Here is a 288,358-nt window from a genome sequence, read left to right as displayed (position 1 = left end):
GAGAAGAAAAAATTAGATATTTCCCTGGAGTTAGAAACCCAAACACACAAGCATTTAGCTACTATGTGAAAAAAAGACAGTGAAATACTTTTTTCACTTCTCTTTCATGTTATTTTAAGCCAACAGCATACGTAGTGAAAATTAGTTAGATTTTAATATTTCTTTGGGTTTAATTAAGTTTAGGGGGCTTATTAGGAAAGGAATTGTGTTTAAATGTCTGGGCTTAATTTTTTTAAAAGGCCTTAGTGCTAGCAGTTCTCGGGAATGACAGGCCCCCAAACCTGTAGTTATAAATAACTTGCCAGAATTTGTCTAATTCTTCTCCCACCGCCTTGCCTTTTTTAGGGCAAAGTTAAATAAAGAAACTTGGTCTTTTCACTCATCAGATGTGCACAAGTCAGCTGGGCGGCTTCTTCTCTGGTGCAGGCAGGAAGCCCGGTAAATTACCTGCTGACTGAAGTCTCCATGCAAAAATAATTCAGAGATGAATTTGTCCATGTTGGTCTGCATGTTAAGGGTTTAAATAGAAGTTCTTTCTGAAGACTTACCAACCAGGCACCTGTCATTTCTCCAGCTGGTTGGTGTGTTAAGGATTATTGTCACTCCCACTCCCCCCTCCTCCCTGTTGCACCTGCTATCACTTGAATTATGGGCATTTCATACATAGTAACTTAATAAGGTTAAGTCAGACTGTAATAGAACAAGCTGACACTCCAATAGGGGATTAAAGCAGCTTTATGAGTGCCCAAGGAAAAGGAGCTACATTTAAGGGAGTGACATGCCAATAGCGAAGCAGCTTTCGGATTGAATTACTTTAATTGTCAGTGCAGAGTGTGTAGCCATATACTAGAAATGATATGAAGTTAATCTGACTGATACATGACCAGTAACAGTCCTTGATATGTTTTTGATTGCTTGTTCTGTTCACCTATTGATCCCCGACTTCCCTTCCTCTCTAAATGGTATTTCTGGGCCTGCTTGTTGACCTCTCCTCTGTTTGTGAAATTACTGTTCCATTATCCTCCTGTCTCTTCTTGGATCTTGTTGGACATGCCTAGGAGTGAGACTTGGGTGTATGGCAGGAGAGGGAGGATGGAAAGGCTGTCACAACAGCCAGCACCTGTCTATTGTAGACTGGTGATCTGCTCAGAGATTCACCACTCAAGGCATTCTGACAATAACCATGACTCCTCTTCTCTAGAGAGTGACTTGGTGCTAACACGGGGGAGTGTCTCTCCAATTGCTCCGTCTCCCAACCCCAAGAGGAAACCACTTTGATCCAGATGAAGCAAACCAACCCCCAAAGAGAACTATTTTTTCATAACACTTTATTTTATGAAATACAATATACAGAGAAAATAAATTAAGACTTGAGTAGTGTTGTGAATGGGATTTGAACAGCTTGGTAGAAAGGAAAGACTTTATAGCCACAGACTGACCACAGGATTTATTGTCACATTTTTCAAGGGGATACATTACTTCATGGTAAACAAGGAAAGAGAACTATACGGGCTTGATACCTGTACAATTTATTCCATCTAGCTTGCCTCAAATGTTCAATTTGTGAAGCATGAGTATGATTGAGAGGGAGACACCTACTGGTTAAAAAAAGAATTGGTGTGGTAGGAGGCATATAGTACAGTCCTGTGTGGTTTCCATATTGATGGTGCTGGATGGAAGAAGAATTTTACTGAGCCAAATCTCAAGTGCATTCTTGTCTTCAGAGTCTAGACTTTTTCTGGTAGGGAGAGAAGGAAGAGTTAGATTCCATGACATCTCTTCTCTTCTAGAAGCAAGACTTACAAACTGACATGCCATGCATTTTATTTCTTAGTTTTGGATCTCAAAGTGCCTTGTTATTTGTGGTAATGTTGAAGAATCATGTACTAACTGGAAATGTTTCTCTTCAATGATATTATAACCACTGGAAAAGTTGTTTTTAAATAACCATTTCATTTACTTTCAGGAACTATTATCTGTAATTCATATGGGTATTTAAAGTTCACTGCCCGCCCTTCCATGTTAATCTACAAGTTTGTTGAAGGAAGAGGTAGGATACAGTAAGCCTCAAGTAGCTGTTTTTATATGTTGAGCTCTTGTATGTCACAGTGAAGATGCAGGTCACTACTTAAGCCTCAGCAGTTTCATGTTAAGTGATAAGTTTGATATTTAATCATTTCACAGATTGGGAAACTGAGGCTGAGGTTAGGGGACTTGCCCATGGTCATACCACAAGTCAGTTGTAGAGCTGAGACTGGAACCAGAGACTTCTCACTCCCAGTCCCTTTCTTCTGCCACTGGACAACACTCCCTCCCCTTATTTGTAAAGCAGGAGACTGGTAGTTATCATCACTTGGGAACCACCACCCATTACCGCTGGCTGCATGCAGATAGAAAGCCACTAAACAAAGCACCTAAGGAAGAGAAGGTAAAACATGCAAATCAGAGGGACATACCGTATTATATTTTGTGAAATCCATTTAAAGAGACATGATGTGTTTTACAAATGCTGTGGAATAATGCAGATTTGATAGAGTCAGTGGGGTGAGGGAGTTTTATTTTAAAGGTATTTCACAGATTAAACAGTTTTGAGGAGCGCAAGGTACTAATGCTCTCTTTGTTTTAAGATAAAATGTAGTACTAATCAGATTGAGCTGCTGATAGATTGTAATAAAATTATCTTAGTCTTCAATGCTGTGCAAGTTAAACTCCCCTCCCACTACACTGTGACACAGCTGAATAAGTGCCAAATCAAGAGTTGCCTCAAAGCCTTGGCTTTGGTTAACTGTACTTGCAGTCAGAACTCTTCCAACGTAAGTTTAGTCTTGGCCAAAACAGAAGTAATTTATGTCATTGTTGAAATTTAACCCTTTATTTTCATATCCTGATTTCTGGCTGAGCATGTTGAGTGCAACTGCTTAGCAATCAGTGCTAACAAGCTGTCTTTTGGAATAACCTTTTCATTGTACCTTGTCTAACTGATGTATCTAGAAGGCTCATTGACTCATTCACTGATTATTGGCATAAAGGATTTCACCATTAAAAACAATCAGTTATGAAACTTTCTGAAAGAAGTACCAAATGTGTAGCAGAAGAGAGTGCTGAGGTTATTGACTATTAATACCTACCCTCATAGTTGATGCAGCCATTAGAGTCTTCCTGTCCTTTCAGCAGTTCTTCTACTTCTTCCTCCGTCATCTTCTCCCCTGAAGCACAGACAGAATTGGGTTTGTTTCCACATTCCATAGACTCTCAGAAATCGTGTTAAACTTGCCTCCATGCATCCTCTTGCTCTCTTGCTCAGTTATCATGAGTTCCTTCTATCCTCAAAAATGTTTGTTTTCAACTGTGGTTCACCTTTCCTTGTAAGGTCTCCATCCACACGTTCAAAAAGATTGTACTCACTATTCAATAAGACGTGGAAGCCTCTGCCATTGGTCAAATAACTTTGTCCCTGAAATCTACAACATTGTCTCGTGTCTTTTTTTTTAATCTCTTAGACTGAGCCTAGAAATAGTAAAAATACTTTTGCCTTAGACTCTAGGCTGGGTTGTTAGTCCATTTACTGTAGAATACTCACTAGTCTAACTTTGTAGTCCTATGCCTGTCTCAGCACTGATTGTAACACCCCTTTCCTCTCTGTCTTGTGCCCTGCAACCAATGCTAGCTTTTCTGAGTTCCTCGCTGAAATGAAAATCCCTTACCCAGAGTAGCCAGTACATGACGGAGTTCAGCACCCATGACTGTGCCATTGCCCTCCTTGTCAAAGACACGCAGACCTTCAACAAAGTCTTCAAAGGTACCCTGTTCCTTGTTGTTGGCAGCTGCCTGCATCATGGGCAGGAATTCTTCAAATGTAATTTTCTTGGCATTCATCTCTGGAAAGAAAGTGTTAGTTATAACACTACTGGAGACACAGCCGTTCTATAGAATTCTCCTGAATACCCATGCTGGAATAAGAAAGGCCCTCCCATCTCAAGCATCCCTTCTTTCTGCATTCCCTCTGTTGGCTTTAATCCTGTTTCTTTCCCCACGCCTTTAGCAATCCCACTGCCATATGGATTCAGTTGTCACTATCATGGAAGTTCCAGTTAAGGTTACAGTCTGGTGTTTGTTAAGACCACTGTTCCACCCTTCTTTTCACTTTTTTAAAGGTGGTATTCTTTTGGAATGGAAGGTTTCCAGCCAGGGATGGGTTTTGGCGTGGGCAGGAAGAGTGTTCTGGGAGCAGGGCTGCAGGACAGAGTACTATGAAGATTCAGGCCAGTGCCACAATTGATAGGGCAGTTGTAACTTACACAGGCCCCCAGAGTTGTCTAAATTATGCCAGAGGCCTCTCCATCCCCAGATCAGCCCAAGACTGGGAGGACGCAAAGCCACTTTATACCCCAACCCTGCCTTGGCCTGTGAGTTTTACGGTGCCCTTCTTAGGTGGCACGCGAGCTGATTTATTTTTTTTTTAATGGCAGGCTGCAGGTCCCAGCCACCGCTGAAGTGCTGCCGGCCTGGGGCTCCGTTCACTCAGCTGCCAGCTGGGGTCCCAGCTGGCGGCTCTGCTCAGCCTCCTGCCGTTCACCCAGGCCGGAAGGAGGCTGAGCGGGGCTGGTGGCCGAAACCCTGGCTGGCAAGGGGCCGGCAGCCAGAACCCCAGATCGTCAGCGGGCTGAGCAGGGCCAGAGGCCGGGATCCCGGCTGATAGGAGCTGGCCCACTGCTGGCCTTGCTCAGCCCGCTGCCTGCTGAGTGAACAGAACCCCAGGTCGGCAGCCGGGACCCGCAGCCTGCCATTAAAAAAATACGGCTTGTGTGCCACCTTTGGTACACGTGCCATAGGTTGAGGATCCCTGTTCTAGTGTATATTGTAGTTTATGGTAATTTTCACTATACGCGATTTTCCTCTTACGCGCTGACCTTAGAACCTAACCCCTGTGTAAGATGTGACTCCACTGTAGTGTAAAAAAAAAAGTTTTGGGGCACTGCTTTTTGGCACCCCCAAATCTTGGCACCTTAGGCGGTCGCTTAGTTCGCCAGTGGTTACACTGGCCCTGACAGTATCCCCAGCCCAGGTGACGTGACAGCCAGTGGTGGGTTTAGAGTTAGTGGGGGCCCCCCCAACCCTGTGCTCAGCTTCATTTTTGGGGTTTGTTCTTGGGACCCAGCCAAGAAAAAGAACATTCTCTCTTATCTCCCCCTGCCCCCATTTTTCATTCTTTTTTTTCTTCATCCTCCTCCTATAAGTAATAGCAAGTAAATTAAAATAAAGTGAGGTACCTTGATTGTTCATGTAGTCTAACTTATTTTTCCACAGACCACTTGAAAATCACGGAGGGTCTGGACGGACCACTTAATGATCATTCCAAATATTGTAAAAAAATGTTCGGGTGCAGGGTCTGGCCAGGAGCTAGGGCGAGGGAGGGGGCTCAGGCTTGGGGCAGGAGATTGGGGTGTGGAGCGCTTATGTGGGGCAGTTCCTGTTTGGTTCTCAGGATGGGGATAGGGATGTGGGGGGTGTGTGCAGGTTTATGGCAGGGGCTGGGTGTGTGTGGGGGTTATGCAGGAGTGAGGGCTGGGGAGGTGTGGGGTGCAGGTGTCAGGACAGGGGGCTGGATGTGGGTGGGGTGCAGGAGTCAGGGCAGGGGCTTGGGGTATGTGAGGGGTGCAGGGGCTGGGGTGTGAGGGGTGCAGGGGCTGGGGTGTGTGAGGGGGTGCAGCAGTCAGGGTGGGCAGGGGCTGGGGAGGTGTAGGGGTTCAGGGGTCAGGACGGGGCTGGATGTGTGTGAAGGAGTGCAGGGGGCTGTGTATGTGGGGGTGCAGGAGTCAGGGCAGGGGGCTGGAGGTGTGTGAGGGGGTGCAGCGGTCAGGGTGGGCAGGGGGCTGGGGAGGTGTAGGGGTTCAGGGGTCAGGACGGGGCTGGATGTGTGTGAGGAAGTGCAGGGGGCTGTGTATGGGGGGGTGCAGGAGTCAGGGCAGGGGGCTCGAGGTATGTGAGGGGGTGCAGCGGTCAGGGTGGGCTGGGGGTGTGGGCTGGGCTTGTGGGGATGCTCATGCAGGGGGCTGGAGGGGGTATGCCCCAATTCCAACCCCTTCCCCAAGGCCTCCCCCCCACCTCTTCTCCTCCTCCTCCCCGGAGCGGGGTGCTGAGGCTCCCTCCTCCTCCCTCCTCCTGCCAGCAAACAGCTGATTGGCGGCGGCGGTGGCGGCGGGGGGCGGGAGGGAAGATAGCGTGCTGGAAAAGAGGTTGGGGAGTAGCCAGGCTGCTGCCGGCAGAGGCTGCCATGGAACCCCAGCAGCCTGCAGCATCAAGCTTCTCTGACCCCACAGGAGAGCGCGGGGGCCAGAGAAGAGTGGGCCAGGGCCCCTTTCAACCATGGGCCCGGCGCCAGTGGTGCCATTGTAAATCAGGTATTGACAAGCGTGTGTCTAAGTTTACGTTAAGGAGTAGTGCCGTTAATTTCAAGTTACTCACACACTTAAGTCTCTTTGGGATCAGCGCTAAGATTTGTTTTCCTTTTGTCAATCTGGAAGAGTTCAGTTTGCCTATATTACAGACTGCTGGCTTTGCTACCAGAGCTTGGTAATTTAAAAGTCTTATGAACATGCACCCCCAGCCACTGTGGCCATTAGGCGCCTACAGACTGTAGGATAGTTACCTTCCTTGCTGGGGTTGCCCAGGATCTTCTTGATCTCACCATTTGTAGGGTTCTGTCCCAGAGCACGGATGATGTCACCAACCTGGTTTAAGACGATCTTGCCTTCACCTGTCCTGTCAAAGAGGAGGAAGGCATCCTTGTAGTCTGTAAGGAGAAGATGAGAGGGTGAGATGAGACGGGTAGCTCAGTGTTAACTAGACAGTATTGACCAAGACATGGGGCCAGATTCTCTGCTAGTGTAACACCACTGAAGTCAATGGAGTTAGACTGCAGAGACTTTGGCTCATGGTCTCAAGCAAAACTTTACATCCTATGACATTTTAGTATCACTATTTTTAACCTTCTTCTGTCCACCCTTCATCTCTTTCCTGGTTCTAATAGCCAACAGTAGTTTTGTAATTGCCCCATGTGGTTACCTTAAGTGCCGCCAAGGAAGATTGGCTATGTTAAGAACAGGGCCGGCTCTGGCTTTTTTGCCGCCCCAAGCAAAAAAAAAGGGGGGGGAGGTCCCGCCGGAGCGGCAAAGTAGGGGGAAAAAACCCATAGCGCGGCCAGAGCGGCAAAGCGGGGTGGGGGAACAAAAACACTGCGCGGCTGGAATGGCAAAGCTGGGAGGGGGAAACCTGCAGCACAGCCGGAGCGGTAAATGGGGGGGGGGGGACAAAAAACAAAAAAAAGGCACGACTGGAGCGGCAAAGCAGGTGAAAAAAAAATCTGTGGGGCGGCTGGAGCGGCAAAGCGGGGGGTGGGACATAGCATGACTGAAGCAGTGAAGCAGGGAAGGGGCAGGAACAGTGCAGGGGAAAAAACAAAACATAAAATCCCTACAGGGCAGCCGGAGCCAGGGTGCAGGGGGACTCCCTGTGCTGCAGAGTGTGCGCCTGGTCTAGTGGGGGGGGGGAGAGAGAAGGGGGGCGGCCAGGGCTTCAGCGGGGTGCTCACCTGGCAGCCCCGACTACCGCGCCGGCTGCTGGGAGGGCTCTGCACTGCTCCGGTCAGCGGGGAGGGAAGGACGCGGGCTGCGCTGCCGAGTTTGCTGCCAGAGCAGGGGGGGAAAAAGGGGGGCCATGCCACCCTAGGATTGGGCGGAAGCTGCCCCCTAGAATCTGCCGCCCCAAGCATGAGCTTACTCAGCTGGTGCCTGGAGCCGGCCCTGATTAAGAAACTTGTTCATGAATGGAGACACTTATAGCCAGCCTATCAGTGGAAAGTAAAAAGTTCTTGAATAATCTATTTTATTTTATTTCACCAAGGGGATGAAAACTTTTTTGCAAAAGCTCCTTGCAGTACAAGAGCTCTGTCTGCTTTGAAGAACACAGGCTGTGATTCAGCAGTATGGCTGTTAACATGAAATCTGAGGCATCTGAAATTTACCCCTTGCCTTCTCTCACAATGTTGTATTGCTATGAAATGTCTCTCCACATCTGTCATTTCATATTCTATCACACCCATCCTGGGTGGGTCATTCCCATATAACAGATACCCAAGGAGTCTGTCTTTCTTTCTTTGGCAGCCCTTGTATAGTTTTTCATGCCAGTACATTCTGACTGAATCAAATCTGCCCCGAGATGACAGATGTCCATTTATTTTCCAATTGCCAGTTGCGACCTTGGCACACCGACACTTTTTCCATTAAAAATTAATGTGAAAAATCCTGTTCACAGCATTCTCAGTCTTCATCTTCAACTGCAATGCTCCCCTTTAATAATCTTTATTTTGTACTTTAATAGCATTGTGATAAAGAACTTAGCTAAAGATCTATGGCAGTTTACTTTGTTTTGTTAGGGTCTATGCTATAGATCTACTGTAATTTAACAGCCAAAAGTTTGACCTTCCTGTGTGGTAAGTGCAATGTGGACTAATTATGTATTTCACTACGGCAGCTTGTTCCTGTTGAAAACGCATTTTGGAGGAAGGCTTTGATTGTACTGTATATAGGTGGCTGTTCTTCCTGCCTTGGGACAGACTTGGGTCAAGAAGCCAAGTGCCAAATTATGTCTTCATTCATCTTTCTCGGGGGCACGTGAAACTGATGTATTTTGGTGCTAGCTCCATCTACAGTCTGCCTGGAGGACTCTTGCCACCCAGTAAAACTGCTGATGCAGTATGTGGTTCTGCTAGACTGTAATATAACACGTCTGGAATTAATCCCCTTACTGTCTGATGTGCTGAGACCTACAACACATTGCTGCTAGCCCTCTCCCCTTACTCCCCTTTTACAGCAGGCTATACAATTTGGGCCTTTTAGAGTTGTACAAAACAGCCTCTTGCAATCTACAGACTTTGTATTGGCTGTTTCCGAGAGGTGGAAGTCAATGGAACTTGACCGATTTATGCCATCTGGCCCTTCATCTTGTGTGTTAAAGATATTTATCCAGACCTAAGTTTAAAACGTGACACTTTTTTTTGCCTTTAGCAAGAACATACGGAGTGTTCCAAGACCAAATTTTTTCCTCTCTTGATTTTTTTTAAATCTAAAAAGGATTTAATATTCATTGATGCAGATTCCCAGTTCAGTGAAAAGGGCTCAGTTAAAATCTCTCACTGACACTTTTTTCTTCCCAGTGTTCCTCCATTGAATTCTATGGAGCCAGTCCTGATTTATACTGGTGTAAGCAAGTCCAAAATCTGGCCCTGAATAGTGTTATGCTCAGCTGCTGATTCTGTAGCAGGGCTGAATAGTTGTAATGGGTAGGGTTAATGTATTTCAAATGAGTTCTTCTGTTTCCCAAGTGGCCTTTAATTGCTCCATTACTTGGATCAGTCATCACAACTTTGCAACAGCTGGCTACTTTGAAATAGCAGGATGGAGGCTGGAAAAGCTGCTGCTTTGTTATACACACGCATTCTAGTTGACGCAATTTTTCCATAACCATTCCCAACCCCTTTGTGAAAGTGCCCCAGTTATAATTAGAGACGAGTCCAAATCAACCCACTTAATGATCAGGGGTGTTTGGAACCAGGGGGCCTAGTTCTGATCTCACGCTGGTGTAACTCAGTTGACTTTGATGGTAAAACCAGAGTTAAATGAAAGTAACCGAGAGCGGAATCAGACCCTGGAAGTTCAGATTGAGACTTCGTGATTTAGGTCAGTCTCTTTAGCTGGAAGCTCTGATGAATTTTCCCTTTCTGTGACTTTTGATTTCTAGTTGGTCCTTTGTACCTCTCCTCAAAACAGAAGCTAGTCACAGCAGGGATCAAATTCATTTCGTACTGGGTTTTTGCTGCTGTTAGCCTACATTATATTATGTAACATAACCAAAATGTATCCATTGGGATAGTTAAAAAACGCCCCTGGAGCAGATTTTAGGCTCTTCACAGGGGAATTTCTAAAACTTCAGGATTTGAGCCAGACCTCTTTAGGAAGACTACAGGTTTAACGGAATAATCCTGTATGTTGCTAGCTACTGATATAGAAGCAGGAAATACAGCAGCAAGCAAAGGATAGCAATACATCCAGATTATTATACACACCAGTATACATGAGTAATTTGCTAACTATTTCCATGCTTCATAAGTGTATTTACAGCAATATAGCTCTCTTTTTTTTCCCCGAATCATCACCCAGCCAAGAGTGACAAGCAGGTTTTTCATAGAGCTTTTTAATCTTCCATTAATGTAAATAACAATCCAGTGTAACTGCAGCTAAGTTAATTTTTCAGCTTCGCTTTCCCCCTCTCCTGGTGTCAGCCTAGTTCCTTATGGTTAAAAACTGCTTCTCCACATCCATTTGACACATCAATGACACACTTTGAAGAAGATGTACCAGCTACAGCTGGCAATATTAGAGGTCCTCTTGGGTCTGTGTACCTGGCAGATTAGGCAGAATGTAAGCATTCAAATAAGGGACCTGGAAATCTAGGGTCAGATCCTTAGCTGGTAGAAGTCAGCATGACTCCCATGTCATCAGTGGTGCTACTGATTTATATCAGCTGAAGATCTGGCCTCCTGTCTTCCTTAAGGTTAAACTTTATTAGAATGCATGTGCAGATATATTATTGGCTGTCTTGTGACTTACCATCCTGCTGCTCCTTGGAGAACTCGATCTGTTGGAAAGAAATCAATCACAAAAATAGCTTTTAAAAAAAGGGGGCGGGGGACCTGTTGGATTTTAAAGCATCCAAGTACCTCCATGAATCATCTTTCAAAGGGGCAAAAAAAATTAGCTTGTTTGTCCAATTCTCAGGAGTAGCTCGAATACCAACAGGGCTAGCAATGGAGAAAGTTCTGGTTAGACTAGGGTATGTCTAGTATTTGGTAGTGTGTTACCTCAGTACTATGGCAGTTAAATTCCTGTTCCACTTACCGGCAACCTGGTCGGCACTGAAGGACTGCAGTTGGGAGGGAAAAGAGAGAGAGAAAAAGAGAACTAGTACTGTTGAAAATGCATTGACAGAAGAAAGAAAATAGCACAAGGTATCTGAGAGTTCTAGCATCCCTGTCCTGCCGAATGCAACTGGGCCATGGCAAGTCATATTAGCAAGTGTCTGCTTGGTTTTTCTTTTGTTTGTTTTTTTAAAGCATCATAAGACTATTTAAAGATTCTATTGAAATGTATATCTAGGGCAAAACCAGGGCTGCAGCTTAAGCAATGAATCAAGTGTCTCTTAACAAACAGAGAAGTTGTTAATGTACTTCCAGGCCATTTATCATTTTACTACAGACATACAACATTAAGATCATTTGAAGTATCATTGCTTAACCAGCAGCTCAACATTAGGATAACAAATACACCTATACATTAAAGCCTCTTTGTTTTTAAATTAGTTGTTTATCAGCACTTTGTTCCTAAGGTGGTAATTTATTATATGGTTCCTTTGCAACCACATCAGAGTGCATCATACACACAAAAAATTTTAGCATATAATACTGCAATAGTATCTATTCAGTGTAAAGTTATAGGAACTACACTGCTACCACTAACCAGTGTAAGAGACCAGACCAACTGGACAGCCTAGAGAATCCATTAAGCTTCATTTTTCCCCCAAGGCCAAAATAAAACTTTAAAGATTCCTGCTTGCTTGGCTTCCTACCTCAAACTAAACACTTTTTCTGGCCATCTTTCCTCCTACGACTAATCCAAACTAGAAGCTAGATACACGCATTAAAATGATTGGCTCACTATTAAGAATTATATTTCCTGTGGACCCACCATGATTGAGATGGTTGGAAAAGAAGAAGAGCAGATGGGCTGGAAGAATTGGCCGAGGGCTTCTTGAATCCCTGAGAGAGTGGTCCTTCCCCCCTCCCTTTTCTTCTTCTTCTTATATATGTGAAGGGTGTGACATCACAACCAGCTCGAGTGTCAGAATGAAGCGGCCACTCCCCTTGTAGAGTTCTTTAGCTTTCTTAGGGCAAAGGGATAGATCTATTTCTTGACAGACGTTTTACTGAGGTTATTTTTAGGTGGCCAGAAAGGGGCAGGGAGTGACAAGATTCAGTGAGGTTTGACTCTTGTCAGCACTTTCTTGAGCTGTAACGTAAGGAAGGAATATTCCTTCTCAACCTGCTTGGGGCTCCTCTTTCTGAAGAGCTCCTATTTGTTCCACAGGCTATAAAGTCAGCCACAGAGAGGGAGGAGCTCTGTGTTTGTCCATCTGGCTGGTTTTACATTTTCACATACGGATCCTTGACCCCCGTAGGAAGCTGTTGGTACTTGAACTGGCTGAGGTTTTCCAGCCAGCAGACTTGGTGCCTGTCCCGAAGCCCATTGAAATCAACAGAAAGACTCCTATTGACTTGAGCTGGCTTTGGATCAGGCCTTTCTTATGCCAGTGTGGTGCTGCAGCTGGCCATTATCATGTGAAAAGAGGACTGGTCTGTAGGACTATTATTGGTTTAGTTCTGACTTTAACAATGTAAATGTTGATTCTGAATGTCTAGCTGATCCACCCTGTCTTCCCTTTAAAGGTTGACTTGACCTACTGAGCCCAGCATCTCGATAAACATTTTTAATGGAAAAACTATCAGAATGTTTGGACCCTCCCTATTTCTGAGGCTGTAATTGAAGTTAATAGTTTGCATGCCCATGGGTAATTCATTTTTAAGGCACTACAGATTTCCCAGTCTCTGCTTCTATTCCCTGTTCTACAGGACTTCTTCTTTATGCACAGCAGAGTGAAGCCAGGTTGGGGCTTGCATGGCTGTACTAAGCCCTTCCTAATGATATTATGGGATCTGATGGACATATATAGTATGTTGCCTGACCCACTAATGTGGAGGGAATGGGCAGATTAGATGGTTCATTTTTCTCTGGCTCGTTGGTATCTGTTGGGCATGAAGAAAACATTAAGGGGCTATGTGACCCTAAACCCCTAAAATTATATTTCCCGACTGATAGTTTTATTTCAGAGCTAGATAAAGGTGCCATCAGGCTGAAGGTTCCCCCAATGTCTTTGGTTGTGTGTGGAAAATGATGCTTGAGAGTACGAGGAAAGAAAAGACAAGGGGGGAAAATCAACCTGATGAGATTCCACCCACACACAGGAGCAATGATGGGTTGAAGCCTCCACCACTGAGTGGGGGCAGGAATCCCTCCATCTATCCAGGAGGAACACCAGAAAGCAAATTGTATAGATCCCTTGTGGGGAAAGGGGAGAAGGTCTGCTGCTGATGGGAGTGTGGGAAGGTTTTGTTGTACTGCAGGGGGAATTAACACACTTTTCCCAGAGATGGGGATGAGGGTCTGAGTAAGATTTTTGGAAACTAATGGAGTGCCTGTTAATGGTGGGATGGGGAATGGACAGGAGAGGAGAGGACCTCATGGCACGCTAGCCAGTGGAGCTGTCCCAGGTGTGTACTGGGAAGGGGTGGTAAGTCTTGTCACCCTGGGGACTGTCTCCAGGAATCATAGGAAAGACTAGCCTACACCTCCGAACTGAAGGTATGAGGTGTCCTAAAAAGACAGAGAAATTTAGCCCTGAAGCTCTCCCTTCACCTCATGGGAGGTCCTGTGGGTAAAGTTGTGGGACAAATGAGACCCAATGATCTGAATTGAAATCCTGGCTTTCACTCTAACCTGCTGTATGGCACTCAGCAAGTTCATTGAGTTTTCTCTGCCGCTGCTTCTCCACCTATAAAATGTGGTAAAGGTGTTTGCCTTTTTTCACCGGGGAGTTGTTTAGTTACATTAATGATGAATGTGACTTTGTGTCTGAAAAGTTTCCTGAACATGAGAAGTGTTGCACACATACTCAGTTATTATGAATTATTATGGTATATTATTTATTTTATATCAGTGGGGTTGGGGTGGGGCAGGGACATACCCAGGATAGATAGTAGTAGTGTTTGGATTGTGGGGAACTCATTTGAAAGATCTTCCCATGGCCAATCAGCTCTGTGAATCCCAAGTGTGGAGGTTGGATTGCCCTCGTACACTGGGTGGATGCTCTTGTTTCGCTTAGCCCAGTTTTCTGATGCACTGAAATGCTATCAGATCCCCAGCAGATGTAAACTGGCATATCTCTGAGGTGGAGCTACACTGATTCACACCGGCTGAGGATGTGGCAGAAGAAGCGAGAAAGCTGTGAACAGAGCTTAGCTGTAGATTGTAATTGGTTAATGTGATGGGGCGGGGTGGGGGAGAATGGGAACTTTTAAAAGATTATTACAACCTCTAAATATTACTCAGCGGGTTACCTCAGCTAGTCTCAATGCAGTGTGTTGCCACTTATGACATGTAAATTTCAGTTCCAATCTTAGCCCTTCCCTGCCTAGCAAAGTTGGCTGGAAAATGTTCCATTGAAAAGATTTTTGCCCTGGGAAAACATGGAGTGTTTTTTCAGTGAAAATATTCATGAAAATGTTATTGCATTTTCTGACCTGACCTGTGGCTGGCTTAAAAAACTCCATCCTAAAATATTTTTGATGAAAACTAAAATATTTTTGGACATAAATTTTCGTATTACATTTTATTTTCAATCCATTCTACTTCCAGAGGCTGGGAGTTATGTGGCGAGGGGATGGATGTACATGTAACCATTGATCCTGCAATCAGGTCAATGGAGACATAAGGGTGGCATCCTATGGAACTGACTACCGGATTGGCTTTGATGGGCTCTGAAGGATGCTGCTGAATGGCATGGGTTGATATATGTGTGGCATATTCCAAAGCCCCTTCAAGTCAATGAACAGACTCTCACTGACTTCAATAGGCTTTGGCTCAGAAGGGGAAATATTGGTATGCCAGAGACATTCCCCATATTGTTACAGATTCTAGATTAAAATGAACTAAGGAATATTTTTGATTTAGAGACAGATTCTGATATCTTCACTTATATGCTAGGGTCAGTTCACCTGGCTTTAATTGAACTGCTCCAGGAGTAAGATGCTACTCTGCATTGGAAGGGCATTGGAATATGGCCTTTAGCGTGAAAATATTGCAAGAACATATTGAAACAAATTAAACACTGATTTTTAGTTTATTTCTCTTCACTTAACATGCTCTGTGGTCCTGTTTCTAGTGATGTTTGGTAAGGTTTGCAAAATGTTCTCTGGCTTTTGATAGGTCAGAACTTTCATGAATAACTCTTTCTGTATTGTCAGACTATGCGATGACCACAGGACCCATGGGAAGATACTCAAGTTGCAGGGAAATTCAGAAAACAACAACAAAAATAATGAATGGCTGGAGGAATTGCAATGTATGGAGAGATCAAAGGAACTGAATTGTGGTCACTTTACTCAACAATATTCATAGGTGAATAGATAACTGTCTAGATATAGATGAAGGATTTTAACACCAAAAACGGGAAGGACACTGTTTAGGTCAGGGGTTCTCAACCTGAGGTTTGTGATCACCCAGTCCGATGTGGGAGATCCCGACTAGATCCCAAATTGAGAGAGTGGGAGCGCAAAGGGGGATGCAGCGTAGAAAAGGTCAAGAACTACTGGTGCAGTGTTACAAAGAGGAGGTGGGGGTAGGGGTTTTAGAGTGCATGAAAAAGAGCAACGGAAAGTCCTAACACTGAGGTCTGTTTGATTGGGAAATACCCTCCCCAAGGCACAAGGGGAGCCCAGCCACTTAAATAATTTTAAATCCAGATTGGACAAAGTGCTGTCGGAACAAACCTGAACTGGCCAAGGGGGGTGGACAGATGAGCTACACCAATGCAATAGGCCATTTTCATTCCTAATGCCTGTGATATTCTCTACAGGCACAATGACTGCTAAGTAGCATATTTGCAGGGTTTGCTTTTTTCTGACTTCCTAGGAATAAAAAATGACTATTGCTATGAAAGCAGGGAACCCAATGCCCTGTGACCTGCTACTGTGCAAACCCATTTACACTAGTGCAAAGTGAGGGAGAAACACTACCATTTTTGATCTGGTAGCACTTGCTTTACATTCACTTTGCACAGGGATAAATGCCTGCACAAGGTGAAAAGCCCTAGAGGATGAGGCCAAGATTTTTGTATGTGGAGAGTTCATCTACTCCTTCTGTGTTCCCCCCACTTTTGGGGGCAGGATCCATCCCTTTGTTATATTGATGTACAGTGCCTAGCACAAAGGAGCCCTGATTGTGGCCACTAGAAATTAAGGGCTGGTCTACACTGGAGACACTGCAGCTGCACTGCTGTAGCGTTTTAGTGTAGATGCTATCTGCCCTGACAAGAGGGGTTTTCCCAATGGCATAGGTAATCCCTCTCCCTAAGAGACGGTACCTAGGTCAATGGAAGAATTCTTCTGTCAACTTAGTGCTGTCTACATGGGGACTTTGGTCAGCTTAACTATGTTGCTCAAGGGTGTGGATTTCACACCTCTGAAATCTAATTTTCTATTGTAGGCCAGGCCTAATACAAGACAAATAACAATGAAGTGCAAGGGTCACCAGTGACATTGATTTTCCACCAGCATGATTTCATTGATTCCAGGAGTGTTAAGGTGTGGAGAAACCAACTCATAAAACTCTGAGACATTGAAATGGCTAGAAGAGGATTTGATAGGTAGTCCATCATTGTAGTTCAAGATGCCATGTGTCTGGCAATGGCCTACCATATGCTGAATGTCTCAGAGGAAGTTCTAAAGCCCTCAGAATATATTAATTGTTCAACATCATATATGGGGGGGGGGATTTCACTGGACATCAGCTGGCAATCTGCTAATGTCCTATAGCATGATAACTGATCACCAATAAAGTTTGACACTAACTGGTGTATCTGCAAATACTATCCTCTGCACTGCACTTAATTGTCAGATACACAGAAAAGATTACATGCCTTTCTGAAGTCACAGTAGCCTCACTAAAGAGCAGGGATCTGATTCTCCTTGCAGTTACACTGGTATCAAACTGGCATAACTCTGTTGACTTCAGTGGAGTTACTTCTCATTTACTTATCACCCGTTCAAGGGAGAGGAGAATTAGGCCCAATGGATTTAGCTCTCTGTCTTTTATTTGGGGAATAAACATAAGGAGCAGATTAATGCCCAAGGAACAAAGGTTCTGGTTTTATAACAAGTCCCTGGTAATACAATAAAAGAAGGAAATAAAAATGAATGCATCTGATTATATCATCAGGATTGCCTCTATAAATATAAAAGGTCAGATGCATCCTTAAATCTAATGGACTTAAGTACAGATGAATTTATTTTTTAAAGTCTTTGCATGCAAAGTCAGAAATACATTACAATACTGACACGGCTACAACACTGCACATTATAATTCTTGGCAGTTACGGAGCAACTTTTGGATGAAGCTAACCGATTAATTCATTTGCAGTCTTAAAATGCCTGCAAGCAAAATGTGGTACAGCTGCAGTGTTGATGGTATCATTTTGCATAGATTCCATTAGCTTTCCAGAGGGAAGTAGCATTCATTTGGGCTAATTTGTAAAAGTGTCCCTTTTCTAATTGCATTTGGCACTGCATGAAAATCTAGAGGATGTGAGTAGGAAATTCAATGCTGTTGACATCTAGTGATAGTCTCAAATGGATTAGTTGTTTTAATATACCTCCCAGTGGTCATGTTAGTATATTAACGTTACTTGAGCTATTGCTGCTTGACATTAAAGTACTGTGTAATAGAGCTGGTCGGGAATTTGTTGACCAAAAAAAAAAAATTGTGTCAGAAAATACTGATTTGTTGAAACCGAAACTTATCATGGGGAAGGTTCACATTTGATATATTTCTTGACTTGTAAAAATTTTGAAAAAATAGCTGAAATGTTTTGTTTTGACATTTTCAAAATGAAAAATTCCAACTTTTCCATTCAAAATGGCTTTGTAATTCAAAATGTAAGCTAATGCTAATATAATTTTTTTTAAAGTCAAATTTGAAACAAAACTCTTTTTTTATTTTTTTCACGAATTTTCAGTTTGTGAAAACTTTTGAGATTTTTGTTTTTTGTCCCCGTTTGGGATGTGAAAATCTTTAAAATCTTGACTTCCCCCAGCAGCTGTCCTGTATAACAAGCCAGACAGATGAAAGTTGCTATTTGGTAACTAGTGTAAGATCCAAATATAACATCAGGAAAGTTGAGGGAGAATTTGTAGCTGTGGCTATTTCATATCTCCTTACAGATTACTTGTTTCTTTACTACTCATTGGCTAAATAAGTAACGTTCCTTCAGCTAGCTGATGTGAGCTCAGCTCATTCTTTTAGCTTCTCTCCCAAAGGGTGTTACAATAATATTCCAGTGAGTGGAGCTGTTTCAAACTACTGATTTGCTTTAATTGGTATTATCAGCAAAAGAGGCTATTCTGAATTTTGGACAATTTAGCCCGTTGTGTAATTTGCCTTAATTTCCATTATTCCTGGCCAAAAAAAAAAGTGATAAATGTCTTCAGAAGTTCACAACTGGTACTGGTCTCTTGTTTTAAACACCACTGAAGTATGCAATTTGTGCGTCGTGGCACAAACTATTTTTCAAACAGTTTTTCAGGTTAGCAAACATGGGAATGAGAGATTTGCTACAAGTAAAGCCAGGTTTCACCTACGAGAGGCTCCTTGCACAGATGAAATTATGAAAAATCTGAGTTGAACTCGTCCCCCCCGGCCCCCCTCCAAATAGTATTGTCAGATAAACTTTTGTTTTGGCAAAACTAGGTAGTCCAACATGTCACCAGCAGTGAACTTTGTTTTTCACATGATGGGATTTCAGAATCGATTTGATTCTGATGTCCAGGTTATCCTCTGCATTAAGGCCGCTTTGTGCAGTGCTACTAGACTTACAGCTGGCATAGAGAATCCTCTGTGGGTATAAAGCAGTTATAACCTGGTGTGTGGGTGTGGGAAAGGGCATGGCTGAGTCTTCCCTGCCCCACAGTGGTCCCTATATGCTGCAGCATCTCGTTGGTCAGATTTATATCAGGGGACTGGCTTGGTGTGGAGCCAGCACAGGAATGGGGAGTTCAAAAGTGGCTTAGTAACCTTTGAACATCCCCTCCCTACATCTCAGCAAGTAGCACTGGGCACTAGTGGCCTCATCCGATATACAACTGAGTCAGTGGCAGTTTTTTTCATAGACTTGAGTGGGCATTGGATCAGGTCTTTCCTGATGACCTGGACAAAGAGTGCAGAATCTACTAGTTGCAAAGGAAATCCTGAGCTGCTATTAACATTCCAGTTCCTTAATCTGCAGCACCAAAGGCCGTGAGTCTGCACTGTAGACTCTCACTCAACTGGCATTTGCAATCACGTTAACCACGCAGTGGTTGGTGTACTGAAGTTCTCCATCCTAGATGCTTTCTGTCAATGCATTTAGCAGTTACCTCTCTTGTTATACCCCTGGCAATGTCCATTCAGAGACGACTTGCTTGAGTAGTAAATGCAACAAGAGATAAAGAAAATTTGAGAAGCAGTTTATACCATCTTAAAAGTCATCTGTAAAAATAAATTCACAGTTCACATCCATGCAACAGGTTTTCTCATGCGTCATGCAGTAACCAGTTCCCTAGGATGACTTTTTTTTTTTAATTTGAAGTTGTGTAGTATAATAATGCTCACCAGGCTGGGGTTTCAGACCTGATAATGTCATGTTTGGGAAGCCATGTTTCCAAAACAGATGTCATTTATAATGCTATAGCAGCAGAGAGCCTGATTTTCCATTCAGAGATTGGAGATCCTGGGACTGGTTCTCCGTTGCCTTGAACCTTATGTAGGGAGTGCTTGTATAGTACTACCAGAGAATGGTAGCATTTTACGCTCATGTTGCACAAATGTAAATGATGACATAGGGTGCAAGAAAATGGAGACTCAAGCCCAAGGTCTCCAGCACCTGGATACAAAAATATTGAAGTTGGGAGCTATGCTGGTTTGCACCAGCTCACTGATTGCTGAGACACTCTTGGAGGGGTATTTACAATTATAATTAAGTCAGAACACTAAGGCAGGTGAAGGTGAGGCTGCACAAACAGAACTCCCCCTACCTGCCAAGAGGGCCAAAATCTGTCCTGGGTAGGAGAGGGTTGCCGAGTTGGGCACAGTGGGTATATCAAACAGCATGTTGGCAGTTCTGCACTTTCCTGAGGACTAGGTACAATATGTACAGTTTTTCCATTTTTTTTGCAGTGTAATCATATACAAGACAAGAATTTGATTTTATCCAGCACCTGTTATACTTCAGATAGTTCAAAATGCCTTTCAAGTAACTTAAGTACCACTACTGCAAAGACTGTAATACCATGCCAGTGAGTGTACACATGAGCAAAGCATGATGTTATGCTGCACGTCTTAAACCACGATTCAAGCCTTGTTTTCATTGGAATGGCTAGGACAGAAAGTATTTGATGTAGCAGAAGCCTACTCTTTGTATTTAAGCAGTCTGGTTGGTTGTGTTTGTTTTAAGGCATATATTCTCCTCTTAAGAGAGAGAGCATGAATCAGCTAAAATACCTCTACTCACCCAGGCCCAGATCCACAAAAGTATTTAAGCTCCTACTTCCACTGCAATAATTGAATATTGAATATCTGTCCTCACATCCATGACTGCAAGGTTGCTGATATTCTTATGGAATTGACAAAACGTGACATTCTTTTCCTTAATCACTACTGGTTGCTTTTGTGCACACTCTTGTAATTCTTATATGCATGCATCATCACTCAGTATCTCTGCCTTAGCGTATACATTCATATTATGTTTGCGGTATCAACCTGTACACCTGAAAATAAAATCATAAGTGCGGTAGTAATAAAAACTATAATAAAACTCCATCATTGGAAGGTTTTGGGAAACTGGGCTCCTGAATATTTGTTGCTCTCTGCATGGGGACAACTAGAACCTCCGACATCTGAGCTGGAACAAAGTATATCCTCATCTTCCTAACCCTACTTCCCCCATTTTTTCCCCAACCTTTCTCCCTTCGGTCATCATATGCTAACCTGCTATCAGTCAAGAATGGGGCAGAGCTTAAGGAATATTCCCATTTTAGACCAACATCAGTGCTAATCAATTTTGTAGTCAATAGGTGGTGCTACAAAGCAGTAAATTTGGCACCAGCCCCAGACAGCTCAAACGAGCTGCTACATATTTGCCTTTAACTGAGTTAATGCAAGATGAAAGGACTGCTGAGGTTAAGGATTGGGGTGAAATGTGTGGCAAGATTTTCAAAAGGGATTTTTGGGTGCTTTAATTTTCAGGTGTCCAGTTTAGGACATCTTAAAGGGGGCTAGTTTTTAGAGGGTGGGTGCTCAACACTTTCTGAAAGCCAAGCCACTTTGGGGTCTCAGGTAAGGTGCCCCAAAGTCACTAGTCATTTTAAAATAATACTTACTGTATCTGATGCATTTTTAAAGCAATAAACATCTGTCAGCTTCTGCTTCTTGGCTGTATCTCCTATTTGGGGCTTAGTTTTACAATAAAGTAGGAAGCTCAGGTTTTTCATAAGCTCTTGTTAAGAGTCTAGGTGGGAACTCTTAATTATAGAAGTATTCTTTTAGCTAAGCAGCTTGAAGGACAAGGGTGCCACGCTCTTCCTGACATCTCCCCTGTTGAACTAGGAGGAGGCAGTATGTTCTTGCGATCAAGGCACTAGGCCAGGGGTCGGCAACCTTTCAGAAGTGCTGTGCCGAGTCTTCATTTATTCACTCTCATTTAAGGTTTCGCGTGCCAGTAATACATTTAAACGTTTTTAGAAGGTCTCTTTCTATAAGTCTATAATATAGAACTAAACTATGGTTGTATGTAAAGTAAATAAGGGTTTTAAAATGTTGAAGAAGCTTCGTTTAAAACTAAATTAAAATGCAGAGCCCCCCGGACCGGTGGCCAGGACCTGGGCAGTGTGAGTGCCACTGAAAATCAGCTCATGTGCCGCCTTCGGCACCCATGCCATAGGTTGCCTACCCCTGGACTAGACTGACTCAAAGGACCTGTTTTTAATTCCTGTCTCTGCTACAAACTCCTTGTCACCCTGGGCAAGCCAAGCTCTCTATGCCTCAGTTAGAGGGAAATATTGCCCTGCCTCTGTGAGTTTATTGAGAAGTTAAATACACTAATGACTGAGAAGTACTTTGGTGATAGGAGTCATAAGTACTTAGCTAGAGGGGAAGACAAAGAGGGAGACACTTGTAGGAGTGGAGTCTATTGGTCAGAGCACAGAACTGGGGCATAGAAATGCATTAGATCCATTCCTATTTCTATCACATATTCATTCTGTGGCTTTATGAAAGTCACCTAACATCTTTGACTCAGTTTTCACATTTGTAAAATGGGAACAATAATAATACATACCTACCTCATACATGCTGCCTTATAAACATTTTTATTTTAAAAAGGAGGAGAGTCTTTTTATAAGCAGTCAGGATTTTTTTTATTAAGGAGGAAAGATAGAATTCTTTTATCTAAAACATAACAAGGCCGAGTATGAATGAGCCATACTGTGTTACCAATACCAATCAGACAAAATGCAGAGCCGTTGCTCTGTTACCAAAAACTATTTATCTCCAGTGTTAGTACAGAACTGTATGAGCAAAGAACGGGATCATGCTGAACTGCTGTGGTGCCTAAGAGTGCAGCTTCCATTTTTTATATGGCAATACACTATTGTCTATTTATGCAAAGATAGTTTAGCTAAGATCACTGGGGTTGAAAATTCTATTTTCTCCTAATGAACTGGACACATGCAGCCATCAAAATAACTTAAATAATTTAGTAGAAAATCCATCCCATGTTCCTCCTCATAACTGGATGTTTGTAAAGTGAAAGGTTTAATCTAGTTTTAGAAAATATTGCCAAAGATGGTGGGGCTGTATTCTCATCCTCTATTATGACCATTCTGAGTATTTTAAAATGGCTTTCAATTTTTGTTTCATTGATCAACTCAGATTCAATATTTGGAGGAATGTAGTAAGTGTGTATTATTTTATCCTGTATGGAACTTTTTTATTACTTAATATTGACTTAACATTTAAGGTCAGGCTGTGAAAATTAAAACTTAAAAGATTTCAATAAACAAATAGATCATCACATTGAAAGTGTCTGAATAGTCAAGTGTCAGGGAAATACCAAGCTGTATGTGTTGAATTAACCTAAACAGAATTCATTATGGGGTTCTGTGGCTAAAATGAGAAGGGTTCTCAGAATTGTTTCTGTATCTTCTACACTTCAGTTCTCCATATTAGGCAGGATTTTTTATGTAGAGCTTCCCAAATTGGTAATCTGACAAGAAGCTTCCCAGGTAGGTGGGGAATGACTATTTATAATGTTGCTCAGAGATACAGGTTGATCTATCTCCTTCCTCTTCTCCATCTCCCCTTTCCCAAATACAGAATTCCTCTTTGCAGACAGTTCTCTTCAGAGTGTCACGTAAAAAATCAACAACATTCAATGTATCTTAATATTAGCATGCAAAAGCCAAAGAAAATATGAATTCAGATTAATCTGCAATCTAAGAAAAAGTTCTGAAAGGCTTTTCCTGTTTGTTAGTTTCACTTTGCAGCAACTAGCAAATTCTGAACAAAAACATGTAGATGAGAAATACAGTCACTGAAACATTTCCCTTAAAGGTTTTCCACCTCATGATCTCATTTACTATAGTATCAATGTTTGTAGTAGCAAAGCTAAAAGGAAATTGATGGAATTGCCAAAGTTGTCTTTTATGGAGGATAAGCAAAGCAGCTGTCAAATAAATGCACCCAGGACTAAAGAGACAACAGCTGCTTCCAAAAATTTGGAAAGGAGTTCAGAATGAAAGTTGCAAAGTAATGAGTCACTTTGAAATGGCGGGAATGAAGGAGTGGAGTTTCTAGTCTTACTAATTCAGTTTTCATGCATCTAATTGTGTGTGTGTCTCTTTTTCCATTAAAAATTCCTTACATGCAGCTCCATTGAATAGACAATGACGCAGGGCCAGGCTGATGTTGATAAGATAAAAGTTATACTGGCCACTAGGTTAATTTTTTTTTGAGCTTGCCAGGCTTTGCTTTTGCATTAAAATGGGTGCCATGCCTTCAATAGCTCCAGCAATGTAAATAAATAAAAAGCTCAGATAAATCAGAAAACCCCTTCAGGTTACTCATTCATTTCACTTCTGCCTCACACCCACAAACAAATGCAAATGTTTACTGCAGGGATCTGCTAAATTTTCCAGCTTGTGTTCTGGGAGCTCTTTCAGTGACCACACAAATTCAACCATTTACCTTGATACTCTTCAGATCAATTACTGGTTCTTTGGGCTTAGCTGGTTCTGGGGCAGGCGCTGGGGCAGGAGCTGGTGCTGGTGCCGGTGCTGATGCTGGTGCAGCTTTCTTAACGTCCTTCTTTGGTGCCATTTTGTTTGTTTAAAAAGTAAAGGACCCCAAAAAACCCTTCAAAGTGATTCCTGGGTAAGGAGCAGTGGTCAAAATGATCTACAGCCCAGAGCCTTAGAGGAGGACCCAATGTGTAAAACACTAAAAGGTCATATATATATTTCACTTAGTGCCTAATACAATCTTGACACATGCAGCTGGATTGGACAGTTTGCTAGTAAGGGGGATGTCATTCTCACTCAGACTATAAATGGAATATAAAGGGTCAGGGCTACGTCAGATCAGGGGACTTCAGTGGCCTTTTTTTTAAAGCCTCCCCTGCATTTTTTTTAATACATGAAAAGAAGAGAGAAATATGACAAAGACAGTTCCAGATCTCTTGTTGACATTCAAATACAGATTGACTTGTACTCTTTCTTGGTAGAATTTCAGTTCTGCTGAAGTAATAAATACCCCCCCCCTGCTTCCCCCTCCATGCCTATGTGTCACTATGAGAGGATTGTGTTTCAAGCTGGAATTTTTAATTTAAGGGTTGGGAAGATCACCAATTTCCATCCTCCTTGACCTCCTTCCTGCAGCCCCCTTTACTCCTCCTCCGCTTCCTTCTTCTGCCAGAAAGTGCTGATCAAGGGAAGACTTGGCAAGTGTTTAAAAATAAAGCAGACGTATATGGAAACCCCTCACACTTTCAGCCACAGTCTCTCCCCAGAGAGAACAGCCCCTAAGAGTTCTCCTGCTGCTCTGCTTCTTCCTCCTTATCCTAAAAAGCTATGATAAAGTTGTGTCTAAAATTTAAAATTGCTTCCTTTAATCCAATGTTGTGTTTTAGCTGATGGACTGAGCCTCAGATAAAATGAAGATTCTCTGCATGATATGTTTTCCCATGCTGGTGCTTTCTCCCCTATTTATAATTACAAACTATTAATCAAAGGAAGCATTTATATTTTCTCTTCTAATTTAACTGCCTATCTTAAGTCTCTTATTTATCTTTCCACACTTCAGTCTCCATAGAGACCTTTCCTCTTCCCATGCACTCGGTTTCTTTTACTGTGGAGAAGACAACTGAGTTTTTGTTGGATTCCATTTATGCTTAATTCAATTACTTCACCTCCAAGTCCATAGGATTTAGAATTCCTGCAGCTATCTCAAGGGTAGAATATTTTTCTTCTTGTCTAGAAAACTCCAGCTGATATAGGCTTCAGACTCCTGCAGTTTTATACTAATAAGTGCAAGGCTATTAACAGAGCCATTATTTATGTCCTTGAGGATTTCAGGTTGGAGAGTGTTATAATTAGAAATCATCCAAAGCTCTTACAGAACCCTCCTAGCTCCTTGTCTCATCTTGTCAGCCCTGCAAGCACTTACGTTATTTTAAAATTGGACTTTCAGAAAGATAAATGCACAGACGCACCAATAGGAAGAAAACCAACAAAGAGCTGGAGAAGGTTGGACCTAGATCGGGACTCAGGAAATCTGGAGTCAGTTCCTGGCTCTGCCATAGACCTCTGGTGTGATCGAGGGCAAGCGACTTTTTTGGATCAGTTCCTTTTTGTCAATAGAACTAGGTTGATGTACGCTAGTTGAAGATGTGACCCTTAATCTCTGTGCGTCAGGCCCCCGTCTGTAAAATGGAGATCAAACGTCCTCTCTCCTGTCTTTATCATTTTAGTCTGTAAACTCTTAGGAGCAGAACATGTTGTATTTAGATGAAATATATGGGCCAGAGATGTTAATATAACCCAGTCACCACAGCAAACACACCATTAAACAACCTTTTAACCTTTTATTAAAAATATGGAAAAGAAGGAAACCTAGTTAAAGCCTTTGAAATGTAAATTGTTAAATAAGGCTTTCATTGTATCAACATTGCTTGTTCCCTTTCCATTTAGCTGTAGAGTTTTAGAAGGAACCCTCCCCCCCCCCCCCAAACCTCCCCGTTTGACAGTCTCTTAGATGGTACCAAAGATGGTGGTAACTGTCCTTTTCGGGGAAAAGAGAAGTTAGTTGAGATGGGCTGGAGCTGCTGCTGTTGTTGGTCTGATCCCATTTCATCCCGTGCAATGGTTGGGATCCAGCTGGAGCCAGCAGAGGTGGTGATGTTATCTGGATCCCTCTCTGTGGCCTGGTCAAATCAGGACATTTCTCAGCATCAGGATGATGAAGGCCTGGGGTCCCAGGAAACAGTGGGGATGGCAGACAACAATGGACCTTACTCCAGTAGCCTCTGTCTGTTCTCCTGTATTTCCCTCTGCTCTCCCCTCTGAAGTCTTTCTTTAAGGACCCACAAAGGGAGTGATGGGTGCAATAGCCCATCTCCTCATTATTTTGTCCACCAATTAGGTCTAATATTCAACACAGAAAATTTGGTTCTGCTGTTTTTGATCTTTTTTTTTTTAAACCAAGTGTGATTTCAGCATAGTTCTTGAATCATCTCAATGTGGCATTTTTTGTTTTGTTTTGTTTGTTTGTTTGGGCTAATTTAGTGTGTCTCTCTGATTCTGTTGCACCTGTTTATAGCATTCATTGTTGAAAGCAACTTGAGTATTTCCCATCAGCATTTGTTGTTATAGGTTATTGTGTTATCTTGTAAACCTTTTACATGCTTTTTTCAACTGTGCTCACAATTTGGGTATATTGTTTGGCCCAGTTATCACAACAGGATGGGGGATGGATCACTCGATGATTGCCTAGTCTGGTCATTCCCTCTGAAGCTCCTGGCATTGGTCACTGCCCGAAGACAGGATACTGGGCTGGATGGACCATTTGTCTGACCTAGTGTGGCCGTTCTTATGTTCTCTCTCACTGTGTGTAAATGCAACTGCTGGCACAGTGGAGCCCTGGTCTTGGTTTAAACTGATAGACACTGCTGTAATACTTCTGTTATAATTACTCACAGCCAAGGCCAGATTAACTTTTTGTGGGCCTGGTGCCAAACATATTTGTGGGCCCCCTTGAAGAATGAAGGGGCCAGGGGCAAGAGCACAGCAGGCAGAGTCAATTTGATTTTAATCATGATTTAAATCGCTAATCAGGAAAACTCGATTTAATCATGGTTTTCTACATAAAAGTCCATTCTTGTTGGTTGTTATAACCTTAATAACATATTCTTTTAGTGGCAGCTGTCACTTTACATGTTCAGCTCCTAGACAGTGTTCGGTTCCCGTCCTGCTTGCTGCGAGCCACTTTAGGTGAGTTTGGGGAAGATTTTTACCCCAGGTTCTGAATATTTACTCAAATTCATCCACCTGAGGTTTAGTTTGCCCTCTTAGAGGACTGATTTCATCACATATTAAGACTTGCAGGATATTAAGCTACAGCCTCCTAATTGAAGGTTGCCTTTCTCAGCTCTCTAATGTGCTTCCTTCCCCTCCCAGAGGATGCATCCTCTCTTTCCACAGCTGAGCTCTGAAGAGTCTAATATTTTCTTCCATTAACCTCACCCACACTCCTACCCCAAAACTTGATCCATCCAACTAGCAAGGACTTCAGAGCCCAGCTCCAGCCAGAGGGGCCACTGTAGAACAATACAAGACACTCTTATCCCTGAACAACTGACCTTCTGGGGAAGAGAGACCAGGAACCCACCTAGCTCCCACTGTAATTAATGGGGAATTTGCCATTGACTTCAGCGTGAGCAGGCTCAGGCTCCAGGATTTACAATCAAGGCTCCTGAAAAGTGTAGAGCATAAACATTAGGCGTATAAGGCTGAGTGTGTGTATAATACAATATTATTCTCCTTCTCAGTTAAAAATAATAATGGCTGGAATGCATTTGCTGGATCTTCACGCCTTCCCCTCTTTCTGTTGCTTTTTATCAAGCACTTTTCACCTTGATATCCAAGTGCCTATATGGACTAAAAGCACTTTAGTCCCAAGTTGGTGGGTGGAAAATTAGGTCTCTGTCCTATTCTGGATGCAGTCCTGTAATTTGACCATGTCCGTTCTGGTGTCATTTTGAATGTGCACTGAGACCATGATCCGCCTGGCTCTAGGTGTGGTTGCTGCTGAGTGAGCCAATCCAATTTTCTTTGTCTCTGATGCTTTGGGGAATGCTGTGACAAAGAGGTATGTCTGAGAGTGTCCTCTCAAGACTTGAGATTGAGGGAAGAACTCTTCCTGATCTCTTTGGAAGGATGTTCTAGAGCCTTGAGCTCCAACTTCCTTGAGTCTATATCTCTAGCTCTTTTGATAAGCAGTTCTCCGCATTTGCACGGGTTGGCATTGCTTAATTGAAGTTACTTGACCTTTCTTTAAAACATATACATTTGTTTAATCCAAAGTGCTTCCCCAGCAGCGTGGGAAGAGATGGGTGGATGTATTTAGAACTGGAACTAATCCCCCTTTTGCTTTCATCTCTTGAACTGGGATTTGAAAAACTTCATGAGTCTTTCTTGTTAATGTCCTATCTTTGTAGCTTGAGCCAATCTCTAGAAGACAGATCAGAACTTGGATGCTGGATCCCAAACCCCTCAAAGGCTGGTGACGTTCAGATAGTTATAGGGGTTGGAAGGATTTAGATGTTTGATTTTATAGAAGACTTTGACTGCTGAAGACACAGATTGCATGCATCCCTATGGAGCCTCCTGGCCTGCAAGCACGTGGTGGAAACACCCTTACTCATTAGCATGATAGCTTGCAATTTTAACACAGTTTTCAATACACCACACTGAGGATAACCCACATGCTATGGCAACTCTGCCACCTGAGTTCCTATGACACGCCATCTCCCAGTCTACAAGGTAGAGTTTGTGTGACTGGGAGAAAGGGGGCATAACTGGGGAGTCCCTATGCCCTTGCAATCCCTGGCTGCCCAGAACAGCCTCTTAGGACTGTGGGCAGCTAGGCCCCTGTGTCAGTATTAGGCCTGCAGCCACACTACCTCAAGCTGCGGTCTTGTCAGCTGTCAGAAGCTTTAGTGAGCTGGACCAGGCTGGCACTTAGCTGAGAGACCTCAGAGAAGTATGGCTCAGGTACTGCAGGAAGTGATGCTGGTAATTCAGAAGGAACCGTTTGCCTCCTTTGAACTAGTTCACCAGTAGCACTGCTAGAAATCATACTCAGCATTAGACTTTCAGATGAGATTGTATAATGCTGAGATCCTGAATATATGAGGCTATTAAAATCTCCATGGTACTTTTTTACAAGAACAGTTTCCCTGGTCAAAACCTAACTTGAATAATTATTTCCCACTTCAAGTGGATAGCATATTCTTCATTCCCTCTCCTAAACTGTTACTCAGAGTGATGTGCTGTTAAACACTTGCTGTGTTCTACTCCAGAGGGTTAGGTGGTTTGTATTTCAACAACAAAAAACATTCTATCTAAACCTATAATATTTGTGAAGCTAATACCATTTTAAAGAGCATTAGGATCCATTTGGAACTGTACACATGCAAAATCATCAATATTATTATTAATATATTTAATGAATATATGGGGATATGATAAAGGTTTATAAAATAACAGACTGTATTAGAGGAGGTAGGTCAGGAGCTTCTGTTCTCTGTCTCTTAACACTAGAACGTGTGTGGGGGGGTGTCAATGACATTAAAAGGTGCGAAATTTGAAACTGATGAAAGTAGATGCTTTCTCACACAACATGTAATTAAACTGTGGAATTCATTGCCACAGGAAGTTGTTGAGGCCAAGAACTTAACAAGACTCAAAAAGGGATTGGATAATTATATGGATATCAAGAATGTGCTGCATTATCATGATTAATTATTTATAAGCCAGATTTTTATAAGGCTTATAGCTTGACTATGAGGAAGACTTCCCCATAATACTTCGGGAGTCATGCTGAGAAAAACAGCTTGCTACGAATTATCAGTAAAAGATTTGACAACTTTTATAATAGTGGTTAGGTAAGGGATATCATTTTTAGAGATGTCCTAACAAATAAATAGCAGACCCTTAAGCTAGCAAAAATCTGATGTACCCGACAGATAAACAAATGTTCAAATATATATATATACTGAAGGGGGCAATGCGTACGTGTTCTTCAGGGAATATTTGCCCAATAGCTCTATCCACTCTTATATGTTCCCTGCCAGCTGGTCTCTAGACATGGCAGTAGAGTAGCAATGGCTACACCCAAGGCTTGAAGGTAGGTGCCAGAAAGAGAAGAGGAGGAGGAATTATTCTTTAAACAAGGAAAGAGAAATAAAATCAACCTTGAGAGTTTATGAAAAGCAAAAGTGAGAGAGGACTGGCCTTACTTCCAAACGAGAGATTTAAGGAGTGTTAGAAAAAGTGCGTATGGTGTGTCCATCAGTGGGGGAGAAGGGCACCAACTGTCACGCCACATATAGCCTACGGCTAACTTTGCACTTGTGGCTTATTGCCCTCCTGCTGAAGGCTTTCTAATTCTGTCGCAGAGCGATATCAGTGTCTCCAGGCAACCGCTACTGAGGCATGTGAGACATTCCTCTGAGACCTCTCCTGCACCTTAGCTTCTCTCCCCTTGTGGGAGGGACCTGCCAGGGGAAAAATAGTCTCCCAAAGTTGCATTTGCCTCTTGACACTCACAGAACAATCAAGAGGCCACTTCCCCGGATCTTCAGGCCTCTCTGAAAAAGAAATCCAATTGCTCACATGCTTTTCAGTTCATTTCCCATCCTCCTATGCGGCTTTAGATATCCCTCTGATGGAGATTGAAAGAAGATCTTTTATGCTCGTGCAAAATTGAGCTTATAGGAAACAACTGCACCAAGAGTACAAAATGCAGGTGGCTAGTAAAATGTGGCTGAAAAATTAGTGATAGCAACTTCCCCCAGCACCTATTCATAGCTCCTTTGGCGAGCTCTGTAGTTAAGGCAAGACACATGTATCGATTCTCATCAGGCAGGATTCTTTACAGAGGAAAATGTGAGCTGACAGGGCCGGTGGGGATAGTTCTCACTACGTGGTTTTAAATATAAAGATTAAGCACCGCACAAGATGCTATTCCCAGTCACTCGTAGTGTACATATTAAAATCCCCTTGGTGCTACTTTGGGTAATTAGAATTCTTGTAGCGTCAGTGCCCCACAACCTGTGCACCAGCTGTAGAGATTCACTGCCTCTCCTTTCTTGTCTCGTTGCTGGAATGGGTAATGAAAGAATGATATTACTGTTCATTTAAATGAGCTGTGTCTTTCTCGAGTCCCATTTCAATAATCTGCTAGAAAACAGAATGACTTCAGAATTGGAAAGGGCATTAAAGGATGGCTAAGTAAATAGCACCGAGTCCCCAAATACCTGAATAGTCCAGTTTCAATGTGACTTATGGCACAGCAACCTTTTCTGGACAAACACAACCCTAAAAGGTTTTGAACCAATTCAAAATGTATGGGCCAGACCCTCAGCTGGCATAAATCAACAGTCATCTGAAGCCAGTGGAGCTCTGCTAATTTACACCAGCTGAGGATCTGGCCCGAAGACTCTAAAAATTCAGGAAATGTGTCCTTTTTGACTGTGCGGTAGTCTATGGAGCTTTGGGGAAATCTAGGATCATTACCATCTAAACCTGTTTCCTCTCCAGCACTTCACAAGCCTTCTTTCCAGTGGCTTGTGGCACCGACAACATTTTGAACCCAAAGCTAGGAGATACGTTTCTCAGACTTTGCCAATGTACTTTTCCCCCTCTTTTCCAATAAAAACTCCTAGTTCTGCCAAATATAGGACATACATTGTTTAAGTATAGCGGCACACATGGGACTCTCAAAATACATTGGAATAACCAAGTACAACATGGTGAGTTATGGCCTGACCCCCATATTTTCCAGCAGTATGCCTGATTCCTGGTGTTATATTAGATCATTTATTTAAGTATGCCTATAGCTACAGTGGTTTGCATAAATTAGAACCTGCTTGTAGGAACAAGGTGATGGAGATTGGAATTCTTCAGCTGTTTCTATGCATTGCAATATGCATATTAAGTATCAGAGGGGTAGCCGTGTTAGTCTGGTTCTGTAGAAGCAGCAAAGAATCCTGTGGCACCTTATAGACTAACAGACGTTTTGCAGCATGAGCTTTCGTGGGTGAATACCCACTTCTTCGGATACAAGTAGTGGAAATTTCCAGGGGCAGGTTTATATATGCAAGCAAGAAGCAAGCTAGAGATAACGAGGTTAGTTCAATCAGGGAGAATGAGGCCCTGTTCTAGCAGTTGAGTGAAAACCAAGGGAGGAGAAACTGGTTCTGTAGTTGGCAAGCCATTCACAGTCTTTGTTTAATCCTGAGCTGATGGTGTCAAATTTGCAGATGAACTGGAGCTCAGCAGTTTCTCTTTGAAGTCTGGTCCTGAAGTTTTTTTGCTGCAGGATGGCCACCTTAAGATCTGCTATTGTGTGGCCAGGGAGGTTGAAGTGTTCTCCTACAGGTTTTTGTATATTGCCATTCCTAATGTCTGATTTGTGTCCATTTATCCTTTTCCTTAGAGACTGTCCAGTTTGGCCGATGTACATAGCAGAGGGGCATTGCTGGCATATGATGGCATATATTACATTGGTGAACGTGCAGGTGAATGAACCGGTGATGGTGTGGCTGATCTGGTTAGGTCCTGTGATGGTGTCACTGGTGTAGATATGTGGGCAGAGTTGGCATCGAGGTTTGTTGCATGGGTTGGTTCCTGAGTTAGAGTTACTATGGTGTGGTGTGCAGTTACTGGTGAGAATATGCTTCAGGTTGGCAGGTTGTCTGTGGGCGAGGACTGGCCTGCCACCCAAGGCCTGTGAAAGTGTGGGATCATTGTCCAGGATGGGTTGTAGTTCCCTGATGATGCGCTGGAGGGGTTTTAGCTGGGGACTGTATGTGATGGCCAGTGGAGTCCTGTTGGTTTCTTTCTTGGGTTTGTCTTGCAGTAGGAGGCTTCTGGGTACACGTCTGGCTCTGTTGATCTGTTTCCTTATTTCCTCATGTGGGTACTGTAGATTTGAGAATGCTTGGTGGAGATTTTGTAGGTGTTGGTCTCTGTCTGTGGGGTTAGAGCAGATGCGGTTGTACCTCAGTGCTTGGCTGTAGACAATGGATCTTGTGGTGTGCCCGGGATGGAAGCTGGAGGCATGAAGGTAGGCATAGCGGTCGGTAGGTTTTCGGTATAGGGTGGTGTTAATGTGACCATCGATTATTTGCACCGTAGTGTCTAGGAAGTGGACCTCCCGTGTAGATTGGTCCAGGCTGAGGTTGATGGTGGGGTGGAAGCTGTTGAAATCATGGTGGAATTTTTCCAGAGTCTCCTTCCCATGGGTCCAGATGATGAAGATGTCATCAATGTAGCGTAGGTAGAGAAGGGGCGTGAGTGGACGGGAGCTGAGGAAGCGTTGTTCCAGGTCAGCCATAAAAATATTGGCATATTGTAGGGCCATGCGGGTGCCCATAGCGTTGCCACTGATCTGGAGATATATATTGTCATTAAATTTGAAATAGTTGTGTGTGAGGATAAAGGCACAGAGCTCAGCAACCAGTTGTGCTGTGGCATTATCAGGGATACTGTTCCTGACAGCTTGTATTCCATCTGTGTGTGGGATGTTTGTGTAGAGAGCCTCTACATCCCTGGTGGCCAGGATGGTGTTTTCTGGAAGTTCACCAATGCATTGTAGTTTCCTCAGGAAATCAGTGGTGTCACGGAGATAGCTGGGAGTGCTGGTGGCATAGGGTCTGAGTAGAGAGTCCACATAACCAGACAGTCCTTCAGTGAGAGTTCCAATGCCCGAGATGATGGGGCGTCCAGCATTTCCAGGTTTGTGGATTTTGGGCAGTAGATAGAATAGCCCTGGTCGGGGCTCTAAGGGTATGTTGATTTGTTCCGGTGTTGGTGTAGGGAGTGTCCTGAGTAGATGGTGCAGTTTCTTAGTGTATTCCTCAGTGGGATCTGAGGGAAGTGGCCTGTAGAATTTGGTGTTGGAAAGTTGTCTGGCGGCCTCCTTTTGGTAGTCAGACCTGTTCATGATGACAACAGCACCTCCTTTATCAGCCTCTTTGATTATAATGTCAGGATGGTTTCTGAGGCTGTGGATGGCATTGCGTTCTGCACGACTTAGGTTATGAGGCAAGCGATGTTGTTTTTCCACAATTTCTGCCTGTGCACGTCGGCGGAAGCATTCAATGTATAGGTCCAGACTGTCATTTCGACCCTCAGGAGGAGTCCATGTGGAGTTCTTCTTTTTGTGCTGTTGGTGGGAGGGTAACTGTATCAGTGCGCTGTTCAATATTGTCCTGAAAGTATTCTTTGAGTCGGAGACGGCGAAAGTAGGCTTCCAGATCGCCGCAGAACTGTATCATGTTGGTGGGGGTGGCAGGGCAGAAAGAGAGTCCCCGAGATAGGACAGACGTTTCTTCTGGGCTGAGTGTGTGGTTGGATAGATTGACGATATTGCTGGGTGGATTAGGGGTACCACGGTTGTGGCCCCATGTAGCAGGTAGGAGTTTAGACAGCTTACAGTCCTTTTTCCTTTGTAGAGAGGTTAAGTGAGTAATGTAGATCTCCTGTCTTATTTTAGTGAAGTCCGTTTGTATGGAAGCTTCTATTGACATTATGCGTATTGACAATATGCGTATTGACATTCTGGTTATAGAAAACATCTGCTTATAAGGCTTCAATTGACTTCACTGTATTTTGGAGAAGGTCCATAGGGAAGATATTCTAAAAATGCCTACGTGAGGCTTCTTTGTAACACCTTCCTATTCAGAATTCTCTACCCTTGTAAATTATCTCTGTGTTCTGCACGGCTCAGAAGCTCCCTCTAATAGTCTAGGTACCGTACACGGTGTTTGAAATTAGCACCCCCAACAAAAACAAATAAAGGTTTATTTGGGTATTTTGAACACATCCACTATCATGGCATCTGAGTGCACACAGATGTATGTAAAGCACAGATTTGGTCTGTTAACCTTATTGTCCGCCTCTTCCTCGTGTAACATGGTGACAGCATTCTTGAGAACATTTTTTGCATCTTCTGAATTTATGACAGGTTTCAGAGTAGCAGCCGTGTTAGTCTGTATCTGCAAAAAGAACAGGAGTATTTGTGGCACCTTAGAGACTAACAAATTTATTTGAGCATAAAGCATAAAGCTCATGCTCAATTTATTTGACCACGAAAGCTTATGCTCAAATAAATTTGTTAGTCTCTAAGGTGGCACAAGTACTCCTGTTCTTTTTTCTGAATTTATGTATTTGGTACCTGTAGACAGAGTATTTATTGGAGGGGTGTAAATGGAAGAGGTGGGTCTGAGTGGCTTTTGCAAGTTGCACCATGTGAAGCTTCTTCATGGAATGTGCTTTCAGCCCCAGGTACACTCTCCTGAAGGGGCAGTGCTTGGTTGTCCACTTCCAACAGGAAGCTTCCTGGTTAAAGGCATTTCTGGCTACTGATACCACTTGGGCATTCACGAACCATGATGAGTTTGTAAAGGCCTTGAGACTACCTAGCTTGGCATGGAGAATCCTGGTCCCTGAGATCTATATTCATGTTCACTGTGTTGATCAAGCCACTGGGCCTGAGCTGCTCTGCCAGCTTGGCTGTGCCCCTGGCCTGCCCCCTGGACCAATCTCCTGGTCTCTGGTTCAGGCTGTGCTCCCGCTAACAGCGGCAGTGTGGGCTCACTGACCAACCCACCTGGTCTTCTTCCAGCATGGCCCCTATGCCAGCTGACTGGCCCAGAGCCAACCAGATGGCCTGCAACCAATCTCCTGTTCCCACGTGAGCAGAACTGGGCGCCCCCTCTGGAGCATCATTCCTCTTCTCCAATGAGAGGTGGGCTGGCAGCAAGAAGTCAAGGGTGGGATTTCCCCCCAGTCCTCTAGCCAACCAGGTCTCTGGTGGCAGAAGGGCCTGCCCCTAATCAGTGAGGTCTCAGGGAAAAAGAACTGTCTCTTTCACACTACTGACATAGGGAGTGAAGGCTCTGCCGCCTTGATCAAGACTGGGGCCCCATTGTCCTGGGGGACTAAAGGTTCCAGTCCTAAGAGTGTTACCTGGCACTTAGGGCAGGAAACGGGAAGGAAGAACTACTGGGTTCAGGTCCCAGCTGTGCCATTGACTATGCCAATTTGTTGTGACATTGTTTACTCATTTGTAAATGTTTTTAGCAACACTCGTGCTTCACATTTACATTAGGAGAATTAACATTGTCAAGCACTTCGAAATCCTCAGATGGACGGCTTTATGCAAGTGCAAAGTTCTGCTATTGGAGGAGTTTCAATACATTATATTTTAATATTTTTCCTCCTCCCTCTTTTTTAACTTCCTCCCATCTCCTTCAAGAAGACCTGTTAACTTTCTTTAAATGGCCAGAAGTCCCTGAGACCCTTATTTAGAATTAGGGAGTCAAGTGACATGATGTAGCTTAAGAATGTCATTCTGCATCTCATATGACCTATGAGATCAGAGGTTGTTATAGAGAGATATAATTGCTCTGATAGAAAGTTCTATTGAAGCAGAGATCCATAAATCTTGGTGAACCGGGCAGTATTTAAAAACATGGGTGGGGAGAGACTCCAGAGTCAGGGATCATATTAAGTGTTTCATATATTTCTCCACTATAGAAATAACTTGTACCCTTTGCATTGGGGTAATTGAAGCTGCAGCTTTTGTCATGTGGAACATTTTTAATAATTAAAATGAAAGTTACTGTTTCCCACACTATATCCAGGATTAGGGGCTTTGGGGGGATGCCGAAGGAAGTGACATAGGCCAAGCCAATTATACAATCAGAGAACTTCATTTTGTGCTTAAATATTCAATACTGAAATTTTTCTTATGCTTGTCAAACCAAAGTTCAAAATGCTTTCCAATGTCTTATGGCTCCAAAGTTGCCAATTTCAGAGGCTGGTGAAGATGGCTACCACCGAAGGGGAGCTCAGAAGTGTCTATTTATATAATTATTAATTATTAAATAATTTGGGCCAAATTTATCCTGGGGACAACTCCACTGAAGTCAACAGAGCTACAACAGGGGTGAATTTTGCCCTCTATTTTTTAATTGTATTTCAGTTATTAGTGCCAAGTGCTTTCTACCTGGCCAAGTTTTAGACTATGGAACTGGGTAAAACGAATACAGTTGCCCTGCATGTGTGGGGAGATAATTTGGGTGAATGTATATGGAAAGGGGAGTTTGAGATCAGAGTGGTATTTTCCATCACTAGAATCATTAAGAAAGGGTTACAGGAGAGTACACAACAGATCTGCATTTCTTCCAAGTCGACACCAACCTGAACCCCAAATTCCTAACCCTCAGTTATAGAACTGGGTGAATAATTAATTCAGAAGTAATAACTTATTTAATGAAGTGTGCCTCTTTTTCTATGCAAGAATTATCCTAGTCAAAGTTTATTTACCCAGTAATGATTTTTAGCCTGTAGATATGTCATGAGTGGTTCATTGCGATTATTCAGTATGTGCAACTCAGGTTGTTTTGATTAGACACATGAGCCATTGAATTCATTGCCCAGAGAAAGGTCTTGTGATTACAAATTCATAATTTGCTTTCAGCAAATATTCTACAATATTCACTAAAAGTGAGCTCTTTTGGCAAACATACCTGCCAATAAACTCATTTGCTCTCCTGTTCATGAACAGCAAAGACAGAGGGATTTCAACAAAGTTGAAGTGAACTTGTTTAAAAATTAATATGAATATTTGCAGTAATATTTGCATTATTCACTCAGCTCTGTTACCCAAGGGAGGGATTCCAGTGCTATTTGCATAATTTTGAATTATTTTACTTATTACTGTTATTCACCTACTGTTTCAGCTTTCAGCAGTGATTCCTCTATCAGCCCAAGGTATCGGAATTAGGCTAACATTTTCCAAGTAACCATGCAATAAGATCAAATGAAGGTCATCCTTCTACAGGGGAAACATACCAGAGAAGCTTACTCTGTCTGCATAATCTCCATGGCATTATCTTAGCTTATAGTATCATATCAGCTACATGGCGGGGGGGAAGATATGGTAGTTCCTCTGCCAGGGCTGGCTCCAGACCCCAGCGCGCCAAGCACGCGTTGGGGTGGTGTCCCGCGGGAGGGCGGCAGGAGGCTCCAGTGGACCTCCCGCAGACGTGCCTGCGGAGGGTCCACTGGTCCCGCGGCTTTGGTGGAGCATCCGCAGGCATGCCTGCGGGAGGTCCACCGGAGCCGCAGGCAAAGCGCCCCCCGACTGGCAAAGCGCCCCCCGCAGTGTGCCGCCCTGCTTGGGGCGGCGCAAATCCTAGAGCCGCCCCTGTCCTCTGCACATATCAAGGATATCAGAGCTGAAATCAATAGTCCTACTTAGTGCTCATGATTTATCATAGAATCATAGAAATTTAGGACTGGAAGAAATCTTGAAGTCATCAAGTCCAGCCTCCTGTGTTGAGGCAGGACCAAGTAATCCTACACCATCCCTGACAGGTGTTTGTCCAACCTGTTCTTAAAAACCTCCAATGATGGGGATTTCACTATCTCCCACAGAAGCCTATTCCAGAATTTAACTACCCTTATAATTAGAAAGTTTTTCCTAATACCTAACCTAAATCTCCCTTGCTGCAGATTGAGCCCATTATTTCATCTCCTACCTTCAGTGGACACAGAGAATAATTGATACCCATCCTCTTTATAACAACTCTTCACATATTTGAAGACTTGTTATTAGGTTCCCCGTCAGTCTACTTTTTCTCAAGACTAAACAAGCCGATTTTTTAAAACCTTTCTTTAATAGTCAGGATTTCTAAACCTTTTATCACTTCTGTTGCTGTCCTCTGGATGCTCTCCAGTTTGTGCACATCTTTCCTAAAATGTGCTGTCCCAAATAGGACACCTTACTGCAGTTGAGGCCTCACCAGTACTGAGTAGAGCAGGACAATTATCTCCCATGTCTTACATCTGATGCTCCTGTTTATGCACCCTAGAATGATATTAGCCTTTTTTTTTTTTTTTGCAAATGTGATCCACCATATCCCCCGGATGCTTTTCAGCAGTACTACCACCTACCCAGATACTTCCCATTTTGTCGTTGTGTACTTGAGTTTTCCTTCCTAAATGAAGTACTTTGAACTTGTCTTTATTGAATTTCATCTTGTTGATTTCAGATCAATTCTTCAATATGTCAGGTCATTTTGAATTCTAATCCTGTCCTCCAAAGTGCTTGCAACCCCTCCCAATTTGGTGTAATCTGCACATTTTATACACATACTCTCCACTCCGTTATCTGAGTCATTCGTGAAAATATTGACTAGTATTGAATCCAGGACTGACATCTGCGGGATCTCACTAGATATGTCCTCCTAATTTGACAGTGAACCATTGATAATTATTCTTTGATTAAGGTCTTTTAACCGGTTGTGCATCCACCTTAGAGGAATTTCATCTAGTTTGCTTATGAGACTATCATGTGGGAATGTGTCAAAACCCTTACTAGAATCAAAATATATCACGTCTACTGCTCCTACCCCCATACACATGATGAATCTGTTGTTTGTGAAAATTTGCTGAATAGTTTGGACAAATAATTTTTAGCCTATGGGTTATTGAACAGAGCATTTTGGCTTTTCATTTTTCCTGGTGTATTGTTGATCACCTGTGTCACATAGTATTGTTTCAGATTCCTCATTGGGCAACTTTCAGAATTGGCAAACAATTTCACAAACATTCATCAGTTGCTTGAATACTTGTAAATAATGACTAACAGGAAACCCCACGTAGCATAGTGAACCCAACTTAGTGTTTTCCTTTATGAAAATACAGTAGAACCTCAGAGTTATGAACACCAGAGTTACAAAGTGACTGGTCAGCTGCACATGTCAATTAGGAACCAGAAGTATGCAATCAGGCAGCAGCAGAAAGAGAGAGAAAAAAAGAAAATACAGAACAGTACTGTGTTAAACATAAACTACTAAAAAAGTAAAGGGAAAGTTTAAAAAAAAGTTTTGACAGTGTAAGGAAATTGTTTATGTTTGTTTCATTTAAATGAAGATGGTTAAAAGTAGCATTTTTCTTCTGCATAGCAAAGTTTCAAAGCTGTATTAAGTCAATGTTCAGTTGTAAGCTTTTGAAAGAACAACCATAACATTTTCTTCAGAGTTACGGACAACCTCCATTCCCGAGGTGTTTGTAACTCTGAGGTTCTACTGTATTTTCCAATCATATTTTGTTTTGTGTTTTGATTCACTCTCTTGAAGATTATAGATGACGCTAGTCATGACAGTCTGCTAATTTACCCCACAATACGTCTAACCCAAGAGGCAGGAAAGAAAAATATTACTTAGAATTACTTACATAGTAAGCTGTTTGATGAAGGGACCATCTTTTTTCTCTGTATTTGTACACCACCTAGCACAATTGGGTTCTGGGCCATGACTGAGGCTCCTAGGTGGTATCATATTGTAATTAATAATAATATATAGGAAACGAATTTTATATAACTGATATAATGCTCTAAGGTGCTAACAATAAAATCCCAGTGCGATGGGGTGTGCTCCCCATACTGGCCCTGAGAGAGTTGAATTAGGCCAGGTGGGGCCAATTAAGCTACAAATGGGGGAGATTTAGGCTGTGGAAAGAGCACTAATTAGAAGGAACCCATCTGTGAGGGAGCAGGCAGGGCTTCTATAAAGCCAGGAGGTTGACAACAGGTGGGAGGAGGCAGGGCCGCCCAGAGGATTCAGGGGGCCTGGGGTAAAGCGGGGGAGTTGCAGCGCTTGTACTCACCCAGTGGCGGTCCAGGTCTTTGGCAGCATTTCAGTGGCGGGGGGCCCTTCAGTCGCTCCGCATCTTTGGTAGCACTGAAGGGCCCCCTGTCACTGAAATGCTGTCGAAGACCCGGACCGCTGCTGGGCCAGGGCTCGCGGGGCCCCTGCGGAGCCCGGGACCTGTGGCAAATTGCCCCACTTGCCCCCCCCCCCCGGGTGGCTGTGGGAGGAGGAGAGGCAGGCTGCAGGGAAATAATCTGAAGTTACTCCCAGGGGAAAGGGAGGTGGGTTTGGGCCTATGGGGTTTTAACCTGTAGTTACTCCCTGGGGGAGGGCGGGAGAGAGAGAGAGGTGGAGAGCCTTCAGCAAGTAGCAGAAGGGGGCATAGGACCCAGAAAGAGGTGATCCCCAGAGCAGCCAGGAGGAGGCACCCCTGGTGGTGAGTGGACCCTGTGATAACCAGTAAAAGAATTTAGAGTTTTGGGGTCCAGTCCAACTCCCAGTGAATCCAATGAGGAGTCTTTCTACTGACTTTGATAAGAAAGAGAGGGGCCTTAATACTGTAGGATGCATTTCACAAGGGATAGGAAGTGACCCAACTGAAACAACTTCATGCTGATGCATCTCTTCGCCTCCCCACCAAATATCATAGTATTGCCTCATGGCAGTGCTATATTTTAACAGCCTCACAAATACAGCTCCTAGAGGGTGATACTTCTGCAAGTGACAGTTCAGTGGTAACCAGTCAGTGTGGTTTGAGCCTGTGATCTCATCTCTCTAACCACAGCTTTCAATGGTAATTGATTTCAGGAACATTGACAGAGTCCAAGATGGTGGAGTCACTGTCCCACTGGCACAGAGGTGGGTTGAGAGAGTAAAAACTCTGACTTGATTGGAACCCTCCATACTCTGGGCTGGAAGGAGGTGCCTAACTTTTGCCTGAATGGCTGTGCCTAGGGAATTACTCAAGAGAAATAGAGTTCTTAATTCTGTCTGGAAATTGTTTTATTTTGGCCTAGAATGTTCCCTGTCTGTTGAAGGAGGTAAGGAATAAGAATGGCCATACTAGGTCAGACCAGTTGTCCATCTGCCTTCTGACAGTGGCCAGTGCAAGGTGCTGCAGAGGGAATGAACAGACCAGGGCCATTTATCAAGTGATCCATCCCCTGTCATCCAGGCCCAGCTTCTTCCATTTACAGGCTCAGGGATGCCCAGAGCATGGGGTTGCACCCCTGACCATCTTTGCTAGTAGCCACTGATGGACCTATTCTCCATTAACTTTCCTAATTCTTTTTTCAACCCAGTTATACTTTCAGCCTTCACGACATTCCATGGCAATGAATTCCACAGGTTGACTGTGCATTGGGTGAAAAAGTACTTCCTTATGTATGTTTTAAGCCTGCTGCCTATTCATTTCATTGATTGTTCTCTGGTTCTTGTGTTATGTGACGAGGTAAATAACTCTACCCTGATTCACTTTCTCCTCACCATTCATGATTTTATAGACCTTAGTCATATGCCCACTTAATTGTCCCTCTTTTCTAAGCTGAACAGTCCCAGTGTTTTTACTCTCCTCATATGGAAGTTTTCTTTGTTCCCTTCTCTATACTCTCCATTTCTGATATATATATTTTTTTGAGATGGGGCAACTGGAACAGCATGCACTATTCAAGTTTAATATAATGACATTATGATATTTTCTGTTTTCTTATCTATCCCTTTCCCAGTCGTTCCTAACATTCTATTAGTTTCTTTGACTGCTGCAGCACATCGAGCAGATGTTTTCAGAGAACTATCCACAATGACTCCAAGATATATTTCTTGAGTGGTAACAGATAATATAGATCCCATCATTCTGTATATATACTTGGGATCATGTTTTCCAATGTACATGACTTTGGAATTATGAACACTGAATCTCATCTTCCATTTTCTTGCCCATTCACCCAGTTTTAGTGAGATCCCTTATTAACTCTTTGCAGTCACCTTTGGTCTTAACTATCTTGCGTAATTTTGTATTGTCTGCAGACTTTGCCACTTCACTGTTTACCCCTTTTTCCAAATGATTTATGCATGGGCAGCGGGTGAATGTGCTGTTGGGGGAGGCTAGAACTCTCCCACACCCCCTCTGCCTGAGGCCACACCCCTCTCCTTCTGCCCCTCCTTGCCTGCTAGAGCCCGGAGCGCAACCTCCTCCCCCCATGCTGCCGTGTGCTTCTAGTGCCCGGCAAGCAGCATGGTTGGAGCACCCCTGACCCCAGCACGCTGGGTGGGCAGCACAGGCAGAGTGCCCCCAGCCCCAGTGCTGGGCAGGTGGGCGGAGCAGCTGCAGCACAGCCGGAGCGCTGGGTGGGCAGTGCGGTCCCAGAGCCCCCAGCACTAGGCAGATGAATGGATGGACGGCACAGCATGGCCCCAGCCCCAGTGGCCCCAGCCCCAGTGGCCCCAGCCCTGGACCTTGCGTGCACCAGCTCCAGCCTCTTGGCTACAGAAGAGCAGGAAGGGAACTGGAAGCAGGCAGAAGGAGGCTTCAGTGCGGAGCATGGGCAGGGCCATGCAAGGCTTTTTGGGGAGGCTTTTTGGGCAGCCTTCCCCTGCCTATGCTACCTGCCGCTCATGCATTCATGAATATGTTCAACAGCACAGATGCCAGTACAGATCCTTGGGGGACACTAGTATTTACCACTTTCCATTCTGAAAACTGACCATTTATTGCTGCCCTTTGTTTCCTATCTTTTAACCATTAACTGATGCATGAGAGGACCGTCCCTCTTATCCCATAACTCTTTTCTTTGCTTAAGATCCTTTTTCAAAGTCTTTCTGAAATCCAGGTACCACTATATCCACTGGATCACCCTTGTCCATGCGTTCATTGACTCCCTCAAAGAATTCTAATAGATTGGAGAGGCATGATTTCCTTTACAAAAGCTATGTTGACTCTTTCTCAACAGACTGTGTTCACCTATGTGTCGAATAATTTTGTTCTTTACTATCGTTTCAACCATTTTGCCTGGTACTGAAGTTAGGCTTACTGGCCTGTAATTGCCAGGATCGTCTTTCACAAGGAGTGCCACTCCCTCACCAGTGCGACCTACGCTGTCATTCCTATATATTTTATACTCTGGTGTTACCCATTGATTGTCATCATTCCATCAAGTTTATGTGATGCCTAATATATCATTAGCCTGATTTAATACCAGGCACTCGTGTTCACCTATCTTAGTATTTAGACTTCTAGCCCAGTGGAGAATTGGCCACTGTTTTAGAAAGAGGGCAAAGGGAACATAATGGGAACCAAAAAGAAGATGTAGTGAAAAGGGAGATGTTTGCTCTGGCCCCAATTCACCAAAGCACTTAGGCAAGAGAGTTTAAATCCCATAGAAGTCTATGGGCCTTAAGCACATGGCTAAAGCTGAGCTTTTGAAAGCTTTGTAAGGGAATTGGAAGCTGAATTCCCATCTAAATGAATATACTGCCTTGAAAATCTCAGCCAAAGGGTAAAATTTTCAGAAGCACCTCAGTGATTTGGGGTAGATTTTCAGAGGCACAAAAGGGATTAGGTGCCCCACGCCTAAAAAAGTCAGTGGGAGTTAGGCTTCAAAGATTGTCAAAGACACAAACAGGAATTAGGTAGCTAAGGTCCCATTTTTCATGTGCCTAAGTCACTTGAGAGTTTTTGGGTATGGCTACACCGGAGTTGGATGTGTCATTTCTGGCCAGAGAAGTCCCCATGCTAACTCTGTTTGAGCTAGAATGCTGAAAAAAGAAGCCATGGTGGTGTGAGTGATGGGAGGGGCTAGCTGCCCTAGTCCGATCCTGTCAGAGACACTTGACATTTACTCAGGGCAGCTAGCCCAATACCACTGCTCACTCCCAGCAGCCACACCACTATTTTTAGCGCACTAGCTCGATCAGAGCTAGCACAGGTGTGTCTGCTCAAGCTGTAAATTGCACCTGGCAGGTGGAACTTAAGTTCCTAAGTCACTTTTTAAAAGGGTGTTTTGTTGAATCTGGATCTTATTTGATAACAAATAAAGTAGTATCTCACTGCTACATATTTTTCCAGGTTAAAAAAACCCAACTTTTATTTACTCTTAAAAATCTGTCTGGTTTTGTCAATTATTTTTTAGACAGAATTTGCATCTCCACTTTCTGAAAGGTTTTAAACAAAATTTTCCCAAAATCTTTTTTATATTATTTTTATTATTTTATTTTAATGATATTTAACAGATGAAATGTGAAGTCTGACAGGCCAGCTGTGGGTATTGAGATTAAATACACAGTATGAAGCTTCTCCTGTCATGTGCATTTCCTCCTCTCCTTGAAGGCAATGAATGCTGAAGAGAACCTTTAAAAAAACCCCAAAACATCAATTTAACAGAAGATTTGTTTTATTTCACAAGAGTTTTAAAGTGACATTTCTGTAATTAACTGTAAAAGTGTCCTACTGTACGGTGTCTTCAAAGGAAAGGACAAAAGCTGCTTGTCTGGGTATTAAAGCATAAAACAGCAGAATAGTTCTGAACCACTGTTTTCTCAATCTGTTTGTTCTTTGGGATCACATGAGCTGTGCTCTTTCTGCAGCAGCAACTTCGAATTAGACAGATGAAGGGAACAGACAAACATAAGAGTGGTCAGAGTTCTCAGGATAAGAAGACATCTCTCAGGAGGAATGTGTTGCTGGAAAGTTTGTTGGTTTAGGATTGCTTTTCCCCTTTGAACACTTCAGTTTGGAGTAGAGTTCAGTGGTTTGAGCATTGGCTTGCTTAAACCCAGGGTTATGAGTTCAATCCTTGCTGGGGCCATTTGGGGATTGGTCCTGCTTTGAGCAGGGGGTTGGACTAGATGATCTCTTGAGGTCAGGGCTGGCTTTAGGCCTATTCCACCAATTACCCCGAATCGGGCCCCATGCCTAAGAGGGCCCTGCAACCGGTGAGAATCCCTTCTCTGGCTAGAGGTGCCTTCTTAATTTTTTCTCCCCTGGCAGCGCTTTGGGTCTTCAGTGGCACTTCAGCGGCAGGTCCGTCAATTTCTCCGGGTCTTCGGCAACACTTCGGCAGCGGGTCCTTCAGTGCCGCTGAAGACCTGGAGCGAGTGAAGGACCCACAGCAGAAGTGCCACCAAAGACTCAGAGCACCACCCGGTGAATACAAGCCCTATGTGATTTTTTACATAGGTTTTTTTTTAAATCATCCCTGCCAGGGCCCCTTCGAAACTGTTTGAATTGGGCCCTGCACTTACTAAAGCCAGCCCTCCGCTTAGGAACCCTAACTCTAGGGCGGGAAGCCCTACCCATAGGAACCCTAACCCCAGCTCCAAATGCCCTACCCACAGGAACCCTAACCCTAGCTCCAAGTGGCCTACCCATAGGAACCCAAACCCTAGGTTGGGAAGCCCTACCCATAGGAACCCTAACCCTAGGTCGGGGTGCTCTACACATAGGAACCCTAACCCTAGCTTTGGAAGCCCTACCCATACGACCCCTAAACCTAGCTCCAATTGGCCTACCCATAGGTACCCTAACCCTAGCTACAAGTGGCCTACCCATAGGAACCCTAACCCTAGGTCGGGAAGCCCTACCAATAGGAACGCTAATCCTAGCACGGTGTAGCCTACCCATAGAAACCCTAATTCTAGGTCGGGGTGCCCTACCAATAGGAAGCCTAACCCTAGCTCCATGTTGCCTAACCATAGGAACCCTAAAGCTATCTTGAAGTGGCCTACCCATAGCAACCCTAACCCTAGCAACAACTCGCCTACCCATAGGAACCCTTACCCTAGGTTGGGGTGCCCTACCCATCTAAACCCTATTTCTAGGTCGGGAAGCCCTACCCAAAGGAACCCTAATTCTAGGTCGGGGTGGCCTACCCATAGGAACCCGAACCCTAGGTTGGGAAGACCTACCCATAGAAACCCAAACCCTAGGTCGGGGTGCCCTACTGATAGGAACCCTAACCCTAGCTCCTAGTGGCCTACCCATAGGAACCCTCACCGTAGGTTGTGGTGCCCTACACATAGGAACCCTAACCCTAGCTCCAAGTGGTCTACACATAGGAACCCTAAACCCTGGTCGGGAAGCCCTACCGATAGGAACCCTAACCCTAGCTCGGGAAACCCTACCTATAGGAACACAAACCCTAGGTCTGAAAGTCCTACGCATAGGAACCCTAACCCTAGCTCGGGAAGCCCTACCCATAGGACCCCTAACCCTAGCTACAAGTGGCCCTACCCATAGGAACCCTAAACCTAGGTTGGGGTGCCCTACCCAAAGGAACCCTAACCCTATCACAGGGAACCCTACCCATAGGACCCCGAACCCTAGGACCAAGTGGCCTACCTATAGGAACCTTAATCCAAGGTCGGGGTGCCCTACCCATAGGACCCGTAACCCGAGCACCAAGTGGCGTACCCATAGGAACCCTAACCCTAGGTCGGGGTGCCGTACCCATAGGATCCTAAACCCTAGCCAGGAAACCCTACGCATAGGACTGCTAACCCTAGGTCCAAGTTTCCTACGCATGGAACCCTACTCCAATGGCCCTACCCATAGGACCAGTAACCCTAGGTCGGGAAGCCGTACCCATAGGAACCCTAACCCTAGGTAGGGGTGCCCTACCCATAGGAACCCTAATCCCAGCTCGAGAAGCCCTACCCATAGGACCCCTAACCCCAGCTCCAAGTGGCCTACCCATAGGACCCCTAACCCTAGCTCCAAGTGGCCTATCCATAGGAACCCTAATGCTAGCTCGCGAAGCCCTACCCATAGGAGCCCTAACCCTAGGTCGGGAAGCCCTACCCATAGGACTCCTAACCCTAGCTCCAAGTGGCCTACCCATAGGAACCCTAATCCTAGCTCGATGTGGCCTACCCATAGGAACCCTAACCCAACGTAGGGAAGCCGTACCCATAGGAACCCTAACCCTAGGTCGGGGTGCTCTACACATAGGAACCCTAACCCTAGCTCTGGAAGCCCTACCCATAGGAACCCTAACCCTAGCTCCAAGGGGCCTACACATAAGAATCCTAACCCTAGGTCGGTGTGCCCTACCAATAGGAACCCTAATCCTAGGTCGGGGTGCCCTACCAATAGGAACCCTAATGCTATCTCCAAGTGGCCTACCCATAGCAACCCTAACCCTACCTCCAACTCGCCTACCCATAGGAACCCTAACCCTAGGTCGGGGTGCCCTACGCATAGGGACCCTAACCCTAGCTCCAAGTGGCCTACCCATAGGAACCCTAACCCTAGGTCAGGGTGCCCTACGCATAGGAACCCTAACCCTAGCTCTGGAAGCCCTACCCATAGGACCCCTAACCCTAGCTCTGGAAGCCCTACCCATAGGAACCCTAACCCTAGCTCCAAGGGGCCTGTCCATAGGAACCCTAACCCTAGGTCGCGGTGCCCTACCCATAGGAACCCTAACCCTAGCTCCAAATGGCCTAACCATAGGAACCCTAAACCTAGTTTGGGAAGCCGTACCCATAGGAACCCTAAACCTAGGTCGGGGTGCCCTACCCATAGGAACCCTAACCCTAGGTCGGGGTGCTCTACCCATAGGAACCCTAATCCGAGGTCGGGGTACGCTACCGAAAGGAACCCTAACCCTAGCTCCAAGTGGCCTACCAATATGAACCCAAACCCTAGGTCAGGGTGCCCTACCCATAGGAACCCTAACCCTTGGTCTGGGTGCCCTACCCATAGGAACCCTTACCTTAGGTCGGTAAGCCGTACCCATAGGAACCCTAACCCTAGGTAGGGGTGCCCTACCCATAGGAACCCCCATCATAGCTTGGGAAGCCCTACCCATAGGACCCGAAACCCTAGCTCCAAGTGGCCTAACCATAGGACCACTAACCCTAGCTCCAAGTCGCCTGCCCATAGGAACCCTAAACCTAGCTCCAAGTGGCCTACCCATAGGAACCCTATCCCTAGGTCAGGGTGCCCTACCCATCAGAACCCTAATCCTAGGTCGGGAAGCCCTCCCCATATGAACCCTAACCCTAGCTCCAAGTGGCCTACCCATAGGAATCCTAAACCTAGTTCGGGAAGCCCTACCCATAGGAACCCTAAACCTATCTTCAAGTGGCGTACCCATAGGACCCCTAACCCTAGCTCGAAGTGGGCTACCCATAGGAACCCTTACCCTAGCTCTAAGTGCCCTACCCATATGAACCCTAACCCTAGGTCAGGAAGCCCTACCCATAGGAACCCTAAACCTAGGTATGGGTGCCCTACACATAGGAAACCAAACCTCGCTCCACGTGGGCTACCCATAGGAACCTAATCCCTAGCTGGAAGTGGCCTACACATAGGAACCTTAACCTAGCTCTAAGTGGCCTACCCATATGAACCCTAACCCTAGGTCGGGAATCCCTACCCATAGGAACTCTAACCCTAGGTCAGGAAACCCTATCCATAGAAACCCTAACCCTAGCTCGGGAATCCCTACCCATAGGATCCCTTACCCTACGTCGGGTAGCCCAAACCATGGGATCGCTAACCCCTAACCCTAGCTCCAAGTGGCCTACCCATAGGAACCCTAACCCTAGCTCGGGGTGCCCTTCCCATAGGAACCCTAAACCTAGTTATGGGTGCCCTACCCATAGGAACCCTAACCCTAGCACCAAGTGGCCTACCGATAGGAACCCTACAAATAGGTCGGAAAACCTATGCATAGGAACCCTAACCCTAGCTCGGGAAGGCCTACCCATAGGAAATGTAACCCTATCTCGGTGAACCCTACCCATAGGAGACCTAACCCTAGGTCGGGAAGCCCTAACCATAGGATCGCTAGCCCTAGCTCCAAGTGGCCGACCCAAAGGAACCCTAACCCTAGGTCGCGGTGCTATACCTATAGGAACCCTAACCCTTGGTCGGGAAGCCCGACCCATAGGAACCCTAACCCTAGGTCGGGAAGCCCTACCCATAGGACCCCTAACCCTAGCTCCAAGTGGCCTAACCATAGGAACCCTAACCTTAGCTCCAAGAGGCCTACCCAGAGGAACCCTAACCCTAGGTCGGGGTGCCCTTCCCATAGGAACCCGAAACCTAGTTATGGGTGCCCTACCCATAGGAACCCTAACCCTAGCACCAAGTGGCCTACCCATATGAACCCTAACCCTACATCGGGAAGCCCTGCCCAGAGGAACCCTATCCCTAGGTCTGGGTGCCCTACCCATAGGAACCCTAACCCGAGGACGGGGCGCCCAACATAAAGGAACCCTAACCCTAGTTACAAGTGGCCTACCCATAGGAACCCTAACCTTAAGTTGGGGTGGCCTACCCATAGGAACCCTAACCGTAGGTCAGGATGCCCTACCCATAGGAACCCTAACCCTAGCACCTAGTGGACTACCCATAGGAACCCTAACCGTAGCTCCAAGAGGCCTACCCTTTACATACCCTAACCCTACGTCGGATAGCCATACCCGTAGGAACCCTAAACCTAGGTAGGGAAGCCCTACCAATATCAACCCTAACCCTAGCTCCACGGGCCTATCCATAGGAAACCTAACCCTAGGTCGTGGTGCCATACCCATAGGAACCCTAACCCTAGGTCGTGGTGCCATACCCATAGGAACCATAAACCTAGTTCAGGAAGCCCTACTCATAGGAACCCTAACCCTAGGTCGGGGTGTCCTACCCATTGTAACTCTGACCCTGGCTCCAAATGGCCTACCCATTGGAACCCTAACCCTAGGGCGGGAAGCCCTACCCATAGGAACCCTAACCCTAGGTTGGGGTGCCCTACGCATAGGAACACTAACCCTAGCTTCAAGAGGCCTACCCATAAGAACCCTAACTCTAGGTCGGAGTTCCCAACACATAGGACCCATAACCCTAGCTCCAAGTGGCCTACCCATAGGAACCCTAACCCTCAGTCTGGTAGCCGAACCCATAGGATACCTAACACTAGGTCGGGAAGCCCTACCCATAGGAATCGTAAACCTAGGTAGGGGTGCCCTACCATAGGAACCCTAACCCTAGGTCGGGAAGCCTTACCCAAAGGAACCCTAACTCTAGTTAGGGATGCCCTACCCATAGGAACCCTACTCTAGGTTGGGAAGCCTTACCTAAATGAAACCTAACCCTAGCTCGCGAAGCCCTACCCATAGGAACCCTAACCCTAGTTCAAGAAACACTACCCATAGGAGCCCTAACCCTAGGTCGGCAAGCCCTACCCATAGGATCCCTAACACTAGCTCCAAGTGGCCTCCCCAAAGGAGCCCTAACCCTAGGTCACGTTGCCATACCCATCGGAACCCTAACCCTAGGTCGGGAAGCCCTACCCATAAAACCCTAACCGTAGGTCGGAAAGCCCTACCCATAGGAACCCTAACCACAGATTGGATGCTCTACCCATAGGAACCCTAACTCTAGCTCCAAGTGGCCTACCCATAGGATCTGTAACCGTAGCTCTAAGTCGCCTACCCATAGGAACCGTAACCCTAGCTCGGGAAGCCCTACGCATAGCGTCCCTAACCCTAGCTCCAAGTGGCCTACCCATAGGAACCATAACCCTAGCTCCAAGTGGCCTACGCATAGAAACCTAACCCTAGGTCGGGAAGCCATACCCATAGGAACCCTAACCCTAGGTCTGGAAACCCTACCCATAGGAACCCTAACCCTAGCTGCAAGTGGCCTATCCATAGGAACCCTAACCCTAGGTCGGGGTGTCCTACCCATTGGAAATCTGACCCTAGCTCCAAATGGCCTACCCATTGGAACCCTAACCCTAGGTCGGGGTGCCCTACCCATAGGAACCCTAACCCTAGGTTGGGGTGCCCTACCCATAGGAACCCTAACCCTAGCTCCAAGAGGCCTACCCATAGGACCCCCTAACCCTAGCTCCAAGTGGCCTACCCATAGGAACCCTAACCCTCGGTCTGGTAGCCCGACCTATAGGAATCCTAAACCTAGGTAGGGGTGCCCTACCATAGGAACCCTAACCCTAGGTCGGGAAACCCTACCCATAGGAATCCTGAACCTAGGTAGGGGTGTCCTACCATAGGAACCCAAACCTTAGGTCGGGAAGCCCTACCCATAGGAACCCTTGCCCTAGCTCCAAGTGGCCTACCCATAGGAACCCTAACCCTAGGTCGGGAAACACAACCCATAGGAGCCCTAACTCTAGGTCGGGAAGCCCTACCCGTAGGATCCCTAACCCTAGCTTCAAGTGGCTTACCCATAGGAACCCTAACCCTAGGTCGGGGTGTCCTACCCGTAGGAACCCTAACCCTAGGTAGTGAAGCCGTACCCATAGGAACCCTAATCCTAGGTAGGGGTGCCATACCCTTAGGAACCCTAAGCCTAGCTCTGGGAGCTCTACCCATAGGAACCATAACCCTAGCTCGGGAAGCCCTACCCATAGGAACCCTAACCCTAGTTCGGGAAGCCCTACCCATAAGACCCCTAACTCTAGCTCCAAGTGGCCTACCGAAAGGAACCCTAACCCTCGGTCGCGGTGCCAGACCCATAGGAACCCTAACCTTAGGTCGTTAAGCCATAGCCTTAGGAACCTTAACCATTGGTCGGGAAGCCCTACGCATAGCGTCCCTAACCCTAGCTCCAAGTGGCTTACCCATAGGAACCCTAACCCTAGCTCAAAGTGGCCTACCCGTAGGAACCCTAACCCTAGGTCAGGAAGCCCTATCAATAGGAACCCTAACCCTAGGTTGGGTGCCCTACCCATAGGAACCCTAACCCTAGCTCCAAGTGGCCTACCCAGAGCAACCGTAACCCTAGCCCTAAGTGGCCTACCCATAGGACCCCTTACCCTAGCTGCAAGTGCCCTACCCATAGGAACCATAACCCTAGGTGGGGGTGCCCTACCCATAGGAACCCTAACCCTAGGTTGGGAAGCCCTACCCATAGGAACACTAACCTTAGGTAGGGAAGCGCTACCCAGAGGAACCCTAACCGTAGCTGCAAGTGGCCTAACTATAGGAACGCTGACCATATATCGGGAAGCCCTACCCATAGGATCCCGAACCCTAGCCCCTAGTGGCCTGCCCACAGATACCCTAACCCTAGCACCTCGTGGCCTACCCATAGATACCCTAACCCTACGTCGGGAAGCCCTACCCATAGGAACCCTAACCATAGGTTGGCTGACCTACCCATAGCAACCCTAAACCTAGCTCCAAGTGGCCTGCCCACAGATACCCTAACCCTAGCACCTCGTGGCCTACCCATAGATACCCTAACCCTACGTCGGGAAGCCCTACCCATAGGAACCCTAACCATAGGTTGGCTGACCTACCCATAGCAACCCTAAACCTAGCTCCAAGTGGCCTGCCCACAGATACCCTAACCCTAGCTGCAGAAGCCTTTCCCATAGGACCTCTTACCCTAGCTCTAAGTGGCCTGCCCATAGGAACGCTAATCTTAGGTTGGGGTGCCCTACCCATAGGATCCCTAACCCTAGGTCAGGAAGCTCTACCCATAGGAACCCTAACCCTAGGTCGGGGTGCCCTACCAATAGGAACCCTAACCCTAGCTCCAAGTGCCCTGCCCATAGGAACCCTAACCGTAGGTCGGTGTGCACTACCCATAGGAACCCTAACCCTAGGTCGTGGTTACCTAACCATAGGAACCCTAACCCCTAGGTCAGGAAGTCGTACCGATAGGAACCCTAACCCCAGGTCCAAGTGGCCTATCCATAGGAACCCTAACATTAGCTCGGAAAGAACTTTCCTATTGGAACCCTAACCCTAGCTCCAAGAGGTCTACCAATAGGAACCCTAACCCTAGCTCCAAGTTGCCAACCCGTAGGAACCCTAACCCTACGTCAGGAAGCCCTACTCTTAGGAACCCTAACCATAGGTTGGCTGACCTACTCATAGGAACCCTAAACAGAGCTCCAAGTGCCGTACCCATAGGAACCCTAACCCTAGCTACAAGTGGCCTACCCATAGGAACCCTAATCATAGGTTGGGGTGCCCTACCCATAGGAACCCTAACCCTAGATCAGGAAGCCCCTTACCCTAGCTCTAAGTGCCCTGACCATAGGAACCCTAACCGTAGGTCAGCGTGCCCTACCCATAGGAACCCTAACCATAGGTCGTGGTGATCTACCAATAGGAGCCCTAACCCTAGCTCCAAGTGGCCTACACATAGGAACCCTAACCCTAGGTCAGGGTGCCATACCCATAGTAACGCTTATCCTATCTCGGGAGGCTCTTCCAATAGGAACCCTAACCCCAGCTCACGAAGCCCTACCCATAGGATCCCTAACCCTAACTCCAAGTGGCCTACCCATAGGAACGCTAACCCTAGGTCGTGTTGTCATTCCCATAGGAACCCAAACCCTAGGTCGGGAAGACCTACCCATAGGAACCCTAACCCTAGGTCATGGTTACCTACCCATAGGAACCCTAACCCTAGCTCCAAGTGGCCTACACATAGGAACCCTAACCCTAGGTCAGGAAGACGTACCCATAGAAACCCTAATCCTAGGTCCAAGTGGCCTATCCAAAGCAACCCTAACCTTAGCTTGGAAAGCCCTTCCCATTGGAACCCTAACCCTAGCTCCAAGTGGTCTACCCATAGGAACCCTAACCCTAGGTCGCGGTTCCATACCCATAGGAACCCTAACCCTAGATCGGGGAGCCCTACCCATAGGAATCCTAACCCTAGCTCCAAGTGGCCTACCCGTAGGAACCCTAACCCTACTTCGGGGTGCCCTACCCATAGGATCCCTAACCTTAGGTTAGGGTGTCCTACCCATTGGAACCCTAACCCTAGTTCGGGAATCCCGACCCATAGGAACCCTAACCCTAGCACCAAATGGCCTACCCATAGGAACCCTAACCCTAGGTCGGGGTGCCCTAACCATAGGAACCCTAACCCTAGCTCGTGAAGCCCTACCCATAGGACCCATAACCCTAGGTACAAGTGGCCTACCCATAGGAACCCTAACTTTTGGTCAGGGTTCCCTACCCATAGGAACCCTAACACTAGATCGGGAAGCCATACCCATAGGAACCCTAACCCTAGCTCGGGAAGCCCTACCCATGGGACCCCTAACCCTAGTTTCAAGTGTTCCTACCCATAGGACCCGTAACCTTAGCTCCAAGTGGCCTACCCATAGGAATGCTAACCCTAGGTCGTCGTGCCCTACCCATAGGAACCCTAAACCTAGGTCGGGAAACCCTACACATAGAAGCCCTAACCCTTGGTTTGGAAGCCCTACGCATAGGATCCCTAAGCCTAACTCCAAGTGTCCTAAGCAAAGGAAACATAACCCTAGGTCGGGAAGCCCTTCCCATAGGAACCCTAATTCTAGCCCTAAGTCATCTATCCATAGGAACCCTAACCCTAGCTCGGAAAGCCCTACCCATCGGAACCCAACCCTAGGTCGGGGTGCCCTACCCATAGGAACCCTAACCCTAGCTCCAAGTGGACTACCTATAGGAACCCTAACCCTATCTCCAAGTGGCCTACCCATAGGAACCCTAACCCTAGATCGGGAAGCCCTACCCATTGTAACGCTAACCCTATCTCGGGAAGACCTACCCATAGGACACCTAACCCTAGGTCTGGGTGCCCTAACCATAGGACACCTAAACCTAGCACAAATGGCCTAGCCATAGGAACCCTAACCCGAGGTCGGGGTGACCTACCCATAGGAACTCTAACCCTAAGTTTGGAAGCCCAATCCATAGGATCCCTATCCCTAGGTCGTGGTACCCTACCCATTGGAACCTTAATCCTAGCTAAAAGTGTCCTAACCATAGGAATCCCAACCCTAGGTCGGGAAGCCCTACCCATAGGAACCCTAACCCTAGCACCAAGCGGCCTACCCATAGGAACCCTAACCCTAGCTCGTGAAGCCCTACCCATAGGACCCATAACCCTAGGTACAAATGGCCTACCTATAGGAACCCTAACACTTGGACAGGGTACCCTACACATAGGAACCCTAACCCTAGGTCGGGAAGCCGTACCCATAGGAACCTAACTCTAGGTAGGGGTATCCTAGCCATAGGAACCCTAACACTAGCTCGGGGATCCCTACCCATAGGACCCTAATACTAGCACCAAGTGGCCTACCCATAGGAACCCTAACCCTAGCTCGTGAAGCCCTACCCATAGTACCCATAACCCTAGGTACAAGTGCCCTACCCATAGGAACCTTTACCCTAGGTCAGGAAGCACTACCCATAGGAACCCTAACCCTAGATCAGGAAGCCTTAACCATAGGACCCCTTACCCTAGCTCAAAGTGGCCTACCCATAGGAACCCTAACCCTAGATCAGGAAGCCCTACCCATTGGGAAACAAACCGTAGATGGTGATGCACTACCAATATGAACCCTAACCCGAGCTCCAAGTGCCCTGCCCATAGGAACCCTAACCCTAGGTCAGGGTGCCCTACCCATAGGAACCCTAACCCTAGCTCCAAGTGGCCTATCCATAGGAACCCTTACCCTAGCTCGGAAAGCCCTACCCATTTGAACCCTAAACCTAGCTCCAAGTGCTCTACACATAGGAACCCTAACCCTACGGCAGGGTGACCTACCCATAGGAACCCTAACCCTATCTCCAAGTGCCCTACCCGTAGGAACCCTAAATCTAGCTCTAGTTGCCCTACCTATAGTAACCCTAACCCTAGCTCCAAGTGTCCTACGCTTAGGAACCCTAACCCTAACTCCAAGTGCCCTACCCATAAGAACCCTAAATCTAGATCCAAGTTCCATACCCTTAAGAACCCTAACCCTTAGGACGAGAAACCATACCCATAGTAACCTAAACCCTAGCTGCAAGTGCTTACCTTACCCATAGGAACCCTAAACCTAGCTCAAGTTCCCTACCGTTAGGAACTCTAACCGTAGGGTGGGAATCCCTACCCATAGGCACCCTAACCCTAGCTCTAATTGCCCTACCCGTAGGCACCCTAACCCTAGGGTGGGAAGCCCTACACCTAGGATCACTAACCCTAGCTCCAAGTGCACTACCCATAGGAACCCTAACCCTAGGGTGGGAAGCCCTACCCATAGGAACCCTAACCCTATCTCAACTTACCCTACCTATAGGAACCCTAACCCTAGCTCCAAGTCCCCTACCCATAGGAACCCTAACCCTAGGCCGGGGTGCCCTACCCATTGGAACCCTAACCCTAGCTCCAAGTGCCATCCCATTGGAAACCTAACACTAGCTCCAAGTTCCCTACCCTTAGGAACCCTAACCCTAGCTCCAAGTTTCTTACCCATGGGAACCCTAACCCTAGCTCCACGTGTCCTATCCATAGGAACCCTAACCCTAGGGCGGGAAGCCCTACCCATAGAAATCCTAACCCTACCTCCAATCACCCTACCCATGGGAACCCTAACCCTAGGGAGTGGTGCCCTACCCATAGGAACCCTAACCCTAGCTCCAAGTGCCATGCCATAGGAACCCTAACTCGATCTCCATGTGCACTACCGTTAGGAACCCAAGCCTAGGGAGGGGTGCCCTACCCATAGGATCCCTAACCCTAGCTCCAAGTGCCATCCAATAGGAACCCGAACTCCAGCTCCATGTGCCCCACCCTTAGGGACCTTAACCCTAAGGCAGGAAGCACTACCCATAGGAACCCAAACCTAGCTCCAAGTGCCCTACCCCTAGAAACTCTAAACTTAGGGCGGAAATCCGTACCCATAGAAACCCTAACCTTAACTCGAATTGCCCTATTCATAGAAACCCTAACCCTAGCTCCAAGTGTCCTATACATAGGAACCCTAACCCTAGCTCAAAGTGCCCTAACCTTATGAACCAACAGCCTAGCTCCAAGTGCCCTACCCTTAGAAAACCTTACCTTAGGATGCGAAGCCCTAAGCATAGGAACTCTAACCCTAGCTCCAAGTGCCCTAGCTTTAGGAACCCTAGCCGTAGCTCCAAGTGCCCTACCCATAGGAACTCAAACCATATCTCCAAGTTCCCTTCCCATAGAAACACTAACCCTAGGGTGGGAAGCCCTACCCATAGGAACCCTAAGCCTAGCTCTTAGTGCCCTATCTTTAGCAACCAACACCCTAGCTCCAAGTGCCCTACCCTGAGGAACCCTAACCTTAGGGTGGGATGCCGTACCCATAGAAACCCTAACCCTAGCTCCAAGTTTCTTACCCATAGAAACCCTAACCCTAGCTCCAAGTGCCCTATACATAGGAACCGTAACCCTATCTTCAGGTGTCCTACCCATTGTAACTCTAATCCTGGGGGGGGGGTGCCCTACCCATAGGAACTCCAAGTGCCCTTCCCTTAGGAACCCTAAATCTAGGGTGGGAAGCCCTACCCATAGGAACCTAACCGTAGCTCCAAGCACCCTACCCATAGGAGCTCTAACCCTACCTCCAAGTACCCTACCCATAGGAACCCTAACCCTAGGGCGAAAAGGCCTACCCATAGGAACCCTATCCCTAGCTCTAAGTGTCATCCCATAGGAACCCTAACTCTAGCTCTTCGTACCCTACCATTAGGAACTCTAACGCTAGGGCAGGAAGTGCTACCCATAGGAATCCTAACCCCAGCTCCAAGTGCCCTACCCTTAGGAACCCTAACCCTAGCTCCAAGTGCCCTACCCTTAGGAACCCTAACCCTAGCTCCAAGTGCCCTACCCATAGGAACCCTAACCCTAGCTCCAAGTGCCCTACCCATAGGAACCCAAACCCTAGCTCCAAGTGACCTACCCTTAGGAACCCTAACCCTAGCTCCAATTTCCTACCCACATGAACCCTAACCCTAGGGCGGGAAACTCTATCTATGGGAACCTTAACCGTAATCCAAGTGCCATACCAATAGAAACCTTAACCCTAGCTCCAAGTGCCTTACCCTTAGGCAGGGCCGGCTTTTGGCCTATTCCATCAATTCCCCCAAATTGGGCCCCGCACCTAAGAGTGCCCCACGCCCACTGAGAATCCCTTTCCTGGCTTGAGGCGCTTTTTTAATTTTTACTCACCTGGCTGCGATTTGGGTCTTCAGTGGCACTTCAGCGGCGGGTCCTTCACTCTCTCTGGTTCTTCGACGGCACTTCAGCGGTGGGTCCTTCCCTTACTCTGGGTCTTCGGCGACACTTCGGCAGCGGGTCCTTCAGTGTTGCTGAAGATCTGGAGCGAGTGAAGGACCCACCGCCGAAGTGCTGCCAAAGACTCAGAGCACCGCCTGGTGAATACAACTCTACGTGTTTTTTTAAGTTTTTTTTTTAAGTCATTCTTGCCAGGGCCCCGTCGAAACTGTTTGAATTGGGCCCCGACTTCCTAAAGCCAGCCCTGCTTGAGATCCCTTCCAACCCTAATAATCTATGATTCTATTAACTGCCTGCGTTCTCTGTCTTCCTTCGCATCAGTAGTGAAGATCGTAATTGTTATTTATTGGCCAAGGATTTCACAAATGATTTTGGGCACCCAACTTGAGCCCACTTCTCAGAAAGTGTCCAATAACCATGCACTGAAAATCAGGCCTCTTTAATGTATGTGAAGCTGAACACCAAAAAGTAAAGGGGACACAAATTATGTCACTTTTGAAAATCTCTGCTCTTATGGATGGGATTTTCAAAAGCAGCCACTGTTGGACCGACTCTGCTCCCATTTGAAGTCCATGGAACTGCTTACCTGTGTGAAGTTACTTGTGTGTGTGATGTGGTTGTATGATCAGGGCTTAAGAGAAGAAGCAATGGAAGGCAAGAATGTGGAGATGATAGAGGCAAAGACAAGGGGGCAGGCATGGCAAGACAGGAAAAGGGAGGGAGTTCAAGACGAAAAGGATAATGTGAAAAAACATGCAGAGGCAGTTGTGGTTCTTAGCACTTAGGGGTGTCATCATTGTCCGTGATCAGACACTGAACTAACATGAACTAGTTAATGAGACCTCGCAGATGCTAATCCCTGAGAGGCAGGGATTGTCTGTATTTTACCTCTGTTCAGCACCCAGCACAATGGGGCCCTGATCCCAATTTGGGGCTTTGAATGCTCCCATAAATATTTGTTATTGCTAATAGTCCTGCAAGAGAGGTGGGGAAATATTGCAATTCCCACATTAACAGATAGGGAGACTTGCTCAAGGCCACATAGGGAGTCAGTGGCAGATCCAGGGGCACAATTTAGGAGGTTGACATTCATTCCGTTAGATGGCACTGGCTCACAATTCAGAGTGTACTTGCTAACTCTCTGTTTCAGGATCTGAAGGGATTGCAGGCACGTGGCTTATTTCTCCCTTTTCACATTCTGTTTGCTGTAGCTTTTTGCCTAGCCAGAGGCCCTGCAGCTACCAATCTGATTTTCCTATCTCCTGCCTGGGATGCTTGAGGACCCACATGCATTGGGCACTCAGCTTTGTATTCATACTTAATGGTTACTTCCTTCTGAAGAAAGTGTGCACATCTCCTGCGGCATCTGGCCTGGGGTTGGGTTGGATGGCCAACAAGATCCTGCTGCTTTTAATACCCCCATTGCAGTCTGGCCAATAAACAGAATGTATTTATTACAATTCATTTTCCATGCAGGCAAATGACCTTTTCACTGTGTACTTGCTGCAGAGTTTGAGTCATTTCTCCTTTTAAAAGGCTGACTGCCCACCCCAAATCAGTAGATTGTAGGCTCTTCTTGGCACCGGCTGTGTTTGGGAAGCACTTAGCACAAGATGGGCATTGTTACCATCTAAATAATAGCTCATCATACTTAGCACATGTGTGGTTTTCTGGGGTTCACCTGGTTTACCTTAGCATGCTGCCAAGTGGCTTTTACTGCTCTCTCACAACTAGGAGAGAATTCAGACATAGGGGCTTTGCAAATTAAAGGCTCATTTGTGAGCCCTGCCACACAGAGCTCTCTTACTTCCCTCTATGGGCTACCTGGATCGCCAGAGCTTGCACGAGGGAGCGAGAGCAAGCACTGCCAGGCTGTTGCTTCCCCTCCTGTGCAGGGGGCAATGAGTGGATGGGAAGGGATGGCTAGAGGGAGGAGCATTGGATCTGCTCCACTCAACACCAATCCACCCAAGATGATGTAGAGGGTGATCGGCAGGAGCAAAAAGGACAGAACAGATTACTTCCCCGCTGAAGCAGGGAGGAAGCAGATTGCGGTTCTTGGAGTTTGCAAATATTCAGTTCTTGGCTGGCTGGGCAGATAAGCAGTGAGCCAAAGTTGACCTAGTCATAGCAGTGGGCCTATCTTTTTAACATTTTATAGAGCAGGGAGAACTGAGTGGGTAGCTGGCCACGTTTCCCCCTTATCATTAGGAATTCCCTTTGTTCCCTAACTGATGTCTCATGGCGCAACTCAAGGATATTGCAAGTAAGGCTAATATTATTGCCCCTCTGTTTTACAAGGAAATAACTTGAGTGCATAGGCATGGCAGTGGAAGGCTAAGTAATTTATCAGAATGAATGAATCAGTTAATTGCCGATGAAGGCCAAGGGAAGATATTATTGCTGTTGTAATACAAGCTAGAAATTGAATGCCTTGTTTTTAAACAGGGCCCAGACCCAAATTCTCTGATCCATTCACCTCGGAAATTTGGGTATGTTTGTCTCCAGATCTGTACCTGGCCTTTATGGCTGGCTTCTTGTAAAAGGCTGAGCCAAACCCACTGGAATAAGACATTTCCAAACTTTCCTGATTGCATAATAACTTAGATCGGTTAATAATTAAATCACTCAGTGGTTTGAATATGTGCTGATTCTTCTTTCACTTGAGCTGCTTTTACCCAGCTGTAATGCGACTGACTTCAGTAGAGTTACTCCTGTTTCCCACTGAAGTAACTGGGATCAGAGTCAGGTGTTTAGCTTTTAATTCCTAATAAGACACTTGGGGACACTTGTTATTGCAGAAATTGATTTTTGGTGTGATCTTATCACAGAATTTAGGCTCAGATCCTCAAAGGTATTTAGGTGCCTAACTCTCATTGATTTCAACAGAGGTTAGGTGCCTAAATACCTTTGAGCAGTGATACTCAGACCTCAGTGGTTCAGGAGCCAAATCAACAATCAGCAATCAACGTTACCGAAAAGAGAGACAGTAGTGTGAATTCATTGCTTCATTTACTATTTTATATATAATATATTAATCTCACAGCAAAATGACTTACCAAGTACAATTATTTTATCAACTACATTTGGTTAATAATACAGTAAAAGCCTCCTGATTGGTTAGTAACTTAGATTGGTTTTAATATGTGCTGCAAAGAGCGGCAGGAGACACATTAAAGAGTCATTTGTGGCTTGTGAGCCTCAGTCCGAGTATCACTGCCTTTGAGGATCTGGGCCCAAACAACTATTCTTTGATTTGAGGCTTCAATCTCTCATTTTGTATAAGAGTCTTATTTTTGTGTCACCCATAACAGCTGACAAACCGCCACCACATTTTTCTTCCGAGTACCACTAATCTCAGGGAGCAGGAAAACATATCGTCTGTGCGATTATAGCAGATTGTTGTAAAACGTCACTGCTAGGTTACTGTAAATGGTGAATCAATCCATCACAACTGAACCCTCCTCACCAGTGGAAAAGCTTGCTTCACGAAAAGGGGCTATAATACAACTAAGCCAAATGCTGGAAACATGATCAACTCCTCAATTAATCTGATTTGATCAACAGCCGCTATGTGGAACATTTGTTCCTGTTCTGCATGCTGTTGCATACTGCAGTGGAGCTATTTACGGGCCCGGCTCCAACTGGATTTATGGACGATTATGAACCAACGGTGGATTCAATTACAGTCTGGGATCACTGCAAAAACTGCGGCAAACTGCAATCACTGCTAAACAGCCTTAGCACGAGAGCCATGCAATCTGAATTCACCCCGCCAGCCGGAAATTCTTAAGCCATGAGGAAACATATTGCAGGGGTTAAAGGCATCCTTACCCAGCTTCTTATTTTTCCCTCTTAAGACTTTCATAGTTGCCGTTGATCTATAGCGCCAGGGCTCCTGCGCCATCGCAGGCTCCTTCTCCACCACTTCATTAGCTTCAGTGCAATAAGAGAAGCAAAATCACACCATTGCCACCCACAAGCTCCACTGATGGCTCTTTATATCAGGATCCAGTTCACATTTGCCCTCCTCTGGCCAGATTGCCCCCTCCCATAAAAAAAAATCCATTGGGCAAATCGTCTTGAGGTTCATCTTGCAGGGCATTCGTGGATTCCAAATTCAGAAGGAACCGCAGTGATCACCTAGCTTAACCTCCTATATAACCCAGATCATTCAAACAGTAAGGGTTTTCTGAGAGACATTCCTTCTAGTGAATAGGGTGCCAGTGGACTTGACAAAGGGGGGATAACTTCTGACCCTGTGGAGCCAGGAGATATATAGAGAAAGGGCCTTCTTCCTCCAGCTCTGATTGGAAACTTGCTTTATAGCTAAGGGATTGTGATTGGGTGAAGGGTTTGTTCCGGGTTGTCTGCATAACTGTATTTTTTAAATGTGCTAGGGATGGGTGCTTCTGTATTTGGAATGTGCACAGACGCTCACTCTGGGGGAACGTTCGTGGGAGCAAAGAGGTCCTTGCACCAGTGTTTGTGAATGAGAAGGGCTGTGACTGAGGTCAATGCAAGCTCTATTCTGAGCTGGAAGGAATGTTGGCAGCGTGTTGGTCCTGCCTTTTCCCCAGGTGTATCTGGGACACAGAGCTGTGTTTTTGTTTTGTGTTTTACCCACGAAGGAAGCTGTTGAAAGTGAAGCTGTACTATAATGCAGTGGTGCTCTTTGGCCACAGGAGTGGCGGTGTTTGCCACAGACCTGAGCTATATTATCACAGTGGGAGGGAAAGACAGTCCTGGACTTGCATGCCCAGTCTCAAGGACCCATGATGCGAATTAACTGAGCCATACTGGGGAGGGCTCATCCTTGATGCAATTTCCCTGCCCAGCCTTTCCCCCTGACAACCATCAACATGTGCTCTGTGTTCGTGACACGGCCACACTCTAGGGTGACCAGATGTCCCGATTTTATAGGGACAGTCCTGACATTTGGGGCTTTGCTTTATATAGGCACCTATCATCCCCCACCCCCTGTCCCGATTTTTCACACTTCCTGTCTGGTCACTCTACCACACTCTGTTCCTCAGTTAGCGGGAGAGGATGCTGTAGGCAAACACATTCCTTCCCCCACCAAAACGGTCACACAGGTTTCCTACTACTCTCTCAGCCACTCTGCCTTTGCTAAGCCAGTGAATCTAATCCAGATTTCCTACTTGGACTTGCACAGCATCAGCCCAGGCTGACTGAAACAATGCAAGTTCTACGGTCATACAGTTCCCCTTTTTAGTGGAAGGCAGTGCTGTGTTATGGTCTATTATCCCCTAGGCAATTACACTAGCTACTGTAGGGTCTTTCATAAAATCACTTGTTTTAAATCAGTTCTAAAGTCAGACTGTGGCCAGGCCTGAATTCCCTTATCTTGGTAGCTTGAGAAGGAAAAGAAGCCTCAAACTAATTATAAATCCATATATTTGAGAAGGATGCACTTCTACCAACCTTCCAAATTGTTAGAGAACCCAGATGTGGTCCTCTAAGAGGAGGGGCTAAGTGGGGATATGTCTTATGGTTTCAGTGGTAAAAAATGTGCCCATTCTTTCCAAAGAAAAATACTGTCATGTCCTAGTTAGTGGAAGCCTTTAATTAATATACCAAGACACTTGTTAAGGTCAAACACAACCAGATTTAATAGATAGTGTGGGACTTTGATCGTCCACTCAGAGTTAATTAAACTCCCACTGACTCCTACTTTCAGCTGTTGCAAAGGGTGCAACACTGCTGTGAAATGGCATAATCCATTGATTTTACACCAACTGAGAATCTGGGCTCTGTAAGTGATCTTTCTAGAACATCTCCCCTTCAAAAACAGCTAATGCAAGGTACAGGCTAGATTCAGAAACAAGGGGGGGAAAAACAAACAAATTCCTGTTTAAGAGGTTTAAATGAGAAACCTTTGGGATTAGCCGATAAAGTCAACCCCCAGATTTTGTTTTCACTTTCTAAAATTTAAATGAGCTGCAGTTGGAGAGCTAAATAGACATAGTCATAAACCAGCAACACTAAACACAACTACCCTCCGCTTCAGTGAGGAATATAACCCTACCAAATTCACAGGCATGAAGAACGCATCACGGACTGTGAAATCTGGTCTCCCCCCATGAAATCTGATCTTTTGTGCGCTTTTACCCTATACTATACAGATTTCACGGGGGAGACCAGGGTTTCTCAAATTGCAGTGGGGGAGGTCCTGACCCAAAAGGGAGTTGAAGGGGGGGGTCACAAAGTTATTTCGAGGTGGGGGTTTATGATATTGCCACCCTTACTTCTGCGCTGCCTTCAGAGCTGGGCAGCCGGAGAGCGGTGGCTGTTGCCCGGGCACCCAGCTCTGAAGGCAGCGCCCCACCAGCAGCAGCGCAGAAGTAAGGGTGGCAATACCATACCATGCCACCTTTACTTCTGCGCTGCTGCCTTCAGAGCTGGGCAGATGGAGAGTGGCGGCTGCTGACTGGGAAATGAGCTCTGCAGGCAGCAGTGCAGATGTAAGGGTGGCAGGACCATACCATAGAATCATAGAATATCAGGGTTGGAAGGGACCTCAGGAGGTCATCTAGTCCAACCCCCTGCTCAAAGCAGGACCAATCTTCAACTAAATCATCCCAGCCAGGGCTTCGTCAAGCCTGACCTTACAAACCTCTAAGGAAGGAGATTCCACCACCTCCCTAGGTGACCCATTCCAGTGCTTCACCACCCTCCTAGTGAAAAAGTTTTTCCTAATATCCAACCTAGACCTCCCACACTGCAACTTGAGCCCATTACTCCTTGTTCTGTTATCTGCCATCACTGAGAACAGTCTAGATCCATCCTCTTTGGATCATCCTTTCAGGTAGTTGAAAGCAGCTATCAAATCCCCCCTCATTCTTCTCTTCTGCAGACTAAACAATCCCAGTTCCCTCAGCCTCTCCTTGTGGCCCAGCCCCCTAATCATTTTTGTTGCGTTCCGCTGGACTCTTTCCAATTTTTCCACATCCTTCTTGTAGTGTGGGGCCCAAAACTGGACACAGTACTCCAGATGAGGCCTCACCAATGTCGAATAGAGGGGAATGATCACATCCCTCGATCTGCTGGCAATGCCCCTACTTATACAGCTCCAAATGCTGTTAGCCTTCTTGGCAACAAGGGCACACTGTTGACTCATATCCAGCTTCTCGTCCATGGTAACCCCTAGGTCTTTTTCTGCAGAACTGCTGCCTAGCCATTCAGTCCCTAGTCTGTAACAGTGCATGGGATTCTTCCATCCTAAATGCAGGACTCCTGGCCAGCAGCTGCCACTCTCCAGCTGCCCAGCTCTGAAGGCAGCGCCATCGACAACAGCAGCGCAGAAGTAAGGGTAGCAGTACCACAATCCCCCCTACAATAACCTTGCCACCCCCCACAACTCCTTTTTGGGTCAGGACCCCTACAGTTACAACACCGTGACATTTCAGATTTAAATAGTTAAAATCATGACATTTATGATTTTTAAAAATCCGATGGCTGTGAAATTGACCAAAATGGACTGTGAATTTGGTAGGGCCTTAGTGATGAAGCTCAACTATAATAGTTTATTGTCCTGAACCTACATTGCCTTCTGCAGTTATTTGTCCCAGAGCAAAGTGAGTCAGAATTTTGCACAGGTATAGATGATTGCTCAAGGCGCAATGGAGAAGCAGGCCTTACGATTCCCCTCTGTTCTGGGGTCTAAGGTGCTCTTTGACACCAAGTCAGGTAACATTTAAAAACCTTTCTAATAAACAGAGTAGGTTGCATTTTAATACATGTTAATTGGTCAGGGTGGACCCTAGAGTCCTGTAAGCAATTACCTCAGCCAGCCAGCACAGGTTAAATACAACATGCCCTGTTCACACAAGGGCTTTAAAACGTCAGCAATAAATAAATAAATAAAATACCCCAACACCTTTTATTCTAGTTTAGGTACAATGTATTGCTAGGAGATCTTCCGCTATCCCTTGCTGTCAGCTCTGGTGCACTGGGCTTTTAATTAGATACACACTGGTGTTAATTGTACTCCTGCCCTCCCTGGCAGGCCAGATTCCCCTCTGCCTTCTGCAGTCCTTCACACCTGTGTCCCGTGGGTGTCAAGGGCTCCCAGAATGATCTCACAAGGGGCAGCGGAATGGAGAATCAGCTTCTGATGTCACTCAGCCTTCAGGCTTTGTCCTGTCCCTCTAGGGGCTGCTGGGCTCTTCCAAAGGCAGCTGCAGCCCTGGATTGTGCCTTTGTCTTATTCTTAATTATAAACCTAATTAGGGAGACTCTTTGCCACCCTCCCACATGGGTTTATGTGGGTCTTCTAGAAGCTCTTGCTCTTTGGAGCCCAAGCCTTTGGCTCCAGGGACATCCGGGGCTTTCTTCTTTCTGAGTGGAGTCTGCTCGGCAATGAAATTCCTTACAAACAACTGGTCAGCCTGCAGTTTCTCTAGTAGCTGCTGCCTGGGAAGGGAGGGTGGCTTGCAAATATGTTTGCTTTTTTGTTTAAACTATCTCAGATATTTTTGCTAGAGAAAGCAGTTACGTTTTATGCCAGGCAGAGTATGGAGAATTTTCTTGAAAATCTGTTTTCATGCATGCAGGTAACTATGAATATTCTGCCCTTTTTGTAGGTTTTCTCGGCATTAAGGGGTGCAGATTGGCGTTGGTGGACTACGGCAGAACTGAATAGACTGGGAAAGATGGTCTAAGCCTCCCCACAGCTGAGGCTTCCAGATCTTGTGACTGCACTCCCATGGATATACATGAGTCATTTTGGAGGTCATGCACTTCTAAAGGGCCTCCATATTTTCACAACTCCAACCTCCCAGGAAATATACAAGCAAGACTCAGTCCCTGATTTAATCTGGGCCATGTCTGATGTTAACCCATTCCTGAAAATTAGGGGCTGGGTTTTTCTATTGACCTGACTATGTGTAGTCATGTACTCTGATGCAAAGAGAGTACAGAACAGCAGTAACCTGGCAGCCTATGGCACCTGCTGCACTGTAGTGTGAGTTGCTACGCAAACTTCAGGGCCATGGAGAATCAGGCCCTTGGAGTTAATATTGAGAAAATACCAAGGTTTAGAGTTTTATGTGGGGGAAGGCAGCTCATCTTTTTGCTACAACTCTTATCTCCTAAATCATATAGACAAGTAGAGAGATTATATGGGGGACTATAAAGGCCAGAGAAGGTTTCATGCCAGAGCTTCTAAAACTAAGGACTCTAGCAAAATAGATGGTGTCTAGTACCAGTTAAATTCCTAAAGTGAGACTCCTCCTCTCCCTAGGAATGGTCCCCTGTCACTGTAAAGTGGGCTCCAGGCAGGATTCCATTTGTGGTCATCACAGCTTCTGCACCTTTCTGAATGCTCCTTACTTTGAATAACGGACATTGGTCATCAGCTTTAAAGCAGTTCTATTTCTTTCTGCCCTGCTTCTGCCTCCTTGTCCGGTAAAATCTCATTACTAAGGTTAAAGAGCAGCAGTTAGCAAGACACTGTCTCGCAGCCTTCCTTCCAACGAGCCCCAGTTATTGCTTTAATCTCATTCATTTGGAACCCTAACCCAGTCCATGTAAGAGAGGTCATGTGGCCATTCTCCAGGCTCCGATGGAGAAGGGCAATGGTGGAGACACTGACTATCTGATAAAATGGTACTGTGTATCTGGAACATTATTCTTTGGAGGCTTGGCAGAATTCAATTTTATTTTTTAAATAATTTCAAAATGCATCAATGTTTGTTTTTAAGCATTTGTTTTATTTTTATCAATTTTAAATGTTCAGAGTTGTGGGATATCATAGGGGGTCAGACAGTGGTGCCAGTCGGACAATAATTATTTAATGACAGTAGATGTCGAGATTCAAAACATTGAAGCTTTACAACCATTAAAACACAAATTGTCAACATCATATGTCAAAATGTACAAAGTAAATAGGCTTAAATCAAACTCTAATAAGTTCTCAAGCCCCATTTTCCTTACTTCACCTCTGTGTAAATTTTGCTTGTTGATGGAAATATTTTAGTTAGCTTGTGTCTGTACAGTGAAATCAACATTGATCAATATTTGCCATTAAAAATCTAATCCTTCCAAGCCTAATTATTTGTAATACAGCCGGGCCTAGGGACTCTAACTGAGATCAGAGAGTCACTATGCTAGGAGCAGTACAAACACATACTATGAGGCAGTCCCTGCCGCGAAGAGCGAACAGTTTTTACAAATAGAGGAGTAACGCACATGGAGATGAAGTGGCTTGCTCAAAGTCACTCAGGAAGCCTGTAGCAGAGCGGGGTATTATAGCACCCAGATTGCCTGATGCTCATTCTAGTGCTGAAACCACAAGCTCATCCTTTCTCAGTTTCTGGAAATGCTGCTGTTATCTAGGCAACACACTGAATCAGCCTGTGTCACCCGGTTAATTTATCTGAGGTTTCTGTTGTACCAAGGGAGTATGTTGTATCTACCAACTAATTGCTAGACACCAGCTGTGTTTGGAGGTTACACAGAGCTGTATGACCATGCTGGGTGTATGCATCTGACTCGTTGTTTGTCTGTATAAGACATTTGCCTTAGCCAAGGCTCTGGTGGGGACCCTATGTGTTTTAAAGGCACAAGCCCCCTCACCTAACCCAAAAGGGAACCTCCCTTTAGCTAAGGTAGCTGCAGCAGGGCTGAGCTTCTCTCAACTGGAAATGGCTTTCAGCATAGCTCCCGTTTGCCTCCCCTTTGGCAGTAGCAAGTGGGAGCTAATCCCGTCCTCGCTAGCTATGGTGCCTGTCACCTCATGGTCAGACACTTCAGCAGATTTAGCCAATTAGTGGAGGCGCCTGTCTGGTGACGGGACTCGGTCCATGTGCGTTCTGTATATTACTGCAGCTAAGACTCAAAGACGGACTGTGGTGTGCAGTAGGCAATAGCTAGCAGGTAAGCCGAGCCAAGCTTCCCCCCAGTCAGGCCAGTAGGAACAGTGAGAAGCTCATCTCAGCTGGAAGTGGCTCTCTGCATATCTTAGACACCACTGCCGTGTGAGACACGGGAACACTGTTTAGTGAATCTTACAATCAACCTGGGCAGCGGGATTGCAAAGAGTTCCCAGGTCCCTTTTCAGAGTTCTCAGGCTGTTTGTAACTCCTACAATGCTTGCTGCACTTACAGAGTGCACAGCCAGCCGCTCAGCAGTTTTCACGTGTGAATGGCACACTTATGAAAGGCATTGGCTCGACAGACTGAATCTCTGCTTATTGATCAGCAGCAGCACAGGGAACAGCCGTTCAAGCTTCCCCCAGATCATCCCACTCAAGGGGCCTGTATCTCCTCTGGAGAGACAACCCCTGGCCCAAAGAAGCCATTCAGGCTCTATTTCCTTGTTTGAATCTTTGGCCTCTTTGCTGAGGTTACTAACATGGATGCTAATTGTGATAGTAGTTTCTGTGATGTCCATTAGGAAGTGGACTAAGCCTGCAACTCCTTGCACCTGGGCTACCCCACAGCCATTGGATAATATACCTATTTTTCCTGGCAATTCTAGGAACATCAACCTGCTCAGAGCCAATGGCAGGGCTAGATTTGGGTCCTTTTGGGGTGACTGATTAACTCAACCCCTTAACCCATAATAATCTAATGCAGGAAAATCATGTCACAGACCCATTTATAACTATTATATCAATGCCTACCAGGGCCCTGCTCATGAATTCCTTGAAGTGAATTCTCCCGTCTTGTTATCTCTGAGAGTATAGGAGAGTATAATAACCAGGCAAAGTGGGGGCAACAACACTACCACTCTGTTTTACACCCACTTTCAATGCTGCTCACTCTCCTGGATTTATTGTGCATCTTGTGATAGTTGGTATTTTTCTCAAAGCCCCAGCTCCTGGAGTCATGTGATTTTGCTTTCTTTCCTTGTAGTTAAAAAAAAAAAAGTTTCCATCCCTATTGGTTGAGGAGAAAATCTTGAAAACATGAACCTGTAAGTCTCAGAAACTAGAAGTCAAATGAAAAAGAACCCCAAAAAGCATTTATTTTTAAGAACTCATGATTTTTAAGCCATTCCCATGATAGCCGAACTCTTGGGGTTGGCAATGCTGCACTTTGCACTCGCTGGGCCAAATCCTCAGCCTGTGTAAATCAGAGTAGCTCCAGTAACTTTGCGTCAGCTGATGAGCTGGCTCAGCCTAAGTAGAGGTGCAAATAATTACACCAGGTGTCAGGCAATGGAGAATCAGGCCCCTTGTGCCCTCCAGTTGTCCAGTGATGTTTTTTGGAGTTCTGCATGAGCTCAGCTTGCAGATGTCACTATAGATCAACCAGGCTCACTCATCCAGGGTTAAATGTGTAGACTGATTCGACAGAAAATAATGGTGTCTGAAATCAGGACGGATTAAAGTAAAGGTGTATAGGCATGTGAATAGGGCCCCAACTCTGGGAGTCACATGATGAGAATAGAATATTTTGTGTGTGTGTGACAGTGCGATTTTGATGAAAGCTAAGTACTCTGCTGAATCAGGACCTAAATCAGGATTAACTCCATTGAAATCAAAGGATTTACACTGGCGTAAATGAGAGCGGAGTCAGGCCTAGGTAGTGCTGCTCCTCCAATCCTTGTGTTCCCTGGTAACGTGTTTCTTCTCACTAATAATGCCAGTCATAATTGTACTTCTCAACTCTCCTATACGCTCAGAGATAACTGTGATGACAAAGACCCCAGTTCTCCATTGGGATCTTGTGGTGCTGACTGTTTCAGAGCCTCAATGAAATGAATGCAACTGCATGAAGCGGGGGTCTATACCAGTGGATCCTGAAGCAGAATTGGGGCCTCACTTATATGACATCAGTGGGACAACAACAGTAGACTTCAATAACATCGAATTAGTAACACAGGAAAGAACATTTACTTTAGTCATCTAGGCTTTTTCAACTAGATAGCTATGAGTGCGCTCCTACCTATTTCCTCAATTGGTGCTATTGGTTTTTTGGTCTCTGTCCTTAATGTTTTGAGGGTTATAATCATTTTCGAGAAATTAGGACTCAGAGTTTCTGAAATCAGTGTTGAAGGAGCAGAAGAAGGAATTTTAAAAAATAAAGTATGGTAACCAGAGGCTAAACTGTGCCATCAGAATTCCTCATTAAATGTAGCAATTGGCATATTATGGTCCCAGGATAACAAAGTAATTACATTCTTCACTATTCCCTCTCTTAGGGGTATGTTTTCCCAACAGAAATCCCATTCCCATCATGTGTGTGCAAAGACAGGGAAGGAGGAAGAGCGAGATTAAGATGGGAACAGTCTTTCTCTAGGAAGTACAGACATTTTCAAAGGAGTATCATCAAGGTTGCCTGTTGTCATCCTTTGTTAGAACAATCGGAAGAATTCAGGGATTTGGGATGGACGATGTTACTGTCAGCACAGGAAAAATCTTGCATGCATAGAACAATTGTTCTTGCCAGTTTAAGACAGCAGGCACTAATCCTGTTTCAAGATTTAAAGAGAACCTAACTCTTCTTATTTTTGCACAATTCAGTATTGGGTCATAGCCTGGCCTTTGCCTTTGTATATCTAATCTGTTAAATTAGTTTATTTTAATTTTCTTTTCAACGTGACAGCTGCTAGGGGGCAGAGTTAGAGCAAATTTGATTAGTGTTATCAAAATAGAAGAGAGTGGTATACAGTGGTTAAAAGAAACTAGGATTTAAAACTCATAGGTTATATTGCTAGCTCTATCATGCCATGGTTTGATGCTTAATTAAATATCTGTAAATGGTTTGGACATTCCTGGATGGAACAGACTAGAGAGATGAAAATTCTAAGCCATGTAATAGACACTCTTTCCCCCCAGCAAAATTTTTAGTTCCATGTGTCACCAATCTGTGTTGGCAAGTTTCCTGCTTAGGACTGACCCAAACTATGTATAAATGGGTTTATGGCGATCCATTGTTTCAGTTAGTGTGATAAATTCAACCTCACTGGAGGGAGGTAAAACTCCCACTGAAGTCAATGGCATTGGACCTGCTTATACCACAGCTGATTTCCCCCGGTGGTTATTAGTGATAGCAGCACTTTCTACAGAATTCACAAATGCATAAACATTATTTCCAGTGCCACAGGGTATTTTTTGCAGCAAAAAGCCAAATGAACTTGGCAAGTTCTTGAATTTTAATTGTGAAATTTGCAAACCAGAATAGCAAACATTCTTTGTGCTCAGTCATAGCACTAAAACTATTGAACTCTATTGCCATCTACTGGAGGGAACACTTCCCTCTTCTATAATCACCCCTGCCAATATTTTAACATGCCTTCCATGAAAATATGCCTTTTTGCCTGTGATATACCCCCACGTACCAGGGTGTACATGTTTGCAGAGCAAAAGAAACAGTTCTCCATACTCTTCTGCATTTTAAGAACAATATACAGGCTTGAGGCCTTAGCATCAATGCTGTGTAGAAAGCCTCATAACTGCATGCTCAGTGTGCCGACTTAAATAAAGTAAAGGTTAAAATGTCTTTCGAAGTTTGGCTCTTTTGCAGAATATTGATGTGCATCAATTTCCAGTCTCACCTTATATGCTAAGACTGTGGTAAGAGAGAGCTTCTATCTTTTAAAAAATAACACGTCTAGATTTTTATGCAGCACAATAGAAATATGAAAACACACACACACACAAAGCAAATGATATACATACCACTATTTTTAATAAGGCTTCTCTAAGAGGGTAAGCTGCACAATTCTAGCACCTCAACAGGGTGCGTTCAATACTGGGGATGAAATCATGATTCCCCTGAAGTCAATGACAAAACTCTCATTGACTTCAGTTCAGGCTTTAACTCCTCATATATATTATGGCCAGAGCTGGTATTATTGTCTAGTTTTAAGATTTCGTGGCATTCCCAGTATAAGACCTTGTTTTCAGTTGCCTTTGTCAAACTTTAACTATTTGGGCTGATATTTTTCATGCTGGGTGACTGCCTCAGGGTTACCTTTGTTAGGAAAGCTTCAGCTAAAATAGTTCCGCCACATCAAGAATTAATGTCGGGGGGGGGGGGGAGGATGTTGCTTTGTTCATGCTAAAAACAAAACTCTTGCAACCTTTCCTTGTGAAGGTCTAGTACCTCCATGTTTTGGAGTAGGGATTTAATTTGGCAGGGTAGTTGCTGTGGTGTCAGGGATATTCCATGTGTTGTTCCTGTGAAAAACCACTCACATTTGACCAAGCTATAGCAGGACTTACCCTGTAATTGAGACTCTGGGGTGTGGCACTGGGCACAGAACTGAGATCAGGGAGTCTCTCCTGGGCACTCAGGGCTTTCCTGGCTGGGAGGAGAACTTTGAGTAATTCATTTAAGCTACAATACAGAAATGTATTTCCCGCACCCCTCAGAAGCAGTGCAAAGGCTTGGAGGAGTCAGGGGTAATGGAGGAGCTGAGGGAGAGGGACGGAGCCTGGGTGTGAACCTGGAGGGTTGTTGGATGTGGGTGGGAGAAGTATGGAAGAGGTTTTTTTGCAGGGGAGGGATTGTTAGGTAGCTGGAGAGTCTCTCCCCTATGCAGACCCTGACTAACGCCAGTCTGTCCCTTTGTCAGGCACATCTGACCCTATCCCCGTGTGTCCCTGCACCCCCACTCCCCATTCAGCCAGGCTTATCTGTACATGTCCCTGGGTGGTCCTGCACCCCCACTCCCCATTCAGCCAGGCATAGCTGTCCCTGTCCCCATTGGCCTTGCAACCCCATTCAGCCACCTCCTATCCCCATATGGCCCTGCACCCCCACTCCTATCCAGTCCCTGGCTCATTGTCACCCTACTAGCTCCGGTGCCTCTGCCCCAGTCTGTCCCTCCCATTAGCCCTTCTGGACCTCAGTCTGTGTGACTCCCCCCAGCAGCCCCATGTTCCACTCCCTGTGTGCCCTCCCATATCCTGTGCCTCCTCACCTGACCCCATGAGCAGGGAGCTATGAGGAAGGCAGCCTCAGCTCCCTACCTCTCTGCAGTTGGCTGCTCTGGCCAGTCAGCCAGCTGCCCTCTCTTCTGGCACCACATCTGCCCCTGGTGGGTGAAAGGTGTAATTGGAGCTTTCCTTCACCTCCCCGTCAGAATGAGTTATTGAGCGGGAGACGATAATTCTGTGCTTGCACAGTGGCACAGAATTCCCCCAGGAGTAGAACATATAAAGTGCCAAATAATTCTCAGTGTTCTGAGACATCAGGACTTGAGCATCTCAGCTGGGCACCCAAAATTAGTGAACACTTTTGAATGCTTTGAGTCTCTGTCTCAGTTACCCATCTGTGCAACAGGGATAATACCACCCACTCATCTCATGGGGATGTTCTGAAGTTAAATACATTAACGTTTGTGAAGCTCTAATATACTGTAGTGATTGTGCACCAGAGAAATGCCCATCAGGAAATTAATAATTCTGTCTTCAGAGCCAGGGTTTGAATAGTGAGCAGTAAATAAGACCCCAAGTCATACATTAAACAATGAGAAAACAAAATATCAAATCGCTGCTTATTCTGGGAGCACCGTCCATCCTGTGCACTGATTGAGGCAGGGGTCCTATGGAAAAAATAGTATGTGACCATGTAATTGAAGACTGTGTCATAATGCATACACAAAGGGGTCTGAATTAAGGGTGCACAGGCATTTCCTAACTTTTGAGTGTTTGACTCTGTAAACTTTATGTCCTTTAAACAAAGCTTTGTGTGTGTAATATGTAATTCCTATTGGTAAAAATATCAATATGACTGTACAAAATTTAAGGCACAAAGTTTGCTGTGGACCATATTAGTCTTAAGTGTTTTCAAAGAGAGTCAAGCTCCATCACCTAAAATATATTACACGATTGTGGTGCTGGTTTATAAACTAGTTTATCAAAGGAGCTATACCTTTGCCTGCATAATGGTATGATGCCTCACAAACGTTTCTCTAACCCTTATTCATGTGGTGCTAGAACATTGCCCACTGACTTATTGTCAGTACAGATTGTAATTTATGTGCCTATGAAAAGTTAATATAATGCAGAAATGGTAAATTAAACTAGTTGCCCATGAGCAGCAATCGGAGGTCTGTCCCTCCCCAAGACGCTCCCTCTATCGTGATTTCACCTCTTTCATAATTGTGCTTGCTGCTTTCTAACAGCAGTGATAGTCTAAGAGCTAGTGATGGTTGCCTCTTGATGGGGGATTGGACAACCAAGGATGGTTCGTGGCTAACAATACTACATGGGTTTTTCATGTTGACAGTCCTGGTCATACATATAAGCTGAACACAAGTTAAGTTAGGATGGAGGCCAAGTGAGAACCAGTTGAGTTTTCTGAATGGGACATTCCACTTGATTTGTTGGTAAACTAACTTGTTGAAGTTTGTGCATCTGACCAGCCGGCTCCTCAAGTTGCTTGTAGAGAAAACCGAAAAAAATATTTTAAACAGCCCCCATTGCCCAGAGCGCGCGCGCACACACACACACACACACACTTTTTTCTGTCCTCCTGCTAATCTCTAGAAGAGTCTTGGCAGCTCCACTGAAGTTGCTCAGGCCTGCTCTCTCTGCCCATGCCTCTCTGCTGCCTCTTCAGAAGCAGCTTTGCTGCTGAAGCTACTGCTACACCCTTTTCCCTAAGCCCTGCAAGAGGGCACGAGCAATGCCATGGTGCGGCATGAGACAGGAAGTGCAACTGACAAGCACCCAAATTAACTAATATTGTCTGTTTTCTCCTTTCTTTCAGTTACGGGTATAGCAAGCGTTACTTTAAACGAGGGCTGTCAATTAATTGCAGTTAACTCACATGATTAACTCAAAATTAATTGTGATTAAAAAAATTAATCGCGATTAATCACAATTTTAATTGCGCTGTTAAACAATAGAATACCAATTGAAATTTATTAAATATTTTGGATGTTTTTCTACATTTTCATGTATATTGTATTCTGTGTTGTAATTGAAATCAAAGTGTATATTATTTTTATTACAAATATTTGCACTGTAAAAATGATAAACAAAATAGTATTTTTCAATTCACCTCATACAAGTACTGTAGTGCAATCTCTTTATCATGAAAGAAATGTAGATTTTTTTTTGTTACCTAACTGCACTCAAAACCAAAACAATGTAAAACTTCAGAGCCTCCAAGTCCAGTCAGTCCTACTTCTTCTTCAGCCAATAACTAAGACAAACAAGTTTGTTTACATTTACAGGAGATAATGCTGCCCCCTTCTTATTTACAATGTCACCAGAAAGTGAGAACATGCATGTGCAAGGCACTTTTGTAGCCAGCATTGCAAGGTACTTATGTGCCAGATATGCTAAACATTCGTATGCCCCTTCCTGCTTCAACCACCATTCCAGGGGACATTCTTCCATGCTGATGATGCTTGTTTAAAAAAATAATGCGTTAATTAAATTTGTGACTGAACTCCTTGGGGCAGAATTGTATGTCTCCTGCTCTGTTTTACCTGCATTCTGCCATATATTTCATATTATAGCAGTCTCGGATGATGACCCAGCACATGTTCATTTTAAGAACACTTTCACTGCATAGTTCACAAAATGCAAAGAAGGTACCAATGTGAGATTTCTAAAGATAGCTACAGCACTCAACCCTAAGTTTAAGAATCTGAAGTGCCTTCCAAAATCTGAGAGGGATGAGGTGTGGAGCATGCTTTCAGAAGTCTTAAAAGAGCAACACTCCAATGCGGAAACTACAGAACCCGAACCACCAAAAAAGAAAATCAACCTTGTGCTGGTGGCATCTGACTCAGATAATAAAAATGAACATGTGTTGGTCCATACCGTTTTGGATTCTTATTGAGTAGAACCCATCATCAGCATGGACGCATGTCCCCTGGAATGGTGGTTGAAGCATGAAAGGACATATGAATCTGGCATGTAAATATCTTGTAATGCCGGCTACCACAGTGCCATGAGAACACCTATTCTCACTGTCAGATGACATTGTAAACAAGAAACGGGCAGAATTATCTCCTGCAAATGTAAACAAACTTGTTTATTTGAGTGAATGGCTTAACAAGAATTAGGACTGAGTGGACTTGCAGGCTCTAAAATTTGATATTGAATGCAGTGTTTTTGTGCATAATTCTACATTTGTAAGTTCAACTTTCACAATAGATTGCACTACAGAACTTGTATTAGGTGAATTAAAAATACCATTTCTGTTTTTTTACAGTGCAAATACTTGTAATCAAAAATAAATATAAAGTGAGCACTGTACACTTTGCATTCCGTGCTGTAATTGAAATCAGTATATTTGAAAATGTAGAAAACATCCAAACCTATTTCAATAAATGGTATTCTATTATTAACAGTGCGATTAATCACTGTTAATTTTTTTAATCGCTTGACAGCGAAAGCACTACTTTAAACTAGAATGGGAACAGGCGATTCAAATGGATGGAGTCCCTTTAATAGAGCGCACACAGTCTGTAAAAAGCAATGCTGCTTACAAGGGAGTTTTGCCAGAATAAAGACTAGTTCAGGCCCGGGTTTATGTGAAAGCCACAGAGGGTACAGAATACACAGAGCTGAAATGAGAGAGTCGTCTTAAGGATAAAATAAAACCCATGTTTTATTTGGCGGGGGCGGGGCGGGAGATGCTCAATAGACAGAGTGAGAGCAGTTCCATTCCCCCTTCACAAACAGGACAGAGAAGGCCAGGCTGCGTAAGAGGCAAGCAAAACAAACCCCAGAACATTATTTATCACCAAGGAAAAAGGACCAACTACTCATTTTTTGTTTTCTCCAGTTTAGATTGCAAAAAGCAACAACCAGCAATCCTGCTTTGAGCAGGGGGTGGGACTAGATGACCGCCTGAGGTCCCTTCCAACCCTGATATTCTATGATTCTATGGGCCTTATGGTTACTGGAGCAAGCCAAACTAAACTGGGGAAAGAGGAGTTGGAGCTCAGCCATGCAAATCTCTTGTCAGCTGTAGTTGGGCCCCCAGTGGCAGTGATAGGGGACTGGTATGCAGGTCCATGTGGGTACTGTATCTACAAACCAGCGCTGTTACGGTCACAGTGTTGACAACCCCAAATGTTCAAAAATGAGTCAGACACCTTCTCCTCCCCCTAGCAAATCAGGACAGTAGCGTTGAAACCGTGAGATTCACAACATAAGTTTTGGGTTCCTTTTTTATTTGCTTTCTGAGCCCTTAGGTCAAACTCAAGTCATGTTTTCAGGCTTTTTGACAAACCACGAGGGCTAGAAACTTTTCAAAATGAAACCTGAGATCTCTCAGCTACAGGAGCTGGGGCTTTAAGGAAAGCGAGACGTGAGATAATTGTGCGTGTTGGAAATGCTGTATTCAGAGGCTCGCCATAAAGCCAGTGTTTGATGGCTGTGACCAGGGCGCCATGGCGATGGGAGTTAGCCGGAAAAAGTGACAAATTCACACACTTCTGTGAAGCCACAGGTGGACTTCTCTTTGCAGGCATTCATGGCATGTCTGCAGCATGCTACAAACAGGTTCCATTTGGGTCTTTCTGATTGCGCCCACCACAGTAGAGTCTCAGCAGCTGCTGGCATATGCTGCTCTCTCAAGATACAATTATTAGGCATTATCAGTGAACAGGATTAAGAAAAAAGGACCTACACCTTGTGTGTTTCAGCATTTTATTAAACAGCTTTCAACCTAAGAGTTGTACACCATGTCCCCAGCTCTTTTCAAGTAGTACATCCAAGCACAGTAGCATACATGCTGCTGGAATACTCTGCAACAGGCTGCATGAACTCTTTCTTTAATAGGAATTCTGTTTAACAGAAATCCAAAAAACCAAGACGGGGTCTCAAATCAGTTGTCACTACAGGCAAGATGCAAGTTAACTTACAGTAGGCTTCATCTATAGCACTTCCCCAGAACTATTCAATTACTCAAATCCTCCTTCCTGGAGGTCACTTTTTTTTTTTTTTGGTTATTCACCGCAGTGTTAAAAACTCAGAAACACTGCAGTGAGAGTCTTAGCTAGTCCAAATGAGCTTGATGCTTTTAACTGGGACACCCAGCGAACAGTAAATTAGCTCCACTGTGTTTCCAATTTTTCTAATTAGCTGTCCACACAATCAATGCTGAAACCTTTAGTGAGAAAGTCAACGAAAGCACTGCCTGCAGTGGCAAAGGAGTCTGTGCAGAATACAGTTTACGCTGCTTGCTCAGGCAGTTCACGTAAGTGGGCAGGAGATGATTTTCTAAGAGAGATGCAGTCTTTAGGCTCTATTAGTGTTTCTAGCTACTCACTATCAGCAGCCTGGAAATATCAAAACCATTTCCACCTTTCTTCAGGCCTGGGGCAAGGTGAGGAATAGGAGGTCGCATCCAGCAGCCAATGGAAGAGCCAAGAAGCAGGTTCAGGAATCCAGCAGCTAATGGAGAGTGCTCCTTTACCAGAGCACATTCGTTAGCAGGACAAGTGTTTACTAGGACAGATCCTCAGCAGGTGTAAGTGAGTGAAGCTCCATCAATGGATTAATTCCAATTTACAGCCAACGAGGATCTAGCCCATTGACTGGACAAGGTATTGGATAAATACCAATTTGGGCAGATTTCCCAGCTACTTTTCGGATGGATTCTTGTTCATGTATCAGGCTACAATAGAGTAGTAACAAGCGAGCTGAGTTACTAAGGTTCATGGAAGCTGATTAAAGAAGTAGGAGGGATTAAGAAGCAAGTAAAGCTACAAATATAACAGATTAAACACTGACAAAATTTACTGAAATAGGTTTCTTTTCCCACAACTTCTGTTTCCAGGCCTGGTTCACCAGTCTAACAACGGTAATGTTACATATAATTTTAAGTCAAGACCGCAGAAAGCTTTCAAAACTGAACATGAAAGATCACACTTGGCAGTAACTTAACTCTTTTGAACTGACACTTTCAGTGACTGAAGGCTTTCTCCTGTAGCGTTTAGCAGAATATGGTGAATCTGCACAATAGGTTATGGATTATGTATTCTCGTCACTGACAAAATGGACAAAGAGTGAAACACAGTCTGCTTATAAAGCAGAAAGGTGTGAGGTTTAAGAGAAGACTCTGGCATGTCAGTGATAGCTGTGACAGTTGCAGTCTGCCAAGAGGATGGCATAAGAAATAACTTCCGACTCCACAGTCCATCACAGTCAACTGCCCAAGGAGCAGCTCAGTTAGAACTGCCTACCTCCATGATTAGGACAGAGAATACTTAGGTGCCAACAGGAGGTAATAGTCGTAAGATTTCATCTTTTGTTTTCCAAAGACAATACTCTAAGCTTCTATCCCTGTTACTCATGACAAAGTTAAATGGACAAAGTTACATTCTCCCTGGAATTCAGATACATAAAATAGCAAAGCTCTGAGTTTGCATATCCAACAAAATACTGTACATTTCCCATCTTTAGGAACCAATAACAAAAACCACGGGTTGTTTTTTTAAAAAAGCTAAACAAAGCAAAAAGAGCACTAGAAAAATTTTAAATATGGAAAAGAACTGAAGCCATCAAGAACAGAACTTTACAAGAGATGAGTTTGAAAAGAGACTCAAGGAAGCTCCATCTCCTTGTCCAACGGATGTGGAGTGCAGTGGGATTCGTGCAGGAAACTGCTGGGAAGGGTTTTACAGCTCAAATGCTGGGAACTTGGCCTTTGTTGGTACCAGGAGATCAGCAAGAAAATATATTGTCCCAGCCATTCCTGAAGAAAAAAAAAGAAAATTGTTATTTCTCAAAGCATATAACAGGGAGATTCTCATTGCATGTCAGTATTATTATGGAGTAAATCATAATGACTGTGAGTGTGCATCATGGAAGACAGGGAACCAGGGGCCATTTTCAAAAGCACCTACGTTGCCCAATCATGGACTAGATCTGTGGCTTCTTTTTGTTCATTTCTTCATTGTTCTTTAGAGGGACACTGAAAAGGACCTGCACAAAATGGGAAGTACACAGAGTGCAGAGGTTGGCTGGGCAGCCAGCCTGAAATTACAGTAGGTTTAAACTGTCCCTAATAAAGACTTACTCCAGTGAGAGTTATGAACCATACCAGAGCTGAGCGCAGGAGGACTCAGTGCTATGCCAGCCTCCAGCCCTCCCAGCTGGGGTTGCAACAGAACAAGGAATTCCAGTTGCAGCCATTATCTACTGCTGTTAAAATCTCTTTCAGAGAGGGTCAAAACAGTGGGTGTGATTCTCCTGACGCTGATTTTAGGGGTCTTAATGCAGTTACTCTCAATTTACACCGGTGTGCGATCAGACTCATGATTCAGAACATATTACGTAGAAAAGGCTGGACAGAGATTACCTTCAAAGAGAGAGAAGGGCGTGTCTGGAGTCCGGCATCCATGCTCCCCATAACTCAAACACCACTCTGCAAACTAAGGGAGGAAGAACAAAGTGTCCAAACTTTGTAGGAGACGTGACATGGACGTTAAAAATACAGACACTCCCCCCAGCGTCCTCCAGATCTCCATCTCGTCACGACAATGGAACAGAAAACAGGCTGTTGCGAGGCACTGCTGTTGACTAGAGCCCAGCAGGGACAGTGATGAGAGTGACTGTTTAAGGACCATCCTGGTCTACGTGAAATGAACTGGTTAGTGCTAGCTGCATCTCTGCCGGGCTCGAAGTTAGATTACAAAGGAAAGAACCATCACGCAGAGTGCAGAATCAAACCATCCTTCAAGGTAACTGGCTCCAGAATGTTAATTACATTCCACCCTAGCCTGACCGGTTCCTCCCCTTAACAAAAGATGGTCCCATGATTTTCTAGCGGATAACCTTTTTAAAAGGTGACCTATCCCAGCCAGCATCCACTCTTTCCATGACCCGGTGGCAGGAGTCTCTCCTCTGTGTCTGTTGCTCATACGGATGCTCACCTTGCAGGCTCTGTACAAGTATTTCATGTTTTGAGTGAGGTTGTACAGCATTAGGAAGGCATAAGCGTTGCCAGCTGTCCCATGACACAGCCCATAACCTTTCTTCAGCAATCCCCACTGCCAGATCACTTCCGCGCACTGCAGCGCGTCACTCAGATACTGCTGGTCAGCAAACACCTGTGGAGATGAGAGAGAGATTCCACTCACTGCAATTATCCCCTTAGCATCCACGTTGGGCTGGAGCAGGCCCCCACCTACTTGGTTAATGAGCTCCTATCGAGAGTGACCTCTCCTACTTAAGCAATGGCACCGTGACTTTGCCTTCTACTGTCAAAGATTTTTAAAGTGATAAATGAAGCAGCGTCACCGTTATTTAACTCACAATGAGCTGTCACCATTAGTCACCTACCACAGAATGAATACAACACATGGCTGACTCCACAAGCAACGAGAGCATCCTGCACTTGGGACAAGACACTGGGACATGTTCAGCAATCATTCATTAAAAGTCTAATTTGCATTTTGATTGGTGTGTAAGTGTGGGCATGCATGGTGGCGCTGGCGAGTTATTTCATTAGAATAGTACGTGTCCTGACGGAAACTCCCCGCTAGAGGATTCTCTGAGATCAAATTCCATGTTTAAAGCTCTCCTGTCACCGTTTTCCAGGACCTCCTGTACCTTATAGGCCTGTGCGAGCATGTAGATCACGCCAGGTGCCCCGTGACACCAATGGACAAGCAGGTCTCTGGCATCATCAATACAGGGGGGGTAGTTGCCTGATGGGAACTTCAGCTGGCAGACATAATCCACACTGGGTTTGACTGTGTTATGCAACTTCACTTGGCTAACACCAAGGCCGGGCTGAAACAGACAGACAAGACAGGCTGTGAAACCATGAAAGAAGTACTGTACAATTCCCTCCCCCAGCCGGCAATGCTAGTTTTAGAGGCATACGCAATTTATGCTTCAAAGATGACAAGAGAATTTGGCGTTACCGATTCCTTCCAGCTTCTTCAGCTGTGCTACGTCAGCTCATATCTTTCCTCCTATACAGACGGGCTAGGAGAACGCTGGGGACAGGCTGCTCAGTGCCTCGGGTGCGAGCGTGCACCTGGTCATCCTTTAACGCCTCCTCCTCTGCAGCAACAGTGACTGGCTCCAGAGGGTGCCCCAGCAAGGGGCGTGTGATGGGGTGTTCACGCTATACTAGCCCTGAAGGGGTGAGAGTAGCTCAGAAGGGACAAAGGAACCTTTAGGCTGCACCCCAGGGAGAGTCAGACTTGACTGATCAATTACTAATTGCTGAAGCCCAGCTTGGGGAGAAGCTGGGTAAGGTATAAAGCCAGGAAGTTTGCAGCAGAAAGGGGCTGCAGGGAGGGAGTCTGCAGTTGCTCTCTGGGCACAGAAAGGTGGGTAGGGGGAAACCCAGGGGCTCGGGGGCTGGGGAGAGCAAAAGACCTGGGCTCCTGTCCCTGACAGAAGGGTTCACCCAGAGGAGGGGTGGAGAAGAAAGCCTGTAGAAGGCAGAGTAGGAAGAAGCCCAAAGACGGAGCAGTGAGGGTTGAGACTGTGTAGACCTTGTCTGCTGGGTGGGCCCAGGTTTCCCACCTGCCAATGGGAAGTGGGGCAGGATTGGTGAAGTTGCATCTGGACAGCTGGTCTGGTGAGACTTTGATACACCAGAAGGGGAAAACTATATCGTCACCTGGCTGGAGGGCTGGGTCACAAAGAGAGAGCACCTCCCAGTCCCGGAGAGTGAGAGGGGCTGCGGGGCAGGTGAGCAACAGAACGGGGGGGGCTCGACTCGACAAGGGCTGACCCCCAGACCCAGCCACAAGGGGGTGCCCCCACTAGTGAGTGAACACTGTTACAGGGAGATAAATAAGGGGATCCCTTTGGATTTTAAGAGGCAAGGAAAAGCCTATCCTACAAATCTGAAGTGGTTAGGAATAGCTTAGAGGATATGATCAGGATTAATGAAATGAAGCAAAGAGAAAAACTCAGGATGACTATCAGGAATGATTCCCAGACACCAAGACCTAGCAGATCACGTCACCCGTAGAGAGCACCACCGCCCCACTGTGAGCTGCAAGGCCAGCCCAACTTGAAGATCTCAATTTTTATTTGTACACAGATCATGTAAACAGGTTCAAGGGTAACAACCAGTTTAAAACTAAGGGAGCAACTTCACCACTGACCTCATTGAAAGCAGGAGTGGATCCTCCATGTCCTCCTCTAATTGCTCCACATTGGCCAAAAACTATATAGACAGAGTTCTCTTTTAAGCTGGCAGCTCTGAGCCCCTTGGAACGAGGATTTTAAGCTAAGAATCATCTCATTCCCAAATTGCTAATGTGCAAATTGAAAATCAACACCTGTGCTGTACAGCCACCAGTGATAAAGAATTGCACAGAGTCTGACGACCTCCTCTGTACCTTCACTGGTACTTTCCCTCTAAGCGTATGGTGCATTATGCTTGGATGCTCTTTTCTATAGCCCACATATTCCAGATTCAGCTTGTAACTTCATTGTATAGGGAGCCAAGATGCCAAACTCAGGCTACCTGAATCCCCATGATTTTCTAGGTACCTAAAAGTTAGGCATAATGACAATTAAGTTTCTTTATGAATCTAGCTCTAAGTGACTAGCCACCTCAGAAGTGTAGTAGCCACCTAGAAACACAGAGTCTGGAGCATTTTAGAGCTGTTTTGAAAATAGGATTTAAACCAAACAAAAGAGAGCATCCGATGGACAACTGACCATGATTGACACCAGTGTGACATCACTAATAGCCAATCAGAAAGCTCCCCAGGTGTCCCAACTTCTAACTGGAGGGCATTAGAAGTGAAACTGCTGGGAAGGCCTTTTCTCTCCAGGTGTCTCTCACCTGCATGAGGTAGTAATAAATTCCTGCCAGGCCATGGGCGGCCCCTATGTAATACTCCTGGTACCACTCATACATCAACGGGCTCTTGGCTGTGAAGTTCCTCCTTTTGGCCAGACTCTCCCCGGATGCCATGACTTCATCGCAGACCTGCAGGCGGAAACCAGACGTGAGTGACGACAGCTTTGAGGTATATAATCTCTTCCCTCCAGCCTGGCAGACAGTAGCCAGCACAGCAGGTACCACAGTGCAAAATACAGTCATGCACCTTTGTTATTCTGCACGTAGAAATCCTAGCTTGTGAATGGGGGAGAGGAACAGGGGCTTCTTCGACTCTAGGCACAGAATCCTAGTGGATTAGGAAGGGCATTTGGCACAATATCCCTTTGGAAGAATGGGGCCTGCAGCAACAGCTGGAGGTTCCATGCTGTGGCCTTCACATGTGTCCTGTCATGTTTTCACACATGCCAGAGTTACCTAGACCAGCATCTATTTTCACCCTTCCAAGGATGTGCTGGGTGGGAAGTGACAAAATACAGAGGACAAACGAGTAAAATGCGGGAGGCTAATTCAGCCTACATTGGAGAGCAACTGGAGAGATGACAGGGTACCTGTTGAATATAGTTTTGAGGGATTTTTTCCTCTCCAAAATGCTTGTTCACGAACAGCAGTGCGTAAAGGTATCCCATGCGCCCATAGAGCATTTCATCAGGTGCTCGCGGGTCAAGTTTGTGCAGCTGAAGCAAGCTGGAAAGAAAGATTCAGGTGAGGAAATAGATTGGCAGAGATGAGCTATACAAAAACACCCCCAAATTGTAACTCTAGTTGAAGGCTACTAGACTGGAACACAGGAGATCTGAGTGCAGATCCTAGTTCCACCACAGGCTCACTCTATGTGACCTTGGGCAATCTCAGTGCCTCAGTTCTGATCTGTAAAACGGACATAATCCTGCCTTTGCCTTGTCTATTTAGACGGTCAGCTCTTCAGGGCGGGGGCCGTCAGTTATTATGTATTCGTACAGCGCCTAGTGCAAGGGGTCAATTGGGGACTCTAGGCGTTACTGGAATCCAGGTAATAACGTTGATAGTCAAACCCAAGTTGTTAACTGCGTGGGTAAGGCAGGATGACCCTTTAAAGCAAGGAAAATGTCTCCTCCATTCCCTGCTCCTCCATCACAAAGCCATAGCAGTGCTTTTAGAAATTCAGCTTCTGTGCCACGAGGCACTTCCAGAAGTGATCAGCATCAGTTTAACTCTGCTTCCGTAGACGTCAAAGGGGATGTTACCAAAATGGGAGCAGAGCTGAGCCATGGCTGACCATTTCTGAAGATGCCAGCCCTTATGTTTAAAAGTCTTGACTGTGAAAACCCCAAAGCTCTCATGCTGTTCCAAAACAGCTGGGGTCATCTCCCGAATGAGGCGGGAAGGGGAGGGGGCTGGGGGAGGGAATGTGAATCACTTAGGCAACAGTGCACAGTGGAGTGGGAAAGGGGTGATTATGAAATACCGAGCCTCTGTGGGGTGCAGAAGAAACAGCCAGTTGCTCTTCATCCATCTAGGCTGGGTTATAATCACAGGGTCAGTCCAAGTGCAAGCACCACAGGCTTCTTTCAGTGCAGTCACCAACCACAGGAGTGAGAGTATGGATTGCCTGACTGCACCAGACTTTAAACACACCAGCAACACAGAGCAAGGAGTCCAACATAGTTTGAAAAGTCCTCGCGTCATTCTTCAGATAATTAGCATGCTGAAGTTGGTGACGCTCCTGCAAGTGTTAACAACGACTGACAACTCTTCACTTGGGTGCTTTGTGACCCAATCGCTCAAGATGCAAATTACCCTCCATTTTTGCCTCTTGCCACTCTTCCAACAAGGTCACAAGTTCTTCCCTGTCAGAGCATTAAGTCGAGGGAAAGAGGAAAGTAGTTTTTTTCTCCATCCCTGGGGTCAGCGGCCTGGAAAATGCTGTCACTTTCAAACTGACAGCATGGGTGCTGCATTTCCTCAAGGCTGCTCCTTTCAGTGCCTCTTGCTGCCACTCTGACAGGCGCAAGGCACTGGAACTGCACCCCCGAGGAACCACTGGTGCAGGGCTCCCCGTCACAGCCGCGTGAGGGAACAGCAAAGGTACAGTGTCAGCGCTTGCTCTTGGGCAGCACATTCTTTTTTTAAAAGGAAGCAACGGCCAGTTGTCCAGAATCCCCTGGGATCAGATGGAGGGCGCTGTGTTTCGGCTCCCGGCAGCAACAAATCTTTGCTTGGTGTTGGATTCAATGTGACTAGAGATATTTAGAGAGCGAGGGTCTCGAGGCAGATTTAGTCCAAGTCCTCAGAACAGGCGGCTACCAAGTGCTGTGCTGCTCCCTCCTGGATGTTTCCCAGACGTGAGAGCAAGTCACTGACTTCTCACCCTGCCTCGTAAGCATGTGCAGACAAATGTGGGTGGGAGTGGGAGGCAGGGGCCTGTCTCCCATACACACTCCCCAAAATCAGGCAGCAACAGATCTCCCTGCCTCATGCCACTGCCCAGAATCCTTTGGTGACCCTATTTCCAGGGAGGATGGGGGAGAAACAGCTGGAGTGTGGTCTCCTGATTGCTGTGGGGAGTCGGGGGGGAAAGGAGTGCCTGGAAGGGCTGGGCTACCTATGGCAGGTGGAGTGGGAGTGCCTGGGGAGATGGCAGAGCCTGCAGGACTATAACTGGATGAAGGTGCTTGGGGAAACTGGGCGAGGGGGTGGGTACATGGTATGCCATGAGCAGGGGTCTTGGGGGAGCATGTGAAGAGCTCCCTGGGGCAGTCTGGTGGGTGAGGGATGATCTGGAGCCAGTGTTTGTACTGTTGCTGAAAGCTGCTCCCCCCAGCTGGCGTAGTAAGGGGAGGAGGAGAGGAAGCCTGCAGAGCAGTTCCTGTCAGCATCTGGGGGACCAAACCACAGAGTAAAGAAGGGAATCAAAGGTAATATGGTCAAGAGGAGTGGGGCTGCCAATTGTGGGTGTTCCAGACCCCTGGCAGCCCTGACAGTACCCAGAATGCCATTTTCCAGCAGGGGACGGAAGTAAAGGTACCTGACAGTTAGACACCACAGATACTAAACCAATCTATTAATTGCTGAAAACTAACAGTTTCTGGAACAAGCGAAAATGTGGCAGCAGGACAGGATTCTGTGCGCCAATTACTCTAGAAGCAAACACCTGATCTCCTGATGGCAGCAAAACCACAGAACACAGTCTGTAAGAATATAGTCCAGGTTTTCATTGGCTGTTGGAAAACTGACCACCTTGAAGTGTTAGAGCCTTTCAGGGGGATAAAGCACATTTTGGGGTCAGGAACTCATTTAGGCAAGTGCTAGCAGCCCCCCCAAAAAGAAGCTTGTGTGTCTTCCACTGCAGAGAAAGCTCTGCTGAGAGGCTCACTTCAGCCTTTGTACAGCTAGAATGCACTCTAAAGCACCGGGACCCAAAGGGACCCAAATAGCATCACGATTGCTATTCTTCTCCACTGGAGAAACTAAGAGCTTTCCACTCTAGAACTCAGCAAACTCTTCAGGAGCGCAGTAATAAACTGAAAACCCATTCCGCCTTTTGATTAATGGAAATATTTCTTGTAGAAAGCAGCTTTTCCTGTTTTAAGGGTACTATGGCCTGCTCTGAACAGTCAGGTCAAACTTTCCTACTGCCTGCCCCCTAACTATTACTGCTTGAATACCCCATTTTCTTTTCTCTGCTTGCCTTTCAGAAGTAACCCATTTCCAGTGCTTGGTCCTCCAGATGCCATTAGATGGCAGTGCAGAATTAATCTGAATTTCTGCTCTGCCACAAAACTGATGCAGCAAGGGACAATTACAATAAAGAAACATGGTTTGGGATCTGTTACAATTTGGGGTTTAATTCCCCCTACAATTGTACATCACAGTTTGAAAGAATGGTGTCCAGATGTCCCTTTGTAGGCAAATATATCTACATCACATTAGCAAGCTTCACCAATATGATGCAATGTTGACCAATGCAATATTGTTAAGATCCTATGTATATATTTCCAGAATAAAAAAAAAGGGACTTTTGTCTCTAGACTGGTCCAAGCTGCATATATCATGAGCACTAAATTCACACCAAAAAGAAGAACATCTCGTTCTCAATTAAAATTAATGGGAACTGGGTTTCCAAATTCTTTAGGCAATTCTGAACCTTCCTCCCCCTGTTCATTTAAAAACAATTGTGCTGTCTGACCCCCATAGCCAGATAACGGAGGCTATTCAGCATATGTTTCTGCCATTGTTAGGATCTGGTAGATTTGTTTATTGGTCAACTTTAAATGGAAAGTTTGCCCCCAGGTATTTCTCATCATTTTAAGACTCCTTCTATCATATACCCTTGAAAGCTTACAATTGAAATCTGCTCCTCTGCTAAGCGTTTTTTCTCTGTCACATGCTAGCCCTATTCAGGTAGCGTACAGCGGCTTGTGTGTAAAAAATAACAACAAAAATACAGATGAAAACGCAATTTAAAAACAGACCTAAGACAAAATGAAAAAGATAAGCTTCACCTTGACAAAATGTCCCTTTAACTGTAAGGGTGGAGCTGGTAAAAAAAATTCCAAATCTCCCCCTTCTCTCCACCCCCCTCCGAAGAAAAAGAGAGTGGGGAGAAGTCCATTTTCAACCAACTATAGAACTAGTGTAAAGTTTTCAAAAAATCAAATTTTGTTTAAGACTCTGAAAAATGGAAACATTAATAACAAAACCAACCAACCACGTGCAGTTCCCCCAGCTTGTCTGGCCAGCTCTAGTGCTGTTGCAATCCCTGCTCAGTGATAGTACAGCCATTCTACCCCGCCATCCAGAAAAGCAGGCTCTAACAAGGGCCAGCCAGTCAACCAGGCTTGGTTTACGTCCTTAATGACAACCATTTCCCTAGGATGTGAAGATTCTGTCGCCTGCTTCTTGTCCAGCTAGTGAATGCTCTCCTTTTAAACAGAGCCGTACAGCAGAACTTAACAAGGTCGAGAGGGATGTTCCGCATGGGGAAAGCTAAGTAGTTTTGGACACCAGCTCGTGCGTCCAAAAGCAACAACTTGAGGAAAAGGCGGCAAAAACAAACCCCGAAATGTTACCGAGTGATGCAGGCTTCCGACTGCCTCTCATCCCGTAATTTATGGTACACAACGGCAGCCACTGCCAAAGGTCCAGCATCCCCACACAAGAAGGTGATGGAGCGCTTTGTCAGACAATTCAAGCTCTTCTTTGCGTACGCCTCTGCTATCTGGAGGTAGGAAGGGTCTCCATACACATCATACAGGTGCAAGTAAAGCACAGCAATGCCTGCGAAGAAATAAATGGGTTAAGCCCAGGGCATGGATCGGCTGTTTTATTGCTCTCCCCTGACACTATATACTTTTGTGACTCTAACTTTAAAACATAAAATCCCAGCTGTTTATGGTGGAGCCAAAACATATGAAACAGATTTCTTGATCAGCTTATCTGTACTGGGACATTAATATCTCCCTGCTTGGCCATTGGGTGACTTTGGACATGTCGCTGTACCTCTCTGCCTCAGTCTCCCCATCTGTAAAATGGCAATAATTGTGAAGTGTACAAAGTGTAACTTTGTAAAGTTCTTTTAGATCTACTGCTGAAAAGCACCATACAAGGTGATATTATTATTATTTATTTATATTTATTTAGCCTCCTGCCAAATAGCAATGACAAATACATAAGCATTAGTGATAGACAAGAAACTATTTGCAATACAGCAGCTGTTCTCAACCTCAACCAGCCTGGAACCCCCTTTTCCATTGCAGGAAGTACCAGCCTCTTATCTGTCTGGGACCTCCCTCCCATCGAGCGATATGGGAATGGCAGGGTGCTTGCAATCCCCTGACACCTGTTGGTGACCCCTAAATTAGAGAAGCCATACACTAAACTGGACCTTCATAGAAAAGGAGAGAGACTGAGAATGGCCTTTATTTCTCTCTGCACAGAGAGTCAGCTGTTTTCAAGAAAAGTATTGTAAACAAAGAGATAACTCCTGCATACACACACCACACACTAATTCTGAGTGCAGCCCTTGTCTGAAACATAAAAAGCTATTCAAGAGTCAGGAAAATGCATTCGTCTGCCCCTGACTCTTTCATACCAGGCATCCAGCTACACAAACAACGCTGCTGTTAAAAGGCTAGGTCACTGGTTTTGCCTGGAGCCTTGCTCTGCCCCTCTCTCATCCCGCTCTTGAAGCCTGTTATACATAATTTGAAGAGTCATCACTGTGTCGTTATTCAAAAGTTCTGTCACAGTAGATAGAACCTCCCTTCTAAACACCCGCTAGTCAGAAGGCATCCTCAAAAGGATCTGGGGGCTCGGGGTATCTTCAAAGAATATGCATCAGAGAAGCTAGTGGCCTACATCACTTCCAGAAAAATCTCATTTCGCCCCTTACAGTATGCTTTCCATCTCATTAACTGTTTCTAAGAAGACACAGGTCCTGTGTTTAAGCCTAAATTAATAGAGCCAATCTCTGCAGATTTCGATCCAGTTAAAAAAAAAGAAAAAGCAGCCTGAAAAATTACTTTCCACTGCACTGGGGACAATTTTAAATTTAGATCATTTTCTCATTTTGCATGGGTAATCTCCAAAGCTTCGTGCTACAGACAATTCAATTTCACATGTATATTAAGGGCAAATTTCCATTTCCTGCCAAAGTTAATAACCTTGTCCGCTCTCTACGCAGTTCAGTGTTAGTATTTCCACAGAGAGAAGCTCAGATGTACAGTACCATCATTCAAGTTTGTAAGGACGAGGGCATGAAGCTCTTTTTAAAGGGGAATACTCACCTACTAGGTATTTCCATGACCTATCACCACCTTTAGGTTCTTAATAGGCCTGATATCTATTTAAACAGCTCAGACTATGGAGTTACCTGTTTTAATGTTTAGCTTTTCATAAGCAGCTGCTATTGGAACAAGCTTACTTGTTTACGTAACTACCATGGTAAGAATAATGCCAGGATTGAAGCCTGGAAAAATAAAATTACCTTGTGAGTTTTTCTTCCAGTCTCTTCTTCCCCTTTTCCCACAAAAATCTCTTTTAGCAACTCCCTCCCTCCTTCCCCATCCTGAACAATGAACAATTGTTTGCCAGAAGCTGGGAATGGGCGACAGGGGATGGATCACTTGATGATTACCTGGTCATTCCCTCTGGGGCACCTGGTCATTCCCTCTGGGGCACCTGGCCTTGGCCACGGCCAGAAGACAGGATACTGGGCTAGATGGACCTTTGGTCTGACCCAGCGTGGCCACTCTTAAAGGCTCCAAAAGCATCAAAACGCAGTCAGGTTTGAGAGGCTTTGCAGAACTGTAACGTCGGCATCACTTCCCAAATGGGGCAAGATTCTCTCTACACCCAAAAGCTTTTAAAATCTGGTCTACAGCTGTGAAAAGCAACACCCAACATGGAGCGGTGACTTGCAGCAAGCATGTTTAGGTAGGTAGATACACCAATGACAGACTAAAAAAGAGCATCAAATGTAGGGTGACCATGATTAATATCTAGACAATGTATATTAGAGGCAGCATGGTTGGAGGACAGAGTATGGGGTTGGGAATCAGGCGGTCCTAAATGATAATCCCAGCATTGCCACACACTCAGTCTGACTTTGGGCAAGTCACTGCACCTCCCTGCCTCAGTTTCCCCATCTGTAAAATAAGGGTATATACCTAACCTCTCAAATATGCATGGTAGGTTGAAGATGAGCTAGATAATATTTGCAATATGCTTCTAATGTGTAAAGTACCATATAAAAACAATTATTACATAATGAGGGACAGGGAGCTAGGTAGCAGAGGGGATCAGTTCCCCTAGCTTTGCACCCCTGGAAACCTGGATCCAGTTGAATTGCTTCAAACATACGTGGCTGTCTCACTCTGATTCCCATTTGTGCCCCTCAGAACTACCACACAGCTGGCTGTCTATGGCCTGCCAGGGCAGATGATCTGAAGGGTCTATTCTAGACAGACATTATGGTGATAAGGGTGGTGTCCGAACCTGAGCATTTTCCTGTTGTGCATTAAGCAACATGGCTAACATCTGTCATGTGTCGTTGGTTCTCGCTCTCATCCTTTCCCTAGGGGAAGAACGGTGTGTGCAGTGGAGTGCTCTGTTTTGATAGGGTTTTGTGTTGGGGGTTGTGTTGGAACAGTGGTGCATTTGTACAGCTACATGGGAGATCCAGTGCTTATGACCTTTACTTTAGCACCTGCTAAATCCATTAATCCCAGTAGCACCAGAGCTGTAAGATGTTTTAGTTTGTTTAAAATCTTGTCGCAGTATAGGGCACGTATAGTTAGATCTTCCCAACCAGCTAAAAGACAATTTCATCCACACACACACTAGTTAATGGAGAGGCTGAGATGCTGCTTTAGGTATATACTGAGTTCAGGGCTTGTGAATGATGCTGGATTGTCAGCAACCTGTAAACTGCAGGCCATTGTGATACACTGCTAAGGGACAGCATAAGCAGTAGCAAGGCAAACTTCCATAACCTGAACCTTGCCAACCCAGAAGAGAAGGGATCTAAGACAAGGGGATAGCATGCTTTCAGTATCGATTAAATCTTAGTTTCTTTATCCAGACTGCTGCTAAGGACACCAATTAGACGGTGGTTTTCGGTGTGCAGTCCACTAGGAACTGAACTGCAGTGAACTCGTGTAATAAAGGTCATGAAACTGCCACAAGATAGGAGATTTTTGGTTATTGCTAACTTGGACCAGATTCAGACCTGCGATCTGGAGGGAGAAAAGGCTTCACACTCCCTCCATCAACCCTGAAAAGCAAACCATCGGTGTCCTCGAAGCAGGAAGCTATTCATGGGGGAAACCCCACCTATAGGGGCATTTAGTAGAATATATGAAGTTGCTGTACTTAAACTGAGGATGGGGGATCATGCACTGGGCTCACAAGATCATGTGCATTTGTAATGTTCTGTAACACCTCTCAGCACACCAAATTCACACGCACCAACTGTGAGCAAAGTTGGGGGGAAAGAGGAGAACTAGCTGATTTCTCTTAAAGGGACACTAGCAACTTGAATTTTAAATAGTGTGATCCAGCGGTTAGGGACCTGGGTTCTATTCCTGGCTCTGCCACTGGTTTGCTGGGTGACCTTTGGCAAGTCACTTAATTTCTCCATGCCTCAGTTTTCCCATCCGTAAACTGGGGATAGATGATACTACCTTCTCTGTAGAGGAACTTCAGCGCTAAGGATGAAGAGTGTTAGCGCTTATCTAAGTATTATTAAAGTAACTGAGTTTTTCAAAGAACCTTTCTCAAGGAGCACACCTGGAAATTTCCACTACATGCATCCGACTAAGTGGGTATTTACCCACGAAAGCTCATGCTCCAAAACGTCTATTAGTCTATAAGGTGCCACAGGACTCTTTGCTGCTTTTACCTTCACTGGTGTGTACAGAATAAAAAAAAAATCTTTAATTTTTAACGAGAGGTTTTCAGCTCTGTTCTTATAAGACTTTCAAAAGTAACACCTCCAAAGATTATCAGACCCATCCCTCTTCCCATTCTTTGATGCACATGCCTGCCTGCCTGCTACCTCTTCTGTCTGAGCTTTGCTGCAGCTCGTATAGGCAGGTGCCCTGCTGCATCTCAGGGGTGAAAAAATTCACAAAATTCTATCAGAAACAAGACTGTCTCCATAAACAGGTATCTGGGAGGGGCCGAATGGGGGCTAATTAATGTTTGGTGCTTGGAGCACGTCAAGTAAAAATGTCATTTAATTTCACCATGAAGACAGAAGAAAGCTAGGCACCCTTTGAGCAGTGTATGTCCAAGATACAGCCAGTAAAGGCAAAAACTGCAGTTGACTAGCCTCAGGGAAAATATTTTCTGTATTTAGTATTTTCAGTATTACTTATTTATGGTGTCATCCAAAGCTCACTGGAGGCAATGGAAAAACTTCTATTGACTACCATGGGCTTTGAATCATGCCCTGCGAGCATAGACCTTTTCTGAAAAGTGACTCTGTAAAACAGCAGGGGGGAAAATCCATGTTTTTGCTTCTTACGGCTCTCTGTATGTGCTCAGTTTTCAAAAAGATTTTTGATCACACTTTATAATGAGGTCCTATTTATAAATAGTATGTAAAAGGTTTAATAAATGATTAGCTGTTTTCTAAGTATTACTCAATTGTCATAGATTGACAAAGTCCAACAGCTCACTTGGTTGCTTATACAAAAATGCATCATCATCTGTAACCAGTGATGTGTTTATAGCCCTCTATAATATATTACTCATGTCTAATGTGCTTATAACGTCTATTAATCATTTATTAACCCTTTTCAAAACCATTTATAAATGGAACTTTGTATTAAAGTGTGACAGTTAATTTCTTATTGTTGACCCTGCAACACAACACGTACTCGAAACGTCAAACTCTATTCTTTCCATCTCACTCCAAGTCACCAGTCAGAAGAGTTCTGCAGGCCAAACTGAGGCCTCGCGAACACCTGTGCAATCCGACTGCTGTCAATGGGATTACGGGGATGTCAATGATTGGAATTTACTACACATCTGTTGCCACATGAGAAGGAACAGAATCAAGCTTGCGCTCTTGGCTGGGTTTACTCATCCAAGAGAACAGGAACAGAAATAAAAAAAAAAGATCATTGCTAATATAGGTTGCTAAAGGCAGTGGATAGGAATGAATACAAAGGATATAATCGGTGGTGTACAAAGGTGCCATGTTCACATCATTAAGACCACCCCTTTGTTCTGTTTGCAACCCAAACACTAATGCATCATCCTCCCTTTCCATAAGCCCATTAAATCCACAAGTCCAATGGATCTGGAGAAGCGATCAATATGGGACAAACCTGCGCTTATACAAGTACATGTACCCGTATCTCTCCTCTATAGCTTTACTTTATGGATAAAATGATGAATAGAGTAATTCAGCCATAGGAAAGACGCTCGCCCAGAGGTGAAAGTGGTTAGGGATTTGGAAGACCCTGGACACCTCCCCGTGTCACCTTGGGCAAGTCACTTAGCCTAAATATCTTTGTGGATCTGGGGCTAACTCCCAGCAACATCAATAGACGTTGGAGCCAAAATACCTTTGCAGATTTGGGTCATTGTCTGTCTGGGTGCCTCAGGTCCCCATGTGCAAGTGAAGACAGTAGTATTGTCATATCTCACAGGGATGATGTGAGGGATCAGATACTACACGATAGGGGCAATGGATGGCTAGAGAGATATCTGACTGTGCCATTTCTACAGTCCTTGCTGCTACCAGCCCTTTGCTCAGAACCCACAGGGTGGGATTCCCAAAAGTGATGAGTGCTAGCTCTGGAGGTTCCTGGTTTGATAACCAGTGTTGGCCAAGATGGCACTCATCCTGCTAGCACTTCTGGATTTCAGATCCCTGGGATCTGGGGCATGGGAGCACGTACCAGATTTCCCACTCCAGAGAATTCTAGCGATGGCAGAGAAGCTACTATAGCTCCTGGGATTTTATCTAAGTCACTTACGTTTGCAGAGTCAGTGTAAGATGCCACTCAGTCAGCATTTGCATCCACTTTGCAAAAGGTGCTGGCCACCAATGAATTAGGCTCTAGGAGTCTGGATAATGGACTGTGTCTGAAACACTACCCCTGTCCATCTATCCCTAGCGAAAGGTGGTCTCTTCACGAATGCTTGGCCCTCCCTTGTTGCACAGTAACAGTTTAGTAATAGTTTACCATACAAATCAGAAAGAGTGATTATCTTTCACCTTATTAGGGCCTAGCTCATGACCTTGCGTTCCTTCAATGCCTACTGGGAACAGGCTGATGGTTAGCATTCCTCTGGGTCATATACACCCTCTGCTGTCCTGTGCAGCTCTCATCTTTAAGTTCTCTGTCTCAGACACTGGTAACTATGGATATGGCTTTGGGGAAGGTCTGGCAAAATCCTGACTCTGGGGAGGGAGAGCCATTTCTTGGTAGCGCACAATGCACCTTCCTTCCATATGTCCTCCCCACCAGCAAAACATAGGAGATACACATGAGCTTTGTGGGGTTATTTCTTTCAGAAGAGCTCAGGGTCCCAGAGGCAGCTGAGAACCACATGATAAACTAGCAGCTCGAAGGAGTGCATATATTTTCAGAGCAGCAGAGTAAACAACTGCTTGAAACCATAATAATGGCTTGGAAAGGTCAATATGTAAATTACTAGCATCCTGGGGCTACAGTTACTTGCCCTCATTTTTTTAACATGTTGCCTAACAATCTTGAAACAAACACACATTTCAGGCGCATGAATCTTCGCCCTGTCTCCTTGTAGTTCAGGCAGACCCTGCTGCCTCTTTAATGTAGCACCGTGTGTATAAATAGATGGGATGCCCAAGAACCTGGAGAACAGGTGGCTAGAGGATCTGCAAATGCATAGGAGGGCCAGCTTTTCCTCGCTCCATTTCAGCTTATAGATCAGGCTCATAGACTTAGAGATACAGCATGGTCCAGTGGCCAGGGGGCTGGATGGGGACTTGGGTGTCCTGGGTGCTAGTCCCAGCTCTACCACTGGCCAGCTGGGTGACCTCAGCCAAGTCACTTCTCCATTTCTCTTCCCATCCTTTGTCTCGCCTGTTTAGATTGTACAATCTTCAGAACCGTGTCAATACACAAATTGCAGTGGTTTAAAAACAATTCAGCTAAGGGCCAGCCTATCAGTTCAAAAGGGGCTTAGCGCAGCTTAACTTAGATCAGTAACTTACATGCAGGCGATACAGATATCAGCCAGGTTTTAAATGTAAGTGTCCACACAGAGTTTTGCATCAATTTAGCTAAATTGGTTAAAAAAAAAAACAATCCCAAATCTTAACTGCTGCAACTTTGGGTATAGAGCTGGCTCGTGTGTCTGTACAGTGCCCCGATCTCTCTTGGAGACTGTAGGTGCTATTGCAACACACATTAAAGCTTGTGCCCCAAGGCTGTTTGTTCATTACTTTGGATTGGCTCAGTACAGCAGCTTAAGCAAACTGTATGTTTCTGTTATTTAGAGGCAGTGAAAATAGTGAAGTCCCTCCCCTTTACACTAGTGCTTCTTGGCACTAAAAGACAGGGTTTCCCCGACACAAATGCAGGCCAGTGGGATGGGGTTCTTGCACGTGTACAGTGGAAGGAATAGACAGAACACATCTAATTCCAGCATGTGCCGTGTATGCCTAGGCATAATGGAGTACACTCAGGTGTGCTACATCATACAGAGGAAGAATGTTCACTGAAAGCCACAGCTATTCATTTCCACTATCTCTGATTAGCAGCCACAGAGTGCCGACTGATTTCAGACGCCTGGGTGATGATTTACATGAGAAGATACTCAACAAGCCTTTTCTACATAAGCAATTATGAGGAAAAGCTGCTGTCATGGCCCAATTAATTTTCTATCCAGAAACAACGTTGAATAAATTAATCTAGTGACGATTAGCAGGGGGAAAATGGATACAGAATAATATCAGCGTGTTCCATTTCTCTAGCTGCGACTCCCAGGAAATCCTTCATAGTCTTCTTCTAAATGACAAGCCCGGAAGGAATGGAAAGGGGAGAAGGGAGAATCCCTTTTGTGTAACTCCCTTCCAAATAAACATGGGCGGAAGTCCTAGCCATAGCATTACTCATCATTTCATCCCTTGAATCATTTTCCTTCCTAACCAAGGCTTGTAGGATGCTCCTTAAGGCTACCTTATGGAGGTATACGCCTTCCCTCTCCCCGCCCCGGGAGTTGAGCTCTTCCTCCCAATACACTATAGGAGTCTTGCTAATGAGAGCTATTTATCCTCCAATCCTACATACTGAATTGTAATAGGCAGAATCCAATGTAACTTCAAATAACATGCCTATGCCCACTCCATAGGCCGCCACTCACTTATGGGACTGTCACATTAACAATAGATTTCTTGCACATAGCGCCTTTCATCCCAGGGGATCTCCAAGCACGTGCAAGCAGATGGAAATACAGGCTGTCCGTGGGGATCAGATCAGCCACCACCAGGTAGAAATGCCGAAGGTGTTGAACAGCGACATCACAGATCTGTGCTGGACAGGAAGTTAGGGATACAGGGTGCACTACACTCCAGCAGGAACTTGGATGAGGCCTCCTGAGTTGGAATTTGACCATTTTATAAAAGTGCCTTGGAATCAGTAATAGTCACAAGTGGTCTGGGCCCCAGTTTGCCAATTCATTCAAAAGCGTGGCACCTCCAGCATTACTATGCCTTCTAACACCATGCTTGGGCACTCAACCAGTAGTGATTTAGCAAGAAGCGTTCTCTTTACTACCACTTTCTGTAGCACCTAGGCACAGACCTATCCATATCAAGACTAGCGTGAAGATCTCAGGATAAGGCAATATGGGTACAAGTATGGGCATGGCAGAGAAACTGGCATCCTCTGAATTGTCACCAAAAACCATGTCACTGGTGTCAGGTGTGTGTGATGTCAGGTTCTCCACCACAGGGGTGCTCTGCAGGGCTTCTCCATGAAGAAGAGAAAGAGTTGGGGAGGGGAGAGCATGTGGTGGCAATGGAGGGCACACCTGGCAGGGAACAGAGAGTTGGGGTTAGATCCAGGGAAGGGGAGAATACAGGGAAAGCAAAAACACTCACACAAAGGAGAAAATGGGCAGAAAAGGCATGATGGTGGCAGTCTTCTTCCTTGGCTCATTCTCTCTCTAATGCTATCTACCAAGGGAGCAAGCAGGGCTTCATCCTGAACACTACAGGCTGCTGCAATACCAGGAGGAAATGGTCTTAGGCTGCGACTATACTAAAGCACCATCCAGCTAGCACATTACAAACTGCAGTGTGCCCGCAGAAGCACAGGCAGTGGCAAGCAGCAGGATGGGCTAGCTGCCCTGAATGTGTGCCAGTGGGGTCTGTCCTTGGGGCAGCTGGCCCATACTGCCCATGCTTCCGCGGGCACACGACAGCGTATAGCGAACTAACTCTATGAGAGCTAGCACGAGTAGGTCTAGAGGTGGGACTCCCACCCTCCAAGCGTAGACGTAACCTTAGACTCTGACTTCTTATTGTTAACCCAGACAAGCTTACGGACCAGTGGGATCAAAGACAAAGCTAGTCCTGGTCCTGGTGTAGGGAAGCTTGGGATGGACAAGGGACTGAGGACCCAGTTACCTGATGCAGCCCCTGGTGCTTGTCATGGCAAGTCTGGCTACATTCCAGATCTGACTTAGAGGCAGAGCTATTTCTGGTAGCTTTGAAGAGAAAAATCAGTTCAAGGACAGGGTTTCCCCTGACTTATGTGCTGTGTTGCATTTCTTCTCCCTTCTCCTCTCAAAGATACTGGGCCAGAACCAGTTTTGGATCAGTCGATTGGCATTAACAGGTAACCCAGAACAAGAGCAGGAACAGCCTGGTGATCATGCTACCTCACATCATAATGGTAAAAAATAAACGACCCTGAAATATTTACTGGGACATATTTATATTTAAATATTCCCTGATTTCAGTGGTTAGGCACCTTCTGTAACCAAGCCAGTTACCCATTCTCTACAGTAGGCAGAGGTGGCTGTCGACGGTGGCAATGGAAGCTCCTACATGCTGGCTAACCCAGATGGTTTCACCCAAACTGGCGGGGTCACCGTTAAGGCTGAGAGGAGTTTGGTCTCCGTAGGCATGGAGCCTCTCTGCTGAGCCTGCCTACACAGTGCCGAGTGCAGATTCTGTTACGTGCATCCATGCCCACCAGGAGCTGGACTGACACCCACCCGCTTGCTTCACGTTCACCTAGCAGCGGGTAGGGAGCCAACAACAATGTCACAACTGACTGGGATGGATCTGAGCCAGCCCCTTAAAGATAAAACTCTGACGTTCATCAGCTCCGCAAGGCATCTAACCCGTCAAGCTTTATTTGTAAGAGCACCTTAGCAGAACGGATCAAGAGCATGCCCTATATTGCAGTGGAAAGCCAAGGATACCTTGTTCCCACCCTCCAACCCCAGCAGCCAGAAATGGGGAGGACAGGTGGACCCCAGCTTCAAATGTAGGATGTCCTTGTTAATCACAAGAAGTGCCAGGGCTGCTTTGTAGCATGAGTCTACGCTGATCGTTTCTGACTGAGACCATGCATCATAGTCAATAAAGCTGCACTGTTTTTCTTTACTGGAGGAGGCAGAGGCTGGATGAGCCTAACCTGAAAAGGCAGCTAACAAGCAGACTTGCTCTGCCCCACAGAGCCGGCTAGTTCAAATGTCCTTGTTACGGCACTGCCCTACCTGCCCAGCCAGTGTAGCCAGTGCAGTCCCTGGGGTCGGCAGATTTCAAGCCTCTCTCCATCTGCTGAAGCAGCTCCCTGATCTTATTGTTCAGGCGCTGAGTGAACTCGGGAGTCAGCTGTGGATAGAAAAGAAATACCATACATAAGTAAATATCAGCAAACAGATTGGGTGAGGGCTCATCAAATTGCTGCGAGCGTGCATGGCAGAGAGCAGGGATTACCCTGGGGAACTGGGATTCTCAGTCAGCGAGTGTAGCCAGAAATGCTCAGTTTTGTATTTGGCTGGCAGTAGTAAAATGGACTGGAACCTCGGCCTGTTACCTCAGGGGCAGCCTTTTCCCACAGCTCTCACACACCACCTGGGCCTGGCTCACAGGTGAGGCTTGAGGAAGTTGAGAGCAGGGTAGCCACTGCTCCAAAAAGAAATCCCACTCAGGTCCAGCCTGCTCCCATCCAGAATGTGGTGCAAGGTGCTGGCTTTTCACTAACTGCCCTCGGTTAGCTAGCTAGATTCCCTGTCCTTAATAGGGAGACCAGACAGCAAATGTGAAAAATCAGGATGTGGCAGGGGAAGGGGGTTAATAGGAGCCTATATAAGAAAAAGACCCCAAAATCGGGACATCTGGTCACCCTAGTCCTTAAAGCTGTGGTACTGCAGGAGTGACTGGGGTGCTGTGATTTAATCCCTGTATTTGTGAGGTGATAGATTGAGATCTCAGTGCTGGGCACTTTAATAACAACAAATTGCATGGGCTTGATTCTCCTCATTCACACCAGCATAAAAATTCTACTGATGTCAACGGAGTTACTCCTGCTGTCCACCAGGGCAAGATAAGATCTTAAGAATTCAGGCCCTAATTTGCGTAGGCTAGGCTAGGCTTGATTTAGCTGTTACTAATAAGATGGGTTGTAGGAAGCAATCCACAAAATGGAAATCCTTCCCTTTTCAACCTTCCACACCCAGTCTCCCACACGGCTAAACATGCTACATATTGACTTTTTTATATTTTAAAAACCTAGCATTCATCAAAGGATATTTGCTGTGGTTTTCCAAGCTGCTGGATTTTGGTACATGAACTGTAACATTTTGTTCATTCCCCTACAGGCATATTTTAATTGCTTTGTCCTGGGAAAAAAAAAAGAGAATGAAATTAAGCAATAGGCTGGAAAAATGAAATTAATTTGTAGAGCTTGGTTCCATACTTACTACTATAACTGCAGCCCATTCATAGCACCGTTGGGATCACCACCACTGGATCTCCACAACAGACTGAACAGGTCTCTAGCGTGAGCCAGTCTAAGGACTGTGGTATGGTACTGTAGGTCACAAGATGGCATCACCTTATGCTAAAGTATCTACCATACTGTGTGGGTACATGCTTTTGTGATAATTCCAGCAGCACTCGCCAATGTAGAAAGAGCCTTAAGCAACAACAAAGGGTTTTGTTTTAACAAGGTTGGAACGTAGTTGAGAGCTCAGATGCATCAGAGTGGTTTATGCCAAGGCTTGGCTGTGTATGCAAACACACATACACTCTGCTTCCTACACACCTTTGTGGGACAGGGTTGGGGAGGAACCAATGTTTTGAAGGAAAGAATATTTTGCTGTTTGGAACATATGTAGTAAAAGTGATGGTATGATGTGAATGAGTATTATTAAACAGTGTGCCACAAGCATTCACACTGTACTAAGTTGTGTAGGCTAGAAAAGGCAGCTGCAGTTTAGGCAGATCCCAGCTCATCGGTTTAAAAATCTAACCATGTCACGATCCCTTCATTTCCTTTGGTAGCCTGCCACTTAAGTAACCCAGAGACTCTAATTCATGCTGTAGTCTTTGGGTTAATACATTAAAGAAGGCACATCTCTTTGGTCCAATCCCCTGAGCTTGAAGATTTTGAACTAGTTCTGCTTGTTTGAGTCTGTTTTCCAGAACCTGTCACAAAAAGCGTCTTGTGCAATAAATTGTGATTATTGTTTTTAGTCTAGGGAATCTGGGTTAGATACAAGAGATCTGCTCTGTTAAATGTGTGACTAAAGACTTTTCATATATATATATATAAATAATATGCTTCTAAAATTGCTGAGAGGATAAAAGTGCAGTGACTCAGAACTGATTCGTTGGAGTCAGACTCTGGAAGCAAATCTCAGTGAAACATTGTGGAATAAAAACTTCAGGTAGCAACACCACCAAATCAAGTTAAACACCAGACGCCAAAAGATCTTTAAGAACTTCCAAATCCAGAGATATACGGTTAAAGTTTTTAAGGTGCTTCCTAGCAGTGATGAGACAGCAGATATGTTGCACCTTCAACTGGGAAGACTTCTGTGGTTGTGCATACGCTGCAGCCTCAGAAATGGGAGGCTGCAGGTCTCCTCTGCCAAAGCGAAGCAGAAAGCATCAAGGGCCCCTCTGTAATAACTACATGTCAGGGCATCTTTTCCTGGCTCTGAGATGCATTGCTCACTAAATACAGAGCCAGTCTGAACAGGGTTGATGTGAGGCTGCCAAAGCAAACACCCCTGTGGTATTCGAACGCTTCATCATCTTCACATACTTAGCACTTACACAGCACATTTCATCTTCAAGGAGTATTACAGACATTAATTACTTAAGCTTCACAGCACCTCTGTGCAGTTTTTATTTACTGATTGAGAAACTGAAGCAGAGAGATTAAGTGACTTGCCCAAGGCCACTGAGAGTCGGTGACTAGAATACAGAAGATCCTGGCTCCCAGACATGTTCTCAGACCACACCTGCCCCCAAATGGCTGCAAGATCCTTTCATCTTACCTTTCCAGCTATTAAAATAAAATGCAACACTGCTCCTAACCAAAGATCCGTATCAACAGATATATGGGAATCGACTGGGAGACAGACACACAGACTATACAATCTCTCTCTCTTTTTTACCCAGAATTACTGGGGCCTTATAAAGTCCCCAGGCGAAAGGGTCAGTGTTTCTGATCTGTGTCTGTATGGAGTAGCTTCTTGTCTTGTCAGTATCCAATACACCTACAGCAAGTGGGCGTGGGAAAGCAAAAGCTTTGTTTATTTGCTTATAGTCTCAGGGTGTTTATTACACAAGTGAAGTCAGAATCCTGTTTGCAATGTCACAGATAGCTGCTTCGGAATTGGTTCTCTCCCCATATACATTCTCTTGTCTAAACTGTTACCCAGGGCTGGCTCCAGGGGTTTCGCCGCCGCAAGCAGCCGAAAAAAAAAGCCGCGACCGCAATCTGCGGCAATTCAGCGGGAGGTCCTTCGCTCTGAGCGGGAGTGAGGGACCCTCCGCTCAATTGCCGCCAAATACCTGAAAGTGCCGCCCCGCTCCGGAGTTACTGCCCCAAGCACCTGCTTGATAAGCTGGTGCCTGGAGCCGGCCCTGCTGTTACCACACCCCTTTAAACCCTCTCACAAGAGCCAGTGATTTTGATCAAGCAGCACCACTGCCCAGGTGCATGGACTGACCTTTTTCTCCTGCAACCAAACCTCTAACCTACATTAGGATTTTCCCATTAGTCTTTGCCTCCCCCCTTACAAAAGTTTAACTCGTCTCATGATTTCATCGGATTAAACTAGACGCTACAGTTGTTTTCAGTAACTGGATGAGGTGGCTATAAATGGGGAAACTGTCCCAGAGGACAATGGCAGATACCTGAATGCTGACCTGGCTCAGGTAAGCCCACGAGAAAGCTCAAGGAAGCTCACAGAAACATTTCAAAAAGAAATGTCCAAGACGCTATTAACATCAAACGCACAAGCCCTGTCTTGAGGCATGTTAGGAGTGCAATCCCTGCCTTTCTCCGGATCCACCGGGCACTGCTCCCATGCCACAGAAACAGGGGAAAGAAAAATTAAGCTCACGCAAGTCTGTGACACACGTTAAGAAAGAAACAGTCCAGCGCTGTAAAATTAAGTCACTTTAAAGCCCCAACTCACCCGCCCTGAAGAGTCAAAGTATCCTGTGGCAAGGGATTTGTCATAGTCTGCGTAGGGATTCGGGAAGGCCCTTTGGGCCATAATGGCAACAGCAAACCTGCAAGAGAGTGAAGAGAAAAAGCTGGGATCCAATTATTTGAGCAGCTGAGGCTAGTGCTTGCTGCTATGACAGCTACCTGCCCCAGGCCCCAGCTTCCTATGAGCTGCACAGCAAGCAGGCCAGATTCTGCAGCTGCACCCAAATCTAACACACAAGAGAAGATCTCAGGGATCTAAAGCAGCAGCACAAAAGCCTACAAACATCCCCCCCACCCCCTTGCTGTACAACACAACCCCACCCGGAAAACGGAGGGAATCATTGACGTGAAGCCACGTTTTCCCCCACCTCACGCTGCAGCTCAGACAACAAGAAGCAGAGATCTGACTTTTCCACCTCCCACTTCCTGCTGCCACAAGCCAATGAGAGCTCTCGAGAGGCTGGAGACCCAGCCACACACACACACACACACCCTCCGGCTTCTTAAAGAGACAGGGAGTGAAGTCTACTTTTGCAGGGCTTTTTTCTATGCCAATCCAAACTTTTGGGCAGTGTTCCCAGTGCTGAGCTCATGAAGGAAGCTGAGCCCAGCTACCGGCCCTGCTCTGCTCTCCCCAGCACATTGTGTTCTGCCAGTTTCCAAAGGTCTTTTTTTAAGGGGTAAGATGGGTTATGAATAATTCATATCAAATAATAGAGAGAGCTAAATAATATGTTGATTACTTTTAGACCATTAAGTAAACAGCCAGCCTGGTCTTACACTCATCCACAGCAGAATTTTTAACATTGCTTATAAGACTATTGCACTTGTCCCTTTCCTAGCAGAATCCTGCTCTGGGGTGTTTTAATGGTATTTGCTATAAATTATTGTCATGATTTGTATTACAGTAGTCCCAACTGAGATCAGGCACCCTGTACATACATATACTAGGAGACAGATCTGCCCTTAAGAGCTGACAGTCTAAACAGACATGAGTGCGGGGGGAAACTGAGGCACAGATGGGTGACGTGTTATGCCCAAGGTCACCCAGCAGGTCAGTGGCAGAGCCAGCAGCAGTTTAAGGAAATAGATCACTATTTTGAAGGTGAAGATGTCTCATATTTGCAGTAAGTGGCTGGCCTTTCCAGCCTGTTATAAACCTCACATCTGCCCTCCTTCCTGGACCTCAATTCTCTGATCTGCTGCTGCAGCACTCCCAGCTGCCCCTCCCCCCCCCCGACTCTCTCTCATCATTCACCCTCTGCCAGGAGAACCAGGTTTGGAGCAGAGAATTAGGCCAACTTTCCAATGTTGTCACAGGAAGGGAGGCTGCTGACGGTTGTGGTAGCTGTGGAGATGACTTTTTATGGGATTCACAGGCCGCCGCATCTGGTGTTCTGAAGTGGGTTGCTGAGGGTGTTTGACCCTAGTCCTTGTTTGAAAGCCAGGAGATGGCAGATGAAAGAGGAGGAGATTGAAGGAGCATCTCACAAAGGGTCGTACTTTCTTAAGCCCTTTGCCCCTTGTGACAGTAGCCACTGTAATCGATGGATACTCGAGCTTTGTCAAGACTGACCCAGATTATGTGACTGGTGGAGCCAGGGAAACAACATGCAGTTTCTCACTGCACTCCTGTGTGTCAAACCCCTATTATACACCTCACCTGAACACTCACTGAACATCTGGCCTGTTCCGAGCTCAGGGGGTTACTTTTTTAGCTCAAGCAGTAGAGCAGAGATCGGCAACGTTTGGCACGCGGCCTGCCAGGGTAGGCCCCCTGGCGGGCCAGGCCGGTTTCTTTACTTGCAGCGTCCACAGGTTCGGTCAATTGCGGCTCCCACTGGTCGCGGTTTGCCGCTCCAGGCCAATGGGGGCTGCGGGAATCCACGGCCAGCACATCCCTCATCCCGCACCGCTTCCCGCAGTCCCCTTTGGCCCGGGACGGCAAACTGCAGCCAGTGGGAGCTGCGATCGGCCGAACCTGCAGACACGGCAGGTAAACAAACCGGCCTCACCCACCAGGGTGCTTACCCTGGAGGGATGCTTGCCAAACGTTGCCGATCCCTGCAGTAGAGGCTCATACTTTTAATCTTAGATTCAAGCCCTGCTGAGGGCCACATTCCCTAGTGCATCTCTTGTTACAAGAGTTCTACATAAAATCTATCTATCAGTCTATAGCTGTCTGTGTATCTGTGGCAGTGGTTCTCAAACTTATGTACTGGTGACCCCTTTCACATAGCAATCCTCTGAGTGCAACCCTCCTTTATAAATGAAAAACACTTTTTTAATATATTTAATATCATTAGAAATAGTGGCGGCAAAGCGGTGTTTGGGGTGGAGGCTGACAGCTTGCGACCCCCCATGTAATAACCTCGTGACCCCTTGAAGGTTCCTGACCCCCAGTTTGAGAACCCCTGATCTATGGAGACAGTTCATATCAAGATTGCCCTCTGCTGGCAATAAGAATAGGGGATATAGTTCAAAAGATGCAAATTCAATAGAATTGTTACACGCTACAAATAGCTTCCTGAGTCCAGCTCTTGCCACCTGTCTGCCTGGGAAGTTATAATCTGCTCTCCTTGACGGTATCTGAGCAACTAGGGCCAGAAGTGTGTCAGCAGCAACTTGTTTCAGGCTCACTGAATTGCAATCTGGGACATGCCAACCCTGAGTGTGGTGCACTCCAGATCTGTAGCATTCCAGACTCCCCTGTGTCTCACAGTTCAGTCAGGAGGCGCGGGATGAGGCCAGCATTAAATGCAGCTGGGCTCTAAATGCATGGAGTGGCAGAACACCAGGTAGGAGCTGGATCCATGTGGGTGAATCTATGGGCCCATGAAGACTAAAGACAGTGGGGCTCTGTGGCATTGCAACCCACAAATATCCAAGTGCAGGATCCAGGCATAAGGGTCTACTGGAACTGTTTTCATTTGCCATTGATGGGGACATACAAAAGAATATATTAGGCTTTTGCATTCACCTTTTAGTGGATTATAGTGTATTGTACTTTCCAGTTTTATGTCCATATGTCCTTTTTGTCCTTTTCTCTATTACAATTTATAAAATTAAAGATCAAAGAGTGTAATTTATTCAAAGAGGCAGTGGGGAAAAAATACAGTAACCTTCAATTTCAACTCCCCTTCCACACAGTGATTCCTACAGTACATAGTTCTGGTTGTTTAATCTGCAAATCTTGCCATCACTGCATTAAATTCAAGGCAAACCAGACAAGTTGTGAAATGTTAGCATTCAGGTCAGTGAGCAGAGTATCGGCAGAAATAGTGTTGGGACTTTTGCTCATATCAAAATTCAGAGAGTTATAGAGAGCCCTGTAATATTGTCTGATATTCCCATGTTAGAATTATATCCTCTTTACAGTTCAACAGCAAAGATCTAACATAAAGCACAAAGTTTTATCTTGAGAACTTCTTTTATCCCGGATTCATTTCAAGTTCTTTAAAAATAATAGCCACTTAATGTCAAAGATCCTTTCCCCAAGCTATCATCTTTTTTCTCTCCTTCAACCAACCCCCCAATACAAGAGTTTCTACTTTGATGCAGTGTTGTTTAAGGGGTCAGTGTCAGTTTAGTTTAGGCTGCTCTGGAGCTGTCAGTGGCCAAGATGACTCAGGAGTGACCTGCTGCTGACATCACTTGGCTCGGCAATGTACTACGGTTCCCCAGTAATCGCCCCAAATCCACAGGCCGTGTGGAGATGGTGAAAAGAATGGAGGAACAAACATACAGAAATCAGCATGAGAGAGAGAAGCTGCTGCCATGTTAGCTTTAGAATACCAGTCATTCTGGGTTTATTAGTGAAAAGTGTAAACAGTGCAAATCTGCTTATTTAGAAAGTAGTCAGTGCAGTTGCCGCTGTCCCCACAAAGTGACACAGGACCTCCAGTAGTGTGCCTGTCAGTGATTTATGAGACATCAGAACAACTTGCCACTAGTTGGAAAAGGTGCTAAGCCGCAAGCAGCTGGGTTTTAATCTCTTTTGGTTTGCCAAGATCATATTTCTGAAGGTCAAACCGCTCTCCAGCAGCTGAAGATCCTATCACAAATGTTCCTGTTTTCATTAATTAATAAGAAAAGCAACCTAGAAACAGAAGGTTTGATTTGTTCACTGTACCTCAGTATCTGAGACATCTCCCTTTTTGTCCTTAATCTTTTGGTTTTGAGCAGAGAATACATACAATATTGTAACAAAACTGTGATCACCTAGGACATAATTTTTCAGTACATAATGGCTGCTCAAAGCTTCATGGCAATATTGGGGTTAGAACACAGAATTTCCTGCTCCAAAAGCACAGGACACCACCACATGCACTAAAGGAGAATCCCCGTTAGCTTTTAGCAGCATGGGACCTATGTGACACAACTGAGCAGTTCTGATTTTATCCAGTAGATGGGAAGTGCTAACCACTCCATCCTCCCAGACACAACCCTAGCTAGTTAATTATAGCCTCAAGATGCCCTGCTGAGGATTTTCCATTTTGATCTGAAACAAGCTGTTTCTATACCTCTGCCTTGAAATGAAATATCCTGCCCCAAACACTTCATTAAGTGCCGTCTGAAGATAGATCTTTAAAAAATTGGCATCATGTTTAATATACTCGGACTCTCTCTCCCCATGACTCTAATGCTGCTGGTTTCTTCTTCCTCATTGGTTCTTCCCTAGTCAAAATTCTGACAGGATAGAACAAGAGAGCAGAGTGTCCCAGTGATAATCATTTGCCTCTCTTACTCATGATTTATTCAGCAACAGCATAGCTGGAGATATTAAATGCATAAGCTTGCAGTCCAGAGTGGGCTTCATAGATCAAAGCCTAAAACACATTTTATTCCCCTTTAAAAAAAAGAAAGAAAAAGAAAACAAAATCAGATGTTATTTCCATCATAAAACAGCGATGATCCTAGCACCTTTGTTGTTCTTAAAGGTTAGAGCCATGGCTCACTGTATCTGATCTTCGTCAAAACTTTGACATAGTAAGACACTCAAAATTATAGTGCAGTTCTGAAGCAAAACAGAAGGTTTTCAGGTAAGGCGAGGGTCATAATTGGCCTTGTGGTGATAAAAACCTTTCATTTGAAAGGAAAACTGCCAAGATGAGAAAATCAGGTCCTTCATTATCTGCTTCACTCCGATTTCCAATGGGAAGGAGGCCACAGCACAAAAACCTCTAGCTGCACTAATAGTGAGCAGTGTCAGCACAGAGGCCAAGGATTATAAAGGGTATTATGTGACTGAATTGTCTGCGATAGCAGGGAACTGGGCTGAAGAATTTAGGAGGTGCCTTCCAGTCCTATGTTCGTATGACTGAACCATTGGGGGTGGAAAATGAATGCCTCTGGCAGTTGTAGCAATATTTACCTGCAGATTTCCAGTTGAGCCTCTAGATGTCACTGTGCTATAGGGAGCACTCCAGATAACCTGTGCTTTGCCGTCCCATGCAGCAATAGAAGTCAGTTTGCTTAGTTTGTCATTTGTGGCTGTGGTCCCTACTCCCTAATAAATCCATCTTTGGACTGGGCCTGACCATCTTCATCATGCACATCTTCAAACATGCCCAGCCAGCCCTGCTGTACCTGGTCCCTACCTGCATTGGGTTCCCTCTCCTCGCAGCTTTGGTGAAGGGAGAAGTAACCGAAATGTTCAGCTATGAGGAGAATTCCACGCCAAAGGAGGAACCTTGGAACTCCAAAGATGGAAATGGATAAAAAAGAGAAGTGACCTTGCACACCTGGTCCAGGATGGGCATGTCGGGACCAGGCCGGGCTGGGATCCAGACCCCATCGCAAGGATTAAAGATAAAAAGATCAATTGTGTATCAGCATCATGTTCTGTGTGTATATCCAGAGAAACTGTCGGGATGGGAGAAGTCTCTGTAAGCCACTTCTCTCTGTCTGAAGTCCTTCTGCCATCTCGATGTTCCATGGGGTCTGTCCACTGCCATGCAGCGCTTTGGGCAGCCAAGCTCCCTGATTTTATTTCATTTTTTTGTCATCTCCTAAATGGGTAGAAAAAAGGGGAGGAGGAAAACCAAGGGGCTGGTTTTTAAATTTTGTATTGTGGATTCACTTTCTCTCATATTAAACCATCTTGAAGGATGAAAAATAAATATGTGTTGTGGTCTGTGGTTTCAGATACTGGGACAGAGGTGGTCCCTCCAGGTTATGTATCTTGGTGAGACTGTTTGGAGAAGCTTGTATTGCTGCTCTCCATGCTATGCTTTCTCTAGGTAGTAGTGCATAGATTCATAGATTCCAAGGCCAGAAGGGACCATTGTGATCATCTGCTCTGATCTCCTGCATAACACAGGCCATAGGACTTCCCTGTGCTAAACTAGAGCATGTCTTTCAGACTGACATCCAACTGTGATTTAAACATTGGCAGTGGTGGAGAATCCACACAATTTACATTGTTCAAATGGTTAATTTAACCACCTCGCTGTTAAACATTTGTGCTTTATTGCTAATGATCAAACTGGTTTCTTACTGGGCACAGTATTAGCGCCTAGTGCAGGGGTCGGCAATCTTTCAGAAGCGGCGTGCCGAGTCTTCATTTATTCACTCTGATTTAAGGTTTCACGTGCCAGTAATACATTTTAACATTTTTAGAAGGTCTCTTTCTATAAGTCTATAATATATAACTAAACTAGTGTTGTATGTAAGGTAAATAAGGTTTTAAAAATGTTTAAGAAGCTTCATTTAAAATGCAGAGCACCCTGGACTGGTGGCCAGGACCTGGGCAGTAAAAGCGCAACTGAAAACCAACTTGTATGCTGCCTTTGGTACCTGTGCCATAGGTTGCCTACCCTTATGTAATAAGTGGAGATATGCCAATCTCCTAGAACTGGAAGGGACCTTGAAAGGTCATCAAGACCAGCCCCCTGCCTTCACTAGCAGGACCAATTTTTGCCCCAGATCCCTAAGTGCCCCCCTCAAGGATTGAACTCTCTATCCTGTGTTTAGCAGGCCAATGCTCAAACCACTGAGCTATCCCTCCCCCTAGTGCAATATCCAGCAAGTGGAGGACTCTGTGTTCCCTCCAGCACAGATAAGGGAAGTAATGCCAGAGTGGAACCTGGGAGCTGGGGTCCTGTGAGCAGGAGCAACAAGCCAAAGGCAGCAGCCTGGGAAGCCCAGATAGCAGGTGGCCTGAGAGCTGGGCCAAGATACACACTAATGCTGCTAGGAGCCACCCGTAGGCACAGTGCAAAGGTGCAAAACTGCAACCCAGAGGACTCTGCAGAGGAGTTACACCAGGACTGCCCCTAAGGCCAGGTTTCTCTTGCTTTCTTGTAATTATTAAAGCATTTGTGCTTAGGGCATTTACACCTTTTATTTCTGCTGGCCCTAGTAAAGGAATTCTCTGTTACTCAGAGTGTGTTACTCACAGGAACCCACCAGTGAATAGGTTGCGAAGGACTTAGTGCTCAGAGCGCCTATAATCCTGGCCTCGTGGTACAGCGAGCACGCTACCAAATATCAAGTGGCTTGGTGTACTGCAGCACTCACAGCAACACCTTGGGGTCTGTTACTGCACCATGGTATTTATGATACATCCAGAGCCATGGGACATGAGTACCCTACATTGTAGCTCTCAGTGAGTAAAGAGAGGGCTTCAGGTTCCAGGGCTGTCAGTCTGGTAGGTTTCATGCATCCGCTGACTCCCTTGATCTCTTCTGAGAGCAGAGGGCACTGCCTGGGGTTCATGTCTCAATGCCCCCACCTGGTATCCTTGTTTTGAACCTTTGCTCCTCACTCCCATCCGTGTTTTTTTTTTCCATTTGCTGTTCTCTGTATTAGGTAGGTCCTGGGCAATGTTCCCTCTAATTTGTTTCTTGTTTATTGGGCAGGCTACAAACACCTCTGAACACTAATTTTTGTCCTTGGGCAAGCTTATGCTTTTTTGTAGGTGAGGGCTGCATATGGGGGACGGTAGCGTTGTGTGTGTGAGGGGTGTAAGGGGAGTAAAGGGTGCGTACCAAGGGTTGTGTGTAGGGGGAGCTGTGTAGGGGTGATGAGTGTGCAGGAGGGGCTGTGAGGGGGATGAGGGGCGTACTGGGGTGGGGGAGGTGAGAGGAATGAGGGTGTACCTGGATGGGGAGGTGAGGCATATACAGGGAGAATTGTGAGGGGGATGAGGGGTGTACTGGGTTAGGGAGATGAGGGGTTTGCAGGTGGAGTTGTGAGGGGGATGAGGGGTGTACTGGGGTATGGGAAAGTGAGGGTGTGCAGAGGGGTTGTGAGGAGGATGAGGGGTAAACTGTGGTGGGGAGGTGAGGTTGGACGGGAGGTTGTGAGGGGAAACAGAGGAATACTGGGTGGGGAGGTGAGGGGATGAAGGGGGTTGTGTGGGAATGAGGGTAAACTGGGGTGGGGGATGTGAGGGGTGTACAGTGGGGTTGTGAGGGGGATGAGGGGTGTACTGGGGTGGGGAATGTGAGGGTTATGCAGTGGGGTTGTGAGGGGGATGAGGGGTGTAATGGGTTAACGGTATGGGACTGTGAGGGGTATGCAGGGGGCTGTGATGGGGATGAGGGGTGTACAGGGGTGGGAGATGTGAGGGTGTACAGTGGGGTTGTGAGGGGATGAGGGTGTTCGATGTGCGGGGTGTCGTGCGGGGTTGTGAGGGGGATGAGGGGTGTACTGGGGTGGGAGATGTGAGGGGGATGAGAGATGTGGGCAGGTGAGGGGTATGCAGTGGGGGTTGTGAGGGGATGAGGGGTGCAAAGGATTGGTAGAGGTGAGGGGTTTGCAGGGGAAGTTGTGTATGGGGAAGAGAGGGGTGTAGTATCACATACTAGTCTCTGTCCCTGCCATTTTTGGGGAGCCAGAGGGAGGTGATTTGCTCTGAAGCAGCAGTCTTAGGAGCCAGGCCAGGGGTTTCAGACCCACCTCCAGGCATTTCCAGGAAGAGGCCTGGACCATAGCTTCCTCCCCCACTGCCTCTCAGAAGCGGAAGCTGCTGTGCCCCTGAACACTAATTGCCAGGCTGGGGCTGGTGCTTTGGCTTTCAGGATGCAGCTCCAGAGCCGCTGCTGCCCCGGGCCAGGACCACAGACCCTGTCCAGCTCCTCACCCAAGCTCCTGTGCAAGGGGTGTCCCAGAACTGCTGCTGCTAGTCCTGGCCAGGCCGGACATGTTCCTCCCCAGGATGGGAACTCCTTCCACAGCCCTGCAGGGAGGAGCCGGGCTGCATGTGCCCCATCCAGGAGCAGGGTGTGAGCAGAGCAGGTTCATAAAGGGACACCCCATGTCCCTGCTGGGGCTGCACAGAGGAGATGTCTGACAGTTTCTCTAACTGCACCATATGCACAAGATTGCTGCATGGCCACGCAGCTTATCGGGAACATTGGTGTGGGTCCTATGGCTCCTCCCTCATCTAAGGGAGTGGGTGTGACATACCAGGGTACAAGCCAGACTAATGAGATGCTGTATCAGCTCTGCCCTGCAATCTTGGGTGCCTTACAATGCCTTGCTGAAGGAGTTCCCACCTGGGCACTTGTGAAAGGGGGGAGGGATAGCTCAGTGGTTTGAGCATTGGCCCGCTAAACCCAGGATTGTGCATTCAATCCTTGAGGGGGCCGCTTAGGGATCTGGGGAAAAATCAGTACTTAGTCCTGCCTAGTAAAGGCAGGGGGTTGGACTTGATGACCTTTTGGGATCCCTTCCAGTTCTATGAGATAGGTATAAACAGCCTTCCAGCATGCAAACCATACCCAGAGTATCCATGTGTAACTGAAACCTGCCAGCCATGCTTGGGTAGTAGTCTGGCTCTCATCAGCCTTAGTTATACTGCAGGGTGACCCCAACACTCCCACCAGTCTCAGACTTTTCCCCAGAAATGTATGTTCTGTACAGCCCAGCCCTCTCCTGGACAATGCAAGTTATATAAAGTCTGTTATTTCTTTAATAGAAATAATATGCATACCACTTGCCACCCCAAATGGAGTTTCTCAGACACTTCCATTTAAATACATTGGATTAGATAAAACAATAAAACAAGTTTATTAACTACAAAGAGAGAGATTTCAAGTGAGTACAAGTAATGAGGCATAAAGGTCAGGAATGGTTACAAGAAAAATAATGGCTAGAGATAATGAGGTTAGTTCAATTAATATCTGATTTGTGTCCATTTATCCGTGCAGTTACTGGTGAGAATATGCTTCAGGTTGGCAGGTTCTGCCTCTGATAAGAAAAATAATGATAAAACACTACTGGCCTAGGGTTGCCAATCCTCCAGAATTGTCATGGAGTCTCCAGGAATTAAAGATTCATCTTTAATTAAAGATTATGTCATGTGATGAAACCTTCAGGAATATGTCCAACCAAAAATGGCAACCCTACTGGTGCCTAACAACAAACTGTTAAATTCAAAGCAAAGTTTTCTCACCACATGCTTTCTGCAATCTTACTGACCAAACTCTTTAAGTCAGGACCCCTCCCCCAGTTCAACAGCTGCTTCTTTTATCCCTTCAGTTGCAGTGAATCCATGGGCAGAGAGCAGAGGTGGTTGTCCCTCCTTTTTATAATTTCAGTTCCCCACACGAAAAACATTTCCAGCTGGGTACCACCACACAAAAAGTGTATGTGGAAGGATGTTCCCTGCTGCTTTTTTCTCACCTTTTTGAGGTTCCTTTGTTTCCCTTCCTGCTTGATGACACTATTTACTGTCTAAATGCAAATTTAGAAGAGCACCCATTCCTTTGTTTAAGACAGACATGTTTGCCAACCTTAGTTTGGGACATGTGTTAGTAATATCATGCAGTGGAATCTTATAACCAGGGCTTTGGAGTGGAACCCGGAGATGGAGCACGGAGCAGCTCCAGAGCAGTGGAGCTGCAGGTTTTTGTCTGGAGCTGGAGCGGAGCTGGAGCACAGCTCCAAAGCCCTACTTATAACTTTACATACAATGTTGCCACACCTGTTTTACCAGGATAATAATGACCAGCAAATTATAAGTTTTCATATGATACTTCATAAGGCATACTATGTACAAAAATTATTACAATAGTGTATAGGGTGTGCACACGGGTATATTCTGTCACAGTGGGCCTTGGTTGTTTGGTGGGCTCCATGTTTCCAAGTTCAGCATTTAAGTAGGCTGGTGCATTTCATTTATATTCTGTCCCCCCTTGATTTCTTGCTGTGGGCATTATCTGGGGTTTTTTGCTCAGTGACTCCCTTTGGATCCTTTGTTTTGATTCTGTAACCTTACTTCTGTCCCTGCCACTTGTTTGGTTGTCCCTGGGCTTAGTTGACCTCTTCCAAGGACATCACATGGAAACTGGTATATTTCATGAATACCAAGGCCAACATTTTCAAACTTAGGAGCCTGAAATTAGGCACCTTTGATTTCTCACCCTGCTCCTAACAAAGCCTGGCCCACTGTGGAGGGTCAAACTCCCCCACTGGCTGTAGTTTGGCTTAATAATAAAGACATGTATGGCATCAATTCCATCCCAGGCTGTCTCCATAGTCTTGGTATTCTTAGAAATCCTCCTGTAGGACAGTTCTGTCCTAGATGACTCTGCCTATAGAGCCATTTCCACCTTGGGTGGAGATAACAAGCCACACCTGCTACTGGGAGTCAGCCGGAATCAATTCACTCTCCCAGCAGGTTCCAACACTATGTACACCCATGACTAACAGGGTGGGCGAAGAGACAAACAGGAAGCTTGTTGACAGCATCTAAATAAGTGGGGTTTTTTCTTCTAGAGATGCAAAGCTCTTGCAGCATCTTTTATAGTCAAAGAGAGAAAGCACCTGCAAAAATCAGCCCAGTACCTTGCACTTAACTTGGCAAACACAAGCAGTGCCAGCAATTGATTTGTCCCATCGATATCAATGGGGCTACTTTGTGTGTGTGAAGTTTTAAATGTGTGTGTAACTCATGTGTAAAGTTAAATGCATGTGTAACTGTTTACAGGATCAGGGCCATATTTAGGTTTTTCCACAGTGCCTACACAGCACTGCCAAATGGCAATGCCTAGTCAGGCTTTGACCCTTGCTTTTTTGTATGATAAGGATTCACTTTAATGACAAATGGAATCAACCCAAAAATAAAGAAGTTAAACTAGGCCCTGATCCTGCAGAGACTTAAGCAAATGCTAAACTTGAAACATGTGAATAGTCCTATTGACTTCAGTGGGCTACTCTTGTGCATAAAGTTAAGCACAGGTGTAAGCAGGATCAGGGTTTTAATCAGCATTGACATGAACGTGCTACAAGTGTGCTACAGGCATGTGTGGTTGGGCATGGAGCTGTAACCTACCCTTGCTAACAGGGAAGACTGTCTCTTACTTATATAAATAACACTCAGTATTACCCCACTTCCCTTTATTAAAACTGAAGTTGTACTACTGATATTTTCAAAGAGATTCCTCATCCCTTCCTGGCCCAGATGCAGCACATCTGCCTGTCATTCAGATGCATGCCATGCTGCCAGTGCCAGGATACCCTGCCATGCTTTCTTCTCCAGGGAGTGACACCTGTCGATGGGTCACTGCCCGGAACAAAGCTCTCTGTGTGAAAGGGTTTCTTGCTGTCTCTTTTCATGGTTTTTTTTATTTTTTGGGGTGGGGGACAGTGGATGTTTCTTAGCGTTTTTTAAATCTTTTTTTGAATTGTGTAGAGCTTCTTTCTGAAAGCTGAGCCATTGAAAAGTGAGGAAATCCTGTTAACTAGCTGTGCTATTCAAATTCATTGGAGCGATTTCCTTGCTACATTCTCTGCCTTACATCTCTCCACTTGGCAATTACTGTGTTTCATCCAAGTTCACTTTCACTTTCTTTAGTGAATGGTCCTTTGACCCTTGTTGCTCGGCGTGTTTGAGAAGGCCAAAGTGGAGGGCTTGTGTTATGTGGATGTGTCCTCTATCTGCTATATACAGGATGGACAATATGCACAATCCCCTTCCTTCTGAATGGAGAAAGAGAGAAATAAGATGAGGAAATGCTTGCTCACAGTATAAAATTCTTCACAAAGGGAGGAATAATTCTTGTTTCTCTCTTGTTAGATAGTCTGCTGTTTCATGATGGTGAGATTTGTGACTGTGCTTTATACCTGTTATGGTGCAAGCCTGTAGTTTCCAGTGCTGCTTTGAAAATTCATGCCTAAGGACCTGATGAAATTCCTGGACTCTGTAGTCATAAAGATGCCTATTAGAAATGGGCAAAGGAGGCAGTGTGTGAGCCATATCTGGGCTAAAAGTGAGGCCAGCGTTTGGTTTGAAAGTGAAGTCGGTCTAAGGTTGGTATTCGAAGTTACTTTGAGATATGGGTGCCAAATGATGGCTATCTTGATTGCTCAGCTGATCGTGGGAATCTGTGGGTATCAGTTGTTCCAGTAAGATTCTGGTCTTCTCTGAGCCAGAAGTAGAAAACAGGCCCTTGAAGGCTTTCTTATCTGGCCTAGAATCAGAACAATCAAAGCAGGTTCAGATCCAGAAAGTCACATCTATTCCCTGCCCCTTGAAAAATGAAGATGTTCAGCTTCCAACTTTGGCTTATGCCTAATTCCTACACCCCCTTTCTAGGAGCCACAAAATGACAGATTAGGCCTCCAAGGAGCAACTCCCCACCCCCTGCTCAGGAGTGGAGTCTGCCTAGACAAGGCCATTGGACTCTTGGAGGAGCAGTGCATGAGGGTCCAGCACTTAAAATGGCTCCCACCACAGGAGTGTCAAGAACCTGTCCTGGATGGACTTCTTGGTGCTGACTCCTCTTTAATAACTGAGTGATGCATAGGATACTGCAGTGCTGCACTCCACTCAGTTCTGGAATAACATTATGGACCTGTGTCTTCTGGTAGTTCTTTTGGGAGGTGTAGGTGCCGGGAAAGGTTTATATACTAATAGTTGATTACAATATTAAAAATACACATGCTTGATTCAGGGAGCTCTGGGGATTAATTCAGCTTTGGTATGGTTATTTATTTATCTCTGTTTTTCAAGCTAGAGTGCAAAGGTATTGCTGGTGGGGGTGGGGGGAACCAACTGAGCAAACAAGTCTTTCATCAGTATTTACCTAGGACTGGTTCAGGAGAGGAGAGTGAGCTAATGAAATCTGGTATGGGTGGTGGTAATTAAGGATATTCTCGGCGTTTGAAGGTACAGTACTCTTAATAATTCATCTGCTAAAAAGTTTTCAGTTGTGATATGCCCACCAAAAAACCCCACGTATGTGGGAGGGTTGACTGTATCTCTTAATATTGAACAGTGATACAGACTGACACTTCCAATAAAAACCTCCAGCAGTTAAAAACCAAGCATAAAGAATTCTTCACAGGTTCTTTTTGCTCCAGCGGGGGCTAAAAATGAATTGTTGTGTGACAAAGTTTAGTGGCAGTGAAGAAGGGGTTAACTTCAGCTCAGGTCCTTCCCTTCACTTGCCCAGGAGCTCAGCGCAAGGATTATAAATTGATGGTTTTGGAGACTGAGGTTCAGATCCTTAAAGGTATTTAGTCTCTTAACTCTCATGGATTTCTCCAAAGCAGCTGACGTGGAAACACTACTTGTTAGAGGTTCTGTACTGAGTGCCATCAGACTGGATTGAACCCTAGGCAGAAGAATATAGGAATTCCCATACTGGATCAAACCAGCAGTATATCTAGTCCAATATCCTATATCCAGCTGAGGCCAGTACCACCTGTCTCATGTGAAGGAGCAAGAAACCTGCCAGTAGATGAACCTGTCTACAGGGAAATATTTTTTGTAAAGCACGTTACCAAAATGGGTATTTTATCCATACGCATGAGGATTTGTGTCTCCCAGAATTCTCAGACATTTTTTAATCCTTGTTATTGTAACAGTGGCGATTTTCCTTATTCAAATAAATATTTTCTGACTCCTGCTATACTCTAGGCTTCTCACCCTATCCCAACTGTGGGGAGCCCTCAGTAGGATAATGGTGGAAATTGGCTTGGAAGAAGGAGGAATCAAATCTTGTTAGTGGTGCAGTTCCAGCCACTGGGTTCACAGGTAGAAATGACAGACTTTCAACTGAGTGGGATCAGATCCTGCAAAGCCTTATGAAGTTTCAGGGTTCATAAGCTCATTATTCTTGGAGGGGTGGGAAATGGAATTGCAGCTGCCATAGGCTAAAATGGTATATGAAAAAGTAGCAGTGAAACACAGTGTAGTTGTGGATAGCGAGGGAGGGGAGGGAACAAACTAAAGTAGAACAAAGAGATTGGGGGGATGAAGGTTTTCAGTTTCTTGAGAATAAGGCCCAAACGAAAAGTGTGTGAATCTTGGAGTCCACGGAGCTGAACTTGAAAGTTCATAGCAGGCCTGGTTGAAGACAAAATTTTCCTGCTATTAGTTCTGGAAGGGAAGAGTGTCATTTCAGAGCCCAGCAAAAGCTTTGTGTTTAAGTCACATGAATCTTTCTTATTCCATGACACTACCTGCCTACACAGCCAGTTTATTCATCAGATTACGGATGAAAACCTGCAAGAAGGGTTGAAATGAACTAAGTCACCGCTGCATCCAATTACCTGTGCCACCAGTCGGTTAGTGTAGACACTTAGACTCATAGACTTTCAGGCTAGAAGGAACCAACATGCTCATCATCGTCCCACTTCCATAGTCAGGTCAATGTAAGCTGCCTTGCGTGGATCTGTCTCTGTAGTGTAGACCAGGCCTAACAGAGTTTGCTAGTGGTGAGAGATCTTATCAAGTGTTGTGAAAAAATAAGCCATTCCAAAGATCTGCCGCTAAGTTCCTGAGGAATGGAAATTCCAAAAATTAATTAAGGAAAAAGTTAAAATGGCATTTTACTTTGACCTTCTCAAAATGTTTTCAAGGCTCCCAGACTGCCTGGGACACAGTCAGCTTGGGAAGCCTGGCAGATAGGGCTCCCAAGCTTTCTGGGGTTCCGAGGAGCTGGGTCTATGACATTCTGCCTGGTGGACTGGCCTTGAGCTGGAGACCCTAAAAGCCCTGGTAACCCTGCCTCCAGGGTAGCCTGCCTGGCAGGCTGACCCTGGTAGCCCCACTCCAACATAGCCCACCTGGCAGGCAGACTCAGAGCCTTGTGTGCTTCTTCTGCGCAGAGATTGCCAGCAGTTCGTGGAACGATCTGCAGTGTTTTTTCTGGGGTGGAAAAAAACCCGCTGGGCTGCTGGGGTGAGATCACTCAAGTCCTTTTCAATCATGACCCCAGCTAGATTTAAACCGGAGTCTCCACAGATGAAAGGCATTATGGCTAAAAATGCCACTGCTTTTAGGTTCCTCAGTGCCCGGGAGCTTAACCTGGGTCTTGTCTTCATAGGTGCTAAACACCCCCAATTCCCTATGCTCAGCGCTTCAGAAACTCAGACCCATCTTTTCTCAAGAAAGGTACCCCAAATCGGAAGCCACTTCTGAACATTATGGCCTATGTCACCTAAATTCCCACCTTTGCCACTAACTCTCAGACCACATGCAATTGTACAGAACCCTTGTCCAAGCTATAGGGTACCTGAGCTGTGGAACGGCTTGAAAACCTTTCTGGTGTATTTGGCTGGTGTTGGTTTTATCAGTTTAGGACAGTCTTATAATGATGGGCTTGCTGGTTGAGAACAGGCTGTGTTATACGTACTGTGGGACATTAGAATCCAGAGCAAGATAATTACATGAATCAAGTTGATTTTACTATATTTATTATATAAATTAAAGAAGTGTGGCATATTTGCATGACTTAACTCAATACTCTAAAATGAATAAACCTACTACTATGGTGTTATTTTTACCTCTATCCTATACATTTGGATTACTATTTTTTAAACTAATCCTGGATTCTAAAGTCTAAATTCAGACTCTTAAAAACTTACATTTGGTCTGTGTTAAATTATGTCTGTGTAACAGGAACATTCGAACAACTGGTAATAAAGAAACTACAATGATTTGAATTATGGTGTTAGAGAAGAATTATGAAAATATTATGGGTAGATTGCATAACCAATGAAAAAGTATTGGAGATTATTGGAATTTAGCAAATGCTAGTCAGAGATGTTATGAAAAGAAAGATTTGAACTGCAGGACATGTTTTAAGAGGTTCAGTGGGCAATGCATGTTTATGGGCACTGGAAGGGAAAGTTGATGGCAGAAGAACACCAGTCAGAAATAGAAGATCTTAGATGGTATCGTGGGTGGATCAGAAGGACTGTTCATACACAAAGAGATTATCAGCGAGTCATATGAAATGGGCTACCAAGGTTGAAAACCTCCAGTAATGCAATGCCACATAAGAAGAATCCTGATAATATTCTACAACATCTGTCCAAGTAATTAACTCTGTTAATGCTATGGACCTATATTTTAGAGCTCCCCATTGCAGTTTATACAGATTACTAAGAGGGTTGCCAACCCTCCTGGTTTTGCCAGGAGTCTCCCTGAATTGGGCCTCCCTGAATTGGGCTCTTGAGCTGGAGACCCTAAAAACCCTGGTAACCCTGCCTCCAGGGTAGCCTGCCTGGCAGGCTGACCCTGGTAGCCCCACTCCAACATAGCCCACCTGGCAGGCAGGAGGCTACTGAAGCCAAACCGGGAGATTTTAGACCGCTAAAAGTCTGGCGGCACAGCAGGGCTAAGTTGGGCTTGCTGCTTGCCCCGGCACGTCCCTGCAGCCCCTGGTGGGGGTGGGGGGGCAGGGGTCATGCACTGCCCCCGCCCTGAGTGCTGACTCCGCAGCTCCCATTGGCCAGGAACTGCGGCCAATGGGAGCTGTGGGGGAAGTGCCTGCAGGCAGGGGCAGTGCATGGAGCTCCCTACCCCCCCGCCCCCAGGGGCTGCAGGGACATGCTGGTCACTTCTGGGAGCGGCATGCAGAGGGGGCAGTGCATGGAGCTTATGTCCGCTGGCTCCCGGTTGGTGGCGGAGTGGGGCTAAGGCAGGCTCCTCTCCCACAGCTCCCGTTGGCCACAGTTCCCAGCCAATGGGAATTGCGGAGTTGGCACTCCGGGTGTGGGCAGCGCACGGAGACCCCTGACTCACCCAGGGGCTGCAGGGACTTGCCAGCCGCTTCCAGGAATGGCATGGAGCCAGGGTAGGCAGGGAGCCTGCCTTAGCCCCGCTGTGCTGCCAACCAAGACCAGCCAAAGGTAAGCACCACCCGGCCGGAGCCTGCACCCCTCACCCCCTCCCATATCCCAACCCCCTGCCCCAGCCCTGTGCCCCCTCCTGAAACCAGCACCCCTCACCCGCCTCACACCCTAACTCCCAGCCCCAAGCCCCCTCCAGCACCCCAACCCCCTACCCCAGCTCAGTGAAAGTGAGTGAGGGTGGGGGAGAGTGAGCGATGGAGGATAGGGTGGGCAGGGCAGGGTCTTGGGGAAGGGGCGGGGTGAAGCCTCAGCAAAGGGCAGAGGTATTTGGATTTGTGTGATTAGACAGTTGGCAACCTTAATTACTAATTGCAAAATATATGTTATTCATATTCAAGGTTCAATTCTGTCTCCCCTGGGATGGAGATGAGGAAGCCCATAGCAAGAGATGCAGCATTCCTTCCGAAAGAACCTGACTGTACTGATGCTGGGTGTCACAGCCAGCTCATGGGCAGCCAGAGCCAGAGTTCACAGTCACAAGACAGGAGTCCAGATACCAGGAGGTCAGAGGCAGGAGACAAACTGTAAATCAGAACCACAAATCAGATGCAAGGAGTCACTCCAGGTCAGGATACCAGGAAATCAAGCCAGAGGAGCAATAAACACACAGTCCAGAACAGAGTGGAGCCCAGTAGTTCAGGCAGCTTCCTGTTCCTGCTGCTGGCCTAAGTAGGGCCAGCAGGCCAATCAGCTGTTCCAGCACTCCACAAAATAGGACTGCAGGGGTGGTGCCTCAAACTGGTTCTAGGCTTCATGGATCCCAGGTATGCAAGCATCAGCAGGCTGCTAGATGGAGGGTTGGAATGTGGTTCCTCCTGTAGACTCAGGTTTGAGACCTGTGGGTCATGACACTGAGGCAGTATGGGGAGATGGCCCCATTACACCTAGTGAACAGGTATAGCAAGCAATCCTATAACAGAGCCAAATTAGCTAGTGGGGAAGGGCATTGCCCTACCTTCACAGTGACCAGAAATGCCCATTTTGGGCTGCTAACTCTGCAATCAGCACTAACAGTCCTTGCACCCTAATTATGGCATACATATCCCTCTGCCCGGAGGAGGAAAGGGCTTCTTGTACCCCTTCCTTTCTAGCACCCCAGAGATGGAGCAGTTTGAATTTGGCCCTTATGTGCCTTTTCTGCTCTATCTCCTGTGAAGACTGCAAGGCTTCCAAAATAGCATGACTCACTGGCTTAGTGCGTGTGTGTGTGATCATGTCTCCCTCGAGGGGCTAGCCCCAGTGAGTGTAACGGTGTAGTGGTAACTGCTGTAACCTCCAAGGAGCTTGGCTCCTGGATCTCTGTGTGCTTGTAACTCGGGGAGAGGCACAGCTGTCCTGGGGAGGAAGTGGGTGGGGGACAATGCTTGACTGAGAGTCTGCTAGGCAATAGGGAGAGAGGAGAGTAATGTGGCCCCTATTTGGTGCAATGGGGCCTCAGTGAGGGTGGAGGGGGATAGCAGGGTGCCTGGATGGCCACTAGCCGCCCGTCTGCTCAGAGGAGGAGCAGTGTCTCAGGGAAAGGAGGCTGTTAGAGTCAAATGACTGACAAGTAAAAGTCCAGGAAGAAGAGTTAGCCTGACCCACAGGGATGTCCTCAGTGAGATGCCTTCCCCTGGGAGCATGCTGAGAAGGAAGAAGCCAATTTGGTGGAGTCTGAAGCCCGCCACTGAAAGGGGAAGGACTTGCCTTGGGGTGAGCTCATGAGTCGCAGACTGGTTCCCTCCTGAGAACTGGCCCCTGAGTACCTGAAAGCAATATCCCTAAGCTTAGTCCTTTCCCTGTTCAAGGTGACTCCCAGTTGATAGCATCTTGGTGGGAAAACTCCATACCCACTTGGACTGAATTAGTCTTTCAGCTCCAAAAGCAGCCGCCATGTGGCAAGTACTGCTTTGGCTGCTAGTTCAGGGCTGCCTGCCTGCTGTGATTGTGGCTGAGCGCTAAGGTAGGAGGTTAGAGCTAGGATTTTTAGTAGAGTTATTATAATTTGCACCTTGATCCCTGCATCATTTTATGGTGAGGGGAAAACTCCGGAAGAGAAGCAGCCTGATTCCTGCATGAAGATGATGCCTACCAATTGAGACTGTCAGCCCCTCTGCCGTGTCTGAGCAGTCCAGATGGATCTCTGAACTTGGGGATCATTCGCAGAGTGGTGAGTGCACCATCTTTTAGTTAGTCAGGGAAATGGTTCTGGAGACATTCCCCCCTACTCCCTGACTGCATCCTCAAGCCAGGGCCTGAGGGGTTGGGGTTTTTATTACCTGCTGCCTGTTAAACCTGTGGAGGGGCTTACATCTTATCCCACATGAGAGTCTTTTGGGCTGTACTGAACCACATCAGCCAAGTTGCTTATTGTTGCTACAGAAAATATTGTTATCACAGGTCACCAAGGGCCCCTACAAAGTACGTGTACCAACTTGGTCTATCAGGTCATGTGAGTGGGGAAATACAAGGGTATTATCAGCCGGGACCCTAAGAGTAGTGTTCTACCCTGTTATGTTATATTTACTTCCTGTTTAATATAATTATTATGACTATATTGCATGTTTGTGTTGTTTCTTGGGAATCTCTAACTATCTGGCAAGTAACTGGGGGTTTCCCTGTATTTAGAATTTTCCTTCCCAGCTGCCCTGGTGACCCTGCCAGGAAGGCGAAAGGGGGGATTGGCGGCACCGCCAAATATATTCACATGGGAAGAAAATAAGGAAGTTCTACCCTGCTGAGCTGGAGGTAGGGTCCAGGTGGCCCTGGGCCTGGCCATCAAAACCTGTAAGGAGATTAGTGTTAAAAGAGATAACTGGGTGGCTAGGGACGCTACATTTCATTATCTTGAGCAGTAGGGGGTTGTGGTAATGATGCTATAGGTCCCATGCTCCGTGCCAGCTGCGGCGTCTTCACATTGGTAGCTACAAATTGTTATGCTCGCAGGGAAGAGCATTAGTGTACTAGAGGCATTCTTGTTGGCAGTGCCCATGCATATGCTGAACAGTTTGTCACTCTTCTTGTTTCACTGGGGATGTTTGGCTCTGTTTAACACAATGACAATGATTGCAGGCTCAGCAGATTGAAAGTCCTCAGTGGCAAAGCTCCGTAAATCATTGGGGAAAGTAACAAACTTTGCAGCCTAGGAAGTGCACTCTGTCCCAATCGGGGGCCTGGAGCAGACTCATACCCATCTTTATAACATAAGGGTAAGCTGATAAGAGCTTTTATCTCTGAAGCACCGACGCTACTCCAAGCCAAATGCTTTTTGTATGGAAATAGGCTCATTAAGGAAAATGCTAACGTAAAGGGGTGTGTTTATCAGGACACAATTACACCACTGTGTATCCCAAGGCCTGAAGCTCAGCCAAGTGTCTCGAATCCCCGGGAGGGAGTATCATGGCCTAATGAATAACTTAGCCCCCCTCACCCTTAAAGTTGCTTCACCTGCTATTAAAAATCTCAGCTGAGTGGGCAAGGTTGGAGTTATCGGATTACAATGTTGTACAACTATTTCAGCGGAGTGATTAGATTTTACACTCTCCCTTCGAGCATGTTTTCTGGCCCATCACCATTCTGCCACTTCTCCCCTTCTCCTAGCTAAACAGCGTTATAATGAAATGCATCTCGCACAAATGTGCTGTCCTATATAGAGAGCTGTCTCCAGCCCGGGACACATCTTTGCCCAGTGTGTATCTATCTATATGTTACCAGCTGCTTGGAATCTACGCAATGTGCAGCAACTGCAGCTTGTTATCTGCTTTGTCCAGTGTAATGAAAATAAAGCAAACAAATTTTGTAAGTTCACCCACCCCACCTCTCCTAGCATGAGGCATGAATATATGGGTGAAATGCTGATTGATCAATCATGCTGCACGTAGATTGAAGAGGTTCAAGGCCATTTTAAGTGTAGTGACGTGTAACCTTCCCCCCTCCAAAAAAAAAAAAAAAAGGTCGAGGGGAGGGGGAAGAACTAGCTGGTACTATCCTCTGAATTGGTACTTTGGGTAATGCACTGGGCATGGAGTGAATTTTTTTGTATCCTTGTTTAAAATGTGAAAAAAACAGGGCGGTAAAGAATTTGTTTTGTTTCTATGTAGTGTCTGGAATGTGCAAATCTGGTATTATCAGGGAATTCCTCTCTCATGGAAGCCCTAGTTCAGCAAAGCACTTAAGCAGGTGCTTAACCTTAAGCACATGAGTAGTCCCATTGTCTTCAATCTGTTAGTCCCAGCTGATTTGAATGAGACCGCTCATGTGCTCAAATATCAACAGGTCCCCAAATGCTTGGCAGGCCTTAAATATACTCATCTCAGAGCATGGGGTCCTCTATTTTATCTACAGAACAGGTACAGCATGGGCAGCAGCAGTGTAAGCTTCCCCCACTACCCCACCAATTACTAATCTTATTTATTACATGTACTAGGGTGGTGCCTAGAGGCCAGGGCCCTCATGGTGCTAGGCACTGCGCAAGCATATACAAAAGACATAGCCTTGATTCAGGCTAAAATTGGAGAAGCTTCCTTTCAGGAATAGTTTCTGCATTGTTCAGTTCTTGGCTTCTCTGCTGGGTCTTCCTAACAATGAACAAGTCACGGGGGTGGTTTTATGATGCGGACACACAAGATCACAGGTGCATTTTGTATTGATCACTAGACAGTCATCAGTTGGAGATGACTTTTAGTCACTACCCACGTAAGCTGAATGGAAAGCGGAGACCAACCAGTTAAAAACTCTGTATCCCATGAGCCATCTAGTGGCAGTCCCCGTTGGTTCAGAAGTGCATTACAATGAATGAGGAGAGTTGGCTATTTACTAGTTTGAAGTTGAAAATCAAGTCATTTTTAGAAAGTGGTAGCTTCCTTCTTAGTATTGGAGGAGAATCGGGACTTTCCCAGAACTGAGCGTAGTGGGAGGAGGAGAGAAATTATTTTGGCCTATTTTTACTTGAAACCAGTGGAGAGCGGAAGCATGAGAGTTTATTCATCTTTGGGTTTCATACTTCTGCCCCCTCTATAGTATCAGAGTTCCTACATACATATATGTGTATTAATCCTATCAAATGTAACCTTGCATGTTCTCATTATCTATATAAATATATGTTCCATTAAATGAAAAGCACTAAGATCTTGGCCTCAGTGATATCTAGTGGCAGAGAATTCCACAGGTTATTTGGAGTGTTTTAAAGTATTTCTTTTTGTCAAGTTTAAACTCATTGACATTCAATTTCACTGGATGTCCTCTGGTTCTTCTAGCATGAGAGAGGATAAATAGGATCACCTAGTTTACCTTCTTTATACCATGCTTTATTTTACATACTTCTATCATGTACCCTCTTATTCATTACCTCCCCCAAGTGGCTGAATCCTGATGTTTTCAATCTCTAGCATATGGAACCCTTTCCCTGCCTCTCAGCATTTTAAGCACCTGTTTGGGGACACCTATCAATTACCTTTACCTGACACCCGCTGGCTCAGTTTGGGCTCTCTGCACCACATAAGCCAGTGCAGGCAGAGTGGCCATGAAGTGGGGCATGCACACAGCTGGCACGCTGGAGATGGGGCTGCATGCCAGCTCTGAGAAAGCTGGCATACACAGAGACTTGAAGGCGGACGTGGAGAGAAACCATACCCACACACTTCACCATGGAGGGGGGTGGGGAGAGGCAGCAATTGCCTATTGTTTGTAGGGGAAATCCATCCCCTGCATTTGATAAATTCGCCCCACAACCTGCCAAATAGCCCCTTTGCGAATATCTGTTTGGTGAGGCTGGCTGTGAATGAGAAACCTCAATAACTGCAAACCTCTCATAATAAATGGAGTTAAACACTGGATGTTGACTTCAAAGCTCTGTTCAGGCTCTACACACCCCATCTATCTAGTTCTAAGGCTCTCATGGGTGTTCTCAGTACAGGCAACACATTACACTACTGCAAAAATAAGAGTAATCTTCAAACAGTGGGACTCGTGGGGTGGAAGCAAAATGTACTGAAGAGAGAGTAACTACTGTTATTAGGATAAGTACTGCAATCCCAGGTTGCGCATACAAAACTCTCTTTGGCTGCAGTTAGAGTTTCACCTGAGTAAGGATTTCTAGATAGCCTTTTGGAACAACGTGTGCCTCCATTCGATACTACAAAGGCTTTTGGTATTCCTTCTAAACTGGGCGGCTAATCCTAATGGCAATGGAATTTGACCCGTTTCCAAACCTTTGATTCCTTTTCTTGTGCTGGAGATAAGGAAAGAGCCTTATCTCTCTAAAGCTTGGAAGAGACATAGGATCAGTATCCCAGGTAGCAGATGTGCATAGACTAGGCTGCTCAAGCCTAAAAGAGAAAAGCTTAATCTCCTTGAAAATGGTTATGGCTAACCTGGGAATGGATATGGCCATTTTGTTTCCAGCTAAACAGTGTATAAGCCGTAATGGTCAATAGTCTTGATTATCACACAGCTAAGCTTTTTCTAATTGCTCATTTTCAAGGTTTGGAAAAGACAAGAGGTTGTGAGATGGGTAATTTGGAGTTAATATGAAATTTTATTATTTCTGATATCTAGTATAGGAAAACCTCCGAATTACAAACACCTCAGGAACTGAAGTTGTTTATAACTCTGAAATGTTTGTAATGCTGAATAAAAAATTATGGTTGTTATTTTAGAAGTTTACAACTGAACATTGACTTAATACTGCTTTGAAACTTTACTATGAAGAAGAAAAATGCTGCTTTTAACCATCTTAATTTAAATGATACCATACCTTTAAAAAAAAACTTTCCCCTTTTTTAGTAGTTTACATTTAACACAATACTGTACTGTATTTGCATTTTTTTTTGTCTCTCCGGCTGCCTGATTGTGTACTTCCAGCTCCAAAGGAGGTGTGTGATTGGTCAGTTCATAACTCTGAGATTCTATTGTAGCTTAAAACTTTAGTTTCATTTTGATATGAAGGCTGACTTTTTCAAATATTTTGCTTTAATTTCTCTTTTTACAAAACAGGAACTATGTTTAGTGCCTTTTAAAATTATTATATTGGATAGTAAACTGACCTTTCATGAGACTTTTGGATTGATCATGAAGATGCCTAATTCTGTATGCTTATAATATTCACTGCTCTGCCTGCATGCCTCTACAGTTGTTCTAAAGCAATGTCCATTTTATGAAGGACTATCTAAGACTTGGGCCATAGAAATGTGTGTGAACCATAGGGGTCCATTTATAGAGTTAGTGACTGCTATTTGCAGCAGTCAGTCCATATTAGAGCTGGCTGAATTTTTTTCATTGAAAAATGCAGCTGTATAGAAATGTTTGATTTTTCCCAATTTTTTGATTTTTCAATTGAAAAAAAATTAAGAGATTTTTCTGTTTAGTGTTTTAATTGAAATTTTCATTTGGTATTTTCAAAACTGAAATGAAACAAATTTCAGCTGGAAAGAAAACAAATTTTCAAATCATTTTGAATTTTTTTAATAAAAAAGATCAAAATTGGCCACAAAAAATTAATTATTTTTTTTGCAGTTTCCCCACAGAAATAAAACTGGATTTTTTGACTAGCTCTAGTCAAGAAAAATCTCTTTAGAGGGTTCCTTTCAAGTTTCCAGTTCTAATGAACCCCAAAACTCAATGATACTCAGCCAAAGCCAGCAAGATTTTTTCCTGGTTGCAGTCCATCTTGTGAGAGATCACTAAATATTACATAATTTCCATCTGAAACCACAAATCAACCCTTAAAACTGGGCCTAAATTAGTGAAGAATTCACAACACTTAGGCTGAATTTTGAGCTTGTAATGAAAACCTGAAACAAGGTGAGTTTTTTGTCTGGTTTGGGTTTTACCTAGAGACTTTTGCACAATTGTACAGGGTTCCCTCTGAATCTAAACTCCATCAGACACAGATCTAGAATCCCTGAGTCCTTGGAACAGGCCATTAACGTCAGCGGAATCTTTGTCTGAGTAAGGACTCCAGCCTGGAACCCATGAATGAGATTTCTAATGTGCTTCTTGGGGACAGACTTTGGTACCCTTCCATTGGGTAGCACCTTACTCTGTGACTAGTTTCACTCATTGCAATGGGATTATTCATGGAATAAGATATTGCACAACATGATGAGGGCCCAAAGCAAGAAAAGTCATTGTTAAAAGAAAAATGTAAAAAAGAAAAAAAAATTAAGTTAGGAAAGTAGCTATAGTGCAATTCAGAATGATTTTTACAAGCCAACTACAGCCTCCAATAAAATCTTTACAACTTTGTCTTTGCTATTAGCTAACATCACTTAATCAGGTAAATACGGGGAATACGTGGGGTAATCTGTTCATTCCATTTATCTATCCTGCGAGTTAACTGATTCCTTGTATGATCCAATGGGGTTGAAGGTCAGGAGTAAGGAGTGGCATTGAAAAGAGAAATAAACAAAACAACCCAACAGCTGAACATGTAGCTAATAAGACATGTGCTTGTCCTAGCCATGATCATCATGGGCCAGATCTCCCAAAATGCCCATCACCTGTTCAGTCACCACTTAAATGGCCAGATTGTTCAAAAGAGCTCAGCTCTTACCTAACCAAAGGTCCAGATTTTCTAAAGGTCTTGACAATGTAACATACAACTTGATCTGAGAACTGAGCCCATGATGGGTAAAGAATATGGCTCGCTCATGCCATTTTGGACTGGTGGCTAAAACAATGCATTTTCAAAAGACTTGACATTTTGCACTTACAATCTTATTCTGATATCTTACTTACGTTGATTAGTACCTTACTCTGCTTAGTGCCACTGACCACCGTGAAACTACTTGTGGAGTAAGGTACTATCCAATGTGACAGAAAGGGTGACATCATCCAACCTTTGACTAGTAAATGAGAAGGCTCCTAAGAGACCTTTTTGGGGTTAATGTGGAAACAATGCATAAATTCAAGGAGCTGCCTAAATACAGTATGTATTTTCCCATAGGCTGGAACAGGAAGGTGAATGATCACACATTTACGCATGTATTAAAAATGTACAGTACCATAATAGGTGCAAAAGAATGCTGTTATCACAGTCATGTTGGCCTCTTTGATAATTCCACTTTTCCTGTCACTCTGAGAACAAAGGGGTAGGTTATTATTAGGAATATCATTTTATTAGATTTTTTTTAATATGGCAAACAAACTAAGGGAAGGGATCGAGAAAAATGATAAAAGAAAATGTGGTCCTGACCCAGTATTCCTTGTTCACCCAGAACACCCATTGGACTTAACTAGCAGAGGAGTCACGATGGATGGCTTCACCCCCCTTTATTCACGTAGAGTATCCTCACAGAATAAAGTCCTATTCAGCATGAGCCGTCAACCCCAAACAATCCAAAAATCATGCGTCAGCCCCTCCTCCCCTGAATCATGAGAATTTTCTTTAAAATCATAAGATTAAAAAAAATCACTGTTGGGTTCTTTTTATTTGCCTTCTGGAGCTGGAGTCTTAGGGATCACATTTTCAAGCTTCTCTGCAACTCTGAGGGCTAGGAACCTTTTTTTAAAATTTTTTATTTATTATTATTTTTTTTTAGTGAAGGCAGAAGTTCTCTGGTAATAAATTTCTAACAGCAGTAAGGGCCTTAAGAAAACCACCAAGTGTCGTGAAATAAAATTGTGAGAACTGGAAACACTGAATCAGGTGGGCAGAATCTGACCCTTAATGTGATCTGTGATCTACTCTGTTTTCCTCCCATTAAAATAAATAAATAACCCCGAAAAAAAGTTAAACCCACAAAACAGAACAATCTACTTTAAAAAACCATTATGGTCTTGGCTCAAGATAATAAAAGCCAGGAAATGTAAAGGTAGAGCCTGGCACACCATTCTTATCCCAGTTCTCTTTCAACATTTCTCCCTGCACTCACATGGAGGGTCAGCCTTCGTTTTGAAATTCTTGGCTTGTGACAGTTTGGATAATGATTTCCTCACTGTCCAAATTCGGTGGGGGGTTTTATTGGCTCAGAGCACCAGGTGTGGAAGTGTAGCATAGCATGCTTTCTCTCCTGCAGCAGTCCCAGAGTGATCATGTGAAAGCATATGCCTGGATGCTGTTAGTCCATTTGCATGGGAACAAGATAACCTGTAGTTTTTGTGATTCCTACAGAGAAAAAAAAATAAAACCACTGGAGTTACAAACGCCGGTGTAACAGGGGTGTCACGCTGTCTGGAGTGGCTCAGGACTGAGTGCCTACCTCAGGGCAGACTTTCAGAAACAGGGCAGACACCCCAAACTGGTGGTGTGTTCCATAATTCGATTTCACCAAGCCAGTAGCAAATGTGAACTGCTGGGTCACTACACCAGCCTGACCCAAGCCGTGACTAGGCATTTTAGCGCCCAGGGTAAGCAAGCATATCTGCACCCCCTAGTGGGGTTTTTGGTAATTTCCCCACTCCAGTGGCTCTGCATCCTAGTCGCTTGCCCTGCTCTGGGTACAGCCCTGAGTCTTCCCATGGAGTCACAGGTCCCTTAGATTCCCCAGTCTATCCTGCTACCCAAACGGGACTTCATGATAAATGGTCACTTACACACACAAACAACCCCCCCTCAACAAAATACCCCCCAAACCTACGATATTCAGTTTGCTTCCAGTCCCAAGAGATGAGCCACTCACCTCAGCTCCATATGTACAGTACTTTAGATCCAATGCCAAAGACCATGCGTGTAGTCAATTCTGTAATACATCATCTAAAGGTTTATTAACTAGGAAAAAGAAACAGAGTTATTTACAGGATAAAGCAAGCAGACATATACACACAAATAAGTTACCATCTAAATCCTAAGGACTTGTCTACACTGGCAAGTTTTGTCGATGAAACTAATGTCGACAAGGAAAATCGACAAAAGCAAAGTCGCCAAAGCGTGTCTACTTTTGCTCCCTCTGTCAAGAGATCGTGTCCACATTTGGGGCACCTTTGTCAACAGCGAGAGCAATGGACTATGGGTATGTATCCCACAATGCCTGGTGACACCATCCGTCACTAGGTGTTGTGGGAATGCAGAAACAGAGCGCAGCGCATCCTGGGATGTGCAAAATGTACTGTCATGCACCACTTTGTGTCCCAGCTCTCTAAAGGTCTCTGGCTTTCTTTCGTGCCGTTTTTCCAGCTGTCATTGTTTTGTAGTGCGCACCAGCATCTTCAGTGAGAGAGGATGGATCCCGCACTTCTCTCATGTGCCGTTAGCTGTCGTGAGGACATGGCGCATGGCAGCACAGTTACTTGCAGAGTTACTCACAGAGTTAGCAGAGGATGAATCGTAGGCACCCGAGTGTGATATGGTGGCAGCAACTTATCAGTGCTTTGTGCCAGGGCTGGCTTTAGGAACTGTGGGGCCTGATTTGAATACCCGGTGGCAGTCCGGGTCTTCGGCAGCACTTCAGCAGCAGGGGGTCCTTCCCTCTCTCCGGGTCTTCCGCGGACTCCAGCGGAAGACCCGGAAATGCCGCCGAAGACCTGAAGCAAGTGAAGGACCCCCCTGCTGCCGAAGTGCCGCCGAAGACCTGGACCGCCGCCGGGTGAGTAAAAAAAATTAAAAAGGCGCCTAAGGTGCAGGGCCTCTTAGGCACAGGCGTGGGCCCGATTCCAGGGAATCAGGGGAATTGGCCTAAAACTGGCCCTGCTTTGTGCATTCACAGAGGAGCTGCATATGGTAGAGCGTCGCTTTTGGGCTAGGAAAACAAGCACTGATTGGTGGGATCGCATTGTCATGCAGGTGTGGGATGACGACCAGTGGGTGCAGAACTTTAGGATGTGTAAAGCAACCTTCCTGGAACTAGGTGCTGAGCTGGCCTCTGACCTGCGGTGCAAGGACACCAGATTGAGAGCGTGTTGAAATTTCCGGTAGAGAAGCGTGTTGAAATTGCTGTGAGGAAGCAGGCAAATCCAGACTGCTACTGGTCAGTCGCAAATCAATTTGGAGTAGGAAAGTCCACTGTTGGGGCTGTATTACTCCAAGTGTGCAGGGCAATAAATTGCATCCTGCTGCATAGGACCGTGACTCTGGGAAATGTGCATGACATAGTGGATGGCTTTGCAGAGATGGGTTTCCCTAACTGTGGTAAGGCCATTGGTGGCACACACATTCCAATTTTAGTGCCAGATCACCTTGCCTCTGAATACATCAATAGGAAGGGATACTTCTCCATGGTGTTGCAGGCGCTTGTGGATCACCGGGGGCGTTTCACAGACATCAATGCAGGCTGGTTTGGAAGGGTGCATGATGCACACATCTTCAGGAACAGCGGCCTATACAGAAAGCTGCAGGCGGGGACTTTCTTTCCAGACCACAAGTTCACCCCTTACAGCCCTGGCTCATGAAACCTTACACAGGGCACCTGAACACCAGCAAGGAGCATTTTAACAACAGGCTGAGCAGGTGCTGCATGGTAGTCGAATGTGCCTTTGGCTGTTTGAAAGCTCGCTGGAGGTGCCTCAATGGCAAGCTAGCCCTTACCAAGGATAATATTCCTGTGCTGCACTTTGCATAATTTGTGTGAATCTAAGGGTGAAATGTTTGCTCAGGTGTGGAGCACGGAGGCAGAGCGCTTGGCTGCACAGTTTGAACAACCAGATGCCAGGGCTGTCAGAGGAGCCCAGAGGGCTGCTATTAACATCAGAGAGGCTTTGAGGAACCACTTTGACAATGAGGGGCCTCCCACTTTTTGATTCCCTACACAAGCCACAGGAACTTACCCAGAGTCTCATCTGTTTCCTGCTCCCCGTTGAGCACTTTTGGAGTGGAGAAAAGTTCCTGGCTGCATGCCCCACCTGGTGACCTCACTGGGAGCACCACAGCCTCTTCTAACTCGACTTCTTCATCCACAATTTCAGCCTCAGGGTTACCCCCTCTTTCAGCAGCCTGCGAAGTATCCACGGGGCTATTGGTGATGGAGGTGGGGTCACCACCAAGGATAGCTTTCAGCTCCTTATAGAAGCGGCAGGTCTTAGGTGCACCACTGGAGCGATGGTTCTCCTCCCACGCCTTATGGTACACCTGTCTCAGCTCCTTTATCTTCACTCTGCAGTGCTGTGTGTCCCGATCATAGCTCTTTTCACACAAGCCTTGCAAAATTTCCATATATGTGTCCCTATTCCTATGGGTCACTCACAGCTGCGACCGAACAGACTCCTCTCCCCATATACTGATCAGATCCAACAATTCAGCAGTGGTCCAAGCGGCCGTGTGTTTGGGGCGATAGCCAGCCATGCTCACCTGGGAAGCTCCTCTGGGAAGCCAGCAAACAGGAAATGAGATTTAAAAGTCCTGGGGCCTGCAAGAGGGAGGGGCGGGTTGACTACAGGGCAGCAGAGTTCAACTCGCTGACCAGAGTGGCAGCATGGGAATTGTGGGATACTTTCTGGAGGCCAATAAAATCAGAAGAAGACCCTGTGGTGTCTACACTGGCTATTTGTCGACAATAAAGGGAGGGGGAAATGACAAGTCTCTAGCAGGGGTGGAAGTTTTTTGTCACCAAAACTAGGGTTGTTTTTTTTCCCAAAAAAGTGACCTTGCAGTGTGTACACTATCGCTGTTTTGTTGCCAAAAGCCAGTTTTTGGCAACAAACTTGCAAGTGTAGACAAGCCCTTAGAGTGACAGAGTTGTAGTGATCTGTCCATTCAAAGTGAATTTCAGGGCAGATCCAGGAGGCAGCCCCTGGGGATCTCTGGCTTTAGTTTGGTGTCTCTAACCTAGTCAGAGTTCAAACGGCAAAGAGATGGAAAATTTTCCTGTGACTTTGATTTCCTTCATTCAGCTGCCAAGTCCACAGGACAAGCTTCCTTGCACATAGCATTTCCAAGGGGTAATAGGCCCATTAACAAATCCTTTGTATTGTGATGTTCCTTCATGGAACACCTGATTTTGATAATCTTTCTGGATGAGCAGGGGGGACGATTCCAGTGCCGGGGTTTACAAGTTTAAAGCATACATTTTCAAAATTATAAAGCAAAACTTACTTATTTTCTTATGGCATGAAATATAGACATTACAAGTGAAATTAAGTGCATGCAGCAACTTACAAGCATTTCATACAATCTAAACACTAAATACATCCTTATAAGACTAATACCTATTTTGAGTAAAACCAACATACAGGTGACCTGGTCTGGTCTTTCAGCTATGAATTCTTAGCTAATGCCTGAAGTCTGGGCAAGAGCTGGCTGGTTTGCTAGCATCACAAGAGGATTTCATAAAGTTGTTAATAGTGCAGTGTGAGCGAAAACTCACCTCACTGGCTCCAGTTCAGTTCTGCTGTGGAATCCTCTGTTGCAATCTTGTTGTCTGGTAAAGATAAATTAAAGCCTAATCAGAAGGGGCTTGGTATATCTCAGGAACAGGCTTGTAGGGTAAAATTTGCAAAAGCACCTAAATAATTTAGGAGGTGAGGTCTTATTGAAGGTCAATGGGACATAGGAACCTAAGTGCCCAAGCTACTTTTGAAGGGAACTTAGGAGAATTTGCAAATGATATCCTTACTCTTTAACAAAAGAAATCTAAGGCCCTAGATTCTGGGGAAGATCACAAACAAACAAACAAACAAACAAAAACTTCAGGATTTAGAAGCATGAGTCCCATGAAATCAATACAACCTGTGCTCCAAAATCCATCAGCTGCTTTTCCAAATCTCTCCCTCTGATCTCAGGTACACCAGTATAAATCCAGAGTAACTTGATTGATTCAAACTTTTCAGTTACTCTGTTGGGCCTGGGTCTCATCTCACATCAGTGGAACTCCACCAAAACTCCACTGGCTTCACGTGAGTTACTCTGGATTTTCACTGATGTAAGAGATGCTCTGATTTTTTTTTTGGTCTTCTAATGTAATTTTAAGGAGGAAATGAGAGTCATTTTACTGCCATAGCTGAGCTGAACGTATAGATAGTTTTGCCATTAAAGTCCTCAAGGGAAGCGGTATCATTTTTACATAGGGTGAAAATAATACATTTATAGATAACAGACAGTCTAGATAGTCATGATTTTTTTTCTTTGGTATGGGTCATGGGAGTTATGGCTATTACACAAAACCCAAAAAACCATATGGTTCCCCCATCACTATTTTCATTTTAGCCCAGTGTCCCATTTACTCTCTATAACTCATACATGCCACATTCTCCACTGTGAGAGAAGACCCACAGGGAGCAGGAAATTTTATCAGTTCAGATTAGAGAATCTCCTCTGAATCCTTCCATAGGATGAGAAAGGGTTATCCCCTGGGATGGGCAGGGCAGTGGTGTGCTAAACCAGTGGCTGTTCCATGATCTGTACACTTGTCACACTCAGAAAGATCCTGTGGCTAGAGAAAAGTCATGCATGGTCATATAGGGACCATGCTGCCATATGCAGACTGCTTCCATGGCTTCCAGATACGTCTTAGGAAGAATCCGCACTCAACTCAGTTGTTTGGGTGGAGCAGATGCGTAGCAGTAGCTGACAATTGATGCTGAGAACTTGAAATGTGCCCTGCTTGATTGGACACAAGTCACGTGATGTGGTTCTTTTCTTTGATTTAGAAGAGTGTTAGGAATGGGTTTCTGGGGAGAATGCGTATCATTGCAAATATGAGATTTGCGTTCCACAGATATTCAGAAATCCACTTAAAATTTGCTGTTTTAGCAAATAGCCCTTTCGTCACGACACAGGTAAAGAGGTTGAAACACTAAAGAAACATAACCCAACAATACCAACACCCATCGACGCAAGAAACATTAAATATCTTAGTGTGCTATAGTAAGTGGTGTGTAGACTCAGGAGGTTTAGGGACTATTTCTGGCCATACCACTTCGCCTGCTGTGTGACCCTGAGCAAGTCACTTTCCCTCTCGATGCTTCTCTTTCACCTCTCCCACTTTGTCTTATCCATTTAGACCAGTGGTGGGCAACCTGTGGCCTGTCAGGGTAATCCGCTGGCGGGCCGCCAGACTGTTTACATTTGCATGGCTGCCCACAGTTCCCAGTGGCCGCGGTTTGCCGTTCCCGGCCAATGGGAGCTGCAGGAAGCAGCAGCCAGCACGTCCCTGCGGCCTGTGCCGCTTCCAGCAGCTCCCATTGGCTGTAGGTTGCTCATCACTGATTTAGACTGTAAAGTCATCTGGGCAGGGACTGTCTCTTACAATACAATCATAGAAATGGAGGGCTGGAAGGGATCGTGAGAGGTCACCTACTCCAGCCCTGGGTGCTGTGGCAGAGCCAAGTAAACCCAGACCAATCCTGACAGCTGTTTGTCCAGCCTGTTTTTAAAATCCTCCAATAATGGGAATTCCACAACAGCCCTTGGAAACCTATTCCAGAGCATAACTAATCTTATAGTTAGAAAGTTTTCCTAATCTCTAACCTAAATCTCTCTTGCTACAGATTAAGCCCGTTACTTCTTGTCCTACCTTCAGTGGACAGGGAGAACAATTGATCACTGTCCTCTTTATAACAGCCCTTAACATATTTGAAGACTGTTATTAGGTCTCCTCTCAGTCTTCTTTTCTCAAGACTAAACATGCCCAGTTTTTTAACCTTTCCTCATAGGTTGTGTTTTCTAAATTTTCTGTCATGTTTGTTGCTTTCCTCTGAATGCACTCAAATTTGTCCAACTTTCTTACACTGTAGCACCCCAGAACTGGACAAAGTTCTCCATCTGAGGCCTCACCAGTGTCAAGTAGAACGGGACAGTTACATTCCATGTCTTACATGCAAGACTCCTGTCAATACGTCTGGACTAGGATTGTTGGAGGGAACTAGAAATAAAAGGTCACTGAGTGCACACCCAGTGGAGTCAGTACAGTTTCCATGGGGAAGAAGCTACGTCCTGTTACACACAGTGGCTTGTCTGGGAGCGTGATTTCCCCATTGACGGTGACAGAAGACCAGACAGGGAAAGCCAGTGCGAGGAGTCAGTGTTCGGGCAATGGAGCAGACCCTATAATGGTTGGTGGGTCAACAAAGAGCGATGCAGAAGGCTATGCATTCGTTCCAGGAATCCTATCAGATAGAACAGCAGTCCCTCCTTGCATGGCAGGTGGAGCAGCAGAAGAGCCTGCAAGAGTTCATAAAGGAACAGGTGCACGTGCAGCGGCAACTAATACAGGGCCGGGTGAATCCCGTGATACAGAACAGCAGTGGGACATAGAGGGTGAGCCTGTGTAAGATGGGCCGCACAGATGACCCTGATGCGCTTTTACTAACTTTTGAGAGGGTAGCAATGAAAGCCTGATGGAATAAGGGATTGTGGGCCCTCCAAGTGGCATTTTGTTTGTCAAGAGAAGACCAGGCTGCCTCTATGCCCTGAGGGAGGAACAGGCCCAGGACTATGACAAGGGTAAAGGTACCTACACTGGACTGGGTTGGCCTCTTGGTCAAAAAATGACAGAAATTTTGGGCCACTAGATGGACTGGAGGCAACCCAGGGTATTTGCGCAAAAAATAACAGACTGGGCAATTCACTGGCTAAGGCCAGACACCCCAAGTGTGGAGGAAATAATAGACTTGATGACATTGGTGCAATTTCTCCAGAGCCTCCCGAAAGCGCACACATTTGGGTCCAGCCATTCCAGCCAGCAACCCCAGAGGAAACGGTAAAGCTTGCAGAAGAGTTAGTGGATGCAGACTTTCCCAGGAAAGAATTCCCAATATTTCAGGGACTTGACTCAGGGAAGAAGGAGGGTGATTTGACCACACCCAGGATAATCAAAAAGAGTCCCTAGTGGAGAACAAGGGGGGACAGCAACAGGCCCTGCCTGCATTCTCCACCACATTGTCACAGAGTTCACTAGTCACTGCTAGAGTTGCCTCTTTCTGGCCACTCTGGGGATTAGCTCTTTCAGCCTAACTCCCTCTTCTTGCGGTTTCTTGGCCCGTTGTCTTGCTCTGCAGCCTCTCTCTTGCTCGTCACGAGCTGCAGCGCCTCGTCTTTGTAGCTTAGCGCTCCAGCCAAGTCACAATAGTCCGCCCCTTCCGTGGTTCTATTAAAGTCCTCCACAGCATCCCAGGCAGTCCTTACATCCACTGTCCTGGGTGAGTCACTCCCCCAGTGACTGGGACGAATGCTCCTGGACCGTCTTCAAGATCACAGTCCAGACTGGGCCACTCATTCAATGGCTGCTAGGGGGAACTCTGGGTTCCAGTGTACAGGCCCTATCTCCAGCAGCCCAGGTCTGTACTACCCCAAACCTTCCTGCCTCTCCCCTGGACTACTTCCTACCTTGCCTGTCCTAGGCTCGCATTCTGCACCCTAGCTACGCCCTTATCACCCGGGTCTGCTAGACAAACCCTTCCTCTTCGGACCAAAACCCCTTTCTCTCCCTTATCCCTAGGAGAGTGATTGCAGCCCCTGGCCACCACCAGCTCCCTGGTTTTATAGAAGCCCCTCCTGTTCCTCTACTGGTGAGCTTCCCTTAATCAGGGCTCTCCTCTCAGCGTAAATATCCCCCAGCTTGCAGCCTAATCGGTGAATTGGCCCATCTGGCCTATGTTAACCCCTTCAGGGTGAGTATGGAGAACACACCCCATCTCAACACCCCAGAGTGAAATTAGCCTATTTTGCAACTGCATCTGCAACTGTTGGCTCATATTCAATTTGTGACCCACTATCACCCCCAGATCCTTTTCAGCCGCACTATCACCTAGCCAGTTATTCCCCAATTTTGTAGTTGTCCATTTGATTTTTCCTTCCTCAGGGAAGTACTTTGCACTTATCTTTATTGAATTCAATCATGTTGAATTCAGCTCTGTGTGTGTGTGTGTGTGTGTATGTATGTGTGTACAGGGCCTAGCACTATGAGGCTCTGATCTCAGCTGAGGCCTCTAGGTAGGGTTGCCACCCATCTGGTTTTCACCTGGACAGTCCTGGTTTCGGCTTATGTGTCCCGGTGCCATGGACAAGCCCTGGTGTCCATTTTTTTAATCTGGGGGGAAGAGGCAGAGCAGGGGTGGGGCCTGGGGGGGAGGGGGGAGAGGCAGAGGAAGGGGCAGGGCCCCAGGGGTACGGTTACCAGCCATTAGAAAGGTGGCAATCCTACCTGTAGGTGCTTTTGTAATACAAACAATAGCAATAAAAAAGCCAGACTCTCATGCGCCAGAGCATTTCAAATCCGTGTCAGGCCTTTCTACCCACTGCTCCAGTGCTAGCATGAAAACAAACAGCTGTTTTCTCCTTAACCTCACATTGCATCCATTTTCCTCACAGACTTTTAGCCCCTGGTCAAAAATTGATCACGCACATCCCACTCTGACAGATGAACCATGAAAAAAACAGTTGTTGAGTTCTCTAAGCCCTGATGGTTTAAACTCTGGATCAGTTGATCAACCTGTACATATGGATGAATGGGGAGTTCTATATCTCGTTCCTGGGGGTTACCAGCAGAAATTACTTTAAAAATAACACTCAAAGGGGAACATGCACTCAAAGAATATAGGTCAGTGGAAGTGCAGGGTGAAGCAGGGGAATTGAGCATAGAGACCCTTTAATTTTTTTTCAGTCTGGTTATTAAAGCAAAGAGTGGGCCTGACTTTTAAAGATCTCAAACCAGCCTGTCTCTGAATACAGCTTAGGTCATCGATTGACTGCAGGCCAGACTATAACATCTATGTACCAGATTTATGGGCACAGTCATATAGCTAAACATAGTGTAAATCAGTGTAGCTTCACTGACAGAGGCACTGTGGCTCAATGTGGATAGGAGAATGCACTGGAACACAGGAGATGTTGATTCTATTTTCAGCTTTGTGACTGGCCTGCTGGATAACCTTGGGCAAGTCACTTCATGGATCTGTGCCTCAGTTTTCCCTTTTGTAAAATGGGGATAATGGCCATTACCTCCTTTAGTAAAGCATTTTGAGAGCTATGGTGCAGAGTGAGGTAGTATTTTTATTACCTTGAGTTATGACAGCTGAGGATATGGCCTGTAATTATTTGGTCTAGCAATTAATTGCAAGTGCAAAATGATGGGCACGATTTTGTGGATGCAAAACTGGACTTATAAAATCAGAAGGGGTGTGTCAAACTCGTGACCACTGGTGTGTGCATGGTGTGTGAAATTATATAAGGTATATCAGTCCTGTTTTATAAGCAGAATTTCCCACCATGACCCTAAGCATGACCTGTTGTCCCGGTCAACCACTACAAAGGGTATTGCAAAATGTCCTATTTGCAGGGAGCATTTTTTTGCAAAAGAAATCTGTTTAATTTAGAATGGTGATAATCCTGCTCATGCCACCCCTATCAGATAACTCATTGATTGACTTCAGATAACCCCTTCTCATGATCACTGGTTACATTCAGAGCCTTGCTTAACTTATTTGCCTATTTGCACTCTTCAGATAAAAAGAAAACCCCTTTCCACTCAAGCTGTTTGCTTATATTGTGTGTCTTAGTGGAAGGTGGAATCGCTGAGTCCATGGTTACTGCACAAAGCAGCTGACTTTTTTTTTTTTTTTTTTTTTTAAATTCTGGAAGTTCCCTCACTGGTGACTGGCCCATCCAGGGCCATAGGTCTCATGGGATCTGCACGGGACCCTTCTGCCAGGAGGCACAAGTAGGGTGGCTATGCAAGCAGGCTGTTGCACATCATGGCCCTAATCCAACAAAGCACTTAAATGTATGCTGAAATGGAATGAGTTATGTGCTTAAAGTTAAGCATGAGCTTAGGTGTATTGATGCATTGTGGTCCATGGGCTCCACAGAATGAGGTGCGTGCCAATTCTGAATCTACTAGTGAAGAGGGTAGTATTGGGGGTAAAACAGGGAAGGATCACTGGAGCTAATTTACACGGATCCAGGGGCTAGGAAACCTCGTGGAAGGGAAGCAGCTGCTTCTCCAGTCTAGGGTGACCAGACAGCAAATGTGAAAAATCGGGACGGGGATGGGGAGTAATATGAGCCTATGTAAGAAAAAGACCCCAAAATAGGGACTGTCCGTACAAAATCGGGACATCTTGTCACCCTGTTCCAGTCTGTAAGCTGCAGAAAGGCTGCACAGTATTGGATCTGGCAGGCAGCATAAGTATGGATCTCTTCCTTCCGCCCCCAATGCAGGACAGTGACATGAAGTCTGACTTCCTGTGGGATTTGAACTTTCCCCTCTAGTGAGCTCAATTCAAGTAGAATGAAATCTTCCTGTAGTTTTCATGCGCAGCGATGAATGAACTGCTGTTTTGGCTGCTGGGAACCTCTGTGCATAATGAAATAGGTTTTCTGGGGATTTTTTGGGTAGAACAAGCTTCATTCAGTATGGGCCCAATTCTGCAGCCATTGATCTCAATGGGGACAGGAGCAGGCCTCTGAGGAAAGTTCCACTCTAATTTTATTTTGACTGAATTAGTGATCAGTTACAGCCAAGATTTTCACAAGTGTCTAGTGATTTTAGGTGATTCTACATTTGAGTGAACAGTTTGAGAAACCTTAAAGGTTCGCTTCTGGGTTTTACACTTAGAACAATTTTAAAACGTATCTCTGTTTAATATGCACATTTGCCTCCTCCTTCTACTCTGTATCTAGGCAGGACACTGTAAATAAATGTGAAATAAAGTTCAGTGTCCCCCCCCCAAAAAAATAATTTAAAAAGACTATTTTCCAGTATAGTGACATCCAAATAACACTGGTCACCCTCTTCAGATTTGTTTTTCAGTATTTTAGATGTTACTATCTGACAGATCTTCTGGCTTCGTGGCTTTAAAGTCCCTAACTTCTCAAATGTATGTCCTTTATCCTGGGACGAATTTAAACTGACCTGCACAAGAGATGAGGAGAGGGAAGGAAACATACTGGCAAAAAACAACCCTCTCCCCCGCCACCCAAACTCACATCTTATCTGATAAAAGTGTTAGCTCTAACAGTGAGGTTCCCTTATAGAAAAATCAGATACACTTTATTTTTCCTATACTGTTTCTTTCTCTCGATTATTTCCATTTTGGCTTTGACTCAAGACAACAATCCTATTCAGGACAGTACTTAAACATGTGCTTAACTTTAAGCATATGCTTAAGTCCCATTGCAATCACATTTAAGCATGTGCTTAAAGTTAAGTAAGTGTTTAAATGCTGCCCTCAATAGCAACAGACTAATGACATGTTTAAGAGCTCTCTTAGCAATGCCTGATGCATTTGCTGGCTGTAGAAAGTCAGCGGTTCTTCACTTCTGTTTTATCATCCTGACATCATACCACCTAATTTGGGAGTTGTTTCCTGGTCTTTGCGAATGGGTTGCTTCTCCTGCCTTATGCAATTGCAGTGACTTTGGAAAGGGAAGTGGTTCCAAGATTTGAGGGGTAATATCCTTTTGGTCCCTGGAGAGCTCGTTAATAGACTTTACAAATCCATTTTTTAATAATAAAGAGGGAATGGTGTTAAGAAATACAGATAGTGTAGTTCCGCATACTCACTCGGTGGTACAGCACCACTGTACATTCGGGGAGGACTGGGCCTACAAGAAAGACCATTGTATTGTGTGTATGTACAGCACCTAGCACAGAGGGGTACTAGTCCAACAGCCAAGCACTACAGTAATAAAATAATAATAAGAGCACTAGTTTTTCTACCAGAGCAGCTCATTCATACAATACCACGACAGGGCACTAGTAGTAGTGACAGGGCACTATACATAGCACGCTGGGCACTGATGTTGCTGCAGCATGAAGAAGGCTGCAGGCTCAGCCCTGAGCAATTACACACTTTGTGTTGGGAGATGATGAGCACCTGGGCTAACGGCATAATTGGGGGGATATAAGTGGAAGGAACGGGAAGCAAGGAGAAGCTCAGAAGGAAGCTCAGAGGTGAGCCTGGGCTGTGGAGTGAAGGGTGTGGGGAAGCCACCTCTTGCTGTAAGTCTGCAGTACGCTGTGATACTTTGTAAGGAAAGAATAAATACGGCGCTGGTGAAAGGGTAATAACCTGGGGTGTGTTTGTGACCGTGAGGCCACATGAACTGGCCAGGCAGTGAAGTACACTGGGTAGTGACAGACGTGCCCTGTGACAAGTGGGGGCTTGTCCAGGAGTATTAACTCTTGCAGCGGAGAGAAGGAATCTTGAGGGGTAACCTGTGCCAAGGCAGGTGAGGTGGGCACCAGGGGCGAGATGCACTGTCTAGTGGAACAAGAAAAGGAGATGCAGAAGACCCAGCAGGCGGATTGGCAAGCCCTTCTGTGTTGGCAGTAGGGCAGCCGCAAACCTGGCAAGAGTTCTTCAGGTGACAGACCCAGATACAGCAAAGCTGCTGGTGAATGATGGGCTTGAGACTACGTAAGATGGCACCACAGGATGACCCTGTTGCTTTTTTACTTTGAGCAGGTGGCTACTAGCTTCAGATGGGACAAGACCTTTGACTAGCCCCTTATCTGGGTGATGTGGCCCTGAGTGAGTGCCAGGACAAAGATTATGATACGCTGAAGGCCGCTATTTTAGACAGGGCAGGCTTGTCAGCAGAGAAATACTGCCAAAAATTCAGGGCATCCCAGGTGGAATAGCAGGATACGTCCCTATGGCCTTTGCAGAAATTGTCAGACTGAGCCATTTGATGGGTACAGCTGGATAGACAGGAGACTGAGGCCCTCTGGAACAGTTTACACACAGCATCCCCGAGACTACAAGGGTCTGGGTTTGGAGGCATCAGCCAGAATCATGAGAGGCGGCAGTAAAATGAAGAGAGGAGTATGTGGAGGCAGACTTTCCATGGAAATAGCCCTAGGACCAAGGACGGGGGGAAGAAGGTTGAAGAACCTCATGCTGTGAAGGCCAGGAAGAAATGCCCGGGACTAACAAAGGGGCCCCAATTGCTCACACAATAGCTTGCCCTCCGTGCAGGGGCACAGGACACACAAAGAGAGAGTGCCCCTACGTGGACTGCAGGTTCGCAGAGTTCTGTGGGTGACCAGGTATAAAAGGGGGACCAGGGATAAGGACGATTCCTGTCAAAGTAGGCTGAAGAACGACAAGGGATGTTGCAGATTCAGCAGCAGCGTGTTCCTGTGTATGGAGTGTCCTGGTTAGGCTGCAGTGGCCAGGGGCGGCGCTAGCATGCCAAACACGTGCCTGGGGCGGCAAGCCACGGGGGGCGCTCTGCTGGTCGCCGCAAGGGCGGCAGGCAGGCTGCCTTCGGCGGCATGCCTGTGGAGGGTCCGCTGGTCCCGCAGCTTCAGTGGACCTCCCGCAGGCGTGCCGCTGAATCCGTGGGACCGGGGACCTCCTGCAGGCAAGCCGCCGAAGGCAGCCTGCCTGCCGTGCTTGGGGCGACAAAATACTTAGAGCCGCCCCTGGCAGTGGCAACAGGAGGGGGCGCTGATAATGATTTATTGTACACATGGAGAAAGCGCACTTATCCTACGTCGGTTATTCCCTTGGAAGTAGAAGGAAAGTTTAGGTGGCAGAGGGTAGGGATAGTAAAGTTGTTGCCTTACTCGGTAATGTTAGGAAGAGAGGGGACCTCATTCCCCTTGTGTGAAAAGGGTGGATGCTGGGGGAAGGGACCCCAACCAGTGGGACCGCACAAAAAGCTCACGAGTGTGGACACTCTAGAGAGTTCTCCAGGTCCAGTTCATGAGAACCCTAGACACGTGGTAACATGCTCAGAAAGATGTCAGACACTGGAGGACATTGGAGGGATGAGTAAAATGTGAGGAGGGGCAGTGGAACAGAGTGTGCTAGATCAGGGACACCTAGAAGAGAAGGAGGGAGGAGGTTCTGCTGGCTCCTGGGAGGACAAATCCAAGCCAAGGCACAAGATGGAGAACAAGTCGAAGAGAGGGGTCCTGACAAGGAAGCTTTGGTGGGTGAACCTACCCTGATAGTCCTGAACCAGGGGCAAGATAAGACGGGGGAAGAGAGGGATCGTGAGGCGGTGGCTCTAGAGGGACAATTCACACAGGTAGATATAAGCTAAGAGCAAAGTAATCTGGAAGAAAGATCTGTGGGTTGTGATTGGTGAGATGACCAATGGGCAGAGATGGAGCTGTGGGGGAAATCCCCACCCTCTAGGTGTGTCTTCTGTGGGTGGATAGCAGGAGACCCTCACTGGTGGTCCATGGAAGGCCAGCCCCAAAGGGAACAGGAACCCTCAGTAGAATACCAACCCTTTAAAGAGGGTAGGATCTGGGCAGCAAAGAAGACCTCTTCCAGAGGCAAGAAAAGGCCTCAAGTGAAATGAGGGGGTGCGATGTATGTGTGTGTGTGAGAGAGAGAGAGACAACGCACTCTTAGTAGTGACAGGGCACTATAAGTGGCACGCTGGTCACTGATGTTGTTGCAGCATGAAGAAGGCTGTAGGCTCAGCTCTGAGAAATTACACACTTTGTGTTGGGAGATCATTAGTACCCGGGTGGCAATCACTGGGCTTATGATGTAATTGGGAGGACGTAAGTGGAAGGAACAGGAAGCAAGGGGAAGCTCAGAAGGAAGGCTCAGAGGTGAGCCTGGGCTGAGGAGTGAAGGCTGCGGAGAAATGACTTCTTGCTGTAAGGCTGCAGTATGCTGTGATACTTTGTAACAAAAGAATAAATACCGAGCTGGTGAAAGGGTAATAACCTGGGGTGTGTTTGTGACAGTGAGGCCACATGAACTGGCCAGGCAGCAAAGTACACTGGGTAGTGACTGAGGTGCCCTGTGACAAGTACAAATTCACAAATAATGTGTCAAGGGAGTAAACTATTTGGGCCAAACTTTACTCTGTTGTTCGAGTAAACTATTCGGGCCATGTCTACACTAACAAACTTACACGGCACAGCTGTACTGATGCAGCTGTGCCACTGTAAGATCGCTTGTATAGCTGCTCTCTGTCGATGGGAGAGAGCACTCCCATCGACATAATAAAACCACTCAACGATGGGCAGTAGCTGTGTTGGCAGGAGAAGCTCTCCCACCGACATAGCGCTGTGTATACGAGCACTTATGCCGACTAAACTTAGGTCACTCAGGGGTATGGTTTTTTCACACCCTTAAGTGTCATAGGTTTTGCTGACATAAGTGATAGTGTAGACATGGCCTAACTCCTCTGACTTCAATGGAGATTCACAAAGTAAAATTGGGAGCAGAATTTGTACCTAAATATACCAAAAACCAAAGAAAAATGGCTAACAATGACTATTAGCCACTTCCCCTTCAATGGTCCCTTAGCACCTATTCTAACTGCTTATGCTAACTCTCTGTTGGATCTTGTGTTTAGCTGTGACATGCTGAATACCTTTCCCAGACCTGAAGAAGAGCTCCCTGTAGCTTGAAAGCTTGTCTCTCTCACCAGCAAAAGCTGGTCGAATAAATTATATCACATCACCCACCCAGAATGCAGAATCAGATTTTGACTTTCAATCACTGAATATTATCCAACACAATGAAAGCTAAAAAACAACAACCCAACACTTTAAATATAACCTGTGATAGTGTGAATATAACTTAACAGATGTAAAATGCTGAGTCCATAGAAAAAAATACTAGTTTATGAATTGCATGTATGAGGTTGTGTGTTTGCATGAGTTCAGAATGACCTTTCCAGTACAAAGTGCACTACTTTGGTATTCATTCATTCATGAACATGCCTGCCTTCTTTGTACACGTCCCCTCTTCAATACATACCGTCAGGCTGCATCAAGGGCATTCTGCTGCCTGGCAAAACATCTCCTGTCATTCCCTCTTTGAATCTGAGATTGAACGGCTGCCTGCTATTTGATTTTGGAAGTGTTTTCCTTCCCTCACCGCAGCTCTAGTGATGAGTGAATATCCAAGAGGTTTGCTGGCTGGGTTCAGATAAGCCCCCCACATCTGTAGTGCTTATCTAACCGATCTGAGGTTTGCTTTCCCATTTCCCCAACTACATCCATCTCCTTTCCTCTGGCCACCTATGCCCACTTCTTAATTCTGAACCCTTCTCTCATACGGGCCCACAACATTCTGGGCACGACCCCACCATGTAGCCTTTTCCCAGGGTGTTCTCCTCTCCTTCTCTTGTATCAGGCACCCAGCTCTTAAAACTAGTAACACGATGTGTGGGAGCTGAAGGAAATGCTACCATGCGGTACTTGCATTCTGTTCAGCTAAAGCTTTTCCAATTGCATATGTATTGCTGAGAGAATGTGGGTACATACATAGGGCACTCAAATCTGTTGACATAATATATGCCTAAGTGCTGGGCTGAACACCTACCCAGTTTTATGTATCTACCTGCTACTTTGAGTGTTCATTTGGGAGAGCCGGGGATCCTATTTAAGGCATTTGTGCTTTAAAACTGGGCCCACAGTTTTAAATCAATAATGAGAATAATGTATGAAAACAAACGTATGTTTCTCCCTCAGTTTTTGGGTTCATTATACATTTCCCCCACTCTGTCTAATGGGGAATGACATTACATTTGGGGAACTTGAGGAGTTGCACGACATACATGATGCTCACCAATGGTTGGCGAGAATTAGGAAACCACATGGAGTCCATTTCAGCTGCTGACTTTGTGATCTTTGCTGAGAAATATTTTTATTGTTACTTTTAGTGCAGCAGCATCTAGGCACCCCAGTCATGAACTAGGACCCTGCTATTGTGCTAGGTGCTGTACAAATACAGAACCAAAAGAAGGTCCTGTCCCAAAGAGCTTACAAGCTTACCATTTTCCTGCTTTCTTTCGTAACATGTTGGTAGCAACCACATATTTCCCCCTCCTTTTGTCCAATATGTGTAACCTATATGCAGCATCGCACACCAGAGCTCTAGGAAACCTAATAGGTAAAAAAATCTTTCTAATGATACAGTCCTGGAGAATATTGGAAGAATAAATGCAGCTGTTCCTAATCTACTTGTTAAATAATATTCCACGGTATTGCCTTAGTGTATTTGAGCTCTATTTATTCCCTGTATAAATTAGTTTGGAAGGGTTAGATTTTTATCAGTGAATGTGTGTAAAAGTCAATTTCACAGAACACACAAATTGTTGAAAAAATATTTCCACTGATAATCATCTAAATTTACAGATAGGCAATGTAAGAAAAATGCTTGCTGAGGACTTGTTAGAGTTTGATTTAAGGATATTTACTTTGTATATTTTTGTGTGATGTTGACCCCCCCCCCACCCCCAATAATTTTCGTGCAAATGTTAAAATGTAAAGTGATACAAATAGAAAAAATGGTTAAATAAACATTGACAATATTTGTCAAAATTACACACATAAAAATTGAATTCTGACAAGCCAATGTATAAGGAATTTCTCTGGTTGCTTCCTGCAATTCTTTCAGTCCTCCAGCAGGAGCAGTTAGTATTCGATGTATGATGCAACCTAGTCAACATGACCACAGTTCATCTCTGTTGTAAGTACTCTTCAGAGGAGGGGAGGGAAGAAGGTGGGGCCACACTGAGGACTTTTAATGCCAGAAAGAATGGGAAGGCAAAAGAGAGCGCTGTGCAGTCAATCCAACACGCTGGCTGCTCCTCTGTTTCCTTTACTGTAATTTGCAAAAGTACCTGACTGCCTGTATCTAAGTCTAAAAAAATACAAGTAGGATATATCTTTCTTTTTTTTTCTTTTTAACTTTAGTTACCAATCAACCTATTCAAGATGACAAGAATTTTGACAGCTTGCAAAGTGGTGAAGACTTTGAAAGACGGATTTGAGTTTTGCAATGTGGCTGCTCATCATCACTGGCGTTTGGCAAGGACTGGTACCAGATTTTTAAGTGTCAAGGTAATAATAACCAAGCTCTCGCTAGTATATGTTTTGTGTGCAGATAAACCGCTTGAGGCAGATAAGTTGACTGACTTAAAACCGAACCAAACCTAGCTTCTAATTCTAAGCCTTACTCTGAGCCTGCTTGGCTACAATGTTTTATTGAGTAGGACTCTGTAGTCAGAGCTGAAATTGTAGGGTGAATTGCACCGAAAGGTGAAAGTTCATTATTCCTGTTAAATATTATAGAGGTATTTTCTTTTCAAACACCTTAGATCTCCAGAGTGCTGATAGCGAGAGGAGCTGATCTTATTTTAATAGGAAATACTTACATGCCTGTTGAACTGAGCTTAACTTTTATGCATGTGATTAAGCTTATTAAAGGGGTTATACTGGGGTTTGGCCCTTAGACTCTTAATCCATGGGAGACACACAGTCCCGTGTCTCACACTGGAGCCCTTTAGTTTAGTGGCTTAAATACTATCAGTTTAGCTCCCAGTCTTCAACACAGAGAGCTGAATTCACCAGCCGCAACTTTTTCCAGCTTTACCAGTGTAACTCAGTTGATTTCAGCGGAAGTTATATTGGTGTAAAGCTAGTGCAGTGAGGAATTGGGTCTGGTGTGTAAATTCTGTAGCACTTGCAGTGAAAGTTTCATCATCATCAGGCAGATCCAGACTAGAACAGGCCTCTGCCTGTGTAACCTGCCGTGGGTGCTGGAACAATTTTGATAGTGGGGTGCTGAGACTCATTGAACCAGACTGTAAACCCTGGATATAATGGAAACCACTTCAAGCCAGGGGACGCTGCAGCATCCCTCACTGCCCTAGTTCTAGCACCTATGTAACCTGCTGCCACACTACTGTTAACAAGTGTCAGAATCATAACTATGGGGAGTGTTATAGGAAAAGCTGTAGGGGAAGCCAGGTTATGGTACCCAATGGGTGTTTTCTAACATAGTTAATTCCCAACTGTATGAGACTGATCATTATTGCCTCTATCCACTGAGACATCCAGTTTCCCTAGACACATCTGCAGGCCATTGCATTACAACAGAGAGCAGCTCTCTTAGCTCCCACCAGAGATCTGTTAATCTTAAACCACAAATGATTGTAGAGATGAAGAAAATTGAAGGAGGAAAAAGGCATCTCTGCCATCAACTCGTGCTGTGTCCCATCTGGTGTCTAGGACATTGGGCTTTGAAAGAAAGAGAGGCGTGAAGAATGGAAGTTGGCAAATATGTTAAAATTCTAGACTAGGACACTTGCATTGTTACTGGTGTATTCCGGGTGGAGCCTGCCATCTCGCTTCTTCCCTTTCCCAAGAATCTACTGTGGCCATGAATTATCCCCATGTCTGCCCCTACCTTAAAATCCAGTGCAAAACCCTTCCTTCTAACTGATGAAACCCAGGGCTGCTTCAGCTTCTGCTCAGGTCTGGAGAGCAGGAGATCTTCCTCTTGTAATGGCAACTGCAGTCCTGCTTGGTAAATTAAACACCTGCCATCCTTACAGCTCTAGCCAACACAGCCATTTGAAGAAGAGACATACTTACATAAAAATAAAAAAAATAAAAAATAATTGGAGACATACCAATCTCCTAGAATGGACCTTGAAAGATCATTGAGTCCAGCCCCCTGCCTTCACTAGCAGGACCAATTTTCCCCCAGACTTGTAAGTGGCCTCCTCAAGGATTGAAACAACTGGGTTTGGGTTTAGCATGCCAAAACCACACTGAGCTCCCTCCCCCCATGCATGTGAAACAAATGATATAGCTTTCCACACAGTAAATATGCAGGCCACAGTTCAATTCAATGAGACTTTATTGGTATGACAAGCTAAAGCATGTTGAAGGGTTGAAAAAGCAAGACAGACCCCTCCATTGTGTGTTAGAGGATCTGCTTGGGACAGGGTTCTGTGCTGGGGATCTGATCCCCTGTTTCCATTTGTCACCAGTGTTCATGCCTGACCTGGTGGCAGGTTGTTACAGGTTGCAGTGTCATTTCTGTCATCTCTCTCCTTCCTCCCACTGTCACTGATTCAGCATTTGGCACAAATCTCCCTTTGTTTTGTACGTTTCACCGTAGTGAAGTATCTGCTAGGGTGATAGTCACGTGCTATCCACTTTAGATTGTTGATGGATTTGGTTTTCTTTTCCCAGTGATTAGTATATTGGCGTTTAATGTTCTGGGCTGGCATCTTGTACTGTTTTAAAGGACAGATTTATAGAGGCGTATGCACGTATACTGTAACTCGTCAACAGTACTGCATAAGGACAAGGCCCCTATGGTCACTTTACAGGCGTCTGCTAGGCTGGGTGGCACATCCAGTTAAAAAGGTTAAGAGAGAGAAAACTGCCCAGCTATTTTGGTCTTAGTGTCCTCTGTGTGGTACCTAATTCTAAGCTCATAAGGCTACAGAGTGATTTCCTAACACAATTAGCTCTGTGTCCATAATACAGTCATCCCAAGATACACCTGTTCATCTACTGTATTATTTAGTTGTCTTTTTAATGGTAGCTTTTGGAATATTTAAGAAGGTGTGACCTTAAAGCCATTGAAAGTGACCAATGTATGTGTAGCTAGATGTTGGCTGATGGGTGGTTGATCAAGGGCAGTGTGTTAAGATTCACTATGCATAAAAAGACCTAAGCATGTATATGTTTATAGGTGGGTTGCGACAGGCTGCTTGCTATCTTCAGCATAACTCCTTCACCGCTAGCCAGTTAGTATCAGCAGCTTCTTTCCAAGGTTTCTCAGGCACCTGGCCTGCCCAATTGGCTAATGGCATGAGGGGCGGGTGGGAGGCTGATACAAGCAAGTAACATACATGTTCTTTTCGTATTGCTCATTTATGTGCGGTTAATGCCTTCAAAATGTGTGCTCTGCCCAATGAATGGTTAAACTTATGGAAGATGAATGTGGAAATAACATCTTCTGGCTTTATCTCCTTAATGAAGGTCACAGCAAAGATATGTAAACACACCGCTGGCTGGGCCATATGCAGGGGGGAATTTTGGATCTAAAAACATGAGCTAAAGGGCGAAGTCCATTACCTTGAAGGCAGCGGCAGGCTCACAAACCTCTAGACACAGTTTATCCACTAGTGGGGGACAGAGCTACATGATGTTCGCCTGGCTGTTATTACTCCTGGGGGAATTCTGACTACTGTACTCACACAGAATTCATGTCCCCCGCAGATTTTTTTTGCTTCCCCACAGAAAAAAATATATTTTCTGACAGGGAAGCAAAGAGAAGCAGCAAGAATGGTCATGCATCCCTCCGCAGCAGCATGGGTGTGTCATTTCAGGCACCTGGAGGAGCTGGCGGAGAGGTAAATCACTGCGGCGGGGGGCGGAGTGAGGCTCTTGTCCGGCACCAGGCTCAGAGCCAGGTCCGGGTCAGATCCACCACCAGAAACTTCCCCTGGTTGAAGGAAGATCCCCCCCCTGCTTTCAGCCCTCATTGCTCCTCAGCCACAGGAGGATGGGTTACTGTTTAGGGAGCTGTTCCCCCATCCATCCAACCCCATGCATCTGGACCCTCCATATCCAGACCCCCCTACTGAGCTCACCCACCTTGCTGAGCCTCACCCCTGCATCTGGAATGCCCCATACCCAGAACCCCACTGAGCTCTACCTCTGACACTTGAACCCCCACTCAATGAGCCCCATTCCCCCCTGCACCTGGACCACCCTGATAAGACTCCTGCACCTGGACCCCCATCCCACTGAGCCCCAACCAGCTGCAACCAGACCCCCTCCCCCCGCTGAGCCCCACCCAGCTTCACCTGGACCTTTCTGCAGAGTCCCATTGCCCCTGTGCATGCAGATCCCCCACTGACCTGCCTGCACCCATATTGCCCCACACAGAACCCTCTCAACCCACACCTGGATCCCCCCATACTTGGTTCCTGCTGAGCCTGCCTGCCCACAGCTGGTGTGGCTGGCATGGAGGGGCAAGGCCCGGGGTGTTTATGGGGCAGACCTGGCCCTCGCATGTTGTCAAGTGCAGCCTCACTGACGAGTCGGTGTCCTGGGGGTTGGGGGCTGCCGGGTGATCTCCCACCTCTGCGCAGCCAGTGGTTCATGTACCCCACTACCATGCTGGAGCCTCCACATTTATTTACTGATAAATAAAATTTGCATTTTTGGGGCACAGACTTCCCTCAGGAGTATGTGATGTAGGACACCAGTAGAGTTGGCCAAAATTTTTAATTCAGAATTTTTGGATGCAAAGTGACTTCTGAGAAAATGGAAATTCTTTCATAACATAGGTTCATATAGTTTTTTTCAAACCCCCCTCCCCCCCAAAAAAACCTTTGCTTTTTGTTTTTTGACACCTCCCTCCCCTCAAATTTAGCAAAACTTTTTGATGAAAAGAATTGTTTAATTTTCTTAGGAAAATAAAATGCATTTCCCTTGTAGCACTAAGCACTAGTCTCAGGTGTGTGTACAGTGAAGAGTAGACCTGATTTTTTGCAGTTTTTTCTAGAAGTGGTGAATGTTTCAACATCCAGGTTTGACTTTCATTGTGGTCATTCTGCAGCCACCTTCTTATTCAGCTCATATCTTTCAGAAACTACCTTGCTAGCTTATATAGTTAAAGCTGAGCAAACAGTTTGCAATGAAAATTTTATTTTAATGAGTGTAATCTCTTCTGCTCACAGATTATCAGTGAGCAGAGAGCAGATTCATTATTCAAAATTATTTGTTTTTATTTATTTATTTATTTTGGCAAATTATTTCTATATCTACATTGATCAAGAACAGTTTTCTGCAAGTTGTTGGTATCCACCATTTGACTCATGCTAATCAGATAGGAGAGGTGTTTCTGGTCTATGATAGATAAGTACATGCACACTCTTGATACAAATATAAAACCTGATCTCTGCACAATCTTGTGCACTTAGAAATTTTCTTCATGCAAACTTCAGTGACAGTAAAATTAAATGTCACCAATGTGTGAGAAAGCAAACATGCTGGGGGGGGGGAGGAAGGGGGAGGGGAGAGGATGAATGTTGCCCAAGCAACTTTATTTGGAAATAGGGAATTTTAACAAATATTTTCTCAACATGCTAAATTTGGAGAGTGAGAGTCATCCTATATAAGCAGTATGAGATGGAATGTTCAGTTATCCATCCACTCTTAGATCCTAATGGGATTGATTTTTTGCTAGTACTCCAGGAGGCAAAGAGTTCTCAAAGTATTTCTGATATCAGCTTAAAAACTAACAAAGATAAAGTAGTAGGATTTTCCTGTGCTGGTCGCTGGATGAGGTATTCGGCAATGACTTGTGTATGCATGAATAGTAGTCCCCTTAGTGAGACAAGGTGGGTGAGGTAATATCTTTTGTTGGACCAACTTCTGTTGGTAAGAGGCAAGCGTTTGAGCCACACAGAGCACCTCTTCAGGTCTGGAAAACTTAGGGCACATCTTCACTGGCAATGTCCCATTTCACTGGCCGCGGCAGCGCTTTAACATGGCTTGCATCCGAAGAAGTGGGTATTCACCCACGAAAGCTCATGCTGCAAAACATCTGTTAGTCTATAAGGTGCCACAGGATTCTTTGCTGCTTCTAACATGGCTTGTGTGGTCACAGCGCAGCACTGGGAGAGAGCTCTCCCAGGGCTCTTAAAAAAACACCTCCATGAGGGGCGTAGCTCCCAGTGCTGGGAATGCGGCTCCCAGTGCTGGTGCACTGTCTACATTGGCACTTTACAGCGCTGAAACTTGCTGCGCTCAGGGGGGTGTTTTTTCTAACCTCTGAGCGAGGGTAGACAAGCCCTTACTCAATGTCACAGCTAAATACAAGGTGGCACAGATTGTTTTGTATAAGTAGTTAACACACATTTCAAGGGACTATTCAAGGTGAAGTGACCCGTTAACACCCTTCCTGTCATGGGGGAGGGGAGGGGGAAGAGGAGGAGAAAGCAGCTGAGCAGTGAGGTTGTTAGTCGGTAACAGATTGTTGTAATAAGCCATAAATCCACCGTCTTTATTAAGACCATGATTTTTAGTGCCAAGCAAAGTTATGAGTTTAAGCTCCCAGGCTTGTCTTTTGAACGTATTGTGTAGGTTGCCTTTCAGGATGAGGACTGTGAGGTCAGAGATAATGTTCACCCACAAGTAATAGTGTTTTTGTCTTATCACCTCTGGGTGAACACTTTTCACACAGGCTATGTCTACACGAGAGACTTTACAACAGCAGAGCGGTACCAATGCAGCTGCACTGCTGTAAGATTGCTCGTGTAGTGCCGACGGGAGAGAGCTCTCCTGTCGACATAATGAAACCACCCCCAACGAGCGGTGGTAGCTACGTCAGTGGGAGGAGTTCTCCCACCCACATAGCGCTGTGCACACTACCACTTATGCCGATGATGCTTATGTCGCCCGTATGTGTGTTTTTTTTCTGCACCCAGAGCGATATAAATTTTGCCTATGTAAGTGGTAGACCGGCCTCGGTCTGAGTACCTTTCCCAGGTCAGGTCTACACTACAGACCTATATCGGTATAAATACTGTAGGAGTGTGTGGCCGTCCCTCCCTGTCAATCTTGGAGGGAGGCCACACCTCCTTATTATCACGTATCTGTCGTCCTAACTCTGGTAGACAGTGAACAAACACAAGCCTAAGGTGGGGAGGCTGCCACCCCAGGGTGGGATGACAGCAGGGAGTATGGGAACCTAGGCCCACCCTACTTCACCAGGTCTCAGCCCAGGGCCCTAAGAGTGGCGGAGGGCGGAGTGTTCTGCCACTGGGTCAGCAGGGATCCGGCTGCAACACGCTAACCTGGCATCAGGCAGCCACTCAGCCAGACTACAGCTGGCTGCCCCGGGCTACTTCCTGCCCTCCCCTTGGGGTGTACCTGGATCTGGGGGTCATCCTCCATTTCTCTGGGATGCACTGCCAGTGGCAGTTCCAGCAGCGACTCGGTCTGCTGTGACTGACAGCTCTGGGGTGACTGACAGCTCTGGAAGATCTGGTGAATCCTTGGGGCAGCAGAGGTCCTCTTCGGCTTCCCATGCCAGGGGCAGGTGGGAAGCACCCATCTTCCTTGGTGGCTGCAGCCCAAGTGAGCTGCAGGGTCCACCTTTTGTACTTCCTGTACCACCCCTCTGCCTCCAGCGTGGCAGGCATGGCCTTCCGGGCCCCACTCACCAGGGGATGGGCAGTAGTCCCTCCCTTTCAATCTCAGAGAGAGGCCACGCCTCCTCACTACAATTACCTTGCTCAGAGGTATGAAAAATCCACACCCCTAAGCAACAGTTATAGTGATCTCACCCTTGTGTAGACAGCACTATGTTGACAGGAGAGCTTCTCCCATTGCCAAAGCTACCAGCTCTCGGGGAGGTGGATTAACTACCCTGATGGGAGAAGCTCTCCTGTTGGTGTAGGAGCAGCAGCATTTTAAGTGTAGACCTCTCCCAGACCTGAAGAAGAGCTCAGTGTAGCTCGAGAGCTTGTCTCTCTCACCAACAAAAGTTGGTCCAATAAAAGATAATACCGCACCCACCTTGTCTCTCTAAAATCTGGGGACTGCATGGCTACAACGCTGCATACAGTAATCCACTTGTCTGAAAAGTCTCACTGACACCCTGGATTGTTGGAGGTGGATGAACAGAAAAGGAAAAGCAGATGAGTTAGTTGCAGCTCATTTAGAGATGATTTTGAAACAAAACTCCTGACCAGAATCCTGTTTCCTCTCAACCTTCAGGGAGCTTCAGATCTAGATCTGGATCCAGTATTTCCAGACCAAGTGTTTTTCATCTGTGTGGGAGGAAAGAAATTGGCTCCTCCCATGGAGAAGTGTTTGGCTTCTGAACTGATCAAAAAATGGGGCAACAGTTTGAGATAATTTGAAGTTGTTTCCATTTTAGTGTTCATTTAGTGACCCATTCTCATTTTCAATGAAATTTTTCACAATATATTTCTGATATTTTAATGGACATTTTTAACCAAAATTTGTTCCCTCATTTTCTGTGAGTCAGTAAATGAGAATTTGAAAACAACTTCAGTAAAATTTCCATGAAAATTGGTTTGGAAAAATATTGTGGAGATTTCCACAAAAACTGTACAATTTTGAGAACGTCAACTGTTTTTTGCAGTAAGCTTCATTTAAAAAAAACCAACCACCACCATTTTCTGATTGGATAAAAATTGTGTGGAAAATTGTGACCTGGTCTGCTTAAATGAGGGAGATGATGAAGAAATAAGAGACAATGCCACCAAGAACATGCTGAGTCTGATACTGGACTGGCGTGTTTCCCAAGAGGAGTATGACACTCAGCAAAACACTGACGTGGATGAACTAGGAAAGAAAGGATTTAAGATGTAGGATAGCGGAGATGCAGAGTTGGTAAAAATAAATAAAACAGAGTTGTCAGCATTGTGTATTGATATTATGGTTAAGACAGCAGTTAGGCAATTGCTCTGTGGATGCTGATATTACTGTTGCCACAAGTACTGCAGACTTTAGGGAAAAAGCAACAGGAACTGGGATGTGTGCATGAAGCAAAGCCACCATTCACTCATGTAGCACAGTGATACAGCATTGCAATGCAATACATTCCATTCATTCTGCCATCGTGGTACACTGTGGCGACTTTTACTGCATTAAAATTTTGCTTTTGCCCTTTGTAAGCTGGAATCCTGTTTGAACATTCTCTCTTGTAAGATGTCCCTGTTTCTGCTCTGGCCAGGTATACCAAGAGAGCAGCCTTTACAAAAATAAAGAGCACATGCAAGGACATGGTCATTCTTTCTTTTAATACCTTCTGTCTGAGCTGGTTTTTGAACCTCTGTGCTTGAGAGGGGCAGAAATATGGGTATGTTTTATTTGGAGTTGAGCCTAAGACACCATGAGGCTCTAGATAGGTTTAGGCCAGGGTTCTGGTTTAAGGCACAGTCAGGGATAGGGTTTGCATTCAGATTCATTGCACAAAATGAATTTCTGCTGCATCTGAACCTCACATAGAAAATAAGCATCTGTGGACCTATTAACGTGTAACAGTCTCTAGAGCAGCATCACAGCATGGAGTCTGGACACTTATGGGAGTTAAATAGAAAAATAATGGAAAAATCATCCTGTAGAACTTAATAGAGAATTAAATCCTGCCTGTAGAAGTCTATAAAATTGTTCAAAAAAACCCTGAAGAAATTGTATAATGCTCTATTAAATTCTATAGGTTTTGAATTGAATTTTCCTAGAATTTTCTGGGTTTCATCCATATTAGATTTTATAAGACTTTTGCATAATTGTACCCCACCTGTCCCCTCCCCTAAATGTACCCAGCTAGAGCAAAGTCTGCTGAGTTGCTGGATTTGGGCCTGCATGAAGATTTTATGATTTAAGTAAATTTTTCTACTAAGTGGCTGATGGAGAACATAGAGGAATGAGCTCCCAGGAAATGGGACCAACCCTGCTCCACCAACATATGTTAACCCTGAAAAGGAAGGGATGCCTCAGAGAGAAATTCAGCCTTCAGAGCAATTCACCCCTTACCTCTTCTACTGACCAGGGTGATGGCTGGCTTTGTCGTGGGGATTCCGGTCAACTGGGAGCAGACCTGAGACCACTAGTTGATTTCACTTGGAAGAAGGGGGCCTCAGGGAATGTTTACTGTAACAAGGGAGTTAGCATAATAGGGTTCACTCTAATGGAGTTTCATTGCATTTCAGAAAGGAGCAGAGATACTGCAGCTTATATCACTTAATGCTCAGCTAAGTCCAATGCAGTTAGGTAGGGATGTAAAGAGTAATATGAGCCATAAATAGAAGGCTTGTAACTAGAGAGACAGACTGGTAACCAGAGGATTGGAAAATCTAAAAAAACAAACAAAAAAATAACCCACCAGGAACAAGCTAAAAATATAATTAGAAGAGGAAAATAAATAAATTGAATGCTGGCTTTTGAGACTATTTCAGACAACTATCAGAGGGCTGTCCAAAAATATTTGAGGCAGGCAGAAAGTAAAAGAGAAAATTGGTCCATAGGAATTGGAAAGAGGGACGGAGGAAACAGCAGATCAGTTAAGGAGTTGCTATACTTCTGTCTGCTCGGAGAAGGAGGAGGATGAGCTGAAATGAGGATCCTATTTCCAGATGGGCTGGGGTGAAGTTAATGCACAGGTAGACAAGAGAAGCAAAGGTAGTCTTGTAATTAAGAGTGAACTGGGACTTTGGAGATCTGGGATCAATCCCCAAATTTGTTACAAGTTTACTGTGTGATCTTGGGCAAGTCACTTAATCTCTTTGGTCAGTTCTCTTTTCTGTAAAATGAGGATAATACTTCCTTTTGTCCATCCCCTGTGTGTCTTGTCTACCCAAATGAAATTCTTGTGACTAGAGTAGAACAGTTCCTGAAGTAGCTTCCAGCACAGGGATTACACATTGCTCTGACCCATGGAATTCAGGTACAAAGCTAAAGTTCCCCAAAGCTCCAGAGGAGTTGGAGGTTTGGAGTTCAGGCCTGTTATAGAGACAGACCTAAGCTACAAATTCCCTATCCAGCTCTGAATCCAGAACTGAACTTCTCTACAGTTTAGGAGGTTTGTATCCAGTATTCTGGTTTGTTTCCCTCTCTGGTTTGAACAAAATCAGAGCTGGCTCAAATCGTCACCCTAAAGTCATCCTAAAGAATCTGAATCTCCCTTGAGTTTTAAAACAAATTGAATTCATTTTTGTGTGTGTGTTTTTTTAAAATAAGAAATATCCCTCCTTCTCTGCTCTTCCTGATTTTTAGCCAGGAGCAAATATAAATATCTGGCTTGGCTGAAATCAGGAATACTGGAAATTGCAAAAGAGGGGCTGATTGTGTGCAATTTTCAGTTGGATTTCTAGACCAAAATGGCTTAGAGTTTGCTTCAAGAGGCCTTTCTGCCTCTGTTGAGGGGGGACTCCAAGCTTGCTATAAGTCTATTTGGTGTGAGGAAGAGGCTGCCTTACATTTTCAGCACCAGGAATCTGCTGCTGAAGGAATTTAGGCACTGCCACACCTGTGGAATTTTCTGCCCATCTGGCCAGTTGACTGCTCCATGAGAAGACAAGTGTGTATTCTGGAGCCAAGGCAGATATGGCATATGCAGTCATGGTCTGTCCTTAATAAATACTTCCTGCTTCAGAAAACTGCTTCTAAATAGAGGAAAACAAATGGGCTCTCACACAGCTCAAGTTCCAGCATGGTTTCCTTTGTTTACCAGTGACCAGCTACTACTTGGAACTCTACAGCACACAGAGACATCTAGTGGCTGAATAGCAGACTGCAAGTAAACATAGCATTACAAAGACAATTGAAGAAAGTGTGGGAGCCAGTGTAACCCACACATCCCCTGGGTGTGGTGTTCTGTCCCATCTAGTGATACTGAGACCACTTAGAGAGAGAGCTTAATGAGTCTGCTCTACAGCCTTTTAGTTTTTAGCTCATGCAGTAGAGGCTTATGTATTTAGCTCCAGAGGTCCCAGGTTCGATCTCGCCCACCAACGACCGGAGTCTGTCGCTGTTACACAGGCTGTAGCAAGAGTATATTGAAGCAGGGAGAAATAAATCCAGGAAGTCAGTAAGCGGTTACCCTGTCTAGCAAGCCTAAATAGCAAAGGCACGCTTATTGGTTCATTTTGCTAAGCGATTTGAAACAGGGGGAAAAAAAACGATAGAGAAACCTGGAATTATGAAAAATTCTGATAAAGTAGAGAGGATTATAGCAGGTGCATTAAAGTTAATTCTGGGATAGTGCTATGACAGGTCTCAGAAATATTCTCTAGACTACAAATGGAATGCTGCTAGAATAGAGAATGTGGCTAGAAGAAGCTTTGTAAGTGCATGCACTGCACTGCAAATACACATCAGTTGAGGATAGTGGTTTTCCTTTACTACATGTTTATGCAGTGCCTAGTGCAATGGTGTCCTGATGTAATTGAAGCCTCTATGTGCTATTGCAAGAATACAGGAAATCTAACAATAATAATTTACGTGTTAAACCTGAAGGGTGTTAAAGTGCTTCACAAACTGTATTCAGGCAGCACTGTTAAACTGCGGTCACTGCTAGGGAAAGAGATATTAGCCAAACAGCAGCCAATGCACTTCACAGTTGTGGTTGGAGATGAAATTTTAGTGCAGGCTACCAAGGAAAACTCCTCTTCTGAAAAATGCCAGAGTTCATACAGAGTGGGATGGAATTAGGGTTGAAACCTTTCTAATGGTTGGTAGCTGGACCTCCGAGGCCTCACCCTTTCTCTGCCTCTTCCCCCCCAGATTAAAAAAACAACAACAATGGACATCAGGTCTTGTCAAATGGCATCAGGACACACAAGACAAAACCTGGACTGTCCAGGTGGAAACCCGATGGGTGGCAACCCTACAGGAACTCAGTTTTTAAGTTGAAATCTCCTCTACAGTAAAAACTGATAGGCCCAAGGGTACAACTACACAGCAAAAAATAAAAAATCCCCACAGCCATAAGTCTGAGTCTGGGTCAGCTCACATGATGGCATTAAAAATAGCAGCATAGACATTCCTGCTTGGGCTGGAGCCTCAGCTCTGGTAAGTGGGGAGGGCCTCAGAGCTGGGCTCTAGCCCAAGCCAGAATGTCTACACTGCTGTTCTTATCCCTGTGGCACTAGCTCTGCAAGTCCGAGTCAGTTGACGCAGGTTCTGCGACTTGCCTGCGTGGGTGATTTTTGCTGTGTAGATGTAGCCTCAATCACATTTCCTATTAACTAAAAGTAGGCTAGCAGCGCAGAGAGGTGGTAATGCTCACACTAGAAATGTGAGTAAGAGTAGTTGCTCCAAGGATGCAGAGTAAACAAACAAGGCTCTTAGATAATGATAGACCAAGGAGAGGGAAATATCCCCACATCTCTAGGCATGCAGGGAATAGTTCACCGGTGCTGCAAAGGGGCTGTACAAAGACCATTGTACTCCTTAAATCCCTGCATAGGACTGTGTGAGTGTCCGGAGGTAGGAATGGTTTGCAATGGTTGTGTAGGGAGGTTGTGTAGGGGATGGTGAGGGATCTGAGGTGTGGGTAGGGTACCAGATGATCCTAGGAGGGCAGGGCGCCACTGAAGCAAAAAAAAAAAAAAAGCCAAATATCAGGACAAATGGCGTCCCGACAATACATCCGTCGGGACGCAGGACAAACAGCTGAATATCGGGACAGTCCCAATTTTATCGGGATGTCTGGATACCCTAGGTGTGGGTGCACATTTACAATTGGTACAGAGGGCTAGAGATTACAGCAGCAGAACCTATCACAGGTCCTGTTTTGAGGGCTAGATCTTAACTCCCCAAACCACTCTACCTGCACAGAGCTGGCTTTATGTAGGTGGCATGAGTTAGCCTCTACGGGAACAACATCTTCTGAGGCCAAGAGTTTCTGAAAGAATGGGGTTCTAAAGTTGGGCTCCTAAGTTGGTATTCAGGGTTGGATTTTTCAACAACACCTAGGAGCACAAGTCCCATAGGAAACCTAACCCATAAGCTGCCAGATAAGTGCCCTGATTTTCAAAGGTTCTGGGCAGCTGGCAACTTCTATTGAAATCACCTTTCATTTTCAGACACCACCTGTGGTCCATGTGCTGCAGACCCTTTTTATTTTAGTAGCTGTAGAAGGTCCCTCTGAGGAAGAAATTTCTTCTGTAGGCAATGGAGTGTACAGGCACTCTGCGGAAGGAACCACTGCTTTGGAATGAGGAGTTCATCAGACTGATCAGCACTGTGAGATTTGGAAATTGATCAAGCTATATTTCATTAAGTAATATTTGAGGCTGGAATTGTCAGAGGGGCCCTAGGGAGTTAGCCACACAGTGTGTGTGGGGAAGTGTCTTTAGTACCCCCCCACACACAAAAAAATTAGGGATTGCATTAATAAATAAAGGAAATACTTACTTTGGAACAGAAGCTCATTTATCTCACTTTATTTAGCATGGACAAATTGAATCATGGTACAAAACTATTCATTAATGGTATATTGAACAGCTAATGTTTTTATTAATTTTTACCTTTAGTCCCCACTAATAATAATAATAATTAAAAAGCCCCTGCAACCTTGGCTCTCCACAGAGAGGAGAACCTTACTAATTTGCCCCGATGACTGGGAGACCCCTTGAAAATGACTGATTGTTGCACAGTAGTAAGTGAATGGAAAAAAGAAAGGAAGATGCAAAGATAATACTTCTCCAAATGTATTTTAATTCAGTTACTTGTCAACTGTAGTTTTTACAGTGTCTTGTCATATACTAATACATGAACTGCAGTGTATTTATAACAGCCATGAAGTACTTAATATGTGAAATTTTGGATGAATGTTTGCTGTGATTGTTCAGTGCTGTAAATGAAATTCTTCCTGTCTTTGAGTGTTCATCTAATTTGCCACAAATGGAAAGTAGTTTCTCCATCCCCTTCTGCAGCAAAGTGATGGTGGCATAATCTTTTTAACAACAAAATGCAAGGGATCACCCTCTAAGATATGCAGAAAGCTACTTCCAGCAGCGACAAGCTTAGCACAGCTCCTCCAGCCTTGGCCAGTGGAGTTTCCATATTGGCTCACAAGAGTACTGCTACTGCTTTTGAGCCAGCCCTGTTTGGGTCCTGGCTGTCAGGACTACATGCAGAGTTCGGCTGCCAGATGGGGACTGCTAATTTGTTAAACCAGCTCTAGGGAAAGGCGTAGCATAGTTAATGCTCAGAACGAGGAATCATTTGCCCAACTATTCCCAGAGCTCCCACTGACTCATATGACTGTGGGCAACTCAAATAACCTCTCTGCCCTAGTTTGCTCAGCTGTAAAATAGATCATAATTCCACAAAGCATTAAACAGCTAACCTTCGCTATCTGTTACTGCACACTTACCACGGAGACCTATTTGAAGTAAAGGAGAAAATTGAAATAGTGTCAGATACCACTGATAAGAAATGCTGGCTTCTTAATGGGGATCTCTGTACTTATCTTCCGTGCAAGGGTGTTGTGGCTTAATTAATGTCATAAAGAGCTTTGAAATCCTCCTATGAGCAGTGGTTGTAATTACAAAATGAAAGTGTTAGGTCACCAGTCCATAGCCACAGCAGTCTCTCTTGGCATAATTCCTACCTATGAAAATTAGCTCGTCTAAGTGGGAGTGCAGTCACTGACTTTCATGGTCTGGGAGTGGAATACAAATGTGGTGGTATAGTTACAGAAACTCTAGTTAGGGTGACCAGATGTCCTGATTTTATAGGAACAGTCCCAATATTTGGGGCTTTGTCTTATATAGGCGCCTATTACCCCCCACACCCATCCCGATTTTTCACGCTTGCTGTCTGGTCACCCTAACTCTAGTACAAGGTGTCTTGATAGCTTATAAGCCCCCTCTAGCACTTCTGAGGGAAGAAGGCCTGCAAATTGCAGTAATCAGAGACAACACACCCACAATACCATACCTACCCATCTCATTCCTGTTCAGCTCAGAGCCTGCTGGCATAAGCCGTAGAAACGGTGAATGTGCTCAGGATGGATGTTTTTTACCTTGATATATCAAGTAATTTTAAAACAAGACAAAGTACCTGTATCACGGTAAAGTTCCTTTGAAAGCGATGGACAAGTGACAGAAACACCACCCACAAGTAACAATGTTACTCTAGCAAAATGGTCACAGCAGTTATAGTTTATATCATAGTTAGCTCAGAGGCCTGTAGTGGGGTCAGCTGCCTTCAGAGTGCCACCTCGTGGCCAGAGGTACCTCGGCTGTGCCCAGCTCATTTTCGCCACTCTTCAGGGCTCCTCAGAGAACTCCACACAGTGCAAAGGAAATTGAACATTCCCTTCTTGGTGTCCAGTTTACTCAGTCCTCCAGTCCACTGGTCCTGCAGGCCCCAATCTCAGTTCAGTGTCTCTTTCCTGATAATCTGAAATACCACAGTCTTCCAAAATGGAACTCAAACTCACATAGTCCTCATCTCAGTTTCAGTGGGGCACAACCCCCTCCTGTCTTTCTGCCTCCTCGCACCTCCCACCTAGAGTTTATCCTTCCCCACTGGTGCCTTTCCCCCAGTGCAGGAGACTACTTAGGCCAGGGCTATACTAAAAAGTTAGGTCAACCCAGCTATGTCCCTCAGGGATATGAAAAATCCACCCCGCCTCTCCCCAGTGACGTCATTAAGCCAAACTGACCCCTGGGGTAGACCATGCAAGGTCAATGGAAGGATTTCTGTTGACCTAGCTACTGGCTCTCAAGGAGGTGTCTTTACAACAGGGATGGGAGAACCCCTCCCATCACTGGAGCAAGCGTCTATTCTGAAGCACTACAGCAGCACCGCTGCAGCATTTCTAGGGAAGACAACCTTACTCTCTGCAGGCATAGCCAGAGATTCACAGCCTTCCCCCCACAGCTTACTGCTCCCTCTCAGGAGTGACTCACTCTGGAATCAGAGCTGGCTAGCCCCAGCCCTCCAGCCATTAAGGGGCAAGCCACCCCATTGCGATGGGACCTATAGTGCTAAGCACTCCCTAAGACAACCACTAATTCACTGAGGTTAGGAAGAAGCTCTCCCAGGGGACATGTTATTCTATAAATATCTGCTGTGGGGTCTCTTGCATCTCCCTCTGAAGCATCTGGAGCTGGCCACTGTCGGCGGCTGGATGCTGAACTAGATGGACCAAGGTGTGATCCAGTCTGGCAGTTCCTATGCGCTAAGAGCTGGACCCTGCGAGGCAGTTGGCACTCTGACCCAAATCCAGCAAACCACTTAAGCACATGCTTGATGTTAAGCATATGAGTTATCCCGTTGAAGTCCAAGTTAAGCACGTGCTTATGTGCTTTGTTGGATTGGGGCCAGCATGTTCAGCATCTTGTCAGATCGAGCCCCGAACAAACACATAATAAAGAGACAGTGACTTGCCTAAAGAGTTTATTCCCTCAGTTAATTGCAAGATACAGAAGGTGGATGACGTGAACGAACAGTCTGGGAGGCGGAGGCAAAATGGTCCAACAAGCACCTTTATGTCTAGCCTAGCTCTGTACTCAGTTTAACTTGTCATCCACGTAGCTGTTGCCAGCTCACTGTGCTCTGTAAGCATCATGGCAGAAAGGAGCATGAAGGAGGCATCTGAAGGGGGACAAGGTAGTATGGGGGATGAGGGAATTTGTGCTTTGCATCACGTGGGAGCCGTGTACCTTGGATGTTTTCCTATTAACCTCAAGTCTTTTCCCAACTTTAGGGTGTGCTCATTTAAAATACAGATCTGAGTGTCATCATGTAACTTGTTTCTCTAGGCACAGACGGCAAACTTGGTGCTAGATGATGGAACGAAGATGAAGGGTTATTCCTTTGGCCATCCGTCGTCCGCAGCCGGTGAAGTTGTCTTCAACACTGGTCTTGCTGGGTAAGGCAAAAACAAAGGATACTAAGTAGGGATCTTTTTGTAATGCAGCATTAAATGGCGGAAAGAAGATAAACAGCTGCCTGCTCATTATTAATTATTATTATTATTATTATTTATTTTATTAAATTAATAATAATGTATTATTTGTATTACCATAACGTGTAGGAGCCCTAGTCATGGACCAGGACACCGATGTGCTAGGTGCTGCACAAACACAGAACCAAAGCAATAGAGGCTGATGCTTTTAAATCCACAGGACTCAAGTTCAGCCCTCCCAGAGGTTCCGTCCAGGGGCATCATTACAAGTGGTGACTCATGCAGGGATCAAACATGCTGTTGAGCTCTGAGCCCCTCAGCTAGGGAGAGTGTGTGATGCACGCTAGCATGTTGGGACTCTTTGTCCAACTTTAATGTAGAAGCTCATGAGTCTGCTGTAGCCTCAGAGCTAATGGACCTGGTCAATCGAACAAGATCACTGGCCACTTTTTCTGCAGGATTGTCCAGATGAGAAAGTCAGCCATAGCGCAAACTTGCTTCATATAAGGAACAGCAGGTATCAATGGGAGGGAGAATCGAGACATTTCCAAAGTAAAATTGAAGCTCAAGGTTTCAATGCAAATCTTTGTGCACCTGCTCCACTCTCCCCAAACTCTGCTCTCCCTATGTTGAACAAATACTGCAAGATGGTTTTTTAAATAGTTCCATTGGTGAGAACAGTAAATTACAGCCTAAGAAATCTGTTTGGAAAGTTTTGCATCACAAGGCAATTACTTATGCTTTTCGACAGCACTAATTACTGGCTGTGTTAATATACCTGCCAACAAACAACTGTTTAATATAGATCAAAATGATGGAGGGCACCAGAGTTCTCTTCCCTGTGATAGATTATGGGTAATAAATCTTGTCACATCGCAAAAGTCAAGCAACACCTGATGGATTAATTTCCCTTCAACACTGCAGCTCAGCAGCAGAAGCTGGATTTAGTATTTGCTTACTGACGATACGTAGAGGACACACTCAGAAGGAATGGTTTGTTCTGGGGGCAGATGGGGAAGAAACAAAAGACTAGGGGTTAAGGTTTATTTTACTGTCCATGGGCATAACCTCCTACCTCCCAACCACCTTGGGTTTTTCAGGACTGTCCCACTTTGAACTCAAGCCCCCTGTCCTGGTTGAAGTAGAACATTTTCCATATTGAGTGGCACCCACAGCCACATGTACGTTATGCATAGTGTGTGCCATTGGCAGAGGCAGAGTTCAGGAGGGCAGCGGTTTCAGCCCCATTGGGAGTGCACAGTGGCTGCAGGAGCTCAGGGCTGGAGAACGGGACCAAACCTGGGTGGACTGGGCTGGGAAGCGGGGGCTGAGTGTCGTGCAGACTCAGCCGGTGTAGTGCTGAGCCCAGGAGCTGCAGCGAAGATGGCTCCCAGAGATGGATGGTGACCAGTTGCATCCCGCTTTAGGGTGGTAGGAAACCCTGACTGCTATGGAGAAGAGAATGCTTGTGGGGGGGGGAAATAAGACCTTGCATTGTTCTCGCAGGCACAAATGTGTCTGGGTTTGTTACAAATCCAGGGATTGCTGGGCAGAGAGTGAGACCTCGGAGTTCTCCCTAGCTCTCAAAGTCCCAGAATAACTAAGGCCTCAAGTATCGAAAGGAATCAGTTCACCTGTGGATTGACTTTAATGACACTGTACCAGGATAAGGGTCTGTCAGGCACAGGTCCTGGTCAGGATAGATAGCAAGTTACTAGTCTGGAAGTGAGTGTGCTGATGAGCTGATGTACTGTTGGCATCGGAGTGACTGTGCCAAGACCTCTCTTAAGCCTCTGAGCAATGCCCTGTGAGAACTGAATGTCACTAGAATCCTGACTAGGTTCAGACTGAGCTTGTGAATTAGAAAAGACTATGTACTATGACAAACTGAACTCTTGAGTTGTTGCTTAACGTTACAGCATTTTGGCACATTTCCAATTTGTTGACAAGGTTTTTTGGTGACATTTTTTAATTTTGGTGAACAGGATGATTTTTCACAGAAATGGTCACAAAAAATTCAACTAGTTGGTATAAAAATAATTTGGTTTTAGAAGAAAAAGCAGGAAGAATTGAAGACACTTTTGCAAAAAAAAAAAAAAAGTTTCCCCTTTTTTTTCTTCCTGACGTGTTTGCTCCCTTTTTGTGTCTTTGTTTCCCACGGATTTTCTAGCGGAGGAAGTGATTGGCAGGAATTTACAAAGATCAGGCTGGACTTGTCATGCAAGCCCCGAGAGGACTGGACCCTGATGCCTCTTTAGTTCTTGTGCCACCTGTGTCATTCCTTGTGCCATTCCTCCAAGCTATAGGAGGCATTATCCCTGCTTTAAGAGCATTATGTCCCAGTGCAGAGCTGTGCCTATACGTCACAGCCAAACCCAGTGGCTTTTTGTCAATGTTTTTTGAATACAAATAACACACAAAGGTTAATTAAGTTGGCTTTGTCATTAATGAAGGATGTTTGGTGGTGTAAACAATCCAATAGGAAGGAGACTATATATACCTACCAAATGTATGCATACCATGCATTTACTATAACCATATGTTAACTCTGAAAATCTTATGCATATTTAACCAGAGCAGGAAATATATTTCCAAAAGCAGGACAAGCATACCGAGGAATATTTCATGGACATTGTTTAAGTGACACGTCATTTCTCTGAGTTGTCTAGAGCACTCACTCGTCTGTATCAGCCTGCAACCATTCTGGGTTTTGTAAAGAGTTTTCCAGTGTTTGACAATTAATCTTTTGGCAGTGGGGCTAGTGTTCCATAAATATATTTCTTGCAAATTGCTGATATCTGGTAAACTGTGGGAGTTTCCAATTACATACCATTTAAACAACAATAATAATACATTGTGTGTCTATACAGGGCAAATTCATCCTGAAATACCCAATGCAGTTGGGAAAGTATAAGAAAGGATAATTTGATCCACTGCTGAAATACAGCCATTTCTGGGATGTAAGACAGCAAGTATTTAACAGTTCACAGCAACAGGACATAGAGAAAGTGAAGAATTACTTATTCAGTTGGAGCGGCAGAGGCAAATGTAGGCCGAGTGCAATTATCGGATATGGAAAATGGGGCTAAAAATGTTCCAATACTGACCTCATAGAAACCTTAGGGTTGAGTATCAATTCAGCAAAACATTTAATCGTGTGTTTAAATCTATCCATCCTTGGGAGTTTTCTCCAGACTCACCATTGCCTTGTATTTGGGAGTTCACTGCTGGCTGGGTTATGTTGGCTTTTCCGCCTGCAGCCCCACGCCAACCATTGTCTGTTGTTTGTTTTTCACCCAGGTACACGGAAGCCCTGACAGATCCCAGCTACCGGGGGCAGATTCTCACCATGGTTAACCCCATTGTAGGCAATGGTGGGGTGCCAGACACCGCTGCCTTGGATGAAATGGGCCTCAGCAAGTTTTTAGAGTCTGACGGAATCAAGGTAATAGCAGCAGCAAAGTCAGGGCTGGACAAACTAGTCCAGTGGAGACGTGATTTAGAAACACAAATCCCGGGGGTGGATGGGAGCGCACTGACATCTTCCAGGCTCGTCCACGGAGGGGGGGAAGTTAGATGGAACGTCCCAGAAACACGCAGAAGATTGGGGTTTTTTGTTTTTTTTTCTTTATCTTTCTTTCTGGTGCCTCAGGTGTGATTTTGTCTCCCAGAGGCAAGTTGTCATAGAGAGATCAGATCATGGCAAGGGAGAACCGTTGGAGCACAGAGGCTGTCTTTGCTGAAGAGATTGGTGAAGGTCAGGCTAGATCAGGGGTTCTCAAACTTCACTGCGCCACAATCCCCTTCTGACAACACAGATTACTACATGACACCGGGTGGGAGGAGGCTGGAGCCTGAGCTCTGCTGCCCTGAGCAGGGTGGGAAGGGACCAGAGCCCTGCCATCTGAGGCTCAAGCCCTTGGGCTTCGGCTTCAGCCCCATGTGTTGGGGCTCAGGCTTTGGCTTCAGCCTTGGGACCCAGAAAATCTAATGCTGGCCCTGGCAACCCCCTTAAAATGGGGTCGTGACCCACAGTTTGGGAACTGCTAGACTAGATGGTCTAATGGTCCCTTCTGACTTTTAAAATCTGAATATCCTCCAGCAGGACCATTTGATACGGCAAGGATTACAGTTTTGCCAAGTCACTGTTTGGAATAGGAAAATGAGGTGTACTTAGCAAGTGGCACAGGCATGTAAACACTTCTAGTATAAACAGAGATAGAGGTGGGTTAAAATGCATCAGCTGCACATGGTTAACGCTTCCACTAATCACAACTCATTGCCCCGGGGTTGACTACGCCTATGTGGCATGTGAAGATTTTAGCACTTGCACTTCCACCTTAAGGGTCCCAAAGCTCCTTGCGGCTTTTGGGTTGGTCCATATGCAGCGTTGCAGTGGTTCCTGGGTAGGTGTAAATAACGTCCACCTTTGGTTAAACCAGTGCAGCTTCTTTGTGTAGACGAGCCCTTAGTTTAAACTGCCCCAGCTATCGGGGAAGGTAGATGGTACCATTATGGGAATAGTGATGGGAGAGGTAGGGGTATGAGAGCAATGGTTGAAGTAGAAATGAAGCCCCAAGGAGGAGGGGGAGTTGCAGTGGTGCTGCTTACCAAAGCCAGGGAGAGGAGCAAGATCTCTCCTGCCTTCTAGCAGAGGAAGAAGAAAGTTGGCTGGTTGCAGGACATTAGGTCTCTTCCTTCTTCCCAGATGAGAGAAAAAGGACAGGAGAGCGAGAGAGCTGAAATGAAGCGCAATAGTGGTCACTGTCATTAAGTGTTTTCCAGAAGGACAATGATCATCACACTGAAGCCGGCTAAAAACACTCTATGTACTTCCCTCGATTGACTTTCCCCTGAAAGGAACTGCTGTTGTTGCCACAGCGATGTGATGTGACTGTTCATGGGAGGAGCGGTGGTTTTGTGTAATCACAAATGGTGGGGATGGAGGAGATGATCCATGCCATTGTGACTGGGAGGGAAGTGACCTCAATATCTCCATTAAGATATGGTCCATTCCATGACAAAGCTTGGGAAATTCTGCCTATGTACATGCGCGTACACACACACACAGAGTGGGGACTTGGGTTTTCCTTACTTCCCGTAAGAGCAAAACGGAATTTCTTCTCTTCTTTTCTCTTTGCAGGTTTCAGGTTTGCTGGTGCTGGATTACAGCAATGACTACAGTCACTGGCGGGCAGTCAAAACTCTGGGACAGTGGCTGCAAGAAGAAAAGGTGAGAGATCTTTGGGCAACCAGACCGGAAACTCGACATGGAATATCGGTTCTGAGGAAACTGCTAAGTGACTCCTTGAGTAATGGAAACCAAGAGAGAGAGATTCTGGTTTATAGTGAGCTACAGCTCCTATCATCAGTCCTTTGGTTTGTGCTAGCAGGCAAACCCCTGCTGTCTTTAGTTTGCAGGGGGCTTTTCTGGGTTTCCTACTTCCAAGACAATGAGGAGACACGGACAAGACTAACTAGGATAAATGCTCATTAAGTGGGGATATTTGGTTCTTGTTTTTTTCACGTTAGGTTAAATTTATCCTCACTTCAGTTTCTCTCCCTGCCTGTGTGATTACTCTCCATTACTTTCCCTTCCAACTATTTCTCTTCAATGTGCTCCACTGTTTCAAACTACTCCAGGTGCACACACCAGTGTGTGCTGCTAATGGATCAGGGGTCTGCTCAGGTAGGCCCAGAGTCTGAGGCCACTCACCCCAGTGTAAATTGGGAGTAAGTGCATTGAAGTTAATGGAGTCCCACTGATGGAAAACCAGGGTCGCATCCCTGAAGTCAACGACTTGTTGTCAGTGGAGCTGTATCAGTTTACATCGGCTGAGGACCCAGCCCCCTGGTGTTAGGCCAGAACGGGGCCCGCAGACTAGACAGAAAGGCATATGCCACACAGGTGTTTCATTGTACGGGTACCAGCTGCCCAGCACAGCACCTAGATACTTTGGGGAACCCTGCCATTTCTGAGAGGGGACATGGGGAGGGGAAGGAATGTGCAAAGGAGAGAGAGAGGGAAAGAGAAGGAGAGGTGTGTCCTGGGACTGTGTCTCTCTGATAGGCTGCCCAGCAAGGTGATCTGTCTGTAATTTTCCCCTGGCTATTCTCTGACTGGAATCTCTTGTATGTTTCCTCCAGGTGCCTGCTCTGTGTGGGATTGACACAAGGATGCTGACTAAAATCATTCGGGGCAAGGTACGATCCCCCTCCCTGATCCCAAATACATTAAACCCAGCCTCATCCCGTGCTTTCCCTAATGGCTGAGAGAACCACAGACAGACATGGTGGCCTTGGGGCTATTGACTCACGCTGCTCCTCGGGACCCTGCTCTGCCAAGCACTGCGCACCACACACACTTTGACCTGCCAGCCAGAGCACTGCTCCATCTGCCGCCCCATACGACTCCAGTACCCGTGGAGCTGAGGCAGAGCAGGAACTCTCTAACTGTCCTTGAGCTCCTCTCCTCTTGGCTTCCCACTCCGTACAAGTGGGTCAGTACAAAGCTGTGCTGACGTCGGTGCAGGCCGGGGGGAGAGGGCTTGCTACAGCCTGAGGGAGTCCCAGGGAGGCAGGTGTGTGTGCGTGTTGTGGGTAGGCCGAGATGGGCAGACCCAAATATAGGCAGAGAGGGAGAGAGCTTGATGGGACTCCTTGCATGTTATTTCATATCAGACCCTCCAAGGAAAGGGCAAGCCCTAATCTAACGGGTTTTGAGGCGATGATGCGGCTGCGCTGCACAAAGCTATTTCCTAGATGAGGCCAATTACACCTTCTTGGGGCTAAGCCTTTTATTTTCTTTTTTATGGCGATTAGTCCGATCTGGTTTCCCAGCACTGACCCTTGAAGGGCATGGGGAATATTACGTTACTGGAGGGAGGTTAATGGCAAGGTACATTTCACATCTTGGGTAAAACAATTATCAAATCCATCTGGAATAAAAATCATTGCACCGCTGAGGCTTTTCTATTGCTTTTGTCTGTTTTGGTTTTTTCGTTAGGTATTTGGGTTGCATGATACAGTCCAAACCTCCATTCCCTTCACCCAGCTGTATGTATGAATGACCTAACTTGCATAGTATAGTATTTGCACAAATGAATACTAAGGAAAATGCCGGGCTTTGTAGACAGAAGACAAGTACTGTTTAATATAATAGGTTTGTAAATGGAAATACATTTTGTACTTCCTTGATACGTATCCCCTAATGGATCAGTGCCCCTTTCATCCATAGTAAATGTGCTTTCAGTAACCATTTGCTTAGCATACACCGTACGGTAGTAATGCACATTATGTTGGACGCAGAGCGATATTGGTTTATGGTTTTTAAAAAATGCATCATGTCACCTTTTTTCCCCACTAATCTCAGTCAGGTTGAAAAACTAGCTTAATATTTCACTCCGTGTATGTTTATCAATGGGAGATGAGAAGAGGGTTTCACCATGATGAATGCATAAATGAACAGTAAACATGGGGCACCGTTTCATTAAGTAATCCAGTGTCAAGGTAAGACACTGTGCGTGTGAGGTGGGGGGAGGGGGGTACTCAGCTTTTCCAGGGTTGCAAGGCAGTGCTCAGCGGTTTTCAGAGCTCCCAAGTGGCTGTCTCTTGAAGGTCACACGGGCCTTTTCAACTTCTGCGCCATATAAACTTCACCAAAACAGCAAATGTGAGAAGGGAAAGAGAAGTCTCCTCAAAGTCCCAGAAAGAGGGCAACTTAGCAAATAGTTTGTTAATGGCATTTTACCTGAAATGAAGACCTGGGAGACAGACTCTGCCAGCCCTACTCACATGGGGGCTGTCTCTGTCCCACTGTGGCTACGTGTAGTGTATGATGCTAGGTGGTATGAGTAAAGGTAGAAGCTTTTAGCCCTTCCAGTGCCTGCCATTGCCACTTACCCACAGTTTGCACACACAGGTGTCCATGAGACTGGAGTTCCTTGCTCTAAGAGTAGGGAAATGACTGCAATGTCTCAGGTACTACAGTGTGTGTCCTGGCCCTGGTCCAGCTGTGCATGGGAGTACCTTTGAAGCCAGCGTGTAGTCCCATTGCGCACATTAGTGTGGGGCTATAGAATGTAGAGGTACCATGCTTTACCACAGGAGTTTGAGGAAGGGATATGAAAAGGACCCCTCGCTCCCTTTCACTTTCCTCCTCCCACGCTGAAAGGTCCAGCCATGCCTCCGCTGAGAAGAGAGGATGCAACTCCCTGTGCCTGACACCAGAGCTGCTCCTGCAGTCAGCCAGAGTGGTTGGCAGAAGGAAAACATTTACGGTGCATGCTGGCTTTGGGAGTGCTACCAGACCTACAAGCCGGCCATCTTGGGAGCTGAATTCTGATCTCCCCTGAGTAGCACTGCATTTTGCTACCCCTAGACAGCTGACCTAGCCCCATATGCACTGATTTTATTGCCTGCTTTGCCTCCCCCAAAATATAGGGTGTTTAAACCGCTTTTGATACTGGTGAAGGCTAGCAAACTTCTGAAGATGCCTGCAGTGGTTGTAATGTTAAACTAAAGTCTTGGAGCAACTGTTCTACTTCCTATGGAGTTTTGTCTGTCAGCACCTGCACCACTGTTTGCAACTTCTTCTTTGCTCACACTTAGCTGTCTAATGCTTTATTTCCACAGGGCACAGTCCTGGGGAAGATTGAATTTGAAGATCAGCCTGTGGAGTTTGTAGATCCAAATAAGCGGAACCTGATTGCAGATGTTTCAACCAAGGTGAGAATTCTCTCTCCAATGTGTACACTTGAGTAATAAAACTCCTCCCCGTTTGCCCTAGAGAGTTTCCTTTTTCCTTATCATAGTAAACGCTGCGCGTTCATCGATAAATCATTGTCACTTGACTATGCAATCTGGGGACCTTTAAGTGCTTTTGCAAACTGTACCATGCTCCAAAGCTTTTGAGGATTACCCATTAATGAGTGCAGAAAAAGCACCCCTTTAGTCCTCTGCTTGGAGCTGGCATTAGAAGGAGTACTGTGTTGAGTAGGAATGGTCTAAATAGTTAGCCTAGGAACTGGCAACACCAGATAGGGGACTAAAAGAAGGGCGAGACCAAGTTGTAGTAGGTGGTAGGTATCACCACGGTGCATGGGGGCGATTTTCACACGGTAAGAAGAATTTTCAGCTGGTGGAAAATGTGGTTTCCCTTAACGGAATATCAGTGAAAAGTTGGAAATCCCAGAAAACTCACAATCCTGTTTGGTCACTCTCTTCCAGCAGTTTTTACTAGTTTGGTCATAAAAGCTTGACTTTTTGTACTGGACAGGGATTCCCCCCGTCCCCGGGGTAGGTGTTACCCATAGCTACATACTACTGCTCTAGGTAGCATACAGACCAGTAACGAACACAGATTGTAACCGTGTTCTGAGGGTCTGCAAACCATGTTCCACTGTAACAAGGTTAGGCTGTTAAACCAGTACAGGCACACATTGATGTCATGTCTGCACTGCAATTGTTAACTGTATTATAAACGGCGATGAGCAGCCACAATCTTAAAAATCAGTTCCCTATAAACAGTTCTGATTTAAGGGATGTGCCACAGTATGTATCATACGTCCAAAATTCCTCCTGGACGGTGACTTAAGAACCAAAAAGCCTGACATGTCCAGGAAAATACCCCACCTAAAGTTCTTTTTGAAAAAGATGGGCCTGAACTAGAAATGAGCTCAGTTTCACATGTGCTATGGTGGGGCTGTGCTATGGTGACCACATGTCCTGATTTTATACGGACAGTCCCGATTTTTGGGTCTTTTTCTTATATAGGCTCCTATTACCCCCCACCCCCGTCCTGATTTTTCACACTTGCTGTCTGATCACCGTAGGGTGTGCACATGTGTGGGTCCCAGCTGCTCCCTGCCCCCATCATGAAACAGGTTTGCAGGGTTACTGTCCTGGGAACTGCAGGGCACCAGTGGACGTGGGGCCGGCTGCAGACAGGGGCATGGGGCAGGGCTAGCTGGAGGCGGGTGTGCCGGGCTGCCTGCGGGCAGGGCAGGGGGTGCGGAGCTGGCTGGAGGCAGGGGTTGCCAGGGTGCCTGGAGGCAAGGGGGTGCGGGGCTGGCTGGAGACTGGGGGTGTGGGGCTGGCTGGAGACAGGGGTGTGGGGCTGGCTGGAAGTAGGGCAGGGCTGCAGGGGTGTGTGGCAGGGGTTGGCTGGAGACAGAGGAGTGCGGGGCTGGCTGGAGACAGGGCAGGGGGTGCAGCAGGGGCTGGCTGCAGGCAGGGCAGGGGCTGGAGACAGGGGCTGGCTGCGGGAAGGGGGTGCAGGGCTGGCTGGAGCCATGAGCTGGCTGGTTGGCTGGCTGTGGGCAGGGGTGCAGGGCTGGCTGGAGGCAGGCTGGCTGTGGGCAGGGGTGCAGGGCTGGCTGGAGGCAGGGCCGCAGCAGGGTGCGGCAGGGGTTGGCTGGCTGTGGGCAGGGGGTGCAGGGCTGGCTGGAGGCAGGGGCTGGCTGGAGGCAGGGCAGGGGGCTGGCTGTGGGCAGGGGTGCAGGGCTGGCTGGAGGCAGGGGCTGGCTGGAGGCAGGGCAGGGCCACAGGGGGGTGCGGCAGGGGTTGGCTGGCTGTGGGCAGGGGGTGCAGGGCTGGCTGGAGGCAGGGGCTGGCTGGAGGCAGGGCAGGGCCGCAGGGGGGTGCGGCAGGGGTTGGCTGGCTGTGGGCAGGGGGTGCAGGGCTGGCTGGAGGCAGGGGCTGGCTGGAGGCAGAGCAGGGCTGCAGGGGGGTGCGGCAGGTGTTGGCTGGCTGCAGGCAGGGGGTGCAGGGCTGGCTGGAGGCAGGGGCTGGCTGCGGCAGGGCAGGGGATGCAGGGTACTCACTGGGAGAGCAGCTTGGAGCAGCCCAAGCAGCAGGACGCAGCCCAGGCCCTGCAGAGCAGCTGGGGACCCACCATGCAGCAGCGGGAGCCCCAGGGCCAGGGGTCAGCAGCAGCAACAGGTCCAGGTGGCGGCCCACATGGCTTCCGTAGCGCCCCCGGCAGCCGGAGGATTAATCAGGGCTGCCCAGAGGATTCAGGGGGCCTGGGGCAGGGCCGGGTCTTCGGTGGCACTTCAGCGGCGGGTCCCTCTTGGAGGGAAGGACCCACCGCTTAATGCAGCCGAAGAATGAAGCGGTGGCGGTAGAGCAGCCTAAGTGCCGCTGATCACGTTTTTTTTTTCTGCCGCTTGTGGCACTTGTACTCACCGGGCGGTGCTCCGAGACTTCGGCAGCACTTCAGCGGTGGGTCCTTCACTCGCTCCGAGTCTTCTCCTGCACTGAAGCACCCGATGCCGAAGACCCAGGGCGAGTGAAGAGCCCGTGGCCGAAGTGCCGCCGAAAACCCAGAGCGGCTTGCAGGGCCCCTGCGGGGCCTGAGGCTAATTGCCCCACTTGCCCCCCCCGGGTGGCCCTGGGAAGAATGACACACTTCCTGGCCGGAGCCCATCAAAGCTGCAGTGCCCCCTCCTCACAGGGAAGTGGGTTAACAACTGGTTCTAAAACAGCTTCAAAATTTAACAACCGGTTCTTGTGAACCGGTGCGAACCAGCTCCAGCTCACCACTGGTTATAACCCAGTCAAGGGGCAATGTTTTTGGAATGGGTCCCTTGACTCTGATGTAGCTGTAGTGCAGACAGTGCCTGAGTCAATCTGCAGAGGGCTGAAAGGGTAGCAGTCAGTGGCAAAGCTAAGAGTAGAAATTTGGGTGGGCTCCAGCTTAGGGTGGACAGACAATGACAAGAGGTTTGACATCACAGCAGATCATTTGCATTGCATATTGTATATTATACATTATTGTCTATTCTATTGCATCTATTTGAATACTTGATTGTATTCTGGGTGCACAGAGGGGATTTGAGTGCAGGGAGCCTGGGGGCTGGACTGGCCAGTGAAGAGGGGGTGATCCCCACCGCCTGATGGGAAGCACAGGTTAAGCTGGGTCAGGCGGGCCAGGTGGAGCCTGCACGGGACCTGGCTCTTGGCACAGTAGTCTGGGGCTGGGAGACATTTCAAGTGCTGGACATAGGCAGCGGCACAGCCTGCTGGGCTACTCTGCTCCCTGCTGGTCATAGCATTCGGCAGATGGGCCGAGAGCCACCTGTTATTTAGCCAGGAGTTCCTGATCTACAACCATGCAGGTATTGGCTTTTGCATTTGCACAGATTTGGATGGGGCTGAGTGCTAATTCTGTCTATGCCCCTGATGGCAATGAGGAAGGCTGAAAGGTCAATGCTCTCTTACGTTTCTGAAGAGCCCCTTATTGTGGCATACAATGACAGGTTAACGCGTGTTTCTTTTTGATTCCCTGGGGAATCTCACGAAATCGCTGAGTCCCTCAGATCAGGCACTGTACACTTTTCCTCCAACTACACTGTATATTTTTGGAATGAAACTTGACTGTTCCGTACATGCGAATGTGCATTTGCCATCAGCTGATCTAAACATTATAATAAAACCCCTCTCTGTTATTTCCTCCTCTTGACGCTCTTGGTAATGGCAGAATTACTATAAAGATACTGGAAATACCATCCCATAAAAGAGATATAAAAAGATTAACAGAGCTTCTGTGGTCTCATTATGTTTATAACTTCATTTTATAGGCTTAAAAAGCAACTTCACAAATAAAGCTGACAATTAGCTAAACTCTTCAATGGTGGTAATTACTGGACATGATAATCTATTTGCTAGCAAACAGCTATTTTCATGTAAATCAGGATGCAGTAAGACCAGAAGTTTTCTTATCAGTGGCACATTAGAAGTGATTTTTTTTCTTTTTATGCTAGTGAGATAGGTTCTGTTTACTGAAGGTTTTTATATATGCCAGCCTTGTAGACTTTGGCTGCCTTTTGCAGGGAGTTTCTGTAGAGATTATTATGCTGCTAATTTGAGTGTGTTATATTCAGATGCCCAGAGCAGATGAACTGTTTAACCATTTGAGAAGGTAAAGTCATTTATGTCCACAAGAATCTAATCAATTGGACAGAGTAAAATCATTAATGCTGCATGGTTATGGTACCTGCAAGCCATGAATCCAACTTCAAAAACTAAGGGTTTGGGGTTTTATTAGCGACCTGTATCACAGATTGTTCTGAATGACAAATTTCAAATCTGGATCTGAATTTCTGCAAGATTTAGCTCAGATGAGAGCTTTTTGTTCAGGCCCTTTTCTAGTCCAAATAACTCAAGGCAGCTTTGCTCTGTAATTAATTGTATGAGGATTAGAACGACCAAAGAAAGTGACCACCAGTGAAGCGTTTACATCATGAATGTTGCATAGATCCCTGTATATGTGAGCTGCAAGGAGCCAAAAGCCCTCTGGAAGCCTATTTAAAAATGTGGTTGAGATTTTTCAAAAGCGCTTAAGGTAGTTTGGCACCCAGTGCTCATTGACTTTCAATATGAGTTTGGTATCTAACAACCTTCGGGACTTTCAAAAATCTCAACCTACGTTATTAACTTGTTTGAACAAGCATATACAGCAATGTCCGTATAGGTAGAAGAGCTGTAAAAACCAAAACCAAAATTGCATTGCATAAATAGGGTTCTGCAGTTTACTAAGTTAAATTAAACCACTCTTTTATTATAAGATAATGTACCAAAGATTGTGACAGACAGATAACCCCTTTGCAAATCAGAACACAGGCGTGACAAATAGTATTAGAAACTTAGAAGAAGATAGGGAGGACCTAGATACACCAATGCTCTGCAGGCTCAGGAAATGGATTGTGGGGTATGTTCCCACCAGAAGGCATGATATATAAATCAATAGAAACATCCCAATAGATTATCTTTGTTCAGTGCTGTAGAGGAAGGCTAATCCCTACCCGTCTTACTATCCTATAATGGTCACTCCATTAGGGGAATTCCTTCTTCAAACGTAGCAATCAGTCACACACCATGCTTATGAGCAGAACCGCCATAGAGAAGGACAAGCTATTGCCTACATTATGGAATCCTCTAACTTATCAAAACAATACGCTACATTAGAATAATGTGAAGAAAGGGGCAAAATGACAGCAGATGGGAACGTGTCTTGCAGGGAAGGCATTGGAAAATACATAAAACCATCCACATCGTATAAACATGGGTCACTCTCAATGACATTCTAGATGGGCTATTGGTCTGTACTGGTATGGCAAATGGTACTGATATTGTGGTGATTCTGTATTGTGTACATGTAACATATAGAGATTCATTCTCGTACATCCCAGCCTTATTGCAAGTGGAGAATCAAAGAGACATTGAAAGCATAATGGGCCAGATCCTGAGCAGGTGTAAATTGGCCTTGGTTTATTAAAGTCAGTGGAGTGACTCCAGTTCACACCAGCTGAGGACCTGGCCCAAGGTGTCTATCACTGTCTCTCTGTGGTGCTACATCTAAGCCACGGCTCTTGAGAATTCAGTTGCTACTTTCCGTTAATGAGGCAAAACACAGAAAAGCTAGTCATTAACTATGGAGACAGCCAGTTTCTTAGGGATCATTGTTATGACTGTAATGAACAGTATATGAAAAAGCATTACACTTGTTTTTGCCTTTTGTAAAAAAAATTAACCTCTGTGGCACTTCCTGAGATTTCCTTGTAAATTGACTGGTAAGTGCCAGTCACTTCCTGGCAGCGAACAATCAATCTGCTACCAATCTGTGTGCAAAACACCCTCGCTGCATTTATGGCTAGTGGTTTGTCACTTACGGTAATGGTCTCTCTTTTTTCTAACCCTGTCAATAGGAAGTCAAGGTGTATGGCAAAGGGAATCCAATTAAAGTTGTAGCTGTGGACTGTGGGTTAAAGAACAACGCTATCCGTTTGCTAGTAAAGGTAAGTCAGTGTTCTGTATCTTTTCTCCTCCAGGGAGCTTCTTTTGCAGCATTGCTTTAGTACAAGACAGGCTGATAGTTTAGCTGTATCTGTTCCAGGGAGCATGCTTCTCATTCTTACTGAACCTTCTATTCAAAAAATTGGTAGGGATCCATCTCACCCACCTGAATGTTTTCATTTCATTATAAGTGCAACCCTTGTTAGATGATTCCCAATGGGGCGAGTCATGCTTTGAACTGTATAGGTGGTCCCTAAAGCTAACCTGATGGTGAAGAATAGGCACAAGGCAGCCACTGTGTGTGAATTCCATGAGAAGATCTATTGGCAGGAGACTGAGATGGTTTCACTGAGGAGACTGCAAGGGATATGTCGCTACCTGACTAATAGCAACCAAGGAAGAATCAGCTCTGCATTGCAAAAAATGATTTAAAGCAGGAAACTCGGCACTAGTGCTTTTTTTCCTGGAAGGCTCTCTCATAATTGAGATATCGGCCTTTATGCCATACTAGCCCTTTGTCTTGTTTCTCAGCAGAAGGCACTAAGATGTTGACCTTCCATTCTCTGAAGGAACTGGGGTTCCTGATGTCCAAAATTATTCTCTGCTAATGCAAACATTAAGGCCGTAACAGAAAGCATGCTTTGCGTTGCATCATGCAGCCATTTTTGGTTACAGTTCGCTCTTAATATTTGATAGTCTCATGACTGTTTCCCCCATTTTAAATGATTGGGCCGAAGGAAACCGTTTGAACTTCACAGAGGGTGTAGCAAGAGGTCGGTGAAGCTAAGGAGAGAAGGAGGGAGCATTTCCAATGGAAAAGGGTTTAGCAGTGTGGCACTAGGGAAAGTCAGCCCAGCAAAAGCCATCTGCAGTTGCCTAAGCAGCACAAATCCAAGATCGAATTGTAACAGATCCCTGCATTGTTTTCTCTGGATGACATGCACAACCGATGTGTGGTTGAAGAGAAGTCCCTTGAACTACTATTAACGGAAGGAATGTGGCTGAGCAGTTAAAGCAGAAAACTGTAGGACAAGTAGGGTGACCAGATGTTCCGATTTTATAGGGACAGTCTGGATTTTTGGGTCTTTTTCTTATATAGGCTACTGTTACCCCTCACCCCCTGTCCCGATTTTTCACACTTGCTGTCTGGTCACCCTAACAACAAGACTCCTGGGTTTTATTCCTGGTATTGCCACTTGCACGCTGGGTAGCCTTGGGCAAGTAACTCTAATCGCAATTCAGCAAAACACTAAACATGTGCTTCACTTGAAGCTCCAGTGTCAGTCCGTCACCTGGGAACCAAGAAAAGTCAATGGGACTATTCACAGACGTAAAGTGAAGCCTGTGCCTAAGGACCAGATCCTTAACAAGACTTCAGTGGGAGTTAGGCACCTAAATACCTTTGAGCATCTGTGCCCAAGTTACTTACTTAGGCTTGCAAGGATTAGCTTTTTATCAGTAAATGTCTATTTCACCATACGTACGCAAACTGACAAAAAAGATTTCCGGAGATAACAATCGACATTTCCAGCTAGGCAAAGAAAGAGAAATGCAGCTTGAGAACTTATTAGGGTTTGGTTTTAAGGATATTTATTTTGTCTGTGTTGACATGTGATGTTGACTATTTGTGTTTTAATGGTTACAAAACATTATCCTTTTGAATTTCAACAGCTACCTCTCCATTTCCTGAACCTCACATAATTCCTACAAATGTGAAACTTCAAATTGATAAAAATAAAAAAAATGCTTAAAAAGAAACATCTATACTATCCATCAAAATGATTACAAAACTGAATTTTGCCAAGCCTATCTCTACTGAATCAGGGTCTAACCTGCCTCCTTTCAGTAAAGAGCTAGGACCCTGTGCTTTTAGGTTAATAGGTTTCACGGGCTATTTGTGCTGTCACTGTGAAGACTTTAATGTCGTGGTGAACAGCTCAGTGACAACTATGAAGTCCTAGGTGGTCACAGGCTTGTTACATTGTTAAATACATCCCTAAAATAGAGATTTACCAAGGAGAGTCTACATATTGGCATTCAGGGCTGGTTTTGGTAGAATATGTCTGCTGGGATGTAAGGGAGCAGTTAGAATGAACTCACCCTGTAAGAGGCTAAGTTGACTTAAAGTATTTTCCTCCTTCCTCTTTTGCTTCTCTGCCAGCGAGGCGTGGAGGTGCATTTGGTCCCATGGAATCATGATTTCACCGGGATGGAGTATGATGGGCTTTTTCTTTCTGGCGGCCCTGGAGATCCAATGCAGGCCCAGGAGCTGATTCAGAATCTTAAGAAGGTACAGCGTGTGCACTGGGGTAACTTGCAGGTGATGACCTGATGGTTCCTTTAAGCGGACTCAGTCTTTTCTGATCTGATCATGTATTTGAAAACTGAATGATCATGGAGCTAACGAGTCGTGTGCCCAAGTTCACTTCGGTCATTTTGCTAGTAGTATATATCCCTGTCTTGTGTCTAGTTAGGGCAGGTCCATACTCACCGTGCGGGTCGACGCGGTGAGTTCGACTTCTTCGAGTTTGAACTATCGCGTCTAATCAAGACGCAATAGTTCGAACTCCCCGCGCGCTCCGGTCGACTCCAGAACTCCACCACCGTGAACGGCGGTGGCGGAGTCGACCTTGGAGCCGTGGAGTTCGACCCCGCTGCGTCTGGACGGGTAAGTAAGTCGAACTAGGGTACTTCAAGTTCAGCTTGCGTACCCTAGTTCGACCCCCGCCCTTAGTGTAGACCAGGCCTTAGACTGTTAGCTCTGGGACAAGGATCTGCCTAGTCATAAGGTTGTAAAGCCTTTAGCACAGTGATGGGCGCTGAAGAAGAATCACTGTTAATATCACCGTCATACTGGTGGTGTCTCGCAGCACAGGCTAATGAGTCAGTGCAGATCTGTGTTGAAGTCAAGCAAGGCAAACATGCATGTTACAGAGCAGTATGGTTGTCCTGGGAAATATGCCCGTCTCTTCTAAATTATGTAACTTACACATGGCGGGGGTTCTCAGTTCCAGTGATGTGCGATGCCGCTGCTCATTCCCTATGGCCCAGCCCTGGAAAGCAGCCTGAGTCCTTTGGAGCCAAGGAGAGAAGGGATCACACCTGCACAAGCTGTAGAGAGGCAGCAGAGCTTCTGCTTGGCTGTGGCTTCCCCTGCCCTGAGACTGTGGTTGCTTCTGGGGGCACGTGCCCTTGCTTCTCAGGGAGCAATCTCAGCAGATCTGCAGAGTCATGCATCCACCACCCGTAGTCAGAGAGTTATAGAGTGTAAGGTTAGAAGGGACCACCAGATCATCTAGTTTGATCTCATGTATGTCACAGGCCACCAACAGCGTCCCACACCCCCGCGCTAAACCCAACAACTGGAATTAGACCATGGTAGGACAGCCTACAGGAGAGTAGACTGTTTTGCGCCACAGACAGAGAATAGGAGGAATCAAAGTGCGCCACTGCCCTAGGCTCCCATAACGTCAGGGAAATGATTAAGTCAGAAATATCCACGTGCTCTTGGCAAGTGGCCCACACCACATGCTGCAAATGAAGGCAAGAAACCTCCAAGGTCACTACCACTTTGACCAGGGGGAAGTTCCTTCCTGACCCCCACATATTGCAATGAGTTCAACTTGTTCTCCCATCAGCTCTGCCCCACTCCACAGGACACTTCTGTGAGCCGTGCTGTGCACCGAACGAAGACACTCACTGAGTGGCCTCCCTAGATCTTGCCCAGCAGAACCACACCAGTTCCATTGTATGGCGTGACCTCGAAACACCCGGAGGAGGGATGTGATGGTGGACGGAGGATTGGCCCCTAGCTGTGCATGTGTGCTGGGCACCCTGAATTTCTTCCTGGCCATTAGCAGTGTATAAGAAACACTACCCTGGCAGCAAAGGGACTAGCTCATTTTTGTATGGAAGCTGTCAAGACAAATTAAATACTAATTGAAAACATTGCATTTAAATGCATAAAGAATATGCACTAGTTTGCGTTATTGCTGAATTTGGAGATTCACTGTTCCCATGGATCTCACAGTCGGATTAATGAAAATTATTTCCACCTAGGTCTTGAAGAGCGATCGCAAGGAGCCGTTGTTTGGAGTCAGCATGGGGAATCTGATAACTGGAATAGCAGCTGGAGCTACGTCCTACAAGATGCCCATGGCCAACAGGTATGATGATGCTGGTGCTTTACAGAATCTGAACACATGCCCTCGGGACTTCAAAGAGCCCAATAGATCAACATTTTGCCTCCCCCTCTCCAATGCCCAGGATGCCAGATGACTTGGGGACCTGCACATGCTGCTGCATATCTCTCCCTCTTCCCATAGGTCACGTCACAACATGACCTAAGGGGTAGAGTGAACACCATGGATGAAGAATGCACATCCTTCTCCTTGGGTCAAGCACGGCGAGCAGCCAGCAGTGTTCATTTGTGCACTATGCCCACTGATGGCCACTAATTAACATCTCCACCAGATCCCCTTCCATCTTTGTAGCTCAGGTCCAAAGGACACTGCTTTAATCCTCCCTGCTAAATAATTCACTAGGAGAAACCATGAATTTACATACAGCGGCCCAACCGTGGCACTTTTACACTGGGCATTGTGTGCCCTAGAGATCAGAGCTGGAGCAGGTATGACCACCTTCAAAGATAACATTGGTACATCCTCCATTGCTGCTCCTGCTGGAAGTTGATTGCAGCTGCAATGGGATATTTCTCCTCAGTGTATTGCTCAGATTACAAATCTGACCCTAGATGGATGATGAGATTTTACCATTGACAGATACATTTGGCTTGTTGTAAATAATGATGCTCCTTTAGATACTGTCTTCCATGCACTATCTCCACCATACTTCTCAGCAGGTCTCTCTCTTAGCCTGCACGCTGATATGACTCCATCAGCACCTGGAGAGCAGGAACTTTATTTATTTGTTCCAGCAATTGACCTTGTTCCCCTAAATAAATGGTTAATTTCAAGGCAGGTTAGAAAGCATTTGTATTAGTTCAGGGGTTCTCAAACTAGGAGTCAGGACCCCTCAGAGGGTCACGAGGTTATTACATGGGGGGTCACGAGCTGTCAGCCTCCACCCCACACTCCGCTTTGCATCCAGCATTTACAATGGTATTAAATATATAAGAAAGTGTTTTTAATTGATAAGGGGGGGGGTCACTCTCAGAGGCTTGGTATATGGAAGGGGTCACCAGTACAAAAGTTTGAGAACTACTGTATGAGTTGGTCCAATCCTGCTAAAGAATATCATGGTATGAATTTGATTTCTTTATCACTGTGGTTGTGATACTGACTATAGAAATCGAATGGCTGGTATTGAGTAGCCATAATACCCTCCCCCAGCCAGACCTTCTAAATTAATTTGTGTGGGGGAGATAAAATATCTGTGACTTTGGTCAGTCTGCAGGTGCGTAATTAGAATGGTCAGCACTTTGCTTTTGCTAACTGCCTTGCATTACTGTGATATTCTCCTCTTGCCCTTGATTCCCTCCATCACCAACCTCTCTGTCTCTTTTCTCAGAGGTCAGAATCAGCCGGTTATGAACCTGTCGAACGGACAAGCTTTCATTACAGCCCAGAACCATGGCTATGCACTTGACAGCAACACCCTTCCTGCTGGCTGGAAACCTCTTTTTGTGAATGTCAATGATCAAACAAATGAGGTAAACACACTCTCTCCAGATACCTGCTCAGGCAATGGGTGAGTCGGGGAAGACAGTCATTTATTTCACTCACACGCCTCACTCAAGCCTGCTTTATCTGCAGGAACAGCATTGCGGGTTATCCATCATGACCAGTTGTTCCCTAAGAAACATTTTCTCTCTGTTTCATTATCTGATAATTACCTTTATTTGGTGGCACTGCTTTGTCAGCCGAATCAGTTACTGTGACTGCCGGGTGACCACTTGGTCAGCTAAGCAAGCTGCAGAATCAGCGCAATGACCCCTTGTCACCTCTAGAGGAGCTGACAACAAACAGCTCTAGGCGGCTCTTGTAAGAAATGCCTCCCTCCCCCACACTCCCCCCACCTAGGATGATTTCCGTGCCTTTAATGGAAATCACCCGCTCTCAAGACTGCTAAACCCACATTGCCATATTGTTGTTTATCACAGTGACGCCTCGAGGCGGAACCCTCACCAGAGCCCCAGTGTGCTGTTCAGACACAATCTCTGCCCCATACGAGCTTACAGCTTTGATAGACAAAGGGTGGGATGGGAAGCAGCGGCACAGAGAGAAATGACTTGTCCTGGGTCACACAGCGAGTCTGTGGACAAACAGAAATAGGAACCAGGCCTCCTGAGTCCCAGCCCTCTCCACTAACCAAGGCTGCTTTCTGTAAGCCTGGGTTGTCCTTGAGACTCATAGAAATGCTGCTCAAGAGTAGCTGTTTGGAAAAAAAATTCCCGTGGGTGGACACCTTGTATTAGCTCTTCGCTTCCACCCCACATCAAACTTGACAGGTTGGAAACTGCTGTACTGTACTGATGTGTATTCAAAATACTTTTCTGGAAGATACATTTAGCAGAAGTTTGTTTGCCAGCTGGTGTTGGCTACGGTTCTGAGTAGAGCTGGACAAATAGGGGGGGAAAAATTCCCCACCACTGTTTGTTTCAATGTTGAAATTAGTTAGCTTTGGTCTCTGTAGATGTGTGGACTCACTCCTGTGGCGCCTCCTGCTGGTCTGTTCCAGGAATTAGCTCATTCCAGCTCCAGAGCGCCCTCTGCAGGTCGGTGAGCCGCTGCCTCTTGGCCCCCATGTCCCTCCCAGGACCCGGGCCCCTTTATCTGGGGTGCTGCCCCCTGGCAGTAACCCCTTTCTCTTTGGGTCTCCCCTCCCCAGGGAACCCCCACCCACTATCCCCACCTCATCTCAGTATCAGGCTACTGCCAGTCCTCATCTAGCCCCCGCACCCTGGGGCAGACTGCAGTATCAGCCACTCATCACTGGCAAGGTTGGGTTTGGACCTGCTGCCTTGGCCTATCCCTGGGCTGCCCTCTGCAACCCCCAGTACCTGTTGCCTTCTGCTAGGCCGCAGCCTGGGGCTTTCCAGGCTGGGGCTCTCCAGCCTTTCCCCAGCCCTGCTCCACTCCACCCTGTCACTAGCTCCCTGCAGCCAGGCCCTTCTCCCTCTACAGGCAGAGAGAGATTTACCTTTCTGGCTTCCCTGGCCTTCTTATAAGGCCCTGTTGCTCAGTTTGGGGCGTGGCCCCAGCTGCAGCCACTTCCCCCAATCAGCCAGCGTTTTACCTTGCCCAGCCCCAGCCCTCTGCAGGGCTTTTCCAACCCCTTCCAGGCTGGAGCGGGTGCTCACCCCGCTACAGTCTCATTCACACACCCTGTTTTATGTTCACTTTATATGAAGATTGGAGCAGTTGGCTGGCAAAAATGTTTGTGGAAAGCAAAATTCAGAGTCAGATGAGCAAGAATGATTTCCCGGGCTGGGTCATCTGTGAGGGGTGAACTTACAACCTCTGCATCTAAAACACATGAGACTCTGTCGCTTGAGCTAAAGGACCAGGTAGAGTCTGCTACTACCTCTGTTATGCTGGAGGTAGTAGCAGACTCATAAACGGCTATATATGGTGTAGCCACTAGAGGGGGACGAAGAGCCACACTATGTTATCCCACATTCTGAAAATATTCACAGAAACTGAATTTGATAACCACACATGTAAGTTGTGTTCTCTTCTATTCAGGGAAGAGAAATGATACTGTGCGACCGATCTGACCAGTCCCAGCTGAGCAAACCAATGCAGATACCAAATATTGATAATCAAGCCATGGAGTAAAAATTTGGAAATGATATATGTAGAATAAATAAAAATAACTAATACATTAAAGGCAACTGTAGCCAGCTCATGGTATTCTGTGACCAGAAGTAGGGCATAGCTAGCACAATAATTAACTAATTGTGAATTCTTCACTTTATGGTAGCTGTACGAAGGCCCCCGGCCAACAGCCCATCTCTCGTCTCCACCCCACCCGCCACCATCCCAGGCTCTCTCCCGTTGTCTCCCTCCGCTCTCAACCACATCACACATCCCTGCTCCTACCCAGCGCATCTATGCTGAGACCTACTTTGGCCCTTCCTCAGGGGAGTGGAGGTGGAGCCTGCAGTGGATCCTCTTAGAGTCCAGGGCTTCTCATCTTCCCCCTACCTGGTCATCTTCTCATTATGCAGCAATGACTCCTTCAGGCCTCTCTCATTCGTTGTCCCAGGGCCAAGCTGCAGCCTGTGTCATGCCATTCATGGGAGAGGTCTGGTGCCTCCTGCTGCAGCTTGCTTGGAACTGCCGAAAACCCAGCTCAGGCAACTGTCCAGCTCTCCTTGGCCTGGCAGAGTGTTCCCACTTGTCATTTCCTGACAGTGGCCCTGGGGAGACACAACCTTTGCCCGCTGCTGCAGCATCCATAATTTGCCTCATGATGTTGAATTAAAGACACTGTGCCATGTCCATCCCTAGAATAATGAAACTACCGACATCGGTGGAGTTAGAGCAGGAATGTATTTGGCCCAGTGTTTTCAGCAGCCCTGATATGAAATCAGAGCAGTAGAAGCAGTCATTCTACTTCAGCTCTCTCCAGGGTGACCTTTTACTGCTGTGTGTCCCCTCCTCCCAACCTGTTCCGATGTATACCCCCCCTCCACCACCTGCTCCAGTGCTGCATCTGGAAGGAGACTAGCATATCTTCTCTGGTAAGTGCTTGGCAATCAATAGTGCTGTTCAAAGCATTCGCTATTCAGCAGTGCACAATCCAGTAGGTTACATGGGTAGCGTATTGCCGGTAAAAGGTGAATGACTCAATGCTTTAATGGAGAAAACACTCTGTGAAGATCTGGAATGAAACAAGTTTCAACTCAAAGGCCCCCAAATGCATACCGGTCCCTTGCTCTTCAATGCCTACAGGATTGCAAGCAGTAGCCTTCCTCTATCCCCCTCATTACCAGGATGTTGTCTAAGGCAATCTCTTTTATCCCGCAGGGAATTATGCACGAGACCAAACCAATTTTCGCAGCACAGTTTAACCCGGAGGCCAGTCCGGGGCCAACAGACACAGAGGTACTGTACAGGGATTGATTCAGGTTTGCTTTGGGGGTGGCTGAAGGAATGCATGTAGAGTATAGAGCAGCTAATGGAGGAGCCCTGAAAATCTTGATGCAGTGACATTCCTAGGGCCTGTTTTCAGAAATGTCAGGACCCTAACCAAGATCCCAGTCCCACATAGACTTGCCTGCATTTGGTCTGATTCAAAGCTAATTGAAATCTGTTGAAAGTCTTCCATTGCCTTCAATAGGCTTTGGGTCAGGCTCTCGAGTGACTCTGTTTACACAAGTAGTAGAAATCAATCCCATGTTCTTTGGGTCCTTGAGTGACTTCGTTCACACTGATGGGATTACTCACGTGCAGAAAGTTACTCATGGGCTGAAATCTTTGCAGGATGGGACCCATACTCCTTTTATCTGAGATGGTTGTAAAAGAAAATTTTCTATTTTATTAAAAAAAAAAAAACCCAGATGCTTTTTTTTAAACAAACCTCATTAACTTTCTAATACATTTTAGTTCCACTTTCATATTTTGTAACTGTAGAGTTATATAAATGGATTCACACTCACTCTCTCTTGTTCGCCTCACTGAAATGAAATTTTAATCCCTCATCTGTGACTTCATGCAAATTCCGATAGCAACTGGTTGTGTAGTCTCAGTGAATGCCAAAGCAGCAGTAGCAGGCGGTGTTGCAAGGAGAGGGCATGTCTGAACATAAATCTATTATTGAGTATTTCTTGGGAAAGGAAGCAGAAGTAGTTGAAAGTGATTTGATTTTAATTGTAATTTGATATTGTTGATTAAATCTATAAGTGAACCTCTAGGTAAAAAGTTTCTTACCTGTCTGAGTGATCCGTGAATTGAAAAGAACTGTAAACCACCCCAGAATTGTCCTTGTAACCCCTTGTGCTGGTCCAGTCCATGGATACTGTAGTATACTGCATATGCTGATAGATTTAGTGCACTCCTGAAGCTGCACTGTGCCATATCAGATCCACAGCTGGTGTAAATCTGCTTAGCTCCACTGATCCGGTTAAGAGTACAATATTCAGATTTCTAACTTTTAACATTCATTCTTCCCTTGCATGTGCTATCACCCATGTACAAATAAAGTATGGATGTGAATGAATGAATGGGTTTGTAAACGGGCCGACTCACCCCTGCCGCGCCTCCTGCTGGTTGGTCTCGGAATTTCCCGCAGTCCAGCCCTGGGGCGCCCTCGGCAGGCTGGTGATCCCCCTATTCGCAGGCCCCCGCGTCCCTCCCTGGACCCGGTGCCCCTTTCTATAATTGGGTCTCCCCCTCCCAGGGGAACCCCCACCCTACTATCCCCACTTTGCCTCAGTAGTGGCCACTGACAGTCATGGTCTAGCCCCACACCCTGGGGCAGACTGCAGTATCAGCCCACTCATCACAGGCCATAGGGGTTTGGACCTGCTGCTTTGTCCTACCCCTGGGCTGCCCTCTGCAACTCCCAGTACCTTTGGCCCTTTGCTAGGCCACAGCCTGGGGCTTTCCAGGCTGGAGCTTCCCTAGCTCCTCAGCCTGTCCCCCAGCCCTGCTTCACTCAGGTATCTAGCCTCAAGCCCTAAGCAGCCAGGCCCATCTCTCTCTATGGCCAGAGAGAGACTCTCTGTGCTCTGACTTCCCTGCCTCTTATAAGCCCCAGGGCTTCAGTTTGGGGCGTGGCCCGAGCTGCAGCCACTTCTTCAATCAGCCCAGCTTCCAGAGCCACCCCCTCAAGCCCTGTCAGGCAGCATTTTAAGCCCCTCCGGGCAGGAGCAGGGTCCACCCTGCTACAGGGTTCTATAGGCTTTCTCTCCCTAGTCTCTTTCCTGATACCATCTTGCTTCCTTGACTACGGCATTACGCCAAAGATCATTATGGAAATTAGAAATATGGGGCCAGATTCTTGGTTGGTGTAAGTCAAAGTCATCTGAAGTCAATGGAGCTAAGCTGACTTACATCAGCAGTGGACTGACCCATGGCAGGCCTGGTTTTTCTGTGTTTCATTCGTATTTATTTAGCCCTGGTTGGGTGCTAAAATACATGTGTTTGCCTTTACCAGTTCCTATTCGATTCATTTGTTTCGCTGATCAAGAAGGGAAAAGGTACAACTGTTGCCTCAGTGCTGCCCAAGGCCACAACTGTAGCTTCTAGACTTGAGGTCAGTATATTAATGTTCTTTATTTTTAGCTATCAATCATACACCAGCAGTAACTTGTATTGAATCAGATGGAGAGAATGCAGAGCATGAAAAATTACCTGTGAAACTGAAGTACAGGACTCCCTTACAAAAGCTACATTAGGATTTCATTTATTCTCATTATAACCACTGGATTTTGCTCTCTCCCTCATTATTTTATTAACTTTCTGCTCCTTCGAGGAAGTTTTGAGACATGGAGGTTTGTGTATATGTTTTTGTATGTTCTCCAGAGCAGAATCTATGCTTGTTATGGTGATCTCTATATTTCATGCCACCTCATGCAGTCCTATCCAGCTATGAGATTTGGTTGACAGCATAAAGCTGAAGCTGTGTTGCTAGAAAATAAGTTTGGAATTCATAGCATGAGCCGAGTTGCACAGTGAATTGTGCCTTCAGAATGCAGTTGGTCTTTGAATAAAAAATACAACACAGAGATGTGGGAAGCCAAAATGAAGCCTGGCTGTCTATAAATAAATTAAACAATCAGTACGTTTACTGTATATTTTGGGTAAAACATCAGTCGCTTCCATTTCTTTACCCACCTGCGCATGAGATGGGTTCAATAAAACTTTTTTTGGAAAGTTGGACAGACAGCTGCAGGTTTTCTGAAGCTGGCTTTTCTTCTCTCTGCGACCTAGTTTTTCATGATTCAAGGCTATTCCACATTGCACAATCTCCTTTCACCCCAGTTTAACTCCCATCCTTTTGCACCCTTTGTGAAATCATTCTAATCATTTTATATTGCTGACTTTTAGGTTTCCAAAGTTCTCATCCTAGGATCTGGAGGTCTGTCGATTGGTCAGGCGGGGGAATTTGATTACTCTGGGTCACAGGCTGTTAAGGCCATGAAGGTAAGAGAAGGCTCCAAGTACATTACCAGAAGTTAATCTGCTTTCCCTTGTTGCAGCTAACCTGATCATTTAGTCAAAAGCTGTGGATTTATGTAAGTTACTGAGTAGTAGAGCTGGTGGAATTATTTGGGGAGAATAAATTATTTGGTAAATTTAGCCCTTATTTCTGTTTATGAATTATTGACCAACTGATCCAAGTTACTTTATTCATAAGTGTTCAGCAAGCAGCTTATGCAAATAGCTTGACTTTGAATTTCAGCCTTTGTATTGTTGAGATCTGTTCTCTTTGACTATGTCCCTTTGACCACTGAACTCTGTCACATGGTGTTGCTTCTGTTCCCTGATTGGATGACTGAAACTTCATCAGCAGGAGAGTAATGAATGGTAATGAATGCACTCACTTCTGAAATGAACTGTCAGATGAATAAATATCTGCACTAAAATTAGTGAAACGTTTGTGATTCTGTGAATGTTTTCACACAGAAAGTGCCAGTCACCAAAATGCTGATACGAAATGAATGGTATGATGGCACTATTAATAGTGGCATGCACAAGCTATGTTTGCTGGTGAAAATACCTGTGAATTTTCTTTGTGCGCCATGCAGTCAGCTCTCCTCAACAGGCTATTATTATTTATTATAAATGAGATAAAATAGTTTTTTAAAAGCCAGATGTTCCGTATTCATCCATGGGGCAACTCCACTGTCAAAGGTTACTCCAGAGATAAATGTCGCCCAATAAGCTTAATGAGCAGGCATGTTGGTACTACCTGTTGGTGTCTCCTTCCTAACTCATATCGCACCACGTTTTCAAGAGTCAGAAAACGTGTCTCTGCACTTCTCCATGTGCTAAATTGCACAAGTAAAACACCCTATGAATGCTTGTGAATTAGGGATTTGCATCACCAGAATCCTGACTGGTACATGTTTGTTGGGTGTTTCATATGCACAGCTAGAGGGAACATACTTATGTGTGTTTCAGTTTACAGCATAAAAGCTGAGCCCCAACTCTGGCAGCTTTACACTGTTCATAGCAAAGCTGTTGAAAAGTGACCCAAAAGGGGCAGCTGAGGATTGCTCTTGAGGGAGGGTCATCACTGGGTAGCACAAAGTCAGCTCTGCAGCCCTGTGTCCCCATTACCTGCTCCACATGGGGTGTACAAAGGGAAAGCTCATGGCACTCAGCTACAGCCACAGCTGGCTGCAGACTGGGTAACTTAGAGCAGCTGTGAGGCTGCTCTAAGGTAAGATAGCTGGCCGAAGATCAGGGGAAAGGAAAGGTGGCTTAGAGCTACCTTCCCCCCAACATTCTCTCACTCACACAGACACACAGACACACACATTCTCTGCATCGGGTTTAAACTTGGTGTAGCTGAGAACCGAATTCCAAATGTGGTGAAACACGTATTTCCTGTGCTTTGTTTGCACTGTGTATTGCCACTTCTGGCTCTAACTCTACGGTGGCTACATATTCAAGCAACGCATATCAAATCAGGAGAGGAGAGGCCTAGAGTCATGTGGATAGCAGTCTGAATTCTCAGGGAGGGCATCTCCTATTTCTTCTTCTCTGTCCTCCTCTCTCACGGTTCTAACAGAAACAAAAATTATTTTTTTGCAATAAATCTTGCCAGCCTGCCCTTCCAAAATACCCTTTCTCTCTTCCCCATACCACCGGCCAGCTGGCCTGATCTTGGTGCTAATCAGCCAGGCTAGAGGCGCTACTTGCTCTCCCTGGCCTTGCCTCTGGCAGTGTGATTTACAGTAGTATGCAGAAGATGAGGCAGTTGGTCAGCGTCTTGCAAGGGGACAGCTAGATCACGTAGGTGGGAGAAAAATGGGGACAGGTAACAAGAGCATAAAATGTGAGGCTAAAGATTTTTCTTTGCCAAACTTTTAATTTATATATATATATATACAGAGAGAGAGAGAGAGAGAGAGAAATAATCAGTAACCATTGGCCTTACCAAACACACTGAATCATATTGCTGTTGTTTGCAATCCTTTCTAGTCATTTAAGCCCCGGTTCAGTAAAGCACTTAATCATGCACTTAAATCCATCTATTCACTTAAGCACGTGTCTAACTTTAAGCTGAAAGGGCTGCTGAATTGAGGCATTATTCACAAACATTCAGGTGAGTGAGGTTTTCTTTGCAAGGATGTGCATGGAAAGCAAGTGTGCCAGGAATAGTAGCACCTATAAATGTTTGAGAATGCGTATGTACTGGAAATGGCTGTTTAAAAAAAATCCCTTTTTGCTATTCGTGTGGTAGATTCACTGAAACAATTCTAAATGCGTGCAGGTATAATGCACTCAGAAAAAGGGAGCTTTCCTGTCTTCTTGTGGTGAAGACTCATTTATTATTTGTATCACCGTAACACCCAAGATCTGCAATCCGATTTCAGGGCCCATTGTGCAAAGTACAGTTCTAACACTTATTAAAAAGAGCTTACAGGTTTGTCACAACAGAAAATGATAGGTGGGGAAAAACAAACCATCGGGAGAGAGGCTGCAATACGATTTAAAAAAAGCATATTTTAGCACAATAGGCATTAGTCATGAGCATTAGTGAGCAGCCTTGTCATTGCCAGCTGGGTTTGCAGATACCCTGGCACAGATGAGTATAAAGGAGGGATCTGAAATAGATAGATATTACAGCTGGTTGGAAAATGGGGGGGAAGGGTTCCCTTGGAAAATTTCAACATCAGGGGAATGGGCGAGGGGGGGGGGAGTGAGTTTCCAGAGAAATTTTGACTCTTTGATGGAAATTTTTTTGATTTTTTTTTTGATGGAAAAAAATCCAAACTGCAGAATTGAATAATTTTTGCAGTTTGGTGAAAAAACACACATTTTCCTTTTGCTTTTTGGTTTTCCAACAAAAAACTCCCAAAAGTTTCAAGGACAGCTGACGCTTTCTGAAAAATGATCTTTAAACAAACCCCCAATTTTCCATCAAGCAAAAGTTCAGTGGAAACTTTTTAGCCAGCCCTAGAAGATAAAATTTCAGTTATCCACATAGAGAAAAGAAAAACAACAGCATGTGACTTAGTTGACCAATCATGAAGCACAAATAGTGAATATTCTGTGTGACCCAGTGTTAAACCAAGCCATAAATTTGTTCACACAAGTAATTTTGAATAAAAAAACATATACATAGCAGTGCCAACCTGTTCACAGATCATTTGTGAACAGAGAAAAGGGCTAAAGTAATTAAACTCATTATTTTCAAATTATAATTTCCTGAGCTTGGTTTCTCAGTATACAGCTGAGTCAGTCAGAAGCCAATTTTGAGAAATGACACAGAAACCATGTCCGTTTTCTTTTCTGACAAGCTTCAGAATGGTAAGTGTGCAGTGACATATTATTCCACTCTAGTTGTATTTTACAGCATTTGTTTTTTCCTGGAAAATGTGTCCCAGATGCATCTTTACTCACTGTCTGAGAGGAAGTGCGGGTTTTTCTTTCTTCTTTCATAATGTCACTGGATAGTTAGCTCCTGGCAGAGGATCAGAGCATGTTTTTTTCAGCTCAGAGACCCTAAAGATTGATTGTCCCAGTAAGCTAATCAGAGGACCGCTTGGTTGAACTGTCCCAGTGTTGCATTTAGTATTATTACAAATCATCCTCTCAAATTGCTGAATTAAGAGGTATTCGGCCCTCCCAAGTAGGAAAGGACCCCTACATTACGTTCTTCCCAGTGCATGTCAGGAAGGGACCTGGTAAATAGGCTTGGTCCTCACTGGTGTCATAATATATGAGGCAGTTCAAACACCTCTTGGAGCCCCCCACAACACAAAAGTCATTGGAATAAGGCTACTATGTGCAAGTCCCAGGGTTCAGAGTGTGGCCTCCTCCTCGCTCCATGTGCCCCAAACTCCTCTGGGCTGCAAGCAATGGATGTGATGAGGTGAGCCTCACAAGGAGAAGGGATTAAGTAACATGCCTGGAACTGGTGAAGAGAGTTAGGAGAGTATTGGGTGGAGTTTTCTTTTAAACAGAAGTGGAGGGGAGCCAGCAGGGGTTTCTCCTACCAGGACAGTATAATAAGGGAAGACATCTTGATTCTCCAGGGGCTGGAGTTATTCTCCTCCTAGAGTTCTCAGGGAGGAGGAAACTGCTCATACTCACCTTCCCAAGACACTGGTCCAGGCACAGTACACATCGGACCAGCACTGCTGGGAACGCCTACAGCTACAGCCCTGGCAGCGTTTCCTGAACCGGCCCTGATTCCATTGCAATTTTTTCTTGCATTGAGGAGTTGCTGACCCTGACATGCCAAGCCCTTGACCATTTTCTTTCTTTATGATCAGTAGCTTTCTATACTATGGTGTCCAGTTTGTCCTGTAAAGGTGACACTCTTCTTCCTTATTCGCCTCCCCTCTAATCCTGTAGAACTGAGCATTCAGACTCCTTCCTTTAGTATGCTGTATTGCACGGGAGGCCAACCTGTGGCTCTGGAGACACATGCGGCTCTTCAGAAGTTAATATGTGGCTCCTTGTATAGGCACCGACTCCGGGGCTGGAGCTACATGTGCCAACTTTCCAATGTGCCAGGGGGTGCTCACTGCTCAACCCCTGGCTCTGCCATAGGCCCTGCCCCCACTCCACCCCTTCCTGCCCTCTCCCCTGAGCTTGCTGTGCCCTTGTTCCTCCCTCTTCCCCCCCAGAGCCTCCTGCATGCCAGGGAACAGCTGATCTGGAGGTGCAGGGAGGGAGGGGGAGGCGCTGCTCAGTGGGGCTGCTGGTGGGTGGGAGGCGCTGGGAGCAGGGGGCAGGGAACTGTTTGGGGGCTGCTGCCATATTACTGTGGCTCTTTGGCAATGTACATTGGTAAATTCTGGCTCCTTCTCTGGCTCAGGCTGGCCACCCCTGCTATAGTGGGTGTCATTTTTTATAAGAGGTCAGTCAGTGTTAGCACTACAGACCATCAAAATTCAGGGCCACGATCCCTCTGCTTCCCAATACCACCTTCTCTCTGCAGCCATGATATATTCTGAGCCCGCCTCTGGCCTACAGGTATTATAGACACACTGGGCTGAATTCTACGCTCATTGATACTGGTATAACTCTGTTGGCTTCTCTGTTACCTACTTATAATGTTTCCAGAGGAAGAAGAAGGGTGATCTTGTTCTAAAGGGACTGGACGGGAACTCAGGAAATCTGGTTTCAGTTCCCACCTCTGCCTCCCAAACATCCCGGGTGCCTGACCCTGTTGATGTCAGTGGGAAAACTCTCCTTGTCAATGAGGCCAGGATTTTACCCTTAAACTTTTCAGTGCCTCAGTTGCCCATCTGTAATGTGGGGATGAAAATGCTTCTTTTCTACCCCTCTTTGTGTGGTCTGTTTAGATTGGATGCTCGCTGGGGCAGGATTCTCTTGCTAGATGCATATTTCAAGGGAAAACGGAGCCCCGGGTTTGGTTCGGGCCTCCAGGCACTGCTGTAAAACAAATAATAATAAAGAACTTTCTTCAAGTGTTTCTAGCTGTGCAGAAAGAGGCACTGGGCCAATGTGGTAATTCCAGCAACTGTAAAGATTTGCAGTGGTGCAAATGAGAACAGAAATTTATTGCACTGTTGCTCTCTTTGGAAGAACGTGTGGAAACACGCACAGGAAGTTCCTTCTTGTAGTGTCCTGGGGAGGTACAAAGAACTGAAAAATATTGAGGTACCGTGATCAGCCACCTGGTGTTGGGCTGTTCAGCCAGAGAAGACACTATTTTCAGTTACTGGCATGGTACCTAGTCACTTGTTAAGATCTTCATTCATAGTTGTGTTTCTAGTATCTAGTACATTTTAAAACTTTAATGTTGATTTTCATTTCTCAGGAAGAAAATGTGAAGACTGTCCTGATGAACCCCAATATTGCCTCAGTCCAGACCAATGAGGTTGGCTTAAAGCAGGCTGACACGGTCTACTTCCTCCCCATCACCCCACAGTTTGTCACAGAGGTCATCAAAGCAGAAAGGCCAGATGGGTTAATTCTGGGCATGGGTGGCCAGACAGCTCTCAACTGCGGTAAGTACTGTGGAATTGTAGCTGAATTAATCTCTTGAGCCCCACATCCGTCACCTTTATACCTGGCTCTGCCTGATCAAAACTATAGGAATCTCAGCCAGAACATTTCATTCACTTACAAATGTATATAAGCAGAGATACTAGCCTATTGGACTGATATAAGTATTAATTTAATTGTACCTATTGATTATGACTTGTAGTGGCTATCTTTTATAGTTATCAGTTATACAGATGTTTCATACCAATAGTGTTTTGCAAGTGCAGCTTATAAATCTTGGTTTGGACAACAGATTTGGGGCGTGTTCTGTACCTAAACATTAAGATGAAGATTGAAAAGGGAAGCTAGAGGGATAGTGGTGCTTTGTTTAGCTTAGCATGGCAGCACCAACTGGCACTGCTCCATTTAGGATGAGAGATAGCTCCAAACCACAAAATTCAGATCTAGATGCAGCTTTCATAGATTTATAAAGCCTACAGGGATTACTGTGATCATCTAGTCTAACCTCCTGTATAACACAGGCCAAAGCACTTTACCCCATAATCTCTGCACCAAGCCCATCATCTTCTGATGGAAGTATAGCTTATCTTTTAGAAAGATATCCAGTCTTGATTTAAAGTGAGAGGGAATCCACCACATTCCATTCTAATGCTTCAAAGTATGTGTGTGTCCAAATTCAAGGTTTAGGTCCTAAGTAGTATAAAAGGAAATTGCATTTGCAAAATCCAGACTGGATCTGGCTGCAGATTGTGGCTGTCCCCAAGGTTTGCAGGTATTTGAATCTGTATGCTGTTGTATTTAGGAATTTCCTTAGTTAACATTATGCCACTTTTAATAGAAAACAACGTTTAAAATGGAAACATTTAGCTCTGACCTGAAACTTGTCAAATTAAATGTCAATGTTTCATGTTTATTTTATCACAGACTTTCCAAAAAGGGTGGTAATTTAGGATTTCCCATCATTCCATCCTGTTACAGTAGATGTGGAAAGAGAAACCCACACTGTCTTTACACATTTAAGCTTTATCACTACCTAATGGCTCTTTAGGATTACCATTCTTTGGATCATTTAGAATTACACAGGGTTTCGCACTTGAGACTGCACTCCATGGAACATCCCTTCATCGACAGGGATGTGGTTAAGATTGTCTAACAGGACTTGTCTGTCTCTCACTTTAGTGATCTTTCGATTTCAAGGGCTAGATTCCCTTCTAGAATCTTCGGAACGACATGGGGCTTGTTTTCCATTGCCCTACACCGTGTGTAGTCATCTACACCTGGGCAAAGTGGGTGTGAAATGTTTCCAAATCAAAATGACAGTGCTTTCTTACATCCTTCATGTGCAGCCATACATGTTTACACAAGGCAGCAGAGAATCAAGACTTATCTGTTTGACTATGCCACTGGCCTGCTTGCTCCTCTGTTCAGAATCTCCTTCAGGTACCTGTGACCCCAATTCAGGAAAGTATCCCTATTCTAGATGACACTTAATCAAATGCTTAAACTGAGTCACATGCTTAAGTGCTTTCCTGAATGTATTGGTTTTGGTACTGAATTTTGACAGTTCGAATTGAGAAACTACGTCAGTGGGGACCATGTATGGACCCAGCTAGCTAGCTGCAAAGCCAGATTCCCCATTCGCTTTCCTCTCTGTACGGCATGGGTGCTCCGATTCTAACTCTATTCTTTCCACAGGAGTGGAGCTGTTCAGACGAGGCGTTTTGAAGGAGTATGGAGTGAAGGTCCTGGGGACGTCCGTCGAAGCCATCATGGCCACTGAGGACAGGCAACTGTTTTCTGACAAGCTGACTGAGATTAATGAGAAGATCGCTCCCAGCTTTGCCGTGGAATCGGTAAATGCGAGGAGCTCGGAGATGCAAAGCTGCCACACTTGGCTTTATTATTATTTAAACAGCTGAAACCAAATTCATACCTGGTGTAAATCCATTGAAGTCAATGGAGATGTACCAAGTAGGGATCTGGTGCATTGGAAGTCAGTAGGGATGCCCAGATGTATTTGAGGGCAAAATTTGGCTCCTGGAGTCACACACAACAAAGGCATAATTCTTTTCTCTTGTCTGATTTGGAGAAGTGCCTTATTGATGGGTTTCCCAGTAAATGATATAAACTGATGTGTAGACTTGAATAAGCTTAGTCCTTGTCATTTTATTTGACATTTATTCCTGTCTGCTTTAAGATTGAAGATGCTTTGACCGCAGCAGAAAAGATCGGCTACCCAGTCATGATACGCTCTGCCTATGCTCTGGGTGGACTAGGGTCAGGTATATGTCCTGACAAAGAGAGACTGCTGGATCTTGGGACCAAGGTATGTGTGCAGTTGATAGCTATAGGGATCTATCTTGCCATCTGATTTAATATATTCTTGTAATAGTCACAGATTAGTCTAGTTCTACATACTTTATCTTACTGTTAAAACATTATCTTGATGTCCTGTAAGGTTCAGTCTTCATAATACTTGCCATTGACTTGGGTAGTGTGAATGATTAAATAACATTGTTCACGGCTGTTAAATTCTGCCAGAAATGACTCATAATTTGAGCAAATGTTTCAGCAGTTTTGGTCAAAAAGCAATATAATGGCCTCTTTTCTCCTGCTCTCAGGAGCTAATGTCACAAGGAAGATGCAGAGAAAGTAAAAGTCCTAAAAAAGGCACTAAAAAGCTTAGCTATAACTAAGGACCAGGAATAGAGAGAGACTGGCAGGGTTAGGCCATTCGTGTATTTGGTTCTTAAGGGTGAAATTTGTGCGGTGCCAGAATCCTATGAGGAACCTGCCTTTCAGCTTTTGTACTCACTAGCGCGGGACAAAAATTGCCAATTATTTTTCTACAGGAAATTAGCATTTTAAAAAAATTTCCCATGAAAACATACCAGAAAGCAGAAAAGGTAGATAACATTTTTCAGTTTGGGGTTAAAATGTTGCAGTTTTGAAAGCCTAGGTTTTTGATTTTCCATGGAAAAACAGGAAAACAATTTATAATGAAAATTTTCATTTGGTTTAAAAAGCTTTTTTTTAGTTTTAAAAAAATCTTCATTTTTTTATGCAGTCAGCTTTACTAATATTATTGAACATTTTTTTTAAAAACAGTTTAAAATTTACTCTCTAAAAAGTATTTTTGCCTGCCAAGCCCCAAATGTTGGAACCTCAGTATTAACATCTAGGACAAACACTTGGAATCCTAACAAAGATAAATATAGATCAAAGACCTGTTAGTTTAACATGAGATGAGATTCACTTGTAAAACCAGTACTTTTCTATCTATGATTTCAGTCCCATGTTTCATGTGCTCTGATGGGGATAATTAACTAGATTAAAACATAGAGCAGCACAAGTAAGACTCTATGGCGCAAAGGCTAGATTTGTGATTAGAGCAAAGAGCAGCACAGTGTAGGCAGTCCTGAAGTCAACAAAATCCAGTAGGCCCCAGGTTAGAATATCCTGCACAGCAGGGCCTGATACTTAGCTGGTGCACATGGTATAGCTAGGGTGGCCAACTTTCTACTCGCACAAAACCAAACACTCTTGTCCTGCCACCTGCCCTGCCCCTTCTCTGAGGCCCTGCCCTACTCACTCCATCCCCCCTCCCTCTGTCGCTTGCTGTCCCTCACCCTCCGCTGCCCCATCCGCAGGTGCCACCCCTACAGCTCCCATTGGCCACGGTTCCCAGCCAGCCAGTGTGTGCTACGGAGCCAGTGCTTGGGATGGAGGCAGCGCACAGAACCTTCTGGCTGCCCCTATGCCTAGGAGACAGAGTGGGGACATGCTGCTGCTTCCAGGAGCCACGTGGAGCCAGGAAGCCTGCCTTAGCCCGGCTGTGCTGCCACTCGGACTTTTAATGGCCCAGGCAGCAGGGCTGATTGGAACCGCCAGGGTCCCTTTTCAACGGGGCATTCCAGTCAAAAACCAGACGCCTGGCAACCCTAGGTATAACGTCATTGAAATCGGTGGGCCTCTGCCCATTTACAACAGTGGAGGATCTGGCCTTGTGTTCCTTGTAGTTTGATTCGATGCAATGCACTGATGCTCCTCACTGAACTGCTGTTTTTATGAGGCCAGGGGCCGTGGAGAAAGAGCCAGCGTGAGTAGGCGTAGCTCCTTTTTTCTTAGTTAAGCAGAATGTGCTAACGCTTTCCTTACCCATCAGACTGATTAGAGCAAAGAGAATAGCAGGTAGATTACTAATATCGCACATGTCCATGATGACAAATTAATATTTCATCAGAATGGGTTAAAAATATTTAGTAGAAAAAAGTAAATTCACTCAGAGATACAAGCATTTCATGTTTCCTTTTGGACTTCAGTGTGTTTAAATTATATTCACCAACAACAAAATCCAACCATCCCTACCAAAACAAGACACACCACTCCACACACTTCCCCTTCTGGGAGAGGATGAGAGAACAAACACCACATGACAGATGTGTAATCATATTGTTTAATTCACTATTGGAAGGCTCTCAGATAGTATGGGGATGAGTGTGGAATTAAAAACCTATATAGAATAGAATAGAAAAGGCAGAGGAATTGCTGTTGGAAAGGAGGGAGTGCGAGGTTGTAAACACTCGACCAAGGAAAACAATTCTGTATATCATACTCTCTTATTTTCATTCCCTTCAATATTTGCAAATTTTCAGTTACATTGCCCTTAAGACTCCTTTTCCCAGTGCAAACAAGTCTAATTTTATTCAGTTCTTGTTTGTCTGTGATTCTGTGCAAGGGAATTCCGTTGATGCAAATAAGAGTTTTTATGTGAAAATGGATGATTAATATTAATCTGTATTACAGTAGTGCCTGCAAGCTTGGCGCCCCATGGTATTTGATGCTGGAGGACAACAGTGGCTGTCAAAGGCCCAGATCCTCTGCTACTGAAGTCAATGGGAGCTTTGCCATTGATGCCCATGGGCACAGCGTGAGGCCTTAAGGCCCCATCCCAAGATATAAACATGTTATAACATAGTTGGCATTTATCATGTTACATGTAGTAGACATGGCCTAAGTGTCACGAACTGAGACGTGGGTGGTGATGCCTAGTGGTTGGAGCAGGAGCTAGGCTGATGAGTTTAAGAGCAGGTTTGCTGACTTCCTCGTCCTATCAGGCAGCCCTGCTGTGGCTCAGCTGTGTTCATAGGTTACCATGACACTAAGTAATTTAAGTTTTGGCTGCAAAATTAAGGGCAAAAAGGAGGCCGAGGAAAGGATGGTCTGATAATGTGTGTGTTATTTTCTATATTCCACGTGAGATTTAACTAACCCCTTGTATAATAGTTAATATTAATGTCAATGTATCCATTTGGATTATACTCATTTACCAGCTCAGGAATGTTTTCCAGGTTAGTTTTAGAATAATTCATAATTCTTGCTTCTGATCAGTAGGTCACAGTAATTAGTGGTGTGATTAGTTAATAGTGTTGTTAATTCAGCAGTGTGTCCAAGCACCCATTGCTTAGTCACCTATTTAATCTTACATAGAGAAGTCGTCCTACTGAAGTCAGTGGGGCTACTCGCATATATAAAATTAAGTGCAGAACCTAATTTTTTTATTTTAATTTATATTTCTCATTTCTGTTGCTAAGCCAAATGTCCTCATTTCTTTTGTATCTGATCACATTGTTTTCCATGCCATTTAAATGAGGCCAATGCAAAATAGAAGTTACAGGGCAATTGTCCCATAATAATTAATATCTAGCTCTTATATAGTGCTTTTCATCAGTAGGTCTCAAAGTTCTTTACAAAGGAGGCCAGTAGCATTATCTCCATTTTATAGATGGGGAAACTGAGGCACAGAGGGTGGAAATAATTTGTCCAGAGTCACTCAGTGGTGGCAGAGCCTTAAATACAGGAATGCGTCCAGTTCCGTTATGCATGCTTAATAAAAATGTATTTCTTCCTTTGTATCCACCTGCTGTCTGTCCTCCCTAATTGATTCTTCAACCTGCTCCCCAGGCATTTGCAGTGACCAACCAAATTCTAGTGGAGAGGTCTGTTGTAGGCTGGAAGGAGATAGAGTATGAAGTCGTGAGAGATGCATCTGATAACTGTATCACCGTCTGTAATATGGAAAATGTTGATGCTATGGGAGTTCATACCGGTAGGTTCTTTACAGATTACAGTGTGGTTTACTGTAGATTGCGTTTAGATCAGCATGTTCATAGAATGTCTTTCTGCCAACTATAGTTGATACACTTACCTGGCCAATGAGAGATAGGATGTAGAATACTTATCAGAGCTAAGTACTACCAGATATGATGGAACACACTTTTCAATACCTAAGCCCGTCCCTATTGTCTCTTATTTCACACGGTAGCACAGGCTGTCCCTTGCCTTGAAATGTCCCAAAACAGGCATCTTCCATAGCACCTGGTGTTCAAAACTTGTAAGATGCAGTAGGTTAGCAGAGACATGACCAGAATTTATCGCCATCAAACTATTGTGGTTTTTCTTCCGGCAAACAGGAGATTCCATTGTAGTGGCTCCCAGCCAGACACTGTCCAACGAGGAATTTCAGATGCTGAGGGAAAGTGCCATCAAGGTCGTCCGACACTTGGGCATCGTGGGGGAATGCAACATCCAGTATGCCCTGCATCCTACCTCCCTGGAGTACTGCATCATTGAGGTCAATGCCAGGCTCTCCAGAAGCTCTGCCTTGGCATCCAAGGCCACAGGGTAAGGCAGGAAAGAAAAGCTGGGGCAGGGAAAGGAGTTGGGGAAAGGGGTAGGGAGCGTAGACGCATGGTATTACAAATGGAAAACCTCTCAGGAGGGGAACCTAGTAGCTGGTTTTAGAGAGTATATTCCCTGGCATCTGTACGTTGGCTGCAAATCATCTCTGGAACCCTAAGGACTTGGTTATTAATGAGCTCTCTGCCAGATTGAATCAAATGGTATTGCTAGCTGCCTTTGTTTTGTTGGCTAATCATAACCTAATCGAGATAATGATGGTCAAATCTGCCTGGTTAAAATTGGCTTCTTAATTGTACTCTGCGGATACTGTTGAGAAGTGCAAATTAGTCCTTAATTTACAGTTCTCAACAACTCTTGCAGTTGTTGAAGCCCTGTAGCAAATTGGAGACAGACAGCGAAAACTGACAGCAAGCATTTGGTTGATTTCATTGTGTTAGCTGACTCTTCGGGGACACAAATCCATTTTTGTCTTGTGTTGCAGTAAATATATATATATACTGTAACTCCTCACTTAACATTGTAGTTATGTTCCTGAAAAATGTGACTTTAAGCGAAACGATGTTAAGAGAATCCAGTTTCCCCAAGAATTAATGTAAATGAGGGGGTTAGGTTCCAGGGAATTTTTTTTCACCAGACAAAAGACTATATATATATATATATATATATATATATATATATATATATATATATATATATATATATTATATATATATATATATATATATATATATATATATATATATATATATATATATATATATATATATATATATATATATATATATATATATATATACATTTTAAACAAACAATTTAATACTGGTACGCAGGGATGATTATTGTGAAGCTTGGTTGAGGTGGAGAAGTCAGAGGGTGGGATATTTTCCAGGGAATGCCTCACTGCTAAATGATGAACTAGCAATTGGCTGAGCCCTCAAGCGTTAACTCACACAGTCTACAAGGCAGCAGGAATGGAGGGAGGGGAGAGAGCATCGCAGACAGAGACAGAGACACACTGTGTGTGTGAGAGAGAGATGAGCATTTCCCCTTTAAGGACACTGCCTTGTTAATTAGATCAGCTTGCTGAGACCGCAGCTGCTGCTGCCAGCAAGCTCCCTCTGTCCTGAGCCCTGTCGTTTGTCCCCTCTGCTCTATGGAAGATAGGGTAAGCGGGGTGCAGGAGCAGGGGGGAGGGGGACACCCTGATATTAGCCCCCCTCTTCCTCCCCTCCCCCCCGCACAGCAAGCAGGAGTCTTGGGGAGCAGCTCCAAGGCAGAGGGAAGGAGCAGCACATGGCAGTGCGGGGAGGGACAGCTGCAATTGCTAGCCTGCTGGGCAGCTGCTGCACAGGGAACTTAGGGGAGTGAGGAGCTGATAGGGGGACTGCTATCCAAGCCCCCACCAGCTAGCTGCAACAGGCTGCTCTTCCTGCAAGCAGTGGACAAAGCAGGCGGCTGCCAAATGACGTTATAAGAGAGCATTGCACAACTTTAAACGAGCATGTTCCCTAATTGATCAGCAAGGTAACAACGTTAACCGGGACAACTTTAAGTGAGGAGTTACTGTATATATAAAATAGTAGCATGGCGTACATAGAACAAAGAAAGCTTTGCAACAAGGGATCTACCATTGCAATCCTGAAAGGTGTTGTGTACCCACATCTCCTGTTGCTTCAGTGGGAGTTGAGTGCACCCAGCATTCCTAAAATGGGAACCATCATTTGATTCTCCAAAAATAATAATAATAATAAAAAATACCACCAGCTTGTAAAATGTTCCACCAGCTTTAGAACCATACTCTGGAAATTCCAGTCCTGGCTGGGTCACAAATCGAAATGGGTTTGGTGTTTAGATCTTGGTCCCCATTTGGCTACACGGTAAAAGCACTGCAGAATTGGGCTTTTCCCTAAGAACAATGCTGTGTGGATCGAGACTGGTTGGACGATGCTTTTGCAGCTAATGGGGACCTCTGCATTTTGGACAAATATTATAGGAATGTGAGAGAGGACTGTTCCTTCAGGGTGGTGTTCGGGAGAAGGCTACAAAATCCCAGTTTGGATTTTTGCCTATGGGTATCTGTGAAGTGCTTAAAGTCAGATAGCTAAAGAATTATTTCAGTCTGCTAGCTTGAGAGCATGCATTATTTTACATTAATGTATGCCCACAAAAGTTCCTTTGTTGGTGAAAGAGTGAATGGTTTTGTGACGTGTATGGGGAAGAGGTACTTGGACTGGAAACTCTCCAGGGTGGGGACTGTCTTTTTGTTATATGCTTGTATAGCACCTATTACAATGGTGCCCTAGTTGCTAACTGCAATATAAATAATGGCCTGACGGGGTTTGCTGTCAATTACCGTCTATGAACGAACACATGCCAACCCATATTGAATTATTAGCATTTCCAGCTGCTCTGCAGTTATCATTGTTGCCTGTTTTGGTGGTGATTCCAAGTAGGCAGTTCTTAAAGATGAGAACAGTCCTGTTATAATGGAATAAACTAACCTCTACCCCAGCCAATGAGGCTTTCTCAATCAAATGAAAGTTGTGTAAGATGACGTTCTTAGCAAACGTTAGGACAATAGGAAATCCTGCTGGATGATTTATAATCACTTGGCTTCTGCAAACAGGATTATATAAATTTTGCTGCTCAGTTATCACCACACCCTTTGTTGCTTTTGGGCTGATTTTTGCCCCCATTTAGACCTGTCCAGTCTCACTAATTTCAACCCCTTGAAAGCCCATGTTAACTGATGGGAGAATTTAGCTCTGAATTTAAAGGTACCTTTGGGGCTTTTAACAAATACATTAATCCTGCTGACTCATTGAGTCCAGCAATTTTCCCCAGCAGACTGGGGAATCATCTGTTACCTAAAAAGACTAAAATCTGCTTTTTGCTTTCATTTGCTAAGTGGATGTTACTAAGTCGGTTTTCCTTCTGCACTGGAGTCACTCAGGCTGCAAGAACACCATGTGCTACTCCAACAAGCACCAGAGCTGGCTGGAAAATGACTGCAAAGGCTATTCTAGCTCCTTTCAAACAAGGCTCATCTGTACTGAGCATAAACATTTGGCCTCTAGTACATGCAGCTAAACACTAGTCCCAGCACTGATTCACTGCAATCCAGCCACTGATCTAAGGTGTTCAATTGCCCTTATTTGCTGAAATAAGATGGATTCTCACGGAAGGTTATGCTACTATGTTTAAAGGACACTCGTTCATCCCTGTTGTAAAGTCTCTGCTTTCCCATAGCACTCACTCTCTGTGTCTCTCCCTCCTCCTCCTTTCCCTCTTGAGCGGCCTAACTGCAGTGAAACACCAAACTTTTCAGGTGTTGCAAGGATTCCATGGAGGATAGTCAATTTACCAGCTTTTAATGATTGTCCAGCCCATGTTCCAACCTAAGTCGCTCAGTGCTACACTTACTTGTATAAGCACGTACCTATAGTATAACCCCCCGCCCCAGATGAGGGCTTTTCATTCCCTCTCCAGGCAGAAGTAAACCCTTCTGTTGTTGTTAATTGTTGGTGTTAGAGTAGCACCTAGAGGATCAGGATTAGGCCTGATGGAGCTAGATGTGTACAGACACATAGTAAAATGTAGGCCATGCTCAGAGAGCTTACACACTAAAGACACAAGACAGACAAAGGGTGGGAGACAGGAAATATTATTATCATCCCAATTTTATAGAGGGGGAACTGGGGCACGGAGGGTTTAAGTGGTGTGCTTAAGGTCATGCAGGCAGTCTGTGGCAGAGCCACAAACTGACCTCGATCTCCTGAGTCCCAATCCGGTGCCTGAGCCACAGACCATCTTTCCTCCTTAATAGCTGATTCCTACTCCAGAGCTCTGTACATGACCCTTATGACCTACATGCTGTAGCCAAGCTTCTTGCTGCTCTCCAGTGAGCTGCACTCACATACCACGTGCCAGGAGTGGAGCGCCATCCCTACAGAATGCAGTTACTATTTTTACTAAAGCAGCTTCAGAGGGTTATAGATTTCCTTGCCCTCTACAGTACCAACCATGATACTAAAAACGCCTCCCTCCCTCATCTCTGCCAGGTACCCATTAGCATTTATTGCTGCCAAAATCGCCCTGGGGATCCCCTTGCCGGAGATCAAGAATGTAGTATCAGGAAAAACCTCTGCCTGCTTTGAGCCCAGCCTGGATTACATGGTTGCCAAGATACCTCGCTGGGACCTGGACCGCTTTCAGGGCACCTCTAGCCAGATTGGCAGCTCCATGAAGAGCGTGGGAGAGGTGAGTGTGGGGAAATTCTCTCCATTTCCTTTCCATCGCCTGTGAAATTTAACATTTCTCCCTTGCCTGCTCTCTGGATGCTGGTTCTTTCTAGTCTGCCAGCCAAATGAACGCTAAGGAGGATTTAGAACCTCAGGGGCTGCTCTTCTAAAAACAGATGCTAGTTCTGCACTCGCAATTTGGTTCCAGTTATCAATTGCAGTTACAAAAGTGTTGTGTGTATTTGTGGTTGAACATAACAGCATGTTGATATCAATTAACAAGGTTTTGCCCACTAATCACCGAGTTAGCTGTCTAACAGTTAGCATTCATTCACTGGGTCTTCAGAGTCTTTTGAATGCAAAATTAGAGACCAAATTGGGACATTTTTAACGTCTGTTTCATGATCTCCATGCTGGGTGGTTGTCCAGAAGGTCGACTGAGGATCAATGAACTAAATAGAAATAGATTAAGAACAGAGAGAAGAAATCACCCTAAACTGAAAGCAAACTTGTCCTGAACCTCAAACTGCCTTTGGTTTGTAAAAGTTTTATTACTACTTATTGGTCAATACTTGTTCACTTTCACCTTCCTTGACATTTTCTGGTTTCCTGTGGAAATGCCATTGGGGTGTTCTTAGTGTGGCTGTAGAAAATTTGTTTTCCAAATATGTGCAGCCTGGCTTTTCAGCCCCAGTTAATCCAGAGGGTGTGGATAAACATCTGATCTTTTGAGATCTTATTCAAATCACCTGAGCTGTATCCATTACTCTTTTCATTTAGAATGATTTGGGACTGTAAAGGCCATTTTAGGCAATAGCATGGTAGGCCTCTCTTGAGATTCGTAGATTCCAAGGTCAGAAGGGACCACTACATAACACAGGCCATAGGACTTTCTTGAATTAATTCCTACTTCAGGTCCAATAGCTGTGTTTGAACAAGAGCATTTCTTTGCTGAAAACATCCACTCTGAAAGATTTAAAGATTTCCAGTGATGGAGAATCCACTACAACCTTTTGGAAGCTGTTCCAATAGTCAATCACCTTCACTGTTAAAAACATGCACCTTCTTTCTAGCCTGATCCTGCACCTGAAAACAGAACACAGCACCTGATGCCCTCTTGAAAGGGTCAAATTGCTTTGTCTTAAACAGTTGGTTTCCCCCTCCGAATAGATAGGATAGGCCTTTGGAAATGAGGAACAAAACAGCGTGAGTTTTAAAATCTGAATTGAAGACTGGTTGGAATAATGGTGACATCTTCAGCTAATTTTTCAAGAGGAATGAAATGAAGCAAAATGGGTAAATTATCCATTTAATTAGCTAATTACTCACCAGTTATCCAAAGCAAAATAATTAATTGTGTACTTTTGTTGTCTGTCTTTTTTCCCCCCTAATGTTTTTCAAGTAGCTCCCTCACTAAATTATTTTGACAAGTGAGGCCTTACAAACACCCACTCCTCCTCACTCAGAGAGCATACCCTTAGCACGGTGGGAAGGATTAATTAGAGCTCTAATGGAAAGGCTTGCCAGGGTGATTGTATTTTTAATAATGTGTGGTGCAGTAGGGCCCTGCAAATATTTATGGTGTTAATGCCCCGTGACTTCATGTTATACATGCGCTTTGCACATTTTACCCCAGCTAATAAAGGGTTATATTCCGGAGTGTCCCACTGAACTGCATTATGACTTGGACTATCCACATGTATAGGGGAATAAGGGAGCATAAGACCCCCCCTCTTATTCTCCTGCACAGACTATCTGAACCTTGTTCAAACCAGCAGACAGTGGACGTGGGGGAGGAATGGGGAATAGACAGAGCTTTGGCTTCATACTCCCTGGCCAGCATAGGGTGTGCTGAGTTGAGATGGTACAGAGAATATTGCAATTTACTGTTGATACAGACAAACAGGAAATTACCAGCCCCCAGAGCAGAGGAGCTGTTCCTCAAAGAGATCCCTCTCAATCAGAATGTCTCCTGTGACTGCTCCTGGCAAAGTACAGCTTAAGTCCCCTCCCTAGGCCTGTGCCGGTAACCAGACTCCAGACCAGTGTGATTTTTATTAGTTGAACTGTCTAGCCTCAGCCTGACTGTTGGTGAGCTGTGTTGTGACAGGCTGAAGGCTCGGAACAGGGCAGCTGTGTGAAAGGGGCGAAAGTTTTCCCATGACACCTTTGCCCCATTTCATTTCAGATTATTTTTGTGCCCTTTTAAGATTTTGCTTTCTGGTGAAATATAGATGTGAACATTGGAATGAGTTGCAAAGTTTCCATGCAGAACGGGCTCACTGGAACGTAGGAATGGGAGTGTTTTTAGGTGAAATAACCATTGAACAGAAACATACTGTGGTAGTTACTTAAGGTTTGATGCGGGCTTGATGGCAGAGGTGTAGTCTTCTGCCTTTGCCCACTTCTAAGGCTTAAAATTCCCCCTGCCCTATGAGGTTCTTCTAGTCTTAGAGGATTCTCCCTTATTATAAAACAGGTGGATTTTGAAAGCTCTGAGATAGTAATCTTCCTTTGAGTCAGTTAGAATCATAGAATATCAGGGTTGGAAGGGACCTCAGGAGGTCATCTAGTCCAACCCCCTGCTCAAAGCAGGACCAATCCCCAGACAGATTTTTGCCCCAGATCCCTAAAAGGCCCCCTTAAGGACTGAGCTCACAACCCTGGATTTAGCAGGCCAATGCTCAAACCACTGAGCTATCTCTCTCCCCGCAACATGTTCCCATAGGCTTTAATCTTACCTAATAAGCATCGCTGCCATCTGAACAACTGAGAGAGGCAACACCTCAGCACGTTAACATGAGCGCTTTCTTTGTTACAGGTCATGGCTATCGGGCGCACCTTTGAGGAGTGCTTCCAGAAGGCCCTGAGAATGTGCCACCCGTCTGTGGATGGCTTCACGTCACGTCTCCCAATGAATAAAGAGTGGCCGGCCAATTTAGATCTCCAGAAAGAACTGGCTGACCCCTCCAGCATTCGAGTCTATGCAATGGCCAAGGTAATGAAGGACGCAGAGGCTATGGGGTCTACCCTGTTGACTATAGTTACCAGACTGTGTTGGTTGAGGTAATAGAGTGGAATATTCTTTAACCCCTCGTCCCTTTTTCCTCTTTGTGCACCTCAGACATAAGGGGATGATGTTGTGTTTCCATCTCTGAATCAAGGTACAAAGATTCTCTTTCCCCCCATAATTTCCTCTTCGTTATCTTAGGATGGAAATAACTCTTTCTCTGCTGGTCCTCATGACACCTGCTGTACTCGAGTCTTCCATTAACCTTTCACTTAAATTACTGTAATTTTAGACTATCCCTGTTACATTAAACAGCAGGAACATTATACCACCATGTCCTGGGCAACATATTCAGCAGGCAAACGGTTAATGTTGGTTGACAACTGGAGCACTTTTTCTTTAGCTTGCTTCTGTAAGACGATCATTTGCTAAATGGTGAGCAATGTTTGGCCCTTATTTATGCTGGCACAAGTGACAGCAGAGTTTGGGCAGTTCTGCAAACTCACATTAGTATATACCAAGAAAATTAAAAATGATCCTTTTGACTTCTGAAACCAAGGGTGATACGAAAATAGCTAGCTGCAGTCAATCTGAGTAGTCTCTTTTGGGGATCTTCATGCTACTCTGTGACCATATCTTGCAAACAAGGATTAAAATTAAATCATAATTAAATCAGCTCAGTTGTCCAGAACTTCCTGTTAACTGATATAGGGTTAAATTTGTTAATTACACTGACAGTTCTTGCAAATATCTACAGCCTTTGGTTGGAGTGTAATGGCAGGCTAGTAGTTAAGGTGCTAGTCTGGGACTTGAAATCGGAGTGCTCTGCTACAAGGTGTTTTTTGTGAGTGTGGGAGCCTCTGTTCGTCACCTGTAAAATGAGAATAATATTCCTTCCTTTTGCCCACACGGTTAAGGTTTCCTCCCCCACTCTGCACTTTAGGGTACAGATGTGGGGACCTGCATGGACCCTTCTAAGCTTAATTCCCAGCTTAGACCTGGTAACACTGCCACCAGCCAGAAGTTAGTGTCTGGCACACTCCCTGTCCCCCCAAAACCTTCCCTGGGGAACACAGATCCAAATCCCTTAGATCTTAACACAAGGAGAAATTAAGCATTCCCCCCTCCTTTTTCCCCAGACTTTCCCCTCCCTGGGTTGCCTTGAGAGGCTTCACACAGATCCCAAACTCCTTGGATCTTAAAACAAAGAGGAATTAACCACCACCCTCCTTTTCCCCCCCACCAATCCCCGGTGAGTTCAGACCCAATTCCCTGGATCTTAAAACAAAGAAAAATCAATCAGGTTTTTAAAAGGAAAGCTTTTAATTAAAGAAAAAGAAAAGGTAAAAATTATCTCTGTAAAATCAGGATGGAAAATGCATTACAGGGTACTTAGATTTATATAGCCAGAGAAAGCCCCTCTAGCCTCAGGTTCAAAGTTACAGCAAACAGAGGTAAAAATCCTTCCAGCAAAAGAAACATTTACAGGTTGAGAAAACAAACATAAGACTAACACGCCTTCCTAACTAGGTACTTACAAATTTGAAACATGAGACTGATTCAGAAAGATTTGGAGAGCCTGGATTGACGTCTGGTCCCTCTCAGTCCCGAGAACGAACAACCCCCAAAACAAAGAACACAAAACAAAGATTTCCCTCCACCAAGATTTGAAAGTATCTTGTCCCCTTATTGGTCCTCTGGTCAGGTGTCAGCCAGGTTTACTGAGCTGCTTAACCCTTTAGAGGTAAAAGAGACATTAACCCTTAACTATCTGTTTATGACATGCCCCCCAAATCTCAGGCGGTGTGGAACCACACTGGCGGTGATTTCTTCCTAGAACTTTATAATAAACAGATTAATAAAACACATGCACCTTTACATATACTACTAATTATGTAAAACTACAAGATTTTTCACATTTTAAGGACAATTTTTTAACCAGTTGATTCTGGGAAACTTTTACGGGAGAGTGCATCAGCTACTTTGTTAGAAGCTCCTGAAATGTGTTGAATTTCGAAATTAAAATTTTGGAGAGCTAAACTCCATTGAAGAAGTTTTTTGTTGTTTCCCTTGGCAGTATGAAGCCACTTTAGCGCAGCATGGTCGGTTTGTAGCTGGAAACGCTGTTCCCAAACGTATGGGCGTAGCTTTTCCAGGGCATACACAATGGCATAGCATTCTTTTTTACTGATGGGCCAGTGGCTTTCCCTCTCAGACAGTTTCTTGCTGAGAAACATGACAGGATGGAAGTTTTGATTCGGTCCTTCCTGCATTAAAACTACTCGTACACCACACTCAGATGCATCTGTGGTTACTAGGAATGGTTTGTCAAAGTCTGGGGCCCTTAGCACAGGGTCAGACATGAGTGTTGCCTTAAGCTGGGTAAAGGCCTTCTGACACTTATTAGTTCACTTAACTGCATTTGGCTGTGTCTTTCTGGTCAGGTCTGTTAGTGGGGCAGCGATTTGGCTGTAGTGTGGTACAAATCGCCTGTAATATTCAGCCAAGCCTAAGAAGGATTGGACCTGTTTTTTAGACTTTGGGACAGGCCACTTTTGGATAGCATCCACCTTGGCCTGTAAGGGAGTTATTGTTTCTTGACCCACCTGGTGTTCAAGATAAGTTACTCTGTTTTGGCCTATTTGACACTTTTTAGCCTTAACAGTTAGTCCTGCCTGCCTGATGCGCTCGAAGAGTTTTTCCAGGTGCACCAGGTGTTCTGCCCATGAATCAGAAAAAATGGCCACATCATCGAGGTAGGCAACTGCAGACTCTCCCAATCCTGATAGGAGATCATCTACAAGTCTTTGGAAGGTGGCGGGTGCATTATGCAGCCCGAAGGGAAGCACATTAAATTCATACACCCCTGCATGTGTGATGAAGGCTGACTTTTCTTTGGCGGGTTCATTTAGCAGTACTTGCCAGTACCCCTTGGTTAAATCTAATGTAGAGATGAACTGGGCACGTCCCAATTTTTCCAATAGCTCATCGGTGCATGGCATTGGATAGTTGTCGGGATGAGTTACAGCATTTAGCTTACGGTAGTCCACGCAAAAGCGTATTTCCCCATCTGATTTGGGAACTAGAGCCACTGGAGATGCCCGTGCACTGGTAGAGGGGCGGATTATACCCATCTGTAGCATGTTTTGGATCTCCCGTTTTACAGCAACTTGGGCATGAGGAGACACCCGGTAGGGTGGGGTTCTAATTGGGTGAGCATTACCTGTGTCAATGGAGTGGTATGCCCGTTCAGTCCGTCCTGGGGTGGCTGAGAACAAGGGGGCGAAGTGAGTGCACAGCTCCTTGATCTGTTGCTGCTGCAGACGTTCCAGAGTTGTGGAGAGGTTCACCTCTTCCATGCCACCGTTACTTTTTTCTTTGTAGTAGACACCTTCAGGCCACTCAGCGTTATTTCCTCCCTGGGCTGTAAACTGACAAACCTTTAAGTCTCTGGAATAAAAGGGCTTGAGAGAATTAACATGGTACGCTTTAGGGTTGAGGTGGGGAATGCTATGAGATAGTTAACAGCTTCCAGGCGCTCTTGGACCGTGAATGGCCTTTCCCATGATGCTTTCATCTTATGGGCCTGTTGCGCCTTCAAGACCATAACCTGGTCCCCTACTTTGAAGGAACGCTGTCTGGTATGTTTATCATACCAGGCCTTTTGCTCCTCCTGAGCATCCTTTAGGTTTTCCTTAGCAAGGGCTAAAGAGTGTCGGAGGGTGCTCTGTAGGTTGCTTACAAAGTCCAGAATGTTAGTTCCTGGAGAAGGCGTAAACCCCTCCCATTGCTGCTTTACCAACTGTAATGGCCCCTTAACTTTGTGGCCATACACAAGTTCGAATGGTGAAAACCCTAAACTGGAATGTGGTACAGCCCTGTAGGCAAAAAGCAACTGCTGCAACACTAGATCCCAATCAGTGGAGTGTTCATTTACGAATTTATGTATCATGGCCCCCAAAGTTCCATTAAACCTCTCCACCATGCCATTGGTTTGATGGTGGTAAGGGGTGGCAACCAAGTGATTCACCCCATGAGATTCCCACAGATTTTTCATGGTTCCTGCCAGGAAATTAGTTCCTGAATCTGTGAGGATGTCGGAGGGCCAACCTACCCTGGCAAAAATGTCTGCTAAGGCCTGGCACACAGTTTTAGCCCTGGTGTTGCTTAGAGCTACTGCTTCCGGCCATCGGGTAGCAAAATCCATGAAAGTCAGTATGTACTGCTTTCCTCTGGGAGTCTTTTTTGGGAAAGGACCCAGAATATCCACAGCTAATTGCTGAAATGGGACCTCAATTATGGGGAGTGCCTGGAGAGGGGCTTTGATCTGGTCTTGGGGCTTTCCCACCCATTGGCACACCTCACAAGACCGGACATAATTAGCAACGTCCTTGCCCATTCCCTGCCAGTGGAAGGACTTCCCCAACCTGTCTTTGGTTCTGTTCACCCCAGAATGGCCACTGGGATGATCATGGGCTAAGCTTAAGAGCTTTACCCGGTACTTAGTTGGAACTACCAACTGTTTTTGAGGATGCCAGTCTTTCTGGTGTCCACCAGAAAGAGTCTCCTTGTATAAAAGTCCTTGTTCTACAACAAACCGGGATCGGTTAGAAGAGCTGAGAGGCGGTGGGGTGCTCTGTGCCACCACCCAAGCTTTCTGAAGGCTGTCATCCGCTTCCTGCTCAGTCTGGAACTGTTCCCTTGAGGCTGGAGATACCAGTTCCTCCTTAGACTGTGGACTTGGTCCCTGTGGAAGCGATGTAGGTGATGAGGTTGTTTCCGTTGACTGTGAACCGCTCTCCGCTGGTGCACTAGGTGATATTTCAGGCTCTGGCTGAGCCTCTTGGGTAGGGTTGTCTGCTGCTTCTGCCAGTTCAGGCCCGCTGGTGCCCTCCGGCGTTGGAGTGGTAGATGGGTTTGCAAGCGCTGGCGTCAGTGCTGGCAACGGTTCTGGTGCTGGTTGCTCTTCCAGTTCCGGTTCTGGGACTGGATGTACTATGGCTGTTGCAGTCGTTGGCAGGGGATCCGGTTCCATCACCTCTGTCTGGGTCTCTGGTAGCACAGATGGGGCCCTGGTGGACGGCTCAGGAACAGGGATGGGTGTGGAAACTTGCTTGGCCTGGCTGCGTGTGACCATTCCCACCTTCCTGGCCAGCTTCACATGGTTGGCCAAGTCTTCCCCCAGTAGCATGGGGATGGAATAATTGTCATAGACTGCAAAAGTCCACATTCCTGACCAGCCCTTGTACTGGACAGGCAATGCAGCTGTAGGCAAGTTTAAAGATTTTGACATGAATGGGCGAATTGTCACTTGGGCCTTTGGGTTGATGAATTTGGGGTCCACTAAGGATTGGTGGATAGCTGACACTTGTGCCCCGGTGTCTCTCCATGCGATAACCTTCTTCCCGCCCACTCTCAAGGTTTCCCTTTGCTCCGAGGGTATTTGAGAGGCATCTGGGCCTGGGGATTTTTGGTGTGATGGTGTTGTAATGAACTGTACTCGATTGGGGTTCTTGGGGCAGTTGGCCTTTATATGTCCCAGTTCATTACATTTAAAACATCGCCCAGCTGACTGGTCACTGGGCCGAGGTGGGTTGCTGGAGATTGGTGAGGTGGGACAATAGGGTGTCTGGGGCTTTCCTTGGGTTGTAGGTGGGGTCTTGGGTTGCCCCCGGTGATAGAGTTTATTTTCGGTTTGCCCCTTCTGATATTCGCTCCCCTTGCTAGTAGTTCTTTTTTTTTCTGCCACTTCCACCCATCTGGCTCCAATCTCCCCCGCCTCGGTTACAGTTTTGGGTTTCCCATTTAGGATGTACCTCTCTATTTCCTCAGGAACACCCTCTAAGAACTGCTCCATTTGCATTAGGAAGGACAGAGCTTCCAGAGATTCAGTACTTGTTCCTGAGATTCAGGCCTCCCAATTTTTTTCAATGTGGTAGGCGTGTCGGGTAAATGACACATCGGGTTTCCACCTTAGGGCTCTGAACCACCGACGGGCATGCTCAGGGGTTAGCCCCATTCTGATTCTGGCCTTGGTTGGAAAAAGTTTATAATCGTTCATTTGTGCCTTAGGCATTTCAGCCGCCACCTCTGCTAAGGGTCCACTGAGCTGTGGCCTCAGCTCTATCATGTACTGGTCTGCAGGGATGCTGTACCCAAGGCAGGTCCTTTCAAAATTTTCTAAGAAGGCCTCAGTATCATCACCTGCCTTGTAGGTGGGGAATTTTCTGGGATGGGAACCAGTACCTGTAGAAGGGTTGTTAGGGTTGGCTGTTCCATCCTGCTTAGCCTTTGCTAATTCCAGGGCCTGCTGGTGGGCCTCTCTCTGGAGCTCCAAAGCCCTCCGGTGGTCAGCCTCTTTGGCTTTTTCTTCTCTTTCCATCTCTTTTTCTTTCCTCTCCATCTCTCTCCTGTGGTCAGCCTCTTTGGCTTTCTCTTCTGCTTCCAGCCTAGCCAGCTCCTGTTTAGTTGCCCCCTTGGTACTCATGTTTCTGATTTCTTGTGCTGGCCACACCCCTCTGCAGCTCACTGAAACTGGGATGCTTCAGCTCAGGGCTGCTTGGTTAATAAAGACTTTCTAACTAGCTATACCTGAGAGGTAGAAAGAAATAAAACAATTCAGCCTGGAAATTCCTTTTGCTGTCTGTTTGCTTACAGCTTTTAACTGGACTTCTGAATGAGAAGAGACCAGAAAAACTGGTTTGTAACTTGTCTTTTGCAAACTGTAATTACCCTCCAGCTAAGCCCAGCTGGAAATCCTTTCTAACAAAGCCTTGTTAGAAAAACTTAACACCTCTCCCCTCAGGCTGCTTTCTAAGCAGCTAGAGAAAAAAAAATCTCACTGGCTTTTGGTTCTTAAAAAAAATCCCACACCACTGCTCACCATGTCAAGGTTTCCTCCCCCACTCTGCACTTTAGGGTACAGATGTGGGGACCTGCATGGACCCTTCTAAGCTTAATTCCCAGCTTAGACCTGGTAACACTGCCACCAGCCAGAAGTTAGTGTCTGACACACTCCCTGTCCCCCCAAAACCTTCCCTGGGGAACACAGATCCAAATCCCTTAGATCTTAACACAAGGAGAAATTAACCATTCCCTCCTCCTTTTTCCCCAGACTTTCCCCTCCCTGGGTTGCCTTGAGAGGCTTCACACAGATCCAAAACTCCTTGGATCTTAAAACAAAGAGGAATTAACCATCCCCACTCCTTTTCCCCCCCACCAATCCCTGGTGAGTTCAGACCCAATTCCCTGGATCTTAAAACAAAGAAAAATCAATCAGGTTCTTAAAAGGAAAGCTTTTAATTAAAGAAAAAGAAAAGGTAAAAATTATCTCTGTAAAATCAGGATGGAAAATGCATTACAGGGTACTTAGATTTATATAGCCAGAGAAAGCCCCTCTAGCCTCAGGTTCAAAGTTACAGCAAACAGAGGTAAAAATCCTTCCAGCAAAAGAAACATTTACAGGTTGAGAAAACAAACATAAGACTAACACGCCTTCCTGACTAGGTACTTACAAATTTGAAACATGAGACTGATTCAGAAAGATTTGGAGAGCCTGGATTGACGTCTGGTCCCTCTCAGTCCCGAGAACGAACAACCCCCAAAACAAAGAACACAAAACAAAGACTTCCCTCCACCAAGATTTGAAAGTATCTTGTCCCCTTATTGGTCCTCTGGTCAGGTGTCAGCCAGGTTTACTGAGCTTCTTAACCCTTTAGAGGTAAAAGAGACATTAACCCTTAACTATCTGTTTATGACACACACTTCATCTTGTCTATTTAGATTGTAAATTATTTGGGACAGAGATTCTCTTTTACCAGGCATATGTACAGTGCCTAGCATAACAGAGCCTCAATGTCTGTCAGTGCTTCTAAGACGCCAATGCAGTACATGTAATAATTATTGGATATTTTCAGTCTCCACCATGACTCGTGGCTAGCTGAGGTTGTACTGCATTTGCTGATGATTTCCATTCAATTCTCCCTCTTATAAACCTTGTATAAATTTCCAAGAAGGCTGATGGAGACACAATATGCTTTCTTTCTTTCTTTCTTTCTTTCTTTCTTTCTTTCTTTCTTTCTTTCTTTCTTTCTTTCTTCTCCTGCTTTTAGGACATTTAAAATTAGTCTACAACAGTGGAAATAAGAAAATAACTTCTAGAGACATCCCAAAGTTTTTCTGTGGGCCATTCCCCAGGGCCTTTCATTTACATGTTTGCAAAGGGAGATGATATTGGAAGTAAGGCCACCATTCTGATTTGGTATCATTGTATTTGCGCTTTGTGCAGGTGTAAATGACACTGCAGGGTGCAAAGCAATGAGGAATCAGGCAGGTTGCTTCAGACTTGGATAAGGCCTGTACTCTAGAGACAAATGAACAGGTGGTTTTAAGCTGGGGAGGCACATATATTTACAAGCACAAAACACCCGTCAGCACCGGTGCTAGTGTTGGCTACAGTTTTCTCTTTGATTTGAGTGGCAAGATCTTTCCTGACTGCCCTTACAGGAGCCACAGGAGCCATTTAGAAAGGTAAGGCCCAAGTTAGGGATGGGCACATGACGATGGGGATGGGGCAAAATGTCAGATTTCCTTTTGACCGTTGTCTGAACAAGGAACAGTTAAGCCTTTAATTCCCCACTTGCCCTCCACAGAAACGCCTTGGTCTAACATGGAGCACGGATTCACCCCCGTCAATAACTGAGTGAGGCCAGTGTTTTGGGTTTTAAAATTTCAGCTTGCTTGACTCAGTTTAAGGTAACTCAGACAGCTGGGATCGATTGGATCAGAAATCCCTAACCAGCTCTCTGACATCTAAACGGCCAGGCGCTAGTTGTTGTTACCACTGAGCTCTGTTTGAGTCGAGTCTCATCAGATGCCTTCTCTCTCTCCCCCCCAACACGTCAAGGTTTTTCACTATTTGTTGGGGGTGATGACTACGATGCCTGTTGTGTCGGAAAAGGCGAGAGCTCAGATGCCCTTCACAGCTATTGCCTTTTACTGTGTTCTTCTACTATAGTCGAAAACCACAGGAGAGATGCGAAACCCAATGAAACTCCTGACTGGGCCAAGATCATATACAGTGTCAACCAGTCTTGGCATTAGGCTGTGGCCCTCATAAATGAGAGGTATTTGGAGCAGATGATAAGAGAAGCTTACTAAGATGATGTGGCCCATTTGTGAAATGGTCACATGGAAATGGGCTTTATTAAAAAAAAATTAAAGTATAAGAGAAAAAAGAGTTCAGTATTTAGCCACATCATAATAATAACTATTAATATCTACCTCTTATACCTGTACTTTATTTACATGTGGGGATATTTAAAAAAAATACTGTATCCTGTACTACATTGCCTTTGGGATGATAGAGTGGGTTTCCTTTTACCCAGTGAATATAGATGGTTTGCTAAAAATAAATTTAAAAAACCAAAACCTCATAATTAAGCATGTTCAGGAAAGTTTGAAGCCTGCATTACCTTGAGAATGAGAAAGAACCAGAGTGGTGTCACGGCTGCAAAGTTTGGTTCTGGATGTGAACTTTTCCATAGTTCAGGGGTATTTCAGATCCAGGATTTCTGAGACAATCTATCTTTAAACTATAAATCAGAGTCCATTTCAAAAGTAACCAGTTTCTCAACCATTGAAAACTTAAACCTTTCTTTGATCACATTTGCTTCTAGCAGACCACAGGACTATGGAATGTACAGGACCTTGGTAATAAGAGGTAGAGATGAGAAGTCAGTAGCAGGGGGTAAGCATATGAGAGAGAGAGAGAGAGAGAGAGAGAGAGAGAGAGAGATCATGAAGCATACACAGCATATGAAGTTACAGCAAGTGTCCACCAGCATCAGTCCCTATTGAAGTCAATTGGAGTTTGGGCAGAGACTTTCACTGGGAGCCAAATTCTGCACTCCTTGCTCAGACAAAAGTCTTGCTGACGTTAATAGGAGATGAGGAATAATTACTACACATTTCCAGGCAAATCGGATACATATGATGTGTTTGTTAAAGTGTCTGGTTTACTATCTCCTCTCTTCGGCAGGCCTTGCACGACGGTGTCCCCGTGGATGATATTCACAAACTCACAGCCATTGACAGATGGTTCATCTATAAGATGCGGGATATTGTGAACATGGAGAAAAGCCTGAAGGAACTCAGCAGGTAGGGAAATCAAACAGCTTTCTCTAAGGATACAGCCTTTTTGCTTGGCATCACATAGCTGGGAAACTGGCTGCAGGCTTGTGCACAAACACAAGCAAGGCCGAAAAGTGACTGTCAGTCCTCATTGCAGCCTGAGTTATCTTAAACCCTAATGCATTGCACTAAGTGGCTACCTCCATCCATGTAGCAGCAACTGCACTGAAGAGCGCTGCTCTAGAAGTAAAGGCATCTTGTCTATCTCAGCTGATCTTAAGGGTTCTAGAAATCCCACCTGGATTAGAAAGTCCTTGATGTAGTTTCAAAGCTAGGATTTGCTAACCCTCCCCCCAAATGTGAGATCCGAGACTGCATTTGCATAGCTAGGGTATGCTTAACCTTTCAGCTAATACTCTCGATAGATTCTCCCTGGCTTTTTACACCTGAGAGCCAAACACAGTGCGTTTCTGACTGGTTGATTGCTTTCTAAGCTGTCTGCCTTGCTTCCCACATGCTATTCCTCCTCAGTTTAGAACAGCTATAATTTCGAACACATTTAAATATAAATCTTCTGGTTTTTTAAAGTGACCATATAAAATGAACCACAATAGATAGCAGTAAATCGAAGCTCCAGGCTGTATATCAGTCTCTGCCTTTTGCTGACTGCAGCTTTCTCTTCATGGTTTACAAGGCCAGCTGAGTTATTATTGTCTGCTCTGTTGCCTGCGTTTTGGATACATGTTGCATTACTGCAGTTGAACCACATGAGGGCACCAGAAACTTATAGTACACAGCACTTGTAGCAAGAGACTGGGCAGAAACATACAAGATGTTTGTTATGAAATATGCTTTCACTTCCCGTGAGTTCTGCTTCTTTGACAAGCTGTACATTTTTAATTGAGTAGTTTTTGTTTCCCCCCAGAAAGTGAGTTGGGATTCTAGCTAAGCAGAAATAAAGGCACAGAGAGGAGAATGCCTGTGGAAGGATACCTATAAAACTCTATTATTACCCAGCATGTGTAATTCCTCTCTAACTTCCATGTCATGTTTCATTTGTGTGCTGGTTTCATTTAAAAAATCTCATGCATATAAAGTTACTGTGTTTACACAGAACCAATTTGTTTTCCCCACTGTTTCTCGGGATATAATTGTAATTAGAATACTCTGGAATTATATATTCAGGATCTCAAAGCACTGTCCAGAGGATGGTCATACCCTCCCGTGGTGTAAATTGACATCACTCCATTAAAGTAAAGGGAGCTGAACTGATTTCTGTTAGCTGAAGATCTGACCTATTAGTTAATTAAATCTCACAGTGCCTCTGTGGGATAGGTACATTAATGTTATTGCACCCATGATATAGATGGATTAGCTGAGGCACATAGTCAAATGACCTTCCCAAGGTCATAGAGGGAGTTTAGTGGCAGAACTACAATGGAAAGTGTTACTGACTTCCAGGTTGGTGGAACCTAGAACACACTCTCCATCCTCCTCCCTTTCAGCCATTATTGGATGACAGCTGGCTCAGCTGTTGCATGCAAGCAAGAGCCTTCTCCAAGTCAGTGCTCAGGTCTTTCATGTGTGTATTCACCGGAGCTACTTGCTTTATTTTTCATTCTGCTGTAAGATTCAGTGTTTGCAAATTGAACATAATCGGTTTTAGAGGGAATAATGACAACCCAGAAAAATGACGGCATGGGTTATTACAAGCACAGCTGCATTAGCAAGCGCTGTGTTTATGCAAACATGACTCTCTCTACATGGATATTCTGATATACACATACATATTGTGAGTGTGTATAATACATTATAATATCCAGACCTTTCAGTTGATCCTTATCTTTCTATAATGGTCCAAACCAAAACCCAGATGAGTTCATCATCATCATCATGATCATCACAATAACAACAACAATGCCCAGCTCTTATCTAGTGCTTTCCATCAGTAGTTCTCAAACACTTTACAAAGGAGGGCAGTATTATTATCCCCATGATACAGATGGGGAAACTGAGCAGTGGAGTGACTTGCCCAAGGTCACCCAGCAGGGCAGTGGCAGAGCCAGGAGTAGAATGAGTCACAATCCAGCGCTCTATCCACTGAACCTTAGATGTGGATTCACAGCCAAACTTTGTGGCTCTGGATAGCCTGTAATCTGCATGTTCCTAAAGACACACAGAAAGGGAGGTTAGTGTTTTACACACAAGTATATTGCTATACTATATAACCCCAGTCCTCACGTCTGAGTGAGATGAACTCAGCGCAGGACCTAAGAGAAGGGTAAAGACAGTTTTATGTCACCTTTGAGCTTCCTTAGGCCAGCCACAGACAGGTTCAGCTCTCCTGCTTCCCACCACCCGTGCAAGTTAGAGCAGTCTCATGCCAGCCAGTAGTTGCCAAAGCATAGCAGTCATCTGTCCATGCCCTCTTCCCACCCCCAACACCAGCCATGCTCCATACACCAGGGTCTGCAAGGGGAAGATACTATAGGGATTCCCTCTTGTTGGGGAAATCCTCAGACGTCCAGATCCATTGGCTCGCCAAGTGGTGCAGTGGGGCTGAGGACATGCACACAGAGACAGGGAATATATTGAGAGGATACATACCCAAGGATGGAGAAATAATGTCTTGTAACATGTTAGATATGGCAGAATAACTGAGCATGGCTTGCTTTTGAGAAGCAAGAAACCCCTTTCCAGGTGGGGATGATATAAACATGAATCATGTGACCGAGGAAATTGCAGCGCTCTGTAGTATGGCAAAGAAAGGGAGGCAGGTGTTAGCCTGGGCGCTGATCCATTATGCTAAGCAGCACTTCCCTTTAGAACTCAGTAATACGGGTCTCTTCATGTTGCACTTCCATTGCTGAGGTACAGTGTCTAGGCACCACTCTTCCCCTTCCTTATTTCTCGTATCATGCCCCTTGCTTCCCATAAGGCTTGCACGGTTGGCTTGGCTTGAGAAGCATCCAAAGCGGAGGGGATGGTGAAGAGCAGGCAGAGGGAGCTCTGCCTACCCAATGTTTTCAGGGGTTCGCAGGCTGAACCACCACACACCAAAACCAAGGGGGAGAGGAGGAAAAGGAGAGGAATTGGGTGTTCGCTGCTGTGTGTCCCCATCCCTACCCAACTGCCAGTGTCCCCACCGTCCTGTCTACCTTGCCCTATCCACATGCACCTTACACTCTGTCTCCCTCATTGTCTCAGCCCTGCACAGGTGCTTTCACCTGATCTGCCACGGCCATTACGTTTCCATTTGCCTCCTTTGTTTCCCTGGCACACTTTTCCCCAGTCCTCTAAGCATCTGCCCTTCCCCTCCCCTGTTTCTACTGTAGGTGTCGTGCATTGCCATTCACACCCCTACATTATTAGCCAGACAACCAGTAACTGAGCTGCAGAGCACGTGACTGGCCTGCTCCTGCAGGTCACACATCAGTACACAGCCTCACACTTCTTGCCATAAACGGGAAGCACCACACGGAACTGGTAATGGATCAATGCAGTTTAAGACCTTTGTATCAATCCTCATGGGCCAGATTCTCCATGGTGTCCATTAGCATAGCCCCACTGACTTCAATACATCTAAGCTGATTGGCCCCCATCCTCCGCTGGTATAAATGTGCATCTAATCAAACACTCCCAAGGAACCAAACAGATTGACTGGGGAGGTGGGAGAGCAAAACCAAAGAAAGCAACATGTAAAAAGGGTCTATCCTGGTGCATTATGCTGAAGACATGCAGGAGCTGGGTCTGTGCAGGGCCTTTATGTCAGTTGGGACCTCTAGGTGCCTCCGGGGTACAACTAATCAACAATCACATTAGTGATTCGTTGTAAATGATCGCTTACTGTGTGTCACTATGGAGCCAGCAAAGGTTGTCACCTTTGGTAGAGCGTTTATGTCACGAGCCCAGTCGTGGAATTGTTCTGAGTAGTTCCGATTGGAGAAATGGAGAGCACACAGCTTGGTTTTCAAAGCCCATGTTGAGTTTTCAGGCCTGGCCCTTAGAAAAATCCAACTGTGTATGTTTGTAAGAATCCTTTGCTCTCCTGTTGCTCTGTCCAAGTCATTGTGGGCTCCATTTAATAGGAACAGCATATGCCAAATGCTATTAACTGTAGCTATGATGGCAGCTCGGGGTGAAATTTTCAGAAGCACCTAAAGGACGTGGGAGCCCAAGCCCCTTTGAAAGTCAACAGGACTCATGCTTCTAAATTATTTAAACTCCTCTGAAAATCCCATTCTGGTTACCTAGCTGCTTGATCAGTGCCTGCAATTAATTGTACCCAACCTTACTTGTGAGCCCAAAATGTGGGGAGGGGGCAGATTTGAAAATCAGACCCATCGCATCCTGAGTCACATTCTCAGCTGGCGTATAGCAGCATAGCGTACACCTGCCGAGGATCTGGCTCTCTATCAGTACCAACAGGACTACTTATATTGTCTGATGAATTTTTTTTTCAGAACTGTAAAAGACTTTGAAAGGGACACTGGTAGGTCAGCAACCACCTGTTTAAATCAGCTGTTGTGTCTGAGTTATTAATCAGTAGAAAGAGGTGATGATTTTCTCATGGCAATTTCTTGGGAACTATTCCCCATTTCATTATGGGTAGTTTCGCAGCTCTGAGGAATTTCATGGCGCTGATATCGTTGGTTTGAAATATGCCCTTCCCTAGCCCCTTTTTTTCATTTGAAATGTCAGAGTCATGACGTTTCGCGTGAAAGTGACAATGGTGTTTTGTGTCTGTGCGGTGTTGGAGCAGAGAAGGGGTGTGTTGTACCTGGGTGACCCATGCGAGACTGGTTCTTACAGGAGCTGGTGTATTTTCTAGGTCCTTATTTCCTATAGCATTTTATAATAATATTGGTATTCCAGTAGAGCATCCCCGGGCCCAACCAAGTTGAAACAGGAATTAATTCAGCGAAGTTCTATGGCCTGTGTTACACAGGAGGTCAGCCTAGATGATTGCATTGGTCCCATCCCACCACAGAATCTGTGAAAAGATTGGGACCCCACTGTGCTAGTTGTTGTACATATACATAGTAAGAAATCTTGCCCTGTGCAGAGCTTACAGTTTAAAAGGTCAAAGCAGACAAAAGGTGGAAGTGAGGGAGTAGCCTAACCCCCATTTTACAGATGGCCCAGAGTGATTAAGTGATGTGCCCAAGGTCACACAAGGAGTCTGTGTCAGAGCAAAGAATTAAACTCAGGTCATCTAAGTCCCAGATCTGTGCCCTCATCGCCAGGCCATTCCTTCTCTTTGGCTAATTTACCTTGAAAAGGTACAGCTGTGCTATTCATGCCGGCAGACCGTGATGACACACATCATTGTTTGATAATATGCTGATCAATGACTTGTGCTGAGATGCTGGAGATTTTTAAGATTTGTCACTGGACATCTCCATGCTCTCAGCACTGAGAATTAGCAAATGTGACCTTCTGTGACACAGGTCTTCTCATATGCAGAGTGGGCAAGTGTGATTCTAAATGTAGGTCTTGTGGCTTGTAATCAGACACAGAATAGCACACTGGGCAGCAGAGAGGGCCAGCCCCAGAGAAGCATTTTTAACAAGACTCTGTTCAGTGGCCTCTAGAAGTCAACAGAAAATTATTTATTGAGACTCCCTTTCCCAGGCTAATGTCCTTGGGACTGCAAATGGTGTGTTTTGAAAATGGCTTTCTGGAAGCATGACTTGCTTTCCAAACACACTGTAGAGAAGTGTCTGCAAAACACAGCAGCTGAAATTAAAGTTCAACTCCAGCATTCAGAATCTGAGGCAGTGCAAAGGAAAAAGATCAAAGGGCCATCAATAAACCATATTCATTCTAGGTGGGTGTCACAAAATAGATTTTTGTGGCCTCTTCAGAAATGGATTTTAGCTGCAGTTTGCAGACATATGGCTAACCTGTCCCCCAGCTGGAAAGGTGAGAGGTCATGGGTCACATCCTCGCTGGTGTGTATTGGAGTAGCTTCACTGAAGTTCAGGGACTCCGCACTGATTTATATCAGCTGAGATTCTGGCCCCACTAGGGCTATGGTATTCGGTTTTAACCTTTCCTCTCTGACTGCATCTGCAGGGATGGAAGCCAGTGGGGCAAATGTTCGATTCAGTAAGTGAGATGAGTATAGGCTGCATTACGTACGCTGATTCAGCAGGTCTAATAGTTGTGCTTGGTGCCGGATGTCATAGAAGAGAGATTTCATGTGTGTTACAAAGGCATTGCAAATAAATTGTGGTTCACGTTTTCCTCCAAAGCACCGAATACTTGTATCACTTTGACGTGCATCCCCATCTTGACACACTCGCATGTGCCCTCTTAAGTGCACTTCTTCCACATTTCTGCATGCTACGTATCGAATAATCCATATTGTATCAGTCCATCAGGGCCCTAGATGGATCCTTTACCTGGGGAAGAAGTTTGAAATAGTGACTGCAACCCATTTCTTTGCTGTGTATTTGCCTGCATTGCTCCTGCAGCTCATCAACTTCATCCTAGATGTGAACCACCTAGGTCTAAGGAAATAATGGGAGGTTCATGTTACTTAAATCAGTGAGATTTACTGGGCCTGGGCGCTGAACCTTAAAGATGTAGATCCAGAGAGTGATAGTTGGGAGAGTGAGATTTGTTGGTTTCCGTCTCCCACCTCCCTAAATATTCCTGACAATTTTGTCTGTCATCTCGTGAGTTTCTTGGGAGGAAAATAAGTAACTACCTGTCTCCTTGAAAGAAGAGGCAAGGAGACAAACAATATTTATACTGATCTCATGCTTGTAATTTCAGCTTATTCTAAATCTTGTGAAATGTCAGAAACAATCAAGGAAACAGATGTGAACCTTGGAAGAACGGCGAGGGTGGGCAGTGGGGAATATGCCTTTTGCCCAGTATGCCAATCTAAAATCAAGCCGCAGGATTGGTAACCATGTCAAGCTCAGTGTTCATGTTAGACTCAGGCCCCAGTTCAGGACTGCATTCCTTTTTTAGGGCAGAATTTAACCACGTGATAAAGTCCCATAGGTGCTGTCTTGTATGGAGGTGGGCTTAAACATTATCTGCTTCCCTGACACAGGGTCTGAGTTTGGAATTTTACACATATTCTACCCTTGATACTAGTCCCATTTGCAAAGCTCTGCCTCCAATAACTGCATGGCTCATTTTCACATTAGAGCCGGTGCTTTCTCAAGGCACGTTTGTTTAGCATTACTTGTGGGCTGGCGGATCAGACAAAAGCTGGTCAAGTGTAAGAGAGGACTGTACTGAAGCTGCAGGCTCCCTGGGTAATTGCAATTCTGCAGGCGTTGCTCGAGTCAGTTAATAGATTTCCCCAGTTTCTCTGTGCCAGGTGAAAATTTCCCATTAAGGGGAATTTATTCCATTTCCTTTTATCATTTATTATTGAAGACGACGCGTGAGTGGATGGCGTTTCAAAGATGACAGGGTAGAATTTTAAACAAAAACAACAACAGAAAATTCACACTGGAAGCTGAAAAAGAGAGTGAGAGAGAGAGAATGGACAAAGGCTTATATAGTTTATAAACTGCAAAATACACAGGAGATTTAGCTTTGTGGGAAGAGAGCTGCACTGCCTAACCATTAAATGATTATGGCAGTGTGTAAAAAGTCTGATTGTCTGGTATGAAGCTCTAAAACTTCAAACTATCGTTGGTGAAAGAAACTACTGGGAAAGAGAATGTTATAAAAGGCTAGAATCCCTGCCACTTCATCTTTTGTTGTTTCGGGCTTGGTTACAAAATGGCGAGGACGTTTAATCTTTGGAAGATTTTTTTGCCTTTGATCTGTGTAATAAGAAAACCTCTAGGTAAAAAGGGAAGCCAGGAAGTCCCATTGGTGGGTGATCAGATTGGGAATCAGCCAACCGACCTGCATTTTCTATCTTCTTCTGGTTTGAACTCACTGTAGGCTCTTCGCCAAAGCACTTGGCGTTTTCCAAAGTGCTCAGCATTGGCCTAACTCTGCTCCCATTGACTTCAGTCAGTGATTGGAGAGTGCAGGCTAGAGTTTCTCAGTGAGGGACTGGGAGGAGAGTAAGGTGAATGTTGAGCACTTTGGAAAACCACATCCTTAATCTGTCTGTGCCTCAGTGTCACCATCTGTTATATGGGTATGATATGACTAACCCATCTTTGCCAAGCTTTTTGAAATCCTCAAATGAAACTTCATTTATAAGTGCTAAGCATTATTTTTATTAAAACATAATCTATCTAAACATAACTGTGTCTGTCTGGCTTAGAGGTGAATACAATCTGTAAAATCAACAAAGAATCCTGTGGCACCTTATAGACTAACAGACGTTTTGCAGCATATAGTCTATAAGGTGCCACAGGATTCTTTGTTGCTTTTACAGATCCAGACTAACACGGCTACCCCTCTGATACTTGACACCAATCTGTAAAATGTGGATCCAGATCTGCGTTTCCAAACACCTAAAGTTCTGAGCAGTTTGGATTCAGGGTCTAGTTCAACCCATTTTAAAGACAGTGGGCTAGATCTTCAGCTGGTGTGACAGAATCTGGCTTAGGGGCTGTTTGCAAAGTTCTCATCTGGACCCAAATTTCAAACACCTCCCAATATTTGTGTGTGTGTTTTAACTCAGGGAATTAGCTTATGACCATTTTTAGGGTAAAATTTTGGCCCCATTGAAGTCAGTGGCAAAACTTCTATTAACTTGAACGGTGTGAGAATTTCACCCATCTCTCTCTGTATACACTTACTGCACATACTCTCCTTTGTATATTACATACACTCAATAAAGCATGAAGACATGAGAAAACACTGCATTCATTCTGCCTTGTGGAACACACTCTTTGATATAAGGCTCCCATGGCATCTTGCTTATTAACGACCCTGAAATCCCTTTTCATTGCTACTCCCTGGCAGTGCTACCTCTTCATAGCACCCCAAAATGGAGCACTAAAGATGATAAGAAAAGATACTATTTCATTCCCCACAGGTACGGTAAATTAGCTATTCACTCGTCGTCCCGTGCAAAATAGTCATCTTCTTGTTTGACGACTAAGAGTTCAAACCTTGTCTAAGTCACTTGCCCAGGGCTAATGAGTCATGTCTTCAGATTTACAGGCTTTTTTGTGGGTATAATTATGATGAGATATAAAAAAAGCTGAATTGAAGCAAGCTGCAAATGAAGGCAATTTTCTTTCTCTGTCAGTAATCAAATGGCAGCCAGCCCTGTGTCTTCTGGAGACAGCAGAGAGAGCACGCAGCAACCAGCTCATTTTCTTGGGGTCAGGTCCACTCACTCATACTTAGGTAACACAGAATTTAAGAGATGAATCAAACTCAGCTGTGTCCTCGCTAATTGCTAGTGAAGCCAGGCATCTGTTTTGCCAGAGAAGAGACAGGCGTTGTTGGCCCTCTTCCCTTCTGGGAAAGCAGTAGAGCTTTGCATGTCTGTACTACTTCATGGGCACATGAAATATTAAGCTACTGCCCCAAGAATTTTTGTTTGCCTACACACAAATGGACGTCACGCCTGCATCCAGCAGTGGCATATGCAGATCTCGCTGTATGGCCTGCCCTTCCGCTGAAAGCAATGGGGATGCTTAGAAAACGGAACTAGCCCAAAGTGAGCTGATGTGTATTGCCCTGGAGAGGGAAGAGAAATCGGACCTTAATAAATCCATTGAGATGCTGCAGCGGCGGGTCATTCCCTGGGAATTATCTATGCATATGGGACCAAATCCAAACCCAGTAAAGTCAATGGGAGTCTTTGCATTAACATCAGTGGGTGTGGGATCAGGCCCTTTGTCTCTCGACACTAGGGCCTGGTCTACACTGGGGCGGGGGGATCGATCTAAGATACGCAACTTCAGCTATGAGAATGGCGTAGCTGAAGTCAATGTATCTTATATCGACTTAGAATCACTTACTTCGCGTCCTCGCGGCACGGGATCAATGGCCGCTGCTCTCCTGTCGACTCTGCTTCCGCCTCTCACCATGGTGGAGTTCCGGAGTTGACAGCAGAGCGATCGGGGATCAATTTATCACATCTACACTAGAGGCGATAAATAGATCCCCGTTAGATCGATCACTACCCACCGATCCGTGTAGACGTACCCCTTAGGAAACAGCAGTGTTCTACAGTGAGAATTAAGGAGAGGAGTATTAGCAGACTTTGAAGGATATAAGGTGTTATTCCTGCGCTCAGCCCTCTGCCAGCAAGACAGAGCCCCCAAGTTCTACTTTCACAATGGAATGAATTTCTCACTGTAATGCTAATGTGTAGCATTTATACCACACAGTTCATCTTTTAAAAACTATGCAAACATTAACTAGCCAATCCCAACTCCCTTATGAGACAGGTATGTCATATTATCACCACATTGCAGATGGGGAAACTGAGGAAGTGAGATGTGGCTTTGGGCAAGTCACAAAGGGAGTAAGGCCCATAGGTGCCAAACTCTCATTGAAATACTTAAGTGTCTGATCAGGGATTAGAATCCAAACCATGGCTCTTGACTCTCATATGACTTGCACCTGTTTTTTTATCAGTCAAACTCCAGTGGAGTGAATTGAGCGGCTTGTTATTTAAACCGGCGTGAGTGACAAATCCAGTCCAATGCCTTTCTGCTTCCTGAAACGTTCCAGTAAATGAGACTTCCCCCTTCTCTTCCCCCTCAGATAACACAGTGATATTTAGTTAAAAATACCACAAAGCCAAAGACATAATTCAAAAGCTCTGATTTAGGAAAATAGCTTATTTGTTAATCATTTCCTCTTTCCTGATTCAGTGCTTGCTTGCATATAAAATATTGATTTATTGGGCAAGCAAGGATGCTCTTGGCAATGAAGATGGAAACAGAAGCGCTGATAAAAGTATGTAGGCTTTTTTATGGTTTGCAAAAGCTTAGCTTAGAAAAGGTAGCTTAGAAACCAGAGAGAGAGACAGAAGCTTTACCACAGCAGTAGGTAGAGGCAAAGAAAGAAACATAAGCTGATAGGGGAGGGGAAAAAATGGGAATGGAGATTGAAAATGGAAAAAGATATCTGGCAAGACACATTCAGTTCAGCTGGGGATGTGCAGAGGTGGCCAGAGCATAGGGGACTTGGTGAAGGTACCAAAATATGTGATGTCTGAAAAGAGAAGAAATGGAAAGAAAAGAATTAAGCCTAGGGGATGCTGAGAAATCTTGTTGAAATTATGAAATAATGAATGGGATAGAGAAGCTAAATTGGATGTGCCTCTTTATCATCTTTAGTAATGCAAGAAGGAACGGAAGTTCAGTGAAAGGGAACACATTTGAAATTGATAGAAGAAAATGTTTACCTCAGCATATAAGCCTGTGGAACTCATTGCCACTTGATAGCACGGAGGCTAAATGTTTAGCTAAGGACTCGCCATTTATGTAGGATCAGTGATTGTTTAAAAGTATAAACCTGTCATGCTTCAGGGTATAAATCAACCATGGACTGATGGGGTTAGGAGAAAATTCCACTGGTGAGTAGGTTATACCATAACTGCCTCCTTCAAGGTTCTTGAATATTTTTCTCGATCATCAGGTGCTGGCCACTGTCAGAGACAGGACTCTGGGCTAGACAGACTTTGGGTCTAATGCAGTCTGGTAATTCCTATGTTTTTAAATTGACAATGGGAGAAAAAAGAATAACAAAGTGAAGTTGGGGGTAGAATGGGGTGTGGGTGGGAGAGTTTGGATACCCTGAACCTGTAGATGGGGAACAGGCACCTGTGAGATATCTGTTCAGTTAATATTGTGCTGGACTGGCTTTGTGTTGTCTGAGTATGATGTGGTCCTCTAGTGGCTTTCCTGCTGACAGGATGAGGCCTATTAGGAGAAGCTAGGGGAGCTGTCCTTAAGCTCAGAATGGTGATTTTGCAGCTGAAAGAAAAGGGCTTGAATCCCAGTGCCCCAGATGTGTGTATATGCTTTATCGAGTAGTTGTCTGCAGGGGACGTACAGAGGTAGTCTCTTGTGTGTAGGACAAGTATTTGATGGCTTAGGGTTAGCTAAGCCCATCTCTTCTCCTTCTTCTTCCCCCTACACACATGCTCTGACAGCGGCCATCTCTGAGTACCACATGGCAGACACAGATTCACACATGCTCATCTGTTACTGTCATGGACTGTATATGTCTTATATTTAATCCCAGTGAGTCAATTCCAGAAGAAACAATGAGGAGGGCCAAACAGATCGGCTTCTCGGATAAGCAGATTGGGAAATGCCTTGGAGTGACCGAGGCCCAGAGCCGGGAGCTGAGGCTGAAGAAGAACATAAAACCTTCAGTGAAACAGGTACAGTATGAAGCATGTCTGCCGTGGCAGCACTGCTGTTGGGTTGGGGTCTGGGGACCTGTGGTGATGGAGGAGACATGCGGTTAATGGGCTGGTAGGAAAGCAAGCTCCATTGAAGTCAAGAGGAGTTTGGCATTGACTTTAATGGAGCCAAGATTTTACCTTTCCTTCTTATTTCCCGCCTGCTTATTAGTCCCGTTCTGCAGCCCTTAATGAAGCAACTGGCAACCGTGGAAGGAAAGTGAGAATGCACTTCCTTTCTCATCCCCCAAAGAGAGACACTTCTTCTGAGTGGCCTGGATTGAAACCTTGCCAGATAGCTGCAGTGAAATGTGAAAGGCTGAAAGCACCAGTGCTAACCCACCGCCTTGTGACCGCGAAAAGTATAGCTAGCTTGTTCGCTCTTGGTAATAACTTGTTAGGGGGTAATGCTTTATTTTAAGTTTCCCATCATTATGGGTTCATTTGGTATTCATTGTGATGGCACTGAACATAATGAGCTCATCTGGTATTCATGACGATGTCGTAAGTGCTTTCATAGGTGTTCCATTGTCATTTTGCCTTGCCCTTAAGGGATGCTGATACTGAAGTGCTGGCAGCTGGTTTTTGTCCTTAGGAAAAAAATCATTGAATGTTCTTGAAAGTGGTTGGAGGGCCCATCTGTATCCTTAGGCCCAATTCCAGATGCCAAATATCCTTTTGCTCCCCAGCTGGTGTTTTCCTTTCTTGTCCTCACCTGGCCTATGCACACTTGCCAAGCCTTGCAATACATTCCATAATAATAGTAATGAATGGCAGACACTTATATGGTGCTAATATCATACAGTCATATTATTCATTCCTCATTAGTGTTTGGGCAGCCGATGAGTATTCATGAAAATGTTTGGTAATCCAGAAAGTTTCTTGAGTTTTAGCATGGAAAATTCATACGGGCAGTGCTCCTGTTTCAGCTATCCATTCTGGGAGCTGTAATGACAGCACATGACTTATGGATGGCCAACCACATGCTATGTAGAATGAGAGGGAAACAGTTGATGGAAAGAGTTTGTGAACCAGCCACAGTCTGAATATGATTCCTCCAGGCTGTCTGGTGAATATCTACATGCAAGAAATACATTGGAAGAAAATCAGTATGGTTCATATACCATTCACTAACCACGGGAGGTGCTACATTATAACAACTGCTAGTGAATATTTCTACCATCTGTAGTCATGATGATCCTCAAGAACAGTGTGTTTGTGCTGACTGTGGAAGTGAGAGTGACTAATTCTTTCAGAGGCAGCTGGCAGATCAGCAATAAGAACAGAAAAGCACCCCAAGGTCCCCAGTGAACTTGGTGAGGGCAGTTTGAGCTCAGTGGAGCCTCAAAGATGGAGAAGTACAACTAGTGGAGGGTGTGTCAGGATAAGGGGAACTGGGGTTAGGGGGCCAGTGTTCCGTGGGGGGTTGCTGTCGATTGGACACCAGTGGAACAGGAAGAGGAGTTAGGCTGGATGCAATGCGCAGGGTTTAATAAAGTGTCCCACTTAACCTGCATTTAGCTTCAGTCTGTGCTAATAAAATAGATGGCAGCACAAGATTCACCTACGGAGGAGAAGTAAAGATAGTTAGAAGGAGAGGGGCTTGCGGAGGGAAGAGAGGATGGATTTACCATGGAAAATGTCTCTGGACCATGATGCCTTTCCCTAAAGGAGCTTGGCAGCGTGCATGCATAGGCAGCGTGGGAGGAGAGCTTAAGCTGGAACTTGGAGGGAGCAGTGTGAGAAGTAAACAAAGGAGTCTCATGTGGAGGAGAGGATTGGCTTGAAAGGGTAGGGACATGAAGGAAGGAGGTCAGGCACTGAAAGAAGGGCGTCAGAGCTGCTAGATTACCTTCTTTTTCTGCGTGGGAGTGGCTGGATAGAAATGCAAAATGAGAAAAAAGAAAAAAATCCTTGCACCTGTTGATTCATAATTCCCCTCCTTTACAGATTGACACGCTGGCAGCAGAATACCCTGCAGTAACAAACTACCTCTACGTCACATACAACGGGCAGGTAGGTGCTGTGAAATGCTGCAGTATAGCTGCAGCATATTCTAATGTCTCTCTCTCTTCCATGATTAGACTCTAGAGACCTTTCAGCTAATTCTCATTTTCTATAGCTGGTAATTGTTTCAGATGGCATTATGCATAGTCCCATTTGAGAAGGGCTGGAACATTCTTCTCCCTAAACATTTACTCGGTGCATTTATTGGAAGGTCCTCTACTGACAGCACTTGAACCCTCTCGCTGCAGAATGGGCATAGTGTGTGCCCCAGCAGTGACAGCGTCCTCTCAATGCCCCACCAATGTGTCTCAAACCTTAGCCCCTCTGTTGGTGAGTGGATACCATATCTTATTATCCAGGGGCTATTCAATCTTTGGCTTCTCTGCTGACTCTGCCAACCAGGGGGCCATCAGGGGCCATGTCACTGGCTGTTTTGTGCTGCAGACAACCCATCCTCGAGAAATTAGGCCCACCAAACCATTGGCCACTGAATATCCTGCAGGATGGAAATCTTTATGAAAACTATGGGCTATTCATAGCTACCCTGGCTTTACTCGGTCATGTAACTGTTAGGAAAATACCAAAGGAAACTTTAGCTCCCTACTAGTCTGGACTGTGACTGCAATGTGCTGTGAATGCTTGCAGACCAATAGAATACATCAAGTCATTCTGTCAAACCAGCATAACCCTTTCCTCATTAACTGTCTGTCTTATATTTCACTTCCTCATCTTCCACTGAAGACTTTATCCCCTTGCGCCTCCTGAGAGGATTTTCTCTTCCTCCTTCTCCCTCAAGTTTCCTCCTTGTAGCCAGCTTCCTTGAGTGAAAGGCCATGCACAGACATAAACTTGGGTCTCTTGAGCTGTAGCATTGAGTGCTAACCACAGGTGCTCTTGCCTGGCCACAGGATAGGAAGGTTCTCTTACTGTTATTTTGTTGTATGGTGCCTCCTGTGGGGCTTCTTCCTGCACTCCTGAGTCACCTTTTCAGGTTGTTAGCAGCAAATCATTATAATTTAAGAAAAAATCCTACACTGAATAATGGGATTGACATTTGTTCTTCCGAACCTGTATAGATCCACAGCAACCATAATACTTAAGGCCCGTAGAATCTGAGGGCCTCGTCCCACTGAGATATAACTCCACTGACTTGAATGGAGTTTTGCCTGATTTACACTGCAGTAAATGAGATCAGACTTGAGCCCTGGGTGACTTGCTTTTGGGTATGGGCTGAGCATTATAAATGGTTTGTTCTCATAAACACAGAGTAAGGGCTGCTGGGTATAGCTCCTCATGACTTCTCTCCCTTCCTCCTTAGGAGAATGATGTAAAATTTGATGACCATGGAATGATGGTGTTGGGCTGTGGACCGTATCACATAGGTAAATCTGTCCTCCTTCCACCCTAAAGCTGTCCTGGGAATTCTTGTGGTTCATTTGATACTCTTTTCACATGGTAACAAAACTTGCAAGGACACAGTATATAGCATGTGAATTCCAAATACAGAGCTTGCCTTTTCCATTTGCTTGGGGACTTCATTTCATGCCCTGGAAATAAAAAAGGAGCCTTCTTGTTACTGTTCAGCTGAAACCAGATCATAACACCTATCAGTGATTTCCATGGAGATGTTATTTTATTTCTTATTTGCAGCTAACATTAAGGCTCTTGCAATTTAGTATCTTGTATCCAGATTCATTGCTGTTACACCTACGATAGTTTGAATGCATGTGCGCCAGCTGATAAATCCTTATTTACGTTGATGATAGTATATGGTTGTGTTCAGCCCCTTCTTGTTTGGAGGATTAAGTGTGCTGTTTCAGTTGACCACTGTGATAATAATAGGAAAATACTTGTTTTTTTGTAATTCTTTGAGCTGGGCCAATAGCTTGCAGTGAGTAATCTGGTAATTTTCACCACTTCTGTTGATGAATTGTCCCCAAACACCTTGCAAATGTTAACAATTATTCACTATTCCGAAATATTTGCAGTGCAATGTCTGGTCTATAAGTCATTCCCAAGAAGTTTACTGAAAGTTGTCGATATCTGAAATTTAGACTATGTTGATTAGTTTTGTTCGGACATGCCAGTCACATAGTATGTTTCAGGTCTCGATTCAAGGATCATAGCTCTTCAGATCAGGTTTGCAGTGTGAATATTCAGATGAATGAAATCAGAATTAATTCCTCAGGAATATTCTCTTTTATTTGCTGTATCTGTGAGCATTCCTGCCAGTAAACATATTAGCAGAAAGTAAACACAAAAGGGCTGCAATGTTGTTGAACAATTCAAGCAAATATTTGAGGAAACTATTTTGCAGTATTCACCTAGAACTAGTAATTATTTTGGACAAAGAGCATGGGTCTGACCTTGATCCAGTATATTTTGTCATTTCGAGAAAAGCCTGGCCATCTCCAGTAAAAGCAAAGGAAGCTTAAAGCATGGTGGGGTGCAGGAATGATTACTTGCACTTCTGAATACCTTTTCCTAGTGCAATGACTGAGGTGGTCGTTTTTTGTTTACTAATCCTTGGAAGGCAGTTTTGCAGTTTCATATGCTGTCCCTCATAAAATCAAAGCGAAGCTGTAATTCAGAGAGGTCCATCTAGCTTTCTCCACGTTCTCGTATTTTCAGGACTAGAACTGGTCAAAAAATGGGAAGACCACGTTTGTGAAAATGTCAGAATTGTTTCCATTTCTCTTGATTCAAAATGGACCGATCTCCTGTTTTTTCACAAACACTTCTACTATATTTGAAATGGAAATTTCAAATCAAAACTTTTGTAAAAATTGTTTTAAAATGTTCACCAAACCCACATTTTCTTACTGACCGCTGGTTTTTAGGTAAACCAGAAATGTCGATAATGATTTCAGTATATTTTTGTATCAAAATACTGGGAAACATTTCTCAGAACATTTTGTGAAAAAAACAAAATATTGATAATGTCAACAATGTTACACAAGAAATTTGTTTTAAAATAAAGGCCATTTTTGATGGGGAAAAAACTTTCTGTTCAGAAGCTGTGGACCTGTTCTGTGCAAGATAATTGTGACAACATGCACAATTCAAGAGTCATTGAAAACTACTAGGTTATTTTGAGTATTTTAAACAGTGCTCCTAAACTGGGCTGTACTTTAGGTTTGTCTTGTTGTCATTTTGATAAATATAAGGTGCCAAATTAAGCTATGATGTAAAGTGGCACAAATACATCGACTTCACAGGAGACTATGTCTGCTTATACTAGTGTACCTCTTCACGGGTGATTATCAATATTACTAATTGGCTGCAGGCCCTCTGCAGCTGGACATGGCAATTACTGGATGTGCCTGGAATATACATGCACCCATTCTGCGATTTTCCAGGCTTACATCCAATACACTGACATGCTGACCACAAATGACGTTCATGTCTCAAAATTGGGCTTCCTGTACATGTAAGGACACTTGAATAATTGAAATTCAATTAAAATGACTGATGACATTTCAGTGACCTCCGCTGGAAAGGTCCAGTTCCAATTATGGGATTTTTTCTATACTCAACAGCCCGTAATGAATGAATGAAACATGTAGTACACTCAGGATTCTAGCTCGAGAGGAATGTGGAAATTAATTGTGTGTCAGTCAGTGAGTGACCCTGTATGTTACTAGATATTGTGGAAAGAGCAATTCTGTGCTGTTTGAATTTCATACAGAACTTGTAACACAATTATATATAAAAAATAACTGTAGAGATAGTTAACGATCATGTAACTCAGGTTGAGTTCAAGCTCTTTTTGAATAGATCATAAGCATAACAATCTAATGATGTTCCTTCAACTTGAAGACACATCTTTCTCTGTTTATGATAATCCACGTACACATTGTAGCTCAGAAATGTATGTAACACTAGCTGCTGGACACCAAAGGCATGCTTCTTCATTGACCTGCATCTTATTTAGTCATTAGCACCCTAGGGCAGAGTTGCTGTAAAATGTCCCCATTCTAGTTTGACTACATAAGGTGCAAACCAATGGAAAATCAGACCTCCTGTCTGTTAACTAACATGTAAACTAAAAGTGTTCTGCCCTTAAGACCAGTGGTTTTCAATCTGTGGTCCGTGGACCTCTGAGGGCCTGCAGACTATGTTTAAGATTTCCGAAGGGGTCCGTATCTCCCTTAGAAAATTTTCAGGGGTCCACAAATAAAAAAAAGGTTGCAAACCATTGATCTAGAGGGTAAGAAACAAACACACACTCTTCTTATCATTTTGCTTTTCTTTCAAACAGTATCTCTGTAGATATAAGTTTTTCCTCCTCTTTATAGCACTTCTGTACTTTATGGTATAAACGACAAATCACAATGAATACTGTCCAGTGAAGTTAGGGATCTCCTAGCTTATGCCTCTTGGTTTAAATGCTGTCCAGACAAAGTGCATGTATTGGAAAGCAGCAGCAGTTGGCTGGTTAAGACAGACAAGGGTATTGCATGCATGCTGTCAGACAGACATGATGGAGGCCTGTCTCCCCAGAGCAGCTGAGCCAATGCACGTTATGCTTGAGAACCTATATTTAAGGGTTCTTACCCTTACCATGCAAGGGCAATTAGATTTCTTGGCCTGACCTGGCAAGTGATGCTGTTCTTTTCCTTTAAGCCTGGCTGCTATAAGTGTTTGTCTGTGCTCCCTGCTGTTACTGCTTCCTTCTCCCCCTTACTCTTCTGCCTCTTCCTCCTGACAGGCAGCAGCGTGGAGTTTGATTGGTGTGCTGTTTCCAGCATCCGCACGCTGCGTCAGCTGGGCCACAAGACTGTTGTGGTGAATTGCAACCCGGAGACGGTGAGCACAGATTTTGATGAATGTGACAGACTGTACTTCGAGGAGCTGTCATTGGAGAGGATCCTGGACATCTTCCAACACGAGGTAAAGAAAAAGAAATCTAAGCAGCAACAACAAAAGCCCCTAATGCAGACCAAACTTCTCAAAATTCATCTCCCTGGCTGCTTTGGCTGGGGCGCTTTTAGACCCATTTTACACACCATTGCTGTTCCTAGCAGACTGCTAGATAATGCAAAATAAATATTAAGTGATTTTGCAAAGGTGGCATACGGTGCAATATTTACAAGCAGATTTAATTTGTTGCACAATTTATTGCCCAAATTTTTCTGCTCTTGCAGTTCTGAGTCTTAGCTCCCAAGTCTGCAAGCACTTGGGCACATGCTTAACTTGAAGCACGTGGAATGACTCCCATGCTGAAAGCTAAAGTGAACTGAAGTGCTTGCAGGGTCAGACCTTACAGTGTAGTGGTTACGTGCTGGATGATTTCCAAAGGGTGGGGCTGGCGGGTGGCAGGCAGTGACGAAGGAGATGGGGAATGCAAATGACTGTCACGTGTGCGATGAGAGTCCGGCAAATAATATAGTGCCGGGGTTCCAACCCTGGGAGTCACAAACATGTGTCGGGAGGTTGCAACCACTAAATAGAGGGGGGGGAGTCCATTTTGCAGTGGGGTCATGTCTAGATGGGGGAGGGATTTGGCGGGATGGAGAAGGTCTGGAAAAGGGGAGTCAGTCTCAGTCCCAGTATGGAAAAGCTTGAGAGCCACAGGCATAGTGGGTATATATTCCACGGATGTGGACTTCATGGTTGAAATTTTCCAATGAGCCCAGGGGAATTATGCACTGAAGCCTTGTTGAAATTTGGTGGGGGTTGGCTGCCTAACTCCCTTGAGCAACTTTGCGAACCCCAGCCTATGCGATGGCTGTGCTTTATTTTGACATTTTCCTGACTCTCTTTTCAATATGTAACGAGCTGATCTCATCTGTTGTTTTGCAGATGGAAGCAGGTTTCTAAGGATATTATTGTAGCTTGGGCATTTTCTGATGGTACCACATTAAAAGCAAGAAAAAAGCCAATCAGACTGATAATCCTGTTTACTTGTTCTTGGAAGCCGTTCTTGAAAATGCAATCTGTGTCCATCTTCAGAATGGCTTTTCCTGGCAAGGACGGATCCATTTACCTTCTCGCTCCTTTCTACTTCCTATAACGTGTTGGTAAAAACACAGACAGTAGTTGAAAAGCATAGATTCTGGATAGACTGTTGCAAATTATGATTCTGCTCGTCAGACTGCCAGCCCAGTTCTGCTCACTTGAAAAGTTTGCATGTGGTTCATCTAAATGAGCATCTAAACTCTCGGTTGTTTAACCAAAACTGAAGCTCTGAACCTTGGGTGTGGGGAAAATTAGTCTGACAGTCTGTCAGAGAAATAACGCTGATGAAACACAGCACATATTAACGGCAGGATCAAAGAGAAGGTAGAGATGGGTGATGAGGGAGAAAATGCTCATTTAAACACAAATAGCTTTGGTAATTAGCAACTAAGGTAAGAAAATGTACATGAAGAGAATAATGGATTTATACTGAAGTCTGGTTTATCTGTAAATTCTCCCCAACAGGATTGTTCTTCTTTGTGGGTCTGAATTTATACTTGGTCCAGATTCTGACCCGGGTTATGCTGATAGGTGTGGTGTCTGTCCCTGCATGGCCTGGGACGTTCGGTGGCACCTGCTGGTGTTGAAGCTGTAGTCTGAACCGAAGCATGAGGTGGAGCTGGGTGTATTGTGTAAAACTCAAACCGCTTCACTGCTCTGACTTCATTATTCGGTCGTTACCATATTTCCTTGTTGTCACTCTCGTCCTAATGAAGTGACTGTAATTAAGTGAAAGAGGGATTCATGGATTCTGGGGAGAGGTGAGAGGCAGTTAAAATGGGGTAGATAAAGGATTTACTTATTAGACTTATTTCTTTCACGATGCTGAAGTATCCAGCTGGGTAACCCTCATTTGCTCTGTATAATTGTCTCTACAGATTTTAAATTGCTTGCTGGTCTAGAGTCTACTGTACAGACTTTAGATTGGGTTCCTTGCAATATCAACATGGGCTGTTTGATGTTTGCTAGGGAGATGTTAAAACCATTCGGGATTATGTTATTGAACATATCCTAACAATGATGATGATTGAGCCTTGGCTCTTCTCTAGTGCTTTTCCTCAGTGGACCTCAACCTTCTTCACAAAGGAGGGCAGAGTCATTATCCGCATTTTACAGATGGGGAAACTGAGGCCCAGAGTGGTGAAGTGCCTTTGCCCTTGTCTACCAACAGGGCAGTGACAGATAGTGGAATAGAACCCAGGTCTCCTGTAATGCATAGTTTAACATATACCATTTGCTACATTATATTATTTTAAAAAGCAATGGGCCAAGTGCTCGCAACTGCTCATTAAAATCAATGCCCGAGGAAAGATTAAATAAAAATGAGGGAGCAATTTTGCAACACTAAACCTAACTGATCCTGCAACTACTCACCCTCATACTTAACTTAAAGTACAGGAATGGTCCCATCGTCTTCTGTCAGGATCCTGGGCAAAAGTAGGCAGGACTAGTGGCAGACGCTTGGGAGCCAGGACCTGTAGCCAGGGGTCAGAGCCAGTATCAGTGTCAAGAGTCAAGCTGAGGGTCAAGGCGGAGTTGGAGTCAGGCGTCAAGCCAAGGGTCAGAGCTGGAGACAGAGTCAGGGATCTGGCTGAAGGTCAATACCAGTTATCAGGGGCCATGTTGGGGTTTTAGGGATTGATCAGGAGTCAGAATGCAAGTCAGAGCCCAGGTCAGTACTGGGAGCTTGGAAACAGAAAAGCAGGGCAGATGTGGCAGATAGCTAGAGTTCTGCATTGTTGCCTGGGCACTTCTTGGTATGCCCCATGGTCTTCTATTGGATCAAGGAGCCAGATCACTCAGTCAGTCAAAGATCACTCAGTCATATCACTAGAGGGAAAACTTCCCGTGGCATGCAACCTCTATGGATTGTGGGTTGCATGGAAAGGCCAGGTTACAGCTGCTTCCAGGCAGTAGTGTGGGGATGGTGGTTGCCTGGTAGTTCTGCAGGCCTGGATTTAAGTCCTGCCAATCCTTATAGTCTTTGGAGACAACTCTGAACTCTGCCACACACAGTTTTCCGGACCTTTGAGCACAGTGAAAGATTTCAGGGGGACAATTCATGGCCCCAATGCAAGAAAACACTTAAGCGTGTACTCACATCCCATGGACTTCACTTACATGTGCTGTCCTGAATAGGGATGGTTTCATGAATCTGGACCCATTATGTTATTGAACATATCCTAACAATGATGAGTGAGTGAAGCCCATGCCAATGTGTTTGTAAGACTGAGGCCTTATCCTGAGTGCTAGTATGCCTGCTCGGGTAGGTAGTCCCACTGACTTCAATGGCACCTCAGGATTCAGTCTATTCTTTCTGTTAAACTAAAGGAAGGGATGAGAGAGGGAGAGTGCTGTAGGACTAAGGGAGTGTCTACACTGCAGCCACAGGGCAGGGAAGCTCTGGCAGTGTGCACTTCAGTGTGTCCCAGCCATGCGAGTTCCAGCTGGGCTCGTTCAATCGCTGGAGTCTGTGCTACCACGGCTTTGCTGATCCAGTCCCCGAGCAAGCTAGATTAAAGCTAGCTCAGATAGGTCTCCATGACCTGCAGTCACACCCCATGACTGCCATGGAGACGTATCCTAACAGTTACCGTTTGGAGTACTGTAATTTACCATGAATTATGGGATTTTCTATTGAAAATTTAGATGGCAGACAATGATTTAAAAAAAAAACATTCCTGCCCCCAGATTTATTAAGTTCTCGTTTCCAGCAGAGCTTCTACCTCTTTTTAATACCTGGCTGTTTAAGGGTCTCTTCCTTTCCTTTTTCAGTTTATTATTCCATATTTCAGATTATTCCAAAGCAATTAATAAAACTAAACGAGGCTCTTTGGTACAATTTTAATGGTCTAAATTTGTTTTCAGGCTCTGTGAAAAAGAAAACCCAACTCTGTTACTAATGGCATTAAAAACAAGGGGGAAATGAACACTGAGATTTTATTATAAACAGGATAAAATTTTCATGAAATTGTGGAATGAGCACGTACCTTTACAATATGTTCTATCTAAGTTGTTAGTCAGTTCACTTTAGAATTAAAATATCACAGGTGGTAAATTGGTATGTAACAAAGCCCATTGTCTTTCACTTGTGTTGGTCTGCAGTACAGTGTTATTCTTAGCTGGCCAGTGCAATATTCTTTTAGTGGGCATAGCCCTCGTAACATATAACAGTATTCTCAGTGACTTATCACTGAGGGTTAACCCTCAGCTCATGCTTCTTATGGGGGTGGAACTCCTATGACCTCTGCTATCTGCTTGGACAGCCCATCTTCTCCACCGCCCTTGGAGTCCAAGATACCATCCCGTATATGCAGTATTGCAGTGTTGTGTTTTTATAGATGAGATGTGTATGCCAGTCCACTAGCTGCAAATGGAGATATGCTGCGTGGGGGAAAACCAACATGAGCACTTACGCGAGGCAAGCTGTGGTGTTAGTCTACTGTGCTCCAGCATACCGCGCGCTAAGTGTGCGTATGGACCCCGCTGATGCCTACTATGTCAGTGTGCACCAGGAAACTTTTAGTGCGCATCAGCAGAGTCCCCACCGACACCTAGGACCTGGCATGCTGAAGTGCTGTAGATTTGTAGCCCAGCTTGCTGCAGAGTAAGTGCTGGTGTAGGCATGACCGGAGGCTGTTGTACGGAGAGACAGAAAAGAAACAAAAAAGAGAATGTTTGATGGAAGGCTGGATGGTAAAACAAATTTAGGATTAATGAATGTGTGTTTTGATCATGCAGTGTAAGCATGGTTTGGCTGGGCGATGAACAGGGGAAATATTGCTCCAGTGTCATACTGTGATGATAAGGGACTGCTGTGAAGCTGGAGGTGCTTTCTTTTGGTTGAGACCTATAGCCAAGGGCCTTATCACTGCTGGACATTACAAACCCCATGGGACTTTTCATAAGCATGGGGGCGATGAGCTCCAGTGGCTTGGTGAAACCTCAAGTTAGATAATTACAGCCTTTCAACCTACCTTTCCGTTGAGCGGGGTTTCGCACCGGTTTGAAAAGCCTTTGATCCCAGAAGTGGCTGCGTGTCAGCTATGGATGACGTGATCTCTGTTATAGTTTGCATATTTCTCCACACGGATGGTAAAAAGCTCTCGTGCCCTTTGAGTTGAAAGGTGCTGGGAAAAGGTGCTATATAATGAATCTATATTAGGGGAGGAAATAACCACATTGCAATTAAGCAGCTATAAGTAGGGTTTGTATTATTAAAATTCCACTGGCATTTTATTACCGATTTGTTTTCAGAGTCCCTTCCACATTTGGCATACAAGGCTTCCATCCTCTTTTCCTTTAAATCCCTCATTAAAACGTAGTTCTTCGGCAAAGCCCGTCAATGCTCAGTCATGTCAGTAAAAATGCACTCGCCAATTAAAACAGATTTGATACTCTCAGAGCCAGAGCCAACCTCCGGATCATCCTGTGCATTGTGTGTTTGATTTGTTCTCTCTGTCTGATAGAGGGGGGTCAAATATTGCAAAATAGCATTTGCAAATGCGTACTTGATTCTAAACACTTGTGAATAAAGCCATATTTTGGGCATGAGTCTCCTTAATTCTGAGCCGCTTTACAAAACTCTGGCTGTGTAAACAGCTTTAAATTAGGCCTAAATGTATTTAACTATCCTTCACTATTACATTATGTAAATGTAATTTACACCTACACAATTTTACATGCCATTTCAGGCCCATTATTATTATGAATATTTTCACAAACATTTTTTGTTACCAGTTTTTAGGATAATGTCTGTTCTATGTACAGAAACCCACATCTGCATGTGAAAAGGGATATTTATATGCAAATAAGCACATTCATTATTCATTATTTGTCATTTATTATTCTCCTGTTTAAAAAGTTCAGGTCATCCGATGAGGAAACAAAAAAAAATGCCGTGGGGATTTCCTGTTGTAACCAACAGTGAATAACGAAGAGTCAAAGTACAGAGTTTGCGAATGCCCAGTAGTCTGAAATGTTCATGTGTTGAGTACTTGTGAATATTGAATGCATTAGGAGAAATCAGGATTCACTCGCTAATGATTTGTGAATGGGGAAAAAAAGGCTAAATTTGTCCAAATAATTTAACCACATCAGATAATTTGATTGATTCTACTGGCTAGTTAGATAGACTGTATTATCATTTGTGTTGTCAAGCACCGAGCATGCTACTAGTGCTTATGAGAGGCTAGATCCGTGTGCCTCAACCCGCAGCTAGCGGCCACTTGCGGCCCAATCCTCACCCAGCTGCAGCCCAATCCGCACACAGCTGCAGCCCATGTGACATCCTCAGGGCCATACCTAGGGCAGGGCGGGAGGGGCACCTGTCTCTGATGCAGAGCTGGTGGGTGTGGGGGTGCAAAAATGGGGTGGTGCATGATCGAGCCCAGCGGCATCAGCCCCCTCAGCAGGATCAGGCCCAGCAGCATCGGCAGGAGGCCAGGGTGCTCAGTGCCCTCACACTCTGCAAGATCGCGGATCCTGTGACCCCAGCTTGAGCAGGCTCCCTGGCACTAGGACCGCAGCAGCAGGCAGGCTGAGGTAGCAGAACAGCGGGTGCGGGGGGAAACAGGGAGCTAGGGCTGTGGGGAGCCTGGGGAGTGGGGTTCAGGGGCCTAGGGCCTACACCTTGAATACTGCACGAAGTTCTGGACTCCCCATCTCAAAAAAGATATAATAGAAGTGGAAAGGATAGAGAGAGGCAACAAAAATCATGAGGGGTATGAAAGAGCTTCCATATGGGGAGAGGTTAAATAGACTGGGACTGTTAATCTTAGAAAAGAGGCGACTAAGGGGGGATATGATAGAGCTCTGTAAAATCATGAAGGGTGTGGAGGAAAGTGAATAAGGAAGTGGTGATTACTCCGTCACATAACACAAGAACCCAGGGTCACCCAATGGAATTAATAGGCAGCAGGTTTAAAACAAACAAAAGGAAGTACTTCTTCACACAATGCACAGTCAACCTGTGGAACGCCTTGCCAGGGCATGTCATGGAGGCCAAAAGTATAACTGGGTTCAAAGAAGAATTAGATAAGTTCATGGAGAATAGGTACATCAAAGGCTATTAGCCGTGATGCTCAGGGACACAGCCCCATGCTCTGGATGTCCCTAAGCCTCTGACTGCCAGAAGCTGGGACTGGATGACCGGGGATGTATCCAAGGCTGGCTCTAGCATTTTTGCCGCCCCAAGCAGCAAAAAAAAAGCCGCGTTCGCGATAGGCGGCAGCTCTACCGCCACTTCTTCTACAGTGGCAGTTTGGCGGCAGGTCCTTCGCTCCGAGACGGAGAGATGACCCCGCCGCCGAGTTGCCGCCGAACGACCACATGTGCTGCCCCTCTCTTCATTGGCCACCCCAGGCACCTGCTTGCTATGCTGGTGCCTGGAGCCAGCCCTGGATGTATCACCTGATAATTGCCCTGTACAGGTCATTCCCTCTGAAGCTTCTGGCTCTGGCTGTTGTTGGAAGACAGGGTACGGGGGTACATGGACCTTTAGTCTGACCAGTATGGCCGTTCTTATGTTCTTATATATAAACTGTGCCAGGTGTAGGGGTGATGCAGTTTACTTCTTCCCCAGAGCAGGGAGGAAGCTCAGAGTAGACTGTGACTCTGTGCTTGTCTTCATGAGGAAAACCGGCATGTTCTTCTCTCCTGGTAGCTAAGACATGGTAACTAACATGAGGTTAAATCCTAGTGAAGTTAAGGCAGTTTGTAGTTTTACAATGAGTGAGCAGGTTGAGTTAACCCCTCAGCTCCACCGTAGTCTTTGCCTTGACCTGCTAACACATATGAAAGCTACAAACCGCCTTGTCTTCACTGGGATTTGAATTCATGCTAGTGACCACCTGTTGGTGAACGCGAGGTAAGAACATGCCTTTTTTCTTAGGGAAGAGGCACTCCGAATCGTAGTCTGCTTACTGAGGTGCTCCCGGATCAGCCCAGATATGCACGGCCCCTTGCGCAGGGCAGATTGTAAAGTAGCCTCTTAATGGACCTTAAATATCAACAAAAGGTAACAAATGGTTAAATGGCTTTATCTCTGACAACCCTTTTCCTCTCTCTGCCCTCAGGAATGTGCTGGCTGCATTATCTCTGTTGGAGGGCAAATCCCCAATAACCTGGCAGTGCCATTGTACAAGAATGGAGTTAAGATCATGGGCACTAACCCTATGCAGATTGACCGAGCAGAAGACCGCTCCGTATTCTCAGCTGTTCTGGATGAGCTGAATGTGGCTCAGGCACCCTGGAAGGCAGTTAGCACTTTGGTACGTTGGGGTGGGGAGCATGCAAGGGATGGGTTTTTTAGGACATTTTCCTCAATTGGCATAGCTTACAGGTTCCTTTTGAGTGCTTTAGCAGGCATTGCATCTGGGTTCAGTAAGCACCCTACAACCAGCATTTGTAAACTGCTTCATTCCCACTTTCTGCTGTGCTGTTGGATGAATTCTTATACTGCAGCCCTGGTCTGGCCAAGCAGTGCCCCATGGAGAATGGGAGGATGTTGTTGGAGATGAGATGGGAAGGTGACTTTAAACCACCTTTATATGTCCCTGATCCCGAGGCCAGGGTCAACTCCCTGGCATAAATTAGAGCAACCACAGGGCTGCTCTGACTTATCCTGAGCTGTCTATGCACCCGGAAAATGTTGTTAAAGCAACTGAGGATTGCCGGGGAATAGGGGCTTCTCAACAATGACCCTTTTCCCTGGACAAACTTTCTTCACTGAGAGCTGGAGGGGTGACATAGCAGATGCTATGGCAGCTCCAAAGCATTTGAGGATTGCTGCATTGCTGGAGCAACATGAAGAATCCAAAGCAGAGCAGAGGATCCAGCCCTGTAGTTTATCTGGATGGCTTCTTCACAGCCTACTGTGGGATGCAATCAAATTTTCTCACAATGGTGTATCTGCGTTAGATTGAGAAGATCTGGAGAAGTAGAACCAAAGAACAGCAATTCAATGCAGGCTGTAGACTCATATTTGAGTTTTTACTATTTGCCATTGCAGGTATTTTTCTTTTTAAGTATTCACGGTATGTTTTTTTCCCCTCCAACCCTTTAGAAAGATGCTGTTGAATTTGCAAACTCTGTGGGCTACCCATGTTTGCTGAGACCTTCTTACGTTTTGAGGTAAAGCTTGTCTGACAGTGCAAATCAAGTTGCATGTGCTATCCGCAAATCCTCTTTGAGAAAGGTGAGAGGTAGGCTAGCATTCCAGGAGACAGACAGAAACCACTGTGCTGAGTGCAGACATCACAGAGCTTTCAGGCTTAACAAGTAGAGCACCTGCCAGGATGACAAAAGGATCCAAAAAACACTAAACCCCTTGGGCACGGATCAGAGGCAGGACACATCTGTTTGCTTTAATACTTTTCTTTATGCCTCGGGGCCAAAAGCACGAGTAATCTGTGATATTCCATCTGATATTCCTGGAGATCCTTTGGCGCATTCTGTGGGGTGTATCCTTATGGTGGAGAAGGAAGTGGTTTGGCATCTGGAAAAGGGTTAGGATTAGGGTTAGGGTTAGGGAACATGTATCCTGCCAGAAATGACAGCCTATCCTTGTATACTATCAGCACCTCTGGGATGCAGCTTCTTGCTTGCAAAAGTTCATTTGTGCATGGTCGTGTTTTATGTCCCTATATTTTGGCGGCTGCTTGTCTCTAAATAGATATTTTACAGTACCAAGCGTTTCCAACAGCTAAACTTTGAAACAAGTTGCATCAGCACACATAGAAGTTCTGAGTGATCACTCTTTGGAGGTGAATGCTGCAAGGAGCTTCTTCACTCCTGAGTGGATAGGAAAAGAGAAGTAATTTGCTGGGCACAATTTGCAAGTCTGAATGGAATGGGAGATGGGCTCCTTTTCATAATAAAAAGAGATAAATATCAAGATGAAGGGGCATAATATTCACTTTGAATGGAACAAAAAATCTTTTTATTAAAAAAAATGAGATTTCATGTAGACTGTATTCTTTTAGAAGTGTCCTTTAGAATTTAATACAGGATGATCTTTGTATAGAATTTACACCATCCTATCTATTGCTGGGATAGAATTCTCTGGTAAATGCTGTAGAATGGTTAAATCCTACAGAAAGGATGTCATTCTCTGTTAAATTCTCTGGGTTTTTGAGTAAATTCTATATAGCCTATTGGTTTCATCCCTGTTAAATTCAGTAGAACTTTTCCATTAGGGTAGTTGCAGTACGTGCAGTACACACACACCACTCATATAAGTGTAGAGCAACAGTAGAACAGATAGGCATGGAGGAATTCAATACAGAAAAGATCTACTGGCACATATTGTTGCTCCCTTGATTGTATTCCTCAGCTGCTCAATTAAATACAAACAAGAGTCTTAAGATTTGCCAATTGACTTGGAAAACAAAATATTTAACCTTTAGATTACTTTAGTATTTGCCTTATACACAGTGGGCCAGATCCTCAGCTGGTTTACATCAGAATAATTCCACTGAAATCTATGAATCTACCCCAATTACAGCAGCTGAGGATCTAACCCAGTAAGAATAGGAGAAAACAAGACAATACTGCAGATACTGAGGTCATTTTATCTATTTATCTTAGGTAAAATTGACAGACTTTTAAGAGCCAGTATTGCAACTCAAATGATAAGGATTTTTTGATGAAATAGCCTTAAAATGCCTCTTCTCCAAACTTCCTTGAGGATTATACACTAAAGTGAAGGGGAGACTGAGAATTACTGAGTGTGCAACATAGAAAACTCCCAAGCATAACAACTTTACAATTCTTTAAAGTTTAAACAATTGTTTGAAAGGGAGGTGAATAACTTCTCCTTTCTTCCAGTCCCCCCCTCCCTGTACTGCACTATGGATGGTGAGATTTCAAAGAAAATGTTTGTCAGATAAGGTATTCATGCCCTGATAAGCATTTGGGGGAAAGACACAGCGAAACAATTCTCAGCAAAGCACAGCACATTTTTGGTGCACTCCTGCTGTCATAAACATCACCAGCCTATGCAATTTGGGCTCCATGTGACATTGTGGCAGGCAATCGGTTTAGAAGTATCCCTTTTGATAGTGAACGCATAGCTAACATGCACACACGGAAAAAGATCAGAAGCTAGTGGTGAGCTGAGGTGAGAGAGGCTTGGTCCTGAGTGGGAAGCAGTTGCTGAATAGGCATCTCCTAGAACATAAAAAAGAGTTTTGCCAACCCTTTAAAACATTGTATCAGAAAGGGGATCTTTGGGGAGGGTTATGCTATACAACCACACTTCTTTTTTGATTCTTCACTCAAGCACTGTTTTTCCTCCAGTGTTTTCTTAAGGTCACTCAGCTTGTTGGGTAAGTACAATAGAGATTCGCTTTGGAGACCAACTCCTCCTTTCCTCCAGCCAAAAGGGGAGCAAGTGGTTTGAATCAGGGCTACGCTTGGATAGTCTGTACGAGTCAGGTATTCTGAGAGCGAATACTCTGATGTCTAGTTTGCTTGGCTGCTTTGAACCACAAAGGAAGCTGACCTGTTCTGTTTTATTTGATCTCCTTTCTCTCAGCGGGTCTGCAATGAACGTGGTATTCACAGAAGAGGAGATGAAGAAGTTCTTAGCAGAAGCCACCAGAGTCTCCCAGGTATCAGCCTTTGCCCTATCTGTGCCTTTACGTCTCTTTTCATTCATTATGCTCATTTCACTTCTACTTCCTTCTTCCCTGTCTCTTCCCATGCAGCCTCTTCCCAGCTGTTTGCTTTCTCCTTTGCGGATAAGGCAATTTAAACATAGTTGATGGCACTTCCCCTTTGCTCCCTTCCCGAAGGGGCAGATTCTGATCATCTGTAGACTGAATAGTAACTTACTCTGCCAGCAGCCTCATTGATGCCCGTGAGGCCACTCATGGAATACGGTGCTACTCCATGTATATAGGAATCTGGCCCTTATGGAGGTTGGGTACCAAGGTCAATTGCAAATAGCCATTTATGGTTGGTGCATAAGGAGCCATTATTAGAGGCTTGCCTTTGTTACATATGCCAAGCATAATATATTGGGGCTGGTACCCATCCAAGGTAGTTATTAGTGAGAGGTGGCTGCAATTTTGATCTTATCTTTTTCTTTTTAATATCTAAATCCTGTCACTTGGCATCTGTCCACAACTTGGATTTTAAACTGACATCTCATCTACTATTGATTTTTTTTTTCACTCCATTCCTTTAAATGCATAAAACTTTGTAAAGTTTCATGGTGACATTTAACATCTTCCCATCTCATGTTGTGTATTCTTTTCTTGTGGCACAAGGCAAGTGCTGCTCTCTGCTTAATATATTTATCCTTTGGGATCATCGATCCATAGGGCTTACAATGCAGAAGATGAAAGCTGTTTTTTTTCCTTTTAAATGCTTTCAAAAGTTAGTTTGGGGTAATTGTTTTTTTAATACAGGGAAGAGTTTGATCTCATGTTGGTGAAATTTAGAGGGAGCAGAAAAATGAAATGGGAGTTATTTCCAAGAGCAGCATACAGCAGGATCTAGCAAACAAAATCCAAGAACTCTGCTTGTTCTGCTCAATTATTTGTTCTGCTGAGTTTCTGCGTGCCTGACACCATCAGTGTTAATATACAATAGATATTTGGGAGGTTGAGTAAGGAGAAGGATAGAAACATCAAACACCTGTGAAATATCCAAAGTTCATCACTGTATGGTAGTCCGCCCTATTAACAGTGTCTAGGTTTGGTCCTGACTCTTTTCCTGTGTTACTGTGAGTTATTTCCTTTTTCATGTGTGGCCTCTGATCTGAGCAAACCTGCCATGCAATAAACACTTACATCACAAATAACTGGGGGTAAAAAAAGCTGGCAGTAACTCTTCAGTGACGCAGGATTCTGGTACAGATAAAGCTCATTACATTTTGACACAGTTAGATATTTTTAAGAGTGTTGGGGTTAGGCCTCCAGCAAGGTGAGATGAGACAAGTGATAAGACAGTGCTGGTGATAATACCTTTAAAGAAGAAGGGAAGTCAATACAACAATACATAATAAGAAGAACACCTAGTACATTTTCATCCGTAGATCTCAGATCACCTTACAAAGCAGGGTGAATATGACTAGCTCCTTTAGAGAAGTGAGAAATTAAGCACCAGCTATTCTGAAGAGCTAAGGGCCAGCACCCACACCTGGAGACAGATTTTCAACATACTAAGCACCTTTGAGAATAGAGCCCAATGCCCAGCTTTTTAAAGGTATTCAGACATTTGGAGTGCTGAGCTTTGTAACCCCTAACTTGTTTAGGAGCCAAAATCTCATTTTCAAAAGAGAAGATTTAGGCAATTAGGAGCCAAAATTTCACTGACGATCGATGGAGCTATGATACTTTGCACCTGCTGAGGCTCTGCTCCTTAGTACACAGAGATTCCTTTGGGAGCTGGGGCTGAAGAATCTTGGCAGTGCTTATTGTATTATATTGATGGGGACAAGGGTGGGGGTTCTCATGCAGTCCCCTGTGGTTGTGACTGAGAGGTGTCCCTGAACAAATGTACAGTGGCACTTGCTGTAGTCACTGCTAGTTGGGCTACTGTGATGTATCTCCAGTGTTTGAGCCCTATGGCCCTCATCCTGCAAAGACTTGGGCTAGCCCTATGCTGGAAACTTTGAATGGAATAACAACATCTCTGAGGGCCTTAGTTCATTCAGGGAAATGGTATCAGCTGCATCTGCATGAAAAGGGTTTGTTGGTATAGCTAGACCTGCAAAGCTTTTCTAGCGTAGACAAGGACACACATGATTGACTTTACACACCGGGAGTTGTCCTGTTACCACACACTATCCAACAAAACCTTTCCAAACAGGTATGTGGCCAACCAGCATCACAGCCTGTTCTGATGTTTATCCACATCACTTTCCATGCAGTTTTTACTTCTTGCATCAGTTCTTCCATAGAAGAGCCTCATTGGGCACTTAATGTCTCAGTAAAGTTCTACGAGTAAACTTCCATCCTCCTCAGAAGCAGTGAGAGGAACTGGAATAAAGTAGGTCCTGTGCACACTTAGAAGCGCTGATGAAAAATTACATCAAGACCAAAAGGCACACGATACAATCTTTTAAATTTATGAAGCACTGTAGCTGTTGGCATTGTCCTTTCCTGGGAATTTACTCTCGCTTCAATAAATATAAGGGATTGTATTTTGTAGCGTTTGGACCTGCTATATTTTTTCCCCTCGAGGAGCCTTTTGAGCATCCGCAGGATCTCATTTATTGCATTTTATTCTCAGATAAATAACAGGCAGTTAATAGTGGGTGGGACAGGGAAAATGTTGAGACGTAAAGGTGGCCCAAATGATGCTGCATCAGGAGCTGGAAAGAGCCAGGCTTAGGAGGAACAGGGGAGGTGCCTTTATCAATATAAGCCAAGGGTACGATTTACGCTTAAAAGGTGATCCGATGTTAGTGTGTGCAGCACAGGTATGGGGTGCTCTTCCTTAGCTAGTCTGCAGTTTGCTCTGTTCTGTTACCACACCCCTGTCCTGTTTATATGCAAAGCCACTGGGCTGGGCTGTCACCTTGATGTGGATTATTATTACTTACACTTCACTTTATAATAACACCAGAGGCTCTTGTTGGGATTGAGGCTCCATTAGGAGACATGGGGTACAGACAGCTAGAAAGACTTTTGTTAATCTATTTTAGGTGTGTATCTAAACCCCTCCCAGCCTCAGAGGGGTGTTTATCCTCTGAACACCCCTGGGAGGTAGAGCTGTGCTATTATCCCCATTTCACAGATGGCGAATTAAGTGGCTTGCCCAAGGTCACACAGGAAGTCTGTAGCAGAGCAGGGACTTGAAGCCACTCCTCCAAAGACCAAAGCTAGTATCCTAACCACTGGACTGTCCTCCCAATCTGTCCTGCAGGCTCCCTGCCCCAAACTGCTGATGGAAAACTAAGGGTGGGAAAACAAAAAGAGGAAATGGGAGCTGGAGAACTAGGCTATCACTGATAGCAACACTTAGTTATGCAGACCAGCTGCATGCATCACTTGATGGTTCTGTATGATTTTATTTTCAATGATTCTATTAGGGAAGTGGTGGAATCCTTAGAGGTTTTTAAGGTCAGGTTTGATAAAGCCCTGGCTGGGATGATTTAGTTGGGGATTGGTCCTGCTTTGAGCAGGGGGTTGGACTAGATGATCTCCTGAGGTCCCTTCCAACCCTGAGATTCTATGATTCTAGTCTATAAGATATGGTTAAACACAGAACTAGAATAGTTATCAGTATTTCCCACTGCTTGTGTACCAAGCCATGAACAGTGGGCAATTTGCCATAATCATCACAGTAAAATTCAGCTGGGGCAGGTTGGATTATGGACTGATCCAGGGAGGGGATGGTATGTGTAGCAGGTGGCATGGAAGAAAGTTGTGGAGATGCTTGTGGAAGAAATGGGAGGTCCAGTGTGGGAGGAGTGGATCTGTGGAAATGAACCAGTTGGATGAAAGAATGGCTAGGTAAGGAGGGAAAGAGCTGTGAAAGGCCTTAAAAGTAAGGACAAGACACTTGAATTCAATTCATTAGAGAAGGGGGAGCCAGTGAAGGGATGCAGGGAGGGGAATGACATGGTGACGTGACAGGCAGGGGAGATAATCATTTTTTGACTGGACATGAGAGGGGCGATGAGTGGGTATTGAGGACCCCTGGGAGAAGCTATAGTGGCCGAGAGTAGAGATGGTGGCAGCCTAGATGATAGTGTTGCTGCGTGGACTGCGAGGAAACTCGAAATCTTGGCAATGCTATGACGCAAGAAGCAGCTTGGATGTGTGGGCAAGAGAAAGAGCAGAGTCAAAGATGACACCCATGTTCGTGTGTGGGAGTGACATGGAGGATGGTGGTGTCAGCAGTGGGACCCAGGCTTTGTGCATGTGAGGAGACAGGGAAACAGAGATAGGGAGGCAGTGGAAAGGGGTGAGCTGTCTCATATGGAGCAGGTGTGCCAGACGGTGCAGGGGGCCAGGAAGAAGAAGAAAGTGACTGATACGGGCGAGGGGATGTGGTGAGAGCCATGGATGAGTAATGGCAGCCTGTTTAGTGGCAGATCATCAGTGGGGAAACCTGAGAGTTAGGCAGTGCAGTGGATTCAGCCATGGGATGGGAATTAATTGAAATATGTAACTTAACTGAGTGAGCAAACAATCAGTAGTGCAAAGTCCTCAGTTGTGCAGATACCCAGTTATCCTATGGACCAGTAACCCAAAACCAGGAGGGGGTTATGACGTTCTCAGAAGAGGAACATTAGTCTTGTAATTAAGACACAGGCTTGGGTGTCAAGACCCTGGGGGTGAAATCCTGGGTGTACTGCATGGGAGTGTTGCCAACAACTTCATTGGGTCAGGATTCCATCCCTCGGCTGTATTTCTCTTTCTGTCACAAACTTTCACTGTGGTGAGTCACGCAGGGCCCAATCGTGCTAAGGGCTCTGCACCTCTTGTGCAACACTTATCAAGAGATACTCAGCCTGTGCAAGGCTGACTTCTTCATCTCGCTGGGCCTCAGTTTGTTTGCCTCTGAAATGAGGATATTAAAACTTCCCTCACGGTGTGGTGCACCCAAGATGTTTCCAGTGGCCAAAGGCAGATCACTCCCTCGGGACCAAAAATGCTTCCACATAAAAGTTTTATTTTCTGTCTTGTCCTGGTGACAGGAGCACCCAGTTGTACTCACGAAATTCATCGAGGGAGCCCGAGAGGTGGAAATGGATGCTGTCGCCAAGGCTGGAAAAGTAAGAATTTTGTTTTTTTCCTTATTTAATTTCTCCTATTTTTTGTTTTATTTTATTTTGTTTTTGAGCTGGGGCATGCAAAGTGTGAGGCACCTGGGTTTGATTAATGCCTTGGTAGAAGATGTGGTTTTTGTGCAGTGGTGCATAGAAATGCTTTGTAACTGAGCTGAATAGAGATGAACTGAAAACAAAACTGCTTTTTCATGGATATCCAGTCTCCTGAGATTTTCTTGCTCTTCTGCCTCGCGAAGATGGCTACCATTGGTAGTTCTTTTGTCTCCAGTTTCTGTTTTAAGATTTGCTGTTCTTCCTTTTCTCTGTGCCTTTAGTCTTCCTCGTACAGTGAAAGAGTGAGAGTGACTATATCCAGCATTAGATGACACACATTTCCTATTCAAGGCCTTTGCTTTTCTCGACAGGCTTTTTTAGCATTTCCCTTGGTCTGGCACTCAGTATTCAAAAGTGACAGTGCTTCTCACAAGGCCTGATCCAGTGTCTGCTGGAGTCAATAAACAAACTTCTTTTGGGCTTTAGATTGGTACCTAAAAACAGGAACATAGGATTTACTGAGACAGATCAGACCATTGGTCCATTAAGTCCATTATCCTCCCTCCAGCAATGATCAATACATGCTGCTTCAGAAGGAAGTGAAACAAATCCATGACACAGCCACCCCTGTGTAGAAATGATGCACATGGGGAGGGGTAGGAGGGAATTGCCTCCACCGGACCACACAGACAACAAGATGATATCCTGAAGCAGGAGATTTGCTTTTAATTAACGTTGCTGCAGCTTGCAGTGCTACAGTACAGAAGTTAGTAATGGCCATATTTTCATCCACTAGTCCTTTTTGATGTTCTGCATCAGTAATCGCGCCTGCTAAATTTGCTTTAAGTGCCTGGAAAATTCCATTTTTGTTTTGTTTCCCCATCTCTTTTAATCTCTCCCTATGGGCTTATTCAGGACTCTTTGTAGAGGACCTGGAGGTGAGTATGTAGCTGGGCATGTTAGACAGGATGATCAATGACTTTTTTTCTTTGCACAGGTCGTCTCACATGCTATCTCTGAGCATGTGGAGGATGCGGGAGTTCACTCTGGAGATGCCACCCTGATGTTGCCCACGCAGACTATTAGCCAAGGAGCCTTGGAGAAAGTGAGTGTTTCACTAACATTGAATAGGCAGATCAGAAAGTAAAGAGCCAGAATCACATTTCCTCTTCCTTAGAAGATACTTACCGGTATATGTTCAGGAACATTTAAACAAGTAATGGAATTTAAATTACAAAAAGTGTCCAGAAACTTGCTCCTCACAAAGGTCCATAATATGGAGCTAAGGTATATAAACCCCTGTATTAAACTTGTGGGACATTGTGTATTAGGCTAGGACATGAGATCATAGAATCATAGAATTTCAGGGTTGGAAGGGACTTCAGGAGGTCATCTAGTCCAACCCCCTGCTCAAGCAGGACCAAACCCAACTAAATCATCCCAGCCAGGGCTTTGTCAAGCCTGACCTTAAAAACCTCTAAGGAAGGAGATTCCACTACCTCCCTAGGTAACCCATTCCAGTTCTTCACCACCCTACTAGTGAAAAAGTTTTTCCTAATGTCCAACCTAAGTTTTTCCTAATGTCCAACCTAAGATGGTGGCTCCTTTACCAGTTTATTGCCGTGTACTATTGGTACAGATACTGTTGATCTGGGATGACACAAGTATATTGCCAAATGGCTTTTGGGAAAACCTCAGGGCAAAGCACTTCTTTCAAACTTTAAAATACACACTTAGCTGAAACCCAATATAACATGGGCAGTTATCTTCAGTTGATAAGAAATGTGAACCACCCCTTCCTATGCTGTAGGGTGTAACATTCACGGAGTCACCATCCAAGATGTAGAGCAGGGGTCGGCAACCTGTGGCACGTGTGCCAAAGACGGCACGAGAGCCGATTTTTAATGGCATGCTGCTGCCTGCCATTAAAATGTATTACTGGCACGCAAAACCTTAAATTAGAGTGAATAAATGAAGACTCGGCACAGCACTTCTGAAAGGTTGCTGACCCCTGATGTAGAGATTAAATGTGGGAGACTCCATTTTCATTCCCATCACCTGAAGTGGACATTCTGGCTCTGGATTCCTCAGGCAAATAAGACAGAAATAATCTCCAAAAGATGTTACTGGTTGTGAGGATGATGGAAAAGAGGATATGGTTGAGTAATGAGATAACTCAAAGGGTTAGGAAAGCCACATTTGAGCTGATCTGTTTGTAATAAATAACATTATGCTGCCTATTTTTTGTAGGTGAAAATTATCACCAAAAAGATTGCACGTGCCTTTTCCATCTCTGGCCCATTCAACGTTCAGTTCCTGGTCAGAGGAAACGATGTCTTGGTAAGAACTCCCACGGCTGGTTAGGAGGAGAATATTCAAAGTGGTTTCAGTTTGCGTCCCACCAGTGCTCCCTTTCTCTGTGCTCACCCCAAAGCAGAGGGGCTAAGCCAATTGCAGCAGCATTCTGTAGTGCATGGGGTGGAGCTGTGCACGTAATATCTGCCTCATTTGATGGCGTACAGATCTCTGTGCCATTGATATGTCACTCACTGCTTTGTAAAGCACTCTGTGGTCTGGAGTGAGAAAAGAGCTTGTGACAGGGTTGGGACTCACCACCGTGGCACCTCCCGCTGGTGACTCTGGGAATTAGCTCAGTCCAGTGGCACGCCCCCTCCTGGTGGTGTCCCGTCTGTCATCTCGCCCTCGGTTGGTGTGTAGACTCGCGTTGCTCCCAGCTTGCAGTGTCCTCTTCGAGCCACTGCCCTCCAGCAGTGCCCCTTAGTCCATCCTCACCCCCTTCTGGGGGTGTGTGTGTCAATCAGCTGTCTCTCTGCACCCCGGCCAATATGGGCAACTGCACCCCCAAAGTCACACCCCTCTTGGCTGGGGGTTGGTGCAGCCCTAGATGGTCACTCCCATCAGCCGGGTGTAAGACAAGGGGGAAGGGGGGCGGGACCCAGGCCCACCACTACTCTGGGTCCCAACCCAGGGACCCTCTAGTGGCAGCCATCCTGCCCTCCTTCTCTCCCTACATCTGTCCATATCCCTGGGCCGCTTCCCCTTCAGCCCCTCCCACAGCTAGACCCTTCCTCTCAGGGCCTGCAGTCTGGCAGACACCGGGCTGCAGTTCCCTTCTGCTCCCTTGGGCCTGCCCAGCATTGCGCTGTCCCAGCTGCTAGTCTCCCAGCTCTGGAGACAGACCTTCTCCTATCAAAGGCCTGGGACAGACTGCCTGCTCCCTCCTTGAGCAGCCTTTTTATACAGCTGTGCTTGGCCCTGATTGGCTGCCTCCAATCTGGGCCCTGATTGGCTCCCAATAATCCCTTTTCTTATTGGCTGTCCATCTGCGCAGGCCCACTGGTCTGCTGCAGCCTAAATTCTCAGGGAATGGGGCAACCGCCCCACTACAGAGCTCCAGGCCTTTAGAAGTGGGCGGACTTGTGCCTGCCCACCTCTGGGGTTTTCCAATGAGACTACAGAGCTCCATCTGCCTTCACAGTGTTGCAGTTTGCGGGTGAAGCTGTGAAATTGCTGTCTGTCAGCAAATGTTAGTGTGAGACTGTGCTCAAATCCTACCCAAAAGGATCATTTCCAAATGTGATTTATAGGAATGTGACTCATGCCTCATCTTATCAGCTGAGCGTAATCTTGACTTTATCCTACACCCACTGATCTTTCGGTAGTCCGGATCTTTCTTGGCAGCATGCTAAAAAGCTACAAGGACAATATGATTGGATATGAAAGGGACGAAACAAGTTTGTGGGCCACTAAAAGGTTATCTTTAAATAGCGTGGTATTACTAGTGATTATTAACAGATGTAGTGCAAATGTCTGACCTTTTGTGGCCATCATTAATGAGTGCTTTGCTTGCTGTCACTAATGGGGAAAGTCGAGTACTGGCCATGTATGAAAGGGGGAGGCTTGTGACGGGAAGGGTAGCTGGGAGCTGTGGCATAGCATGGGAGATTTTACTAGATTAGAGTGTTGTTGGTCTGCACAAGATCTGGTTGAACTACTAATTGGGGAGTGGATCTTCCCAGCCCTGTCTACCCTTATGCTCATACCTCTTCTCTTGTGATCTCCTTCTCTTTTCCACCCATCTTTTCTCTTCCTTTCTTGCCCCAGTTCATTCTCGCTGTCTCTCATGTACCCTGATTTCTCCTCTACCCTCAAACCCCATGTGAGATTCTGTGATGGGCACTGCCCATCTTTGTTCTTAGATTTTGTCACTAAACAAATTCCAGCTACGGGTCCAGATGTTCGTTTTCCCAGATGCTTACCTGAACGCACCTTCACTCGCAAAAGAAGGACTGTGTGACCATAGAAAGAGCAAAATGGGCTTTAGTGTTTGTAACTAGCTAATGGTGATTCCTCTCTTTTCCCAGCTCTAGTCTGGGCACTTATGTATTTGAAACCAAGGCTACAGTGTGGAGAATACAAGGCAAATTTTCAAAGGTGACTGGGGATTTTGGGTGCCTCCATTCTTGGGTGTCCAACTGGACAGTGCTGAGTACCCACCCTCTGAAAATCAGGCTCCTTTAAGACATATTAAGTGTGCTCCCAATACTCGGAATCTTTGACCACAATTCCTATGCCCACGTGTGCCTCCTAGATGGGAATCTGGAGAGATTTCTCACCAGCTACTGTGAATGCTACCCCAGCAACACTAGAGACTAGCTTCCAGAAACCTCCAGAGCATGCTTACACTTGCGAATTAGTATTCCAAGGTGGGGCTTTATCTCTTTGCTTAACAAATCTGTGGCACTGAAGTATCTACTCTTTACCTCCTCAGGTGATAGAGTGCAACCTGCGGGCTTCACGCTCCTTCCCTTTTGTGTCCAAGACTATTGGCGTGGACTTCATTGATGTGGCCACAAAGGTGATGATTGGAGAAAAGATCGATGAGTCATCCCTGCCTACACTGGAACGGCCCATTATCCCTTCTGAATATGTCGGGATTAAGGTATGGCTTTAAAAAAAATGGGATGAAGGAAGCAGCAGAGAAATTCCATGGGGGGCTCCTGTTAATAGGACTGATATTAAGATCCCATCCCTTCACTACCTTTAAATTAATAGGAAACAATCCTGCCTGGGAAAGGAGATGGGAATGCAATAGATCTTTTCAATCTTTTATTACAACAGTGGCGGTGGGTGGGAATTATACAGTATGAGAAGAATCCAAGAAAATGTTATTCGTTGACACAGTGGTCTCATAGACATTTGTGAGGTTTGACTGTCACGAGCCATCTTTCAAATTAGCTTTAACCTGGGCTCTAAATGTGAATATCCAAAATTGTATAGCCCAAGTTTAAACCTCTTGCTAGTGCTGTCTGATGAGTGTGCACAAATCTACGTTCTCAGTGTCCCAAAATTGCATGCTCAAGGATTTAGGAATGGAGTTTTATCTGTTTAAAATAAAAGGCGAGGGGCATCTCCATTTGAAAATATGACTAATACACTATGGGTGAAATCCTGGCCCCATTGAAGTCAATGGCAAAACTCTCCTTGACTTAAATGGGGCCAAGATTTCACCATACTTAAGTCTACGCCTGTACACATACCTAAATGATAGGTACTCTAGACATTTTCAGCACACGTCAAGAAATAAAATTCTAGTATAATGTGGAAGAGAAGTGCAGACAATCTGCTGGATGTATAAGTAGAAATGTGTCTAAATAGAATATTTTTCAAAGTTCAGAATGTTCAGAACTGTTAGCAAGACTTTACATTTATTGAGAGTATATCTTGTATATACTTAGATATACAGGGTGTGAATGCAACTTCCTTCTGCTAATCTAATGTCCAAAACAAACTGCACTATCCTACTAGAATATAACAGAGGTCGATGGCTGACTTAGATTAGGCAAGTAGCCACCAAATTGCCGTACCACGAAGAAGCTTCACATTTTGTTTTATATCTGTGGTCAAGTTTTCTGAAATTAATGATTTGGGGTTTTACTAGTTTATCCCATGGATCCTGCAGTGTTGTTAATGAAACTATCCAGGGTTACATCTCTTTCAGGAGCTCTCCCAGATTTGGTCCTGGAGATTTCACTGGGAAGCTCTTGCATTGCTGATGTGCTGTGCTCGTTTGGTGCTGTTAAATTTAAAGATTTGCTAATAGATAGAAACATTTTGAACTTTGAAAAATATTCTATATAGACACAATCCTCCTCATACACACCTGTATTTTCCGTATGCCTCTGCCAGATTTTTATTTCTAGGAACATTTGCATGAAAATGGGATTTTGCTTCTTAAACTGCTCTTAAAAGCTCTGAAAAAAGACTAAAAATGTTACCTTCTTTCTCAGTAGATCTGCTCCCTGATGTATTCAGAGCCATAGCTTCTTGATTTGGGTGACTGACATATATTTTTGCTGTGTTTCACTGCAGAGCCAGCACAGCTATAAGAGCTACATAAGCTATATAAGTTATATATGTAAGAGCAATATAAAAGCTATATTCAGCAGCCCAGGATGCTAGCTGGCAGGGGAGCTGAGCAGTCCAGAGTGCTGCCTGCCAGGGAGCCAGCTGCTTCGGCTGTCCAACTCTCTGGACAGGTGGTTCTTTGGACTTCCCAGTGTCTGGAACTGGCTGCTCAGGTTGGACACCCAGGCAAGCTGCTGTGAAGCCAGGGAAGCTGAAGCCCAGAAGAGCCCAATTGGGTGCTGAGGAGCCCGGAGCCAGGGAGCCCAGGGAGGCAGCTGAGTGAGCAGGCAGGAACCAAGGCAGCTTTCCATGGAAAGTTTAGTCTAAATTGACACAATTCCACGGAAAGTCTTTATTTGAATGAAACAGTATTTCCTGACAGAAAAACGCCCCGTCGCAAAAATATCTGACCAGTGCCACTTAGTGTGTCTCAGACAGCAGCACATCTGTCTCTTTCTCTCAGGAATCAGTCATCCAACAGCCTTTCTGTGTTAAATAGCCTCTTAAAAATCACAGTGTACCACAACTTATTAGAAATCCTGCCTCGGGTTACTCACAGGGGCATTTTGCTGGTCAAATCCATGAACATTTATCCCATTCTGTGACCGAGGCTCTAGGGATACTTGAAATCCATTTGCCTAGTATTCTTTCTGGTCATCAACCTAAACCAATGCTTCTCTTACACTTATGCACCTTGTACATAACCTGGACCTGTATATCTCTCACTTCCGTAATCTGTACACCTGAATTCTAATTCATTTCATACTCCCTCTCCCTTATATTCTTTTCCTTCCTTTTGCCAGGCTCCAATGTTCTCCTGGCCCCGACTGAGAGATGCTGACCCTATTCTCCGATGTGAGATGGCTTCCACTGGGGAGGTACCGTTCACATTTTTTACTAAGCTTTCTCTAACAGATACTGTTAATGATCTTATAAGTGCAAGTATCCGGACGGAATCTGTATGCTGAATTGAAAAGAACCAAAGTCTTTAAAAAGTCTTTAAAAGTCTTTAAAAAAAATTAAAATTAGGGCATCTTTCCTTCCCCCAACACACAGACTAGAGACTGCCTTGTCTCTAGAAAAAACCCACAAGGGCATTCCCCTGAAGAATGAAATTTATTTGGCCACTGGATGTCCCTCTTCACCTGCACCTCAATTCCATCAGTCAGCGAGGGATTCAATGAAAGCATGAAATGTGTTTCTCAAAGCGAGCTGTCAGGTTCTGGAAAGTTCTCAGCATGTCAGTACATTTTATGAATCGCCTAATTCCTGACAGACATGTATATACAACCTTCAGAATCCCAATCAGTGCACGTCAGAATGGCAACAGCAGACTCCAGGTCATGAGTTTTTGGTCTCAGAATGTACAGGTTACTTACTGGCAACAAATATGTGTGGTGAGATTTTTATGGTTGCCTGGTAACCAGCGAGATGTGTGCCAGGGAGCAAAATGAGAGAGAGAGCCAGTGTGAATAAAGTGTAGCAGTTGAAGTATTAACTCCAGGCACGACTGTCGAGGTTTGGCTGTCTTTTCCAACCTTGCTGTGGACACGTTATGACTTTCCGATGAATTTCTGAAACCCATTCTAGTGAACACGTGCTGACATAGGCAATAATAGGAACAAAGCCCACTGTCAGAGTCATGTAAAGGAATTTTATTATAAATAAGAGTCAGGCCTACATGTAGGGCTGAAATAACCTCATGTTTCCTGCTTCTCTCTGGTACTGTTTTAACCTGCTCTTCATATTACGTGTGAAATCCGTACAGCAGCTGATTTGCTTTCATTGTAATTAATGGACAGAAAAAAACACAAACGTGTACTTCCTACTTCCAGAAGGGAATTGACTCCATGGGGGTGGGGGAGAAGGGGAGAAAAGAACGGAAATGTAGCCAAGGAGTGAGAATTACTTTTCTTGAGCTTTAGATGGAGGTAGAGAATATTTTAGTCATAAAGGAGGGATTATTAATTTTTACGAGTTGGAAAGATCCATATTCATAAATGCCATGAAACATGATCGTTATGAAGGTCTTTCTTACATATGTAATAAGGATAATAACTTTCTACTGGTAAAATGCTCAGTTATGCTACAAAGACATTTTAACACACATGTGACGTGTGTTGGGCTTCAGTCCACCAAGTGCCCCGGTGAAGGCCCAGGCCATATTTTGCTTAAAGTATCAGGTCCCTGTTCAGGACTGTCCACAAGAGATGCAATCCTTTCCCAAACCCACCAAGGTTGGGTGAGCCCCTCACTCACAGGTCCTAAAGGACCGGTACCACTGAAAACCCCCAGGTTGGAGGGTAAAATGTGCAAGAAGAAAGATCTACTGGTTCCAATGGTGACTCCAGCTCCAAAACACAAGGACTATCATCCTCTGGTTCCATCTAGGAACATGGTTCTGGACTCAATATCGGTACTGTCCAGTGGTCAAACCTATAGCTCAATAGGACCTCAGTCTTGTACTGTCAACACTCACCAGACCACCGTCCATTCCCTTGATGACATGCTCCATGTCCCACCTGTCCATGAAAGTTGCATTTTTAGTTGCTATCACTTCAGCTGGGAGGGTGAGTGAGTTGGGAGCCGTCACGGCAGACCCTCTTTATACGGTTTTTCACAGGGAAAAGGTATCCCTTTGGCTCCATCCTAAGTTCCTCCCCAAGGTTACTTCTGAATTCCACGTCAACCAAAGTATCCACTTACCTGTCCTTTTCCCAAAACTCCGTGCTTCTGCCGAAGAGCCAAGACTTCATTCCCTCGATGTCAGAGGGATGTCCCTGATATTCTGTCTGCAAAGGACCAAACCTATCAGAAAATTACCAAGACTTTTTTTTGCCATAGCAGAAAGATCATGAGCTCAAGCCATATCCTCTCAGAGAATCTCTCAGTGGATTCCTGAGTGCTACAGGTTAGCAGGCATGCCTCTTTCTGATGGAGTCACAGCACACTCCATGAGGGCACAAGCTGCCTCTCCAGCATCCCTGCAGGACGTTCCAATACTAGACTTATGCAGAGCAGCCACACGTTTGCAAGACATTCACGCTAATTCAGGCCTCTGCTGCAGATGCAGCAGTGGGAACTGCAGTATTGCAATCATCTATGCTGCTGGCTTCCTCACACCCCACTCCAGTCTGAGTACTGCTTGTCAGTCACCCACGTGTGGAATACACATAGGGACCAGCTCTCAAAGAAGAAATGGAGGTTGCTTATCTGAAAAAGGAGGTTCTTTGAGACGTGTGGTCTCTATCTGTAGTCCACCACCTGCCCTTTTCCACTCTGCTATGGATCCTGTTGAATCCACGGTAAGAATAGGAACTGGAGAGGCATCAACCCTCACTGCCTCTTATGTCCTTGGTCGGGAGCATGAAGAGACCCACTGTGGATATGTGGGCCAGTGGACACTGCTGACGGCTTATTAGAATTTCTGGACTCAGGCATGCATGTACACCCATGTGTGGAATACAGATAGGGACCACCTATCTCAAAGAACTTCTGTTTCCTGCTGCAAACTTTGCATTCATGCACAGGCGCACAGTTGCATGTCTAATATTCACTGTTATTTAAGCATTAAGTCATATTAAACATTTTGTTACAAGCTCACATACTGTGAACCAGACGCTGTGTTTTGGTGTCCAAATAACTCAGAGCAGAATCCATTTATGTTGCTCCATGGTGTGCTGCTTGAGAGTAAAGCATTGCTTAGTCCTTCATTATTGCTTAATTAAAAACATAAGATTCATCTGTGCTGATCTGCTTTTACTCTGTTGGCACAAGAGAAGTCAAGCCTGGTGCTACAGAAAGGGGAAACGAGCACATCGTAAACAAAATGTTGCACAATGGTTTTTTAGTTGTTGTTTGTTTCTCACTCCTCTGCCTTGTTCTTCCCTCCCAGGTTGCTTGCTTCGGGGAGAGCATCCATTCTGCCTTCCTGAAGGCAATGCTCTCCACAGGATTTAAGTTTCCACAGAAGGGAATTCTGGTTGGAATCCAGGTGAGCACCAAGAGTTTGCAAATCAGAGCAAAAAAGGGCAGACGATATGGAGACAGGGTAACTGGCACTTCGCTTTCCATTCACTTATTTATGTTGGCTTTATATGGAAGCTCTCTGCATGAGGGTCTTTCTGCAGCCACAACAGACAGTGGTGTGTGAGTATTTAGCGAGAATGAGCAGTAAAACTGTGCACTCTCGTGCTAGAGGAGAATTTTTACTAGATTCCACACAGTGGGCCCGATCTCTCCCTCACCTATGCTCACGTAGCGTCCATTGGCTTTCATGGGAGCTGTGGGGGGCGTATATCTGTGGGCAGAGTTAAGACCATGGACCTTTGCACTGGGAGACCAGGGCGGAGACGGGTCTGAGTTGCCTCACTGTGGTGGGTGAAGCCCAGATCATATCTAACCAAAGATCCACCCCCAACAAGAAATCAAAATCTGCCCCCATCCCCACAAAGTGCTCGTGACTCTCATGCATTTCTCTCTGATCCTGAGGCCTGAGCTTTCTGTCAGATCACAGACTCACTGCTGCAGAAGCCCATAAGGTGGGCATCCTGCAAGCCCATAAAGTGGAACTCTGCTAACCTGCACACTTAATAATCTGTACAGAAAATGGCCATCTCTGTCCCTCCATCTCCACTAAGATTGCATGGCCAGACAGAGCTGTAACAGAGTCTCCTAGGATGAAAGATGTGTTATTTTTGCAAAGTATATTACAGTTCAGTATATGTGAGGGGCAGGAATCTCCTCAGGTTAAGGTCTGCTCTCTTGGCTGCCCAATAGGAGTGAAAGAGTGGCACCAATTAGCTGGTAGGGTCGGAGATCAGTATGCATGGCTACTTCCTCTCCTGCCTGCTGGGGTCTGCAGCCAGCACTCTGCCTCATGGTGCTGCTGCTATCAGCCAGCTGGAAGCATGCAGCACTGGGATACCTACAGGAGGAAGCTGTGAAACAGGAGTGGGATCAAGACAAAGCAGTGCTGTGATGCTCCCTGTCCTGCTCCTTTGTGCTCCCTGTAACCTTGATGTTGAAATACTTCCAATTAATACTATGCTGTTAAAAGATAAAGGTGCAATAAAACCCAACTTAGTTTTCAGGTTCAAGCCTCTAGGTTGGTTACAGAAGATGTATTTAATAGAGGACCAGTAGGTGACACTTGGAACGATACAACCAAACTTCATGCAAAAGCAAAATGATCAATTAAGCAAACAGGCGTGCAGTTACTACTTACCCAAATGCTACTGTTATACTCACAGGCAAAGATGAAGTGATGTATCAATGGGTGATTAGTCCACTGATAACAGAGTAAAGTAAGCCGTATCACCCTGGAGCCTAACAGTACCTTTGGATGTTAATTGGAGCTCTGTTGCAATTTAGCCAGACTACTCCTTTTATACTCCATCATAATGCTAATTAACATTAACCAGCCCTTTATCAAAATTAGATGTCCTCCACCTTCTTATTGGCTCTTGATATTACACATTATTTAAATTAACATCTGCACCACTGTCCTTCCCATACTATCAGTATAGATAGCATTTTAATAAAACATTCCAGTTCTCAAAAACACTCATTAAAACCTTGCTCAGACCAGCTGTAACCAAGGTATGTAACCAACCATAACGGTAACATAACCTGGGTTATGTCCTTGCTAACTCTTACTTTCCCATAACACTCTGTTTCCAACTTATCACTTTCCCACACTCCTCTACACGTAGGCTAACTTAAGCCCCAAACCTAACTTCTACTTATTTCTTAACCCAAACCATCCTATACAGGCGTTCTCTGCGTGTAGGGCCCCCTCGTGGAATCTCAGATCAACCTTTTCTGGGTCTACTGGCTCTTTTCCGGTTTGGGCCCTGAATCCATGGATGCACCCCTTACTGTCAGCATTCTCTCAAAGTCACTATAAGTGGCAGCAAGTTTAAATAGTGTCATTGGGGAAGTCTTTCAGTGCAAGGGCTTTTGCAGAGGGAGCTAGGGAGATATTTGCTCTGGTCCGTTTACAGTTCTGGATCTGTAATGAGAATATGCATCTCAGGATAAAAAAAGGTAGCCAGGAAAAAAACAAACAAGTACAGTTTCTCTACATTGGGGTAATTACCATCTGCAGGAGCTACTGAAGTCAGATATGCTCATAAATCTCCTCAAGGTCTTGTATGTCCCACCGATGATCAATCACATCATCCGAGACTGGAAAATTTCTAGGGTCTCATAAAAACAATTTATGGCCCTGTGCCATACCCCTGCTGTGCTTGTAATAATCTTGCATCCTACATGGTTGCACAAAGTCAATAAAAAAATAATTAAAACAACACTGGTTCTCCAGCCAGTAGGTGATTATTACAGACACTATCCCAGTAAAAGTGAATTGGACCCCAAGGTTCAATGGTAGAAGTGAGTCCTTGGGGAATTTGAAAGGGTTGTAGGGGAAAGTCTCTTCTTCTGCCAGTGGAGGGTGCCTAGGAGATGACTGATAACAAAGCAACATGTAAATCAACTGCACTAGTGAGAACGCGGCATCGAGCCCAACCTCCTTCTTAGACTCATCAGAATGATAAATGGATTTAAATCACAGCTGCTAATTACTACAGACATGCATAAAAGTGCTTGCTTGACATCCAGAGATAGTTTAATGTCAGACCCTGGGCTCTTCCTATGGAGAGCATGCCCTGCAGTTGGTATCTTCACAGCTAATCATTGTAGGGGTAACATTTTGAAATACCAGCTCTGGAAAGCACTGATGTATAAAATTTGAGCCTATGTGCCTGGTGCCAGTGCTCCAGGGGAAATAGGGGCCGAGCAGTGATTTGAGTTATATAAAGGATTAATGTCACGTCTGCACCAGCACCTGTTAATCTGAGCCAAATGGTGCTTGGGACAAAGGTCTTTCGAAAAAAGAAAAAAAAACCCAAACAAACTTTAAAGAGCATACAAAGTGTTGTCCTTTTCTCTGAGTATTGTGCAGTTGGAAAAGAGAACAACAAATCAGGGGAATACAGCCTTCTCCCGGTGCTTCAGAACAGCGTGTTTCTTAGATAACTAAACAGCAAAGTGATGTGTGTTTGAAACAACCAGAACTATATATATGTATGAAGTATAGTGGCATGAGCAGACATCATTATGAACAGGCAGGAAAAAAGGAACCCCCGTCTCTGTAAATAATGAGCCATGAGAGGGTGGAGATGGTTTATAACAGTAGGAAATGCTATTCTTATTTCATTCACATACATTAGAACAGATAACTCAAACTGACACGGTGGCAGTGTATGCTCATGTAGAAAATAGAGATTCAGAAACAAACTGAATAGTATCCATAGCCACCAAGGACTTCTCTGTGATACACACCATGATCATTCAGAACTTCATAGCAGGGTAGAGTTCCCAAAGCACAGGCCCTTGGCTCTTGAACGACAGAATGATCTCTCTTAGCTGTTGTGATGCACTCAGTTGAGCAGCTGATTCCATCCCGGAGAGGGCACTGATATACTGGGACAATCACCGGTTCATTACACTATTACACAGGTGGTACATCTGATCTGCAGGGGATGTTAGGCCAGCTGAGTTGCACATAAACATTCCCTTTTGGACATTTCAATGCTCAGTGATTAACTGCTTCATTTGCTTTCCAGGCTGGACTTTTAGGTCCCGCAGAGCCATCAGAGTATAAAAGGTAGAAAAAAGAAGCCAAAATGGTGGAAAAGTTAGCTTCTCTGAATGGGACTAGGGGACCCTTGCTTAGCATATTGAGTTTCTTCACTCTAATACGGCTTTGTCTCATTTGTATTAACTATCCAGAGATGAGGAGAGCACATCCCTCATAGAATGGAGAAACAAAACCAGAATTAAAAGGGATATCTTTAATTTTCCTCAAAGTTGTATCCTTCTGGCATATATTGTTTCCACTAAAGGCTCAAATGCTCAGCTAAGTTCTTGACCAAACATTGTAAATGGAACCAAAGATTTGTAATTAATGACACACAGCATCTTTGAGAGATTCCAATTCCTTCGTCTTAGTATCTCTTTCTAGTTCTGGCAGCCCTTTTAGAGAGGCCACTAGACAATGTCCGTTCCTAAGGGCTGCTAATGGAGTAGCCACCTTAAAAATAGCAAAGCGGCATTACTTCTCATTTTCCTTGCAACAAAATGCAGGTTGAGTTGTCAGCCAAGTCAGGTTACAGAGCATAATCATTTGTCTTGTAGAACACCGTGTAATCTGGTGTTCCACAGAACTTTACAGGTCAGATCTTCAGCTGGTCTAAATCAGTAGAGCTCCACTGAAATTAAATAGAGCTATTCCCATTCACAGCAGCTGATGCTCTGCTCTGTTTTTTAATAATGGAGAATCTTGTGAAGCTGTGGAACATGGGGGTGGCTAGAACCCTATATTTGCCATTAAATATTTGATACAAGAATAGTTGAAAAGCTCTTTTCATTTTCCTTCCTGATTGGGCTATTCAGTGATGCCTATAGGATGGACTGCATCTGTCTTACATCTGTGCTGATAGCCATGAAATGCTGAGAACATTAAAGGAGTGTTTTATTTTTAAATCCCAACTCTCTGAGCCTGTAGTTTCAGTGTAACCGTATATCATAGCTACCATCCTAGATCTTTAGGAGCAAAAAATGCTGTCTGCCCCACACTGGCCTTAAGTGCAAAGCTCCCGATCAAAGCATCAGAATCAAGATTATGTAGCTGCATACTGAGCCAGCTGTTGGTGTAAACTGAGGTAACTCTATTGAAGTCCCTGATTTACACCAGTTGAAGATCTGGCCCTTTACCACCAGCCAGATGTCCCAGCAGTGCAAGAAGGATATTACAGGATATAAAACTTTTCCTTTAAAGAAAAGAAATAAGCTTCCCCCTCCTGCAATAAATATCTTCCAGTAACTAAATCTGCTTGTTCTTTAGTTACTCATGGTTTCTTACACAGGTACTTTCAGTCAGCTTTTAAATCTGGGGCTGCTCAGATGCAAGCTGACAGATGTAATTTCTTTTTGTGGAGAGGCTGTTTTATGTGTCACAAGTGTTCAGTACAGGTTTGATAGAAGTTTATAAGATTGTTGTGAAAGCCAACACCTCTGACCAGAAGGCAGAGCAGTTCTCTGGCTGGGAAGCTGCCAATCACGTCACGTTGTATATTTGTATTCTCCAGTTAGTGAACAGAGCAGAAATGACTTTATGATGAGGTTCTTGCCAGGGTCTGTAGAGCTCAAAGGACTTGTTGACTCACTTTCTTTCTTAGAAAATATTCTTACTCTGCCCTTCATGACCTCTGCGAGGGTTAGGGCATCAGCAGTTCCAGTGCGGAAAGTGTTTTGCATAATCCTGCTTCTTTACTGGTCAGAGTCACGTTACAGCTGAGATTCAGGATGACTTTACAGTGAAAAGGTCACACATTGCTTTTGATCTCTGCACTACTTAAACCCCCAAAGTACGGAGGCAGCATATGTCCTTACTAGAATGTTATTTCCCTATTGCCCTAAGTGCCCGATGAACGTAAAGTCAAACGCACATGTATAAAAGATGTTACGTCTTCATTTCTTCTGTATGGTTGCTGGGTTTACAAATACATCATGAAAGAGACTTTCAAAGGTGCCAGGGGGATCTGGACACCCCCAACTTCCTTAGTTTCGAATGGAAATTGGGTGCCTAAATCCCTTAGGCAAGTTGGTGGAGTGTGTATGTGAAAAGTGTGCACACACCCTGGATATTTTTGTATAATTGCAAACACAGCACCCAAAAGCAGCCCAAAGCCTGTGTTTCCCGTTTGAAGCTACTTCTTGACAGTTCTTCCGGGTTTGAGACCAGGCACTGCTGTAGCTGGCTCTGAAACCAAATGTTACAGAGCAGCCTTAAAAAGAATAGCAACTAAAACCATAGGAGGAGACTTGTAAAGTATGTTATAAAAGTCTGTTTGTCCCAACATTTATTTTGCAGGGCCATTTAATAATTGCAGTAAAACACTCTGGGGGATGTATTATTGTTAGCATATTGAGGTATCTTGGCTGATAGTGGGATTTGGGCTTCAGTCTCATACCAAACCATTAATTTGTAATGTCACAATATTGCACATGTCCTCAAGTGTCTTCATAAAGGAGAATGACACAGAAAGCCATCTAGCGAGGAGGGAAAAAATGGACACACACGCATGGCCAAACAAAGAAATATATCTCCCTCGTAACATATTCTGAAAAAGCCCCATGATGTCCAGTGAAGGGGAAAGTGCCCCGTTGCTAGATCATAGCTTTGATCCTTTCTTTTACATTTCTTTTTCAGCATTCATTCCGTCCCAAATTCCTTGGTGTAGCAGAGCAGCTGCATGAAGAAGGTTTCAAGGTACGTTGCTTTGGGTTTCAAAGCTGGGGTTTGATGTGAAATCTGGTCAAGGGGCAGCAGAATGACTTCTTGAGATCCTCCGAGTTGAGACGATGACAAATGAAAACAAGAGACACATACCACCTACATTTTCAAAGCACAGTAAGGACTTTAGCTGAATTGCTCCTGTTAAAGTCAATGAGAGTTACACAACTAAAACACTGTACAATTATTAAACTGAACAAACAGGATTAATTTGCTAGAGCCAGGGGTTTTTACTTTCAAGGCTAGAAGAACTGCAGCTCCATTTTCAGCCTGCAGCGGTGATGTCACATTACAGGTCCTCCAGAGGCTTGCAGAGTTCTCCAAGAAAAAGAAGCAAGTCAGGAAGTCATATTTTTAAACACAAAAAAGGGAAGGAAAAAAACCACCCTTTTATGGTGAAAAATCTGTATGGGGCCTTTAATATATTACAAAGGCGCATCTAAGGGTGTACAAACTTGTATTGTTTTTCAATTCACTTTTAATTAGGCAAGTATGTGTCCAATGTAGAACCTGTTTTCTGGGTCATCATCACTAGAGAATATTAACATCATGACTGTAAAATGTTAGACCATATTTAATAGAAAGCCCTTAAAGAGAACTGGCAGGCAGCCACAGGGTATTGATGTAAATATTAGATGTATTGATCTGTTTTCTATTCGGCACCATTCACGGTAGTGATTTAGGAACCTAAGTCCTGTTGAAAGTCAATGGTACTTAGACTCCTAAGTGATTTTGGCAATATTACCTGCTGTTTACTGTCACTCATCTGTCAGAAGATCATTGATAACATAAACAATGGGAAAGTTATGCTTCTGCAGGTGGGTCTCTCACAAAATGGGGCCTAATCCAATGCCCACTGAAATCTATAGGAGTCTTTCTATTGATTTCATTTGATCAGACCCAGACAGTACAATGCATGGTTACATTACAAGCATTTGTGTTACAAAGTAGACAACAATATATTTTCCCTCTCAATGCAGCTTTATGCCACAGAAGCAACTTCCAACTGGCTCAATGCCAACAGCGTACCTACAACTCCAGTGGCCTGGCCATCCCAGGAAAGCCACACTACCAACCTCCCCGCAATCAGGAGGTAAGAGCTTAGCCCAGTTTGTGGAGACTATGGGAGTCTTCGGCAAAAGTGAAGTTGGAGGGAGTTAGGGGGAGGGAGAATCCTGGCCCCACTGAAGTCAGTGGCAGAACTCACATTGACTTCTTCAGGGCCAGGATTTCATTCCAGGGCTTTATGGGTCACTGTTCTGCTGTGGAAAGACGTATTCAAATCTGCCTGTAATTGTTATGAGAAGGAAATTTACCTCTGTTTAATCAAGAAGAGTGTAATTAATAGCACCCATTTCTTATAGTATTGGAGCAATTTTACTCTAAGTCTTTCCTAGGCTCCTTGTGCCTCATTGAGGTTCATACCTCACCAAGGCACCAATATATGATTAAATTCTAGCATATGCAGCACTGTATGTCGGAGTTTTAAATTAGGACATTTGGGATCTTAACCTTTAGAGGTGCTGAGCGCCTCCTGCAAACATGAAGGGGCACTGCAGGTGCTCAGCAGTTCCCAGAATCAGGGCCTTAATGGAGTTGCACCTAGTTACATGAAGGCTGAATTTAGCCCCATGTCAGGGTCACACAGGCAAATCCAGCAAGTGAACCCCGAGTGCCTGAGTCCCTGTGCAATGCCTTACCCACTAGCCCATCCTTCCTCAGAATGTACTATTCAATAAAAATTACATTTTAAAGTGAATTAAAAATGCCAGTGCTATTCAGCTGAACACACATACATTCATTGAAGTTCTTCAGTAAGCAAAGTATTCCTTAGTGTCTTCGGTATTGTCTTTTCAGATTGATAAAAGATGGGAACATAGACCTGGTGATTAACCTCCCCAACAGCAACACCAAGTTCGTCCATGATAATTATGTGATCCGCAGGACGGCTGTTGACAGCGGGATTGCTCTTCTCACTAACTTCCAGGTATCTCCTTCGCCGTTCTTTCTTCTGGTGTCGAAAGTGCTGGGGCCATTTTGAGCTTCAGATCCAATATTTCCAGACCCCTGTTAATGTTCGACAAATGGTGATGTACCTGAAATTGCAGGAAAGTGGTTGCCTGAATACATTTTCTTTACTGAGTGCTGCAGAACAAGATTTAAAAAAAATGCATAGGCCAGATCCTATGTCACTGCCTAGGGCCACTGATGTCTCAATTCCATCTTTAGAGCAAATCCTCCAGTACAGGCTCATTACAACATCAGTAAAACATGCTTGGTAGCAGCTTTCTTTCATAGCTGTCGAAGCTCCGAACAAGAAGTTGCCTCCTCTTTAAAAATCTCAACGCAAATCTGGTACTATTGCAATATGTCAGTCCAAATGAATTTGACACTTACTGGGGTAGCTTCCTAATTGATAACAAAGCTTCATCTGTTAGCTGTCTGGCGTTCCTGGCGAACTACATTTCAGCTATTGATAAAGGTAGGGACGCTAGCCTTCTGTTTGAAATCTATTAATTCCAACATACCTCTGATAGGAGACAGCTGGACTGTGCTTCCCAGCAGAGCATAGACGGTCTCTGCAATTAGCTATAACAATCATTATGGGCCCATCCTACTCCCATTGGAGTCAGTGACCAAATTCCTGTTGACTTCAGTGGGAGCAAGGTCAGACCCAAAAGACATGGGCTGGAGCTAGGGGTTGGAGTGCAGACGCCTGTGCTATGATTTGAGCAAATAAAAAACAAACACAATGCCAAGCTGCATCGTCATAGACATGAGGGTGCCAAGCCTGCATGGGATGCAGCAGAGCACTCTCTACCTGTCTGAAAAATACTCACTGTCAACCAGAAAGAAGATCCCCCTTCATGATTCAGTAACCGACCTGCCACCATATTGTGTTCAGCTCTTTTATAGTAGAGTTTTAATCCCTAAAGGGAGGAAATAACCCTATTTTCTCTATAAAGTCTGGGATGAAGGAGAAAATAATATCTTGCATTTATATCAAGCCTTCCTCCTCAAGGATCCAAAAGCCTTTACAGGCTTGCAGGGTTGGCTGTCTGTTGCTCAGGATGGGCCCTGGGGTGACTTGGCATGGAGCAGTGGGTAGGATCAGGGTGTAGAACTGGTCTTATTAATCAGCCCCCCCTGGAAAAGGCTGCAAAATGATCGGTCTCCTCTACTTTATATTTCCAGGTGACAAAGCTTTTTGCTGAAGCCATCAAATACTCTGGGAAAGTAGACGCTAAGAGTCTTTTCCACTACAGAAAATTAAATACCAGCAATCCACCATAGAAGAGGCGCCACCAGCGTGAAATCCAAGTCTTCTCACACCAGGATAAAGGAGGAATCCCAATCCTGGTTGCTGAGACCATCTGTCCAGCCCATATTTGGTTATTTACATTTGTTTCCTAGGATCTGACATTTTTATCTTTGTAACTTACAGAGGAGACACAGTAACTCTATACTAACAATTCCCAGTCAGCCTCCCCGCTCAAGATGTTTATTGGAAAACATTATCTATTCCTTCCCTGTTTGAAGCTCATATTCACTACCCGGTAGATTGGTAGATCCAGACCCTACTATGCTGGAGGAGACAGAAGAAAAAGTATATGGTCCTACACATTGGTGGTTAACTGTCTTTTTATAATAATTCCTTGAAGGTTCTTTCTGTGTTCTCCTTAGACAGTCCCTGCCACACTCAGGTGCAAGTGCTACACCCCACCCCATGGAACTGTCATGTAGTTTTTGTCTGTTTCCTATTGTTGACTATCAACATCTTTGTGACTTTCTCCTTTATAATACTCAAACCTGATGCTATTGCAGTTGCCTGCCATAGTACAGAGCAGCTGAATATGTTGAGTGTGACAGGAGCTCTTTAAAGTTAAAACACAAGAATTCACTGTTATTCTCCGACAACAAATGCTGGGCATGCAGCTACTTTTTGTTTGTTTGTTTTAGTCCTGGCAGAGTGTCATCTTTTCCAGTCGGCAGATTTGATGGGGGGTTGTGCTGGAATCACTTCTGAATTCTGTTCAGTCCTTAGTTTTTGAATTTGGTTTACTATACGAATCCTGGACTGCTACCAGCGCATCACAGGGTTCTTTCTCAATCTAATATATTGCTTCAAAGGAGGATACTCCCAAAATGCCACCCTGCTCTCAAACATTTTGGTCTATAATTGTGAACATTAAACTGGAATACTTTCAAAATGAGATCTGAGTGTTGCAGTTCTTAGCTCATTCTGATGAAATTACTCTCTCTTTGCCTCTCACCCAATGTTGCCTTTCTGGATGCCATCCCATCCCGATGGCTATATTTGTTTTGTATTGCAGTAGCGCTGAGGCGCTCCAGTTATGGCCCAAGATCCCACTGTGCTAATGCAATATTTGTTGTCTCTGTTGCAGCAGTGTTTACAGGCTCCAGTCAAGGACCAGTGGCCGTTGTGCTAGGCACAGTCCACACACACAGAATAAAAAGATTGGCTCTGCCCCATAGAGTTTATAATCTAAGTACTTTTTGTCCCTCTCTCTCTCGCTTATTTTTGTAACACTCTGTGCTCTCTCTTAACATATACATGCAATGCCCAGCCTTAGGAGGCATTGGACACTTACATGGACAATAAAAACCTCCAGAGTTGATATAGTTAATACCAACAGATTATTAATGCTCATGCTCCAGGGTTTAGGCCAGTCTCTAACTATTAGGGTTTAGGGTTAGACCTTGGGGACATATCATATGACATTGACCTACTGTGAGGTTTCGTGCACATTCTTCCAAAGCACTTGGTGTTGGCCATTGTCAGAGACAGGACACTGGACTGGATGGACTAAGGTCTGATCCCGGCCGGCGACTGCTATGTTCCTATCATTGGCATTTCTTTCAGATACTAACTTTTATGGTGAACAAAATCCTTCCTGCTTCTTATCGTGTGAAGTTTTTGCACTTTTCAGAATGGTGATGCCTTTCCTTCTTTCTTCCTTTTCTTTTAAAAATACTGCTCAAAACACGCGCAGAGCAACAGACTGTTCGCCCATTCAGTGGTGAAATGGGATGAATTATAGTAGTTAACTGAGCAGCACTTTCCAAATATACCCTACACATTTTCAGTGGCAAAAATCCAGCCAGCAACTGGTTCTGTCTCATTCCCTCCTCCTGGCAATTAACAATGTAATGGCTGGAAATTTCCATGTGCAGTCTTTCTTTCCTTCTCTATTTTGCTTCTGTCACCATGCACCCGAACCCCCCAAGCATATCACAGCTAATTCATTCTTAAATACTACACGGGGGCGCCACTCTCACTTGCATGGAGTAGTACCTTCATCTGTGACTAGCCCCATTTGAAACGAATGGGGTATTGTGGAGTGAGGCATGACTTGACTTGGGTAAAGACTTTTTAAATAAGGACTCAGCTTTTTGTGAGAAGGTTTGATGGCCTCAGCCCCAGTGGGAAGCTGTCATTCTTGATTGAAACAATTTACCAAATGTTTGAAATGGAAAGTTCTGTACATCACAGAGAAGGTAGCAGTGGGGAAAGAGCAGTAAGAGAACTGAGAGCCCATCCACCTAGAAATATTAAAAACAAGGAAGATGATACTAGAAAAGGACCAGGGACCCCATTGACTACTGGAGACATGTCAGCTGCAAGCAAGGCGTCTGATGATATAACGAAGGCTCTGGTTAATGAGTGTCTAGATAATGGAAATTTAAAGAAGTAACCGGGCATTCAGATCTCATCCTTTAGGCAGCACGGAGAGAAATAGCTTAACTTTCTTCTTCAACAGGGCTCCCGCCCTCAGCAAACTTTATAGCCATCACGTTCATTTGTCTCACCAGCTGCAGGTACTTGAACTGCAGCTTCTGCAGTGTCCATAGCCGCTTGTACAATGAAAGTGGAAATTAGCAGAGGAACACACCAGGGCTGAATGCATGCTAAGTGCTCTGTAATTACACACCAGCCTTACCATTTTGCTGCTGCTGCCAAACACCCCACAGGCACAGGTGCCACCGATCCACATACAATCAGGCCCATTTAATTACATGCCGCTCCAAAGGCCTTCAGACAGCAAAAGCACTCCTGCCTTGCGCCACCACCTTTTCTCCCCTCCTTTGTTTTTGCTGGGGACAAAACCCAGTAAGTTCTCGCTTTGTCACGCTGAATGATACAGGCTCAACGGAGGGCTTCTGTCACGACCAGAAAAGAAGCAGGTATTGAGCTTGAGAATCTCCCCCTTCCCTCCTCTACCACGTCCTGTGAGCTCAGCGAAAAAAAATTGATTGTATTTATTTTCCAGCTTCCTCTTCTCTTTTGTGCAATGAAGGGTGCAAACACGGCGGAAAAAAGACTTGAAGTAGCTACAGCTGTTGGGATCAATGCAGATGTGGAAAAACACAACCATGCTACAATTAGTATCCTTTGTCCCCTGCGCTTTTCCTGTCATGAACTATTGTTGACGTGTCAATGGCTTTTCCTCATTGATCTTGGGAACGTTGACACTGACAAAACCAAAATGTGACACTCTTCTGAGATGCAGCTGCCCATTTACTGCTCTATGAACTGTCAGATCACTTTATTCTTTTTCATTGATTAAACAACAGACGGGGGTGGGGAGGAGAAGGGGGAGGGAATAAACCACCCAGATGCACAAGAAAAGAGATGACATGAAATGGAGCTTTGGATCAGCACAAGAAGCAGAGTTAAGAGTCCTGAGGAAACAGGAGAGAACCTCGTCGGCAGAAATAGAGAACATTTTCTCGGACGTATTCAGGCTGCTAAGCCACCAGCATCCTGAAGCAGTAAGGCTCTGTAATAGAGATGCAGCACTGGAAATTCTCAGGATGTGCTTGACACAGTGCTCCTTATAACAGGATGTGCTTGACACAGTGTGTCCTTATTGAGAGGACAATCTTAAGCAAACAGCAACGAGCGAGAGCTGGGATGTAGCAGACACTGAGCTGCAATGGTAGAATGAGGAGTGGACCTTGACATTTTTCAGGGGAAGCATTCGTAACACCAGCTTGGAATCAGAACATCTCTGGGCCATGGGGAGCTTTCATATTAGTGCTCTGGCTGTCTGTGCAAGGACAGGCGGCACTACCATGCCATGTGAAGCAGATGAAGGATGCTGCTATAGCCTTCTGCAGGGCATTGAAATCTGCTGCCAAACAGTACCCAGAGCCTCTGTTTCTGCTCCGTCCCCATTTAAATATAGAACACTGCATAATGTAATTTATAGGGAATAATTCAGTTACATTGTAACATTTGTTTCAATCTTACCATTCAAGAGGATGTGAATATGAAGCTTTCTAATGGGCTCTAATTAAATTGAGAACATGATGTTTTGTCATTAACTAGGTGGGATAAACTCTCATTCAAACACATAATTAAAATATATTGAAAGCTGCAGAATGATGATATCGGTTTAGATGAACTCGTTTAATTTAGGGAAGTTTGCAAAGATTAAACAGAGAGAGAAGCGTTTGATACAAATTATGTTCAAGATTCATTAAAATACACTTAAGAAATTAATATTCACTAAGGGATACTATGCTTTTCTTGGGAATATAATACCCTTCTGGCTGGATCAGACCTGGGGTCTACCTAATGCAGTGTCCTGTTTACAATAGTAACAAGTATCTGCTGCTTTAGGGGAAGGTGCAAAGAAACTCTGCAGTAGGTAGTTATGAGATAGATCACCCCCAAGGAAAATTTCCTTCTGATCCCCAACAGAGGTCAGTTTATGCCCTGAAGCATGGAGGTTTATATCCCTTCCAAAACTCTTATCATTTAACCCAGTACAGAGTGAGTACAGTGCTACCATTCTGCTTTTTACACCAGTTCGACACTCACTTTGCACTGGAGTAAATTATTACATACAGTGCAGGCAATGGAGAATCACACCCATTTTAAGAAAACATCGACTAATTATAGCTCTGGCTATTCTTGTTGTCCATATAAAGTGGCCCATCATTTTCTGAATCCTGCTAAGCTCTTGCCTACTGGCAGCAATGTCAAATGGCTCTCTAGTGTTCTCCATCTTGGAGACAGATAAATATGAATTAAGTCGAATAGGTGCAACTTCCTTGCTCAGGTGGTCTGACTGAACATCAGGTGCCAGGAAGTGCACTACTTGCCATCTTCTCTGACCTGTGGGGTGGATCAGAGGGAATAGTGTGGTGGAAGATGGGAAATATCAATAATATTTCAAATTGTCTTTTGGCATGAGCTTCAACCCTTGGTCAAGATCAGAGCTCAAATCTGAGCTGTTTTCGGGTCAAATCTAATATCTTTCCCAACCTTGAATGCACAGATGTGACAGACTGCACACCAACCAACGAGTTTCTGCTTGTTACCGACAAGATTCCAAGTGCTTACTGTATATCAGTTCTTGAATGTAGGTGATGAGGTATCAATTAAAGGGCCCTCATAAGACTTCGGAACGCACACGCTATTTAGCACGTGGGCACAAATGGCTGACTATGAAAGGAAAGTCTTG

At 45.1% G+C, this 288,358-nt stretch overlaps 3 protein-coding genes across 8 annotated transcripts; 1 reads left to right on the top strand and 2 right to left on the bottom strand.

Annotated features, from left to right (window-relative positions):
* Positions 1-2,456: 2,456 nt before the first annotated feature.
* MYL1 (myosin light chain 1) lies at positions 2,457-24,477 on the bottom strand. 2 transcript variants are annotated; one of them, XM_039495422.1, is made up of 6 exons: positions 24,222-24,477; positions 10,668-10,695; positions 6,650-6,793; positions 3,705-3,878; positions 3,129-3,206; positions 2,457-2,509 (listed from the first exon to the last, which is right to left on the bottom strand). In XM_039495422.1, the coding sequence occupies exons 1-6, from the start codon at positions 24,351-24,353 to the stop codon at positions 2,481-2,483; spliced, it is 585 nt and encodes a 194-aa protein (XP_039351356.1). In that variant the 5' UTR covers positions 24,354-24,477; the 3' UTR covers positions 2,457-2,480. The 2 variants fall into 2 exon arrangements, with proteins under 2 accessions (XP_039351356.1, XP_039351357.1); XM_039495423.1 differs by lacking the exons at positions 10,668-10,695; positions 24,222-24,477 and adding exons at positions 10,956-10,980; positions 11,802-11,913.
* A 55,081-nt stretch (positions 24,478-79,558) lies between these two features.
* On the bottom strand, positions 79,559-106,369 carry LANCL1 (LanC like 1). 4 transcript variants are annotated; one of them, XM_039495182.1, is made up of 11 exons: positions 106,290-106,369; positions 105,905-106,001; positions 101,963-102,080; positions 90,802-91,009; positions 86,302-86,437; positions 85,694-85,840; positions 85,005-85,109; positions 83,485-83,667; positions 82,806-82,982; positions 82,232-82,304; positions 79,559-81,625 (listed from the first exon to the last, which is right to left on the bottom strand). In XM_039495182.1, the coding sequence occupies exons 2-11, from the start codon at positions 105,983-105,985 to the stop codon at positions 81,549-81,551; spliced, it is 1,305 nt and encodes a 434-aa protein (XP_039351116.1). In that variant the 5' UTR covers positions 105,986-106,001; positions 106,290-106,369; the 3' UTR covers positions 79,559-81,548. The 4 variants fall into 4 exon arrangements, with proteins under 4 accessions (XP_039351116.1, XP_039351117.1, XP_039351118.1 ...); XM_039495183.1 differs by having other exon boundaries at positions 106,243-106,315; XM_039495184.1 differs by lacking the exon at positions 106,290-106,369 and adding an exon at positions 106,081-106,219.
* A 45,967-nt stretch (positions 106,370-152,336) lies between these two features.
* On the top strand, positions 152,337-284,079 carry CPS1 (carbamoyl-phosphate synthase 1). Of its 2 annotated transcripts, XM_039494420.1 has the most exons (39): positions 152,358-152,396; positions 152,487-152,633; positions 169,862-169,971; positions 173,308-173,452; positions 175,151-175,240; positions 176,155-176,211; positions 178,642-178,734; positions 184,716-184,805; positions 186,965-187,093; positions 188,863-188,969; positions 190,333-190,474; positions 193,797-193,874; positions 195,928-196,026; positions 196,821-196,916; positions 202,741-202,930; positions 204,624-204,781; positions 205,126-205,254; positions 208,893-209,037; positions 209,402-209,612; positions 213,692-213,890; positions 216,693-216,869; positions 226,921-227,039; positions 239,160-239,301; positions 241,273-241,338; positions 242,648-242,711; positions 246,041-246,222; positions 254,367-254,561; positions 255,356-255,423; positions 257,828-257,903; positions 262,949-263,026; positions 264,072-264,179; positions 265,325-265,414; positions 267,867-268,037; positions 270,307-270,381; positions 273,399-273,497; positions 279,780-279,839; positions 280,844-280,956; positions 281,721-281,850; positions 283,059-284,079. In XM_039494420.1, exons 2-39 carry the CDS (start codon positions 152,508-152,510, stop codon positions 283,155-283,157), a joined length of 4,506 nt encoding a protein of 1,501 aa, XP_039350354.1. In that variant the 5' UTR covers positions 152,358-152,396; positions 152,487-152,507; the 3' UTR covers positions 283,158-284,079. The 2 variants fall into 2 exon arrangements, with proteins under 2 accessions (XP_039350353.1, XP_039350354.1); XM_039494419.1 differs by having other exon boundaries at positions 152,337-152,633.
* The last annotated feature ends 4,279 nt before the right edge of the window (positions 284,080-288,358 follow it).

The sequence above is a fragment of the Mauremys reevesii genome, linkage group 11 (assembly GCF_016161935.1).
Source record: "Mauremys reevesii isolate NIE-2019 linkage group 11, ASM1616193v1, whole genome shotgun sequence".
NCBI classification, from domain to species: domain Eukaryota; kingdom Metazoa; phylum Chordata; order Testudines; family Geoemydidae; genus Mauremys; species Mauremys reevesii.
The sequence above is the reverse complement of the archived record's forward strand: the minus strand, read 5'-3'. Positions and strand labels throughout refer to the sequence as shown.

Excerpts from the sequence above, each read along its gene's own strand:
- MYL1 (XM_039495422.1), bottom strand. The coding sequence starts at position 24,353 with ATGGCACCAAAGAAGGACGTTAAGAAAGCTGCACCAGCATCAGCACCG. Across the intron at positions 6,794-10,667 it reads CTCCAAGGAGCAGCAGGATG|ACTACAAGGATGCCTTCCTC; the intron begins GTAAGTCACAAG and ends TTCTCCTTACAG. Across the intron at positions 2,510-3,128 it reads TGGCTGCATCAACTATGAGG|CATTTGTAAAACACATCATG; the intron begins GTAGGTATTAAT and ends ATTATTCCACAG.
- LANCL1 (XM_039495182.1), bottom strand. The coding sequence starts at position 105,985 with ATGGCCCAAAGGGCCTTCCCGAATCCCTACGCAGACTATGACAAATCC. Across the intron at positions 91,010-101,962 it reads TGGCTACACTGGCTGGGCAG|GCATTGCTGTGCTTTACTTG; the intron begins GTAGGGCAGTGC and ends ATTTCTTCGCAG. Across the intron at positions 85,841-86,301 it reads CTCAAAACTATATTCAACAG|GTCTGCGATGAAGTCATGGC; the intron begins GTACCCTGTCAT and ends TTCCGCCTGCAG.
- CPS1 (XM_039494419.1), top strand. The coding sequence starts at position 152,508 with ATGACAAGAATTTTGACAGCTTGCAAAGTGGTGAAGACTTTGAAAGAC. Across the intron at positions 216,870-226,920 it reads GAGTCTATGCAATGGCCAAG|GCCTTGCACGACGGTGTCCC; the intron begins GTAATGAAGGAC and ends TCTCTTCGGCAG. Across the intron at positions 227,040-239,159 it reads AGCCTGAAGGAACTCAGCAG|TGAGTCAATTCCAGAAGAAA; the intron begins GTAGGGAAATCA and ends ATTTAATCCCAG.